Raw genomic sequence first — 288,358 nt, 5'->3', positions numbered from 1 at the left:
TATGTGTCAAAGATCCTAGTTAATTTTCCATCTTAATAAAGTGTTTCCCCAAATTGAATGAACCAGAGTATGTCTATCTACTTTCTCTCAAAGTCAGCCATTAGTTAACTTCTTTCAGTGTCCCGAATAGCATTGATTATATCTATGCTGCTTTACACCGCTGAAAAGGGAGTTCAGTTTCCCTTCAAATTCCCACACGTGCTCTAGGAGTTAATGACTAATACACCGATCAGTCTCTTTCTCAGCTGCATAATTACACTCTTGTTTCCATGCTTGATGTCTCCTCTGCTTTGGGAGACAATTTTTGTCTCTCAGAGCTGCCCTCGGTGATCTCACCACATGCCTTCAGACGCCCATTCTGTCAGCTGCCACCCTGCCCTTCTCTGCCTCCAAGAGTTTCTCCTGGGGATTTAATTTCCAGAACACGAGAGGGGAAAGCTGCCACGATGGTGTCATTAGGAGAGTCTTGATCTCTACAGCATTAAGGACTACTTGTGCCATCAAGAACAGAGACCAGTGAGCATCTCCTGGTGGTCATTTCCATCCCCTGTTGACTCCTAACACTTTCACCCTGCATGTCACACCACAAGGAAGCAACCATTCCCCTCCAATGGGGCTGACATCTCCACTCCAGCTGCCCTGGCAATCACATTGCAGAATGTGTCAGGCTTCATCTCTCACTCTGTCTTTAGCTCACTGAAAATTGACTGGAAACTGAAATGGCGTTGCCCAGTGAGATGGAGAATACCAGTCCAAAAATATTTACTGCTCTGGTGCTATCACTGTCATCTAGAAGCTCCTAGAACTGGCTTTCAAGGCAGATGCCTAGATTTTCTCTGGAAAAGAAACTGAAGAAAGAACCACCAATTTTCAGAAAGGTGTCATTCAGATGATTGGTTTTGGAGGGAGTTTCGGATTGCAAACCACTGTGAGATGCAGATATTCCCCAACCACTCTGCTCAGGGCTTCTTATTGATTGACTGAGGAGATTGTCAACTTGGCCTCCTTACTTTTCGGAATCCCATTTTTAGGTACCTAGCTTTATCTTGTACTATGGCAAGGTCCCCAGGTGCCTCATGCAGAGAAGTAAACGCATTTCAGTAGGTGTCAGCACATCTAAAAATCAGGAATTGCTCTGCTCTGCCCCTGCTGCTCCCAGTCCCTGGGGAGCCCCCAGCCCCAATGCACCCTGGCACACAGCCTCAATGTGCCAGTGTCCAAGAGCTACCATTGAGCTGCAGTTTTGCCTTGTCAGACTACGTGGCACTTATGTACTGGAGTTGCATTAGCCCACATCTTTCTGTATGCTAATAAAAAATCATGATGGATTATCCAGTCCATTTTGGCTCTGCGCAGAGCTATCAAGAGTCTCAATACGCAAATGGATCTTGTTTATCATATGATAGATAGTCTGTAACGCAGCACCCAAATTACACAGAGTTTGCAATACCATCTGGTTTCATCTTTCATTACATTAGGAGATCACTTTGTTATATTTGACCCGAAAATTGGCACAGGAATAAAGTAGGGCCACGGCTGCAGCGCACAGTGGTAAAAAGCTCTACTTGCTCATGTGAGACAAGTCAGTTTCAGACATAAATCTCTTTTCTCATCTTCAGGTCTGGAAAACAGTGAGTACCAAGAAGGCCACTGCCAATATCTAGCATTGTGCACCAAGTTTACCTGGAAGCAGTGTCAGATGAGACTGCTATAGAGGGGGACTTCCATCCAAATTTTCTCATGTGGCAGAAAAAGGCTGGTATATGGTGGCTTGAGGAAGAAGATTCCAGCAAAGGCTCAGAGGAATGGCCCACAGGTATTAAGTTACTGTTCATTTGATAGGGTCTTAAGACAGAGGAAACAAAATGTTTCCATTAACTTTTAGCAAGCTCTGAGTCTTCCCATGACTTCAAAGAAATGGTGGGCTAATGTATATATTTTATCGGTAATATAAAGAGACTAAAGGAAGTTAACTATTTCTCCTTGTTGTCCACATTTCACTCAATCAGCCAAAACACTTTCTTGAGCTGCTTTTGCAGACCAGCTCTCGGGCTGTCTGATTAAACCACAGTATGATGATTCATCATTGTCTGTCCATTCCCACTTTACTGTCTAATTAAAATGATTTTTATGCGCAAAGATAATTGCTTTCTTCTATTATTACTCTGAATTGTTAATACAGGCTAGGTCACCAGTCTCTGTGTCTACCACTAGAGACAATAAATAAATTAAACACAGAAAAATGATGTTTAAATACATTAGGATTGAGTCATAAAACTACGACAGCACAGAAAACCCAGTTAAGGCCACACAGAGTTGCCAAAGACATTTGCTGTACATATGGCTGGTTGTTTCTCAGAGTCCCAGAAAAGACAGTGCTATGCATCTTTGGTGTTTCATTAGCAACACATTACTGGCTTTATAGAGTCAAGTGAAGCAGAAAATCATTTTACAGTGGTCATTATTTTTATAAGTCGGTACTTACTGACAGCTCTTATCCTGCCACATCTGAAACATGTGAAACAGAAGATGCTGGCAAATGTTGGCTTTTCAGTGGAAACCGCTTGACTTAACTTTCTCATTGGTTTATAAATTAAAAAAAAAAATCCTTTCTTTTGTGGTCTGTCTTTGTATAATGATCCTTTGATAAGAGTAGTAGCTCTGAACTATTGCCCTCAGAAGACAGAAATAGCAATCAAAAATAGAAACACTGAAAATGAGCTATTTCTGTAAAGAGCAGTCAAGTCAATATCAATATTGGATGTTTTGATTTTAAATATCCTGAATAATTCTCTTTTTTTCCTTATTGGTTTTTAAGGAACCCACCACCATCACTCCATATTCAATCTGTCACTACTTCCTAGTTTTCAGCATTTCTCCTTCATCCGTGTTCCTTATTCTGGTCCTTCATCGGCCCCAAATGCACACATGTAAGTGTACATGCACATATGGGCATAAGCAATGCTAGTTTGATTGTAACTCACATTTGGAGTTGGTCAGATGCATCTCATCTAGCTTCAAAAAGCTACAGTGTGCAGATCATCAGGCTCAGATGAACAGCAAACTTCAAATTTATCCATACACTTTCTATCTTTTTCTAAGCTGAAACCTTACCCTGTGGTTTAGTGATAATTGTATTAGCTGCTTGATCTCAGCTGGCCTTTTTAGTGAAGCCTGGAGATAAAAGGGCAACAAACACGCTGTTTTCTCCGGAGACATCTGCTGATAGCTTTCCGTCCCTGTCAGACTGAACTGCAGAACCTTGTAATAACCAACACTAGTATCACTTAAATTCCTCCCTCCACCTGATCCGTGTTTTTGGGTCTTGTTGTAAGTTTCCATAACATCAAAAAAACTTCAGGCTTTGCTCTACTTCTTATCCAAGCTGGTCCCAAGAGCAGAAATTTTATTCATAGCAAGAATGTTGGACTTAAAATCTCTTGAGATATCAGACTAAAAAGTAAAAATTTTTAGGTCTAGAAGAGCTACATGAGGTTATTCCTAGAGATTTTTATGGTTTACTTTCAACACTCTATAGTTATATCAAATGCAAGGAACCCAGTTTTAAAAGATAAAGGCAGTGAAAAGTAAGGTCAGATTTACAGGACATATCATAAAATCATAGAATCATAGAATAGTTTGGGTTGGAAGGGACCTTAAAGATCATCTAGTTCCAACCCTCCTGCCACAGGTAGGGACACCTTCCCCTAGATCAGGTTGCTCAAAGCCTCATCTAACCTGGCCTTGAACACTTCCAGGGATGAGACATCCAGAACTCTTCTGGGCAACCTGTTCCAGTGTTTCACCACCCTCATAAAAAATTTCTTCCTTATATCTAATCTAAATCTCCCCTCTTTCAGTTTAAAGCCATTACCTCTTGTCTTGTTACCACACACCCTTGTAAAAAGCCCCTCTCCAGTTTTCTTGTAGGCGCCCTTTAGGTACTGGAAGGCTGCTAGGATGTGTCCCTGGAGCCTTTTCTTCTCCAGGCTGAGAAAGGTAATTTGAAGGATAACTTGCTGACACAGTCTGACAAACACCTTGAGACACAAATGGGGAACAGCCATGCTGCTGTCTTCCCTTCCCAACCACTTCTGCTGCAAATGCAGCTAGTCCTGATATGGCCTTCACACATTGCTGCTCATCTCTATCCCACTGGTCTTCTGTCACATATCCAGCATGCTTAACTTCAACAACCATTGTGCCCCCTAAGAGATTTGGGTGTCCCATCTTTGTCTCTTGACTCCTTGTCCCTCATATGGCCACAGCAAGTTGTGGGCTCAACTGACTCAAAATTGTTTAGGACATTTGCCAAAATCATTTTCGGGTGGTCCTTAACCAGGATCAAGCCACAGGTGAAGTTGCAGGAACCATCAATTGTAATCTGCCTTTTACAACACAACAGATGTTTTTCTAAGTAGGGCAGTACTTGGCTTGCATGAGGAGAGAGGAAGAGTCTCCAGGGGAAGCTGTACCATATGCCTGTCTCGTCCCAGTATTATCAGCCTCTAAAATTTAAATGCTCAGGGTAAAGGCTTCTGACTTACAAAAAGGAAACGTCTTCTTAAGTCCTTCCTGACCTTTCTCTTCTCACATGGATGCACATGTGCACTTGCTGGGGACTCCATCTCATCTCCCACCGCTGAGACCATGCGTGTGGACACACCTCTTAGCCCAGATGCTCCTTGAATTTAGCCTGTGCTGCTTCATGAATGCATTGCCTATAGTAATCTTTAATTAGTATAGCTTACGGCTTGGTATTACTGATGTCCCTTTCTATATGGATTAGTTTAAGCTCTCTCTTAGAGCTAAGGAACTGATGTCTTCATTGTTAAAAATTTTCACGGACAAAACCCAACAAAACAAGCAGTACAGGCAAAAACCTGAGACTAAACAATTGTTCTGAGAATTCATATTCATGTTTTAAATTCCCAGCCCAAGACCTCCAGTAGTAATAATTGAAGACAAAAAAGATTCTATAGTAATTCTTCCCTATCTTCATCAGTAAGTGGATAGGAAGCCAAGGCCTTTTTCTCACCGAAAAAAAAATATAGTTGGAAGACCTCTAGCTTCACAGCAGTGTGCTGTCCATCCTCAGAAAAAGGCTTGATTTTCACAGTAGACAAGGTTTTAGCTGTGAGAGAGTTACTATGCAATTCCATCTATATGACATTTAACATGGAACAAACACTTAATGGTCTCTTTCTCTCTCTTCAATCTTTATCATCACACTAGATGAGAAGAAGAGTTATTCAAAAGATAATTGAGACACAAAAAAAGGCAAGTGGCTTGCAAAGTTTAACTGGAAAGTATATCAGATTAGGGCCTTTGGACTAAAAACTAAGCCATAGCTCCACCCTCTCCTTCCTGATTTGCTTGAAGACCTGCTTAAAATAATCTTGGAAATTGCCTTGAGAAAGAATATCAGACATGAAACCTAACGTTAAAAGGGGAGTTCAGTATTTAGTTGCTCTTCTTCTAAAATCTGCAATTTCTTTGTTTACTGTTTAAGCCTCTATTGTGTAGGGCAAAGTGTTCTTACTGGCCATTGACTGTAGAAGGATCTCTTGATGAGAGATACATGCACACACATCTGGGATAGGTGGGATTATGTTTCTTCATGAATAGCTTTTCTCAAATCTAAAGCAAAACATTCTGCCATGATGCCAGAGTAGCCAATGTGAAGTTTGCACAAACAATACATCTGCAAGATTTCATTATCAAAAGGAGGATCACAAATATGCACAAAAGCAAATTTATAGAAGTGTTCAACTTAATACTGCAGTGGGTCTTTTGAGTCCTACAGAGCTGATGAAAGCAGGAGAAAAACAATCAATTTAACTTGAATCCTTGCCTTTTTTTAATTATTTCTTTAATTCCTTCTTCTAAAAATATCAATTTTCTCCTAAATTGGACACATTTAGACAAAATGCTGTAAGCAGGGCTTTCTGAGTTTCCTAAGCATTCTGCTATTGTCTTTAATCAACACGGAAACATTGGTCTACGTGGAGTGCAGAACTACCTTCTGCAGAGCGTAGCCTCACTATGTGAATAGTTTGGATTGCATTGGTTTGAGCTGGATTATAGGCTTCATAAGCAGATGAACATGCTCTACATTTTCTAAATATTTGCTTTTCATTGTTTTTATTTGTTTTTCATTTTCCTTCTTCTATTCAGTATCATTACATTTGCAGAATAATTTCTTTTTATTGTTTTCATTTGTTTTTCAGTTTTATTTTTATTCAGCGTTGCACGAATAACATGTAAGTTATCTTCTCTAACAGTAGCAATGGCACCATCTGAATACTGAACGAATTAGCTGGCAAAGACTGAATTAAATTTTTTTGGTCATGGTCTGAACTGTTTTCTTTTAGTTTTCCAAAAACATTTGCTTTATTCACTTGGGGAGTGAGAGAGAAATGTTGGACACCTCTCGTTCATGCAGGAGTAGATAGAAGCTATGATTTCACTTGCAGCAGGAGACAGCAATCCAAAACAAGCCTGCATGCAGCTGCTCAGAGACTGAGCTGCAGGAGCTGGACCCTGTTAGAGAGCCGTGTGTGCATCTGCAAATAGAAACAGCAACAGAAAATCTTTCAAAAAACCAAGAAAAGGAAATGTTCCCCGAAACAAAAGAGGCATCTTGATACAGGTTGCTTCTAAGGAAGTTTGAATAAATAAATTATTTCACTTTTATTTCTTCCCTTTTCAGGTAAGTCTTTGTGAATATGCTTTCTCAAGAAAGAGGGCTAAGCTTTTCCTCCTGCAAGAGGGAGCTGCCCACAATCCCTAGACACTGGCTATTCACAGGAGTCACAAAGAGTGCCAGTATAACAGAACTTTAAAAACACAAATCCTTCTAATAGTGCAATCCAAAGCAATATGTTTCATGACCAGTCAGGCGCACAAGGATATAGATTGTCAATTGCAAGTCCTCCTGCTGGAAGTGCTTGTATGGATCTCGTGAGAGTCAGAGAAAGCTCCATTCAGTTCACTTGCTAGTCATAAGTCATTAGCGTATCCCTGGCAGCAGCATCGCTCCAAAGCCTCTCAGATCTAGGCAAAGATTCCAGGCATATCAACAGAACTAAGTATATGATTGAACTGTTTGGAATAACAAATCAAGACAAAGAAATTAGGATATGCTCAGAATTATACTCCATGAGCATAAAAGAAGGACATGTGTTGCATATGTTATTTTTTTGCAGATAAGTCATTCTATTCCAGCTATGAAATTAATCGTGTTTCACCAGAATGGTTTTGCATATCAATAAAGTGCTACGTTGCTTAGGAATTCATGTATTTCATAAGAACGTGCAAATTTGTAGCATGCAGATCTCCACATCAGAATAGGCTCTTACAGTTTGATAAGGCACGATTAAATTCATAATTGCAAGTTGCAATCATTGTGCTGAAAAGAATGTTGAGCTCAAAGTCTACCTGCCCTGTAATATTGCAGGAAGGATTTCTTAGCCTGCAGCTGAAGTGATTGATCTGTCATTTAAATGCCAGGGAGAGCTCTTAGGACTGAAGAGAGAACAATAATGCAGGTTGGTGTTTCATTGAAATGGGGCTGCTCGACAGAGTTAATTCAAAATGCTCGTCCTTTTGCACCTTCAGTTATGTCTCAGCTTAAATATTTTTTTTCTGCAACAGTGCAGATTCAAAAAAAAAAAAAAGTCCTAGTTTTAGCTGGGACAGTGTTAGCTCTTCTTTTTAGCAGCTAGAAGAGCTCCGTGTTTTGGTTTTACTCAGAGGCTCGCTCTGAGAAGAATGCTGATAGCAAGATGATGTTTGAGACTCCAAGGACTTTTCAGTGTGCCGGAGTGCAGAAGCACGGCGGGATAAGGGGGGAGCATAGCCGGGACAAGGGGACACGATTCCCCTTGTGATTTGTGGTGGAACTTAAGATTGAGGGCCAAACTGGCCAATTAGTATTCCATATCATGCAGCGTCATGCCCAGTATAAAAGTGAGGGTCAGCCGGACAGAAGGGCTTTTGCGCTTTGGCTCTTTCGCCGCTTTTGCTCTTTTGCGCTTGCTGCGCTTTTGCTCTATTGCCTTTTTTTTCCCCTCTCTCTCCCCGCACTCCCACTCTCAGAGTACTCTCTCTCTCTCTCTCTGCCCCTCTCTATTTCGGGGCCTCACGTTCGTCCAGGATTGCAGCTTCGGGACGAGACGGGCTTCGCATACGAGGGGGTGGTGAGCACCTACACTGTGTATTAAATCATCTGTATTAAATTGTTCTTATCTCAACCCACGGGTTTCCCGTTTCCCGTTTAATTCTCTCCCTCATTCCTGGGGGTGGGATGGTGAATGACCGGCTGTGTGTGCGGTTCAGCCTAACCCATGACAAAAAAAAAGAAGGAAAAAGGGCCCATTTCCTCCCTTAAAGTGTTTTTAGAGAATGCAGGCAGCAAAGGCAACGAGTGTCACACCAAGGCACACTTGTTGACTCATAGCCAGACTGTTAGTGTAATCTTCCCACATTTCTGGTGAGCATTGAGATGATATTTTTGTGGTGAACCCCTTCAACCTGAATTCATCCCTTGGCGCTGCTGAGCAAGCCCTGAAGAAAACCTTGCACGTGCATGCTGTCTGCTCTGTCAGGGTGTCGGGCAGAGCACCAGTAATTCCCAGCCAGAATGCAGGGTTTCCTGGCCAGCGAGCTAATAAAAACGTGCTTCGCTTCTGTATTGTCAGCCAGCTGGCTGGCAGTTCAAATAACATATGTGTGTTCTCTGGAGAGTCACTAATTACTAAGAGCTAGCTCTTCTTGACCAACAGCCAACAGTGGTCAATAAAGAATGGGGAAATTTGTCACACCATATAGGGAGCACGGAAGAGCCAGGGGCTGGAGGTGAGGAATGGGAAGGACCACAGGGTAGGCTGGGTTCTTGCAGAATGAATAAGAAATGACAAGGGAAAACACAGCAATTTTACTGGAAGACGTTACAAGAGGGATTGGAACAACCGTGAAGAGGACCGTCGTGGCATGATGATGAAGTCTGCTTTGGACATGGGAGTGTTGAAAGTGTAGTGTTGATGGCAACAGGATGCATGGAAGGTACAAGAAGTATGGAGGCAGAAAAAAGTTCTGAGAGGCAAAGAGTTCTGTGATGGGCAACATGGGAAACTGAGGATATTTCCATGGGCAGTGGGAGGGTAGGAGGAAGATGCAGTAAGGTACTTTTCCTGGCATCCATGTTCATTTGAAATCCAAACTCCTCTTTTATTGAGTTACGAGTGGATCAGTAAAATATAAACACTGGTCTTGATTAAAAGTAAGCTACGCTGCTGGTCTCAGTGACATTCTTCACACTATAGAAAATGTTTCCAAACTAGCAAGCTCTTTCAAAAGAGAAGCTGTTTGTTTATGCCCATAGCATTGGCTGCTTTTGCAAAGCAAGGAAAGAAATGCCTAATTAATTATGTTTGTTACCTACCCCCTGGAAAAGGAAATGGATGGAAGAGAAATTGTGTTTACCTTGAATGACCACCTTCTGTGTTAGCTCAGCAAGAGGAACTCGTTTGTGCTTAACCAGATCAATCTTCAGTTTGCAAAATGAGTGAAACACATACCTCAGTAGTTGTTATTCTGTTGCCCTGTAGCCGTGGGGGCTAAGCAAGGATCTCACATTAGACTCCAGGTACAAGGTTAGACTCAGTCCTCCATGGGCCAGGAGTTGTGGAATGAAGATCCGGCCTAAAACCAACTTGCAAAACACCGTCTTTCACAAATAGGAAGGAGTTCACCAAAAGTTGCATCTAAAGTTAAACATGTAAGGGGCATACCACCAACCAGAAACAAAGCATTTAAAATTAAAAAAGCTTTGTTTCTGGTTCTAATACCAAAATAATACACAAATGACACCAGCAAATAAATGACAGAAGATTAAACTGAAATTGTAGTCAAATCTCACCAGAATTTGAAATTTGGTATCAGAAACTACCCTTAATACAACTGCTAAAAGGCAACAGCTAAGCAAGGTAATAACACACCTAACAGATAAAACTAAGGCTTGTTGTAGTCACAGGCTGGATAATTTTCACAGCACTTTTCCATCTCACTTTGTCTCTGACTGTTCTTTTGTTTTGAAGAAAGATGCTGAACTTTGTAATGCATATTTGTTTAATTAGTTCCAGAGTAAAATTAATAGTCAGTTTATTTTAGGTAACACAACATTTTCCCCTAATAATTTCAAGCAAATTTTTATTGCAGTTACTTTTACAGAAAAGCATTATAAACTGGTTCATTTAACAATCAGAGACAAGCTAAAGTCCCTGTGAACAAGGCACATCTAAATTAGTGCTTTCCTGCGCAGTGTCCCTCTGTGATAAAAGTATTCACTAAAGATGGGACTGGAGAAAGAAAAAGGAAGATGTAGTTTAGCACTCAGATAACAGCAAGGGTACTCAACAGTTGCAAGCCTGCAGAGCTTAGCTAAAACCTTACAAAAGAGGAATGTAACATTACATCTAGATAAAAATGTTTGGATGTTTATTAACAGCCCATACAGTCTTCTCTGATATGTATTCGGATTATAAAGCCTCAGAGAATAAGCGTTGCTGTGAAACGACCAGCCCTTCGTGCTTCCAATTCAGAGTGCCATGGTAATGAGCAGTGATTTGGTTATATTTCTTCAGTGCCCTCTACCGGAAAAAAAATCAACGTCCTGCATCATGTCTTTCCCACGGGCAGCACACTAATCCTCTACTGACATTGTATAAGGTGTGCAATCGTTTTTACTTAAAAATTTAAAGAACGTTAAAGAGTTTTGTGTACCCGTCAGTAAAATCATAATCAAGAAATAGCCTTGATGTCATGCAAATTTGTCTAGATTGGAAGTTAAGACTTTTAACATTTTCTTTTTCTTCTTTCTTTTCTTTTCTTTTTCTTTTTCTTTTTCTTTTTCTTTTTCTTTTTCTTTTTCTTTTTCTTTTTCTTTTTCTTTTTCTTTTTCTTTTTCTTTTTCTTTTTCTTTTTCTTTCCCTTTTTCCTCTTTTTTTCTTTTTCTTTCTTTTCCTTTTCCAATTATAGTGCAAATAACACAGTATTTCACTTCTACAGAGAAGATACTTTAATAGATTGAGTCTGTAATCATTCTTTTAATTATTAAAACCAGAGTAAAATATTTAATGGTACAAAAGAGTTAAGACTGGACATAATAATAAAGAGTAGGGCAAGTAGTTAATAGCAGATCATTAAATATTTTCTTCAGAGAAGACAGTGGAACTATTTTCTTTTCAGTTTAAAAAAAACGTGAGAGGTCAATTGAGCGCATCTTCAACTTCTTCCATAGTCTCAGAGTACAAACAGAATAGAAGAGATACGCTATGAGTTGTCAATCTTCTGTCTAAAATTAATTTTTAAAGGCTAAACAATATTACAAAGGTTAACATGTACTTTTTTCTACTTAGCACATTTAAAGCTTGGACGATTCAGTTGTTTTTTGCATTCCCTAAACACATTATGTTTGGAGTCAGCAGAAAGTTGCAGTGAGGGGAAGCCCTGACTCTAGCATCCAGTCTCACTCTCCTGGCAGTCTGGCCTGGCAGAGCTTGGGTTTTTTCATTCAAAATTCTCTTCTTAGTCATAACTTCATATTTTAGGTGTTATTGTTCATTCCCTGGCTGACTTCCTGTCTACAGTACCATTATTGCTAGATACAAAGCAAAGTGGTACCATGACGACAGTCAAATTGTAAATTATTAAAGAAAATGAATAACTGGATTGGACAGAAAAAAATAATTATAAGTGCTATTTGGCACTAGTGGAACTAATATAATTACCTTTGTAATAATTTCAGAGACATTGAAGCTCACTACTGCTTTGCTTGTTTGGGAAAATAATCTATTACTACTAATGAAACAGTCCAGAAACATTTTGAGAAACATTTTGTATTGAATAACAACATTTAACAACTATGTAGAGATGGAAAATAATTACAGAACAATTCTGGCTGCCAAAAGCCCAGAGGTACTAATGGCTTGAGAAGGTGTGACATGCTAGTTCACTCGGTATTGTTAGACCTGCTACATTTTCAAGGTCTCAGTGGATAAAGCTGGAAAAACCCATTCAAGCCAGTAACTGCAAACAACAAACCCATCGTTCTGCAGCTGACAGTTTCGCCACCTGTTTAGCACCCCGCAAGACAAAGATGCAAAATACTAGTGATGAACATTTACATTTCTCCTCTGAAACCTGCCAGTTTTCTGGCTTCCCCAAATGTTCCTGAAACAAGTCCAAAAGAGGGGGGAAAAAAAAAAAAGGAAAAAAAAGATACAAAACCTGAAACTCTGTATAGAATTCAGTGAAATCCTTTCTTTATTCCTGTAGTCCCTACAGCTGTCACAGACACCGACGGTCATCAGCTCCTTTCCAATCCCAGTGTGGATTTACCCATGGTCCCAGTAACCTGTGTTTCTCCCTGGATCTGCCTGCAGCACTCCCAGCGTGAGGTGTGCATAGAGCACCTCTCCCGCACTCTTTCCTTTTACCTGCCCTCAGTGGCCATATCCTGTTAGTTTTATTCCCCCAGCTCCTGCCCAAAGACAGGGGACAGGCCAGAGCCTGTGGTCTCCGCAGTTGCTCTCTGGGGGCACAAGCAGCACTGAACCCCAGATGGAATAGCTTCTACCAGCTCCCCTCTGTCCACCACTGAGCATTTGCCAGTTCCTAATAACTCACCTCCCAGGTAAAGAAAGTACTGAACAGGACATCAGCTCCACCTTCACTGGGGGAGAGCTATAGTGTAAATGGCTTATTTCAGGAGAGGAGCTGAAGACACAAACGTTGAGCCAAGGAACATCACCTTGCAGTCCCCACTGATGATCACAGGAATACGAGGTGAAAACAGAGCCTGTCCTGTTTCTCAGGTGAGACAATTTGGCTCTTGTAGAGTTTGCTCTATCAAAAAAAAAAAAAACAAACAAGAAAAAAATGGGGCAAAACTTTTAATCCTCTGTTTTGAATTTCTAAAAAGAAGCTACTGACTTCTTTTGGGATGGTGAGTACCTCATAGTAAGATCAGTGTCTCAGAGTGGCAAAGGATAACCTTGTGAAGGCGAGACCCTGGATGCTGTGAGCCCAGGGAAAGAGCTGCCATGCTTGTAGGGCGCTGGCACAGTGGGAATCACTGGGGATAGGCTGCTCCCTGGTGAGGTAACAGGTAAAATACGGTGGTCATCTGCGAACAGAGCCTCACCGAAACCAGGTGAAAAAATTGATACACGCATTGGCGATGCGCATATCCAAACAGCAGCATCCCTGCAGGGAAATACCATTTTCTTCCCAGAAAGTGCAAGAGAAGAGGCACTGGAAGTGCAAGACAAAAGTCCGCTGAGTGGGAAGCAGCAAAAACGTGACCTCTGCTCACCTCCAAGAGTGACAGAACTCTTGTCCCTGGGACTTTTCTCATCTTTCTTTTAAGCTTTGAGCACCCATCAGTCCTAGGAACCGACATGCCTTGCAAGTTAACAGCTCCTTTCCTGAGCTGAGACTGGGCAGAGTGCTTATAAACATTTCTCATAACACGAAAAGCCACGTCCAGAGAGAGAGTTATGCTCACAGCAGTGTATGAACTGTAGAGTGATGAGTGAAAGGACACTGAAAATAGAGACTGAAATAGCTATTCTTTTCCAGTTTTCCCAGCTTAGACCAAACTCTTAAATATTGCAATGTGATTTTTTAATGTATGAATAAATATTGCTTTAATAAAAGGGGTAATATGTCTGTAACCATAGATTTCTTTTGTTTATTTATACAGCTCCTCTCATGCAATATTTATAAACCCGTTCTCATTCCTTTTCTTGTAATTTCACCAGCACGTTGAAAGACTGCCTGGCAAGTCATAAAATGCAATTGCTGTTTTCACAGTATATTGTGCACTTCCAAAAGAAACTTTTAGCCTCAGATGAATGCTACTCATTGTTCTGTAGCAAATTACAACATGCTGGGAGCACACTGGGAGATCTAATGTCAAACTCCAAAGTATCACTCTTCCATTTAAAGGTCACATCTTGTCTTACTGGGATAACTGGAACATCTGCTGTGATTTCACATCCCTAAACCCTCTCTTCTTTGCTCTTGTAAATGTTGCCTTCTGACGGCTCCTTTCTGGTAATGTGTCACATAAACACACATACACACAAATGGACATGGTGGTGCTGGGCAAGTAAACAAGACAGCTTCATTGATTCTAAGAAATCAACTGCTTTTTTCTGTCATTTCATTTTAGCGGGGAAATGATGTTGTAATATAAGGAAGAAGATCTTACCCATGTCCTTGTTTGGGACGCAATATTGTATTATTGTATTGTATGGCACTGTGTTGTGTTGTATTTTGTTGTGTTGCATTGTATAATGGCCACAGTATATGTATGAAATCTATATGGACATAGTCTAAACTCAGATCATCTCCCCAAGCCTTTATACATGTTTCAGTATTTTTAAAATACGGCAAAAACTAATTAGATTAAAGTACAGCTGGTCCTTTGCAGAGTACGCAGTGAAAACTGACATAATTTGGTTTTCTTCCATTTGAAGGCATGGAGTTTCTCCCATCCTGACCATTTCTGTCCAATCAGTATAGTCAATAAACTTTCAAATACGATTTACTATTTGGCTATTTACTTACTGTTTGAGGTTTTTTATGAATAATTGTGGTAGCATGACATTTAGCCTGACTTTTCAACTGAATTTATAGTGATATAATAAAAATATTTCTTATTTGTATAAAACATTAAAACAAGAAATTCCTGAGGTCTCACTCCTGTACCAGTAAATCACCAGCAGTTTTATTACTAACTTAATGGCGATAGAACGTAGCTCCAAATAATCTGTGCATACTGCGTAAGAGTTTCTGTTCCACTGCCTCTGTATGCGGGATCTCTAAAAGCATTGTGAAGTGGGCCATAGAATAGGTCTGCAGCAGAGCTTGGATCCAGCCTCATGAGATTTGAATTCGTAGTAGCACTGTCAATAATATCCAAAATCACAAGAGGAAGAATGTATACTGCTGCACTGGAATCTTGCTAGCTGCTACGGTGTTGTAGTTTTACACGTCGAAGTCACCACTAGTGTCAGTGGTAAGTTTGGCATAACGTTACTTCAAGGCTGAGGTTTAAAAGGAGTATAGGTAATAAAAAATGAGTTTCAATTTCAGCAATGAAGTCAGTTGTTGGGCTTTTTCATAGGAATATTTCTTCAGCTTTCAAGAACTCTTATGGTAAATTTTGGCATCTCTTCAGTATTTCACCTATGGCCTTGGGCAAAGATGTGGATCTTGGCTCTGTTGTTCTTTCTGACAAATCTAAAAAGACACATTTTTCAATGGGAAGTTACATATTGACAGCAGAAGCCAGGCCAAGGTACAGGAGTTATTCAAGATAGATGGCTTGAGAGGTGAAACAAGAAGCTCAGAGCAACCTTGGTAAAAAACTGGGAGATATCTTCATTATATTATGGAAACAAAAGAGGCTCACCTCTGTGTGTGTTTGTGTGTCTACACCACACAGGATGTATGTGCCAATGTTTGATATCAAAGCTTTTGCTGAAGAAAGAATAACCAGCGCTGGTTGGTAGATGATCAGTCTCAAAATCTCCACCAAGCCATTTTTAGACAACTAAGCTCTAATTCTCAGACAGACACCCAGCTAAGTGCTGAATTGCTCTTCCCCAAACCAATACTTCCTGAGCCTGGGGTTTAACTATTATTTTCAGATTTAATGCAATTTTATTGTCGATTACATTTTGCAAACTCAGTGGAACACCTAAGAAGCCTCTCCTCTCCAAAGAGCATTCACAGCAACCCCAGGGTCCCAACGCCTTCCTGACCATACAGATCCTTGTGCCCAAAATCATCAGTAAATAAGCAGCCAGCTTGCATCACACCTGAGACACATTATAGGGGTCCTTTTTCTTTTCTGCAGGTTTCCATTGTTAATGAAGAATGAATTGAGGAATTGAAGAATTGAGAATAAACATGGAGTCTTACAAACATCTTCCACTTTCAGCGCAGAGGAGGAGCTCCAGTTACCTTAGACAGCTCTTTCTCAAGTGCCTTACTAAATGAAGCGAGTCCAGTGATGGAGCCACTATTACTTACAGAAACTTAAGCTAACATTTTTGAAGGTGAGCAGATAACTTTTTAGAGCTCCACTTCTCTTCTTGACTTTTTTGAACATAGCTCTAGATAAATTACCAGCAATGCTAGTCAAGTCTTGTGCTGAGTGGGATGAAGAGCACAAGCTTATCAAATACTGCATTGCAGAAACGCTTCCAAACTTTTCAGTTTATTACTGAAAAAATCAGCCTCTGAGCTAACACACAGATGAGCACAGCAAACAATTCATTTTTCTATAGTGCTTTTGTAATGAGAGACAGAAGGTTCATAGCAACAAAATAATTTTAAACTAGAGAAAAGACTAAATAGATCGAGCAGATGGTGGTCGTTCATGAGGGGGTACCTGGGTGACAGGAATAACCCTACACCTAACCTGACCATAGCATGCAAATTACACTGCCTAAGGTGATCTTAATACTTTTTAGCTTGCAGCCATTACATTCAGCTGTTTCTGGGTGAAGACCAAGATCAAACTCAACATCACTGGGTTTTGTCTTTCAGCTCATCACCTGGAGAAATTCCTCTTGTTGCAATGGCAGCCCAAGAAACCACTATTGGAAAATGACTTAATCATGAAAGAACACCATACAGGAACAGGCTATAAGGTTTACTTGGTTTCAGCAGCTGAGAGTATTGATTTGCATTCACTCTTTCAACTGGCTGCAATATGAATGGTAATGGGGAAAGAGAGAAACTCCGTCGCATAATGTTGAAGGAGCTCCAGTTACTCGACTCCTCCACGAGGATGATTTGAGTTACCCAGGAAAGGTAAGGAAAGATGTGGGGGGAAAAAAGGTTGTTTAGAGGCAGTGTCTGTCACACAGACGGGACTGTAACTCAGCCTGGGGAGACAAATGAAGAAGCGTGAATGATAAATGCTTCTTTTTTTAGGATTCACTTAAAGATTCATTCCTTCTTTGTGATTCTGAGTGATTCATTGTTTTCCTCCTTGCTTCTCAGGTTATCTTAATAAGCATTTGAAAAACTTTTATTCAGTAATAAAAGGAAATAAGACTTGAAGTCTCATTTCATAAATCACATCTGACATTCAAAATATGCTGAAGCATCAGGGCTTGTTTTTGCAGCAGATTTTGGAAGAAAGAGAGTCCTGTGGATCGTGCAAACTGTTTCCGTGCTCTTGGAGCTCACCTCAACAAAATTTCTGAGGGTCTGCGGAGGGAGTGTGATGGCTCTCACAGACCTTATGACTGCTGTCCACACCTTGTCCCCTTCCTTCTCATGTGCTTCTTCATGCACATCCCTGCCTTGTGACAGGCAGAGAAAGTGGGTTCATTCTTCAGCATTACTTATTTGGCCACAAGTCTCAGCATCAGAGACCACAGAGGGATTAAGCATATTTGATCTACTCTCTATGCAAATTAAATCCTGAAGAATTTAAATTTAATTACAGAAATAATTTAAATTCTGTAGACTTTAAACTCCCTTTTCATTAAACCTAGGTCAGAGCTATAACACGGCTACACAAAGGCAAATGGAGAGGGAGCTACTCTGATCTATGCATGTCCCAGCCCAGCCTGGTTTATCCTCTTCTTTTGAAGGACGTGCTTTCAAAAATAACTATATAATTCCCACAAAATAACATAAGTAGGTACAGCTCATGTCAAACCCCACTCTTGTTATCCAGCTGAGCCTCCAAAAGACTCAGAGAAAAATAAAGTACGTTGGTAGCTGTTGTTTTCCCAGTCAACCTAGTCACCCCACAACACTGGCAGTAATTTCAGAGATTCACTTGCTTTCATGAAAGTTATCAAGGCAGAGAGGAAATTTTAAAGGACTAGAAAGATAGTTCTTATTATTCATCTACATGAACAGTATTTGCTTTTTAAGAGTGAAACACCTACATAGAAGCTACTGTTTATGCCAAAGGTTATGAGAACGTTTCCAGCTGTGAAGGATCTCACACAGTCTCCGCTTGCCCGAAACATTTCATACCTCAGAAAACCCATTTGTAATACGTTTTTATTGGAAGTAATGTAGGTACAGTGTAGCAAGTGTTTGGGCTCTTCCACTTCCCTAGTCACTTCAGTACCTTGAGGCATTTCTGCACCGACTTCTCCTCATGGCACTACGTAGTCAGTCACTGTCACCCAAAATTGAGCATATGAACTCAAAAATGCTCAGTGGCAAGATAGGTAATTGTGGGGTTTGAGGAGGGCGTATTTTCTGATTAATTCAGTTACCCAGATGGAGTCGCCATAGTCATGGCCAGGCTTAGGAATTCTTATAGGTATTTTCTGCTGGCATTTTTGGTGTGTTTTTTTTTTTTAATTTGTTAACAGATATTTAAAAAGAGAAGAAGTTGATGATGAAAAGAGACTTTATAAGTTATGTGTTTCTTGTAATGAATGTTACCTGTAGAAAATAAAGTTTCGCTTTTGTCCCCTCAAGCGTCAGAGTTTCATTGATAATGTGGCAATATTTGTCCCATCAAGGCCAAAATAAACGATTAGCAATAACGTTTTGGTTATATGAAAAGGCCCAAACGCAGTGAGCTATTCAGTCCCAAGAAATCTTTGGAATTACATTTCCACCGTGATTACCCAGTAGTGATACAATGCCCAGGGACCAACAGAGAGAGCAAAGTCTGGAGGTTGTGAGCCCCAAACTGGCAACGTCTGAAGGTGGCGATGCTAATGACAGTGCAATGACAGCAGGTCCATGATCAGTCCAGCACCCACACTTGGTCCTCTCAGGGACAGTGGTAGAGTTAAAAAATGGCAATTCAGCTTCCACACAGCAAAATACTGCTTATCCACAGCATCTCCAGGCAAGGAACCATCTTCTGCACAGGGACTGGGGTGCACACAGACCTGCGCACCTCCCATTCCCCCCTCTCTACTATAGACCAGTCCAGCCATTTTGTATAGTTTTAGGTCTTATAACTCCAGTTTCAGCCAGGGTAAAATTAATCTGAACTGGAACTTAAACCCATGTTCTTTCAAAGCGGAGCTATGCATTAAGAAATAAGAATTGTCTTTTAGATCCATTTCCTCGAGATTACAACCATACCAAGCCTATAAATATATATATAGCCATTATAATGTTAATTTAACAGTTTATTCATGTTCTATCGTTCCACAGATACTTCTGCCACAATGGGTAAAATTCAGGAAATGTTTCCATGTTGATAATCAAAGGTGCAAAAATAACCCACAGAAAATATAAAGTTTCAGATCTCTCAAACTATCTGCAGTGTACAACTGTACATATTTCTTCTGAGATTCCAACTGTCTATATTTTTCTCAGATAAACATGTGGGTGCTCCCACCCTTTCAGACTCCCATCCTGAGTCTGAAAACTTCCAGACTCAGAAAAACCTTTGTAAATTTATGTTTTGAGATGACGTTCCAGCTAAACACCAAGGTGGAACAAACTCTTCAAGCTCTGTGGAAACTGTCCTATCACTATAAAAAGCTCTCAAAATCAAACTGATTTATCACATCAAAAATCTAAGCAGCCTTAAAAATATTCATTGGTGCTTGGTTGTGCAGTGACATTTTTTTAAATGTTAGCTGATTTCAGAGTGCTATGAACATAGAATATTAAACACCAAAATTCCCTGTGATGCTGCTTACTTTTTAAAAAATAGAGGGTTGGAATTTATTTATTTTACAAGAATAATTGCATGGGGTTTTGTTTTTTAATAAATATCTGAAATTATTACCTACCACAGGCACTATAAATATTTTTCTTTATGGATTTGTGGTAGAAATTTAAAATGCATCCTGTACTGCAGGAGCCAGAAAAACAACTATGAAGCCATAGATAGGAGTAACTCTTCACCAGCAAAGCCGGTGTCGACAATGACTTTGAGAATCCATAGGATTTGATCTTCTTTCCATTAAGTCATACTTGCATCATGTTAATGCTACTGATGAAAGTCAAAGAAAACACAGTCTTTAATAGCTTGTTAATACAGTGTGGTGGTGAGTTGAACATTTTTTCCCCTGTTCTTAATAGATATGCTCTCAGACATCTGAGATGCAGACCACATCCCGAGAGCAATGCCAGGCTCCTCTCACCACAGACTCAAGATAAACAGCACTGAGCTCTTAATGTTGAGGTATTTTTATTTAAGATCAAAAAAACATAACAAGGAATATAGTTAGCTGATCTTGTTATTTTTCTTGTTATTTCTCAAAGTTGGCCCATGCTTCTCAGGACGAAATTAATTGGCACAGAACAACAGAGCTGGGCCAGGTTGGAGGAGGGGACTCAGGACATTTTGGGAGTAAGGCAGGTAGAGGGCAAGGATCTCTCTCCTCATCAGCTGAAAAATTTCATCTAGGGTACAAATTCCTTTTTCCTAGCAAGTGCTTCTGCCTCCTTAACCCTCATGTCTCCTTCAAGGGCAAGCCTGGTTCTCCCAGGCTCCAGGCCTGGAAAAGTCAGCAGCAGGATGCTGGCTTTCCTTCACCATCGCCATTTCACCACCGCTTACAGCCTGTTACCACAGACGGCTGCCTCTCTGCCTATTGGTCCCACTCTTTTCATTTATTGTGTATGTTGAGACTGTCAAACAACAGAGAGGTAATGGATGGCCGAGGAGTAAAAGAAAATAACAATGCCGCATTGTTAGCATGAATAAGAGGGAAAAACAGTTCAGCATGGGTTTATCTGTGTTTATAAAAAGAAAATCCAGCCCCAAAGGTATGCACCTGTGTGTGAGTATAAGCCACATTTGGCAACTAGTCAGTTTTCTAATTAGGAATTATTTTCTCTGAAGTAATCATAGTGAACTAAAAAGCAGCACTTCTGTGCAGGCTGCCAGGTAGTACAGAGACTACAGAGAGAGCCTCAGACCAGAACCAGCCTGGTTTCAGCAACGCAGAGCTCTGCGGGAGTTGGTCCACTCTCCCAAGAAGAAGGGAACTACGTTGACACGTGCCATCATCTACTTCAAGTATTTAGGTCCCTGAGGGCAAGCTATGCAAGCTAACTCCACAGCAGGCTGCAGACAGCTGCAGCGGCGTACATAGGGACCACTCACAGTAAAACAGCAGTGGGCATTTGCCTTCCTATCAACACCAGTAGGCCAATAGCAAAAGCACTCAAGTTGTGAGAAGTTTAGCTTCCACCTTCTGCCCCACCTAGCTCATCACAAACATTGGGGTACAGCTCTGCCACTTCCCAGAGCGGGTCTTACCAAGCAGTGGTCTTCTCTTCTCCCCTCTGTACTGCTGTCTATAAAGTCATGTGTAAAGCAGGTGTAAGCACTAATTTGAGCAGGCATGAGGACCTCTGTGCAGTCTCCACCCAGACCTCACAATCAAGTCACAAATTTTGGCCTGACCTCTGCCTAGCCATAATAAAATTGGCATTTTGTTCTGCCATCCTAGCAGTGAGTAATGGGAAGGAAGCTTGCACTGGACCAGAGCAGAAGGTCAATGGTGACACAAGCTGATTCTCACCTCTGTGATATATGTTTTTACCTACCCCTTTTTCTCCTTACTCCATCCAAGCAGAAAGGAGAACAGAGAGGGCTTCCTTCTCTCTTTCTGCTTTCCATCAGGCTTCTGTATTTATCCCTCGGACACACATCAAGTGTCACACATCGAGTCAGCTGGACGAAACCAGCCAGGCAACATCCACCAGAGAGCTTGCTACACAGAGCGACAAATGATGCAAACAGGTCTCTGCTGCTGGTGCTAAAGTAAGAGCTAGAGGATCTTACTCCCTTCTTGGTGAAAGACCAGTCACAAACTTGAAATATCTATTGCTTGAAAAGCTGCAGAAAAAGCTAAATCCACCTGTGGGTATGCATCCAAAAATCCCAGGACACAACATGGCAATTTTAGTATATAAAATGTGCAGAGTCTGTCCGTCTCCAGCTGAAAGCTCTGTTTGAAGCCAGCCAAGCCCAAGCACTTGCTAGCACTTTCAAATAGGTCAGATCTCTTGGCTGCTGCTTCTGGGATCAGTCTTAGGGGCATCTGAGCTCCAAACACCAGCTGGGCTATCACTGCTTGCCTGGTCATTTTCTGTTGTGAAAGTAGTGCCAAGTAAGTTGGTTGTATGGTTTGGAGCTGAGTGACTTCTCAATCACACGAACACTCTCTGCGTCGCTGTTGTTTACCCTAGTTTTCAGACCAAAAACCTTTAACGTAGGTCATATTCAGTCTCCTCCCATTCTATTATGCCATGAGACTTGCCAAGAAGCTCTGTTTGTTGAACAAAGCTGACTGACATTTCTGAAAACCTTTCTTAATAGACCAGCCTCATCATCATAACCTCAGCAGCTGGATGCACGAAGCTCAGAGGGATTTGAGAGCAGTGATCAGCCGCTCATTCTCTTCTGCAGAAATCCTTGCAGCTTTCTCGTTCTCAGAATGTCAGCGTCCCTTCTGCTACTGCATTAAGCAACACATTGGTTGGTGTTTGCTCATCCCTGCTCCAGGCAGAAGGCAAAACTGTGTGCCTAATACAATAATTAGCTGTGCATGTAGGGCACATAATGGACCTTACAGGAGGACATGGGAAAAGCTAGCAAAGGAGCTGCCCCCTCCACAGAAACTAAAGTACTAAAGAACAGGGTCCTCAACCACGCTGCATCTTTTACGTTCAGACAATCTTTCAGATCAGCTTAAATCCAAACTTCTGAGGGGTGTTTTAGAAATAAGGCCCAAGATTTTGACCAAGATTCAGTACACGGAAGAAGGAAGTCACAGCGAAGATATCAGACATCCCCACAATGTCTGTGCTAAGCCAGTACGTTTGTTAAATTGCTACAGCAAGAGGCCTCGAGTCCACAGTCTGCAGGAAAGAAAAAAGGTTTATTCAGGTCAATAGAAACATTTTTTCTGCTGTCAAATCGTGGTTCAGATTTGGCTCCTCAAATGGGACAGAAGCAAGTACAATTTAGATAAAAATTAGGCACTAAGGATATATTTCAGGCACTATCCAGCCTTATTATAACTCCTTCCAGTTCCACTCAAGCTGATAAACAATGCATGTTTTTCTTGTTTTGATAACTGTGGTATAGCTGTTCCTCCAAGGCCTGAATCTACAGCCATTACAGGACATTAGCATGCGGCACTTGAGACCATTGTCACTGCATTGACAATTACCTCAAAGCCCTGATTATTGAAATACCTAGGAGGTTCAACACTGTATTTAATGGGGGAAGTTTTGGACCTCATCACAGAGGAAATTCTTAGCAGAACCAATATAAGGAGGTCATTATCAAACCTCAGTGAACAAAAATCAAGTGAGGCTGATAAACGATCCTTAGGAAAAGAAAAAATACAGATCAGCCATTAAGATAAAATAATTTAAAATTATTATTTTATTACTTTTTTAAATTAATTATTCATTACATGAAAATCAAGAACTAAATAGCATGTTTGCTAAACTGCTTCATCATTGATTTTTAAACAGCCTCAGGTCATGGCCTTCTTCATCTTTGAGTCACCTTTTGAAGTAACTGATGTGCCAGGTATGGGCGCTTATCAGTCCAAACTCAGAATTATGCCTCAGTTAGTGTTTAAATAAATGATTTATCTTTCCATTTTTGAGGTGTCTGATTTTACTTTATGCTTCACTTTGGACAGATGCTACTGAATTTTGCCTGGAAGGACTGTATTCAAAGAAGTGAAAGAGGGTATTGCACAGATATATCTCTTTATTACCATGCTTCTGAAACATATCAAAAAATTAAGGACATGATTGAGTAGAATACCACTGAGAAATGAACTATAGACCCCTGCTGACTTATGTTTGATTGCACTTAATACTTCAGGGGTGACTCTGCCAGAGACAAGTCTGCACATTGCTATGTCAGCTTCTGTCCCTACAGAACTGAGCCAGCCTCAGATCAGAGCTGCAGAGCAGAAAAATCTCTTTCCCCAGGGTCTACCCCAAGGCATTCGGTCTTCTGTTGTCCATCAGCCTCAGAGCTGACTGATGGCACCTCGGGAGCACTGAGCCATTCTGGTGCCAAATGCTCTCTTCTTCCTAGCTGAGGAGCAAAATATTAAATGATCAGAGTTCCAGGAGTGGAGGAAAGGAAGAGGGAATTGATGGCAAAGGGTTAAGAGTGACTCTCTTCTCCTTCTGCAAGAAGACCTCCCAGAAAGCCTCGGGTAATTTGGAAGTTTTAAACACTCCTCAGGGGAAAAGAAAACCTGAGCTGAAGTTACAGGTGATTCTTATCAGGGAGTGTTGCTGTGCATAGGTCATAGGTGTGGAAAAACTGGTGGGATGTTCGCACTTACTTAATGTCCAGTGCAAGGCTGCAGGAGCTCCTTCAGCAATTACCTTGTGAGCTGCAAGGGGATGAAGAATCAGCCAGGAAATTTCCTGTTAATTGTCTCTGATTCTCAAATCTCTTATTCCTCCACCTTTGACAGGACAAGTGTCAGACTGCAGATGCTACGTTGTTTGTGGTATCCAACATAATGATTCAAACTGTAACATGGGAGAAAGAGTTGTCTCATCCCATACAGAGATAGTTCTGTCACCAGCTACCAGCTGACTCGGTAAGTGAACGCACTTTTTTGTAGTTTAGTCAGCTTCTGATTTTATCTAATGTTTGGAGTTAGATGAATTAACACCAAAGAAGGTTTGCTTGCACCTGTCCAGGAAGTTAGCAACTCACTTTCTGGTCTGGAATATTCACCACGTTTTACTAAAGCTATGAAAAAGTACCTGTTTTGTTAGGAATACACAGGTCACAATTGAGGTTCACAGATAATATTATTAATTTCAGGATACAGGTTAGCAAGGCAGGCAGCTGCCATCTGATGCTGTGCCTCTGAAAGATTTATGTACCAAATAAAACTTGTGCACATTTACTGCAGCTATGTACATACAACAAAATTCAGCTATGTTTCCAGTCAGTATATGGTGCTCCGTGTTTTGGACAATAAACCTTCCTTTCCATCTATTAACATCTCTTCATTCTATAAGAAAAAAAATAATCTGAATAAAGTTGTTTTGAACAATTCCCTGTGAATAAACCTGACACATTTAGCCATTATCCTCTTTGCAAACAATCCTGTCTTGTATGAAAGTGTCAGTTATGCTTAAGAATAAAAGGACAAACTTAATACATAGACATGTCCATTTCAGGTAATCCATAAATAGGTAGCTGATCTGTTTGGCATGTGACTGGCTACATTTCACACAATACTGTTTCTTCTCCCCAGACAGATCTTTTTAGCCATTCGAACACAACCACAGTGGATAAATAGCAACCATCTAAAACCAGCCAGTATTCTTGTTCCTCTGCAGCTGTGACTTTTTTGACATGAATATGAGTATTCAGACATAGAAAACATTGTTTTGCAAACAGGCTTTCACTCAAGTGCTTAGTAAAGAAATACTGGGTATGAGCACCCATTCAAGATTCTAATAAACTTTCATGGTGTTTTTCCTATACTTCCAGTACTGAGCATTTTAAATTGCTATCATTGTTAGCCTATGCGTTTGCATCTCTGCTCCTGTGTAACAAGGTAGGACAGAGTGTCAGATGTCTTTTCAGTCTTGCCTATTACAGGTTAGCAGGCTGCTGGTGCTGAGAAGTGACAAGGGTGAGAGCATGTGCAGTGTCTGAGGAGTGCTGCACTCCCCAAATTCCTACACTCTCATCCTGTTGAACCATAAAAGAGGTTAACACCTATAGAAACATATACTTAAAATGCCCAAAACATTTACACATGGAGCTTTTTTTGATAAGCCTTCTCATTGTGTCCAGCTTTCAAAATGCACCTTGATCTCAAGAATTTAAGACATGATTTAGCTCTTCCAGTGCATTTTTTTATAAGCTCAAACACAGTCTTCTAAAAATTTTGGATGTTTAGCTTAAGGTGCTATGAAAAACTTGCTGAACTGAATACTATCAGCCACTTACCAGTTTGAGTAATGTGAATGGCCTTCATTATGTTCTGCTGCCCTCTATGTTCAAGCATCATCTTCTTTTATAGTCCTCCTATTACTCCATAAGGTAGGGAAAGACAGTGTTTTCAGAGCATTTTCAGAACACACAAGAGTCAGGTGCCTCTAACACACTTGTACTTTTCTTAAAACTACTGACTTTAGAAAGGATGAGCAATTCTCCTTTTTCTTTTTAAGGTGATTGACATGTTCATTTTCACTCGCATGCATATGAACTTTGATAAGTGTTATGATATAAGAATACTTTCCTACGTTACAGCAGCACTTTCATGTGGGAATAAATGCAGTACTTTGCCTAAAATACCAATAATTACACTGTAGCTAAAAGGTAAGCAGTGTTAGTACCTGATATAGCGTTGCTGCTGCATGTTATTGAACAGCCACTTAACCACTGTTCTGTTTGACAACTGTAAAGTATAATTATATGTTATTCAAAAATGTTTCTTTTGCAAAGTGCCACTACAGAATTTTTTTTTTATTTTAAAAAGACTAAAACATCTCAAAAAAAAAAAAAAAATGCCCTGCTGAGCTGAATGCTGCATTGTAATCGAAAGTAAGTCTGTCTCTATTCAAATGAGCATACAGGATGACAAATGTGGCCGATATAGAAGATCTATGGGACTGAACTTAGGGGACACGATGATCAGTTTTGACCATTCTCCGAGAGGATGTGGTGAGACAAAGAAAACTAGAAACGAAGAGAGAGGCAGCACACTCTGCAGGGCTAAGCTCAGGGCTGGAGATAGAAAAAACAGGTTGTAATTCAAACCCTCTCACCAACTCCCCATGTGCCTTTAGAGAAAATGAAACCTCACTGCTCCAACTTCACCAGTTACAGAGTGGAAATAAAAGTTTTTTCTTCAGAAGGGCGTTAGGAGGAAGCGCTGGCTAATCCTGTGTTTGCACAGATGCTCACTTTTCCCAGTTGCAGTCCCAAATGGTAATTTGTGAATCATTTGAGGCGGGCTTGCCTGCAGACTTTACCCATAGGTTTGAGCACCAGCCTGTTTGCATGACCTTTTGCCCAGGGCCAGGCTTGCTTGGCCTCCTTTCCCCCGATGGTGACGCAGTCCAGCAGTGCCCAAAGGCACTGTGCTCTCCTTCCTCTTGGGCCTGAGCACAGCATCTGTCGTGGTTTTAGGCTGATCCAGCAACTAAAACTCACACAGTCTCTCCTTCTCCAGTAAAGTAGAGAAAAAAACCAAAGGGACTGAGGGTTGAGACAAGAACAGAGGGAGCACCCACCAACCATGGTTCCGGGCAAAACAGACAGGGCTTTCTCAAAGCAAAACAGTTTATTAATGATTACTTAGAAGGACAAAGGGAAACAAAAACAGTTACTCGAGAGGACAGAAAGAAACAAAGCCAGATCTTAAAACTGACACCTTCCCCCCCCTTTCCTTTTCCTCCCGGCTCTACTTCCTCACCCCAGCAGCACAGGGGGCAGGGACTGGGGGAGTGCAGGTCAGTTCATTCCGTGCTGTTACTGCTGCTTCTCTCTCAAAGGAGGAGGAGTCCTTACACCCTTTTCCCCCACTCCAATGGATCCCCTACTCACGAGGAAAAATCCACAAACTTCTCCAGCATGAGTCCAGCCCACAGGAAACAATCCTTCCCCACAGATTGTGGTAAAGCCCACATCGGAGCAGTCTCGGATACTTAGGGAGTTGTAGCCACTCGCTCCGGCGTGGGTCGTCACACAGACTCCAGATGCCTCTCTGCCTTGTCGTGCGTCCCAACACGACCATCCTCAGGCTCAAGCATCTTCTCCCCACGGGCTGTGAGTGGGTCTCTGCTCCACCGAGGCCGTCCTGGTTGCAGGGGGGCTGCCTGCTATCTCACTATCAGCTGCAGGGGAAACTCGGCTCCGGCACACCTCCTCCCGCTCCATCCTCACTGACCTGGCGTCAATGCAGCTGTTTCTCTCAGATCTCAGTCCTCTCCAGGTGATCTCAGCCCAGTGGGCACCCCGGGAGTGGGGTGCCCCCGAGTTTCCCAGCTGGCTCCACCGCCGCCATTCTCCGTGGGCGGCGCCAGCCCAACGCAGGCAGCCACCCGGCCAGGAGCCAGGGAGCGGGGGCAGTGCCCTCCTCCCTTCTCTCCTCGCTCCTGGGCAAAGCACCTTTTCTGGCTCCTTTGTCCTGACTTAAACAGGGCAATTCACAGAGGCGCCCTATTGGCTCAACCCCGAGGGGGATGGCAGTCTGATCTGGTGGCCAGAACTAAGCCTAACCCGGTTCCAAAACCGGGGAGGTCGCAGTGAGCAAAACCCCTCTCCTGCCACCAGAACCACCCCCCGCTCCACATCAAACCATGACAGCATCCTACAGACAGAGCTCATCCGCGTTCGGCATCTGCTAATCAACAAAAAAGAGAGAAATCTTTTTGGATGCAGTGTAAACCCACTGGTAAAGGTCAGAAAAACAAGGCCTAAATATGGTTATTGTGAATTTCCCTGATCTCTCACTCCAGGCCACTTGCTGCAGGGCTATTTGCAGGTTTTTTTCTTCATCATCTGGTATCAACCGTTCTGTCCACTGGTTTCCAGAATGTCCTGCTGACAGTGAGCCCAGTCAGTGCCTGTGACAAAACATTGGACCACATTCCTCCTGGTCTGATCCAGAAAGAGAGTTCTTGTAACCCCACCTTGAAGTAAAATGATAACAATATCTAAATTTGTAAGCGCAAAGCACTGAATTACCATCTTGCTTACAGACACACGTATCTTGGAGCCTATGAACTAGACTACCCATGAACAAAGACTACTAGAGTCTCACATTTATTTGACTGGAAAGCCTTCTCCAAGAATTCAATACAAAACTTCGGGTCTTAGAAATAAAGTTATTTTGTGACAGCACCCCCTCTTATTATATATCCTAATTGAATTTAGCATCACACTACATCTTGATAGAGAAAGACAATGACAAATTTTATCTTGCCACAGAATGCTCAGAAACGTATCTGCAAGATCACAACTAGATTACCCTCTTGACAGCAGTGATAAATGGTTGTCATTTTCAGCCTTTAAAGAACTTTTAAAGCAATAAACTAGTGAACCAAGTGCTCCAGTAAATAAGTGTGCATTTTGTTAGCCCTCTCAAAACTAACACTGTGATTGCCTTTACCAGAGACACAGCCAAACAGGAAACACAACTGGTTGTCATTTTACCTTCCATGAAGGAACACATCTATCCTAGGAAATTTAATTAGTTATATGTTTTCTGGACGCTCTAATACTGAGGCCAACTGGTACAGAATGCCTCATTACCATGCTATAAAATTCTTTCACCCTTATAACAAGGTGGCACCATCCAAACCGCCTACTGCGAATGGCTTAGGCTAATTCCCAGGTGATGCGTGGTGATAGTTCAGGAGACCGGTACTTGCTTCAGGCCAAACCCATTAAAAGGAACATTCTGACAATTTAAGAACATAGACAATCACAAAATCATAGAAATATTGTTTGAAGATGACTTAATCCAACTTTCTACTTGAAACTGGACCATCACCATCAGTAGTTCAGGTCTGTCATGTCTTCATTCAGCCACATCTTGAAAAGATCCAAGGTTGGAGATGTGACAGCCTCTATGAGCCACTTCCCTATGTTTCTGGTGACTTCATTTTTCTTTTCTTTAGAGCCTGAACCTCTAAACCACAATCTGTGGTTATTACCCCTTGTTGCACTGTCTGGAACTACCAAGAAGAGTTATTGGCAGCTGAACATGATTTCACTTACTCATCTGTTTATTGTAAGAGGTGAGAAGAAGCTCTGGGCCTAAGCTCCAGAAGATGGATGAGGAAGAGATGGAATCATGGCAGAAATAAACTGCACAAATTGGAGAGGCTGATGCCTTGAAAAGGAGTCCAAAATACCTCACCTTCAAAAACTTCCCTCTGAAAATACCTCCTAGACTGGTTGTAACCATTGGAGATTTGAACAGAGATGTCTCTCAGCCTGTGCTATTGTCTTCTCACAGCACATGTCCCAGCTCACCAACACGTTCCTTGCCCTTCTCTCATCTTTGGTGCAAGAGGTCTTATATCAAGACAGAAAAATTTGGGAAAAAATTTGTCAGCATCAGAGCCAAGAATTGCAACAACTACGGGCCAAACTACAGGCCATCATTTAGGAAAAATACCTTTACTTATTCTCAGGAACAGAAAAGACAATCAGATTTCAGAGTTTCGGCAAAGTCTCTTCTCCAATCTCAGCAAGGAAGAGTAAAGGTGTGATTTTGCGTTCAAAACTGCAGGCTTCAATACCTGCTGGTGGTGTGTTTGCTCCAAAAGTAAGCTGAGATATTAAGGTGTCCCCTTTTCCACCTGGAAGTGATGGCTATGGCAGTTGTGACCACACTGTCGGTGACTGCCTCATCAGACTGGCAAAGCTGTGGATTTGATGCCGTCATGCAGGTTTGATTGGCAGATTATGGAGTATGACTGAGAATGCTGTGCAAATGACTGGTGGCAAAACTACTGCAATATAGCACATAGTTTGGTGGCGGTTAGGCATGATGTCAATAGGACACTGGCTTCTGTCAGTCATAGAATAGTTAGGATTGGAAGGGACCTCAAAGATCATCTAGTTCCAACTCCCCTGCCATGGGCAGGGAAACCCTCCACTACACCAGGTTGCCCAAAGCCTCATCCAACCTGGCCTTGAACACCTCCAGGGATGGGGCATCTACAACTTCTCTGGGCAACCAGTTCCAGTGCCTCACCACCCTCAGAGTGAAAAGTTTCTTCCTTAGATCTAATCTAAATCTACCCTCAAGAATAACATCAACGTTCACAGAGAGATACAAGTCAGGATCTGCAGGTTTGCCAGGTTCAGGGTGTAGATGGTGTTCAACAGCTACTCCATCTGTCACAGGCTTTGGCATTAACCGTCCTACCTCAGGGCTTTTTTCATGTGCATGAACTATCACATCAAATTGATGGGATGAAGAGAAGAGAGGTGGGACAGAGCACACAGCGAGCAGCTGGTAGTACACACTGCTGCATGGTGTGCGAGCATCGTTGGAAGGAAGGAATAAATCACTGTGCTCTTTGGCACTGGGGCTATTTTGGTAGAACAGCTCCTTCCCTGTTGCACCAAGAAGTGGCTCCCAAGAGCTGTGACACACGCAGTCAGTTCCAGGTTTCATATCCACCTGCGTCCATCCTCCACACACTGGATGGGGAGTCCTCAGAGCCTGCTGGCACCAGGTGTGCCACCACCTCTGCTCTCTGCAGCTATGCCGAGCAAATTCAATATACCCCAATCTGCACCAATCCGTCTGCACCTATCCACCAGCCATCGTCTCAAAGAAGATTCTGACACCTTAGAACAGAGGAGGGGAGAAAGGAGGGGGAAAAAAAACACCTCATAGAAATAAGGGGTCAGCAAATCAATGTTTTTAAGAGCAGTCGCGAAATGTGTTGTCGCTGGTCTTCTCCGTGGGGTGTTTACACTACAAAGTATCAGTCACTACTGTCAGGCCTTAGGTAAACATGCCAAATTCCCCCATATGTATACACTTACTTACTATATGAATGCACTTTAATTTTGTGGTAGTCCCTCTAAATATAGCTCAACTTGCATATTGCAAAAAACTAAATACAAAAAAAGTAACATCTAAGCTCACATCAACCTAAATTGTTAAAAATAAACCAAACAACCTTATATCTGCGGTTTACCATTGGCGCTTTTGATGCAAGTTAATTCTACAAATCAGTCAGCTGGGCATCAGAAATAATGCTATGTGATTTGCAGAATAAAACGAAACAGTACATTTCATTTTGACAATACCTTATAAGCACTCTTCAAATATTTCAGGCCCAGTGGAGATTCACAAATAATCTTTGACAAATACAGTGGAAAGTTTCATAGGTTTTTTTTTTTTTCCTTTTTTATTCCTATGGGAATATGAGGAAGAGACAGCCATCAGCTGTTAACCTAGAATTATTTGCTCTATTCTGCCTGACCACACCAATGAGCCACTTGATTTCAGCCCGCTGCTAGTATGAATGATATGAGCCTCCAAGCTTGGAATAATTGTACTCACCCACAGAAAGTTGAGCTCAGATGACAAAACACTTACAGCCATGTCTTAATCCAATACAACTGGAAAAAAAAAAAGCAGCTATTAGTTTGGTTTCCTATCCTCTTATTTCTGGGAAATATGTCCATCAAATTTCAGCCGCTCCTCAGTGTTGCCTTCACTATGAGAGACGCAGCATGAGATGGGAGCTGTCATTTGTCTTTCGTTTCTAGACTGTATTACAGATGTTATGTGATTACAGGAGATCAAGTGAGTGAAATCCTGTTTCATTTCCCTGGAGGCTGCAGATCATCCTTACGTAAGTTGTCACAGCTTCTAAGTGTTTCTCCTGCTGCTGGCTTTCATCCTGTGCTGTAAACGGACCTTCCTTGTGACAGGGATGAGGCTGCCCAGGGGTACCCAGTGCAAGGATGCTGTGCTGGCACACATCCCCTGCAGCCAGAAGGCAGTTGGGGGAAGAATTTGTATTTTGTTCTCCGGATTCAAATTTTAGACATCTTGCACAGTGCTTCCAACATTGCACAAATTTGGTGAGATGCTGGTGCTCTGCAGGTTGTCAGCAAGCCTGTATTTAAGCCTATTCAAAAAACACCTGTGAGTGTAAGAAATATGAGCCAAGGGAAAACAAAAGCTGAACAGAAAAATTGTTTTTCCCCTTCATAAATTCTCAAAGGGAGGAGCAGTTTCCCATCAGGAAGACAGAGAAAAATTGAGCTTTGGAAGCGGGTCCAGCTCATCACCTGGAATCCTAGGTATGTCCAGTGCCCATGGCCACCTGCTCGGCTCCTGGTCTGACTTCCCAGCTCACTTTCTTCTCCCGGTTTTGTGGTGCAAACCAACGAGCAACTTAAATCAGGGTAGATGCAGATAACAGACTGTCTCTCCTCCACACGCTCACATACAGCTGCCACCTGGTAAAACTAACCTGTCCCACAGCAAGTGGCAGGGATGTGGCCCCACTACTGGGACAGTTCTGACATTGCTGTATCTGCCCTGAGCATGACCAGCCCTGGCAGCAGGTCACCAGGACCCTTTGGGTCCCTCCATCTGGGTGTCAGTCACAGTCACCTAATGACATCTGCGCAGCTTAAGCTAACCGAGGACAATTAACACCCATGCAAAAAAAGAATCAAGGAAAGAAATAACAGCCTTTCCACAAAACAGTAAATTTGAGCTTGACCAAAGAGCCATTAGCATGACATCATTTCCACAGGAGTTATTTGAATTTGAGTCTGAAAAGACAGTAGGACCAGCCTGGCAGACACACATTTATGAAGGATGTTGTCGTGGTTTTAGGCCGATCCAGCAACTAAAACTCACACAGTCTCTCCTTCTCCAGTAAAATGGAGAGGAGAAAACTTTAATAAAGGGACTGAGGGTTGAGACAAGAACAGAGGGAGCACCCACCAACCATGGTCCCGGGCAAAACAGACTTGGCTTTCTTAAAAGCAAAAGAATTTATTGGCGGTTACTTAAAAGGACAAAGGGAAACAAAACCTGTTACTTGAGAGGATAAAAAGAAACAAAGCCAGATCTTAAAACCGACACCTTCCTTCCCCCCGCCCCTTTCCTTTTCCTCCGGCTCTACCTCCTCCCCCCAGCAGCACAGGGGCAGGGACTGGGGCTAGTGCAGGGTCAGTTCATTCCGTGCTGTTACTGCTGCTTCTTTCTTAAAGGAGGAGGAGTCCTTACACCCTTTTCCCCTGCTCCAGTGAATCCCCTACCCACGAGGAAAAATCCACAAATTTCTCCCCCGTGAGTCCAGCCCACTGGAAACAATCCTTCCCCATGGATTGCCCCAGTGTGGGCTTTACCACAGTCTCAGATTCTTAGGGAGCTGTAGCCACTCGCTCTGGCGTGGGTCATCACGCAGACTCCAGATGCCTCTCTGCCTTGTCGTGCGTCCCAACACGACCGTCCTCAGGCTCAGGCATCTTCTCTCCACGGGCTGCAAGTGGGTCTCTACTGAGGCCGTCCTGGTTGCAGGGGGGCCACCTGCCATCTCACCACCAGCTGCAGGGGAAACTCGGCTCCGGCACACCTCCTCCCGCTCCATCCTCACTGACCTGGCGTCAATGCAGCTGTTTCTCTCAGATCTCAGTCCTCTCCGGGTGAACTCAGCCCAGTGGACACCCCGGGAGTGGGGTGCTCCCCGAGTTCCCCAGCCAGCTCCGCCGCCGCCATCCTCAGTGGGTGATGCTGGCCCAATACAGGCAGCTGCCCAGCCGGGAGCCAGGGAGCAGGGGCAGTGCCCTCCTCCCTTCTCTCCTCGCTCCTGGGCAAAAGCACCTTTTCCAGTTCCTTTGTCCCGACTTAAATAGGGCAATTTGCAGAGGCGCCCTATTGGCTCAACCCCGAGGGGGATGGCAGTCCAATCTGGTGGCCAGAACCAGGTCTGACCCGGTTCCAAAAACAGGGAGCAAAGCCCCTCTCCTGCCACCAGAACCACCCCCCCCCCCCCCCCCCGCAATCAAACCATGACCGATGTATCCTTTCAATTTTATATACAACATCTAAAATAAGTATGTTTAATAATCAATGTACTCACTACATCAGTGTCAAGTGGAAAGCCATCATTGAGCTTAACTAATTTCTTGAAAACATCCTTTCTGAAGGGGGAATATGAGAAATGAGGAAATGAGGAATAAGGAGCCTTTCATATTCCTTCTCCACCAACATCAATTGCAGTATCAAACCTGCCCCATTCCCTTTAGTATCTGTTCCTGGACCTGCAACCATATCCCTTTTTGCTTCAGTTCCTTTTGAAGCTGTTAATACCTTCTGCCTCCATTAACTCCTATGGCAATAGTTCCAGGTCACTACCCACTACATAAAGTCAGAATTTCTCTTATATGCTCTAAACTAGTTTCTCACCAGTTTCAATGGCTTCCCCAAGTTCTTGTATTGAAGGAGAATAACAGTTCTGCATTCACCTTAACCGCTATCTCCATGATTTTGTAAACCTCAGCCATATGCCCCAAAGCCTCCCCAAACTAAAGTCCCAAACTAGTCTGCAGCTCCTTCATCCCGTTAGTTATTTTACTGACTTTCCTTGTACTTTTTTTGAAGTCCACTCTGTTTTTGAAATGCAAACGTGAACACTGCCCACGGTAATCAAGTTATGAATGCTTAAAGTTCTGCATAGCTGCAAAATCTTTTTCCTTTTGTAGTCAATACCTGATGACACACTATGCTTTAGGGTAAGACAGGAAGGATCCTTATCCCATCTTCAGACCTACAACAGAAAGCTTGAAAACATCTCTGTAAGTCTTAATTACTCATTCTATGATATTTTTACATGTATTTCATGATCTGGAAGCACACAGGGCACAGTGTCTTTTAGCAGTATCTGTTGCCACTTTACAGGAATCTATCCTGCTTATAATTTTCTGAGGAGCTTCTGAGCCCCCATGGTCCTGAATCAAACAGCAAGCTGAAGTTTGGAAAAGAAGCCTGTCTTCTTGTCCTGTGTTTTTACCGTGTTTGAGGCAAAACATTAGGCTAATATGCTTGACTTTGCAAATTAAATGAGCTAAGAGACCTGGTGGAGCAGACAGGTGGTAGCTCAGCATGCCTCAGCAACCCAGTCCCTCTGGCTCCAAACCTGTCCACATTTAGAGAGTTTGCCAGTGACAGAGAAAAGAATTAGCCTCTTGCTATGCTTTATGCATAGCCCATTGCTCACAGAAGCAATAAACTCTTGTATTTTTGGCTCTAAAATGTTCAGATTTCTTTGAGCTAAACCCAAGACCTACTGAAAAAGTATTTCTAGCCAATGTCTTTAAAATGTTTGTTGCACAGAAAGAAAAATTCAAGAAGAACAATAAAAGCATGTCAAAAAGGATTTAGAGGTGTCTATGTATGCATATAGGCATACATATGCAAATTGAAGGGGGTGCAAAACTTTGATAATGAGGATTTAAGATCTTGTTTTTCTGGCAGAAGAAATATTTTTGTTTACAGGTCTTAAAGGACACATCATTGAAAGTCACAGTAGTAATAAGAGGCCTAGGACCAACAAAGGATCAGCCCTGAAGGAAAACAAAATTATTCTCAAGCAAAGGAAACAGTTAAGCTAGCATTTGAGGTACAAAATCTTCAAAGGTGAGGTTTTTTTATTTCCTTCAGATTTCACCATAATTGGAGAACCAGGCATTAAAACCCACAATACACATTTCTATTCCTATCTAATTTTTCAAGAAATTAGTTAAGCCATGATGGCTTGTCCCTTGATACTGCCTCTGTAGTGCTACACTGAGTATTAAATATACGCAGGCACTGAGCATTCCCCTCATCAATACTGATGTTGAATTTAAGTAAAAAAAATTGCCAGTTTGTGCCTTTGTTTCATAAACAAATGCACTGACACTTGCTTCAGGATTCTTGTTCTGCATTCTGTGGTTGAAGGCCAGGTATAAATAAATTAGTCAGGTTATTAACTTAGCTTGCACTACAAATTACAACTCTGCACATGGGGAGTAGAACATTGGAAACTCACCCTTCTGACCTGCAGAATGGCTGAAGAATTGACACAGAAACTCAGAGGCACAGGTACACTTTCCGAGAGCTTTGAAAGTCAGCCAGGGCAGCAGCAAAGAGCACATGCCTGAGTCCAGTCGAACCAAAATATTTTATCAGAAGCCCATCAGAAAACACCTTCGCTCCATCCTCTGACCTTTATCTCTTAGATGGGAACTATCTCAAATCACCAATCTGTCTAATTCATAGAAGAAACATAACTGACCATGACTATCGGAGTATAAAAAATGAAGGTATCACCATATGTGTCAAATGCTTTTGATGAACGTAAAGTTAAAGGGAGATATTTGGGGCAATTATGCATTGTCAAAACATAACAAACGTGTCTGAAAAGCAGAGATGAAAATAAACCAATTGAAACAAGCCTACCAAAAGAGTCAAAGGCTCGGTATTAATCACATTTGGCATCCCAGCAGCAAAGTGAGACCACTAGATGGACTCACTCAACCTGTTGCTGTGGACTTGGTATTAGCACTCAGTCAAAAGCTGGAAGAGGACAGCCTGGTGCTGTGAATGACCCCTCTGTCATCGGTAGAGAAAATGCAACAAGCAGACTCAACAATACACCAAAATGGTGGCAATAAAGCACCACCTATTCATCAGGTGAAGAAGACGTAATAAGGAGAAGTCCTGGAAAGGCACAGAGAGCACTTCTTGGCACTTGTTGCTCATCAGCCTGGGCTGCAGCTCCAAAAATACTGTTGCATCTTCCACAGCCAGGAGGAAATGGTCCACCTTTTGTAGGCAGGGTCTATACCTTAGTTAATATTCATTCAAACCAGCTGGGTGATAATTGGATGCCATAATTCCCCCTTTTTGTTTTACTATTTTTTTGTTTTCAAAGGCAAGAAGGCTTTGCAGTGAGCAGAGACCCAGTCCATTCATTCCAACTCCAGCACACTTCCCTCCCACAAATATCACATCAGGGCTTGCAGCTTTACCTTCTTCACCAAAGGACTCTCACTCCAGCTCTGGCTCTTTTGGCTCTCAGCTTGGGAGTCAGGGTCCTCAGGGTCTCTTTGGATGTATCACATCAGGGTCACCAGTTGTTGCTCACCAGCCTGGGCTGCAGCTCTAAGGATGCTGTTGCATCTTCCACAGCCAGGAGGAAATGGCCTGCCTCTTGTAGGCAGGGTCTATACCTTAGTTAATTAGTTAATTATATTCAATTCAAACCAGCTGGGTAATAATAATTGGATGCCATACTTGGTCACTAGCCAACACATCATGGGGATTAGCTGCAGGGTCTCCTGCAGCCCTTCTTCTCCTTTCCTTGCTGCAGGATGAGTGCTGAGAAGCAATCACAGCACATCAGGGGCTCAGAGCACAGCTTGTCCCTTCCTTTGCCAGTGAAAAGGGAATCTGCAATTTGGTCCACGCTATGGAAGCATTTATTTGCAAAGAGGGGCAGGAACTAAAGCTGGAGTCTAGAAGTGTATCATGGACTCCAGAAAACATTGAAGTGTGAGGGAAGACAAGAGGGCTGTGAAGGATAACGGAATTATTACGGAACATTTCTGCTTTTCTTTCTGTTTGCAAGTTCTGAAAGACTTCATGGTCTACGCTAGTCAAAATCACAGGACCTTGAAAGTCTGATTTACTACAGAGCCAAAATACAAGTTCAGTTTTAAATGATAACTTTCAATTAGTTTGAAACTGAAGTAGGTTAGAGTCCAGCTTTAAATATTCTGTCATACACAAGCAAATATAGGTGATTTACTGTGTATTGCTTTTATGATATAGTGCAATAGTTGTGCATAGCACTTTGATATATTAAGTGAACAGTTCCTGCCTTGTAATTTCATGCTGTAAAATGAAATATGTGTGTATATAAATAAATATATGTATGCATCTACTTTTAAACACATAGATTCCAGTGCTGACAGCATAGAAGTAATGAAGTTGGATTCCCACCTGCTTAAAACAGCTGTCAGCTTTGGCTAGTCTGGAAAAACCAAGAAGAATGCTGAAAAAAATCAGAGGCAAATTGATGATAAACTGAAATCTGCATTGGGGGAAGCAAACATGCCAGCTGAACAAGTAGTTTCTGAATTCTTGTGAAAGAGTTGCTAAACACAACCTTAGTCAATTAACAAGCCATTCTTCAGTTGCACAACAGATAGCTCAGCACGGTCACAGCTTGCCTTGGCCCTCACGATACAGCACGGTCTGTTTCCCAAGACGGTGCACGTTCTACAGCTGCCTTCACTAAGGGAATACAAATAGACAAAGACACCGAAAAGGCCAGGTGAACTTGATCAGAAATTAATAGCTTAGGTCAGGTTATCTTCAAGCTTTCCTTCCAACACGCAATACAGGAAATTTATGTATTCCCTCACAGAAGAAAATTGCCTTTGATGGGTGGAAAAGCATACACTCTCTATGTTCTGATTTAGCATCAGTTACCATGTGTTGCAGGCTTGGTTGACTACCTCCTTGCTGGGCTCTTATTAAGCTACTGTGAAGAACGCCCCAGTCCTCGTCTCCTCCACATGTCCATTTGCACCAGAAGCGTGTGGTGGGCTGGTTGCTCCATTAGCATGCTTTGCAAACTCCCTGGGCAGCTTCACCTTCTCTGACACCATGAAATGGGCAGACCTACAATCAGTTTCATTCAGGATGGGAACATCTGCAGTAGTTCATGTCTTCCTTCTAACAGATGAGCAAACTTCACACTGCTCACCCAGGTCAGTCCTTCTGGGGCCAACCCAGATTCTTACTCTGGATCACAATATCTTATATCCCATGATGTGACTGTGGATCCATCCTGGTATGTTCCCAAGGGACCAGTTTTGCAAGGCCACTGCAAAGGCAGGAGACGGTGAGACTTCTCTGGAGAGTCTTCTCAGAGTTTTCTGGGCTTTGACCAGAGGTAGGACTCTGTGCTCCTCACAAGATGATAGAGCAGAGGAGAGATCAAACGGAAGCAGATTTGCCCTTGATCAACTGTCAGAATTTTCAACATCTCCAAGCTATGCAGGAGTTGAACAGAAGTTTTCAGAAGACTTGTATGAATATAAAATCTAATGATGATGAACACTTCTGGGCATTTCAGCTCTCTATCCTTAGATCACTTTCTTATCTCAGAGAGGTACAAGCTAGGTTTCAAATTAAACAAGCTAATGTCTAGTAGGAATGTTTCTTTTAAAATTAAGAACTCATGGGAGAAGGAGCATAAATAATTTAGTAGCAACATAGGAGAAAGAGAAAAAATTAAAAGCTCTGTTCAAATTCTTCTCACTTCTCATAGAATCATAGAATGGTTAGGGTTGGAAGGGACCTCAAAGATCATCTAGTTCCAACTCCCCTGCCATGGGCAGGGAAACCCTCCACTACACCAGATTGCCCAAAGCCTCATCCAACCTCACCTTGAACACTTCCAGGGATGGGGCAGCCACAGCTTCTCTGGGCAACCTGTTCCACTGCCTCACCACCCTCAGAGGGAAGAATTTCTTTCCTTGTATCTAGTAAAAATCTACTCTCTTTCCATTTAAAGCCATTTCCCCTTGCCCTATCACTACATTCCCTTGTAAAAAGTCCCTCCCCAGCTTTCCTGTAGGCCCCCTTTAGGTACTGGAAAGCTGCAATAAGATCACCCCGGAGCCTTCTCTTCTCCAGGCTGAACAGCCCCAACTCTCAGCCTGTCTTCATAGCAGAGGTGCTCCAGCCCTCGGATCAACTTCGTGGCCCTCCTCCGGACTCCAGCAGCTCCAGTCCCCTTCTTGTGTTGGGGACTCCAGAGCTGAACACAGTATTCCAGGTGGGGTCTCACGAGAGCAGAGTAGAGAGGCAGAATCACCTCCCTCAACCTGCTGGCCACGCTTCTTTTGATGCAGCCCAGGATACGGTTGGCTTTCTGGGCTGCCAATGCACATTGCCAGCTCATGTTGAGCTTCTCATCCATCAGCACTCCCAAGTCCTTTTCCTCAGGGCTGCTCTCAATCCATTCTCCACCCAGTCTGTACTTGTGCTTGGGATTGCCCCGACCCACGTGCAGGACCTTGCACTTCGCCTTGTTGAACTTCATGAGGTTCTCACAGGCCCACCTCTCCAGCCCGTCGAGGTCCCTCTGGATGGCATCCCTTCCCTCCAGCGTGTCCACAAGACCACACAACTTGGTGTCATCTGCAAACTTGCTGAGGGTCCACTTGATCCCACTGTCCATGTCTCCAACAAAGATGTTAAATAATACTGGTCCCAGTACTGACCCCTGAGGAACACCACTCGTCACTGGCCTCCACTTGGATACTGAACCATTGATCACAACTCTTTGAGTGCAACCATCCAGCCAATTCCTTATCCACCGAGTGGTCCATCCATCAAAACCATGTCTTTCCAGTTTAGAGACAAGGATGTGGTGTGGGACAGTATCAAATGCTTTGGATAAGTCCAGGTAGACGATGTCAGTTGCTCTTCCCCTATCCATCAATGCTGTAACCTCATCACAGAAGGCCACCAAATTAGTCAGGCAGGATTTGCTCGTAGTGAAGCCATGTTGGCTGTCACCAATCACCTCCTTGTTTTCTATGTGCCTTAGCATAGTCGCCAGGAGGATCTGCTCCATGATCTTGCCGGGCACAGAGATGAGACTGACTGGCCTGTAGTTCCCTGGGTCTTCTTTTTTTCCCTTTTTAAAGATGGGGGCTATGTTTCCCCTTTTCCAATCAGTGGGAACTTCACTGGACTGCCACGACTTCTGAAATATGATGGATAGTGGCTTAGCAACTTCATCTGCCAGTTCCCTCAGGACCCGCGGATGCACCTCATCAGGTCCCATGGACTTGTCCACCTTCAGGTTCTTTAGATGGTCTCGAACCTGATATTCTCCTACAGTGGGCAGTTCTTCATTCTCCCAGTCCCTGCCTTTCCCTTCTGTGACCTGGGCTGTGCAGCTGGAGCTCTTGCGAGTGAAGACTGAGGCAAAGAAATCATTGAGAACCTCAGCCTTCTCCATATCCTGGGTAGCCAGGTCTCCTGTTTCCTTCCAGAGAGGGCCTACATTTTCCCTAGATCTCTTTTTATCACTGACATATCTATAGAAGTTTTTCTTGTTGCCTTTTTCTTGTTCTCTTTGAGACCTGTACAAACATATGCAACGACCAACTTGAATCAAAATTAATTCCGGAACTATTGGAAGACCAGCATCTGGGCAGTCCTTGAAAGGTATCATTTAGAGGAAAACGTAAGTTTGAGGAAGATTTAGGCTTCTCAAAGGAAGACTTCATCTCTCACCTAGCCTGCCACTGATTGGACTACGCTAATGAGATCATGCCCAAGAGTCCATAACCTTCCATCTTCAATATAGTTTAAATGTTTATTTGTATTTCAGTTCTGGCAGTGCCACAGAAACTTCTGGAAGTCTCTTTCAACCCAAACTTGCAAACACTATTACGGTATTAATACTCAGGTGTTGTTCAGAACATGCTGGTAATACTTTTAAAACAGAATATGGAGTGCATACAGTTTTGACATCCATAATATGTGGCTATGCAAGGAGCAACATATAAATTCCAAACTTCTGTCTACTGGACTTTGGAGAAGGAAGAAGTGGAGGAAGGAGATGAAAGCAAACAGTGTGTATTTTAGGCCTTAGAAGGACTCAAGTACATAGACACATCAGGGAGGAGTTCTGCATTGCAGAATGGAAAGGAAATTTAAGTTAGTTCTGTAAGATTCACTTAACATAAGTAAAAATTAAATATCTTTTTCAAGACTAGAGGACTTCTCTGTCCTTTGGGTGCCTAACTACAGAAGAGTTTGGTTTACCGGTTATCTTGCATTGTTCTACTCAGCTGCATAGTGATTCCTATGCTTACCAGTACAAACGGAGTTGCAGAACTGCTTGCAACAGCACAAGCCGCAGGCTCAGAAGCATACAGGACTCATCCTGATTTTCGCATTCCTGTCATTATATAAGAAAAAGATGCAGGAGAGACCCTGCATACTGAGTTTGCTGCTTTGGCATCATTACTTATTCAGCAGCTCTTGGAAGGTACACAAAATTACTTCCAGTAACTCACTCCCTCTAATTCCTATCTTTTCAAGCCAGCCTTTTAAACAGGTTTTTCTCAGCAGTAAATCTGGATTTAGGCTTAGAAAATTAATTTAGTATCTGAATTATGAATGATAAGGCCAAGGATCACTGCATTAGCAGCAGATCTAGAAGATAGTCTACCCATGGAAAAAGCATGTTGACATGAACAGGAGAAAGGAATAGGCACAGTTCCTACCTGTGGCTTCCCACCGAGGTTAAAAGGCAAGCCAAGGTAAGGCTTAGGCTGTTTCTTCTACAGAATCTTCTGGATGGTGATTCAGAGAACGTAAATTAGGCTCCAGCTCTGAATTACCTTCAAAGGGTTCTCATTTCTCCACCAATCACAGCTGGAGTTTTGGGAGAATAACCTCCCAAATCTCACACCTAGGCATGGCCCTTAATTTTGATAGTTGCAAACATCTCCAGTAGTTCCAGTCAATCTTCACAGGTACTTTCCTTGGGTCTGTGGCCAGCCTACAGACAGTAGTCCGTTCCCTAATATGGGGGAGGAAACTATTCTCTGGTTTAGTAATTTGGACCCATTTATTTCAATGCTGTTCATCTCTCTTGCCACCCAGGAAAAAGTGGGTGTCCAAAGAAATTGAACTCCATTAATTAATCCAGAATATTTTTTCAGAACTATTACTGGAATGTACACAATGGGAATTGCAAATCATCTGGATCATCACATCAGGAGATCTTGCCAAAATATTTTCAAAAATAATCATTTCACAGTGCCTGATTAAATAACACAGTTTGAACATTCCTTTCCAAACACATGCTGTGCCTTTTTAGATAGAATTTTTCAGCCAGCTAACTGTTTCTCTGTCACAAGCTCCTCAGCTTCTGAGAAACTTCTCTACATAAAATTATCCAACCTTCCTTCACTTGGCATATGTGCTTACTGGGCACACATTAACTTTACCAATATGTCTGCATGAAACAATGCAGTGTCACACAGAGAATCATAGAATCTTAGAATCACAGAATAGTTAGAGTTGGAAGGGAACTTAAAGATCATCTAGTTTCACCCTCCCCTGCCATGGGGAGAAATCCTCCACTACACCAGGTTGACCAAAGCCTCATCCAACCTGGCCTTGAACACTTCCAGGGATGGGGCAGCCACAGCTTCTCTGGGCAACCTGTTCCACTGCCTCACCACCCTCAATGTAAAAAATTTCTTCCTTATATCTAACCTAAATCTCCCCTCTTTCAGTATAAAGCCATTGCCCCTTGTCCTATCACTACATTCCCTTGTAAAAAGTCCCTCCCCAGCTTTCCTGTAGGCCCCCTTTAGGTACTGGAAGGCTGCAATAAGATCACCCCGGAGCCTCCTCTTCTCCAGGCTGAACAGCCCCAACTCTCTCAGCCTGTTCATAGCAGAGGTGCTCCAGCCCTTGGATCATCTTTGTGGCCCTCCTCTGGACCCGCTCCAGTAGCTCCATGTCCTTCTTATGTTGGGGACTCCAGAGCTGAACACAGTATTCTAGGTGGGGTCTCACAAGAGCTGAGTAGAGGGGCAGAATCACCTCCCTCGACCTGCTGGCCACACTTCTTTTGATACAGCCCAGGATACGGTTTGCCTTCTGGGCTGCCAGTGCACACTGCCCTCATGTTGAGCTTTCATGTTGGGCTTGAAGCCCAAACCAGTTCCAAAGAAACCAGGAAGCATGTGAAGCTGTGTTAGCTTGTTCTTTGCTCAAGACTAAGATATCCAGCCTTGCAAATGTCCTCACCATTCCGCACTAGGGCTGTCACTCTGGCTCTGGTTTGCAAAGTAGCTAATGCATTAAAACATGCTGCCTACATACCTTCTCCCTCTAGATTTCAAAGCAATATATTTTTCTTGCACAAAGACAAAAAAAGAGGGAGCTACCAGTATTCTGGAAAAAAATATTAGGTCGATATTCATTTAGAGAAAGTAGTGAGTACAAATCCCATGGAAACAGCCTCCAGTTAAATGTGGTACCTGGTGTCTCTATGCCCTAATGTGTTGAAAGTTTCTTCCCTTTCCACATTTAGAGGCTCGGATGAGGGAGCCAGGCAGTGACACAATACTTGGAGCTGTGCTGCAAGAAGGAAATGTGACTGTGAGGCATAAATTAACACTAGAGTGAATAACATTAAATTGTATTGAGAAACACTAACTTTAGCCAGCTGAAAGTTTAAGGCTAACATTTAGTCTAAGCTAGGAAGCTCCCTCTTCCATGAAGACAATTGGGTTGCATAGAGCCTAATGCTCATCTCAAAGTAAGTTTCTAAAGTAAACTGAATTAATCACTGTCCATGTCTACATCAGCTACAGAAAGAGCCTGGAAACTACTGGAGCTGGCAGCAGATGTCTAGGGGCATGGAGTTACACAAGATGGACATACAGAGGGATTCTTCCCTGGTAAGGACTGCCACATGTTTCAGATCCTACCACATGGGTTTTCCTCTAGGACTCAAAACAGAAAAAAATCTGCCTACAGGTTCTCTTCTGCACCAGAAAGCATCACACCCAGAAAAAAATCAATTCTTATTAAAAATCATTTCACTGGCACATCCTTCAGTCAGTCTTCTCTCAAGAAGTGGACTGAACAAAGATTTTTTTTCGCGTTTGCTTCCACCTGATTTCTATTCCTCTTGGTAAAATTTTACAAGGCCATTAATCAAATCTAAATTTAAATAAAAATCCTATTGCATTATCTTTTATTGTTGGTACTATTGCTCTTGTAACACTGAATAATGTTAATGATGTGTTTGTGTGCAACCAAAGGATAAATTAAAAAACATCTCATGAGTGGAACTTCTTGTTTCACATTGAGCCTAGGACAGATTTTGCTGGATTAGATATGGCTTGGTCTATTTTATTGCAAAATAATTCAAATTTTCTTTTTATTTGCTAGAAAGGCTACCGATAAACAATTATTTTATGCAGAATACCAAGCAAACTATAGCCATATACATATCTACAGAACGCAGTTATTAATACATTCATGAAGCAGGTAGAACAATTATGCATATCAATCCTTTTGCAAGTAATGTATACATTTTGAACAGAGGTGTTGAATTTTTCAATACAAGGCCTAATTCTAAGGACTGCCATCCCTTTGCATCAGTGCAGTCAGCATTTTGCCATCCTGGTGTTTTTACCTCTTTGCTTTCATCCACTTCTACATGCATTTTGTCTTTCTGTTTGATCCTATTAGCACTGAGATCAATCACAAAATTCCTGCTGGGAGCAGAAGGGGATGCTATCTTTGTGATGTCTAAATCCAGTATTTGCCACCATTCTTCTCTATATACCAGCTGCAAACATGTGGCTGCTCTTTCAGCTCGTCACTTTTAGAACTTTCACTGTTTAGGTCTTTTCACCATTTTAAACAAAGAAGATAAGAATATAAACATGAAAAACTTTACAAATAATCCCAACTTGTATTAATATCCTAGTATTTTCGCACAGTTTCTTTTCTAATCCAAATTCATATGTTCATGGTATTGCTTTAGCTACACAAACCGCACAGGACAGAAGGTTAATTTCTCTGCACTTTTCACAGAGCTGAGCGAGAAAATTTCACGTTCACTGGATGTTTGTGGATTTTCAGAGTGCATAAAATACACTCACTGTCGTGGGTTAGGCCGCTCCAGCAACCGAACCGCACACGCAGCTGGTCACTCACCCTCCCCACCCCCAGGAATGAGGGAGAGAATTAAAGGAGAAACGGGAAACCTGTGGGTTGAGATAAGAACAATTTAATACAGATGATTTAATACACTGTGTAGGTGCTCACCACCCCCTCACATGCAAAGCCCATCTCGTCCCGAAGCTGCAATCCCGGACGAATGCGAGGCCCAAAATAGAGAGGGGCAGAGAGAGAGAGTACTCCGAGAGTGGGAGTACTGGGAGAGAGAGGGGAAAAAAAAAAGGCAATTGAGCAAAAGCACAGCAAGCTCAAAAGAGCAAAAGTGGCAAAAGAGCCAAAGCGTAAAAGCCCTTCTGTCCGGCTGACCCTCACTTTTATACTGGGCATGACGCTGCATGATATGGAATACTAATTGGCCAGTTTGGCCCTCAATCTTAAGTTCCACCACAAATCACAAGGGGAATCGTGGCCCCCTTGTCCCAGCTATGCTCCCCCTTATCCCACCATGCTTCTGCACTCCGGCACACTGAAACGTCCTTGGAGTCTCACATCCAACCACAAACATCACTTGCTATCAGCATTCTTCTCAGAGCGAGCCTCTGAGTAAAACCAAAACACGGAGCTCTTCTAGCTGCTAAAAGAAGAGCCAACACTGTCCCAGCTAAAACCAGGACACTCACTTATAAAAATGCATCAATATGGCTATAAAAACATATGCAACTTCAGCCCCTTAGATGAGGAAAACCAACCTGAGGATTTGCAGATGGAAAATTGGTCTATCTTGAAACTTTCTTTTTGTCAAACGGCTCCTTTGTTACAACACCGTGATGATTCCTCTTGAAAAATAGACGTCTTATAGTCTTCATGCAGGACAGACAAAATGACATTTTTCCCTTTAATACTAGCTCACTAGTAAAAGGAAAGTAATTAACGATTATGTGTGTTCTTATATCATTTTTACTGTCAAAGAAGGCATGGTACACATAGGATTGCTCATCTTGATAAACATACTTGTACAATCACTTTAATAATGAATCCTTGCCACTGGATATTGGTTTTAATCCAGTTAAGATTGAAGATGGATGAAAGAGCAGCAAGGTAAATACCATTTTAATAAAAACAACTGTTGTAACTGATCTCCGTGATTTCACTGCTGCCATCCCTTTCAGCAATATCAAAAATGAAAACTATTTCTCTGGTATTTCCACACCTAAATTGGAAGACCATCGCTTCTGTAAAATAAACCAGAAATATTTTCATGTGTTGCTTTTTGAATCAGCGTTAACTCTTGTTGTAAAACCAATGTCACAGGAAATACAAAGTTCCAAGCTGCCTTTTCTGTTGAACTGGTAAATTAGCACACAATTCACTGCCTGTTTAAGTTCCTGTGTTACCACCGAGTTTAAGATACTTCTGAACATGGCAGCTCATTTGTGTGCATAGAAACAGCCCTATCTTCCACGTACACAACCTTCTTGTTCCAAAGTTAACCCCAGGATTTCTATGGATTTCATTAGGTTTGCTTAGACTGGGACTGTTGCCTTCTAACAAATGCTTCTAACATGAAGCTGGTATGTAGATATGGATTTCATATAATTTGGGACTTTCCAGAAGATACCACTAACTGTACACCATTATCCCAAAAGGTAACCAGAAATACAGGAATAATGTGATGCTCAGCAAAAAGATGAGATCATTTAGGAAGGAATTAAACAATCTAAAACCAGAAGTAGCAGTAATGCCCATCAAGATGGTTTTATTGAAGACAGCTCATCATCAAAACAGTTTTACATCTCTAATGACTTACATGATTAGCAGACAAAAGTAATTACATAGACCATAGACATAATATATTATTTATTATTGTCTCTGATGTAATACTATCTTCGGCGGGGGGGCCGGAGGGGGGCGGGCGGGGAACAAACAGATTCAGGGGGTCACTCACAACCCATTCACAAAGTCCAAGAGTAGAAAATAAAGAAAGATAGAACTGAAAAATATTTTAAGAGGTTATTTAGTCCATCCCCTGCCAAAATGCTTCATTATCCCAACGTCTTTCTCTTTCATGAAAGAGGCCTGTCAAACTTGTTCTTAAAACCTTTCATTACAGAGATTCCTTCAGATCTTCCACAACCTTTCTATCCAGGCTTTCTCAATCTTTTCTACAAGATCAGATATCCCCACTACTTGCTTCAAGAATCTTTTCAATCTGTCCACTTTTTTTTCTTGAATCTGGAGCTTCAGCAACATGAAATGAAGCCACAGGGTTACACCAGACACTGTGTACTTCCCTGGGAGAAACAAACGGATGAGTGGGTAAAAATGAGGACCACAATCCACAGGGAGTATGTGTCTCTGTGTAGCGCTATTGACATCAGCTTTACCATTTACATTTACAAATGTTCAAAGACTGGGGCAGACAAAGGACCTTTTATTTTAACATTGTGTTAGAATTTGGATTTAAAAATGATAAATGCTGGATTGTTTTCACATACCTTCTAATTTGCCTTTGGAGTAAATTTGAGTCATGACTTTGAGTTTTTCACTGCAACTACTAAAACTGATAACTGTTTGTGGTTTTTTTTCTTTCGAAAAACTGTTTGTCTTTTTTCTTTCTTTCTTTTCAAAAATAAGGGAATAATCTCCTGTAATGACTTGTTTCCAGGAGCGAAGGCTTTGACTGAAAAACAAACCACTGCATAATGTGAAGACTATTATTCCTCACAAAAGAGCTGGCAATTTTCAAACGCATGCAGCTTTCCAGATATAAGTGGGAAGCTGGAACTACATAGGCGTATTATCAGGTAGCATGAAAGAAAACAAAACCCGTCTCACACTTGTTAGCAGGCGCAGAGGAGAGCAGGCGTCACTTGGCAGGTGGTTAGGGTTAGGATTCCTGAGTTTCAGGGCTGTCCAGTGTCCAGAGCTGTTCCGACTGTCACAGTTATTCACCAGCAGTGCTGAATCTGATGTAATTTCAGATAATCTGGCCCTCAGAAATTCAGGAACAAAGATATGGACAGAGAGAGCAAACATCTCAAAAAGTATGTTAAGCTCTCATCTCTATACCTAGGGAAGGCAGAAAGGGTTGAATTAAAAACAAATAGGAAGACTTCAGGAGCTCCTGCTGAGACATACAGAATTTCAAAGCTTTAAAAAGAAGACATTTAGTTGGCTCTCTACACACTAGCTACATGATCACACTCTTTAAAAAACAAGTCATGACCTAACCTAATTGTCTTTATATTATCCATAGTTTCTAAAAAGTTTTACTAACACCTTTCTTCTACAACCTAAATGGAACATGGGGTTTAACTGAAGCTACTGGATGGGGTGTAGTGCATAAGCATGGAGGGGGCTGTATGATTGTCACCTCCCAGCAGCTCTATAGCACTGAGTTGTAAAAGGTCACCACCTGGGATGACTAGGAAGAGGGCAGTCACTGAGCTAATACATTGCGTCTGTGCACGCTGGAGTTTAATTCATTTTGACTGACACATCAAAACGCAGCTTGTGTGAGATGCTAATGACAGGCTTCTGCAATTCAGTGTTTTCAACAACAATTTATTAGTTTGGATAGAATCTAGTAGGGCATAAGGCATTTTATTCATGAGAATATACTGAAATAAAGAGGAAATACCATCAAAATGCAACCATGCTGTTTTCATGACCAATCTGCGGAGGCTTCCACCTACTTAAAATTTTAGTACTTTTTTAGAGCTCTCAGCAGTGCTAGTGACTAAAATGTTGGAAAATGGCTCCTAGGACATAAAAGGGGCAAGGTGACAAAGTGGGAAAAAAACAACTGAGAGCTATCTCTCCTTCACGCATAGTAGCACTTATTCCCATCACGGGATGCAGTTTGCAGATACAGGGCTACTACTCGTCCTTATCCACTACAATTTACATCAGGACTTAATCCTGTTCTGTAAACAAAGCATATTTAAAAAGAAAATCTACTGGATATATACACAAAGCACTGCACAGCAATGGTTCTTGCTAGACAGTTATAGGCTTAAAGTGATCTCCAGTATGAACAGAAGGTAGGGCACTAGGGAGCCTGCAAGAGGGTTCTTGCAAAATGTTTTTGGCCACCAGTACTAAAAACCTTCACGCTTCTCTAGATCTGAGCCATTTTCACGTGGAAAGGTTTGAGTATTTCACAGGAGTGAGCTTTCCACATCTCAGACAGCTCCTTGCTCCCAGAGAAGTCTGATCCCTGAGCATGCAGGAGCTTGCTCCAGTTGAGGACCCCAAAACTTTCCCAGCAGATAGAGAAGGAGATCTGAGCCATCCTCACACACATCTACCAGGCAGCCACAGAGCTCGCTCCCATGCAGAAGACACTAAACTGAGGCAGATGGGACTGCAAGGATGGATTCAGCATCATCCAGATGTTGAACAAATATAGCTTAAGAGGAAAACCCACCATCAGCTAACCCACAAGGCTGGAGACTGCGTAGGGATAAGTTCATGAATGATACAACAGTGCAATGACAATTGCTGAGGAAAAGGTGGACCGGACAACAACGGGCATTTAGCTCCTCATTCTCTCTAGCATCATTTGCTGTTTGTAAGTCAGCTTCTACCATGGGTCTGTGCCATGCCAGGGCACCTAGAAAGAAGAGGATCCTTTTACATTGTCATATGTAAGACCAACATCAAAAATGCAGACTTCCTAGCCTAATATCTCTGTACTTATAAAATTATCTGCCTCAAAATTCAATTAAAATGAATTGTCTCTTTCTTTAAGCTTTTCAAATCTTCTGTTATAAAAAGAACAATACTGGAAAGAAAGTTGTAATATGGAATTGTCTAAATGGAGATACAATTTTGTCTCGCGTGATGCATGAGCTGAACAAATGACATCTAGAGAGTCCTGATTCCAGTCAAATCAAAATCATAATTAATTACTTCAGGAAGATGCTAAATGCCCACAGCACTGGAAAGTCTGTGGGAACTGCTTCTGTGCCATAAGACTTAAGTGCAAAATCTGAAACATAAATGATTATCCAGGTCTCATCAGCTCTCCTTGAACCAGGCTTCTCCTGGTTTTCGTATGGATCCCCACTCTCCCAGTGTACAAATGCACACATACACACACACTGCTAGCATAACATAGTTGCCACCGAATTGATTTTAAGAAGCAACATGCAACACAGCCTATTAGAAAGTACTAGGAGACGATGGGGGGAAAAATCAACCCTAGTTTAAACCACTCATGTTTTAAACATCAGTTCTTGATGCAACACATTTGCTGAAACCATCCACAATCAGTTACTGAGATAGAAATAGGAGCGGAAAGCAACTGCCGTTAAATAACAGACTGTTTATGCACTTAAAACTGTTCCTTACTTTTCTTTCCATGGGACAGAGCCTTTTCAAGTGGTTTATATACAATTAGCTCCCTATATCCTATGGGGTCCTGGGGGCTTCTTTAAGAATCATCATTGATCACTTTTCACACTGTGTCAGAGTCCTGGTTAAATAAAGGTCTTTAAGGTATAGAAGGATTGATACGAAGTATGCCTAACATCTCCCCTTCTAGGAAAAGCTTGTTTAACTGAGAACTGCGAGTGGGAGCAATGAGACGCACGCAGACAGTGCCAGATTGCTCGGGCACTAACTCATGTTTGCTGCAGTTCCAGCCTCAGGTAAAAGTCCTTAAGATTTAGGAGTGTTTATGAGTTTTTTGGAAATGCCGTGTTAGCGTTCCTGTCAGATTGTCTCCCCTAGTCTCACTCGCAATAGATAAAGCAGGAGAGATTGTGTAAGAGCAGATCTATCTTAGACCATTTGTGGTGCTACCTGCTGCCCAGTTCTGCCTTCATGCAGGGGTGGCACCTGGCCCGGCCCCACGTTTCGGCCACTTCCCAGAGCACTGCCTTGGGACTTTTTGCACTGAGCACTGCACAAACTAGACAGACACACTTGTTTTCCTTTCCATCCCACAGCTTTGGTCATGCATCGGTTGAAACCAGTGCAAAACAAAGACCAACTGTTATGCAAAAGAAAGTAAGTAAATAAAAGGCTTAAATTTAAATCTGTAAACAATTACAAAGAAATCAGACTGACTACACAGGATGAATAACCTCAGAAGTATGACTGAATAAACCTAAGTATGAAATAGATACTAGCAAATTAACAGGTTATTTAATATTAATTAAGTGATAATTAATGCAGTAACTGCTTGCTTTCAGACCCAACTTCTTTTTACACGCAATTTTGTGAATTTTCAGAGCATATGACATTTCCAACCCTAAACAGCTTGCTCTCATCATTTAACAGAAAGACAAAGTGCCTTGGAGTGCAAGAGCAGGAAACCAGCACTACGAATTCCCTCTCAGAAGACATTTAAATTTTGTGTAATAAGCAAGGCGTATGACAAAAGTACGTGTAATGTAATGTAATTGTATCATTTCTCAAAGTTTTACATAATGATTTTCTGTTTCTAAATAGTACTTCATTATTGGGAGCAGGAGAATGTAATTGTTCTCTGGGTGCTGCTGATAGCTCCTAAGGGCACGATCAATCCTGCCAAGACATATAATTCATGCACTGTTTGCTTCTGATACGGCTACATTTGCGAAAGCGATGCAGTGATTAGATTTTTCCAGAATAAACGCGTCCATAAATCCTTGTGTTGCAAATATTATTAACAGCTACATCTAGTAAAGGACTTGGGCCACTGGCATGAGGCTGAGGCAGAACTAATAGATCATTATTAAAAAAAAAATAAAATAAAAATTGCCTCCCAGCTATTGCTTAACCCTGGGCACATTCACAATCCCGAAGCACCTTGCTATCTCACTCTAGTCCATTTGGTGCCAGAGGTGCTGCTTTGGCTTCTGCTCAACAGGAGCTGTCAGAGCTTCTCGATCCCTTTTCCCACATGAGGGAAATCGGACACATGAAATTAAGCATCCTTTTGCCACGTTTTTGGAAAGACTGGATCTGATAGTTATTTAACATAGCGTGAACAGAACTAGATGCCTTTGCAAAAAATAGCCAAGGACACTCACAAAAAACAGAGGCCATTTCAGCAGTCAGCTGGTGCTCATGAAGGGACATCGCTCCCTGTGGCATCTCAAGCCAAAGGAGAATAGTGTCCTCAGCTATCTGATGCTAAACATGATCCTAAGTAATGATCCTGGTGCACACAGAAATTACACAAACTGAACAAAGGGTAAAATTCATCTCTTCCAACGAAGACACCTGCATAGGAGCTAGTAGAAGAAAGATGAGTATTTTAAAGGCATAATTCATCTCTTTTAAGGAATGTACCTAAAACTCATGATGTGCATCACTCCTTGGGATTGTTTTTCCCACATTGACTATAAAAGAGCCCTAAAAAGCTCAATCGGATATAAATGTATGCACAGCAGACTGCTAAAGTTAGCTGAAATCAGTCTTGCACCAAGCATTTATTAATAATTTAACTAACCAGAAACATGGACAAAAGTGAGTCAGTGCGTTGTTTTATATTATTTATGTTACCATTGGACTGTGCAGAGAGAGAAAGATGAAAGAGAGACTGAAAAGATGTAAATCTTTCCTAATCATGGAGAAAGTCGTATTTATGTATGTTCCTGTACAAATAATACTATATCGATTTCCATCAATTCCACACAGTCCATTAATTTACAGAAATTAAAATCTGAAGTCAATAATTTTAAAAAATAAAATAAAAATTAAAATAAAAATTAAAATTAAAATAAAAATTAAAATTAAAATTAAAATGAGGGAGCCTTGAGAAACCTTTAGAACTCCCTTGGCAGTCCAAAGAGGAGAGCATCACTGATTGTCTTCTGAGTGTTCAATTAGCTGGCATCTTAGACAGACATACTGTATACTGTATTTTTCCTGCAAATGACCCATTTAAGGAGATCCAAAGATAACTATCACAAAGTCATAGAGGAAAAAAAGACAAGAGAAACAACAAAAATCAATGGAAACGGTCTGTAAATTCCCAACTGAGTTTTGCAGTCCTCATTAGAAGAAACAAAGATAAGAAGTAATCCTTAATTGAAAGAAAGCAAGACTCAGAGACCAACACTTACAGTTCATCTGCTTTGACTCTGCTTTCTCCCTGAGCAAAGCTAGCTGCAGCATAATTAATGATGGCTTGTGTTGGGTATGGCCATCTTTCATGGTCTAACCGTTGCCTATAGCCTTCTGTAATTACTCATATTTAACTTTCTTCTTTTCATTATCTATTTTCCTGTATTAATCACAGCTTACCACATTTTTTTTCCACTTTTATCTGCTATCTCTTCTTTAATTTGATTTTGCTAGTGTTTTCTTTTTCCTGCTTTGGCTAAGCACCACTTCATTCAGTATGAGCTCTTACGCTGCCCTCAGTCCAAGTGGTCTCTCCAGCACAAGCAGATTTTGGTTTCACAGCAGATGCAGACCAGATTCGCTGTGGTGGAGGAAGGGGAGATGTCAGGAACAAGGATGAGCCTGTGGGCTCTCAGATGAGAGCTTGACATCCCTCAAAAAGCAGGAGTGGATGACTGTCTGAGCAGGAGGTGGGAATAAGCTAACAGGGTTAGTCCTACCTAGAAAGGCATAGACGGAGCAGGCATCTTGCCTGTCTACCAGGAGATGAGATCTTCTCTTTCTGCTTGCTCTCCCTTTGCCTTTCCAGCCCGCTGAACGTGCACCTCCAGCTGAGTCTGTCCAGTAGGGTCAACAAGGACATTACTCGCTCCCTCATCACAGTTGTCCAGTGCCACTCTGAGCTTTGCTCCCCATTTCCCGCACTCATGGCCATGTGGGGCACCACCTTGGGCCCCAAACCAGCCCACCCTGGGGTAAATAAGATACAGGAGGAAGTATATCGTCAGTCTTCATGCCATCTCAGGACTAACTAGGCACCTGAGGAGGCAGCACAGCCGGCTTGGCTGGCCATTTCACAGGAGAATGGGATGCCCCCGTGCCCTGAGGCACATCAGGGGTTTTCCCCCTTCTCTTTTCGATGTCTCACAGCCACTTTAGCTCTAAATCAAACTTTTCCACACCCAGCCATAACCTTCTCCCAGCTCCAACATTGTCAGTGGCACATTCTCAGAAAATTACCGAGGGAGGAGGAGATGGGCTTAATACATTTGATTCCCAGTTTGACATATTGGGCTCACTCACAGCTCTGAGCAGTCTGCAGTAGCTGTGTTGACAGTAACCACCCAGGAGCATAAATATAAACAGACACACTGGCACAGCACTCGGTAATCAAATGGAGGTAATAATTTACCTCACCCAGAGGACAATAAAAATTAAAAACCTCGGGGGAGGACTTGGGATCCCCCAAGCCATATTCAGCGGCGTACCCTCAACCCCCCGGCAAACCTGATGACCGAAAGGCTAATTGCGCTATGCTTGTCCCGATCGATGTGTCGCAACCCCAGGTTAGCAGTCTGAAGATTCAGCCTCTGAGCTGTCAGGCAGGAATCATCAGTCCCCTGAAGGAAAGGGAGAAGTCACGCTGCTCTCAGCAATCCTTCCACTATCAGCAATATACAGCAGCTCCAGTACCACACCAGATCCAGTCGGGGTCTTTAATATAAACAGGAACCACAAAGGGACATAAGACTTTGTCAGCCTTCCCTGTCCCTCTGTGTTGTGGGACTGTGGACTGAAGGAAGCTGAGGGGTGAAACAGTTTAACTAGAGCTGGCCTGGCCTTGAAGGAGACAGGCTGGGAGTCCTCCCAAGGTCCCTTCCATCCCCATTCCCTGTGACTGGGCAAGGAGAGCAACTCCTAAATGCATGTCTAATGTCAGACTCTTAAACTTAAAAAAAAACCAAACAAAACAGTCAAATTAATTTAAAATAGATAAGAAAATGGTCTAGCCTTCCCTCTAATTGAAGGATGTCCCCACTTTAAAAAAAAAAGAATCTATTCACTTGGCACTTAGATGACATTCCTAAGCCAAGTTCAGACAATACACCAACTGCACTGTTTCCTTAAAAGAGTTATAGCACTGGTGCTTTTTGCTAAAAATTGGTATTACTTTTCATTTTCAAGGGGATTTTTTATTTCTCGATCTCAAGGCCATTGGCAAAGGTAAATAACTTCAAAACAAACCTTTGAAGGAGCGCAGTTCTAGCAGCTATGTGTTGTAAGAAATTGTTACGAATGTATAATTTAGGGCTTCAAGGAAAATTTTAAAGCCAGGTATAAATTAAGGGCTTAATACTGCTCTCACTGAAGTCTGTTAGAACACGACTGGACTCCAAATGACCACTGGAGGTTACTGTTTCCCCACAGAAACTCAATGAGTCCAGCATTATGCTAATTCTTTTCAGTTACTAAAGACAGGCATCCTTAATATCGATGGCTGCAAATTGCTCCCACGTTTTGCAAGCTGTGCTGAGTGTGTTTGGGGCTGGTAGAAAGCAGGAGGCGGCGGGAGGGTATTTGAGCATGCGAGTGTAGATACACAGTCGGAGGAAGATTTCTTGTTGCTTATTATTATTTATTTATAGATGTATTATTGCAGGACTAAGAAATCCAACATTTACTAAGTTTCAGCTGTGTGAAGTGCTCTACAGATTGGAAATACTGCCCTACCCACCCACAGCCTTAGTGAAAACACAACAGATCATTACAGGCAGAAAAGAACTCATCAGATGGTATTGATTGATGTGATAGACAACAGCATCCACATGCCGGCGGCGGCATCATCGCCATGTCCTGACAGAAATTACAGACACAGAAAGCTAAAGGGGAAATCCAAGGGGGAACAATAAAGCTGGTTTGTGTATGTTTGCAGAAGTTGTTCTGCAGTGCATTGGGACGCATGAGCTTTATTGCTGTAACCCTGAAAACTGGTGAGCAGGTAATCTGGATTTTCTGGAGTGACTAGGGGCAGTGACCAACATCTTTAGCATGAATGAGAGATGCCAGGCTGGCTAATATGACTGATTAACTCTGTTTTCAGGTGTTAGCCACTGTGGGTAGCTTGTATTACTGCTTTAACATGCCACTTCACCTTAGAGGTTGCGGAGAAGGTGGTTATTTTAGGATAGATGTAGTATCATTCTCCTTTGCCCAGATTACTTCTATTCAGAGCTTGCTTAGATTTTTCTGTACAGGACTGGAGAGTTTTAGGTATCTGCTGCAAATAGGGGATAATAATTGTCTTTTTTCTGTCTCATCTGTTTGAAGGCAAGCTCTGGGAGGCAAGTGTTGCCTTTTGATATCCATTTGTGTGACACCTGTACATCAGATCTGGACAGGGCCCCTAGAAACTCCTTCAGTACAAGTAATAAAAACAAGAATAAGATTATTCTACTTCTCAAAATATCTTCAAAGAGCAGACACAGATCGTAATATTATAAGTCATGTCAGGAAGAGCCTAATGGTGGTTTACCCACTAGAACCTGATCTTATCCCTCACTAGTGGCAGCCAGAGGCACCTAATGGCCTGTTAAAGGCAGCACAACAAGAGAAGATCAATGTGACACAAAAAGAAAAAAAACCCAACCCAGTGGTGTGTGGAGAAAGCATTCAGTTAAGCACAGGGGAAGCGGCTGCTTTGTCATCTGTAAGGCTCTGTAAAATACCACAATCTGAAAAGAATAAAAGAATTTTAAAAATAGCACTCCATTTTCCCTTCTTTAAAGATTTGTCACCCCCATCATTTTCTCTTCTACAAAGTTCTCCTCACCATCAAAGCCTTTTAACTTTAATATTAGTGTGACTTATCACTTTTTTTCCTCTCCCTTTATTTGAGGGGGTGGGGGAGGATTTTGCATATTTTCCTTCATTGTTAGATTTGTTTTCTTCAATCTAAAACTGGCTTTGAAATTCTAAGCAGGTTTAAAGTTCTGGTAGAAATTCAAACCTTTTGTTTATTTAATAAAAAGAATAATCATCTGTGATTTAAATCTCTGTCATACTGTGCAAGGACACTAACACTTCGTAGCCATTTCATTGAAAGCCTTTCTGCAGATAAAGCAAGGCTAACCACAAGAGGAAGTACATTTTCCAAGGTATTGAGTCTGGTTGTCTCCCAAACACCTTCTCCCAGCAAGGGCTGGCATCCTCAGTTTAGTAGTAGGGTACAGAGTCTTTCTCCTTCCAGTTTTCACTTTGAATTTGGTGGTCAGTAGTGGCCAACGCCTCTTGAGCAGGTAGCGGATAAACACTGCAGGCCAGACTGTCACTGGTATGAGCCATTTTGTAACCCTTCTACCAGGACCTGAGTGGGAACAGTAATAGGTGGGTTCACATTTAAGGGTAAATCATGCTAAAGCACCGTTCAAGTCCTCACTCAGAAACCAGGGAAAATTATCCTGATGTAATGAGCTGTGCAAATGACTCTGAGCAAACTGTCCCCACTGGCAAATACAAAACAAATGGCTTAGCAAGCATATTTTTATTAAAGGCAGAAAAATAAAATGCCTCTAACAGAGAGATAAACAGGGTAACAATAAGTTATTCACAAAGCATAACCATAATTTATAGCTTTTCTTGTGGGAGAGAACAGCCATGTCAGTTGGATGTCTTTCCCCTTCCCTGCCAGCGTTCACCAATGGTGCGAGAGTTACAGCCCATCAATGCCCGTCTCAGCTGAACAGGCTGGTTCAGGGTGGCCCTCGGCTCTGCCCCAACTGCTCCATCATCCACCACCTCTCATCAGTCCTTTCTCCTCCTTGGCTATGCGCGTATGCTACCTACAAGGCGTGAGGACATCTTTTCTCTTGCCTCTCTGGCTGGAAGATGCCCGTTCTGCCTGCTGCTTTCTGACCAGCCTGTGAAAGAAAGCAGATGTCACCCACCTCCCAGGGCAAAGACAGCTGGCAAACAGCCCTCGGAGCAGCAGGACGTGCTGATGGCTTTCCCATGTCTCGAAAAACAACTTCTGAGAGGGAGGTGAAGAAGAAGTGGGGGGGGCGGAAAGACGTGCGGAAGTTGGTCCCCTGGCAGGAATGAGAGCAAACAATCACATCCAGATGCCCAAGCAGAGTCACGATGCTGAAACTTAAAAGGAAACAAGAAAACTCAATTAGTGTCATACTTTCTCTTTTTGCAGGTCTAGGAGCTCTCAGGGGGTGAAAATGGAGCATGCACAAAGCCTAGACAATATTGTGTTTTATCAAGGGCAGAATAAAAAAAAATTAAGGATTCCTTGCTTCCAATGGGAAAAATCATCCCTGCCTTGTACTGCAAGCACATCTTGACAAAAATGTTTTTACTTATAAAAGCTCATGCAAAATTTCAAAGGAATGATCCCCAAGATCCTTAAATATTAACTCTATAGGACTCAGCTAACGTCTTTGCTGCAGAGAAACGTTAAGGCTGATAGAAACAGGATTGGCAAGTTCTGAACCAGCTCTTGTAACAGTAAAGAGTTTTCTAGAGCAAATAGCATCATTATCAATAAAAATGACATTTCATTTACTGCTGTTTTTGTAAGAATGCCTATTCTGTTCACAGAAATATGCTGTTGATTGGAAAAGCCAGCAGTTTTCAAAGTAACAACAGAAATTACTTGCCCTTCTCTGTATCTAGCATTTACTTTCCCCTCTTAGTTCAGCTGCCTTGATAGCAAAACTGATTTAACTACATTACTGCAGCCTGCTCAGGCAGACGAGTTATACCAATATAAACGTGAAAATATTTATAGGTGATATCAACTAATCATAGAATGGTTAGGGTTGGAAGGGACCTCAGAGATCATCTAGTTCCAATCCCCCTGCCATGGGCAGGGAAACCGTCCACTACACCAGGTTGCCCAAAGCCTCATCCAACCTGGCCTTGAACACTTCCAGGGATGGGCATCTACAACTTCTCTGGGCAACCTGTTCCAGTGCCTCACCACTCTCAGAGTGAAAAATGTCTTCCTTGTATCTAATCTAAATCTCCCCTCTTTCAGTTTAAAGCCATTTCCCCTTGTCTGTCACTAAACGCCCTTGTAAAAAGTCTCTCTCCAGCTTTCCTGTAGGCCCCCGTTAAGTACTGGAAGGCTGCAATAAGATCACCTGGAGCCTTCTCTTCTCCAGGCTGAACAGCCTCTCTTCTGGCTGAGTAATACTCTTCAAGTTGTGTGTAATACATCAAAATAGTGGCTATACAGATTTAAATACATTTCTACTTCTCTCACAATCACTGAGTAGAGGGAAACCTTCTGAATAAACAGTATCTGTAGTAAGCACTCACATTAGTTGGTAAACTTTTATATCAGCTTGATTTGATTGCTAAAGTAGAGATGAAAAATGTCCTCTGGGCTACTAACAGCCAGAAGGTTTTTAAGGTAAAAAATAGTATTTTGCTGGTGGATTTATTTTAACTCCAGAGCTAGACAAATTTCAGACAGTGTACACTGACAAAATGACACATTCAGTGATTCCACTTTGACTGCAACCATTACAATATTGCTTGATCCTTTCCCTTCTCTTCTAAAGATAATTTTGTGGTTTTTCCAAGCAGAACACAAAAAGAGTGTGTCCGCCTTTCTGTTCCACCTTTGGGCAGCAGTAGGACAGTGGGGGGTTGGCTCGCAATGATGCGAAATAACCAATAAATAGATGGATATATTACAGCAGAGCTGGCAATTATCAGTTGATAATGAAACTGTCAAGAGTTATCTAAGAGGGAAAAATGTCCAGCCATGCAGAGTCCCAAGTAATCCATACCTTTTGATTACCTTGTCACCAAATAGTTTAACATGTATTCAATAATATATTAAACTTAGCTCATAATAGAGAGGCCATATGTCAAAGTGTTCTTCAAAAATTTACTATTGAAATTTTTATAACGTCTTGATAAACTATGCAGTTAATTTGGTCATATTTTCTTAAAACCAACAGCAGTGGCTGTTTGAAGCTCTGAGCATGCAGTAACCACTCTGATCAAGACGAAAGGAGGAGCAGGGAGCACAATTCACTCATTTCAGAGAATGCTCTTCCTAATTGCAATCAAAGACATCAAGACTTCTTTGTAGAGGAGGTGAGAAATTTTTCAATTAATGGTTCCCACCTACCCAGTGGTAAATCTTGACTTGTTAAAAATTTTTGCGGAAAAGACCTAGCCATGATAGATTTCTTCATATTAAAAAAAAAAAAAAATACAAAGAAATTTTTCACTCAGAGGGTGGTGAGGCACTGGAACATGTTGCCCAGAGAAGTTGTGGCTGCCCCATCCCTGGAAGTGTTCAAGGCCAGGCTGGATGAGGCTTTGGGCAACCTGGTGTAGTGGAGTTTCCCTGCCCATGGCAGGGGGGTTGGAACTAGATGATCTTTGAGGTCCTTTCCAACCCAAACCATTCTATGATTCTATGATATCTCCAAATTGCTAAAAAACTTGGCTACAAAAATACTACATGAGCAAAGTCAAATATCTGAGTAAAAGATAAACCCAGTTCATGAATAAGTTGCTGTGCAGGAGAGGTCACTATGCTCCTCTTGCTGAAACATTTCCATGGGCAATGATTTGCAAACTTACCATGAATATCTCGAGACAGAAGAATGTAACTATGGTAGCATTTTAAAGCCACAAAACTTCAAGAAAATTGTAGATATTAAATGTTATTGGTTCTACTAAATCTGAGATCATGCAGGCTAAAAGTTTTTCCAGTGAGAACCAGAGAGGTGTCCCAATAACTCTGATATAGTACAGCTTTACTGCCACCTTTTTCCAAAACACAAGTTGGGGACTTAATTAAAGGTAGGAACATAAATTCATAGCTTACTTCACTTACTTATAAAGGAGTAAAACAAGTCTTATTCTGTAACATGTTCTGCCATTTGGAAGGATGCTGGAAGCCAGTGGATTTTAATCTGGGTTTTCCAGAAAGAAGATATCTACTTGATCTCTTTTAACACATCTCTCAGTGGAAATAACTTTATGTCAACGAAATCACTCATTTTTATCTTCAAATGATGTCCGGAAAAAGATGCGATGTTAAAGGTTTATTTCATAGCTGAGAGAGGAAAAAAATAAAAAAGAATGGGACTACTATTTCTTAGTCAATCTGAGTCTATCTAACCGTTACCTTCCTCTCTGGGTTATGACTTTCAGTTCTACCACCAATAAATTTCAGGTTTATTGTAGTTACAGCTGGGAACCTCAGCCCTGTTACGACTGGTTATCTCAGCTCACAATACATTTGATACAACCTAATCCATTAGTAGCTATTTCGCTACTTAGGGCTACAGCCATTATTTCCCCTCTGATACATGAACAGACAAAAAACAGGCAGCGAAGAAAACTCAGATAACAGATTCCACATTGCACAGGTCGTAGTTAGAAGTCTTCTATGCAATAAGCAGCATCAGCAAACTAAATTAATCACAACTGACAGCGCAATTCAATAAGTAAATAATAAATAAAATGGTTCGAACACAACAATGACAATCTAGGAGTAAAGAACAGTTTAGTGTTTCTCTCTTTTCTCCCAGGAGAGAGAAATTAAATGCCTAGCTCTATGAGCAGCAGTGATGATGAAACTTGTTTTCCTGCAGATCTGTGTCTCAAGACTGGACTCTCGACTCTCTGATGTCTAAGCAACATCACTCCACACCAGCTTCTCCTCTAATGGGGCATGAACCTGCCACCTCCTCCACCTGACCAACTATTTTCGCAAAGCTTCTAGGGTTTGGGGTTTTTTTAATACTTTTACATTTCTGACAAGTTTGGATGAAACCAGCTCATATGTCCAAAAGTTTGAGGCCAGCAAGGGCACAACGGTGGACAACTAACCAACAGCCAGACAGACAAATGCAGCATGTTTTCATAAGTATCATTTGCTCAGGAAAAAAAAAAAAAACAAAACCCACGCTAAAATAAAAACCAATCCTTGAACCTAAAGTTGAACACAACTGTTATTTACAAGGTTAAATGGAGATGGGAAGCGGGGGTAAAGAGAGAAACAATGAAAAGGCACTACACATGGAATTAAAGAAGGAACTCAGAGATGGATAGAGATTCAATAGAGATTAAATGCAGATATGGAAAAAGGGAAGTAAATGCTGAGAAGACAAAGGTTTCAGTGGGAGAGAGTGATGAGGAAGGTGAGCTGGCTGATGAGGTAAGAAGCTCAGGACTGTCAGGCCATCGTTGTCACAGCCTCTGTCACCTCACCTTTCTTCTGATTTTGACTTCAGTGCTACATAAAGGCTGCCAATGTGTTAACAACCAGAAAATGCAGCTCACAGATGTCAATATAGCAAGCCTAATGCAGATCAGAAAATTGCCCAAGAACAGAACTAAGCTCAAAATCAAGGAAATTTGGGAAGAGGCTGGAGGGGTTATTTATTTGTTTGTTTTCCTGTTGTTCCTACCTGCATCTTCCAACTTATGCTGCTTTCAATATATTGTGGGACAGGGAATGATTTACATGGCAGAGAAAGAGACAAGGGAGGGAAATGATCCACTTTCCTAAAAATTACAGAGGAAAAGCACTGCTCTCATCCTGCCTGTGGATGCAGAGAGCAGGAGAGGTGCCATGACATGGCATGGGAGGATACTGAGAGGGGATGGCCAGACAACAGGGAGGCAACCTCTTGCTCTACACCTGAGTGATGGAAAAGTGGAAAAGCCCTACATCTAATAGGAAAAATGACTGCCATGAGAAAACCAGTTCCCTGGAAATGACAGCAAGAGTCTGCTTTCGGACAGCCTGAAGGCAAAACTCTGCCACGTCCACCCCAGAAATGGCCTGAATCACATTTGCAGAGAGTGAAAAAAAGAATTGCAGTTACAATAGGTGCTGCCTACCCCCGATCTCTTCTATGACTCATCTGTCGGTACAATTTTCATCTGAATGATTCTCAGAAAACTTCTGAAGCTCATGAAGAAAAAAAAAAATGAAAAGAGGCAATGGCATCTACCATTTAAATAACACCTCTCTTTCTTTGAGCTGTTCCATGAAAGGAGAGACAGAGGAGACAGAGCAAGCTGCCTGCTTTCACTTACTAACGAGTGAATAAAGTAACAGTTTTTATGAACGTGCATTCATTTGGGGTAATAGACTTTATATACAGGATATAAGTGTGTTTGAGTGCTCCCACTGCTCACAGAGTAGATAGAAGCCCTGCCTCCCCACGCTGTGATGCTCCAGAGTTTCTCTCTGGCTACCATACTCTGCTTACCTGTCTTTGTTGCACTTGAATCACAGCAAAGGGGAAGGTTGTGGAGGACTGATAAGTGACTAACTCAAATCTAGCTTCTGTTAGTGTCTGACTGCTGGCCTAAAACAAATTAATTATCTCCATAACATTTCATTATCTCTTTAATAATTAAACTCAATCTCATCTAGCTGGGTGTTTGAATAACGTAAATCAGAGCACCAGACTAGCTAGAAATGGGCCAAACTAGTGCCAAATTCTGGTATGACATCAAGTTTTCAGCAGGTTGAATTTTGAAGCACAAATCCAGACTGGCCTCATTGATACTTTGCAGCAGCAGATGAGTAATTCTCTTCTGCAGTGAGTCCTGGTAAGCCACACATCCGTAGGAGCCTCATTTCCACATCAACAGAGATGTTGAATTCAGCCTCTCCTCCCATGGGGGGAGTGTAAGAAAAAGCCGCCACTTTTGCTGTGTGATTCCTTCAGCAGCCTCAGCAGACATGAGTGAAGATACAAAGGGCTAGATGTGAGCCCAAGCAGATCTCCTGGCTTTGCCCACAGAAAGGAATGAAGGTGATACTTACATCTGTGTCCTCAACAATAGGGAGGCACCTGCCTTGGATCACACTCAGCAGAAGCTATGCAGATATTCACCTTTGAGACTCTAATCCCTAAAGCTATACAGATGAGATCACTGTCCCCCAGTGAAAACTAAATTGATTTAGACTCTGGATTTAAAATTAGATAAAGCTACAGACCCATTTAAAAAAAATAAGTAAACCCTGTTGCATCTATCTTTAACTAAGATTTACTACCGTGACCTTAAGGTCAAGGGATTTGAAGATTGAACTGAATTAATTTCTTCGCAAGGCATAATCCAGTAAGAACAGTGTCATTTGGTTCTGTGCAGCATATGTGTCCTCTGAAAGGTTTTTTTACAGAGCTGAGAAATCAGGCTTAGCAACACAGTCTTTCCCCTCTTAAAGTGCTTCAAAAGCGTTGCACCGGATGGAGGCTCTGCGAGTTGCTGCAGGACTTGCACCTCCTTAGTGCTCTGCTTGCTGGGACTGGCAGCACCCACCTCCTCAGGTCACTCCCCTGACTGCAGCTCACCCCGTGTAATCCTGAAAATCATTCCCATGAAATGCTGAGCAGGGAAATTATATCACACAGTCATGTGTCATTTACACACAACAGCTTGCCAGAAAACATGAGGCAACTTCTGGGAAGTGCGAGCCTTTTTATGGTTGAGTTTACAGCAAATCTCTCAAACTGCAATTTCATCCCATTCCCAGTGCTGTGAGTCTCTCAACTTCATCAGAAAAGGTGCTTATTAATGATTCAGATCTGGGAACTCCAATTAATTTAAAGAAGAAAATGTACCCTTTGAAAAAAGATCTGATGGGAATCTTCTTTCAAATCACTCCTCAAGATCTGCTACTGCTGTGACATCCATGAGCCAAATAAGGATCCTTACATGTTGGCAGGGACAATCCACATTTCTTATTAAATGTGTTTTCTAATGATTTAGAAACACCATGCTGGGCCCATAGACAACTTATATAATCTTGTGATCATCCTCATCTTCTTTCCTTCCTTACTACCTCCTTCCTCTTTGAACTTATTTCTTACATCTTTTTACAAGACCCTGTCTGCTGGTGTTGGGGCAGCACAAGATGCTAGTCAGAGGGCACTAATCCTGCAACTGAAGCTCTGCACTGATGTTTCTGTGTGTCTATGTATACCAATTTATACACATGTATAAATGCTCACAGGCAAACGTGTCTGCATATACGCATATACACACATAATCTCCACACATATCCTCTTCGTTCTCAGAAAAATTACCTGGAGCTCCCTACAGCAGAGCTTCCAAACGTGAAATGGTTCATTCTTTATCTACGTTTAAAAACCTTAAAAATCAAAAGTAAACAAGCCAAAATCCTCTTAAGTAAATTTTAGTATCTGATGGGAAGAATATTTGTTTTTAAGGGATACGAACTATTTCCCTTTAATACGTTTAATTACATCACTTAAGGAATTAAATATATTTAGCAGGATCAAATAAGAGACTACTTCTGTCAGAAGAACCATCTTTAAGGAAAATGATCGACACAAAACTTTTAATACTTTTTTCCCTTGGAAGTCATACAAGATAAAACCAAACATGTCATCATTCTAAGTGAATTTTAAGAGGTACAGAATCACTGCTTGTTTTACTGCCTCTATCTATGTTGTAGAATTGCTTACAATATGAAAGATCTTTGCCAATAAAGTGGTAGGTAAAGCATGACAAGCTAAGCTGAAAATGCTTTTAGGCTATTAGCGCTAGGGACAGGGGTTGTTTATTGCTATGGCTGACAGCCAGCCCTCTTTGAAATCAGTTAGAGCTTTACCACCGTGACTTCATCCAGGCCACTGCGCTGGGACACACATCAGGGTCTCAGTTTGATTACCTGGCTTGACTCCTTCAACCAGTAACACTGGTGCGTGGGAAAATTAAGCAATAATGAAATATCAGTTCATTATCACATTTGGGACACAAATCTTTCAGTATCTTGGCAAGTTCACATGAGCAGGTACAATGGATTCTGGACTCGTTTATACAGGTGACCCCAATAAAGTCACTGGTGTATCTGGGAGCAGCTTTACTTGTGCAGCAGTCTCCCAGTTCACTCATGAGTGCAACTTGCCATTCCACTGGCCATTCCCTACATACAGCCTGTTGCAGTCGAGACTACAAACTTCTCCGTTTGGATGGCCAACCTTGCTTCTTTAAGAGGCTTTCAGTGACTTTTCTCCAGTGCTGAATAACATCAGCTGAGATTCAGGATTGGCCACGAACAGAAAGGACAGAGCAGCACAATCCCAGTCCTAGTCCCATTAGGACTTCAGGTGGCTGCTCAATAGCCTCCTGGTCCCAGCTTTGAACATAGCACCACTTTCCTTCCACATCTGAAAGCTCTTTAAAGCTCTCACATTCAGCTGAATGCTACATTAGTGGCAGAATATTTATAAAAGCAGTGGAGTGGAGCTGAAAAAAGTATGGTCAGAGAGGTTACAAAGTTTAGAAAGTCTTTGGAACTGGTTGCTCACAACCTTGCACACAGTAGAGCAGCCTTACTGCCCACCATTTCCAAAGCCACCCTGGCACCCAGGGACTTTGCCCACTATAGGACTGTCAGCCACACACCAGAACCAGGAGGGAGGTAAAAGCTGATGCAGTGGTTTTATACTATGTGGAAGTTTCTTCAACAAAGCTGAATTCCCTAATGCTAAAAAAAAAACCAAAAAACCCACAAGTTAGTTTTAGACTGCCCAGACAGCATGAAGCTGTCTCCTAGATGAGGTGCTTCTGTTCTGTGCTGCCCTTCAGATTCCCAAATAGAGTTTTCCTTATCAGGTAACAAAGAGCATTCTCGAAATTCACCGTTATCACGGTACATATGAGAGAATATCAAGGTCAGAGATAGCCAAATTGTAAAGCTGAGTTATGCTAAACAGAATACTATAACACAAATTTGAATATTGTGCTAAAATCTTTGCTGTTGGAAAGCCTCCAGACATCTCACTATGTCTCAGAACTGATCTGAAGATGAGGATTACTCAACACCTTCTGTAAATCAGGCTAGCAAATCAGGTGTACACGGTAAAATGGCTTTTTTATTAGAAACCCTCAGTTGTCATGTAGTTCAAGCAGCTGCTCAGAGGACGGTAGCGGCTGCTGTGGCTGAGACATTGTCCTTCTGAGCTCCCATTTCAAGCCATTTGTGGCATCCTGGAAAATAGTATCAAAAGTACATTGCAGATATCATTGCAATAAACTCAAAGATAAATAAAAACTAGAACAGCTGTATCAAGTTGATGATTTAAAATATAAAAAGCTATAGAAATCAAGTGTTAGGGAGTTAAGTCTGGAGAGAAGCTTGCAAAAGCTGCATAGAGAAAGGTCAAAGCTCACCTCTTTCCATCTGCCTTTATTCTAATTGTCTACTTGCTTCTTGGACCACATGGTGTGTTTGTGGCTGAATCTCCTGGCAAGCTGTGGATTTTCTCTATGGAGTGTCTCATCTCCCTCACTAAAATCTGAGCTGGCACTTTGGAATTCTGGAGCTGTAAGCCACCCAAACACCCTTTTCCATCTCTATTGACACAGAAATTAGATGCTATCCAGCAAAGTATGTACTTACCACTGTTGCTGAACTTCATAGCAACTCCAAGTTTTCATGCATGTGCTAAATATTTTACATAATAGGAGAGTTCAAATACTCTGTTATGATAGTAGAAAAGCTTCTGACCAGAATTTAAACAAGCTTATTAAACCAGATTTGGCATTCCTCCAGACCAATATAAGCTAAGTCGTATTCCAAAATACGTCCTGAAAAATCACTATGACCATCAGAAATTACTTCAAAATTACATTATCTGTGCATTTAGGTTGTAACACTATTCAGACTGAACTAGGTTCCCATTGAATATAATGGTGTAGACTCATCACCTTTATCCTTTATTTGTTATCTCCTAGAGTTAGATTTTTCTTTCTTTTTTTAATAATCTACAGAAAGGGACGGTAGAGTCCTTGTAACTAGTAGGCTTTCCATACGTCCTTATGCCCATAATTCAGCTTCAGCACTGCTTATGTATTGCTTTTACTGTCAACAAAAAACGAATAAATCATCCCTGTTCTAAGAACAAATTCACCTGAGAGTGTGCCAGTTTCCACCTCTTTACATCATCAGAAGGAGGGCAGAACCACCTCCTGGTCACTCAGAAGGTAAACAAACCCCACAGATTCTCCCTTGTTAGAGGGGAATTTGAGGGTGTTAAGCACTCATGAGTCACACAGAATCCCACAAAATACTCTCTCTGCTACCTTCCAGTAAAGTCTATGTTCCCAGAGCACATCTAACTGCCAAAGGAGTAAGCCATAGGAAAAGGATCTATTTAAATACTCGTATATGATTAAATAAATATGTGCCACACTCTGCTGCAACCAAGTACGTGGGAAGAGCTGCGCAGTGCTCCATGGGCACCACCACAGAGGTGGTGAACAGCAAGGGGCTGGGTTCACCAACGTCCCTTAAATTGGGACAGGGATGAACCTGGAGTGTCCTGTGCAAGTCCCGGGGTTCACCAGACACCACTCTGGTTATCCTTTGTGTAGCTCATTTCACAAGGTGTTGTTTGAGGGGGAAATAAAAATAAATCTATCAACTTGCAAGAAGTGATTAAAGAAATCTAAAGGAAACCAAAGTTTCCCTGTGTGTCTCAACTCTTGTAGCCTCCCTAAGACAAAAAAATGTAATAAATGCCTACCATTTGGTGCAATGCAGTGTATTCCAAGGGCAAGAACTTTTGTTCTTCAGAATTATTTTTATAATGTCACCTCTGCCAGGAATGATTTAAGAGCTTACAGATAAAGGACTGAATTTCATCAGAAGCAAAGAGATCACCTCAAGTCTCCCTTTAGCTTCTGGATGAATAAAACACCCTCCCCAGCCCTTTCCAGCATCTCGCTGCTACACTCAGATGTGGGACTTTAAAGCCAAGGGAATTATTTGTGTCTCGGTCTAAAGGACATCTTAAAAATTAAGAGAATAAACATAAGTGTATTGAGTAGAGATGAGTTTGTTGACTAAGCTTTAGACACCTTTAAAAGTTAAAGTATCATAAACCAAGTGTACACAATCGCCTTTGCCGAACAGCTATTACTCCATAGCACCACCATGCATGCTGCAAGAGAGAACAAATAGTACCTCCCATTTCAGAAAGTGAAGGCTGTCATAACATTTCAGGTGTCATGCAAGTAGGAATCCTCTCCTAAGACTAGCTTACACTTCTTCAATGCTAGGTACAGCAGACTATCATCCAAAACTTAAATAAAGGCAATTTCAAAGGATTCAATACAAGTCTCCCCTCTCTGGAATAGGAGAGATTCCTGATGAGTCTTGCCCACCAGGCACTTCCTTCGCCAGTGCCTATTAGTTCTTCTTAGTAAACTCAAATAAATAGGCAAAGGAGAACTGGAGCTGGGAAATCGTTTGCAACTTACTCCTTCAGCTAACAAAAGCAGCTGCTAAGAGAGTATTTGAATGGGAGACCTTCCCTCCGTTGTAATCCTTCTGCATAGCTCCAGCAAGGAAATGAATCCTAAATATTGCACATTCCCAGACATAAGTCACCCAAAAAAGCACTATGCCAGGTGGCCATGAGCTGCGCTTGCAGAATTCCCTTGGATAGGAGCAAGGATGAACCTGAAGTGTCTTACACAAGTTCCTGGGGTGCATCACGCACCACTCTAGTAATTCTTCATGCAGCTTATTTTTAATATTGAGGTATTCTTTCTATTCTACCAGGATCTTTTCCACTCAGAAATGCTAGATCTGGAAGAATATTTTGTACAAGTCTCCATAATCTCCACAGTCTCCATAGTCATTCTACTTCCTATGTAGACAGCAGAGGAGCAACATCGTTCTGATAAGGAAGGCCTCAGCTCACATAGCACCTACCTTCCCTAACTAACTTTTGTTAAAGAAAGAGGAACCCACACTGGCACACGTTCAGGGAATATGATTAGAGGACTGGAGAAATGGAGATGCATCTTAATAAGGGGATACTCTTATAAAATTACTTATCAACTCCAAAAAAAAACGCAAAGATGCAACGTCCTGAGACAGAGTACAATTATGCTACAAATACTCAGGGAAAAACACAAGAGAAGAACTTTCCAAGCTCACAGACAGTGTTGGCATATGAAGAAAAATGGTTACTAAGAAATGAGATTTCCAGCCATCTGGAGACTGAACTCTGGAACAGATATCCAGAAAAAAAAAATACTAGCAACAAATAAAACCCCAAATCAGTTTTCAAGATAGAGCTGGATGTGTTTGCAAAAGGGGATTATTTGGCATGGTTTCTCACAAGGAAATCCACCTCAGCATTATATTTTACTCTTCCCAAGCTAGGAATAACCCATAAACATTTCTAGGGAATCAGAGCACCCGAGGGCTGTTCAAGCAAACTGTTAGTCACGTCAGCCTCCTATGAGGTATAATAAAGCATTATATGGAAAACAGTGCAACATACTTGGGAAAAAATGTATCTGAAATATTTGAGCATGAGAAAGCAGACAAAATGAAAGCTTTAAAATGTTCATTTAAGGAAAAGTGCTGCCTACAGTGCACAGTATACTGAAGGGCAAGGCATGCAATTAGTGCTTACTGCTGTATTTCAGGAGTCCTTGATCCTTTCTTCCTAGCATGTAATTTACATATTAATTCCATATACTGGAAATGCCATTTGTTGTCAACTGCATGATCACTCTGATAAGCATGTGTCATTAATGCAAATGAATAGGAGCTTCTACCTGTCTGCTGGGAAACACAGCCAGAAGTTATTTACAAAGGAGTCACATTCAGTCTGTTTCATACCGTAATTAATCATCTGCCTCATTAGTGGACACCTTTCTTTTCTCCACACCAAGCAAGCGGAGGAAGATCCTGACAGCAGAGCTCGTACTGGTTATGCATGCTGGGTAATAACACAACAAGACTCTGCTATGAGACCAACACACAGATGTGCTGGAATTGTATCCATGGGTCTCCTCAAGGCACTACCTTGTATTTAAGCTCCTTAAAAAGAATAGAAGTTAAAACCCAGCTTTCAAGAAATTAAGACTTGGGAGGCAAAAAGAAAGTCCAGGACAGTGGCAAAAGCAGAAGCACTGGTGAAACTTGAAAGCAGGGCTGGCTGACAGCTCAGCAGAGCCACAACCTCCCACTGGCAGAAGATCTGAGTCATGACAGCCACCTGAGTCCTCTGGCACAGGCCCAGCCTTTGTTCCCTCAGTCCATAGTGAAGAACAGAGTTAACTCCACGTAACTGACAGAAGGGATATAAGCATAAATATTTTAAGACACTTTGGTCAGTCTAAAGGTCCATTGTTCCTGTAGCCAGTCTCTGGCAGTGGTTCTCAGCAGATGATACTGCCAGGAAAACATGGCATGCAGAGAGCCCTGTTGACCACAGCTAATCTTCCCAGCAAGCAGGTGTTTGAGGCTGCTCTGTGCCAGAGTTTGTTCTTGATGGCCTTTCTTCTCCAAATCCATTCGATTCGTCAACGCGGTTCCTACTTTTACATCTGACACATCATATGGCAATGAGTTCCTGATCTGTATTACAGGCTGTGTGGAAGAGTACTTCCTCTTGGTTGTTTTAAGGCAGATGTCTAATAGCACCATCACACTGCACAAGCTGTGAGATACAGGGAACAATCATCCCCAGCTGAACTTCACCACATACATCTCAGTAGTCTCTTCTCAGGCTAAAAGCCATAACTCATTTAATCTCTCCAAGTGCAGAAGCCGTTTTCAGATTTCTGATTAACCTTATTGTCCTTCCCTGGATCTTTTCTAGCTCTATTGTATCTTTTTGAAATTAAGAGATCAGAAATTATCTCCCTGTTCAACGCCCTGCATATGTGTATAGGGACAAAGTGCCATTTTATCCTCCATTCCTTTCCTTATAACTTCTAACATTCCATTTGCCTTTCCATTATCATTGTCATTATACTGATTTTTTTTTTTCAGAAAATTATGCAGAATAACTCAATTGCTATAGCTAATAGGAAAATTGTCATTTTCTACATATAGTTGGGAGGTTTTCCCAGGTGCATTACTTAAAAGTATACATGCCCTGGATTTCATCTGCCATTTTTACTTTGTCCTGGTTTTAGCTGGGACAGAGTTAGCTTTCTTTTTAGCAGCTAGAAAAGCTCCGTGTTTTGGTTTTACTCAGAGGCTCGCTCTGAAAAGAATGGTTGACAGTGCACTGATGTTTGTAGTTGGCACTGAGGTCTCAAGGACTTTTCAGCTTGCTGTGTTCTTGCCAGTGTGCAAGAGCACAACAGGATAAGGAGGAGCCTGGCCGGGACAAGGGGGGACACGATTCCCCTTGTGATTTGTGGTGGAACTTCAGATTGAGGGCCAAACTGGCCATTAGTATTCCATATCATGCAGCGTCATGGCCAGTATAAAAGTGAGGGTCAGCCGGAAAGAAGGGCTTTTGCCCTTACAGGACTCTCACTTTTGGACTCTCAGAGTGCTTTCTCTCTCTCTCTCGCTCTCTATTTCAGGGCCTGCGTTTGTCTAGGATTGCAGCTTCAGGACGAGACGGGCTTTGGATAAAAGGGGGGTGGTGAGCATCTACACTGTGTATAATACTTATCTGTATTAAATTGTTCTTATTCAACCCACGGGTTTCCCTTTTTCTCCTTTAATTCTTTCCCTCATCCCTGGGGTGGGGGAGAGTAAGTGAGCAACTGTGTAGGGTTTTGGTTGCCAGAGCGGCCTAACTCACAACTTTACAGTCAATTAATAACAAGAAATCCTTCTGACACTCCTTGGCAGTTGGTTTGAGTTTTGGCTATTCTGAAATACTCTGTCTGGTCAAGCAGCAGTTTTCACCACATCACTCATCACTTTTCCTCAGACCATTTACAACTGCACCAAACAGCACAGAGTCTGAGATGCTCCTCTCTATCATGAAATAGAGACCATTTACTCCTACCCTGTGGCTCCTTTCATGTTCTGAACAATTATTAATCCATGATATCTTAATCTCATCAAAAGCCTTTGATAAATGACATTGTTGAAAGTTTTTTTTGGAAATTTGTTATTAATTGCATCACTCTTACCCACATATTCTTCAAAGAACTAGAAAGGTTTGTGAGGAACTACTTTAGCCTACAAAACCTTCTTTCCTTCTTCTCCCTTATGTCATATTTCACCTCTCTATTATTTTCTGTCATTTGTTACAGCTTTTACTCATTTGCCAAACACAAAAGTCAGAGGCACTGTTCTGTGGTTCCTCAAATTCTCTCTGCAGAACTTTGATAAAAAATGGTGTTACATTTGCCACTTCCATCCTCCTAAAAGGAAAAAAACATTTCAAAACAATAGGTTGGAATCTACAATTAGCTGTTCAGCAAATTCAGCCCTGAAGTCAACAGGTACATACTGGGCTTATGCTGTCTGACATCATCAGTTAGATTCTTCTCTTTCCATTGACTTTTCTAATCCTCTTCTGGTGACATTTCATATTGAAAGAGTTCGTTCCTCAGACTCACCACCTGTAAAGGAAGGTTTTTACGGCAGGACATCTTCCTCAATGAATGTCAAAGAAAAGAATTCATTTTAAGCTTAGTTCTCTGCTTCTCTGGGCTCCCTACAGTTTCCTTCTGCTGAGTTTGAGATGTCAGTATCTTCACTTAAAATCAGCTACTTTAGTTCTTAGCTCTTCATTTTAGACTCCATTACTGGTAGAAAAGTAGTCATATTCATATGAGTTTTTCCAGTACATATAAACTTGATCAAGCTGCCTATTCTATGGCTCATGCTTGAACAGATTTTAATTTTTTTAAGAATGAGCAGTGAAAACAGGGACCTTATTTACCCATACATGCTCAGTTATATAGTCTCATGTTTTATAGCATCCTATACCTAAGCTGTGGGAAACACTCCATCTCAGAAGATCTAACAACCCCAACGATGGAAGATAAAAGCACAAAGAATAAATTGAAGACAGCTAGCACTTTACTTTTATGTAAATTAGTTGTTCCCTCAAAAAAAAAATTAACTGTATTTAAATTAGAAGGCTAGGCTATATTATTAGACACAGTCATAAATGTGAAAGGAAGATTTATATTTCTGCTCTGGGTTTATCATAGATCTCTGAACACAGAGCAAATGTTCAATGTCATATTTATACTGCCACATGCTGTGATTTTTCCTGCCTGACAGACTCCAAGGAATATACCCTCTGCTCATCTGCAGTTGTGAAAGTATTTAAGCTGCCATTTGTCCAGCGAACCAGTAGAAGGGAATGAAAGCACTAAACCATCCTCCTAAACCCACACAAAATACCCTGGCTGAAATTAACACCACCACTTCAGTGCTCACTTACAAAAAGGAAGCATTGCGTTATCTCTCTCCAATGATACTTCTTTCACAAGATATCAACATAGGATATGCTTTGATGATGAAGCTGACATTATTTCCATTCACAATTCAGCATCCCAAATATTTGTCAGCAGCATTTACGCCTTGTTACTTTTAAGTAAATATTTTCTAGCAGCATTAGTCTAGACATATTACTCTAATGGCAATCTTATCCAGGCCTTTTAAATATGATGGCAAGCTTTTCAGACATATTTAGGAGTATCTATTGAGAAAGTTCTGGCTCTGTTAGCAAAAACGTTAGTAGTCGGGAAAAAATTCATCTACACAAAGTAGGTAAACAGGCACTTCTTTATTCCAGTGCGAGGGAACACAGCGGATAGCTCCGTCCAAACACGTCCACCTTAGCATCAAGATCCACATGTTTTTATACACTTATTTTGTTGAATCATCATCACATAAGATCTTTTACATAAAATTACATATTATTCTCGCTCTTAAATTTGACCTTTAAGTGATTCGTTTCACTAGTTATATAACCTCATCAATATTCTTACCTATAACAATTATTAGTACTTTTACTTAACTCTTTTAATTGGGGTCCTTTATATTTAAATCAAAATGGGAAGGGGTAAGGAGGAGGGGGCTTTCAAGCAGCAGAACTGGTGTCTGTGACCACTTCATTTAAAAAAAACTCCAATGGTTAGCTGGTGAGAACTCTATGGTTCTCTGGCTTAAAACAATACATATAGAAATTCAGCAGCTGGCTGGTGAGGCCTTTATGGTCCTTGGTTTAAAAACAATCCTAACTTATATTTTATAATTCTTTTTCTTAACTCTTCTACTTGATTAAATATTATACTAGAGTTTTGCAAGAGCTCTCAACAGTCTTACATTGATATTTTGTTTGATATATTGTTGTATATCAAATATAAAGCATTTTAATTGGAGTCCCCTTCAAGAAGTCCCCTGGGGGGTTGTGTTGATTCTGAGCTGCCTGGCACAGAATCTGCCTCCCCTGCCTCAGGCACACAACCACCAAGCTGCTCAACCACCTGGGCCACCACCCAGCTATCAACAACTCAAAACTACTGCTTGCTCATTTCTTACTGTCCACAACCCAAGTTTTTGACAATGGCAGTGGGGGGAAAAAAAAGCATGTATAGATACACATATATACACAGGTATATGCATATCAGTCTTACAGCCCAACAACTAACATGCTGCTTGCAGGTTTGGCCCGAGTTGAAGCCCTGAAGGAGATTTTCTCAATTATTACCAAAAAAAAGCTATCTTGAAAGCAATCACAATCTGGCCACCACTAATAACTACCACGTGCCTGCATGTTTCTCAGGCAGCTCACAGGAAAACCACAGAACAGCAGCACAACGCGAATGTCAGCAAGTTTATACAGAAAGAGTGCACGCACTTGGCATCACAGTTCAAGTGTCCACTTCACCTGATGTGGGTCAGAGACTTAGCACAGGCTGTACGCATACTGAGAAGGTACCTCTGCTACCCAGCTGCTGTTTTTTGGGAAGGGGAATCTCATTTTCTTTATAAAGAACATTGGCATAACTGCATGACTAAGATAAACCTCCAGGAGAAAGGCCAGAGGCGGGGAGGAGAAGGGCAACCCGTTCTCCAGATCTCATCCCTCAGCATCGTGGGCAGACAACAACTGAGTTTGCAAAGTTTTGAGAGGCCACAGAGCTACCACACTGACCAGCGCTGGGCGAGCAACAATACTGAGATGTCACACCTAACTAAATGCTCCTGCAGGTATGAGCACCTTCTTGTGACTTACCTCAGCACAAAAGCCTCTAGTTGCCAAAATCCATGATCCTTTTCTCACTACTGACCTCAGTGGGACTACTTACACAATCAAGGACTAATTGCATGAGAAGGGATTGCTTAATGAGGTTCTTAGAGGTGCATGTTTCTGGTCAAGTCATCCACTGCTGTAAATTAGCACAGCTTCAAAGAAATTAGTTAAGTGATGCTGAAGGTCTGGCTCCTACTATTTGTGTGTTTTAGAGGGAAGGTAATAGAGACAAAGAGATGTTGTAGGAGAAAACTATGTCTCTACTAATATATTAGAATTGTTGCCAGCAGACTAATAAGTAATGTAGGCTGGTAAGGTATAATTTATTTGGATTTTCATTAAGTTCTTTTCAAGGCTATTAAGGAAACTAGTCATGGGCTAAATGTCAAACCTCTGTCCTGGGATTTGAAACTGATTAAAGATACAAGGTAGAGAATTTAGGCATGCAAATTACAAGAATTTAAAAGTAGCTGTAGGGGGGCAGTATTATTTAATATGCTTAAGTTATTACTAAACAATCAGGAGATGATTTGCTGGGAGTCTATTTGGATGGCACAAAAATGTTAAGATGCATCAAGTCTGAAGGAGGTTTGAGGAACTAAAAATTATTTAAGTACAGAAGCAGATAGTTAACATTTCTAAGACAAAGGGACACTGGAACACCTCCTCTTAGTAAGATAAAGAACTGCCGCTAGTTGTCCTGTCCTTATACACCTGAAGAGCAGCTTGAGCAATTTAAAATGAGCCTCAGCTGAAAAGTGAGAGAAGCCCATCTGCTTTCACAGAAAACATGCTTGTGTGATCATTGCTAAGCATGAGTCAACACTGGAACACCTCATCTATGAGGAAAGACTGAAGAGTTGGGGTTATTCAGCCTGGGGAAGAAAAGGCTCTGGGGAGGCTTTATTACAATCTTTTAATACTTAGAGGGGCTTAAAGGAAAGACAGAGAAAGACTTTTCACCAGGGCCTGAGTGACAGGACAAGGGGCAATGGTTTTTAAATTGAAGAGGATAGGTTTAGATTAGATATAAGGAAGAAATTTTTCACTCAGAGGGTGGTGAGGCACTGGAACAGGTTGCCCAGAGAAGCTGTAGATGCCCCATCCCTTGAAATGTTCAAGGCCAGGTTGATGGGCTTTGAGAAATCTGATCTGGTGGCAGGTGTCCCTGCCCATGGCAGAGGGGTTGGAACTAGGTGATCTTTAACATCGCTTCCAACCCAAACTGTTCTGTGATGCTATGACACTGCCGTCTTGGCTTGATTTACTTTTTAACACACAACTGCTACCTAGGTATTTATTCTGATAGGTTATGTCTCTGCAGCGGTACTCCGCCAGCAAGCAGCAGAGGGATGAATTCGCAGGGAAGTATCTGAGCTGCAGAATCAGAAATGGGTCCAGTGACAGAGCGATTGCAGCGCATGGTGATGCCTCCTCACAAGCTGATTTCCACACAAGGGAACCCAGGTGCCTGGGTCAGAAGGAAGTCCTGGTACTTTCCAGACAGGTCCTCAGACTGAAGATACAGGAGGCCCCAAAAGCTGTCCCAAAAGTAACTGCCAGAGTCAGTACTGGACATTTCATGGATAAGCAATTGTGGGAAAAGCTACAGAACTTGAGTTATACATGACTTATAAGTATGAAACCCCAAGTTTCTCCTTTTTTTTATAACTGTCCTATATGTGGAGATCAGCTGTGCCTATATGCCCACCCAGTCCGCCCAGCAGTATGCATTTAGTCATTACTCCCTGCATGGTCCATGAACTTCCCAGCTAGTCATCCACATAGACAAGGTACTGGACTGGATTTAGACAAGGAGACCAACTTGAAACTGGGTGACTGACTGAATCCCCAGTGCCCCTCACAGCTAGGTGTTCAACTGACTGCTGCAGAAGCCCTCCAGCTGGGGGCTTTGAACCTTCTAGAAGCAGAACTGCAAGTCCCAAGCAGCTCCTGCTCTGCTTAGTCCCCTTCTGGCTACTTGAAAGTGTTGCTCATCTCCTGGATGGGGTGCATCAGCAACTACGAGGCAGTTCCAGCTGCAGAGGGAATCGCACTGTCCACATGGTAAGTAATTAGTAACAACTGCTCCTGCAGATGCAGAAAGGGTCACATAAGACAGTTTCTTGTACATTATTAAGATAATAGTGAGGGGTCATGTATGTGCTGGAGTGATCACGTAAGACCATGAGCCAGGTAGGTTAGAAAAATGGAGGTAGATACTGCAATCTGGAGAGTCTCACGCCATCCGCTCAAGGCACTGCTGCAAAGATATTTTCAATGAAGAATCCTGTCACCACTGGGCAGCAACTAACTCCTGTTTGAGAGACATCATTCTCTATGACCAACCATTACCCTAATGCAAGATCCTAGGAAATTAGAGATATTTTTTAACAAACTCTGTGTCTGTGCAACACAACAAGACTACTGTCATGATGACACCTGTTCTGCAGATATTTATACACCAAATATAACCTTGATGATTAATTCGGAGGTGACAACTCCACCACATGGATTGGCCACTGAAAGTTTCAGTTTATTGTATTTATGTTGGGGCGCATTGTAACAGTGTTTTCAACTCCCTTCATTTGCTTCGGTCTTTTCCCTTCTTCCAGCAACTGGCATCCTCCTCTCTTATGAGAGATAGAACTCCAGAAAAAGTTGGCTTAGTTTGGCTCAAAAATATGATAAAACTGACTGCTACATCCCAATACATCATTAGAGCTACCACAGCCCACCACCGGGACACCCACAACTGAGACTATTGTTGAGTCTTGCCAGTGTTCTCCAGGAGAGAACTCTCAGCATTGCCACCAAGCTCTTCAGGCAGCCTGAGCTAGAAAAGAGAAGCAAAGCTATAAGCTATAGGCGCTTGTTTCAAATCAGCCCTTGTGTAGGAGCTGCCAGAAGATGAAATGGGTCACAGCACACAACAGTCCTGAAGTGCAATGGAGAGAACAGCGTTCGTTTTGCATTCCTTCTCAGCACATGAGGACGCTTGAGTTTCTTTCTTTCTTTCTTCCTTCCTTTATGTCCTTCTTTCTTTCCTTCTTTCTTTTCTTCTTTTCTTTCTTCTTTCTTTCTTCTTTTCTTCTCTCTTTTCCTTCCCTCCTTCCTTCCTTTCTTTCATTCTTTCTTTTCCTTCTCTCTTTCCTTTTCTTTTCTCCTTCCTTCCTTCCTTCCTTCCTTCCTTCCTTCCTTCCTTCCTTCCTTCTTCCTTCCTTCCTTCCTTCCTTCCTTCCTTCCTTCCTTCCTTCCTTCCTTCCTTCCTTCCTTCCTTCCTTCCTTCCTTCCTCTACTTCCCTCTGCTATAAAATCTCTGTGGGCTGCTCCGCAGCCACTGTGCATCTGTTCAGAGAAACCCTTTGCAGCTGCAAGTGTTGATCTGGGAGAAGTAGCTGAGTGAAAAGGCAAACAATAGTTCTTTGAGGAAATTTTCCCATTGCTATTTCACACTTCTATGGGCACAGCAGCTTCAGAAGATGAAGGAGTCTTGCATACCAGCATTTATACAAAAAACTTTGTTCCCCACTGACCTTGAGTCTTGTATATCTGTGGGAAACATACGGTATGTAATAACAGCAGTGCTAGGGGAAGTTCAGTACAGCCAGTCACAGCTTACACACAGGCAAATGGATTTTATTAACTGTAAGCTTTCATTTTCTCTTGTGGGTTCACAGAAGCCTCATAGGACATTTTTCTAAGGAGAAAAGAAAACTGAACAATCTTTCAAGAAAAGAACCCCATAAAGCTCACAATTAATTCACCTCTATAATATGCAGAACATAAGCCTGAAAACCAATTTAAAATCTTCAACATAAAATCAAAAGCTACTATGAAACAAGTATTTTTAAGCAGGAATGTTCTCTTCAGGAGTTAAACTACTTCGCAAGTTGATGACTTTCTGTGTTCATACCCAGTAGCTTCTCTTGAAGCGACTTTTTACATTGAGATCTGGTGGAATCACCAACATTACAAAACAGGAAAGCACGATTAATTATGCTTACTATTTTGAGAGTTACAAAAATACAGTCACAGATAAAGACCTCAAGACGTACGCAGCCTAAGAAATGACAAGTGCCTGCCTTACAAAGATTGTAGCTGATATATAAGAGAGCAAGTGGACAAAATACACAGGAAAGCAATAATAAGAAAAAAAATCCATTCATTAGCATCCTGTTTCATGGGATCATATATAAAGAAATAGCAGGTCAACCAGGTGGTTTGACCTCCTAAACCAAAGCGTGGTTACATTTGTGCAGGAACATTTGAAATAGGATGCATGTGCTGCCAGCCTCATCGTCTGAAAACAGCAGGACATGGAGAAGGAAGTAAAATTCCAAACTTTATCTAAGTTGCCTACAAAACAAAAAGCAGGGGTAAGCAGATCAATCAGATAACTGAACCATACAAGTATAAACACAGTCAGACGCTGAGGGATATCAGCATAAGAAAATTGTTGGCATTTTAACATTACTGTGATATTGCATGCAGTAGGTGTATTAACTTGGCTAACCTTAAAATTGCAAACAGATAGCAACCTGAAGCTCAAGTTCTCCTTAAAATAAGACAAGTAGTGGTGTTTAGGCTTTTCATGAGGCTGCTACACAGAAGTGAATTTCATACAAAATTTATATCATATCTATATATCCATCTCTTGCATGTTTGTGCCCACATTCTCTCACAGCAGAGCACTTTGTGGAATGATAGAGCCTTCCAAGTACATACATACTTTGCAGATAACTCACAAAATACATTCTTAATTCGGTGCAGAATGTGTGGTCAAAAACATGGTGTTATTTCTTAGGCATTAGTTAACAGTATTCTGAAGCAAAACACACTTGAGGTTGCTCGTGACATTTTCTATCATTTATACCACTAAGCCCTGGTCTGTGGATAAGTCAAAGTCATGAAGTCATCAGAGATCCGTAGCACCTATTCAAATGTTAAATAAGAAAATTTCATACTCATCAGTTAAAAATATAAAGACAAAAGCAAAAAGGAACAGTCACTTTTTGACAGATAAAAAAAATTGACAAACCATTTCGGTAAAACTTTACTTTTGTCTCTAGCACCTCTTCTTTAGTTCAGTGTTAGACTTGCAAATTATCTTTTTTCAAAGGGTGTTGCCACTTCAGAAAAAAATTATCTGGGGGCTATTTCCATGACTACTGTGGTGGCTGGAACTTACCTTATGGGATTAGCTGCCCAGACATGACATTGGAAATATGGTCCTGCAAAAGAGAGTATAATCTTTATTCAGGTCCAATGCATGATGGATTTGCTGCTTGGAAGGAAGGATTTATTCGTGACACTATCGCAGATCCGATTATGTGACACTACATGGTACCAGTAATAAAGAGAAACAAAGACAGCACCACGAAAGGAAGAATAGCTAAAAGATTCAGCAGAGACACTCTGAAAAACGGGAGAGAAAGGATGTGGAAGAGACTTAAACAGCATGTACTTCCAAGTAACACGTGCCAGAGGATTGTCAAAGGAGAGGTTTAATTCTGACAGTCCTCTAGCTGTGAGGTAGCGGATGTGTTTCACAAGTTTTTCAGATAATTTGAGCAGATGAAACTACAGCATGAAGGAATTCTGTCTTCCACGTAAAGTGACACTCCTGGCTGGCCCTGGGCTGGACACCCCAGGGTGGGCAAGCTGCTTTGCTTTTTCCCAGGACTCCCGCCCTACAGAAATATCTTAATCACTAAGTTGTTCCCATTCAATTTTAGGCAACCTTCAAGAGAGATGTAAATAGCGCCTCTTCCTTCTCTTCCCTTTCATGTGTGCGCAGAGCATCTATGTGTTGCTGGGACACTCACCTAGATGGTGGGAGGTGGTTTGGGTGGAGAAGGGAACAAATGGCATCCCACATAGAATACTCTACCCACTCAGAATTACACGATCAAGATTACATAAAGAAGACACTATTACTTTCTCTGGTTATGTCTTACAGGAGATGACTGCTGTTCCACTTCTGAAAAAAATTTCTGGGGCAAAAACTTGCTTCAGCCTGTCCAGAGGGAAGTACCTTCCTGGAGACACAAGACGGATGACTATGAGTCCAGGCAAGGATGAGGATGTGAGATGGAATCTTATTCCCAGTTATTCCTTGGAGCGATTTGAGACAACATTCCCCTCTGGCACTCACCATGAATCCTTGCAAGGCATCCATCCCTTGGAGGGCAGAGGACAGGCACTGTAAGGTCCTCTGCTGTACAATCCTGTGTAGCAGTAGGAACCTTAAAGCTAGACTATAGACAACTCTCCAGCACCTTACCATTCTATGATTCTATGATTCTAAATCTGTGGGTGGACCTCGGCTCATGTCACTGCATTATGTCTCCTGGAGAATCCCTCAAGTTGGCATTGACACACGATGAGTAGAGTGTACAGGAACCTACATTACTGCTGGTGGTGCCACATGGGGATTAAAAGGATTTATGTCAGACTGGGGCCAGGCAGTTTAACATTCTTTGTGAAAGCTGGTGTTTTTCTTTCTTAAAAGATATTAGGATACTGGCATTAAATGCTCCCTGATTGCATATAACTAAACTATATTGTGCAGTAATTTTTGCTTTATTTTCTTCCGTATTATTTCTATTGTTGCCATAGTCTTTTTGAGATTTGGCATCTGTGCCTTGACCATTAAAATACTCACTGGGATGCTACTTATCTTAATCTTTTTGTGACATTTTTCATATACAAAGTTCCCTGTATAGTGACAGGTTCAGTATTGTTAAAAAACAGCAGGAGGAAAAAACAATTAAACTTGCAGTTTTCCACAGAGCAAGGCACATACACAGTAGGCCTGCCAGATGACTTGCTCTGTCCTTGCCTGTACAGGACATATCTACAAGAAGACTTCGCCTGTGGGCAGAGCATGTCCTATTTCCTAAAATTCTGCTACTTTTCTGCAGAAGAGAAATATAAATAAACATCCATAATGTTTTTTCACCTCAAATATACAAACTGAATTTGCATAAAGGGCTAACGTTTCAGAATACTCTCCAATCTCCAAAAGTCACTTATGCTTTCAGTTGCAGCTTCCATCTACACACAAAAAAGAGTTAATGCTTACCACGTTGTTCAGGCTATTTTGATGTGTAACTCTTCCACACATACATAATCATTTAATTTTCACACATGCGCAATTACAGAAGGAAGGCTGAACAAACAGGGGGAAATCTTCCTGGAGGTATCTTCTGGACTGGCAAGGGCAGAACCAGCCAGGATCGCTTACTATAAATGACTCAGTCCCTTACCAAGTTCTCCTTACTTGAATTTTCTTTTGCTCCTGGAAACTTGATATAACATCAGTTTTATTGACCCAGGACACAGCTCGAGAGTGATCAATAAAATAGAACAAACACATGAATCCTTATTCAGACATCTGAGTTTGGCAATCTACAAATGAACAGTGTAAAGTAGATGAAATCAGGCACCTACATTGGCATCCAGGAATCCCCACAGGGCAGCATTCCTCAACCAACAGTCTATGAAAGGTAAAAATATGTATCACCAAAATAAAAGAGACGCTTCTCATATTATGCATTCAAAAGACGAGAATCGCATTTCAAAGGCCTGAATGTGCCCCTAGCACAAGGGAACACAGCTCCTCTCACCTTCAGAAAGAGAAGCATTCATTTATGTGGAAACCTTGCATCTGTGAAGCCCGCTGCTGGAGTTATATAAAGCGTTTGACTAAGGACTCAAAAGCACGTGAACCCCCCATTCAATATCTGGGTGACCACGTTTGCTCATGCAAATTGTACCCGGGAAGCGCGCTCCCGGCTTTCGTAACATCAAGAAAAACGGTGTGTTTTGGGAGAGTTTATAACTTTAATATTGAAATATCTTGTTTTGCAACTTTTACTCCCAGTTATTAACCCCTTACGAAGCGGGGTTGTTTGTATCAGCCTGAGATCCAAAACCGAGTCAGCAGAGTCAGTCTTACATCCACCCAGCCAGAACATTGCACTTGCATAAAAATAATGGCTCAGCATACGAGTGGGCCTAAAATCCTGCACAGATCAAAATTAAACATACAATAGATCTTTTTACTTATATATTCATGTTTAATAACTTAGTTCATCTACTAGATTAACGACCAGTACACTTTACTTAACATGTTTGCTGAATTACTAGAGTTTACAAAACCATTTAGGATCAGGTCTATTTTGTGTATTCACGTTATTAATAAACTGATCAACTGTATTTTCATTTGCGCAGGGGATATGTGCCAGGTCTATGTTTGAATTACATGTTTGTAGTTCAGGTCCAAATCTGTGAAGACACAGACACAAGACAAGCAACCACAGCCATGTTTCCTGTACCTCTTTAAAATCCTTCCATTTGGCACCCGAACTACAGGCTGCGGCTATACCAATGGTAAAGTGTGGTCACATCAACCCAGGAAGGGGTACGACTGTTTTACATAAACATATTTATAGCTTCCTGTTTAAATCTAAGGATGAGTGTAATTGGCAGAGTTAAATTTCTGAAACATGTTCTTTCCTCCGTAATACTCAGAAATTGCACAGATTATGGGGAAGAGCCTGCTCACCAAAGAGAATCGTTAGCGCTTTCTCAAGCACTAGCCTCAAACGGACTTAAGGGAGAAGGGAAAGGATTATTTCTTCTTGAAAACACATATAACCAGGATTTTAATTTTTCTCTGGCATTCTTGCTTTGGCTGATTCATTGTTGTACCAGATCTGTTTATAAGCAACAAAGAACAATGTAAGTTTATTCAGAACCGAGTTTATTAGTCCAGCTAATCCTAAAGCTTTGGAGGAATTAGTGCCAGGACTCAGAAAGGATGATGAAAGACCATTTTGATGAGAACCTGTCAAAATATTTCTGGAGACCAGAAATCTAGGCATTTTCTCAAGACAGTGAAACAGATAGATAAAGAAAAATTTACCTTCATAGATTTTAACAAAAAAGCATTCCCACAAGTGCTTAAAATTCTGGCTAACTCAACAGAGAACTGCACTGAAAAGAAACTAACTTGGTTTTTATATTTGGCAAATGTTTTTAATAACAAGCATTTTAACTAATTAACAAAATGAATGAATTCCACCCAGTAGCGTCCTGGGAGCGGAGCCCTTCAGAGCTCTCCAAGCCTCACTGCTGTGGCCATATCCAGTCGGGTAACGGCAGCCCAGCCCCACCATCTCCCCATCTCTTGCTCTCTTCACTCCAGGTCCCACATGGCATGGGTTTCTTTGTCCTCTCTTTAATATGTTTACTCACAGAGATGCTGACTGGCCAGGGGCAGGTCCCACTTGGAGCCGGGGAAGCTTCCCGCAGCTCCTTACAGGGGCTATCTCTGTAGCCCCTGCCCTGCTACCAAAACCCCACCACATAAACACAGCACAACAGTATAGGTAGGATTCAACTCCACTTGCTACAACAAAAGTGACTTTAATTTACTTTATCTAATTCTAGAGAAGAATCTGGCTCCATATGTATTTAAACAACATGTCAACTTCAATCTATGCTATATCTCACCATAATGTTCACAGTATTTCATGAGCAGATTTATTTTATTTGCAGTTATTTCTTCTCTTTTCTTGCCTTGCTGTAACAAACACTTTGTTCTCTCTCAGTAGAAAAAAAAAAAGGGAAAGAGGTAGAGAGGTAGAGAAGCTGAAGTCTATATCTCAAGTGATGATCATTTCCAAAGGAGATCATGTGTGTTTTATCAGAGATGCCTCCATTTGGGTTACTGATTTCTTGAGAATTTTGTTTGCAACGAACCAAAACATAGCACTTGAACAAAGAGATACGGTCCACTAAAAATAACAGAATTTGTATTCTAATCAAATAATTTTATTTCAAAACTGAGTACAAAATCATAAATTAATTCAATATCTAAGTTTAAATTTTCAAAAATATTTAAATATTAATTACCTGAGTAGCCCAAATATGTTTCAAATTAAATTTCGAAGTTTAAATGTCCTTGACTATCAATGAGATTGAGGGTCCAGCAGGAAGATTTTGGTCTTTAAAATGCAGTATTACAGAAAACCCCACTATGTAACCATACACATTTTTAGAAGTCAAATACCTTTAGAATCCAGCTACTAGTGAAAAAATCTCCTTTGAAAATGTGAGAAAAATGAACCCAGATCAACTCAGTAACCAAGCTGTTTGAACAAATTAGGTGCCAGTTTATCTTCTCCATGGCAGGAAACAGAAGGTCCCTTTTGTTTGAAGTGCTTTCTATGTATGAAGGAAAGGGGAACACGAAGGACACAACTATACTCTTTATTTATAATAATGTGAGGAAAGCAATGAAGTTATTTCTGTACCTAGTCTCCTGAATAAATGTTGGGTCAGATTTCTCAAGATTTGCAGTAAATCCGAGTCAACTTTGTCAGTCTCTGATTTCAACAAGAATGTGTTACCTAGACATCTTCTTTAATCCCGTCTTAAAGAGTAGCAGGTGGGACATAGGAAAACCATAATTGAATTCACACTATCTTATTGTTAGAAGGGGTGGAAGGAATAATAGAAGACAATTAAACTATTCAGGAGAAAATCAGAGGTGCAGTTGAACTTTGAGCTGTGTTCTCACTACAATAAACCGACTAAGCAGTTTATTCAACTGGAATTACTACTCTTGAAACAGAAAATTCTGATTTTCCAGAAAAAGGAGAAATTATTCAGGTAAAATTCTTAGGTATCTGTTTCCTAGTTTAGATTTGCTGAAGAATAGTGCAGAGCTAGCAGCGTATCAGAAGGGTGCCTTTTTCAAGCCATCAGACCTACCTGCAATACTGTCTTAATGGCTAGGAGGAGGAAAGGGGAGAAAGCAAGGGAGAGGAGTAGCAGCAGCTACTTCTTCAGATTCCCTTGGCGGGGATTTTCTAACTTTATCACCTAAAAGTCAGCTGCCTAAATGTCAGCTAGTCCCCTGGGCTCCTTTATAGCTGAAGGAGAGAAAGAGGCACCTCCAGAAGGAAATTCATCTCATCTTACAGTAGATATCTAAGACAGGTTCAATGAATCACTATCTCATTTCTTTCTTATCCTATGGCTATGAAGGGAATGTGACAAGTAACTTTTAGATGCTTGAGTTTAGTAAGATGAATCCTGCCCTAGTGTCATTTTTCACTCCATTGTGAAACTTCACTTCGGGATTTTCTTCACCTTTGCAGTCTCTGGGTCTTGCTTCCCTTTCTTGCCACTGCTGCCAAGCTTCATGATGCCTGAGCTGACCTCACTCACTGACCTGAGCCAAACAACACTGGAAGATCCTCTTTGCTGTGAACGATCTTTGGATCAGACTTAAGGGAAAAGCAGTACAAGGGCAAAGGCACTCATCAAGATTATTACAGAACAGCAAATTGGTTTTACCTCCAGTCTCTGCAGGAAAAGTTCTCCCTTTAATCTTTAAGACAGGGCCAATGTATTGATTAGCCCACTTTGATCCAGAAGGGTTAGCAGCTTTTGACCTCATACCTTGTGCTGTCATACATAACTTGATACACTGCATCAAAGTTTCTCCATATGGTTGTCATTCACTTCTGGCCACCAATGAGAGATGTAAGACTGTCTCAGAAATCTGTATTGCAAAAGTCTTTCTGCAACAGACTGATGAAAGATGAACTTTCAGCCTGAATTCTGGTGTGGCCACCAGGTCGAGGGAGGTGATTCTGCCCCTCTACTCTGCTCTCGTGAGACCCTACCTGGAATACTGCGTTCAGCTCTGGAGTCCCCAACACAAGAAGGACATGGAGCTGCTGGAGCGAGTCCAGAGGAGGGCCACGAAGATGATCCAAGGGCTGGAGCACCTCTCCTATGAAGACAGGCTGAGAGAGTTGGGACTGTTCAGCCTGGAGAAGAGAAGGCTCCGGGGTGATCTTATTGCAGCTTTCCAGTACCTAAAGGGGGCCTACAGGAACGCTGGAGAGGGACTTTTTACAAGGGTATGTAGTGATAGGACAAGGGAAATGGCTTTAAAACTGAAAGAGGGCAGATTTAGATTGGATATAAGAAAGAAATTTTCACTGTGAGGGTGGTGAGGCACTGGAACAGGTTGCCCAGAGAAGCTGTAGATGCCCCATCCCTGGAAGTGTTCAAGGCCGGGTTGGATGAGGCTTGGCAATCTGGTGTAGTGGAGTGTTTCTCTGCCCATGGCAGAGGGGTTGGAACTAGATGATCTGTGAGGTCCCTTCCAACCCTAACCATTCTATGATTCTATGATTCTATGATTCTATGATTCTATGATTCTATTTCCTCTACTGTGGAGCTAGTCAGAATTTTATTAGATTTCAGCAATATGTTAAAATATTGTTGTTTAAATGGGTCAAGCCTTGTCATTGAGGGAAAATCACATGATTTTTTCCTTCACCTGACAAGAGGATCAGTTGAGCACATGAACAGTGAGCTGTTTTTAGATATTTCTAGTATCACACAGTAACATCATAAGAAAGCAATTATAGCAGAGGTTGCATTCAGTGACTATGAAAATTTTTCCAATTTTTCCACCTTAAGATTAATGTTACAGATTTCTTATTGAAATCAAAAATAGTTTGTGCTCTGCATGAAAATAGCTTGTATGATTCAGAATTGAGGGGAAGGGTAGCCAGAAGATTGAAACAATCTGGAAAACATGTTATCACCAAACAGAAACTGTCAATCATGGTACTGCACTGTACGTTACAAAAATGGCAAAAAAATGGACCCTGACTTGAGAGCATCCATTCTTTCTGTATATATGAGGAAAAGAAAGCTGTTATAAAGATAATTTACTGATTTCTTTATATTAACAGTGTTCTCATTGAAAAGCAGTTTTATCAGAACAGGAACTTGACATCTGGAGCTTGTTTGTAAGTTATGGTCAAAATGACCGACACCTGAAGTGAATGTACAAAGCTGGGTAAACAACAAAATCAAAAACTATGGAAGCCTACTTGAGAGCCTCCAACTCTGCAGATTCAAAGGCTAAGAATAGGAATATAAAGCACCATCGCACTTGAATTAGCAAAAATCTACCATACAAATAATAATAAGTTTGTGTACAAAACCCATCCACAGTTTAAAATCATTTCTAAGCAGATTGAAGGAAAAAAATCATACTTTTAGTTCAGATATATCTACCAATGCATGCTTCTATCTATCTATCTATCTATCTAAATCTATGTGAGTTAAACAATCCCAATATGAACTTCATTAAATCAAACTTTGATGTTCTTTACATAATTCAATCAAAACCCAGGGAATCTTTATCACCTTCTCATCAGAATTACATGTACAGCCACAGTAAATGTACCATTATTAGAATTTCATATATGCCGTGCCACGTGTTTCAAAATAATGTTCAAATCTCTTGGTTCAATGTGGATTATTAACATCAAATAAAAAATACTATCAAAAGGAACAGCAAGCAGTAAGCTATTTCTAAAGTTACTCTGTCTTTCTCACAAATGTAGACTAAATGGATGATTCAAAATCTCAAACTGGACTCCATTTTTTCTACTAGTACTCTTTTAATGAATATTTAAGGTTTAAACCTAGTCAAATAACCGTGAAGTACTTCTTATGATGTATTTTTACCTTGCTCTCCTACATACATATAACTGTTACATTGCTCAGATGCACTTTTTAGTATGAAGTCCAGTTATGTTAGTGCAATATTGTGTCACTCTATGCGTTAAAAAAGTCTTGCACAACTTCTGCCAACAGATTAGTCCATGTCGTTTCCAGTAGATATTGTCACCCCCAAGACAGTTCATCTAGCTAAATCCCTGTCTCCAACAGTGTCTCATAGCAATTGTTGAGAGAAAAAAACAAATACAGGCATGAAATAGAGTCATTTCTCCAGGTTATACCTCCTAAGCAATCAATAGGGTCTATAGATCTCCTCTGTAGAAGGTCATATCCATACCCTGTCCTCCATTAATTTATCATAAAAGGAGTTATTAACCCATTTATGAATCCATTTATCCTAGTGTAAATATAGACAACAGGTGTGATGGATTCTGTATGTTTTGTTCAAAATTTGCTGCTCAATTCATGTCAATATATCACATCTCTAGAAAATGAACAGCTCAAGTGAACTTTTTTGGAGGGGTAAACTGCTCCAACCACTGAGGAAGAGGAGACTGCAGCACGGAGAAGAACATGAAAGAAGAGAGAAGTGAGAAGAGAGAAGAAGAAAGAGAGAAGAAAGAAGAAGAAAGAGAAAGAAGAAGAAGAAGAGAAAGAAGAAGAAGAAAAGAAGAATAAAAGAAGAAAGAAAGAAGAAAAGAAGGAAAGAAAGAAGGAAAGAAACGAGAAGAAGAAAGAAGAAAGAAAGAAGAAGAAGGAAAGAAGAGAAAGAAGAAAGAAGAAGAAGAAAGAAGAAGAAAGAAGAAGAAAGAAGAAAGAGAATAAGTCCAAGACCAAGAAGGAACAACAACAAGAGAACGAACTGCCAGAATGCTCAGTGAGGGGAGCCTCCAGCACAGTAGGAAGACTAAGGGCAAGTCTATGTTAGGGTGTCAGGTCAGGACAGGAGTGTGGCTTTTGAAGAAATCTTCCACTTGTCAGCACTTGGGTGCTTTGGTTCACATCATGGGAGTATTCTCTGAGCATATTAACTGATCCCTTTTGGACAACAATACATTGGAAGATACCCTCAGGACTTTAAGTCCCAGTCTCAAAGGAGCATTCCATCTACAGGACATCAGACTTAAAGTACCCTATGTGTAGTGTGGGCAGTGGGTCCTCAGCAGCAACTGCTCTGCTGCAGAAATGAAGCTAGTGGCTCTCACTACTTGCCTATGAAGATGTAGCCTGAAAAAAATCCTCAGCGGAGCAGAGGCTGGCACAGCCAGTCCTCAAAGGTGACAGAGTAACCAGATAGGGCTGTACAGACTGTGTGCTGCAACCTGCCTCTGAGCTGACTGAAACTATGCTTAGAAGCCAGGACCAGCCTTCAAACACTGTATTGTAGACCATGATGCAGCATGAGACGAAAAGACATACGATAAAGTGCTCACTTGACCTTCCCAGAAGCATCATTACTAAAAAAATGCTGAAATAACATCAATAATATCAATTTACTTTTGCTCTTTATTTCCTGAAATGTTAAAATTTGATTGGAAATAATCAAGTACATATGAACTACAGTGAAAGAAGACCTTATACTTCACAATATTCCTGTCACATGGTAATCCATCTCCTGGCTTACAGACCAAGGCCTTCAGGGAGCGGGACAAATCCATATCATCTTTCTAAATGCCAGTTTTGTGTTTTGACCTCTGGCTTAGATATCAGATAAAAATCACATATAACCACATAACTCCCTAGCGATTACATTAATGCAGATGCTGAAAAGAATCATTTTGTTGAGTGAAAGTCATCAAGAACTTAGGCAAACATAAAATTTTTCCACAATCTCTTTCCCTGCTAAAACAACGCTTCAGCAATATGTTGCTAGTCACTTTCAAAAACGCTTATTGCTCATTGTTGCTTTATGTTAATTTTACTTTGTTTGATCAAATAAAGCCCTTCTTGCTAAGTGATATGTGCATTTATAAAGCACTTTCAGATCTAAGGATGAAAAGCGCTAACTAAAAACGCTATCATCATTCCTACTGCAAAGGATTCAGAAAATGTGAATCTTTTTCTTTGAGAGGAATATGCACCAGGGCTACAGAACGTAGCTTTAAATACTAATGTGAAGTTGTTACTGAAAATTTCAACAGAGATCTAATGAAATCATTTGCACTGAGAAAATACACACCCATATTTTGCAAGTAACCCATATGTTCTCTTTTTTAGCAATGCTTGAATTGGAGAAACCCTGCTGGAATCAGTTTCCAGAAATACAGCCCTCTTTTTCTCCAGCTTCTTTTAATATTATTATCACAAACAGTAATTCTATTCGTATTCAGAACTCATTTCTCTAGCCAAGAAAGGCAGTCGTGTGTCTCTAGGTCATAACTCTGGACTGAAAGGTTACGAGAAGACCCTAGAGCCCAGGTGCCACTAGAGTACTTAGCAAAACTCTCCCCAGGGCTGACCAGCCCTACTCTCCTCGGGCCAAGCACAGCCCCTGGGCTTTGGCTAGATCTGCCAACACAGGTCTAGGCCCACAATAACCTGACCTCCACACCAGAGTTTAGCAGCGGAGGATCTTAACAGCCTCTTGTTGACGTCGTCTATGCTTCACTAGGAAGGCTGTAAAGCTGTGCGCGCATTACCGATGTTGGTGTTTCGAACCTACTTTGTTCCTATCAGCACATGACACCATATTTAATATGACTCTAAATTTGGAGTCATTTTCATACAGCACCGATAAAAAAGTATGAGTAGCAAATTTCAAGCGCTTTCACGCAGACAGCAATGCAGTGCAAAATACTATTCCATTTTTCCCACACTCCGATAAGAACGTATAAACGTCAAATAAATTGGAGATTTTCCTCTGAGGAAAAGAAAAATGCAAAAAAGTTAGAAACCAGTGCCTAGATGGAGCTCACCAACCCTCATTTTGTCATTTGTGATACAATCATGTTTATTGTGAGCCAGCGGGTTTGGCTCACTAGAATGTGTCACTCCAAAACACTATATTTGCAATCGCTTACTGCCACCTTATGCCATTTTTTGTCACTGCACCACCGATGTAAAAATTGTCACAGAAATGCCTCCTCACACATAGCATTTCCCTTCATAAGCGTTTGTCATCCTATCAGCTCATTATCATCTGGCCCTCATTTCTGCAATCCCAGTTCTGCAAGAAAATATTGAATGCTGAATTCTCTTTGAAGTTGATAAGAACTGAGAACCCCCAGCACCTTTGAGGATCATATTAGAAAGGCTAACAATAAGCTTTCCCCTTCAAAACTGTTCTTGAGTTGCTCATTTGCTTTTTAAATATGCAGCTTGATCTCACTTGCGCTGATTGACGCCACATTTCCATTCCAGTACTGCACAGGGACTACAAAGTAAATGAAGATAGGCCTGTAGTTTTCCTTCTGTAAACAGATGCCTATAAATTATGAAAACAGATTCACGGTATATAGTATTCACACAAAAATAATTTGAAAAAATTGTTGATTTAAACAGCATTAAATGATGGAACACCAAAGTGAGAGAGGCACAAGAAAAAAATGGTGGCCTATAATGAGCCTTACTTCTAAAACAGGCTTTTTTTCCTCTCAAAAACTACTCTAAATGACATTTTGGACTTTTATGGGTGTCTTCTTTCTTGAATTCCACATCAGATTTCCAGTTTATGGATACTGGAATACTGCTGGGCACGTTACCAGTAAAGCAGGAAAATTCAACCTGAACTCTAAGAGTTAAAGTGGATTTTCTCCTTTTCTTGGTTGTATCAACTCTAACAAATTTTCCACTAGCCAAGATATTTCCCAGCATTATCTGTAAAAAACACTCTATTTTAATTCTCTAGACATTGATGATTAGAGTTTAGTAAAGAAAGTATCTTGTGCTGATTACTAGAGCAAATAGAGTCATTTCTCTCCCGTTCCCTTCTCCCACTCAGTTGTAGTTTTGTTCTTCTTGTTGCTGCACTGATGAAAATTAACATAGAGCTCTGCTTCTCAGTACAAGCCAATGTAAACAAACCTTCCAATTCACAGCAAATTCCGCAATCACATTTCATGCCACATAAGCTCCATTTCATAAAACGCATTTGACTTCAACCATTCCCAGCTATTGTAATCCCAAAGCACAATGTTTGCAAGACAACTAACATTTGTATTGATTTTTCGATATGTGCTACAATAAATCCTTTTAAACACACTTCAGTGATCACTGTCAATGACAATGCAATCAAATGAGAGCTGCAAAGTATTTCATCGTTTGGCTTTCCCTAACGCTGGAGCAACTCCTGTATCTCACTTAATAATATATTCACAGGAGAATTGACTAATGCAGTCGGACTCTACCATCTAAAAGTAAAATTACCTTCTTCTGTGCTCAGTTTCCCAAGAGACTAATATTACCCAAAAAAGGACAAATTGATGCGATGTTTCCCACTCTTAGACGTCACTTGGCCCTTTTCACAACCCTCTGCTCTGTAACATACTCCAGCGTGGGGAAATCTAAACAGTTAGTTATAAGTTGCCACTTTCTGCTTGCTTGCAAGGAGATAGACAGCAGAACCTAACCTTGAAAACTCCCAAAGCATGCCAGATTGGTATAAACTGAACCATATGGTTAATCTTGCAATTATCTATTTTCCTTAGTATTTGTCTAACTCCCTGTGGTCTGTATTTTTAAACATAAGAAACCTAATTCACCACTTCAGGTGCAAAACAGGATCCCTACTGTAAAAAAAAGGATATTAGAGTCATACTCAAGGTCATTAAAAATATTGGTGCAATTTTTTTTCCCTCTCAAATCTAAACCTAGTTAATTAAAGATCTTATTACTACAAAAAGAGGAAGAGTGAATATAGATAAAAGTGATGTGGATTAACCAGGCTGGCCTATTTCTTATTGATAACACTGGTCTCCTGAAAACTGCAGGGAAGTACAGACAGCAGATATGAAGTTCAGCTAATACTAAAATAGCCAAAAATACTTATTTTTTAAAAACAAAATGTAATATCATTGAATCATAGAATAGTTTGGGTTGGAAGGGACTTTTAAGGTCATCTAGTCCAACTCCCCTGCTGTGGTCAGAGACATCTTCAACTAGATCAGGTTGCTCAGAGCCCCATCCAACATGACCTTGAATATTTCCAGGGATGGAACATCTACCACCTCTCTGGGCAACCTGTTCCAATGTTTCATCATCCTCATTGTAAATAATTTCTTACTTATATCTATTCTGAATCTACAGTCGTTTAGTTTAAAACCACTATCTCTCCTTATCCTGTTGCTACAGGCCTGCTAAAAAGTCTGTCCTCATCTTTCTTACAAGTCCCCTTTAAGTACTGAAAAGCTGCAATAAGGTCTCCCTGGAGGCTTCTCTTCTCCAGGCTACACAACTCCAACTCTCTCAGCCTGATATGATATATATGATAAATTTTTATGTGCTCAGGAGACAGAGATTGTTCAGAGGGGAATTCAACTCCAAGCTAAGTCCATAGACATTATAGTACAGAGACCTACAATACAATAACATGCCAGCTTAACTTCAATAGCAACCAAACATACTCTAAACTAAAAATGATACATTTGTAAGGCTGAAGAGTATTCTACACATTCTTAGGCAGGTGTAAAGTGCTCATAGAAATTTCAGGTAAAAAAAAAAATTCATAGTACAGAGGAAAAATAAAGAAGTCTCTCTGTTGCACTTTAAAAAATACAATTTATTGTTTGGAAAAAAAAAAAAAAAACAAACAAAACAAAACACACAGAAAAAACACTCAAGTGTTTTTATGTATCCTGCAAGGCTTTTGAACCGATCTTGATAATTTCTTATTTCACATGTTTAAAAATGTTAGTCCTTCAGAGTTACTAACTACGTCAGTCTGCTTCGCTTCACAGCCACTTCACAACTGCTTAAAGTTTCTTTACAAATCAGTCACATCTACTTCTGAATTAGTTTTACGCTTAATAGCAGTATTGCAAATCTCCAGATTCATAGTCCAAGCATGCTCACAAACATTCTCTTGAGATACAGCTTTCAGATAATATGACCTCTCCACCTTGCTAGAACTATTGCCCTGATACCATCTGCTTTGGCAGCTCTTCTCTCATCCCTTTCTCCAGCATTTGCTATACATTGTCCTATTGTCTCTGCAGGTCCTACCTGTTCCATTTTCTCTTTCTGGCACTTAGCCATTTTTGATTAGGGAGCTTCCAGAGCTCTTCAAAGACATTTTTATAGGCAATTTTTCCTGTGAACATTTTCTCTTGGCTGATCTTTGAACTGTGATTTGGCTTTTCTCCTGCTGTATCACTTTCATTTTCACTAACCCAGTCACTGTTGCAATTGCAGTGGCAATTCTAAAACTATCTATCTCAGACATCCCTGCAAAATTATTGAGATATCATTTCTTCAGATCTCAGTTACTAAGTGATCTACTTGCTGTGTTTAGTTACTCATTCCCAAGTCACATTACACTATTTCATTTCAGACCCTAGAAAATCTTCTCCATGAACCAAAATAAGATCAGAAGACATAGTTCCCAACTCTTCCACCCATTGGCAGTCGCACGGTTTGAGGACGAGTCCATAGGCTGCCTGATCAAGGTGCCCCAGTGACAGGTAACTGCTGTAACAAGCATTTGTACTGGGAAGCAACCGCACTGCTGTGCCAAGAGTCTGCTCCAGACTCAGGAGCATAAAGATGCCTTAGACGCCCTTTGACAATATGGAACATCACCTCTTCATTTGTGTCATGTAGGGTGGCACTTGAGGCAGATGCTCAGGACAGGAGTGGTGCTCCCTAGCAGAGAACCTACGGGTTCAGGGAGAAAAGCATTCGGTGGCAGGCACCTACCTTTCCCTTGCATTTAGAAACCATGCTGAACTGTCTTTTCTGCCAGAGAAATTGCCTCTAAAAACATGTACAAAAAATACTCAGGAAGATGAACATTAGGCAGTGAACACCGGTGTTATCACTCTACAGGGTTTCACTCCCAACAGCACTACTGGGTACAGTCTGAGCCTTGTTCTAAGTCTTTAATACTAGGCCTAACTTTTCATAGGGAACAGGGTCAGGGTTTCTAGGGAAACCTTTCCTGAGGAAGGACATGAAGAAGAGAGTGGTAATACAGTAAATTTAGTACTCTAAGGAATTCTAGAAATGTGGGGGAATATGTAAAAGGTAGAGAAGAAGGCGAAAAACACATCAATTGGATTGAGCAGAGTGAGCTGGGAAAAGGAGGGAAGCAAAACCCATAGGATACAGCCAAATCCCAGGGACTTCAAAGGCAAGAATGTGAACTCTCATCACGGAAAATCTGAGAGGTAACAAACAAAAGCTTGCCAAAAATAGAGAGAAAACATCAACTTCTCTTGCCTTTTCCAGTAACTCTTATGCATGAAAAAAGTCTTGGCACAAAAAGAGGCTTTGGGCAACCTGGTGTAGTGGAGGGTTTCCCTGCCCATGGCAGGGGGGTTGGAACTAGATGATCTTTGAGTTCCTTTCCAACCCAAACCATTCTATGATTCTATGAAAAGCTGGGGAGACATTTCTAACACTGTTTCACTTACTCACCCTTTTGAGGTTGTCACTGTGTCACTAACTGCTTCTTTCTAACTTTCATTTCCTTGAGTACACGAAAGCACATGCAGTCTCCTGCCGTCACCTCCCCTGATCTCAGCCTCCCGCCTCTGCTTCCTCTTCTCATCCAAATTCTTGCACGTCGTATTTCAGCTAATTTCTGAATTGGCACACTCTCCCACAGCTATTCTTACATTTCTTGCTTCCAGCATCCACAGCTTAATCTTTGGATGTATCTGTTACATATATCTTTACAGTTGTTTCATATATTTATCATTTCAGATCAATGGGCATAATTAACAATAATCTTAAAGTCATTAAGAAGATCCATAACAAAACCAAAGTTACACCTTGCTGCAAATATTTAAAAGTTGTGATGCCATGTACTGAAAAATTTTTTTTTTAAAAAAAGATGAAGATTATCCAATGACCAGCTGAGATTTAAAGTGATCTGTGCTTTACCTTTTCCCCCAGCAAGATCTCATCTGAACTGATAGCTTGGGAATGAAAGACTAAGGAAAGGAAAGCTTCAGTCTGTGTATAGTCAAACTATGGATTTCCTTGACGCAGGAGATTCAAATTACAGAGTCAAGTCTAATAGTGACTGTCTGGGTAATTTTATGAAAGCTAACATTTGTTGCATTGCGTACCCAATTAATCTTGTGCTTCAAAACATTAAACTGCAACTTGCCCTGCTGAAAAAGAAGCTGTTTTTTCTCCATGTCATGGTGTTGTGACATTTGGATAGGTACAGTAGAGTTAAATAAATAAATAACAGGTAAGGAAAAGAGTATTATTTAATTTTTTAAAAAAGTATTTTCTAATTCAAAGTTAGATAGACAATTTGAAGTATTGAGTTTTAAAAGTCTTGTATTTTCCACTGTGTAATTTCCATTACATTAACAGAAATGTGAACAAGCAGACAAATTCCAGGAATAGGATGAATAAAAGCTGCCCTGGGGACAAAACAGCCCTGGCCCCCAGACTTAAGAGTTTAAGGCTTGTTGACAAATCAGGCCATACCCATGAGCAAAGAACAGGGTCTAAGAACCCTACGAAAGAAATCCACTTGGGATAAAAACTCCTCTCCTTTGCATTTTGAAGCTGGACAAAGGTCTCTGCAATCAGTTGCGAGAGAAAGAAGTCAAAGAGATGATGCATGGGGAACCTCATCTAAAATTATGGAAATGTGCTTGTGGAAACAGGGAGACTACGGTCTCTTAAAGTAGTGCTTCTTCTTTGTTGCTGATTATAACTAAGTGCTGAGTCAGTGCATTCCTTGAATCTCCTGACAAAAAGGATACAAGCAAACAAGAGACAGTGAGGACACCTAAAGTACTGGAAAGTGAAAAAAAAATCTCTAATATCAGATAGTCTTTTTAGAAGTGGGTAGCCTAAATCTGCCAAGGGCTACTTGCAAAAGAAAAGACTTGTTAATTTCTAGCCTCTGCTGATCTGCATTTTCTGTTAGTAGTATATAATTTCATCTTTTTTCAGCAATCAGAATAATTAATTAATAAATATCTGCCCAAGAACAGCAAGAGGCTCTCCATAGTACAAATTCTTTTCATCAAGAAAACACAATCTTCTAAAAGTGCAGCCAACTCACTTCTAAACCTCTGAAAGTTGTACAATCTCTTACAGAGGTCAGGGCACAGAGATTTCTTTTGGTCTTAAAATCCAGCATTCTGTAATTCTCCCCAATTGTATGGTTGCTTCCACAAAGTTCCTCTAAAGTGTTCCAGCTGAACACATAATGGCTATAACTGCCACGTTCCCAGTGGTGAATTTACTGAGGTATATTGACTTGCTCAAAAGGAGGATTTGTGGGCAGTTAACATTAAGATGTTTAGCAGTACTTACATATGAGAAGTATACATGTATGTTCATTTACAGGTATTGTAAACATCTAGGAAAATATAAAATTATAGACTGGAGAAAATATATATTATTTCCTTCATAACTCACAAATGCTCAGATGACACTTTAAAAAACAACAAACTGAGACTTAGTATTAAAATTTTTAAGTGTGTACACTTTAATTAAGAGTTGCTTATAGTATCTTAAATTACACTTTAATTATCAGATTCTGCAGGACTAGTATCTTTAAGTTATGAATTTATTTACAGTTTATTTTTTAAATATTACTTCTTTTGACACATAAATTTTTGGCAAAGATTTATTGCTTACAGAGAATAATTCCAGACCATTTCCTCACAAGTGCAATACTGAAGTCCAGGTCAAGGAGTCATTCAGCCTTTCAGTAATCATAGAATCATTAAGGTTGAAAACGACCTCTAAGATCATCAAGTCCAACCATCAACCCAATACTAGCATGCCCACTAAATCATGTCCTGAAGTGCTACATCTACATGTTTTTTGAACACTTGCAGGCATGGTGACTCCACCACTTCCTGGGGCAACCTGATCCAATGTTTGACCATTCTTTCAGTAAAAAAATTTTCCTAATATCTAATCTAAACCTCCCCCAGCACAACCTGAGGCCATTTCCTCTCATCCTATCACTAGCTGCCTGGGAGAAAAGACCAACACTGACCTCGCTACAACTTCCTTTCAGGTAGTTGTAGAGAGTGATATGGTCTCCACTGAGCCTCCTTTTCTCCAGGTGAAACAAGCCCAGTTCCCTCGGCCATTCCTCATAAGATTTGTGCTCCAGACCCTTCAACAGCTTAGCTGCCTTTCTCTGAACACGCTCCAGCACCCCAAATGTTCATACCCTTGAACAGAGACTATGACTTTTTTCACATTTAGATGCTGCTGAGCACAGAACACAAGAAGTTTCAGTGACATCTACCATAGAGACCAAAGTCTTATTTCTACCAGTCTTATTTTAACCTTCTCTCTAATAGCATTATTAATATCAGCATGTTCCATGATTTAAGGCTTCATTCCATTCTGACCAAAGACAACCACAGTCTCTTAAGTGATCTCAGTAACAACTGCATTAAGTTCCTTACAGTTTTACAGAAATGGTCAATAATGATGTTCCAATGTTTTTCTGTACTGTGGGCTTTCGACCAGTAGATTAAATCTATCAGCTCACTTCATCAACAAGTAGCTAGCCAGAGAATCATTTCATTGCTCACAGTATATGTCAAAGTTGACTTAGAAAAACAGAGTAAGTAAAGAAATCTCCACTTTTATTAACAGGATCAATTTAAATCTAGAAAGTCAGATCACCTCTAAAATCACTTTATCTTGTCAAATCACTATTTAGGAGGAAGCCTGAGAGGAAAGAAATGACGGATGTCTTTTCTGACTCCATGAAAAAGAAAGTAAAAAATGTGATGAAGCCATTCATATTTTCCAGCAATACTGCCACTTCCCATCCTTGGACCTGTACTTGGGCTGCAAATTCTAGTCAAAGGAGTGTCTCTTCCAGCAAGCAACATCTAGAGCAGAGACTCATGGAACAACCTTCTGAGCTCCAGAAATTGTTAACAGCCCTTGGAAATTCTGTAGGTCAGAGTGAGACAGAGTCTCACTTGACAGAGGCAAGGTCAGAGAGAGAAGACTGGAGGCGTTTCTCTTTCTCTATAGACCTTTGTTTCGCTTTAAAGTTCTCACCAGCCTCATCTCTTGTGAGCCCTAGTACGTTCCCCCAAGCCTCAGCAAGTTCTACATTGGCTCCAGCTTATTCAGTAAATTTTGATCTTGGAAATAAACACCAGCAGGGGTGGGGCTACTAATTTTGTTCTCTCTCTCTCGTCCATGCATGTTTCTTCTTAAAAATAAAAAATGCTCAAGTAAAAGTTTGGAACTCCTTGGTGATCGTTATTAAGAATTCAGTAATTTAGAACTATGGTGAATTAATTTTAAATTTTGAAGAATTTTTTGTTTTCTCATATCTAACCTGCTCAACTTTGAGTCTCATGTGGTTTAGAAAAGGTAATAAATCTGGCTTACAGTGGGTATTTATTTGCCCTACAGAGTGACTGTCAACGCCATGTAAGAAGTGGGTGACCGACTGACTTTCCATAAAAACATTGTAAGGAATAATCAAGTAACACACAGACATGACATTGGGCCTCCATTCACTAAATGTTTTACAGTACAGTAAGTCAGCATGTGAGACACAAGACAGAAAGACATCGGTCAACATGGCTACTGCAAATTGTCCTTCCACAAAAAAGCATTTGGCAGCAGCTTTAAGAGAGAGTTCCTTGTCACACACATTCCAAACTGCAAAAATCTTACCTCGCTAAATAAATCCAGCTCCATTGCTAAAAGTCACAAGCGATGCGGCACTTCATTGCTACCATACAGAAATAGATCCAAACATAAAACCATCTGTTTCCGAAGGAAAAGGAAAAAAACAAATCCCACACGCAATTTGGCACCTTTTCCATCTCTTCATAGTCTCTAGCTAAGTATTCAATTTTTTAATTCAACTATATGTTAGCAGAACGATATTCACAATTAAACTAGCTTTTCCAGCTCTGAACCAACAGTTTAATCCATCACTTTCAAAAAGGCCCGTGACTCAAACTGTAAGCCAGAAAATCTTATTATCCATAGATTTGGCTTTATATTCAAATTCTGAGTGACAGACTCGCAATATACTTAAACTAGAGCTCTTCAAAGTACCCTTAAAGAGTGCAAAGCAAAAATGTGGCTATAGTTTATTAAATTATCCTTAGTGTGTGATGTTCTTACAACGCAATCTAACTACTCAATGATGCTTGACCTTGTTCCACAGAGAAGTGTTTTTCCGTAGATTAATTTGCATCCAAAGTAATTTTATAACTGGCCTTAGAAAAGGTCTTCCAGGATTCATCCAATTAAGCTCTTCATTATGATACCTTCTTGCAATATTTCTACAAGACACACTGTGTTCCCAGGAGGTTAAAGATCCTACAGCATTGAATCATGAAGTGCGTAACAAGTATGAGATTTCATTGCACACCTACACATAGGCGTGTAACTACTCCAACGGATTTTGTCTGATCCAGGCTGCCTTACAGAAAAAGGCAAATCACTTCTAATCAACAGTTAAAGCAGAATTGTCTTGAAGACCCAAAACCAACTTGGAAAGTAGACAATTTGGCTTCATCACATTATCCAGCACTTCTTTAAAAAAGCTTTACTGATGATTTCTTGATAAGCAGCATTCAATACTTAGACTGTGTCTATTGATACTGTTACATACTTAAGTAAATCCTCTACAAACACCTTGGCTGAGAAAAAAAATAAATAATAAAGTACTGCCATGACAGACTACTTTAAAAAGCATTTTTAACTCCCTGTTTAATGAAAGGATTTATTTCTGAGGAATATACATTTATAATTTCCTCTGTACTCATTTTATTTCTTAAAGTCAGCAGTGCTCAGAATTTATTCATGTAAGCTCTCGAATTGGTTTATGCCAAGCGACCAGGCACCAATATTTCTGGATTCTGTCACAAGCTCCTTCCTTTTCATATAACATTCATCAAAGTCAGTTACACTCAAAATTTTAGGTGTCTCTATTTTTGGTTACTCATGCTGAGAAACATGGAGTGTCATCTCCAGAGGTAGTGAATACCCAACAGGTTCAATCTTTTTCACTTGAAGCTTTAAGTGTTCAGCAAATCTGGAAAGCCAAACCAGATTCAAAGGCAGAAGACTCAAAAAATCATGAGGCATGCAAAAGTCATTGACACCTCTTAAGTCAGATGAGATATTAATGATGGGAAAGGAAGCTTGTACAGAACCTTCCTAATGATGGGACATGAAGAACACACCACACCAGGCAGATTAATGAGAGGAAAAAAGACAGGGCTTCAATTCCCCTAATATTTCTCTTTCCTGCCACCTCCAAGGAATCTGGATCTGACTTGTAAAATCAGGTCTTGACGTCTTTACATGACATGTTTTTATCTAGAAGGAGAGTATAGCAATATTTATCTGTATCATGCCATGAAGACTTTCTAACTGTGGTGAGCTGACCCTGGCTGGACACCAGATGCCCACCAAAGCCACTCCATCACTCCCTCAGCTGGACAGGGGAGAAAGAATATAACAAAAAGCTCGTGAGTCAAGGTAAGGACAGGGAGAGATCACTCACCAGTTACCATCATCAGCAAAACAGACTCAACTTGGGGAAATTAGTTTATTTTATTATCAATCAAATCAGAGTAGGGTAATGAGAAATAAAATCAAATCTTAAAAAAACACCTTCTCCCCATCCCTCCCTTCCTCCTGGACTCAGCTTTACTCCTGATTTTCTCCATCTCCTCCCCCACAGCGGCACAGAGGGATGGGAAATGGGGGTTACAGTCAGTTCATCACACGTTGTTTCTGCTGCTCCTTCTTCCTCAGGGGGAAGACTCCTCACACTCTTCCTCTGCTCCAGCATGGAGTCCCTCCCATGGGAGACAGTCCTCCACAAACTTCTCCAATGGAAGCCCTTCCCATGGGCTGCAGTTCTTCACAAACTGCTCCAGTGTGGGTCACTTCCACAGGGTGCAGTCCTTCAAGACCAGACTGCTCCAGGGTGGATCCCCCATGAGGTCACAAGTCCTGTCAGCAAACCCACTCCAGCATGGGCTCCTCTCCCCATAGGTCCACAGGTCCTGCCAGGAGCCTCCTCCAGCGTGGGCTTCCCACGGGGTCACAGCCTCCTTTGAGCATCCACCTGCTCCGGTGTGGGGTGCTCCACTGGCTGCAGGTGGATCTCTGTTCCACCATTAACCTCCATGGGCTGCAGGGACAGCCTGCCTCACCTTGATCTTCACCAGGGGCTGCAGGGGAATCTCTGCTCCAGCACCTGGAGCACCTCATTACCCTCCTTCTTCCCTGACCTTGCTGTCTGCATAACTGTTCCTTTCACATATTCTTACTTCTCTCTCCAGCTGCAGTGTACAGGTTTTTTTTCCCCCTTCTTAAATATGTTATCCCAGAAGCACTATCACCATTGCTGATGGGCTCAGCCTTGGCCAGTGGCAGGTCCACCTTGGAGCCGGCTGGCATTGGCTTAATCAGACACAGAAGGAGCTTGCAGCTAGAAGCTTCCAGCTTCTGTAGCCCCCCTGCTACCAAAACCTTGCCACACAAAACCAGTACACCAACGTTTACAACGTGAATTCTGAAGGGTGCAAGACCTTGTATAAACATACAGTACCATCAGCTTCCAGCCTCTGTGCCAGATTCCAGATTTCAGGTAATGAAAACACAACGTACCACAACTCTAAACAGCAATGATATATCCAGAGTCCTTCCCAAAAATCCTCATACAAACAAGACCAGACATACAGAGCTAGTCACTGAGCTAGTCATTTCATAGTCAGTTGGGACAGGCTGGTGAACTAAGCTGAGGCATCTCATGAAGTTCAGCATAAGGAAACACAAAATCCTGCATCTAGGGAGGAACAACCCCATGCATCAGTGCACACTGAGGCGTGACTGACTGGAAAGAAGAAAAGGACTTGGGGGTCCTGGTGGACAAGCAGATCACGCACTCACGTGGTAAAGTAGGCCAAGAGCATCCTGGGCTGGATGAGAAGAAGTGTTGCCAGCAGGTTAAGGGAGGTGATCTTTCCCCTTTGCTCAGCACTGGTGAGACACATCTGGAGACACACCTCTGTCCCGTTCTGGGCTCCCCACTACAAAGGAGATAGGGACATACTGGAGAGAGTCCAACGAAAGCCCACAAAGATGATGAAGGGACTGGAGCATCTCTCCTATCAGGAAGGGCTGAAAGAGCTAGGACTGTATAGCCTGCAGAAGAGAAGGCTCGGGGGGATTTCAGCTAATGTATATAAATGCCTGATGGGAGGGAAGACAAAGGAGCCAGGCTCTTTTCAGTGGTGCCCAGTGACAAGACAGGACACAATGGACATGGATTAAAACACAGGAAAACTCCATGTAAACATAACAAAACCCTTTATTTTTACTGTAAGTGTGGTCAAATACTGACATGGGCTGCCCAGTGAGGTTCTGGACTCTCCATCCTTTGAAATATTCAAAACCCAACCGGCCATGGCCCTGGGCAGTCTGCTCTGGCTGACCGTGCTCGGGCCAGGGGCTGGACACCCTCTCAGGAGGTCTCTTCCCTCGTCATGCATCCTGCGATTCCCTCAGAAGCCGAACTGCACCCCTCTGTCTGTCCTCAGGAGCGGGCGGCATTAGCAGAACCTGCCAGCAGACACTAGCACAGCCAAGTTCTGTGCTGCCAGACCCCTCCGCAGAGAACCGGCAGCACTGGCACTAAAATGGATTTTAATCCCCCCTGCCGAGGCCCTGCCCCCAGCGGAGGACGCGCTGCGGTGCCATAAAGCCCCCTCTTCCCCACACAGACAGGGACTACGGCCCTTCCTCCAGCAATCCTCCTCACACCCTCAGGTTGCGCCAGACCTCGTCATGCTGGAAAAACACGGCCACAGGTCAAAAACGGCAGAAACGGGACGGCTTTTCCTCACAGGATGTGCACCTACACCTCCCGTGCCACGGCCTACCTAACAGCTGCCCGCCTCAACACCCGCTGGAGGGGCCCCACCTCGGTAGCGCCCATGGCAGGCCCCCGTCGGCGCCCGACGGATGAACTTCCGCCTCGGTAGCGGTCATGGCGGGATCTGGCGCCCGCCTGACGATGGCGCCGCGGCCGCCTGATGGCGCTCGGGTGTCACGCTGGCGCCTCCCAGGGTGCAGCGGGCGCGCTGGCGTTCGTTGCTATGGTGCCGTGAGGGGCCCGCCGCCATGGCGCTGCCCGCGCCGCCTCCCGCCCGCGTCTTCGCCGAGCTCGTCCCGGCCCCGGCCCCGGCCCCGGCCCCGATCCCAACCGCGGCCCCGGCGGGACGCGGCGATCCGCCGGCGCCTGCCGGGCGGGAGGTGCACGTCAGCGGCAGCGCGGAGCTGAGCGCCGGCCCGGACCGGGCGCGGGTGTCGCTGCGGCTGGGCAGCCGGAAGGGAGCGGCCGGGGCGGCGCGGAGCAGCGTGGCCCGCCGGCTGGAGTACATCGCCCAGAGCGCCCGCCAGCGCGGCGTCCCGGTGAGAGCGGCCGCTCGGCCTCCGCCTCCCGCACCGTCGGGGGCGGAGTGGGGGGGCCTCCCTCCCTCCCTCCCGCCGGGCTCTGAGAGAGACGGGCGGTGCCCCCGGGGGAGGGCGAGGGAGGGAGGGAGCGGGCGGTTCCCTTCAGCTGTGGGGGCCAGCTGACACCTCCCGGTCTCCGCGGTCTGCCCCACTCTGCTCGGCATCCTGCGGGTTAAGGTGCCTTCCTGCCGGTGGCGGGAGCAGGGGCGGCCGGGCCGCGGCAGCCCCGAGGCGCCAGCCGCCCGCCGAGGGGCCCCAGGCCCGGTGCGTGGGGCTCTGGGCTCTCTGCCCAGAGAACGCAGCGGCCGCCGGGGCACTGCTGCGAAAGCCTGGCTGTCCTTGGGAGGCTGCGGCTGTGTCAGCTTCCGCGAAAAACGTGGAATATCGCTACTCGGGCTCTCCGACGGGTTGCGCGTTTTGCGTGTGAAAATCGCCCTGCTTCGGCTGCTTCATCTGCTCATGTGATACAGCGTCCTCACGAGCGTACGGATGAAACTGGTAAAGGGATTAAAGCAGTGTAGCTTACACAGAAGCTTGCACACACCTGTAGTTTAACTACGGGATCACTACAGCTTAGTGAGGAATGCCTACAGAGCTTTCTTCCTCTCTTTTTCTTGTTCCGGATAAGTAGAGAGGAATGAAAAAACGTGAGACATGATCAAGATAGCTGAAGGGACAGAATCCCCTTGTGGACTCAAAAAGTTCCTTTACCATAAGAGTTTTTTTTGTCTCAGGAAGTCATTTTCTGACAATAAGAAAGGCATAGTCTTGCCTTTAAAGCTTTGTCCACACTGTAAGGGCGATTTTTGTCCTAGCGATCATGATGCTGATGCTTTTGGATTTTATAAAACAATTTTGGACAGTATTCCACACTTAGGACTCTTAGAACAAAGCTGATCTTTGATGGGATAAGTGGTTTTCTTTGAAAGTTACTATTGAATTCCCCTAGGAAATTTAGAAAATGTCTTTTTAGTGCTCACCAATGAACTATGGAAAAGGGAGATGACTGAGCTTGCTGTCAACACCAAATTATTCAATGCAGTAAAAAAAAAGGATTGCAGAAGGGTTTCATAATACTGTATGATGTTACAGTGGAATTCAGCAAAGTAAGAGGGTAAGTTACTCAGCTTAAACAGTGATGTGCTTACAGTCAAATGGCATGCCCACATCTCAAATGCTGCATGCATTTGAAGATAAGCATGGACTCCAATTTTTTTTTTTTCCCTAAAAAAAAAATAGGATTTACTGTTTTCTTTTAAAACTGATAGTGATGCTGCCTCTTTTTCCATAGTACCTAAATGAAGCATTTGTTCAGGAATAAAGACGACAATAAAAACAACCCCTTAACCTCTGTTTTAGGTAAAGGTTATGTTGCAGCTATGGGACTAGAGGGCAAGGAGACATGGAGGCTGCTGCGGGCTGCTCCCTGTGTTTTTGCCTATGTGATCCTGCTCCCTATGTTTTTCCCCTACACACCACTGGGTGCTTATCTGTCACAGGGAGTACGATTCTGTTGCCATTGGCGTGACTTGTTCAGTCAGAAGCAGTGCACTTTTGTGTGGGATTACAGTTTGAACGTGTTCAGTTTCTGTTAAGTGAGTTAGTTCATAGGAGTTTAAAGTCTGGTGGATTTTCAGAGGAATGGGAGAAGACAAGGCAACTCATCATGTGTTCATTTTTATTAGTAGAGAAAATTATGTGCTTTGTACACACCGCTGTGGTGAGCTATCAGATCATGGCTTATTTTTCATCCAGGCTGCAATTAAATAGCTCCTCAGCGTGTGGGTAGATTAGAAGAGATAGTTGCAGATATTTACCCTACAGTGAATCTCAAACCCGACTCCCAGTTTTGCCGTGAGCCTGATTGAATTAGGATAGCATTGGAGCATTCGGCATGTGGCGGATGGCACACAAAAGACTAGGCAGGATGTTAAGTAAGTCAGTGTGCTTTAGAGGGGTTGTGCACACTACTGCAAACTAGAAAAAATAGCTCCAAAATGAAGTATGACCTGGATAAACAAATGGTTATATTTGGGTGTCTGCAGTCAGATGCAGAAGTGTAAGGGGAGCAGGTAAGCAGTGGTGGTGTAACCTAGGTGGAGAGTGGACCGTTTTTACAATGTGGGAGCATTCAGTGTCTTACTATCGGTATAATAATTTCACAGTAGTCTTTCGCTGTTTCAGAGATACCATGTGTTGGAAAATGGAAATGTTAATTCTTTCTACTTACTTGAGGGACTGTGAAATGCTGTTTAAGTTGTGGGTTTCTCAGTGTTAGCAAAGTGTTAGCTCTAGGGAACTCTGAGAAAAACAACATAAAGTTTAGTTTGTTTGTTTTTTTTTTTTTTTGCAGAGTAGTTCCCTGTGGTATAATTTTTAGTGCTTTGCTCCATCCAATTTTAAATCACTCCACTGCTGAAGCTTTTATTTGCCTTGCAGCTTTTCTACTAACAACTCTCACTGTTGGCAATTTGTTCTTAACTGCATTTGCTAAATCACTTGTACCTAATACCGTTCTAGCCCACTGTAAAATTAATATCTCTTCACAACCACCATACGGTTGTAGTTGTTGCAAGCTTATGTAAGGCCTCTTTAGAAATCAGCTGGCTGTTCTATATATTTATTTTTAATTAATCCATAGAACAATTTCCTTAACTGTTGTTGTTGCTATCGTAGGAAGTCTGCTAGATCAGAAGTGCATAACCTTTGCAGCAGCAGGAGCTTGCATTAGCAGCTTGTCAGGATGCCTGGGGGCAGCACCTAATTTCCATATATATTTACACAGGATTTTAATCAGAAATAGATGCACATAGTAGCATTTATTTATAGAGTGCTGTAAGTATATGCAGCACTTCAGAGCACAGAATCTGCTTTGAAGGCTGCAGGGAAAGTAAAATCAATGGGGAAACCAATCTCTCATACTCAGCCCAGCTGCTCAAAAGTAACATTTTTTTCTCTTTCTCTAGAAGCAAACTGACTTTATGTTTAGCACCAATGATTTATTTGGGGAGTGTTGTGGAGATATCACTTGTTTTCTTTAATCACTGGATCTAATAATTGGGGTTGGCTGTGTGGTTTAAAAATAACAGTGATAAAATTTGTTGCACTGGTTGGAGTGTTATTTAACAAAACAAAACAAACCAGCTCACAAACTGTAAGTGGGCTCTGGCTTAGAGTTTGTACTGGGATATATCCTCGGATATATGTGCAATGTTCTCCATATTTTGAACCTGTTATTTAGGAGTCACGGTTATGGATGCACATCCATACTGTCAGTGGGGGGAAAAAAAAAATGAAGCTCACTCAGTTACAGCATCTTCCAATTTCAATGTGCCCTTGAATAAGAAATGTAAAAACCTGTGTAAGGCATCACCTTTTTTAGACTACTGCGTATTTTAAGAAATACCCCCCAAGTATCCTGGCGTATGCTGAGTACAGATCTGCTTTTTACCTTTCTTAAAATAACTGTTACGTATACTTCTATAATTTCTTGAACGGACATTAAGCAGCAGAAACTTCTTTGCTGTAGATTTTAGGTTGTCATTCTGTCCATCTAATGGCAAGTAGACCAGACAGGTGAGGGGATGAGAGGCTGGAGCACAGGTAGGAGATGCCAAGCTGGGGTACGCGCGGACTGTAGGTGCTTATCATCCTTAACTGTCCGGGGACGCTGTGATGAGCAGACTGTTAGGAGAGAGATATGAGCATACATCAGGACTCTCATTACCTGTTTCTTTAGTACTAAGAACAAAAATGCTATGTTCAGGTGGAAGAAGCTAACTCTTTTTGTTGTTTAAATGTCTTTAATTTTCATAATGTGAAGTTATATTGGCTATATCAGTGCAAAGGTACGAGTAAATTTTAAGAGACGTTTCCAGGTGTCTCCAGATTTTTTTTTTATTTATAACTACACATATCAGTGTAGATTACTGCAAGGCTGCGTTAGCATACGTTTCCAAACTAGAAACATTTTCCTTTACTGAGACTGGTTTTGTGTTTCATAAAACGGCCTCACAGGTTTTTTTAACTCAGTACCCAGGAGCAGAACACATAACTTTATCTGCAGGTAGGCTTTTCTTATACTCTATTCTTATATAGCTATCTCCTTGAAGTATGCTTTCGCTGATTATCTATTTAATTTTTTCCCTGTCCTCTTCTGGGGAAAGGAGCAGTCATTCCTGTAAACAGCAACAGTGTCATGAGGGTGGACACGATGGTCCTGTGAAGAAGAAATTGTTCAGAAGTAGCAGATAGGTAGGAGGAAGGGCTATATATCTTTTTTTTCCAGTTGAAGGAAAATATAAGGCAAAGCACAGTTGTAGACTTGATATTGTAAGCTCAATGGGATATTGACTGTCGTCTTCATTTTTGTGTTTACAGTACCTTCAACGGTGATGGTTTATGTCATGGCTAGCTCAAAAGATAGGCTACATAAGGGGAATGCAAGTGCGATTCTCTTAAAAATTGTTCAGTGGCTTCCGGGATAATCAGGTTACCACATAACAATAATGTTATATTCACTTAATTTTTCTACTGTGATTTTTGGCCCACAGATTTTGAAAATGGAGACAGTTATTCCAAAAGTCCAGAATACCTGACACATCAGAAGTGAAGCTTTCCCTAAGTCACAGTGAAAACTTTTTTTCCTGTGGCTCTTGCAATCAAATGGATAGTTCCTCAGCCAAAACATGAACAGTAGACGTAAGCAGTAGGAAAAAAAAGCCTTATGCTTTTGATGTAGTCGAAGTCTTGATTCCAGTTTAAAGCTCTGTCATCACCTACCTGTCTTTCCCGTATCTTTGTCCAAACACACTCCCAAACAGGAACGAAGTTGTCTAACAGAAGATGTTTTACAGGAAGCCACTTTGTTATGACTTCAGCAATTATTTCGTCCATTTATCTTCAATACCACATACACCTACTGTCAAATCTGGTGGGATAAAAATTAGCTGTGAGGGAAATTTTATAGTAGATGGCACAAAATGATCTTTCACTCTGATTGTATTGATCTTGCAATAGTGCCTGGAGCCACAGGATGGCACTGTCCTTAAATACAGAGGAACCTCGCGGAGGGCAAAACCAAATCGGAAGACTTTAATCGGTTCAGCAGAAAAGAGAACTTTTTGTAAAAAGGATTAAGGAGCGGGGACAAGGAAAATCAAATGCACTTTTTCTATGTTTACTCTAAAGTCTTTTTACAGTATAGTTATTTCTGTAAAATATGAGTTGTAGAAGAAAGCTTTTCCATGTAGTTATTTCTAGAAGATATGCAAGATCTCTAGAAAAAACCTATCTTGTCAATTGTAGTTAGATTCTGTCATAAACTGTAAGATTTGCTCCATTTTGTAAATTAAATGAGTTGTTGGTGCTGGACTGGCTTTGAGCACTCTTGGCAAACCACAGCCAGCCACACTACCAAAGTACCTCAAACCTACGACTGCAAAAGGGGAAACACGTTTGGTTTTTTTAGGCACTAACTGGCCCTGGTCCTTGCCCTTACTAGGAGAGATTATGCAAAAATAGGACTGTCGTGCTTGAATTTGAAATGTCAAAATTTGTTTCTTGTAGGCTGCTGTGCAATGTTAATTATGGATCTAATTTCCATATGATATTTTAAAAGGAAAATGCTGCTCAAGATTAATTAATATAAACTTATGCATGCATGCTACATGATAAACTTGAAGATTTGAGCCTCTGTAGGAAATACTCTGACACAAAGCATCTTTTTGAAATGTGTCAACACTGAAAGCAAATATTGTTTTCCTATGCAAATAAATTTAGTAAGTAAAACTTTTTCAGTAATTGGAAGGCTTAGTATCTGCTTCCCTGCGGTTCCTACAAAGCTATATTTACAATTAAATTGTAAAGTGTGCCTTTAGTTGTGTTAGAGTAATTTTACAATGAATTGTTCATCCAAACTGCTTACTGAAGAAGGAAGTGGGTGAAAGAAATGTGACTATTAGACCGCTAGCAAGCTGGTCAAATATTCAGATGTGACTGGAGTTATTCTGTTTCTTGTTCAGTTCCTTATTTTAAGTCTTACAGGATTTGCTAGTGCTCTGTGCAGCCGTTATGTTGAATAAGGTAGCTGCTGTTAATGCAAAAGTGTCCCTGGTGGAATAGCCTTTTTTAAGGGTTGCCATTCTGCCAGAATAACCAATGCTCAGTCATTGTTCATGTCACCTTGCTACAAGCCACTACTGTTAAAATATTTTAAAATAAGGGCCTGAAAACCACTTTTCTCATGCTGACTTTCTGAAAACAATTGAAGCTTCTAGTTTTTTGAGCTAGGTGAATTTACAGTCACACACTGATACACACAGCCTGTAGCTAGCAGTCACTTTTAAGACCAAATTGTTCTCTTCAAATGAATAGCAGCAAAATGACATCATAAAGCTACTGTGTAATTTAGTTTAAATAATATCAAGAAGTCTTTAACATCCAGCTACTTAACTGAAGAGATTTGCATGGAAAATTCCAAATTTCTCTTACTAAGTCATAAGTAATAAGCCAAAACAGTTCAACTTTTACAAGACACAATGTACGTACATTTTCAACGGATGCTTTATTTCTTTTAAGATTATGTTCTTGTACTTTGTTTTAGGAAGAAAATATGACTGTAACAGAGGATTTTAGTAGAGTAGAAAATACTTACCAAATGGAAGCAGAGGTACGTATTCAACCTAACCAAAAATAATAATAAAAAAGGATTAGGAACTGTCGCAAGGACCAATGAAAATTTGCAGACTGTCTTTCCCCGTACCAAGGAGTAGATGTTCACTACAGTAAAGGCAGCATAGTCCAAAGAAACAATTGAAGGACTGCAGCTTAAAGTAGAGTTTAGCTGCAGTCTTCTGTTGTGTGCAGAACTTGTGTAATACAGAAAGAAATATTTTCTTCTCAGATGAATGTGTGCTTTTTAAATATTACGTGATGCTACCGAAGGGAATATTTGGTTCTGAGAATTTACAGTTGTCGTTCTGTGGCAACGTAAGCAAACCCACAATTCCGCGCTCTCCTTCACCCCTAGCCTTTCCTTCCTCTGCTTCTTGCAAGGAGTTGTACTTAGGTGATCAAGTGATAGATCAGTTCAGAAAGCTGTTCGAGTTAATAACTCTCTTTTTTCCAGGTTAGCTTTTATTTTTTCCATTATTTTAGTTCCCTGAACTGGAGGCAATGCAAGGCAGAGGACAAGAATGGATGGGGGACAACAGTGGCGTGACAGCCCTAATCTAGATCTGTTTAAGCCACAGTTGAACAGCACCTGGACTTTGGTCTATTCTACATGACTCTGCCATCAGCTTTCTGCAAGTAAAGCAAAGCTAATTGTTTCCTAGGTAATTGACTTGGAATTCTGTAGGTAAAAAGTGCTGTGTGAAAGATAAATATTATGGGAATAATCCTGTTTACTTCAGAAGCACCTCAAGGGAGTATATTTTTACACGTTCGTGCTATAGTAAGAAATAAGTGCTGTGCTGGAAACATTCACTGAGGCAAATGATGTGTTTTCGGTCAATAGATCTTTTTAGAGCATCAAACTTTAATCACTACCCAGCAAATTTACAGATTGTTATGATGTAAACCTGGAAGCCTGCAATAAAATGATAGCTGTTTTATAGAGCTGTTGTTTACAATCCCCTGAAACAAGGTTCAGCCTCTTTAGTTTGCTTACTTTAAGGCATATTCTAATCTAAATAACAGTAATAAATACAGCAATAATCAAGAATTTGGAGAACAGAATTCAAATTTTAAAATTAGTCTTGACATACTTAAATGTTATGTCATGTTCTGAATGACTTTTAGCTTCATAATGTAGACACCTGCTACCATGAGAGCTTAAATCATCATGGTTTTTAATGAGCTGTACTTAATAATTCAATGTAGTTTTGTTAATTTTTATTTAGGCTACAGACAAACTTAGGCTTACGACTTCAGTCTTAAGTGGTAGCTTAACCAATCGTCTCCCTTCTGCTATTAATTTTTATACCACAAAGACTCTACGTGGAAAGCTAATTTCATGGATTTGGTGTCCATTTGTGGGCAGCTTGGACCAGCTGTAATTGCTGTTCAAAAGTTGTGTGGTTGCCTAGGACCTGGGTGTCAGGACTTGAAAAATCTAGCCACGGTACTGCTGGTTTGGCTGCCCTGCTCGCTTAGGTAGCAGTATGGTCACTCTTTATGCAGAGATACGTTTCTCCTTGCTTCCCCCTTTATGTGTGTACGTGTTTCATTAGTGCAGCTTCATGAAGCAATGACGTTCCACAGACAAGCATGTTTGCATACTTTAGCCATATAAATGTGTTTTAAATTAACTTCCACTAGCCTCTTTTCTGAAGAGTTTGCCATATATTTGTGTTATATGTAAAATCATGGAAGTGATGCATTATTTCATTCTATAAACTCTTTTTACCATTTGTCTACTGTAAGGGTTTTTAGAAGACTGAAGAAACTCCTAGACAAATAGCTATTTTAAGGTACAATTAAGAATTCAAGACATGCTTTCCACTGTAAGGAGATAAATTTTAATTCATGCTATAACAAAGGAAAATATGCAGAAGAATGAAGTTTTGTGTGAGATCACAGAGGTTTATAATATCTTAATCATAATAGTTAATTTATTGCATGATGATCTCATGGGATGAAGATTATGTTGGTTTTGTGCATTTCTCAATCTACTTGCCTCCTTATAAACCGTAACTTCTTGTCCTGTGCAGCCTTGTCCAAACCTCATAATGTCTGTAATGGTTTTGCATACCCTCATATTACTTTTTAACCTTAATCATAACTGAAGAAATTGAAACGCTGCTTTGCATTTTAATGCTCAGGTATCCTCTGTAAATGTAAGTGGAATTTATTTGATCTGGCTCTAAATGAAAACTGTGATTTTTTAGGGGGGAAAAGCAACAAAATTCACAGATATTGCACAGTTGTTTTCTGCCTCTGAGGATGCCTGATTACTTTTGCTTCTTTTTTAACAATAAAGTTCCTAAGTGCCCAGAACTGCCCCAGTCTGAGCAGTTTATCTCTTGCTTAAGACCCACAGTTCTTTTGTTTGATCGTTCTTTTATTTCATCCCCTTGAGGGAACTAAATCTTGTAAACACTGATAGCAATCTGGAAAACACTATGACAGTCCTTATAGTGAGACTTTCAACTTTCCACAAAATACAACTATGACAGTTTTCTGGCAGAAGAACACAAGAGGATGTATGCTTTTTATATATGGCAAGAACTCCCACTGAAGAAAGAAATCTAGGTTTAGTCTTATCTTCAGTCTTTGTTCAAACTGATACTGCACCTTCCAGAAAGTGATCCAGCCCCCAGGTTGCAGATAAAGGGGGTGCAGCTGAGATGAAGATGCAGACTTGGTGCAGTTTTGCACAGCAGGCGTGACCTTTTGTCCACGTAGAAGATGGAATTGCCCTGCCACTCCATCTTGGTCAGTTTTTAAGGCCCTAAGCCCAGCTTTGGCTCTGTTGGGTGAATTGCTGCTGAGCCAGTGCAAGGATTCAAGCCAGGATGAGGTACATGTGCTGCACCCAGAGGCTACCAAGGGTAACAAGATGTGTGCATTAATGACTTTGTGAAAATTGCCAATATCCATTTTTTACCTTATCCTGTAGATGAAGTAGCCCACTCCTCTCTCATGGAGAGATTCCAGTTCCTTGAATTATCTCATTTTCCACAAGGTAAATCTATGGTATGCACACAAGAAGCCACTGCAGTGCAGCTGACATGCCATAACTTGGATTTCTGTCCCATATACCTTCACTGGGATGGATTGCTGCATGGACCGCAGCAATCACGGGGGTGACTGTATGTCACAGGGGTTGGCAGTGGAATTTTCTTTACCACCGCTTTTTTTCTTCCCCACCTACTGAAGCTGTGTTACTGTACAAAAAGAAAGGAAAGCGTCAAGGATAAGAGAGAAGGTGAGCTGGATGTGGTGGTGAGAGCACTGTACTGGGAAGTGAAGATGAGGGTTTAGTTCTTTCAAAAGAAGAGTTTGGGACCCAGGATTTCTGAGTCCTGAATGCTGTAGCAGCTCAGCATCATTGCTTCACTCCTGGCAACTGTGCTCTGCCACCGAAAAAGGCTGGCTCATGCCTGGGAAGTGGCCACCTGCCTGGCACTTCCCCACAAGGAAGGCTATAGGGGTCTGGATCCAGGGCTGATAGCAGTGCCTGCTTTGTAGCTCTTGGGAAGGCACCCGAATTCCTGGTGCATCTGTATTTGATGTTTCTTGTTGCCAAAGCCACAGATAGCTAGAAGTTTAAAGAGTTTTTAGTCCAAGTCTGAAGTGGCAGGTTCTCTGTAGGCACCGGAGTGAGTCTGTTCAGCCAACACAGAGTATTGAGCCCACTGCAAGCTGGACTGGGCTAGGCTTAGTTTAATCTCACAGTTTAGCTTTCTTGAACATAATGCTTGGAATTAAAATGTCATTTTCCTTCCGGCACAATATTTTCCACATCATTTTGCTTGGGCTTCTGCATAATTAACATCTAGTAATCTAAAAAGGGAAGAACCAGGATGTATCTAGTCGTGTGTCCCAAAAAGCATGTTCATTCTTCAAATTGTTTACATACCAAGAATGCCATACTTCCTCACAAAAAAAAAAAAAAACCCAAACATTTCTTAATCCTCAATTTTAAACCATTTTATGAACTTCTTTCTGTTGCAAACCTAATGATAGTCTCTAGGGCTATATAAAAGTGTTCTAAGTAACTAAATGTTGGCATTATATATAGAACTAGTATGTTTAGTTAGTTTGTACATATCTGTCTTTATACTGATTTAAATACAAGTGTTGAATCAAAGGGGAAAAATGAAAAAAAATTACTTGTGTCATGTCTGTGTTACCTCCCAGGTCTGTATTGTATTCAGCGATTTTGGAAAAATGCAGAATGTTTGCAATCTACTCATTGAAAAGTTAGGAACCTCTGTTACCATCAGTCCACCTCATTTCTATCATACACCAGAAGCTGTAGACACCCTTCGGTAAGTTCTCTCTCATGCCACAAATGTTACAGCCTCAGATAACAGTTAATACGAATACATAATTTATACTGTTTGTAATGGGAGCAAATAGTTTCCTCCATACTTATTAAAATTTATGTTCAAAGATTTCAGTATTTGTTTTAAATATAGAATCATAGAATGGTTTGGGTTGAAAGAGACCTTAAAGATCATCTAGTTCCAACCCCCGTGGCAAGGGCAGGGACACCTGCCACTATATCAGGTTGCCCAAAGCCTCATCCAACCTGGCCTTGAACATGCCCAGGGATGGGGCACCCATAACTTATCTGGGCAGCCTGTTCCAGTGCCTCACTACCCTCAGATTGAATAATTTCTTCTTTATGTCTAATCAAAATCTCCCCTCTTTCAGTTTAAAGCCATTGCCCCTTGTCTTATCACTACACGTCCTTGTAAAAAGTCCTTCTCCAGCTTTCTTGTAGGCCCCCTTTAGGTACTGGAAGACTGCTAGAAGGTCTGCCCGGAGCGTTCTCTTCTCCAGGCTGAACAGCCCCAACTCTCTCAGCCTGTCTTTATAGGAGAGGAGCTCCAGTGCATGTATCATCTTCATGGCCCTCCTCTGGACCTGCTCCAGAGGTTCATATCCTTCGTGTGTTGGAGACTCCAGAGCTGAACGCAGTATTCCAGGTGGGGTCTCACGAGAGCAGGGTAGAGGGGCAGAATCACCTCCCTTGACCTGCTGGCCACACTTGTTTGGATGCAGCGCAGGATACGATTGGCTTTCTGGGCTGCCAGTGCACATTGCCGGCTCATGTTGAGCTTCTCATCAACCGACACCCCTAAATCCTTTTCCTCCGTGCTGCTCTCAATGCATTCTCCACCCAGCTTGTATTTGTGCTTGGGATTGCCCCAACCCACGTGCAGGACCTTGCACTTGGCCTTGTTGAACTTCGTGAGGTTCTCACAGGCCCATCTCTCCAGCCTGTCAAGGTCCCTCTGGAGGTCATCCCTTCCCTCCAGCATGTCCACAACACCACACAACTTGGTGTCATCTGCAAACACTGTGGGTGCACTCGATCCCACTGTCCATGTCATCAACAAAATGTTAAATAGCACTGGTCCCAATACCAACCCCTGAGGAACACCACTCGTCGCTGGCATCCACTTGGGCACAGAGCTATTGACCGCCACTCTTTGAGTGCGACCATCCAGCCAATTCCTTATCCACCGAGTGGTCCATCCATCAAATCCTTGTCTCTCCAATTTAAAGACAGGGATGTCATGCAGGACAGTGTCAAATGCTTTGGACAAGTCCATATAGATGATGTCAGTTGCTCTTCTCTTATCCACTAATGTTGTAGCCCCATCATAGAAGGCCACCAAATTTGTCAGGCACCATTTGCCCTTGGTGAAGCCATGTTTGCTTTATATATTAATATAAATTAATGCCATTAAAGCCTAGAAGGTACAGCTTGTTCTTTCTACAGTGTCCCTGTGCAAAAGCAGAAACGTACTAAAAAATATTTTCCCACTGATTTCCACTGGAAGTATAATCTACTGTGACTATTAGGTCAACAGAATTTTACTTTGGTTACATCAGCATGTGAAGATTTAATTTGTATTTATTCATGAAGGTACAAGTGTGTTACCAGATGTTGATGATTCTAATTACTCTTGCCCCTTCCCATCACTCTTAGCTGCTGACGTGATCTGAAAAGATCCATGTACGGTGCTTGCTCAGCATAGACACACGCTACTTTAAAGCTCACAGTCTTGGTATTTTAGGCATTAAAACTGTTCAAAGTCCTGCTGCACCCACTGACATTGGGGAGGCAGAGGGAAGTTTAATCTTGGTTTGGGTTTTGCCTCTTTAAAGAAAAGAATTACGCCCGGTCTAAGAAGCAAGCTCAACTAGCTGCTGCGAACAGTTCTGGAGATGTCAGAAGTCTCTCAAAAGTATCTACACAGCAGTCTGGAGATCAGGCCAGTGAGGTTAAGTAAGTGCTGGTGTGCCTTACAGCTGGGCCACCCAAATGCCTGGAGCAAGGGCTGAACTCTTGCTCTGCACCACACACCACGGATGCCTGCTTGATCGTAGCTGATGAGGATGCTGACATTTTCTCCACGCACGCTCCCCTTTCAGACTCCCCCCAGCTATCACCCAGAACCTGTGGGAAGGTGATGTGCCTTACATCTATGCCGTTACAAAGGCGGAAGCATTTGAAAAAAAAAAGATGCTTGGCAGGAATACTTGTACGTCAGTTGCCTCTGCTTGTTACTGTGCTGCTTTTTCTACCTCCCAGCCGTCAAGTATGTGTTGCTGCTGTTGGAAACACACGGCGGAAAGCTCACGAAGTCTGTCGACTGTTTGGCCAGTCTTTGGGAAAACCTTTATTAATAAGAGAAGAAGAAACAAAAGAATGGGGAGGCCACGTAGACAGTCATCTGTCGAACTCCCCAGATTCACTGACTCTGCAGGAAAGAATCCAGAATGCTACTGCGTATGCTTCTTGTAGAGTGTTTGCGGTGTTTGAGATAAAAGGAAAAGAAAACAGAAGAAGCAAGTTGCTCTAGAAACTTTCAAATCCTACACGTTTTCTTAATAAAGTTTTTATACTTTCTTGAGTTTTTTTGTTGTTGTTTTTTACTTCATTCTTATGGTAGCAAGTAGAGCTAAGAGAGGAGATTAAGAATGTGGGTTGTGTAGTGAGCCAACATCTATGGCTTCTTAACATCTCTCCAGGTGCAAAGAAGTAGATTTAACTCTTCCTTTGCATGCACCATTTGAAAGCAGCATAATGCCTGCTTTTGTGAAAAGAGCAGTCAAAGTCTTGCAGGATGTACTTAGTACAGCTCTCCCCAGAAACATTTCAGTTGCGGTTGGCCTTTATTTAGCTCTGCTGCCTAGGTGATGATTAATTCTGAAAGTACAGTTCTTAACTGTCCAGTTTCTTCCTCTGCCCCTCGTAAAAGGGCAAGATATTTGATGTGCAAAACCTTTGGTACTCCTAGCTGAAACCTGGCTATATTTAAACCTTTCCTCCCAAATTTGGAAGGAAATTAATCCCTGTCTCGAGTCATGGTAAACTGAACATACAGTGTGTTCGCTTCTAATGAAATGGATTGTTCAGCATAAAAACATGCTTAGGAATGTTTTATTTTCTCGTAGGAAAAAATATACATGAGTTTCACCCTGGTGTCCGTGTGCTCAAGTTTAAAAAGGAAATACATTGTCTGGATGTACATCACATGTACAAACACTTCAGTACTTCAGTCATGAGGATAGATTTTTTTCAACCATGGCTGCATAATGTATTTTGATCCATCATATCCACTGAAATAGGCTTTCATATCAGGGTGATGTACCTGAGAAAACAGTATTTCAAGTTGAATAAGCACCAGCATTAGCAAGAAATACAAATTGATACTTAAAAGAATCATTACAGTTAACTTTTTGCAAACTCCTAATTAGTTTTTAAATATATAATGTACATAGAGAAACTTTCAGTGGGATTTTCCATGTCATCAGAGCAGTGGCTTTCTCAAACTGTCACACTACTCTACAAATGTTGAACATATCTTATGAGATATTATGTGCTAGGTCTACACCGGCATTGATGTTTGTTTTAAAATCAGCACTTTCTTACTGAAGTAGGTGCCACTCATTTGTTGCCGTTAGAGCTGTTTGGTTTCTTTTTCAGCTGGGTCAGTTATCTAATCCAATTAGGCAGCAGGAACAGTAAAAGAAGCAGGCAGGGAAATGGTGAAGACGCACAAAGTTGATGGCCTCAGGTACCCCAACGTCCAACTTGAAGATGCAAATCCACAGAGGGCAATCCAAGTTACATGCCTTGTCATGATGCAGAAAGCCTGCAGTTAGCATGTTGGAGCTGTCAACTAGGAAAGGGTTAGGACAAGTCTAAGCATTTTCTCATCAGTCTCTACTTTTCAGGATATTACTCTGCCTGTTAGGCTGTAGGAAAGGCTGAGTGAGGGCAATCCACAGACCTTCTTTGGGATCTCAACTAGACAACTTTCAGATATCTGATTTTGTGAGCTTGTTACCATCAGTTTCCCAAATAATCTGTGGGGAGAATTAGCCTGTCATGCAGGTGAATCTGACACTTCAAATGCTAGTTTACGCAAGGTAAATGTTTAAGGTGAGGTTAACTGTTTCTCCCCGTGGACCATTATAAAGGTAACTGAATGTAGCCAGCTGATGAACATAATGATGCGTTTTTAGACATGTAAGCTAGAGTGGTCAGAACCCAATTTTAAATACTTATGGCACTTATCTGGGATAGCATAGTTCCCGCTCCTAAGTTCAGGCATGTTAGCACGTTTTATATTACAGTCAGTGGCTAAAACAGAAACAAGGACTGGAACTATGGCCTCTCCCAAATAAAAGAGGTCACGGTGTCACACTGTTTGGCCCCACTGATTGAGGGGGGTCCTTTACATGCAGTGGCAGGGTTTGGTTTCAAAAGAGAGCACAGAGAGTCTGCAGGCCAGCCTAACTTAATTACACAATTCCTTTGGGTGGTTCTTCTGAAAGGTGAAAGATGCCCATTTGAATCTCCTCTGTTTGACTAGACCAAGCATCTCCTGTTAGATGAATGGTTCAGCTACTTGCTGGTGTTTTCAACAGAGATACTGCCACTATCCACAATTTAAGGCATTCACAATAGCACTGGATCCCTTGCAAAAAGCTGTTTGTATGTGGCATGCACGCCTGAAGGCTGTTCTCTGGATCAGTCTCTGATGAGTTTAAGAATCAGGTGCACCTTGCATAAGCTAGAAATCAGAAGCTACCAAGGCCGTGATACACAAACCAGAATTTTTTGCTTCCAGAGAGTTTTGCAGTTAAGGGAGACATAATTCAGTCTGAGCAGCAGCTGAGCAGAAGCTGTATGAAATGCAGGCTTTTCAGAGTGGGACTGAGAAAACAATATACTTGGCCAGATCCAGTAGAAAGAGATCAAATGACTTGTCCAACTTTGATAGGTCAGTGAGATCCTAAAACGAAAGTCCACTGTCTGCAACAGCCTGTACATAACAGAAGTCAAGTTGCTACAGCACTTAAAAACTAGGCAGTTGGATACTTTGAAGTAGGCAGGACCTGGGTGTGGTCACTTTCACCTTCCAAAAACACAGAAGCACAGCAGTAATTTGTTTACTTTCTTTCTCTGTTAGTTTTCACTAACTTTGCAAAATAGATAGTATCTATTAAGCCCAAGGTCGGCCGACTTTTAAATGTACAGGATAACAAGTTGCAACTGAGTAAAAAATAAATACTACCTCTAATCCCATAATAATTGTTATATCTTCCTCAGCAATGTAAGCTGTAGATTTCTCCAATCCGTTTGCTTTGTTAATTAGAATTCGATAGTGAGGAGTATCTTTTAGATCCTGTAAAAATAGAAGGAAAATAAACAGCCTCAAAAGGAGATGATGACTAAAGATTACATTATATAACCAGTTAACTCTCACTAGGCTCGCAGAACTCAAACCCACTCAATATGTACGTACATACAGCACGTTCATTTTTATGATCTTACCAATGTCGATGTGGAAAATCAAATATAAAGCAATCAAAACTGTAACGCGTGAAGTTCTTGGCGTGTCTGAAATATTTTTTGAGAGTCAAGATTTTAATCAACCTTTTCTCCCATAGATCTTGCAAGAAACATCACTTAGAATATCCCTGCTTTTTGTATATAGGTCCCGTAACAATTTGTTAGCAACCCTTCTTCCTTCATAAGCGGCAACAGAGAGCACCAGAGAGAAAGATGCAAATTCAGAACATCATTCCAGCGCTGACAATCTCGGTCCCGATTCTGGACAGAGCTAAAGCAACTCCTACGTCTATATAAAACCTTACAGCCAGGAAAGGAAAAGTGTGGCTTACTGTTATTTTTAGAGTGCCTATGAAAACGAATCATGGGCCAGGGTCATACCATGCTCCCTACTATCCATAAACATTCCTGGCCAAAGTAACCCGCGATCTAAACACAAAAAAGTGAGGGACGAATACAGAGCGATAACTGGAGTTTGTGAAGCAGTCGGTATCGATCAATGTGACAGGCAGTGGCCTCTGCTCCACACAGTAGTAAAGAACCGAAAGTCAAAGAAAGGCAAGGAAAGGTTGGGCTGAAAGCCTGGCTAATGTTTAGAGGGGACTTGCAAGGACCAGGCTTGGTAGTTGCCTCGTAAAGGTCGGGAGGCATTTCGCATAGCTGATGCGTGTAACGTGGAAAGGCAAAGACAAGTTAAAAACCCCCAAAAGACACACACTTACACCACACGTCATTACTGCTGAACGTAAAACAATACAGATGAACACAAGGTCACTGGGAGAACAGAACGATGTACGGTACATAAAAAGAATCAGAATGCCTGATGGGAAATTCCTGGGTGTTCAGCTGGTGACAACAGTACTGAGAGGAGAAAAGGAGAAGAGAAAAGAAAGCAAGGATGCAGGTGTTTAGAAGCCAAAGGTGATGGCAGGTGGACAAAATTACAGCAGGGAAGGAACAAAAAGCACAAAACAGGACAGAATGTCTGCTCCCAGCTGAACGTGAATTCTCTGCTACAGGCGGTTTCTCATTTTTTCTTATTTTCAGTTCTCTTTGACTTCATGATTAGTTCCTTCCCACTGCTTAAGTGGCATGTCAGTGGCCAACCCACAGAGCATGCAGCACTGCCTTGTCAGACCAGCACCGTCAACAAAGATTTAGCATCAGATTTTCAAATACAACAAGGACTCAGGCTAGAGAACTTCAAAAGCTTCAAGGATTCTAACAAAAATACGTTGTTAAATAGATTTACATTCCAAGTGTCCAGGTCCCCAAAAACACCGCTTTCTAACTGAAATTGATTAAACACAAAGGATTACTTGCATTTCTTAGGTGCAATGAAGATGTGACCAATTATACCTACACTGGAAGATCGTATGAAAGATTTAACAGCCTCTCAACTTGGGTAACGCACCACGAGAAACCCATTCAGACATTACAGGTTGACACTGCTGCTTTAAATGCAACGCTGTGTGTTAAAAGTGAGTAATTTTAACTGGAGACATGTCCAGTACAACCCTGGCCAGCAAAGCGTAACCAATCAGTGGTGCAAAAGCAAAGCTCTACTGGGACAACAGCGCAGAAGACACAGAGGTGTCGCTCAGCTGCATGGGTGGTATGGGACTCTCTGTTTTCCATTAGTTTAGCAGGAAGCCTGTCAGCAACAGTGTTTCTGAGGAGTTTTTTTTAACCTGTGTTATTCTGCGTATGTATTAATAAAGCAAGAGTTTGTTACATTCAAACCTGTTTTGCTGGAGGATATTTGTGTTGTAGCCATTCTTCCGGAGCGTTAGCTTTTACATCCCAACCAACGATGACTCCTGAATAGCCAAGTCTTTTGTGAACTATTACCTGTCCCACACTGAACCTGATATATTCAGGCTTTGGACTGCGAACATGAGTTGATTCTAAGTAAACATAGAGAGACACTGAGCAAGGATAAGTGTTTGACCAAGTATATTAAACGTTTAAGCAGATGTTCTTATGACTTCTACCAGAAGAGAACTGACAATTAGATTAATAGGTGAAGGAAACAAGGGAACAGGTACTTTGTTTTTTCTCACAGAATATTACTATGATATTTGACCAAGCAGCATCCCCTAAGGAAGGCATTTTTCTATTTGTATGCCTTTCGTATTACATAGGGGCCTTAGAGTTTTGGAAAGCATAAACACGTGTATATTAACAATTACTTAAGCCTTATATACAATATTTTACAGTGCTTACACATGCTAACTGATCTCGCCATTAGTATTTTTTTTCCAGTTTAGGTCACAGAATTCTTCTACTCAGTCTGACTGCAGGGAATTTTTTTCCAGGAGCAGACTGATCAATTGTTTCTTTTCCCTTTTATGAAGTTGATCTAAATCAGCTCATTTGAATCAAGTGGAAGCTATACCACTGTTTCATATGTCAGTACAAAAGAGGCACGCACAGATCTATTCAATAAAATAGATACGTACATATAGTATATCATACTGATACTGTTACACAACACAGGGTGAAAAGGCCTCGGATTTTACATTTCTGTTTTGCTTACTGAACAATATCAATAAAGTTTAGAGGAAAAAAAAAAGAAAGACTACGATTTACAAAGCAAGTACAGAAATCTTCTATAGAGGACCTTATAGACGATGGTATCACAAGCAAAATCCAAAAGGATCGCAAAGATTCCAATACCTGCAAAATATGTACGGGCATCTGCTTCACTGGCGTCAATTTTAGTTTTCTTTTCTCCATAGTACCAATTCCTAAAATGTAAAATTGATAACCCAGCATTCAGACAAGTTCTTTAGAATCTGAGTTTTAGAATAATTTGCCTTCTGATTACTATTATAGTATTTGTCTGAATAGAGGGATACTGCAAAGGCTTTGGTATGAAAGTCTTCACAACTTGAAGCCCAGGTGAGAATTTTACACTATAACTTCCTTTGTCTAATTTTACACTAAAAATTTCTTTGTCTTATTTAAAGAATAAACAAGACAAAGGAATTTGTTCCAACAGGAAAAAAAAGAGTATGAATCTAACTTCTTTGGATATGTACATCTACAGTTACATTATAATTTTTGTATCAGAGGAAACCAATTTATTTTATGTAGGTGAGCAAATATTATTCTGAACTCTAACAGAGTGTTTCTCCTGTATCTTACATCAAAGTAAAATCTTTAAAGATGGTGGTGTCTGGCAATGAGTCTCCCAGCTTAAGGCTACAGGAAGCATAGCTTTTCCTTCTGCACTAGGCTGAATTTCATTGAACTTAAAGGGTGGGGGCTAGAGGAGGGACATCTTTAGAAAGGGCAAATGGCTTATGTTTTTCATTGCAATTGTGAAGAAGAGAAAGCACGAAGAAACAATGAGCAAACTGAACATTTAGTGAGGGGGAGCTTTCAGATGTTGCTTCTGGTGGCAATGTAACAGGAGCAGTCTATGAACAAATGTATTTGGGTTAACATTCTCCATCCATACCAGTCAGCAACCTGTTGGTGCCAAAGAACTATAAGTTGTCCTAGTCTCCTTCCTCTTTTGTGGTGTTCACCACCTTCCCTCTTTCAGTCTTACTCCCTTCACCCTGCCTGGAAGAAAGTGAGAGCAGGTTCCACAACTGTGCAAACAATGCTTTTTTAAAAAAGTCTTGGTTTATCTCATATCTATAGGAAGACTTAAGGCTGACAAATACCTTTTAACAGAAACAGGAACAGGCAAATATCCTGTCTTGTCAGATGGCATTGTTGAAAACAGCAGCTAATATAGTAGGATTGGAAGGACTCAAACGTCACCATAATTTTAGGATAACCAATTCTTTAGATTCTAAGATATTCAGAAGACACAAGCAGCTCCAACTATATTCAAATAATCAAAGGATCATTTGGTCTTTGAAGGCTTTATCTTTAGGTATGCCTGGAGCTTTCCACAAATTTGCAAAGCAATTTATGGTGAGCCTAAGAAAAGCACAGTTTCTGTTTCTATTCATACACTATTCCCCTAGGTTTTCCTGGGGGCAAAACTAAGTCTGAATCTTCCACAGTTCAGAGGACTTGACAACCTTGATTATTGTACATGGATCAATATTAAAGGATCTTTGAAGGTCCAGACATGGTAAAACCTTTGGAGTATTTCTACTGTACATGAATTAAATCTCACAAACAAGCCCTTTAACCTCCTCAAACAGATCCAAGCAACAGTCGTCTTAAAATGGTGTATATACAAATTGATGTTACTTTTTCTAGACCAACTTACTGTCACAAGTCCAATAATCAAGCTTCCCCTTCTTCCTAAACCCACAGATTTCCCATCCACGTTTTCTAATTCAGTTTCAAGTTTTCTTGAACTACCGTATACAACATAAGATGTCCATCCCATGTTGTAGGATCTGATCCTACAAACATGTAGCTGCTTACAATCATTAATATGGTTAATCATCCCAATTTCACGATCAGATAAATTTAGAGGACAACATGTATAGAATTACTGCCATGATTTGTGTTTAGTTTGGCATGGAGTTCAAATTGCATGCTTGTGTATAATATAAGTACAAGGTTTTCTTAAAACTGGTGGAAAGTCCCAAATCAGTCTCAACAAGCAAATGAGACATTTCCTCTTTTTTACTTATTTCACCCCTACAGCATACCTTCCTGTTAAGAAGAGGCCATGTTTGAAATTTGTTCTTAAGTGTAGACAGTATGGAACATCTTACCTTGTCTTTGATATCCACAGCTTTAAACGATCTGCCCATGCGTCCAGACTCAAGTAAGATTTTGTAAAGCTGCTCCAAGAGGCAATTATCCTTTAGTAGTAAAAATGATTATCACATTGTTTTAAAAACCTTCTCTAGTGTTTTTATATTTTTTTCTAATATTTAAACTTTAAGGCTTCAGTTCTGTAGCAAACAGGAAGAAAAAGTCAGTGACAGGAACAAGTTCTCCTCAAGATTAACATCAAGACTGCAAATGAATATTCTTTCAATCATCACCTGTACCAGTAAACCGCATGTAAATTTTGGAAAATGCCATTTTCCATTACAAGGTTGTTTGCTCTCTGCACTCAGAATAGGAATTGTTAAATTGCATCAGATTCTGCAGTTTCAACTGTTACTTGAGAATAGTGAGCATGAGACATTTCAAAAATGGTGCACGTGATCGGAAAGACTGTTAAAAAACAGCCGAAAAGTTTTTGCATAAATCTAAATGGTTAGTAGTTGACAAATGTCATGAAACCTGAAATTATTTAAATCTGAGTCTTTACGCACAAAACCAGACTTAGTTCTTTTTTCATCAGGCCAATCTTTTGCTCTCATTACTTCATGTATTTGAATTCTACAGATGAGCCACACAACCAATGCCCTACACGGCCTGCACTGTTAAAATTAAGTCACAAAAGTCTCTCTTTGCATGGTTCATCTTCAAGATACCAACACCTGCCAGTGGTTACCGCTACCAAATATTTAGAGCTGACATAGTATTCTTCACTTTACATTTGGAGATAGATGCGTGCGACCTTGTCAATACATAACTTCTTAATTCATGGACAAAACGGCACCACTTACTTAACTCTATCATTATGACTGCCTCAAGTAATTCACTATGAATGAATTTTTGTTGGTTAAGACTCTGTAACGAGTCATACTATGCAAGATCTATTTTAACAGTAAATGTGAAAAGGTAATGGAAAGTTAGAAATAGTCTTACTAATCAAACACTTTACTTCCCCCTTTTTAAAGGGGCATAACCCATAGTAACATAGACTGGAATGTCCAAAAGCAGAATGAGATTAAGGCACAGTCGTTCACTCACGCAGATTATTCACAGATTTTCACGTGAAGAAAACCACGGTTGCTACTCAAATTTTGAAGGACATGTTTAAACAACTAAATACAGTCACATTAAGCCACAAAAATGTCTGAGGTATGATCTGAATGTTGTTTTCCTGTAGCAATGGCCAGTGTGTTCCACTCACACTCCAACTTTCCAGGACAAAGTGTCATTGGGGATGAGAAAGAGAACTCTCTTATAAATAAACACAGAGGGGAAGGAGAGACTTACAACCTTTCTGTTATTTGGATGCGCTGAGCAGAGTCCGTTCCATACCACTGGGATATGAAATATTGTGCAGGAAGAGCAGACAGCAGCACGCAAATCTGCAGAGCTGCAGCTGCATTGATGTGAGGCATTCCAACAGGAAATTTCTTCAAAGGCACTTCCCTGCTCTCTACCCTGAAATGAGGAAGAAAAAAAAATTACAAAAGAGAGAGAGAGAGAGAGAGAAAATACAGCTGTCAGCTTCGCTAGCTGCATAGTACTTAAAAGTTTCCTTCAGATTGTTTTGTGGGTTCACAAAATAATATACAACCTGTATACATGCATTTCAGTTACATCCAGAGCACACCTAAATTAGATCAAACTGCATTAAATTTGAGGGTACTTATAAAATCTAATAAAAGACCAAAGTAGACAGCTTCACAAGGAAAACGAAAACCTAGTTAAGAGTTATACAAACATCTCTTTCATCTGGAAATAGAAATAAAAATGAACTGGGAAGGTTGTTCAACTTGCAATAAAAAGCTGCTCTCCATGAACAAAATGAATTGCAGTGCTTTATCATCTAATTAAGTGTATTAAACATGTCTGACATATCAGATTGATGGCCTTAGGAAAAAAATCTATTTAGATGCAGTGGTTATTGCGCCTATGACAGAACTATGACATTCTTCTTTCAGATCAAACGCATGCACAGCATTATACCATGATCAACATGTGCCACAGTCCCACCATTAGACTAGAAAAGCATTTGACATCACCATTCATTCCACAGGCACCTGCCACACCTTACCAATGCGTTAAGACATTCCTGACTCTTCAAATCAAGATGTTCACCTTCAGATGAGGCGCACATTTACTGCCTTTTTACATCTGTGAGGATTTTTCGAACCAGAACTAGAACTTGCTGAAATTCGAGATTTGTCTTTTTTACAGAGGCATTCTCAGAGTGCACAGGTTTACTGCACCCTTCAAAGAGTCAATTACACTCTCCGTTCCGTCTCATTTGTCTCCAGTAGTGGCTGTTACAGCTACTGCTCTGTAGTAGGCTACTCAGCTTGCAAGCACAAGCAAATTGTTTCAGCTGTTTCCAAGTTGCTTCTAGTCCCTGCTACCCTAATTTATGTCATTTACACAGTAACTTGGGCTACTGTAATCTATCCAGCACACGTGTACATGGGAAGCTAGGTTTATGAAAACCACCTAGCAAAGGTAGCCAAGATCACAAAATACTGCTGAAGGAGACACGAAGAATATTGTAAGGAACATGGAAACATCTGCGCGTGTGATGAACAGTTACCAGAAACCGCGGTTTTCACTTCTGCGTTACCTGCTTTAGAGCTGGCAGCAAAGAAAAAACATCTCCTAATTTTAGACGTTATCAGTAGCGGTACATCGAGAGTATGTGTCTGCTCATTTATAGGGTGGAGAGAAGAAGAGTCCCGTATGGGCTCAACAACACAACCATCAGCACCCTGCCAGGCAAGAGAGCCGGACAGGACCTCCCGGGGAACACCACCGCTGTGCCCCCAGGGTTTACCCAACACGACCATACAGCTTCTGCCCCTGGAGGTCTTTCTCCTGTTTCTAAAAGCACCTTTTGGGGCAGTTGGATCCACCAGACAGAAAGGATGCGGTAGCAGACGGAGGGATATCCCGCACCAAAGCCGGAACCCCACAGAATGGAAATATCCTTGCGCGTATTCCGGAGTACCTGAAAGCCTCTCAGACCCGAGCTGTGCCTTTACCCCAGCTGACAGCCGCCTGCGCGGACCCGGCGCGGAGCCGAGCGCACGGCCGCGCCGCAGCACCCCGGTGCCGGCAGCGCCCACCGCAGCCGGGGGAAGCCACCGACCCCCGGCCGGTATTTCCGCCGCAAGCCCGGGGGCCAAGGGCACGAACGCGGGCTGCCCGCTCCGACAGACAGCCCCGCAGCCCTCCTCCTGCGGACCACCGGCCCTCAGCCCCCGCCCCGCCGGCTGAGCCTCCGCCTCAGGCCCGGCGCTGCACGGCGGCGGGTGGCCGCACCGACCCGCCACCCCCCCCTTCCCTCCCGGCCCCCCGCAGGGCGCTTCACCGCACCGCGCCGCGCCGGCAGCCCCTCACCCGACGGCGGCCGCAGCGCAGCGCACCCCGCAGCTCCGGGCGGCAGGTACCGGGATCGCCCCGCTCCGCCCCGCAGCTCCGGGCGGCAGGTACTGGGATCGCCCCGCACCCCCGCAGCTCCGGGCGGCAGGTGCCGGGATCGCCCCGCTCCGCCCCGCAGCTCCGGGCGGCAAGTGCCGGGATCGCCCCGCTCCGCTCCGCTCGCCGGCGAGGGGCGGATCTCCCAGGTGGAGCTGGGGCAGGACGGGGCCGCTCTCGGCTTCGCGCCCTTCCCAGTATAAACGGTTTAGTTCTTAAGATGAAGCCAGAGGGGTGATGGCCCGGGTCAGGTTTTGAGGCCGGGGGGGGTTATCCTCCTTCTCCCAGACTGGTGGTCGTCTTCCCTTTTTATGGAAAGGCTCCCGGGGTGAATCGGATCGGGATTTCTCATTCTCAAAACCCAACAAAATGAACACCTTGGTGGACTTCATTTTTATGGAAATTAGAAAGAAAGAAAGAAAGAAAGAAAGAAAGAAAGAAAGAAAGAAAGAAAGAAAGAAAGAAAGAAAGAAAGAAAGAAAGAAAGAAAGAAAGAAAGAAAGAAAGAAAGAAAGAAAGAAAGAAAGAAAGAAAGAAAGAAAGAAAGAAAGAGAAAGAAAGAAAGAAAGAAAGGATTTATTTATTTTTGCAGGTTAATTTTAAGTAAATATATTTACAACTCCCATAGTTAAGTTGTTTTTTTCCATGAAGGTGGAGAAGTGCCTTTAACCTGCTATGAACAGAAGTCAGGAGGAAGTTCTCTAGTGTGAAGCGTATGCAAAAGGCATCGTGTTTTAACATAAACTTTTAACTCAGCCTCGCGGTGTGCCTCTAACCACACTGTTGGCATTTCACGGAGCGCTTGGTGGTGGTCCCTGGGCCTGGTTTTGTCACACAGGGACGAAGGCGCAGCTGAAACAAGTGTCTCTCACATGGTTCCAATAGTACGTGTCGGGCGCCAAGCGGAGCCTGGCTCTGGGCTTGTGCCTGCTGAGCCGCAGCACCGGGGGCTGAAGCCTGTGAAGGCATCTCCTCTTTGTCAGGGATTCCTTTGGTGTAAATTCAACAGCCATCAAATTTGTTGATGCCGCCCAAATCAGAGTGGGAGCAAACAGAAGAGGATAGACTCAAACTGTAAATGACTCAGAGAGGTGAGAGCAAAGGGAACATTACAGATAACAGGGGAAATTCAGCAGAAGCAAATGTTGAGTCTTACCGAGGGACAGGAAATGTTCTAGCCGTCGCTTCTCACCTACTGAGCACATCTCTGTAAAGGGTGGTACCATGAAAAAAAGGGAAAATGTTATTGAGCCGCACCTAGTTCAATAACGTAGCTTATTTTTCATTGTTTCTTCAGTAACATATCATAGATTCATAGATTTCTAGGTTGGAAAAGTCCAACCATCCCTAATCCCCATTAAACCATATCCCTAAGTAGATCATCCACCCTATTCTTAAACACATCCAGGGATGGGGACTCAACCACCTCCCTGGGCAGCCTATTCCAGTAGCTGACAACCCTTTCAGAGAAGAAATACTTCCTAACATCCAACCTGAATCTCCCCTGACTAAGCTTATAACCATTTCCTCTTGTTCTATCACCCAACACTAATGTAAAGAGCCCTTCCCCCACCTCCCCACCATCCCTTCTCAAGTATTTGTAGGCTGTAATCAGGTCTCCCCTCAGCCTCCTCTTCTCCAGGCTAAACTGCCCCAACTCCCTCAGCCGCTCCCCATAAGTTTTATTTTCCAGCCCCTTGACCAGTTTAGTCGCCCTTCTTTGGACTCGCTCCAGGAGCTCAATATCTCTCTTAAAGCGAGGGGCCCAAAACTGGACACAATATTCCAGGTATCGATAGTTGCACTTTTCAAACTAAAAACTTCCGAAAGAACTTTTTCCTGTGAGCACAGGCTAAAAGCACAAACGGCCTCAGAAATAATTTGAAAAATGTAGCAACTACAGTGAATGATAATACAGACTGAAATACCTCCTGCTTTCTGTTGTAGATAAAATCAACAATGTATAGTACAAGCAGTGGCTCAATACATGACATTATTAGACACCTAACAAGTCATTATATCTCTTCTTCATTAATAGAGGCTGAAGTGACAGAACAAGGGATAATGATTTTAGACTAAAAGAGGGTAGATTCAGACTAGAAATAAGGAAGAAATTTTTTACAATGAGGCTGTTGAAACACTGCAAACAGGTCACCCAGAGAGGGGGTAAATGCCCCATCCCTGGAAACATTCAAGGTCAGGTTGGATGGGGCTCTGAGCAGCCTGATCTAGTTGAAGATGTCTCTGCCCACAGCAGGGGTTGGACTATGGATAATCTTTATAGGTTCCTTCCAACTCAAACCATTCTATGATACTATAGATGAGGAAAATTGTGTAGCATCTCTTACTCTGTGTTGGACAGAGCAGAGGAATGGTGTCAGCTTTTAAGTAGAGCACATGGCTGGCTGGAACAGTTTGACTTGTTACTTGGGCTGAACTGAGTTGTCTTGGGCAGTGGTTTTGAGCCTGGGGCCCATGAAAGATAATTAAGAAAAGCAAGCATAACATCAGGAGGCTTACATGCAGCACCCTGGGGCACACGGTCAAACAAGGATAATCCATTTTTCTAGTGCATAAAGTACTTTGAATTCCTGTGCCTTGGCTAGGCAGGAAGCTAAGGAAAAAAAAAAGCATCAGGATTTGGCACTGCTGCTTTCCCCTCTCCACTGCTTGTGTTGCCACTTGTTTTTCTTCCTTTCTCCTGCTGTCTCAAGGTCTCCCCAGAGACTCCCCTTGCTTAGGGGACTGCCTGTGTTTGTCACTTGTAAGGTTGTACGAGATGGTGAGAGGTTAGCAAAAATTAACAATAGTGATTTCAAAATAGCATTGGTGGAAAATACATCACATGGGAACTGAGTAGGCAGTCTTAGGGTTTTGTTTGTTGACGGGTTTAAACCTGTGCAAGATGGCAAGTATGCCAAATTAAAAACTCACACAAGTACTGACCTGGACTAGAAATACAAATTTAACCTAAGAAAAAGATGTTTTTAAAACATAACCAATCAATTTGTTACTCTATAGATAAAATATAGTGGAAATCGCTTCAGTTGGATAATTCAACCATTATTCTTCAACCCAATCAAAATTTCATTATAGGGGTAACATAACAGGTTAAGTTTTCTGAAGGTATTTAGGAACAGCTTATTACAAAGGTGTCACAGATCAGGGCCACATAAACACAAGAGAAGGTGCCTGTTTATCTCCTGCGTTACCGTTGCAGTAACAGAAGAACGAGTCCAGGAAATACTAAATAGGAAAAGTTTAAAGAATTTATTTCTTCTAGGAGCCCCACTTTCCTTCCAGCCCAGTCAGCATCAAAAGGCAAAACAACTTTGAATAATGGGAAGAAAGAAACAGGGACAGAAATGCACACTTGGTGTCTGGAAAGCCTTTCTCCAAGTGGATGCTTGGTGCTCAGACTGCAGTGAATAATGTTTCTAGCGTTTAAACGGGCTAGCGGGATTTGAAGGTAACAACTCTTTGAGAAAGAAATGGTAAGAGCTTGAGGTGATACTTTTGCCATTACTTGAATAGAAACAATTTTCTCCAAAACAGCATATTCCTACCTGGTGGTAGAAAGGTTATCTGTGCAGTGGGAAAGTCTCTCCATACATTCTTGACATGAAAAAAAGTTATCAGTGAGCTGGTGAGGAAGTTCCTCAAAAAGGAATGTTTATGATCCTTTTGCACGTCTCTCTGGCTCGTGTTAGAGTTCTCTGTAGCCAGCTTCTGGGCAACAAGGGTCCGTCCAGCTCGGAAGGAGCAAGGCTTTCACTATATTACATAGTGCTAATATATATTCTAGAGATATGCTTATTATATTGTACATGCTTATGTACATTTTCCCTTTAAGGAACAGGCATATTACCTCCTGTAATGGGCTGAATTATGTTTTATTGGCTTCTGGTGAAAGAACAGCTATGACTTGACAGCATCGTGACGTGTCAGGTGGTTGGAAAGAAACGTAAATCCACATGCCTTTTTGTGAAAGATACGTAAAGTGGTGAAGAGGTGCTGAACTAGGTTTTTTCTCTCTCAGCAGCAGTCTTTATCTGTTCTTGGCCATGGTCTGATTTCAAGTTAAGATTGCTAAAGTCAACCTTTTTATTGTCCTGGACAATATCTATCTTTTCAAAAATTAGAAAACATTTTCTTCCTTTTATTATTTTACCAGCATGGGAACAAAACATGTCCTGTACTGTCATAAAGATCGGATGCTGTTTTGCTGAGTTCTTGTATGCAGAAAGACTGAGGAAAACAAAATGAGAATAATTTGCTATAATAGAAGTCAATCAAGTAAAAAAAAAAAACCAAACTTGTGTCTCAGTGACAGCAAATCCAGCCTTATCATTTGAGAGGCACCAGAAGCCAAGCCAGTATTGCATTTACCATCCCTCCAGTCTCGCTTCTCTGCCGACTGCAGTTCACAGTTGTAATTGCCGGCCAAGTTCTACAGATTTAAGGATGATACCAATTGAGCAGCAAACCAATTTCCATTAATACAGAGCTAAAGCTTTTCTGATGGAAGATCAAGTTCCAAAAGCAGGAAGAGATATTTAAAGTACATATTCCACACAGGCTTAAGCCCCAGTAGAACAACAGTTGTCTGACAATGCTCCAGCTGCAGCACATAGGGAAGCTAAGTGGGAGCGGATGGACAGAGCTGCGGTTCCAACCGGAGATGAGCCATTAGGCTTGGCTGCTGTCTCACCTCGAGTGCCTCCTTTCAGCATTACTTCATGTAATTTGCACCCATAGCAAGATGCAAGCCAGGTGATAAAGGAGCAGAGGCTTAAGGGTCCTCTTTGCATTAGTAGAATGGAAATTACATGTGCCAGAATGTCTGAGTAATGTAATTGCTAGTGGGCCTGGCAAAAAAAAAAAACAAAAAACAAAAAACCAAACAAACCAAAACAAACAAGACCTCAGCTGCATCCCAAGGTGTTGGCAGTTTACTAGATTGTCATTACAGTAACACGAGGCACAAGCCTGATGCACTTGCTCTTCATCTTTTCTTCAGCCAGTGCCATCCCTACCTACTGGTCAAGGGGCTGGAAAATAAAACTTATGAGGAGCGGCTGAGGGAGTTGGGGCTGTTTAGCCTGGAGAAGAGGAGGCTGAGGGGAGACCTGATTACGGCCTATAAATACTTGAGAAAAGATGGTGGGGAGGTGGGGGAAGGGCTCTTTACATTAGTGATGGGTGATAGGACAAGAGGAAATGGGCATAAGCTTAGTCAGGAGAGATTCAGGTTGGATGTTAGAAAGTATTTCTTCTCTGAAAGGGTTGTCAGCCACTGGAATAGGCTGCCCAGGGAGGTGGTTGAGTCCCCATCCCTGGATGTGTTTAAGAATAGGGTGGATGATCTACTTAGGGATATGGTTTAATGGGGATTAGGGATGGTTGGACTCAATGATCTCTAAGGTCTTTTCCAACCTAGAAATCTATGAATCTGTCACTTTCCCCCCTTTTGCCCTGTAGCAGGTAGGGGCTGTCTGACATACTTGTCTACTGAGGCGACTTGCAACCGTTCTCAGATGCAATGCCGTAATTTAGTCACCATGTGGTCATCCATCAACTGCAAGATAAAAATATTCCTGCACCCTGTGTCTTCTGTTTCTTCCTCGCTTCTAGGGTTTGCATCTCAAAAATTATTAGCTCAGATTTAAAACTCGGATATAACCTTAAACCACAATGGTCTGGACTTCTGTGGCACCAGAGTGGATATGAGGAATTGTGACCACTTAGAAAAATGACCCTCAGCACCAGAGAGCTTTCAGACTGGAGCTGGATCTCTGTTAGCCTAAGATACGCAAAGCAAGGAACCTTTCTAGATGTCTTGTGGTCCACAGCAGTTTCCTATTTGCCCCACACAGCCCACCCCAAGGAGAGCAGGTTCTTTGGAGCCATCCTGGTAGTGTTTGCATCTCACCAGCCCAGACCTCTGTAAATAGAGGGACCTAATGACTCCCTTGGGCAAAACCTCAGGAGCCACATGAACACCTGATCCCACCTCAGGGAGGCTGAAAGTCTCAAAGTATGACTCAAGTAACTTATCCCCAAACATTAAGACACCTTCCAGAAATACCAAGTAAACCAAATTGCAAGATGCTTCTGTTACGAAGCAGGTTGCTCCCCATGTGCTTGAGCAGAGGTTTGTGGTGCAACAGCCAGACAGAAAACAACCCTGTGTTCTCTGTCACGACTCAGCGGTGAGAGAAAACACCAAGCTACTCCCTGTTCCCTAGGGAAATGTGAGGCCTTGGTACTGGTCTGACTAAAAGGATCTTCATGGTCCGATTGCACTGGGATTCTGCACTTTCTTACCAGGCAGCGGTTACCACAGCAGGACTGCTCCCCAACTTTCCCCCTGCAGCTGGGCGACCATGCAGCCAGGTGTGCAAAAGCCTCAGACAGAGCAAGCACAGACAAAGGGGCAGCCCAACTGCAACCCTGTGATTAGTGCAGTTGTTCGGAAGGGGAGACCTCTTCCCAAATCACTTCTGTTACAATCCAGAGAAGCCAGCACAAAATGCTTAAAGGAAGTTTTGAGCACCAAGTCTACCAGTCACTAACTGGTAACTCAGGCACCTCTGAGAGCTGCAGTGGTTAAATATCAAACGTGTCTCGTTTTCCCTGGGAATGTTTGTTCTTACAAATTCAAGGTGAAGAAGCCTGCACAGTCCAGTCCATATTAGATCTTTCCAAAGATAATGCTGGATGTTTTTCAAGCCCAGGGTTTTCACTATCACTATGTCCGTGAAGAACTTTACAGTTGCGTGCAGCTGAATTTCACGCAAGTTTAGCCAGATATATTTGCATATGACAGCACATAGCAGCACCGGACAGTTTGCAGTTACTGAAACGGACTCTTCTCTCCCCCAAAATAGAGGCACACACAACACACACACACACACCCCCCCCCCCCGCTACAAGGAGAGGAAGGCAGCAGCAGTCAAAGCTGCTTCTGGCTTGAGCAGACTCAAAGTGAGCTCTCGGTCTTCCGTGGAAGACCACAAAAGCGGGGCTGTAAAGGCCCTAAAAGTGAGGGCTGCTTCAGTCTCTGCCAAAGCAGGGCATGTCAGGGGCATAAGAAACAATTATAAAAACGCTTGAGCCCCATCCCCTGCTGACATTTTGGCTCCCAGAGTCCTGGACTTGGATGGGACCAGCTACAACACCGCTTTACTGGGATCTCTTTAAGTAGTAAAATTCCTTAAAGGACTTTTAGTTCTTAAAGGTTTTGATTTATTAGAATACTAGAGGAAAAACAAAACAAAATAAAACAGAAAAGTTTTCCTGATGTGTCAAGGGAACCTCAGCCCAAATGTTCAGAAAGCAGATGGTTTTTGGATGTTTCAGACACCTGAGGAGATAATGACACATGTCAAGAGCTACCCTCCATTTGGGGTGCTCTGAATTAGGAGAAGATCCCAAGTTTAGGAAACTGTTTCTTAAATAGTTGCATAGATTTTCTTGCATGCGTTAAATTCTCACTGTTTCAACCATTCTTTTTCTCCATGCAGAAGCAAGAACTTCCAGATGTATCAACCAACCAAATTTCTCTTCCTTGATAAGACAGGCATATTGTCGCAGAGCTGTGAAACAGCAGCAATTACCAAGCTGTAGAAAATTAGGAAAACTGTTTTCTGTCCTGTAAAAGTTCAAAACAGCCTCTTTCATGAAAACAGAGTTCTCCATAAACCTGATAGAATCAAATCACATGCCCAGAGGGAAACTGGAATTCTCAATGGGTCCGTGAAACCTGGGTAAGGGAACTGTTACTCAGCGAACTGCCTTTCTGCCATAGTCTTCCCTGACAGTAACAAGCCCCCAAGGAGGGGAGAGGAAGCTTAACAGGGAGTGAAGGGCACCAAGACCAGTATAAAAATAAGGTCTAAAGCACACAAGAAGTTTTATAAGAATGAAAGTTTTGTAAAAAGGCTAGAGACTATGCTACACAGACTGAAACATTTTCTTGGAACATTTCCAAAGCCAGAGGAAAATTACAACTTGATAAATTAGGAAGAATATGTAAGAAAAAAAAACAACCACCACCATCCGTAAGACGATTTCAGATTATCTACCTTTCTTAAGGCAAAGCTTATATGAATTTTCTAATTATTTTCCTAAATAATTTAACCTCTCATTTCCCTTACAGCTTGATGTATCAGAAAAGTTTAGTGTTAACATACATTTTACACCTCAAACCCTTTACAACCATTAAACAGACTAAAAGTTTCCAGTATTAGATTTTTAATCCTCTCAATGTACCTGCGCATTCAGATTAACCGAATCTGAATTAAAGACAGCACTAGTGCAGAGTGCACATACACCCAGCTCTTCATGTTGAGATCCTAGTTGGGTAAAAAATATGCAGTGTATTGAAATACACTGGCATGATTTTAAGTAATTTTGTTCTGTAAATGTCCTCAACATTAAAACCATGGTGAATGGGAAGTTTTTGACAGCTGTATTCCCTTTCTTTGCAGTTCCCAGAAGCTTACACCACCCTCCTCAATAATAAAGAGAATTTCAATTTTGAATTAGGGTGCTCGAATATGAAAAAAATAACCCCACTAAATTCCTCTAGTGTAGAATGTAAATAAAGTAATTCTTTCTAATGTTTTAGTCATACTCTAAATAGCTTCACATTTTAAGTTACAGTCTTTATTATTTTGAATATCCTTGTTCAAAGTCAAATTCAGAGACCTGAGACAAAGCACAAGTTAACAGATAAGACTTTCTGGCCCTTGAATACTAACACTTAGTTCCAACTCGGTATCTTCAGGAACACCTCTGCAGAAATTTGATGCTGAATGAATTGATTACCTGCCTCTGCTCTTGTTTCCTCTTTCTCTTTGTTTTTTTTTCACTGATGTGCCTACAAGCTAAAGTAAAACGAGGGGCAGATGGGACCAAGTTTAGGTAAAAGCTCCCCACTTCTGAGACAAGAAAAGGAGGCATGAAGGAAATTTGTATGGCTGTTACCAGATTAAAAACAGCATTCCTGAATTCTCTACCCTGTCCTCCCTTCAGCACACACACAGATTTCAAAGTACGACAGAGAATTCATAAATTCTCACCAGGCTCCTGAAAAAGAGTCAATTAATCCTGTTGTGAAGATACCTAACACAAGGTTTCTCTGAGCTAGAAAAAAGACCTGACATTTGGGGCTTTGAGTTTCTGTCCACATTAGTAAAACTCACAAAAATTGTATTTTGCATGCTAATTTTGTGTACAGTAACTCAATTACATACTATTTAAATTCCAGTCACCTTCTACATTGCTTGCTGGTCTTAGTTCTCTGGTACTTCACATGCGCTTCAAACAGAAACACTGATTAATTTTTAAAGCCATTATGCTTTGCTCTTTTGTCTCTGGTGAAAAAAATGACAACCACATGCCAGCAGGTCGAGGGAAGTGATTCTGCCCCTCTACTCAGCTCTCGTGAGACCCCACCTGGAATACTGTGTTCAGCTCTGGAGTCCCCAACATAAGGACATGGAGCTACTGAAGCAGGTCCAGAGGAGGGCCATGAAGATGATCCAAGGGCTGGAGCACCTCTGCTATGAAGACAGGCTGACAGAGTTGGGGCTGTTCAGCCTGGAGAAGAGAAGGCTCCACAGTGATCTTATAGCAGCTTTCCAGTACCTAAAGGGGGCCTACAGGAAAGCTGGGGAGGGACTTTTTACAAGGGCATGTAGTGATAGGACAAGGGACAGTGGATTCAAACTGAAAGAGGGGAGATTTTGATTAGATATAAGGAAGAAATTTTTCACTGAGGGTGGTGAGGCACTGGTACAGGTTGCCCAGAGAAGTTGTGGATGCCCCATCCCTGGAAGTGTTCAAGGCCAGGTTGGATGAGGCTTTGGGCAACCTGTTGTAGTGGAGGATTTCCCTGCCCATGGCAGGGGGGGTGGAACTAGATGATCTTTAAGGTCCCTTCCAACCCTAACCATTCTATGATTCTGATTTTGTGAACCTCACGTGGATTGCTAGAGCAGAAAAGAACACAGGCTTTGGTACAAGAACTTTTCAGTCGGAAAACAGAATGGTCAACTTCAATCATCATACATCGTTTCCTTCATTTAATGAGCATCATGATCTAACAGGAGTAAATGGTGTTAACAGGGTAATAAAGCATTAGTCCTGGCACAGTCAGCACCTGTCAGATACCCACATTGCACAGCATCCGTTCATCCTACGCAAAGTCTTGATTCCTACTCAAAGTAAGATAACCACAGAGGGTTTCAAAAGGACACCGGTCACACAAACGAGGAGCGAACAACAGTATTTTAAGGACTCTGTACAAAGTTACACAGAAAAAGATCTTTTCAAAACAAAGAAATCATGAACTGCTTAAGACTATTTTAGTAACAGAATTAAACCCCTGGACTTGAGGTGGCGTTTTTGGAAGAGCATGCCACTATTATTATAATACTATCAATACTGAAGATGCATATACGATAGAGCTACCACCTCCAGTACGTAAGAGCAACATGGAAGGAAGTCTGTTGCATTTTCAGTATTCTAAAATAATTTCTCTCCAAGCAGAACATGCCAATTACTAAAACTCACAAACACTTGACGCAAGAAAGATTTTTCCTCATATGCTAAAACAAGTCTTGCTTTTGCCAGACTCCATGGCAGACATGCCTGGAAAGCTCCAGGGAGCTCAATTCCTTCTGCTATGACCATTCCGCAATCCTGCTGCTCGGCAGCACACACACCTGCACCGCGATAAGGGTTTCTTCTATCGCCTCCTTGTAATTTCAGGTAAGGTGCATACAGTGTTAAAGATCATCTGATGAAGCAAATAACACGTAAAATTAAACAGAATCCACATTTGGTATCTGAAATACCAAAAATGTCTTTTGTCTTTTTTTTCTATTGAGCAGAAACATCTAGATATAAACAAACCGACCCCACAGCGTTGTGAAAACACACCCAGCACTGACTTTTCTATGCAACACCTGTTCAGGGCAACTAGGCTGGAGACCAGGACTCTACATGCAGGGAGGCAGGGGACTTCCCTCTACTTAATTGTTTTTGGCTTCTTCTAGAGTTGTTGGGAAGCAGAAATATCCACATGGATTGGACGTAGCTCTGTACCAACAGCTGTCACCTGAACGGGGAGGGCTTCTTGGAGGATGAGGGGTACCCTGCTGCACATGTGAAAGTGAGTTAAGAGGACTGCCAGCGTGGAGTCTTCAGGGCCTTTATATCGCCTCCAGAACCGTGGGGTTTAGTGAAAAAAAACCACAAAAGAGCAAATTTTCATCTCTATCAGAGAGTGCTTTGGTTGTAATTTTTTTCTGTTCCCACATAATATACCACAGTACCATACACTGCTATACCATATTCCATGAGGAATCAAACCAAACTGATTTTAGGCTGTTTTGAAGAACACATAGGCAATTGTCCCTTAACACGGTAAATCACTGGATAGAAAGACACACTGTTGGACAGCTTAGAAAAACATGTTTTCTATTTATTTAAAAATAAGTTTGTAGTTACTACATTGCAGTGACAGTAATTCTTACACATACATTCTAGTTTGTATAAAAGGATTCAAAGTATTATGCATCAAAACTAACATAGAAAGTGTCCACATAACAGTAAAGAAATTTCCAATCCGTATGTACAAAAAGAAAGGGCACTGTTATCCTGGTGAGATATTTCAGGTTATAACATGATAATCTAGATTTCTGGAAGGAAAAAACCCTTGATAAAGCTAAAGAATTATAGTTTCCCAAAACTGTTACTCATTACATACAACAGATTTGTGTTTTACATAATTCTGTACAAAATAAGCGTAATTTTTAATCTGAAAATGTGTCAGTTTAAAATTAACCTTTCTAGGTCATTTCCTTGAAGTTGAGCTCCGTTCTGTACATATTTAGACGTTATGACAGAATTTAATTCACACAAGGTCATTATCCAGTTGTCTGCCACACTTCTGCAGTTTTAGTATGGTCCAAAAATGTAACTTCTGTACGGTCTCAATGCATTAGCAAACCAATGCAAGCAGTTTTAAGCACAAAATAGTACATTATACAGGCACATGTACATGATAGGTACTTGTATTTCTTCCTAATTTGTATGACCTCATTCTTTGTTCTTTCACGGCAGAAATTTATAGTATAGTACTCTCTTCCCTCCCTAAAATGTATTGTTTGCATTATTTGAAGTGAATTTCCTGATGTATTTATCTGCATTAAAAAGGATCCAAACGACTACTTGTCTCACTACCTACACCTCCTAAAAGCTAAATTTATTCACCTTTATTTTATTGCAGCATATAAGGCTTCTCTCTAGCGTGCCTTGAGGACGTTAGAACCTTGGGAAAAGGGGAAAGAAAAAAAACCCAACCCAACCTATAAACTGCCCTTTTTTTCTGCGATTTACGATGCCTTTTAATCTAGCTTTCCCAGCGCGTTCCCTCCTCTAACACACCGTAAAAATGACACGGTGAATTCCCACATTAAAATTAGCACGAACGCAAGAGCACCTAGAGGTCAGTTCTAGTTTAAAAGCTACCTGTTATTTCCCCCAGACGCAGGAGAAGGCGTACAAGCTGTACTCCCCGATTCAAAAAGAGGAAACTACGTAAGCTGTCAGTACCGGATTTTGTTATTGGAAACACATTGTCAAGTCTTGGCCAATTTTATGGAATTTAATGCACTTTGCTCTGCATACGAACAAGCACGTATGTACAATAATTTACAGCAGAAAACTAACAGCCCTTTTATCAGGTGAATATCTAGGTCCCCTTGGAAACCAATCTGTTACGAGGACTTCAGGGATAAAATAAAATATATTATATAGTAATTTTACATAGTTAATTTGTCTTCACTAGGTAGTAAACAGAAAATGAGCTTTTGCTGTTTCTAGGCGAGTTTTTAAAGACCTCCACCTTCTGTATCACAGCACTGTTGCAGAGTTGTATTTAAATTGTTAAACATTCAACTCAAAAAGAAAAAAAAAGGTAAAAAGAAAAACCTCTGAAAAACTACTTTGGACAAAACATACTACTTTAGAGTAAGGTAAGGACTCAGGACACTATGTAATTATTGTGGTCTGGTTGTATCTTGCTTGACCAGCAATATGTTAAAATTACCTCAGCAAGATTCATATGCTTCAAATTAAATGCAAATGTTGATGAAAGTGAGCTTAAAAACCTCTAACCTCTGATCTACTACGTAACTACAGGGTGAAAGGGTCCCATACAGTTGAGCCTATCGCTTTTATAGAACCAGTCAACCATTTAACATGTGCCTAAATTCAAATTACACGCTAAAGCATTTACTTGTAGTCTTTGATCCAGCAAACGTGAGCAAAAGATTTAACAATGTGGTGTAAAACTTGTAACAAGCTTGAAGTTACTGAATGGACAGACTGTTTTTTGTTTTGTATGCAGTCTTTTTTTGGTAAAACAAAAGCCTCTGGCACAGAATCAGAATTGGTACTTGAAAAATATTTGTACAGCAATACAGTGAATAAGTTGTCTCTACACTACAATTTATTTTTTTATAGATATTAATATATCCTACGTGCTGCATCAGGGTCCTTTATCAATTAATAGTTTTACAAATATTAAGCCATAATAATATTTAACTCAACCAACTCAATCTTACAAGTCTATCAACAAACTGATCACAGGTACAAACCGGACACTGTACAAATAAACATATGCAAATATATATCACAGCAGTCTCATCACTGGAGGAAGACATTTTTGTGTCAAGTTGTACCACTGGTCACTGCCGAGTGACAAAGAGCTCTAGTTCAATATTGACAATAATGAACACTACAGTGGTAGAATTTAAGTTCAGTTCCCAGAGAACACAGCAACAACGGAAAATGGCCAAAAGGTTAAGTATGCAGGCGAAGGTACAATGATATCTGTTAAACATTTAGAGCACGCTGGTATCACAGAAACAGAAGTTATTTCCTCACCGGTACTTAGAGAACACACCATTAGTAAGATACCACTCAGTGGTAAATAGCAAGTTTTAACGTTTCCCAGTATAGAGCAGAAATATCAGAACAGTATCCTCACATCCATGTGAAATATAAATGAATGTAATGAATAAAACTGCATTAATTGCTGCCAGGTCTGTAAGATCGTTTGCATGGATATGGCTATGAACCTATGTTATTTACAATGCAAATGTGAAACGAGCACACGAGATTTCCATACTCCATTTTCTGAACCAGTTGTTAGGTACTTGAGATGGCATTAAAAAACATGCATATAACTATAGTCCTTAAATTATTTCAGAACATTGACCAATAATTTATTGCTCACATTTAAAAAACTTAAGATCTTCTTTGTAATCAAAAGCTCTTCTTCTGTGTTGGTACAGTATGTCACAACAACCTCAAATAATGCATTTTTTCCCCAACCAAAATGCACAGTCTGATGGTGATGAAAGTCTCATAAATAAAGTTTGTGACTTAGTGGAATTAAATTATAAAAATATAACTTTTAAATAAATCTGGTATTAATTTCTACTAAATTTTTAGTGTTGCTTCTATAAAAAAATTGATCCAAATTATCCACAACTTGTTTTTAAAGGAAAAACATTAATGTGTCTAATACGAATTAAAAAATTACTAGCTAAAGTCACCGATACTACTGGGTGGGAAGCAGTACCCATGTTCTGCAGGTAAGGCCTTCTATTTTCGTGAAATTAAGATGTACAGTCTTCTACCTACTGTTAAGGGAACACATATTATTTCAGTCTCCGAAACTTACATACAAGCTGTTTTCAATATATAAATATATACATAAACATGCCATATAAAACATTATTACAAATGGAGTAAACACAGAAGTTGAATTTTAGATATAATCTTTTTCATATATTACAATGCAGATAACATCAGGAAATTACACATTTTCAAATGATTGCCTTCATCAGTGAGATTTGACAAAATTAACAAGTAGAATCAATTAGCTCTGAATTGTGAAGTTGTATTGCAACTGTACAGCCATAGCTTGTTATCTTATCACGTTTAGTGACTCCATTTTAACTGAATGATAAAGAAATACTTGTTAGAAAAAATAAATATACCAACAAATGAAACGCAAACTAATCCCTGCTCTCCAAATTCATATCCCTAACAATTCAAAGAGGATTCAGAAAATATTTTAGTCATTTTCTGTAGCAAAATGCATAATGAACTACATAAAACTAGGTATGGTGATACTAATTTGTTATCCATAGTAGCGTATTTCTATCCCTCTTGGTGCCAGAAACCAATGTTCTTTGCTCAAACATTTAAGCTTTTTTTTTTGTAACAGAAAATAAAGAGTGAAGAACCAGGCCTCATATCCATATAAAGAATCTGTGCAAATTTAAGGTCTTAATTCTGTATGCCCTCCCTTCCAGATATTGCAGATGATGTTTGTTAAAAAAAAGAAAGAAAGAATTATTAATTAAGTAAGGGTGTACAGAATTGAGGTTTCATTTCAGGTTTATTTTTTCAACTAAGTTAGAGTCACACAAAGAAAATCTTTCACACTACCCAAACGTCCAAAATAATGTATAACCAGAAAATTTTGGTTACATTTTTGTACCATACCAGATCTCAGAAAATATGACTACTGCATTTTTTTCCTTAAAACTGGACAATACTTTTTTAAGTGATAGAAAATGGTATTAAAGTTTGTTTGTAAAGGTATAAAATAACTAAATGTACCATAAACAAATAAATAACTGCTTTTCTTTTCCAGAGCAGTACATATAACAATACATTCCCCTAAGTCATATAGTTATCATTTACAATAGACAAATTAATTTTTCTAAGGATGCAAGAAATAATAGAATACAAGGCACAATCATTAAATGGAATTTTTCTTTAGGGTGTATATTGACTTATGTCAGCGTGATATACCATAAAAAGTGCAGAAAAACACAATGTGCAATGAGACCACTGTATAAAACATGATTGCATAAAAAGTGATTTGGCCTTTTAACCTCAATAATTGAAAATAACCAATCTTCCCCTTAAAATTAAACTATAAAGTATGACATTTTAAAATTTATTTTCAATTCTAGTGCTATCTAAAAAATCCTGAAAAAAATTTATACCTGGGTAATATTTTATATGTATGTGTTTATGTATATATTAATATATACACATACACTCTTCTTTGTAGGTCATTTTACCCTCTTAAGCATGTCTAAAGTTGTAGAAACAACAATCAATCTGGATCAGAAAGTAAACATCATAATTCCACACCTGTCCTGTAATTTCCTTGAATCCTTTAACCAATTATACATTTTGTCTAAAACATCTCTGTCAAAGGACCCCACCAGTGCATTATTTTCTACCAAAAGTACCAAAAAGGATACATTTCAGAACAATGTTAACAACTTACTATTTAAAACAATACACAGCTTTTATCACTGCAAATGGTATGCTGTACTGACACTCAAAAAGAAAAAAAAAAAAAGGCTTTCCACTGCACTGATTCTCAGTCTTTGGCACAATAAACAGAGATTTAGTGATTGATACAAGAATCAAGGTCTGAAAAATTAGACATTAGTCAAACTTTTTCCAATGTGGATATATATATATATATATTTGTGATTACATTTTTGCTATGTTTGGCAGAACTTGGATAAACCAACAGCCTGTGTTAGGCTTCTTTTGCAGTTGAAGGTTCCATCACAACTGAAATTGAGCATTTTCAGATTAGCAAAGTTTGGTATTTTTGTATTTAATAGAAACGTAAGTGAATTTACTGCCACTTTTTGCCAAAATCTGCTTTCCTAGGCAGCTTGACTTCACAATCAAAGTGTACCTTGCTTGGTCAAAAATAGACTTCTGTTTTCAGTTTGTGGCATTAAAAGTTCTATCGCCTTTTTTAATTGCGTAGAGATACTACGCACTGCTCGAGCAGAGTAGTTCTCAACTCTGTACGTCAGTCAGAAATTGCTTCAATTATTCTCAACTGTGAACAAAATGACTGTTGAAATGCATAACCTATTTGGAGGGCAATAAATAGCAAACGTTTAAAATATATATTTCTTTCAAAGAATGTTCTTTCAGTTTATTTTTTGCTAAATTTTTCTCCCCAAATCAGAACATATTCTTCTAACCCATAATAGCAGCAGGGAAGCAGAAGTCTGTTCTGCTGTTCCTTAACTGTACCTGCTTCGTAGCATTCTGAAGTAAAACCCTTGGTAAAAATTACCAACCAATTAAATTAGCTTTTGCTTTTTCAGTCAACTTTCGGACTCTGCCTCTGCTAGATGTTCCAAACGTTAAGGAGGTGTCTTCAAACAGTAGCTGCCTTTGCTCTTCCTCAGAGTCATCTTCATTGTAAAAGGCTGTCCTCCTACCCTGGTTTCTAGTTCTCATGTGAGGTTCAGAATCCTTAAGCTCTTCAGACCCCTCCTCCATAGGCTCATCTATCTTTTTCCTCCTGCTCCTTGTTTGCATTTTAACATTTGCAGGAACTAAGTGGTCTGAGCCTGGCTGATGGGTCTTTATCTTCCTTTTTGGCTTTCTACCCCCACGGCCTTTTTTCTGTAACAAGTCTTCCTTCATATTATTTTCAGAAAGAGAATTGCATGCGGTAGAAGCAGAGGCTTCTTCTGGTATTTCCCTTGCAGTCTGGATTGTATTCTGCTCTGCAACCTTTTGCTGTTCAACAATTTGTAGCTTTTTTGGTTTTCTGCCTCTTTTCTTGTGCACCACTTCACAGGTATTGTTATTAGTCTCCACCTTCGGTTTTCGTCCGGGACCTCTTTTAACTGGAGGTTTCGAAGGCTGTCCTCCGTGTCCGTTTACCTGAATGCTTCCCGATGCCAAAGCATTATTCTTGCAATCTGCTGTAAAGAAACGAGAGTACTTATCATGTAACAGATCTGCATTTACATTCATTTTCACTCTGCCTTAATAAAACTCTTACTAAAATATCTGAACGGATTCACAGTGGTTGCCAATCTGCTAAAATTGAGCACAAAAGGTGTCGTGCCTTTATGCAATGACGTCTAACTTCTAGCTGGGTTTAGCTCAAGGTAGCTTGAGGGAGGAAGAAGGAGGGAGGAAAAAAAGAGGGAGGGAAGGAGGGGCGGGGGAAAGAGGGAGGGGGAAAAGGGAGGGAGGGAGGGCAAGGGAGGGAGGGAGGGAGGGAAAGAAGGAAACAGCTCAAGTGTTTTTCTTGGCTGATAAAACACCAATGGACAAAAACTCCTATCTGGTATCTGCAAAAGCAGCAAGTTGCTCAAGAAGCATTCCTGCAAGTATCAGGACTGCTTCATAAAACGTCATCTCTGGAGAAATGAAAGAGTTTTTCAGCCTGAGGTAGTATCCTTTAGTGCTGGTTCAGCAGACCAGGGTTACTTCAACAGTAACTGAGGAAAAGGCTAGAAATGTGAGAGATTAACAACAACAACAACAAAAGAGTATGTAATTTGCAGATTTCTCACATTAACAGACACACAGTAGAATGCATTTTCTGGGAGACTTTTATGGGCTATGAGTTTTCCTTAGGTGAGTGGTACTCAAACTCCTCAGTGGGGCATGTCACAGGACTTCATAAGGAGATGTTCTGACACCACAGCCCTTGCTTAAAACGTGACCAGTAACAGACTCATAGCATGACAATTAATCCAGTCCTTTCACAGAACATCCATGCACAACTCCTGCTGTGTTCAAATGTGCCCCATCATGCCTCCACTGTCATATGTGTGGATGCACAGGAGAGAAAGGATCATGTCAACGACATTCAGATACCTCCGACATGACCAAGCATCCAGCTGTACAATGGGTGCACATTTAGTCATGCAACACGGTAACAACTGAGGCCTTGGTGAGAAAGCTTGCAAGGAACCGTCAGATGATTTTTAACTTATCAAATCACAAACTGCTTTTTCAGAAATGTGGAAGAGTAAGAAAGGACAGACAATCCTCGAGGAGAGGGGGACTACAAGGAGTAACAAGATTAATTAGGAGGGGACCAATTTGCAGACTACTTTTTCTCCATTTTCAGAGAAAAGACGCTTGTAGATCTAGTTGCTTTCACAGCAGGTTAAACAGTCCAAAGCTCTTTCATGAACAGGAAAGCTTTTATGACTAGGAGATCTCATTTCAGTCTCCAGAGAAGGTTTGAGTTTTAAGGTATCCAGACATCAAAAGACCAAGCAAGTTCAGTCAGAAGATTTCATGAAACTAGGTCCGATCAATCCATCCTAATATACTAAACAAAAGCACTAATCACTGCATAGTTCTATTTTGCTGCTGCAAAAAGTGCAAGAACAAAGTTGCTGCTGGGATGCTCTGATCTTCATGCTTGTGGTTGCAGAGAGTGTCATCACACTCGGCGTTACTGACCCAAATATAACCTATGTACGTTCTTTTAGGTAAAACCTATGGGGCTTAAAGTGCAATCCTGTAAGGAGTCTGCTTTGGAATGAGAACTCATAACACAGACCTTATAATAATTTAAATGAAGGTACGGATATGTTAACATATCAAAACTGGCTAGACAACACAGTTATCTCACCATGGAAATGGTGTTAAGAGTAGTAAAAACTGTGCTAATTTATGAAGAAGGAAACTAAATGTGACTGAGCTGTTCCATTAGACTTTCCTATTCTGCTAAATCGTAATTTCCCCACCCCTAAAATGATCACAAGTAAAGTATAACACTACAGCCACTACAACAATAACTGGGGAGGGGGAATGGACACACATTCCAAAGAAACTCCATACCTTGTTGATTAACAGCAGAAGATTTTACTTTGCGCTTGATTTGCTTCTCCTTCTCAGGATTTTCTCTTGTGGAGTTGTTCCTAGTGTTATGACTGTAATCAGATTGACTAGGGATTGACACAATATTCTGGTTCTTGGAATGTTTGGTTGAATTCTCCAGTACTAGAAGGATCAAAAGAAAAAAGAATTACTTTTACCTCATTCAATCTTATCTGGCTAAAAAGGAAATCATGTTCTACTACAAAAAAACCCAACAATTTGAATCGATGATCTAGAGAGGAGAAAGCTTCCTGGATAAAACAACATAGCCTAACTTGTTCAGTTTTCCTCTGAAGAACCTCAAAGGCCCAGCAGCTTGAAAACAGAACCAGTCTTAACCACTACAAATACATTAGAATTCCAAAAAGCAAGTTTTATGTTTAAAAATAGTCCCAGCTTAAAAAAAAACAACAAAAAAACCGCCACAAAAACCAACTTGCCTGACTTTCCTGACCCTGCAGTAGTATTAGGCTTTGTAATTAAAGGCTTTATTGTTAAAGGCTTTGCTCCTGAAGAAGTAGATGGTTGCTCTGTAACAGCCACATCTGTTATCCCCCTATTGCTTCGAGTCCGCACAAGGGAAGACGTTTCAGCTGCTTTTCCATTCATCTGAGGTGAAGCATGTCTCAGTGCTGTTGACCGTGCAGGTGCAGAAGATGAAGAGGTGGCAGAAGTTTCTGCCTTCATTTGAGGTTTTATTAATCTCCTCTTCCTTTCAGGGCTGCAACAGGAGTAACAATTTGTATCCCGGATGACCACTTTTTTATTTTAGAGGAATATATACAATTAAATGCTAGTGTCTGAGATTGTGGGAGTAAAACTGTCATCTCTGCATGAAGTATGTTAAAAATACAACGTTTACTGTGGAAATTCATGTAGTTGTGAGCCTCTGGAAAAGTGAATCTTTACCATAAATGCTATAGTTATATGACAAAGCATGATGCCACTACTATCCTAACGATGCTGTTTTACTGTACATGTTTAGCAGTTATTTGAATTTTAAACACTTACACTAGGATAGCTCTAAGTAAAGTTTAAAACTCTTCCACATCATAGGGACTTGCATGTCAAAGCTATCATTCTGCAATATAGGGAATAGTAAAGGAAGTATTAAGAAAAAAAAACTACACACACTCATTTCTACTGTTTAGATATCTCAAACTTGCATAGCATTTAATGAACACTGTAAAGGAATTAATGTACCTGGATGCAACACTACTGGAAACTGAGCTGCTTCTACTTCTTTTTTTCCTTCGTTTCTTTATTGTGTTTCTTTTATGAAAGCGTAGGGCAGATTTATAATCTGATAAAACAGAACTTATGTGTTCTTCAAAGAAAGCAGAAAGGCGCAAACTCATGCTGTAGATCTAAAAAAGAAAAGCCAGTAAACAAGCAAGTCTTGGACTTTTCCAAAGTATCATTTTATTTATCATTGAGCAATAGCTAGAAAAGTAAACGGATTAATATGGAAATGTTTTAAGGAAATTTACAGTCTGTCTCAACAAATTTACACTAATCCATGCATAGGTTTGCTTTAACTATTTTAATGGTTTTGAAAAGTGTATTACAACTGAAGATCACACACAAAAGGAAAAATTAGAAAAGCCACCTTTCCAACTGTCCCTTTTCAGCTGCCTTTCCAGAATGTATCCCTTTCTAGCTTCAGCAGAAACCACAAAGAGAGATCCTTAATGGAATTCTACTCTATCATACCTAAGGTCAAGAAATCTAATTTTCTTCTGTATTAAGTTGCATCTTTATATCATTCTATTTCTCTTACGGATGAATTGATCTTATGATTGCCTGTTGGGGGCAACAGGTACAAGAAATTTATTAGAATTATGTAGGTGCACTTTTTCTGCTTCCTTTTTTTTTTTTTTCTCTAGCCTTGGATGATTTAGGGCAACTCAATCAAACTCAGTTTCGATCGTGACTAATTACGTGAGCACAGATGCTATTAATTCTGGAAATAAAAACATGGAAGTGAACTGTCTAGATATTTTAACAGGGGACGTAGCACCTTCTTAGAATATGAAACACAAAGACAATATTAAACAGTTGCCTACCTAATGACACTCCAGATAAACTGAGTGCCAGACGAAACAATAAATGTGACAGATTCTGAATGCATTACCAGAGAGGACAACCAAAGAAATTTCCTAAGAAAATACGTAAAACTCTGTATTTAAAATATATGTTTAATATGCCAAGAAAGAAGCAGTTGACAGGTTTAGGTTTACTATTCAAGTAAATATCAGTGACGTAAAGTAACATGCTGAAAATATCACTGAATGACAAGTCACAGTGAAAACATCACCATTCAACAACTACGTGTTGCATGCACTGAAAGCATAAAGGTTTTGGAATTTTAAAATTCTTGATATCAGAACATTCCCCTTCTACTTCTAAGTAAAATAAAAGAGCTACAAGTTTACTACTATACCAGTTTGTTTGGAAGAAACATGAAAAAAACACAAAAGAATCAGAAGAATCTGTGAAACCACACCGGAACCATCTTGATTTGAGGAGCTCAAGAAGAGAAAGAAAAAACAAAAGAATCCAGACCTGCCCCAAAAGCCCTGCCCTTCAATGCATGTAAAAGACAAAAGACGGATTCCTAGGCAGCCAGAACAGTGAGCAACATTGTCTGTTACTGACTGAAGAGACATCAGTCACTGATCAGTCCTTCTTGCCAGTCACTTACTAAGGAATTTGTTCCTGCATTTTAAACCAATAAAGTCCTGATTAATTTGCTATTTAGAACAGCCAAACATGAAAGCTATTAATAATTCTAGTCTAACACCTAAAGCATATTAGTAGAAGAAAAGCTACACAGAAGCCTTAAACATGTGCAAGTATACATTTATAAAACTTTCATTGCTAATAGATACTGCACCTACAAGTCAATCTGATAGAAAATATTTTTAACTCTGTCACTGGCACAGTATTTCAGTAACAGCTCTGTAAGAATGGCTTTGTAGGCTCATGCCTATGTAAACAGTTCTGTCTCCCAGAAATCCTAAGTGCTCTGTGACAATCTCACTGCATACTGGTGGAACAGCATAGAATTTAATTATCCTCTACTCTATACCTGGGTATTTTGGTTTGGGGCAATCTCCAAAGTGAAGGAGTTTGTGTGTGTGTGTGTGTGGGGGGGGGGGTGGTGTTCTGAAAATCTAGTTTCTTCACCAAAATACCAGCTAAATTCCACTATTGTACCCACAATCATGTTTCTACAGCTTTTTCCTTCAAGTTAGCTCTCCCTTTAGAGCCGCTTTCAAATATTTACTTTTGAAACACACTTGCAGAACATCAGAACTTTAGGCATTTAAACAATTCCTTTCCTTTAAAATACAAAGCTATACTACTTTCTCAGAAACATTCATGTCTGAAGATCAGAAATAATTAAACTTGTTTTTAAAGTAATCAATTACACTACCTCTCTATTTTTTCTGTCCTGTATTTTTCAGCTAAGTATTCTTTCAAACAAACAAACGTCTTACCCTTGATCTTTTACTTGGTGTATAGGCCTTGGAATTGCTGAAAATAAGTCTCACATCTTTACATAACTCCATTGGTGACTCATAGTTTCCAGCTTCCAGCGTTTCTCTAACAGTAGCAAAATCCATAGGAGTGTCAATAATATCTCTATAATCCTGTTAAGAAATAGCAAAGCAATGTATTGTATTTTTTTTCCTCAAGTCTTAATGTATCATTTTCACCAGGACGCATTTGACAAACCTGTTTAAACCAAATGTCCTATTTAAATAGGTACAGAAGACTGCTAAAGACATTTTGCTCCTTTCTACTCATACACAACATAACTGCTCACAGACACACTTGACAGGATCCAGGTTAGAAGATAACTGATACAAGATTTAGTTCATTTTGTGAACAGATTTACAAAATTCTGGTTCCTTAGGGTTATATTGTTGACACACTGTCATGAAGATCACTGTGACAGGAAAGTGTGACCACAAGCTCTCCAGGTGGCTTAACAGCTCAAACTTGGTACTAATCTTAATACTTAGTACCCAGTTTGAGCTGATTTACATATTAGCTTTAAAATACAAAGTTTGAATATTTTAACCTCATCAGAGGCTTAGCACATCCCTGCTGAAACCTGAGCAGTTTCCCAAATGAAGACCCGACAATTCAGGAAAGTAGTATTACGATAATGAAAACTCCACAGGCTTAAATAGGAGCCTGTTCAAGCCAATGAATTTCCAGGCTATGAAAGAAACAGAGGAATATCCATACGATAAAAACCTTAAATACCAAGATAAAGTGAAAAGCTAACTTAATCCACCACAGCAAAAAGAACCTGTGTGAGTGCCTCTGAACGTTGAACAGGTTTGTGACACTAGGCAGCAGTGTTTCATGCTCAAGCCCAGTAAGGTGCTTTCTATCAGGTCATTTGAGGATCTCAAACATGAAAGGCCACTTGTAGTTGGCCACAGCATAAAGTTTAGGTCACCTCAAAAATCATGGTGCCCAATGGCTGCAGAAGTGTCAAGACAGACCTACTACTGACTACTCAAAGAGAAGCATTTCTTTTCTTTAATTTGGATGATTACTTTCCTCCAAGTTAATCATCTTAGAGTGGTATTTTAAAGAGAAACTTAAAATATGCTAGAAGGAAAGCATGCAAAAACTTTTACTTAAAGTAAAACTAGCCTAAAAGGCTAAAAGAGATCCAAGGTAACAAGACGTTTGTGTTAAAATATTTTATAGCTACAAACGGCTGCTCCTGACTATCTGAACTCCAGTGTAATCACCCAGGCAGAAAGGGAAATTTGGGAAAGTAATTTTTACTACAGTTAATGGTTCACTACAGTTTTTCAGTGGGTACTTCTTCTGTATCAAGCCCAGACGACTGTGACATGACAATTACTTTTAGTTTTTTTACTTGTGAAATGAAAACAAAAAGTCGTCTGTGACAACATTTGTCACATGCAACAACCAAACATATGCACTTCATATACAATCATTTTTCACCCAAAAAAGGAAAGACGTATCTTAATGGCAAAAGCTGTCATTTACTTAACAACATAAGCATCCTTGAATATAAAACATTTTGCAACTAAAGTATTTAAGAGAGCAGAGAAGTACAATTTCTTTTGGCATTACTTTAAAAACCCAATAAGCATTATTATAAGGTGACAACCAAGTACTGAAAAAAATTTCTGTCAGCAGAGCTGCCTGAAGCTTCAATTAAAAGAGCGGGAAAAATGGTCACAGTTGTAAGAAGAAAAACAAACACATCAAAAAACACCTAACAACTGGATTACAACCAGCCGCCTTGTTCTAAAATACTCACTGGATATTCAAGGAGATCCACTGGTTGTCTAAATGGTTCAGAGTCTTCGCACTGAAAAATGAGATTAAGCAGCTCCTGGCATTGCTTCTTCCATGACTGAATGTCATATGATTGAGCTCTATTACGCAGCCGCCGCTTTGGCTGATGATCCTGAATCATAGAATCATAGAAACAACAATATTGTCTGGTACATATTAAATAAATTAGCTGCTTTTACAAAATCTAATAGAAAAGGTGCCCTGCAAGACATAAATTCTAATTAATGAATTCGTAACACACAGCAGCACAGGCAGAAATGCTTTTATATTGAACAGCTCAGTAGAACAACACGTCACTTAAAAGTTCAAAACTTTCCAAAAGCTGAGATTACGTGATAATAAAAACATTTTCAGTTTCACATTCCCTTGTGTAAAAATGCATTTCTAATTATTTATAGCACTATAAATCATTTAAAAAAAAAATTTACCTTTCTTTTTCTAGTGGAAGTTCCTGGCACATTTGTATCTTTCTCTTCTTCCTTTGAGCAAGATAATGAGTTGCATAAAAAGGTTAAAAAAATATAAGAATATATGAATAGGTGAGTTCTTTTATACTTCACTTATAATTTAAGTCTTTACAGTTCTATTCCCGTCCTTCTGTGAAGCATGTCACATGACTGTCAGTTTTGAGAACCTCAGAAATCTAAGAAGCATCTAAATTCCCCAGTAAAGCTCCAGGAAATCTCTATGCACTAAAGGAGGACAGGAGGCTGGATTTTTATCCAGTTTTCCAGTTGACAAAAAGAAACACTTACTTGACAGAAAAGTACACCCCACCCCCTAAGTTACTGAAAACAGTACTTTCGTATCCAGTAGGGACAGAGACAGTGGTCCTGTTCCTCCAGTCTATCAATGTCAATGTCTAAGACACACCCACTCACCTCATCAGAGTCAGATAACACTTTCTTCTTCATTGCATTGTATAATGGAATTATGTCATAGCAACTCTGGTCTCTGTGTAAAAAGAAATACACACCAACGTTCATTTTTCATCTTCACCTACGGAATCAACTGTATTTTGCCTAAGATAAGGAAAATGTTTATGAAGCCATTCCCAAATAAAACAGTAAAGTGCTTAGTACTATATGAATACTAAAAGGACTGCAGTAATAAGAAAAGATAATCTTCTGCTCTAAAAGCTGTAAAATATTATCTGCACTCTGTAAAAGATAGATCACTTAAGTGTGTCCATGTTTTAAAATTAAAAATCATCATCCTTTACCATGAATTTATTAGCATTGAGAAAACCTAATACTATACCACATAAAGGGCTTTAGGGCCCATCTAACTTTGTAAGAAATGCTACAGTGGATTTAGTGTACAAAAGCGCAATTTAATACATTAGCATCCACGATGCAAAACATTTGAAATTTAATGTTTATTTGTTTAGGACTAATATTATTATTATTATTGTATAAACCTGCATAATTAAATCAGCAAAACAAACATCGATTCTTGTATAACATAGCAAACTCCTACACAAAACAAAGCCCCAAGGTGTTCTACTGTGTAGCAATACAAACCACCAGAAAAAAAAGGAGTAAACACTCAGTGACTCTACACTGGAATTGTAATCCCTAATACAGACACAGGCTAGTGCAATCATCACTAAAGCAGCTGGGGGAGAAGATGAAAAAAAACCCCCAAAAAACAAAAAGAAACAACCAAGCAACACTCCCCAACCCTTTTCTGCTTTTTAAAAGACTTGGGTCACTTAGAGACTAAGTCTTAGGTTCTCAGAGGCATCTAGACATTTCACTGTCATTAGAACCATGGGGTTTGCCTTCCATGGTCTAGGCCTTCCACCCTACAGCTAGAATCCCGTCAAAAAAGTCTGGACTTCATATGCTAGTTCTCTTAAATAAGTATATTAATAGATACAAGCTATAGGCCATTATTAAATAAGAATATCAATGTGTTGCACTAATTTAGCTAAGTCAATTAAAACCACACACAGTGAAAAATCCTGAGCTGCTTAATTAATCAGAAAAAAAACCCCAAACCATGTAGGACAAAGATGTTAAAGACCAAAACTAGTAAGAGAAGTCCTTCAGATACATATCTGTTCCTAAAAGTGTATTTCATTAAAACTTTTAACATCTGAAGCAGTTAAGTATTTTTCACTCTCCAGCCAATATCAGAAATCACAGGCACTGAAGATTTATGTATTGAGTCAAAGTCTTAGATTTCAAAATACATCATGCAATGCTAATGCTTTTAAGAACACACAAAATAAAAAAGAACAAGACTCAATTTAACACAGAGAAACGAAATCACTAAAAATGTCATGATTTTCGTTAAATTAATGTATCTTGCTGTTTCTACAAGGTGAGAATGGCAGCATTCACTGCGTACAAGCAAATCAGGGCTGTGGACACCCTCAGTAAACTCTTTTTGCAAACTTTAGGTCTGCAGATATGTCAACTGACTGCGAGAAATCTTAAACACTTGTCATTGAGCTTTTCTATAGACGACAATAAAAAAGAGCATTTGAAAGACAACTACTATTTCTGTCGCCTAGAAAGCCTCCAATTTTTATTTTGCATATCAAACATCATTTTCAATCACATTATAAATTGTAAAGACTTCAGAATTAAATGCCCACAATTACGTTAAAACAGGCAGCATTCAAACTCAAAACTAGAACTCCTAACTTACCTATAAATTTATCTATCACTCCATGAAGAAACTCAGACCCATTTTTACCATTTAGCAGAAAGTCTCTTGAAACAAAATGCCAATCTATGCCAATCAACGTATTATAGAACTTCATCTTGTTTCGCAAACTTACGTATTTCTTTGTCAAGGTAAGCTTTCTTCTCTTCTGCCCCAACAGCAGCCAACAGGCTTATTCAAGCCGCAGAACCACCTCACTTTAAAATTCATATCTGAAAAGGCTAAATACCTCGCTGAGACAGGAATAGCAAAAGACCTACTAAGCAACTCACTTTATGAAGTGTAGCAGAAGATCTGTGACAAATTTGGCAGATTTGACAATAGGACTTCCGGGTTCATTAAACGTGCGAGTATTATGTTCTATGTACCGGACTTCCCACATCAACGAAGAAAGGCGCCTGCATATGAAAGGAAGGAAGAGGAAAGGAAAAGTGGAAGGGGACGAGGGGAGGGGGGGGGAAAGACAGACTTAATTTCTAGCAATGTATATGAAACAGGAGAAAAAGGCTCACATCCTTTTTCCAGTGTATCACCCCATTCATCATTTTTTTTACACTACATCAGAAAACACGAACACTTCAACATGTTGCCCTATGTGACCAGCAGAAGGCACCTTCCTCAGGCTTCCTGCTCTCCTGTTACATCCTGCGGTATAATTTATACAAATGGCTTTAAGAACATATAGCTGACTCTCCTCCGGAAAACTCAGCTGTGATGCGTCAGCTTTTACTATTCCTTCAAGACACACATAAACCACTCTATATCAACTCTTCAGTCACAGCTCAGGATTAGAAAAATAGTGATAAAAAATTATTAAAAATGTACGTTTTTCTGACAGATTGGCAATCAGAATTTCACATAGTTCTGATTTAATCATCTAACTATAGAATAGCCCCATTATGGAAAAAATACGCATAAAAGCAAAAATAACTGGAAAAATGCAATCCAAATCTGAAAAAAAAATACATACTACTACAAACAAAAACTCCAATAGCACAGAAGTTACAAGTATATACAATGTTCTATTTTTATATAGCAAAACATGATGAAAAGGAATGCTGCACAAGTGTTTTGTAGAGTGAATTGGGGGATCATTTAAACACATTTAGCATAGCGTAAGCGTTTAGATGCAATTTTATCATGTTTATGGGTTGAGCATTTAGTTCTATACAATGCCAGTAGTTTCTCCAAAAGATTGTATTTCTTCTGGTGTGTTTTGCATTTTTTTGGAACATACAGGCATTCTAAGACTCCTGGTTTGGAAAAGAAAAAATGTGTTAGGATAAGTCTCCTGAAAAGCTACCAAAATCACAAGTGATCTGAATAAACCCTTCTGCAGTAGGTAAAGAAAAAAAATTCCACTGGAAAGCACAACACAAGGTGGTTGTTTATTACCTAACCAGGGTTGGCAATGCTACAAGCTCATAAAACCAGACTTACTGAAGAAGGTATGCCAATTGCCAAAAATAACTGCTTGCTCTTTTGATAAGAGAAAAAATCCAGCAAAAAGTCCTTGCCATTTCTGATGCAAAGCAGTACATTACAGAAGTGAAAGCTGGATTACCTTATATCATGCAATAAGCATGGAACAAAAAATGTGCACTATTGCATTATAAGGTATAAAACCTAGCGATTTTTTTTAAATTTCTTAAAAAGTTATTTTAATTTACAGTTCAATCTTCAGTTAGTACACAAAGTACTACAAATTAACTTCAAAATTTGTGCAAAAACAAAACACTATCCATGTTTCTTCAAAACAAGTATTAGAGGGGCACTGACTTTCAAACCAGAAATATCCCAAGAACCAAAGGATATACAAATAATCTAAAGGAGCACAATCCTCCATAGATAATATTTACTGAGAAAAAAAATACAGCTATTGCTTCGTAGTTTAGCAAAATGTCAAAACAGTTTCAAAAAGTTAAAACTAATTTTTGTTGCTGTCCAGCAATTTAGAATTTCAAGGTCAATAATTTTGGAAGCTATTTTCCATGTATCATCTTAAGTCATAATGCAAGATTCTTTTTTTTTTTTTTAAGTGCATTAGAACAAAAACACTTGACATATTTCTAAGGTTTCTCTTATTTAAAAAAAGGGATTTTTTTTTTTAAATTATAAAGTGGAAACTTAATCCTTTCGACTAAAAATCATTTTGCTGACCTAGTCTCTGGTCCTGCAATTTGAATCTCACACAGAACAAGACATTTGCATAAGCAGGAATCTGAATGCCACATAATTCTAAAATACATTTTGGAGAAGAGATGTTCAATCCTTTTTAAAGTTTTATAAAATGGAAACCTAGATGAAGGATAGAACATGGGAGAAATGGAAATCGCACATTGTACCCATCTCTTAGTTTGGTATTACAAGACAAAGAGCTACCAAAAATATGGCTGACAGTATTTCACAGCAGGAACTGAGACTTGGATCCAACCTGTAAAATCTGCTTTCCAGTCTTTGTTTAATGGTGCTGAGGTCTGTGGGATATGCCACAACAGTGCAATACATTGGGTAAGCTTGAAGATCCACGGGTGCCACAAATGCTGAAGCAATATCTAGATAAAATGAAAAAAACCCAAAAACCTCAAAGTTATACCCCACAAAAGTACTTTAGCACTTTCAAGATTCACCCCCCCGCAACATATGCTATTTCTTCATGTCTGAAAAGCACAGCATTTTCTCCAAAATAATAACAACTGTAGATATTCTGAACAACTGGTAATATTCTACATATAAAAGTGCTTGCTAAGGAGTATGCTACAAGTACAGTCACTGCAGCGACCACCCATTCTGTTGTGCATGAAGCACCATGCTCCCCAGAGACATGGCAACTGCATGCAAAACACACACATTTGGAAAGTAGATTTAAATGTATACATTATACATATATGAAGACGTACAATTCAGTATTGTTATTTACAATACAGGCTTATTTCATTTGGTTTTATATTGCCACTCTCCCATCTTCAAACAAAGCAATGCACTAAATTCTTATCATACCAGTTACAGTACTGTTTCCATCTCATTAAGATATGGGGAAAACCCACACTCAAACCCGAAACACAATCTCCTGTCCCTACCTAACTGCAAAGAAGCCTCCTAAAACCAATCCACCATAACACTAGAAGACTGCTGAGCAACTGAAGTCTGTGCACCTATACAAACTTGTTCTTTTCCTCCTGCGCTTAGAAGCATCATGAGCGCTTAGATGCATCATTCTAACATTTTACACCTCAAGGGAAAATACCGTAATACAAAAACATAAAAAAAATTCCCTTTAAAGTCTCTCTTGAAAGTCTTTAAAAACAGAAAACATGTTGTTGCTAAACAGACGGCTCTTCTTCCAAAAGCTGTTCGCTTACTCTTATGAATGTTTTAGCGACTGCTACTTTGTACCGACATGCACCACATATGCTATAGTTAAATCCAAACTAAGCAGTACGCCCTACAACGTAATGTAAACCCATTACTCTTAGATGACACAGAGAAAACACCTAAAATTTAATTTCCTTACAAGTTTTTTTTAATGTAATTTGTAATTTGGATTACTATACTGTATGGAAATTTCCTTTCTTTTGGAAGCAAAGAGAATCTTCTTATGTAGTATGTCACCAAAGAAGCCATAATACGGGACATTTAGGTATCAGAAATATTCAGAGAGTTGAGTTTTCTGGCTTTTTTGAAACATGAGGGTTCTCAAGTTCAAGTACTTGCTTCAAATACTTTAAAAAGACAGTTAAAAAAACCCAGTATCTGTGACAACTTATATATTTAATTTATGACCATTGTTTGCCTCAAACCCAAGCCTGCTGACACAACACAGTCTGCTCATCACAAAACATACAAAAGACTTATGATTCAGCCTGTATTTCACGGAGGGATCTCCATCTCAGACACCCATCTTTGATCATCTAAGTGTTGCAGTGGATTTGTTAAACGTTTTAACCATTACCGTTTCAGAAGCTGCCTGTAAAGAGTAATTGGTCTGCAATCAAAGAGCAAGCAGCTTTTCATAAATTAATCAATTCCTTTTTCCTCAACATTGCACAACTAAGGCAACGTGGAGGAGAAAATGGGAACTGGAAAAGGCTAATACAGGGGAAATCTCCATTCTCTAAGTATGTAAGATTTTTTTTCCTCCTCTATCTGGCTGTAATACAGTTGATTTTTTTTTGTCATAAAGTTTGAAATTTTAACCCCAACAAGAGATTCTGAGAGGTGAAGTAAAAAACTCATGTACTTATTCTTAGCATGTAAAAACCAAACTCCTAGCCTATGTCAAATTATGTACCAAAAAGCAACAGTTACCTTTGAGAACAGGAGAAAATTTAGGGGGTTTTTATGTACTCACTAGAAGAAAAATTTAAAAATATACAGTGAAAAAGTTTTGTTCCGGTTAAAATATACCTTTTACCTCTTGATCATCACATTCATTTTTGTAGTTTCAGAAGTACACATGAGCACAGTCTGAAAAACATAACACAAAAACGTGTCCCATACTATTCAGGATTTACCTAGAGTCATGAGTTGGTTTATCCCTGCAATAATTCTGTCGCACTCCTCATCTCGGGTCCTGGAACCCCACTCTCCATCCAGAGGTTTATAGAGCAGCGTTCTACGTTCATCATCTGTTAAAGGAACACTAGTTCCCAGTTCTTCCGGAAATACAGCTAAAACGTAACATGAAAACTAAATAAAACATAAATCTTTGTATCTTGTGTAATACATATACTTGTAATTCAAACATATATAACAGCACTTTACTAACCAAACAAAACATTCTTGATTTGCTCAAAGACATTTTGGATACATCCAGTATCCTTTCTATGTATTGTTCTATGTTAAATTTAAATCCTTACAATGCAGTTTGGTGTACAAGTCCTCCATGAAACAAGATTTATTCTCTTCTGAATAGTTAACCGTAGAATTTATTTCAGAACCAACTAAGACACTCCTTCATCACAGTTAAAGCTTGTGGTTTTTTTTTTGTTTTTGTTTTTTAATGTAAAATTCTTGGTAATAAATGATTTTGGTAATGAATGGTCAATGATTTTCAGATGGAGTTTAAGATGACAACTTTTATGTTGACGCTAAAACATTCTCCAGACAGTGGTTCCACCATGCACAGTTTTCCAAGGTCAAATGCTAAAACCAGAGCTCCTGAGCAAGCAAATTAAAAGTGCCATCACCCTAGCATTCTTGAGGACCTACCAACTTTAACAATTCATAATGTAACAGCAGATTTTCAGAGTACGGTGCAAAGTGCTACTCTTCAACAATTTTTCTTTTTTTTTGAAGGAAGATGCAACAAAAGTCAGTATATGTGGATACTGCAACAAAATGAGGTTCAGGTTTGGTTATCTGCCTATTTTAATCAATTATTTCAGTCACGTTACCACTCTAACTTCTTTATTTTACTTATGACAAAGTGGTACCCACTGAAAGAATGGTTGAACTGGAATTAAAAGTTGAAAAGAACGTATTTACAACTTAAAAGAATGAAGAATTATTTGTGGTTCATTATGAGTGACAATATCATCAAACTTTCCATAGAAAAGACAAGGAAAAAATGCTGATTCTACTTTGTTTTTTAACCAGACTTTTATGAAATCTTAAAAAAAACCTAAGTGAGGAAAGAGGAAATACTATGTTCTTGTCTGCGATCAGTGCCCACGCTATGCTGTCCACTGCAGCATGCCCATCTGCCACATATGCTGGGCCAGACAGGGAGCAAATCCTACTATCAAACTATCTCACAGGCGCATCTCATCTTCAATGCACTGAAAGCCTGCAGGCACGCTGACGGGTCTTGAGCAGTCAGCTTCCTCAAAGCTGACATAGGGCACAGGTTTATCTTCAATTCTCCCCAACTGTACAAAAAGTTAAAGTTAACTGTACATCATCTGTGACAACTTTTTGTAACATTTCTGTCTATTTCCAATATATACTTAGTTTGTCTAAGTATGGCTGTATGTTTTTTCACAGTTTTTTTATCTTGATCCACTTTTAGTTTGATTGATTTAAGGATGTTCTCCAAATGCAACTGGTTTGTGGGCCTTCTCTCCACTCCTCAAGAGAAACAGGATTATTTCAGTAAAACCATTCATTTTTTTTTTTGTTCTTTAAATACACTCTTAAAGCAAATTATATTATTAATGTGCCATACCATTACTTGGTATCAGCTCCATGTCCCAAGGGCTCATCTTCTCAGTATCACCATTGTCCCAGCTTAAAAATAACCACATTTAAATTATCTACTAATATTGCTTCAACAATGTAATTAAATAATGTTTGTAACATAACTTATTTATATACCACAGAGTATTATAATAAACTGGTACAGTGAGATGCAAGACTGAATTTAATAAAAGCAAGTTGCTCGGTCAGTACTTCAAATTAAATAACCAATTGAAATAAAAGATTGAAGATAAATTTGCTAACCAGACATTGTAGCACTGAAATAAGCTATCAGGATAATCAGGCTGTAGAGGTTCCTGGCTTTCAATTGTTCCAAACCACCAAGCATCATCGATCACTGACCTGAAACGATCACCTAGGTAAGAACGCAAAACAATTCCATCAATACAAGGCACCTTACTCCTCCTAAGAAAAGCAGTTTTTAGATACCTTTGGCTTGATCTTGAATATAAAAATCCTTTTGAACTCTCGTAGCATCAACAGGCAAACATGAGTCATACTCATTTTTTTTTAAAAAAATCTTAAATTCTTTCTGAACACTGCTTTTAAACCAAAATGAAAGTTAATATGATATTTTAAAAATTAATGATTTGCAAAACTATCCACATATTCTTTACATATGAATTTATTTCTTTATTTAATATAAAAGGTAAGTGTGATAGTTTGATGTGTGTGGGGTGTTCTGGTGGCAGGGGAGGGGATTTGCTCCCTGTGCCACCAGATCTGAGTCCCATCCCCCCCGGGGGGTTGAGCCAAATTGGCGCCTCTGCGAATTGCCCTATTTAAGTTGGGACAAAGGGGCGGGAAAGGGCTTTTTGCTCAGGAGCGAGCAGGAGGGCGCTGCCCTCGCTCCCGGCTCCCGGCCGGGCGGCTGCCCGGGCCCGGGCCGGCGCCACGTGCTCAAGATGGCGCCGGGGGAGCCGCATGGGGGGCTCGGGAAGCGCCCCACTCCCGGGGTGCCCGCCGGGCCGAGCTTCCCCAGAGAGGATTAAGAGCTAAGAGAAAACAACCACAACGACCGGGTCAGTCAAGATGGAGCAGGAGGAGGTGTGCTGGAGCTGAGGTTTCCCTTGCAAATCAGTGTGAAGATGGCAGGCGGCCCCCCTGCAGCCAGGGTGTACTTGGCGGAGCAGAGACCCACTCGTGGCCCGTGGAGAAACCCACGTCGGAAAAGAGATGCCTGAGCCCAGGAGAGGTCATGGAGCAGGGGATGCGCGACCAGGTACTGTTAATAATGGGGCATGGAATGCACGACGAGGTCGTGGAGGCATCTGGAATCCGTGGGACGACCCACGCCGACGCGAGTGGCAGCAGCTCCCTAAGAGGCCGAGACTGGTAAAGCCCAAACTGGTGCAATCCATGGGGAAGGATTGCAATCCTGCGGGCAGGACTCACGTTGGAAAAGTTTGGGGACTTTTTTTCTTCATGAGTAGGGGATCCACCGAAGCAAGGGAAAAATGGTGTAAAGACTCCTCCTCCTTTAAGAAAGGAGCAGCAGTAACAACATGGATGAACTGACCTGCACTCCCCATTCCCTGTCCCCCTGCGCCGCCGGGGGGAGGTTGAGCCAGGAACGAAAGGAAACGGGGTGGGGAGGTGTTGTTTTAAGATCTGGCCTTGTTTTCTCTTTTCTCCTCTCAAGTAACCGGTTTCGTTCCCTTATGTCTCCTGTTAAGTAACTGTTAATAAATTGTTTTGTTTTAAGAAGAAAGCCTGAGTCATGTTTTGCCCGGGACCATGGTTGGTGGGTGCTCCCTCTCGGTTCTTGTCTCGACCCTCGGTCCAAAAACCATGACAGTAAGACATTTCAATGCTATAACTGTAAGACTCAAATCTACCTGCATTAAACACTACATGCTATCTTAAAATAACTAAGCACTGTGACACTTTTGTGTAGGGAATATTTTACATGCTACTGAGCTCCTTCTCCTTAGTTTCTCAAATACTTTTTCAGCTACCCAAATGTAACTTAAAAGGTTCATTCCCTTTACTATGCAGATGATCTAACTGACAACAGAATAAAATTTATTAAAGCTTCTTCAAAAGGTTAGCAAAGTAATTTACTATGAATTCAATGGTTTCACTACTGCAAGCATTCGTCTGAGAAAAAAGGTCAGAAACGTTATTAAAAAAATTACACATGAGAATACGTGTATTACACGCCACCATAAATTCTAACATTTTCTATAACACACGCCACAGAATTTAGAAACAATTTTTAGTTAAGTATTCAGTTCGTTCAATAGAAGAACAAATGTAATTTAAGTCTGAGATTCCAAGAACTGCATATTTTCATTTTCATGGGATTTGAATATACACAGGCTTTCTCAACTACTGCAATGTTTGTTCTATTTCAATACACCCACACTCTGCCCAAATGCTTGGTGCAATTGTTTGAATTAATGGGAAGTAAATACACTCTCAAAAATGTTCTGCTTTCTTTACTGCACTTTTTTTTTTTAATTTAATAGATTGCAAGTAATTCTAGGACAATTACAAAGCTTCCATCAATAGTCCTAATTGTGCTGAACGTAATAGAACCGAGTATACCAGAAATATCTGAAATGGAAGATCAAAAACATAAATAAGGGCTGATGCTTTATTTTAAAGGAATAAATTATTCTGAAGAGCTCTTAAAAGTGCAGTCTCCCAACATGGCATTCCCTAGTGATCAGTTTTACAAAGGAACATGTGTAGGTGCAACTGTGAGTGCCTTCATGGGGCTGAACATTAAGAAGATCAAAAACACTTAAAAGAGTGTTCCAATTTCTCAAGAGCCACAGCATTCCTATGGACAGAATGCTAAAGCAGAAAATATGACTGAAAAAGCCCACAGAACAATCTCTTGAATCACTATTTTTCCAATGTCCTCTGTGTTACCTCATCTATGAGGACAGCAGACCAAAGATTCTTTTTAGAAGAAGGATTTAGCATAATTTTCCAGAACTATGTTATCACCAGATAACATTAGAATGATGAAAAAATAAAACGTATATTGAAATTAAAGTGGCTACTATGTAACAGAAGGTATTCACACCTGTCTAAGACATACAGCTAAAGCTGCAGGAATACTATTGGAATAGCTTTTAGCCGAAGTATTAATCCTGTAGTTAAACTATAAGAAGACAAAGATATGCAATAAATAGAATCTGAGTAGAAACAAGAACATGTCACTTCTTAAACTTTGTAAGTTTGCTCTTTCTGAAAAGATTCATAAATATACATTTAATATTAAAAATATAAATTACATAAATAAGCAAATATTCTTCCCTAAACCAAATGAAACCCAAACAATAAAAACACAACACAAAAAATCTCACCAAAAAACCCCACCAACACATCAAGGATTGTTATTGATTAAAAGAACAATGTTTTAATGACTTAAAGTGGAGTCAGAAAATTTAATATCCAGTGACTCTCCAAACAGTAGCTATAAAAATAAGGATTTGTAAGCTAAGTGCCAGAAATCATAGAGGAATAAGAAACGATAGTAACAGTAGTCCTGAAAAGACAAACTAGCACTGCATGACAGGAAAAAAAGCCCGGTTTGTTAATGAAGAGCTATGGTGAAATTTCAGAAGACTTGAGCATGTCAGTTAAATCTGGGGGATTAAATAGTGGTTAAATAGTCAGGAACAGTTTCATGTACAGTTCTAAGGCATTTCTCCGTATGCTGGTAGAAAACATGATCCACTTTGAAGGAACATTTTTATAATGTGTTCCACACTGCAAGAAAACAGTGCAAGCTTTGTTCCAAGCACATAAGCATGTGCTAGTAGAATATCCGAAGAGTCAACAGAAAGAGCAGGGTAGTGCGCTCTGGAAGGCTCGTGGAAAAGCTGTAAAGTTTTTCAACAGCAGTGTCTTTGCTATCTCTGCCCTACCATTTCATACGGTCTCAAAGAAGGAGACTATTTTACCACTATTTTTACCACCCAAAAAAGGAACTGAAGAATGAAATCTAACACTTGTCAGAGGTACAAGCTGGTATTAGACACTACTGGCCCGAAACTCACATTATTTACACAGAAGGCTTGATAAAAGGTTCTAGCACTTTCAATACTTTTTGTGTAGCTCCAATTCTTTCCACACTGTCAGTTCTCAGAAATACAGTTGCCAGCCCAGAAAGGAGATGCTACCTGCACTCAGTCTTAAAAGCAGCAAGGGTTACATTTTAAAGTCCCTCCTCTACTGGATTTCTATCATGACAGCTGACAGATGACTTCTGGCTAGGCTGTTCACATAAAAGCTATGCCAGTCATTCTTCTTCTGCTGCCATGATCTTGTGAGAAAACACATATAGCATGGCAGAGGAGGACAAGACCACAGATCCATAATCATCAGGAAAGAGCAAAGCTTGCTGACCTACTAGTAGATGTTGACCAGTCTGTCTCAAGAGATCTTTGCAGTGAAATGATCTTTAAAGAAGTTGTTGAGGTTTACATTTCCTATTGAATCAGAAGCCAAGTTTTCACCAAATTTCCCACAGAATTTAAGACTAGACTAGCTGTCTTTAGGACAACATAATGTAAAGTATGAGATGATACGGAATTTATTAAGATGGCATCATGTAATTTACACATCTACTGTTAAGGCACACATCCTAAGAAAGGATATCATGATGTATATCAAAGAACATGAGATGAATTCATTCTTTCTGGCAGAAAAGTCAGGTAAGAAAATATTTAAAAAAAAAAAAAAAAAAAAGGTGCTTTTAACATCCGGCTGTACCACTTCTTCAGCTTCCTTAGCTACAAGGAACTTAAGAGAGGACAGCACTTTGAAAACAGCAACAGACTAAGGAGGCAGCATATTTGCAGAATGTATGTTCTATCAGTTGTTTCCACACAGGCAATCAGATACACCACCATCTTTTTGCATTAGAATCATCCATTCTCCTATATGATGCTTTGCCTGAAGCAGCAAGAAATGCTAGTTGTGTACATACTAGCCACAGCTCCTGAATGGAAGAACCACAGGAACTGAGTTGGTACAGGAATCACTGTTACTTTACAGAAAATGTATTTAGCATTGAGACCTGCTTAAAAATAAATAAACAAATAAATAGGCTATCAATACTTCACTTTCAGGAGCATGTCACTTCACAGAACATACTGAGATACTGGAAAGGACTTCATAGTGCCTATAATTCTGTAAGCACAGTATCATAGACAAATTTCTCTCTCAGGGGAACAGAGTTCATCCTGAACTCTGAAGAATCAGTAATACTTGCTTAATCTTTTAAGTTTCAGAGACAATCTAAGGCTGTTCTTATGAGTGAGAACATATGTGTTTCCTGACCTCCTGAAAAAACCCAACACCTTAGAGGACCATTCTGTCATAATGCATAGTTTTCACTCCTCCTAGGATAGATTTCATTGATGAAAGGTGATCTTTGTTATCATATGGAGAAGATGACTAGGAAATAGATCTGATTGGAGGACATGCCTGTCATGGACATTCTCCAATATCCAACACTTTGAAATAACTAAGTACAGGCAAAGTAAAATTAATCAAAAATATTCCCATGTCACACGACAGCGAATTGTACCTATATATGCTTCAATGAAGCTAAACCACATGGGATTTAGAACAGAATTCGAACAAGTATACAGAGATGGGAAGGGCATTCTCTTTGTACAGTCTAGACATCTAGGTTAGAAATAGTGGAGAAGATCCTTCCATATTTCCAGCAGAAATGCCAGAAATTAAAAATAAAATTAAAAAATTCTAGTAGCAGTGTAGTTGTAAAAGGACCTTCCATCAAAAAAATGAGAGACAGGCAATATATAGGTTACAGTAAGTTATCAGTTACCAATAAACACCGTATTTCTAAAAAGTATTCTTAATTCCTCTCTGCAAACACAGAACTGAGATCATCTTTGCACTTTCTCTTACAGATCACTTTCAATATTTTGCTTGCTGTAGCTTCAGTCAAGGACAAAATAGGACTCCACACGCAAATGTGGACAGAGTTTATTCTCTGATTTCAGTGCAGTATTAGGATTTATTTACCAAAATCTACTTTTTAATAAGTTATCATGGAAATAGGTAGACATTTAGAAAAACAAACAAAAAAAGCACACCAAAAAAACTCCCCACGCAACTCACCTATATTCCATCGCCTATGTTTTGCATCATCAAACTGCTGCCTCAAAACTAGGAAATCTATGACATCTGGCATATCATGGTACCTAATTACAACAGAACACACAACTATTAAGCGATAAAACAGCAAAAGCATAAAAGTAAAGCACTCACACAAAAAAATAACACTTTGAATTCAACACTTGAAAAGCAAAAGCTCAGGTCACCATATTAATGGTATCTCTTAACCCTCAACCTCACCCCCTGCCCCAAGAAAGCCCACAATTTGAATATAACATTCCTTTCCTTACTTCATAGTGAATGATCCTCCAGTTAGTTTACCCGTATCAGGGTCAAGAAAAGCTAGTTTAAGACAGCAGAGTGTAGGCAATCCTACTTCATACTTAATCCCAACTATTTTCATCAGCTCTTGCTCCTGGAATAAATGAAACATTATCACCATTGAAGTTAAGATGACTACAATATCTTTCTGAAGCATGAAAAAATGAGTATACTGAAAAGGCTGGGTTTCTGCCAGAACATGTCAAAATCAAGCATCTGAAATTTAGTCTTTCAAAACAAGCTATTATTTCACAATGTCACTCGTTTGAAAAATATTTTGCTATCAAGTCTAACCACCTCATCTGCTCAAGCAGATGCAAAAAGTACAGTTTAAGCTCTGATTTCATTTGACTATTTATCAAGTTAAAATATTAAGATAAGGGGAAGAAGTTAAGAGAATAATGTTAAACATCTGTTATCAAGAATCTTCTTTCAGTTAGTTTCCAAGCTTTGTTTTTAATACTAAGATACAAACAAAAATTAAAAAGAAGTCATACCCGTAACTCCATTTTATGCCACGGTTGTTTCTTGGGATTAATACTATATATTTTGTTCTTCTTAGCCATGACAACATATGCTTCATGACCTTGTCGGAAGTAGTAGACCTAAAAGTCAAATGTGACAGTTATCTAACAAAGACTTTGACGAGCTGAAATGCTAGCTATCACTGCCATACAATGTGTGTACTTTCTATTTTATCATCAACAATTTTCCACTGTGTTTTCCTGCAAAAGTTTCAAGTTCTCAAAAAATTAAGAGGTGAACAATTAAAGCAGGTATCAGAAACATTTACAGAAAAAGTAGGAAAGATTTAGAATGCCATTTTCACTATGAGCGTAAAATATCCTAAATAACACATGTGAGACCAAAACGAAATCAGTAACAAAACCACCTGTTTATCATCGCACTACAGAACAATTCAATGACAGTAATCCGAATTTCACTAATCCACTCGATTATTCATGACTGTATCTGGCTAATCGTATCGGTTTTGAACGAGAAATATGTTCTAGAAGGAAAATTCATCTGTTTGTTACTGTTGTGGTCTTCCATACCACTGAACAAAGATATGAACAAACTGAAAACAGACATTTCAAGTGCTTATTCAAAATTGTCAAATCCTTTCATTATAGATTTCCATGGTTCAGACATCCAGAGCCTATAAGTTTTAATTTGATCCTGTTGTATATGATACCATGTGGATTAATATTTTTGTTATAAACCACCACTTTAATGAAGTAGTAAGCTGAAAACCTTAAACATGTATTTAAGGAACATATCCTGAAATGCAAAGCAGAGGTTCCTCAAACTAATTATTACAAAGACCTGATGAATAGCTCTATTCCAGGTATGATGCATTCCAAATAATAATAATAAAAAAATCCTCTAAAAGTGCCCCAAGCAATAAACATGAGATTTCCATCAAGTAGGATGAGGGAACAATAGCTTAAATTTAAAGGTCTAAAACAACCAGAAAAGCAGAGTGAAAAGCCCTCATAAGTTTTTAAAATACATTTATATAAATAAACACACTAATTTTGTATTTTCACATGCTTTCCAAAACTGTTGTATCATAACACATTATAAAAAAGCCTGTCAAGTTTCTACATTAACAGTTACTGAACTTTCTTCATGTCACAAGACAATTTATTTATTTATTTTTTTTTTAAATGGAGAAGGACTCAGCACCACAATTTTTTTAAACTCTTGTTTTTCAGAGTATTTGACATGTACAGTATCCTTGTGGGGAAAAAATGCACAGTAGTTACAGAAGGCATGAAAGCAGTGGGAATCTTGTATGCACTGTCAGAATCTAACTGGCAGGAAAAGGAACAGAGGCTACCGAGAGACAGATCTAAAATAACATCAATTTAAATTACACTTTCAACATTGTGACAATTGTTTCCTGTACCTTCCAGCAAATCAAAACAAAAAAAGATTCCACTTAGTGGCACAGGCTACAAACAATTCCTCCTACACTTACTCTTTCTGCTAAACCTCTATATAAATTCAACCCACTGTTTACAGAAGTGAAGCATTTTTATTTAGTAAATGGCTCTACACATTGCGTCTTCTCTCAGAAGACAAATTAGAAAGATATCTGTGGAAAAAAGAATTTATGCTTTTTTCCAGGAAATTGTGTTTTTAATCTTGATAAATTCCTGCTTCTGCATGTTTGTTGTAGTACCCAGACAAAACTGTTCTTTATTGTGTTAATGGCAGAATACTCCAAGGAATATGCATTATATTTCGATAATCAGACAGGAAAATTGCTGTCCCATCTCTCTGGTGTGTTTCCACTGTTCCTCAAGAACCATGACAAAGGTCTGCAAATGGCAGCATTCAGAAAGGGAAAAGAGATGGTATACACTATTCTTATGCCTCGAGTATAACTAAATATAGCACCACTGGTTTTTCTTATTTGTTTGTACAGCTGTAAGAGAACAAATTTGAAATATCTCTCCTCCCAAATCTTATAAAACATACCAACCATCCGCCAAAACGTTTGAAGGCGACACGAGACCTCGAGACCTCTTTTCATCTTATTTCTCTAATTAAACCCATCTTTTATTTCTGTGGATCTCAAAAGCAACTTTCTAGATGAAGAGCTTCTTTTCACATCTTAAGCAAACCTGAGGAGGGCAAGTATCAGAGATGGAATTTTAGGCAGAGCAGCTTGATTACAAACATACTCTCTATTGGTGCAACTACTCCTACCTTCTAGGCACAGGACAGGAAATTCCCTGTTCACCAATACAAAGCATTTTTCAGCAAAAGGATGCAGCCTACTTAGATATTCCTGGTACACACTGCACACGCTATTCAGCACGTGCCAAACCAAACATACCAGTTTATCTTACTAAACTGAAACGATGTTAAAAGTCTCCTGAGTAAAAGGGTACAGCTAAATCCTTGGCTGCTGCACTGTATCCAGATGGTATCAGCCATCAAATATATTTATTTGGACTTGATCTTTTGAACAGCACAGTCTCCAAAACATGCTTGCTGGAGGGTATAAATGCACAAGCATTTTCTCCAGTTGCAACTCTCAAGCTGAAGTGCTCCTTCCCTCCCTCACTAGCAACGCCAATGTAAATTTTGCATAGCTGTGCGGTGTACTGCATCAGTGAAGTGATCCAGTAAAAACAAAACCGCTTGCACACGCAACCTCTGCTCCTGATTCAGTTTCTAAGGCGGTGCCTACAAACAGCTCTAGCTCAGGACCAAAGTTCATCAACTCTGCCACCATGTCAAGCGTTCCTCCAATGGCATTCTGAAGGTGTGAGCCACACAAGAACTCTCTTCAGCACCTCAGAAACGCGCCGCTCCCTGAAGAGCCAACAGACTACACATTACAGCATAAGCCAGCTATTTCCTCTTATTTTAGCCTGAGGGGATTTCAGGAAACATGCACAGACTCTGGTTTTCAAGATTGCCTTCTATCTGATACCACTTATTCATACATTTCACTGTAATGTGCACACGCTATATATTCCAAAGTAGAAACTGCTAAGTGTCCTTTCACTACTGTATTTTGAGACACCTGGGCCATGTTTACAAAGTGTTTAGAGTCTAGTTCATATAAAATACATTTATACAAAAATTCTCTTGTGGTTTGCTGTTGTAAGAGACCAGCAGAAGCTTTCTGGTATCAGAAACACAAGTGAAAAGGACAATACCGGAGTTTTTCTTCAGAATAAATGAAATTAAAAAAACCACCACCACCAAAAAAGACCCATGACAAAAAAAATCACCCTCCCCCTCCAAGGTTTAATTTCTGGTTTTTACTTCAAGTCCCAAACTGAAGTTTTTCAACCAACTTAAATTCATATTTCATTTCTTACTTATTCTTCAGCATACAAGATGCTCTACAACTAAGGACTAGACAAAGCATCTCATATAGCTTTGTGACACGTGTGTCACAAGGAAATTAATACACTGAACAATACAAGAAGGAACATTACTGCAACAGAATAGGGAAAAAAAGTCAAAGCAACACTGTGCAGAACACTAAGTATGGGAAAGACTAAAGGAAGTGAAAGCAGATTTTAGCCAGATCAAAGAATGTTTTGATGACAACCCAAAATATTCTGATTATAAATCTGTGGAAAAAATGCACAGATGAATATAAAAGGCAAAAACAAGCTGAAAGAAGCAAGAACACAGAGGGAAAAATGACAATACCTCATCCCCCATCTGTGGCACAAATGGGCACCGACGAGGAACAGTGTCTGTAATCCATGCTGAAGGCAGCCATTCTTCCAGTGTCAAACCATTTTCTGCCAGAACTCCTACAGCCAGCCTCTGAAGAAAATGTACAGAGAAGATTAATAGGAATAAACTAACATTTGGGAAGCCCTGTATTTAGGGACACGTTTTATTAAAATCAACTGTCACCCATGTCTTTAAATGCATTTAATGTAAAAAGAAAATTATTGCCAGCGTGAAGATAAATCTTACTTAACTGCTTACAGTAACACCAAGACTAAAAACATTAATCATCTGAAAAACAAAATGAGTTTTTAAGGTGTATTTTTTTTTTTTAGTTTGCTGGTTTTGAGGGGATGGTGGTAGTGGTGGCGGGGCTCTTCTAACAAAGACTGAATTTATTAACACTCCAGTAACTACATCTCATGCCCAGAAAGATAAAACTGAAATACACCATTCTCTAACCAGATTCACACAGCAGCCTTGACCTGTAAGATACTACAACTATACAGCTGCCTTCAATTAAGGAACCCCAAAAAATGAGGAAGAACAGATTAATGAACATAAACAGAGGAAAGCCTGTGGAAATGACTTGGACTGGGTACATCTACATTACCTACTAGCATATTTACTATAACGTGCTGTGGAACTACATTTTCAGATTGCACGTCCACATCATGTGTTTGTAAGTAAGGAAGCTCGCTGCAGCTGCTGGTCCTACGTGCACACTGCATGTCTGTATCTAACAGGGCAGATAAAGCAGGTTTTTGTGCAACCATTCAAGCCAGGTTGCTCTGGAATTATTAACAGAATCTTGTCCACCTACAGCAAACAACCTTAGATGGTTGTACAGAAATCCACTTCATATAGCCACTGATGGAAGACTTCGCATCTCCAGACTACAATTGGGATACTCCAAGTGTAACTCTGTTGCACAAATTCAAATGTGGTTTCATCACGATGGGAAGCGTGTTGAGCGCACCACTGGAGCACTGGTGGGTCCCATCAGAAAAAGCGTTAACGCATAGTTAGAACCAAACCAAATAAAATCAAAACAGAAGCCCTCCATTGCAATACATCATTAACATAGAAGCACCTTGTGGATTTTGAGGTTCGAGTGGGTCTGTCTTGTGAAAAAACTAATGCACTGCATCAGAGCAACGTCCATCTAGCTCACTGCTGAGTTATGGGAAGGTAGTAAGAAATAGCCTTTAAAGAGAAAAATCTTCCCTTCACACATTAAACATCAGTTTAACACCCTCTGGAAGCCAAGCCTGACTAGTCCCAGTGAATTTGCCTAATCATTTCTGAAACTCTACTAAATCCTTTATTAATTAGTTCCACAACCTGATTACATGCTCTGGTGGTTTGGGGTTTTTGTTTGCTTTCAAGCAGTGGAGGTGCAATGGGGAAAGAGCTCTTTTTTGAGCTTCAGGTCTATGTCTGGGTATTACATCTCACTGTAACAAAATAAGGAAGGAAATCATTCTGCATTTATTTGTTTCTAAACCAGTCACAGTTTTATAAAAGCTTTTTTAATCCTATCTCCTCCAAACTCTCTCCCTTTTAAGATTCAGCCTCTTTGTGTCTGCCCCAAAGAAAAAATATTCTGTACCTTTTCAACTTCCTGGGTGCTCCTTTCTTGCCCTTCTTCACTGCTGTATCATTTTTTAGATTCATTTTTGGTGGAGGCAGATTAGAAATGTAAGCACCATTCAAGATCTTGACAGCCCATGCATTAATAGAGAAGAATGACATACTTTCTCTATTTCTTTCTTAATTCCCAAGATTCTGCGCCTGGCTACAAAGATGGTCAAAACTTCTTTCCTCAAAAGAAAGCCATACTTTTGATTCAGGTTCAGGAATCAGGAAGAACTTGCTACCAGTAAGGACTGTGAGCTCTCTGTTTAGCAAGGGGTTACAATCTCCACCATAAGACACTTCAAAGAGAAACACCTGTCAGGAATGACAGGTATAACTAATTCTACCTAGGGGCAGAGCGAAGAGTGATGACTCTAATGTTCCTTCCAGCCTTGTATTTTCTTGTGATTCAAGAAAGGAGCAGGTCATCTATAAAAATCTGAAATGTCTGATATTTTTGGAACCAAAGACCTCCTGCATCTTGATAACTGAGACCACAATGGATGCAAGATTCCCAAAACCCTCAGTTCAGCTTTACTCTAAGTAGAAATACTGGGCTGTAAGATGTCTTATATTTTGTAATAAAAAGCTAAACAAGAGATTTCAAGCATTTAAAATAACCCCAAAAACCACCATCTATTTTCCTGATCTCATATGTTCTTCTGAAATCAGACTGTGTAAATACCAAGACACTCTTAGTAACGACACTACAATCAATGGCTGCGTACAACAAAGCAGCCTAATCAAAGAGTAAAGACCACCACCTAACAACCTGCATGTTCTACCAAAGATTCACAGTAAAGCTGATACTATGCCAACCTGCATATCAAAACAGCTGTTTTGCCAGTCTACCTTCTAATGAGGGCCAAAATGCTGAAATAATAATATTAAGAAATGCTGAGAACTCCTAATGTTATAAATAAACAAAATGCAGTTGTTTAGTTACTTAGATGATACAGTTGGTTTCCCTGAGTATTGCAAAAATAGAAGCTACGAGTTTATGAAAGCAATTATCTACCAGATAGATCGCTTCTAGTCTCTGTAAAGAAAGAATGAAGAAACAAAGTTTCCTGATCTAACACTTAATCAAAACCAAAACAAACTCCCCAAAAACCACAACACACTGAAAACAACAAAAGCCACTGAAAATTTCCATGTACTTATCTAAACTGGAATGATACAGTTATATTAGAAAGCAAACAAAACAAACAGACAACAACAAAACCCTGATCATGGGAGATTCCCCTTGATGGAAGTATAGTGGCAAGCACAATGCAAATATCATATATGGTGGAATTGATAGGGGAAAAAAAAAAAGAGACACGTTTGTGCAGATCTAAAAGAAACTGCAATTAAGCAGGGAGACAGTCAGTGTAGCTGAAAAAATACAGGCACATGTTATACCAATACTCAACACATCCATAGAATGGAAGTTTCTGGTCTGAGAAAAGATGGTAACAATTAAAAGCATTCCTTAAGTGAAATGCATCCCATTTAGAAAGTGTATCATTACAGCAATCTATCATTGGACTTAGAAGAGTCAGTAATTATCATTTACTATGAGTAAAAGTCATGATGTGTTTTCAAGTTAGACAATATTAAGTTCTATACACAACTGGATCATTCATCTAATTCTAAACAGCAGGAGTGACCATCCTGTAATATACAAAGAACATCTAACCTTTTGTTTTCTCTCTTTGGGTTTCCTCTTCTTTGGTGATGTTGACGGTCCATCTTTCTCCTCGATCCCTTTTTTCCTTTCCTTTTTAATTTGCTTCTTTTGTTTTTCAGGTCCTTCTTCATCCTCTGAACTACTTTCTGCTTTCTTTGTTTTAATTTTAGGGATTTTCTTTGGTGGTTGCAAATTGATTCCTGCATCTGCTGTCCAGTCAGAATAATCACTGGAGTAGTCACTATGTATGACATACCAAAGAAAAAAGAAATTAAAAAAAGAAAGTTAAAAAGCAATTCAGAGTGCATTGCATTATATAACAGAACCCAATACAAGATTATAGTTAGCAGTCTAGATAACTATAATATTTTAATAGTTATAACCAGCTTAGGGGTCTGAAATAGAGAAATGGTAAGTAGACCACATGTGCTTGTTCATCAAGGTGATGTCCACCCATCTGTGGTAGGCTCACATAGAGGGCTTCATGCCACATATTGCAAAGAAAGGATAGTAAATGAGTTCAGAAACCTTGCAATGGAGCTTCAAAACTTTAATGTTTTGCATCATGTTTTTAATGGAACGAAGTCATTTAACTGGAGCAGTTAACAGACAGACTAATTAGACATCAAATGATTTGTGTTATAACTGATGACCAGGTCAGAATGTCAAAATGAGATTAGCTATTAACTTAATTTTGCAAAGAATCATCACTGCAAGCCAAAGTAAAATGGATTTCCCCAATGAGCTAGAAAAAAAGTTAACAAGAAGAATCATAGAATGGTTCGGGTTGGAAGGGACCTCAAAGATCATCTAGTTCCAACCCCCCTGCCGTGGGCAGGGAAATCCTCCACTACACCAGGTTGCCCAAAGCCTCATCCAACCTGGCCTCGAACACTTCCAGGGATGGGGCATCCACAGCTTCTCTGGGCAACCTGTTCCAGTGCCTCACCACTCTCTGAGTGAAAAATTTCTTCCTTATATCTAATCTAAATCTGCCCTCTTTCAGTTTGAATCCATTGCCCCTTGTCCTATCACTACACGCCCTTGTAAAAAGAATAATCTGCTAAAGAAGCAGTAAAGGATGGGATGAAGCTACTCCAATCTTTGCTCTCTAATTTCAACCCAAGGGTCAGCAGAGGCAGTCACACAGCTCAGACTGACAGTCACAGGAAACTGCTACCATGTGCATGAAGCGTGTGTGTGCCTGCAAAGAATTACTCTCCTGCAAAACCAACTGGAAACAATTCTGCTTCTAGCAAATAAGGATGAAGCCTTCTCTAAATTTTAGTTACTAATATAGCTGAAAATAAATCCTAAAAATTTTAAGTTTTTTCATTTTTTCTTCTAAATGTGCACAAGGCTTAGTTAATACTCATTAACTGTTTGCAGAGACAACTATTTAAAATTAATTAGCAGGACTTTTCTCTGTAAGGTATACTGTCACTTACCTAGAACTGCCATCACTGTGCCATGCTCTTTCATCATCTTCTGACGTTCCACCACTGGCAACAACTACTTCCCCTTCCTAACAAGGGGCGAGGGAGGCACAGAGGGAGAGGCAGGGAGAAAGAAAGTATTTTCTTGGGAACTCAAAAAAATTATAATACATGAAAACACGACTAAGACTCTTGTAGGCTTTATATGTGCTATACAGCATTATAAAAGCTTTATGTTGTTAAAAAGGCATTTTAGTTTGCCGATAGCTACATTGCTTTAATGGACTTTAATTAAATGAAAAGAAGTAAGAAAATATCTATGCCTGGACAGATGCACAGTGTAGGACAACATTTTTTTTTTAACATATAGTCAGTGGAGACTTGAATGCTTCTCAATCTCCATTTAAAAAGGCTAGCTTACCCTTCTGAAAGTTATTTTCAGTCCTTTTAATGTACTATTTTCATATCTTCTCAATTAACATCAAACAAAGACTTTATATACTCTTATTTCTCTAGCTACAGAAGCACAGAATGGTTGAGGCTGGAAGGGGCCTCTGAAGGATATATTATCCAACGTCCCCGTTCAAGTAGGGCCACCTAGAGCCAATGACCATACTGTTACGCTTACAAACACAGGGAATATTTAACATTGCATGCATATACTTTGCAAAACGCCCTTACAAATAAGCATTTCTCCCTATTGTCAATTACTTTTTAGTCAAAACTAAACATATACAACAGCATGTGAAAACCCAATTCAACATAATTTTTTAGAGAGGTGCATGAAAACTCTCAATGAAAAACACAACCCGAGTTTCCACTAGAAACGATGTTTAGTTAGCTGAAGCAGGAGCTTAAGAAGTAGAAATAGAATGTACAAGATTGCTTCATGAATAAGGATCTTACATCTGAGGAACTGTGTCCATTTTCTAACTCTTCAGCAGGCCTTGCTGTTTCTTCTACTGCGTATCTTGTACGGTAGTTGTGCTGATTAGCCTGCTGTTTTCTTGAGTCGTTAGCGTCTAGCAAATGATCATGAGAATGGTTCTGTGAAGACGTAAAAGTTGAAATACGTATTTTTTAGCATACGTTTTACTCATCTATAGCATTTTCTTTAATAACAGTGTTCCAGGAAGCAACTTGCGCAGTCACAAAAAGACACAAGTCTCAACATCACAAAATTCAAAATGGGCCACAAGTCCAAAACTAAATAGAAATTTAGTTAGAAATAACTAAAATTTCTTCCTAGACATAACAGAACAATTTTATCTTTAATTATTAAAACTCTTCATTCTCTACAAGGTACCTATCAGTTAATTACCGATAGGCTGTTAAGAGCTTCTAACAGCTCAAAAGTACACTAAAAATGGTCGGAGGAAAGGAGACTCTTAGACAGAACTCCAGAGTGTGTTATTTTGCAACTGAGGGGTCAGATCTGTTAGAAGAGAGATCCCTACACTAATACATCCCTTAGCATGCAGTGATGACTGTTGGCAAGTAACAGCGTTTAAATGGTACAACGATGCAGGGAAGAGTTTGAGTGAATGAGTCAGTTGGAAAGAATCTGAGTTCTTATGAATCTTAGAAGAATGAAATAAAGCTATAATGAAGAAACACCTCGCATGCCAGCATAAAGAGATCTTGCTTCTCCTGTAGACTATACATAATGAAAACACTTGCTCTCAACATGAAGTCTGAAATATTGTATTAGCCCCAAACCCCTGGCAAAAATTCCAGAGCTACAATCTCAATTCTGAAAGTTTTGTGCTAATTTTTTTGGCAAGTATATTTAAACTTCGGTCTCGCTTGGACCCAATGAAATAGTTTCTGGACACATGCTACAAAAGGAGGTACACTGCACCAGTACTCTCTCTCTTCCATGAAGGAAACCTCAGATACCTATTAGGCACTGATATGGTTGAAAAAACAGTCTTGGAGATGAAAGCAGAACGGAAGCAAATCATAGAAAGGTACTAATATTATCAGAGCCTTCTAGCAGAGCAGACCGCTTGTACCTATTCCTCTTGGATTTTTTCTTTTCTAAGAAATGGAAGATCCTTCCTGTCACATATGATGAAAGCTGGTTCATAATGTTACATTTTCTTGTTGAGGAAATAAAAAACACCCATGCCTACTTTTTGGTGAAAACTGTACTAAAACTTGGCTAAGCAGCAGTAGCTAAGATTTGGTTTTCCTTAGCCACAACAATTTTCCCTAAAATGCAGAACTCTGGCAGCTAGAGCTTTTCCTCCACCCTCCCTGTCGGAAGAGAGATGCCTTTTTCAGGTGTGACTGCCACAGTTCAGTAGGGTAGGCCAGCACACTGATCTGTATGATTGCACCACAGTTTTCATCAAAGCACACAGGACCAAACTGCTCTACGCTCTATTCCATGAGCACTGTGTTTCTATCGTTCTGTCCAGTGAATTCAAGCTGGGGAGGGTACCATTGACAGCACAGCTACCAGAGACACTTCTAATGGGACTGTTCAGCAATCAGCGTTTTAACATTGCCCAAGACTTTGGTACCTGGGGCATTCATTCTTCTGGATTCAAACTGGCAGTGCATACCAGATCTCCTCAAGGTGCTCTGACCTGATCGAGAACAGCTTCAAGGCAGCCCTGACTACTGGCTGAGCCCATCACACAGCCTTCTGGGGCTGCTCACTTCCTGTCAAGCTCGCAAGCTCCATTGCTGAAGCAATGGTCGCAAAAGCCAGCGTTACAGCAACTCGGTTCTGCTACTGAATTATGACTTGTTTTATAAAGCCCATCTGCCTCTTAGCATCATGAAACACAGCATGAGGAAGCACGGACAACGGAATGGAGTCGTGTAAGCCCAGTGACACAAATTAGTCAAGTATCCCTTACAATAACGAGGACGTATTTTGCAGAAGCTACATAACAGCCCAACTGTAATGCTCATATCTTCTCTCTAGAAACAAAAGTCCTAAAAATTTACATCCCCATTTCCATTCAGAGCTGAGATTTCTCAAATGGTTATTATAAATACAGCTTTTCCCTACTTATGCTAGAACTACAGATCCTTGGAAAACTGAAGCACTTTGCATTACTCTCTGGTTTTTGAAAGAGTTCTTCTCTTTCAGCAGTTCAAAGCTTGAGGGGAAAAAAAATCACCCAAACCCCCTCCCCCATATTCATTCCTTCATGGAAGCAAGTAACATCACTGTATAAATATTGGGCCATAGTGACACCAAAGGGTAACAAACTGTTTTGGGAAAGATGCAATACCAAAACAAGAATGGAGAAAAAAAAACCCAAACCAACAAGTACTTATCCATAAATGACAGAATGATCAAAGTCAGAAGGGACCTCTGGATATCACTTCATCCAATCCCACTGCTCAAGCAGGGACCAGAAAAGGGACCTTAACCTACGCATCTTCCACATCTTGCCAAAAAAATGTATTTTAACACCACTCCTATTCAACACAGCTTTGCCAAAATCTGATGAGGAATTGCAGGTCAGGCAGATCTTTATTTATTTCGGGGGGGGTGGGGGTGGGGGGGTGTCGAGTGTGAAGGTTTGACTAAGAAGATAAAGTATTATAGGCTTTTTCTGACAAACTGGAATCTATCACCAACACATTCAACAATGACTGAAGAAACACAGCTGATGGTCTTCCCCTCCCACTCCCCTCAATATATATCCTAAAGAGAGAGCTTGAAATTGGACTCTCAACTCTAATGGGAAGCTTGGAAATAAAGCCCAGATAACATATGATTTGAGGTTCAATCATCACTTTCTCTCTCAATACACTTTGATGAACAGTCATATATGCTGAAAAGTACCTTGTATCATATCCAAGGCTTCCAGTCAATATCAGAGCACACCTACAGATACATCAGAAATTACAGGGGCTGTCAGAACAGTTTTCTGTGAAATATAAATGATGGCATTTCCTGTATTTGAGAGGGATAGATACAAACATGTCATCTGGACACTGCTGAGGGTCTTTGCAACACCATTTGTGAAAGATTAAGTGGAAGCTCAGTGGTGTCCTGACAACTCAGACCACTGCACTCTACTGTCCTTCCGACCCTGGCTCCATAGGGAAGCACAGCTTCGCTGTGCTTTCACACACGGCGGCAGCAATTTTGGAAAGCTTTGGCTGTAGAAATTTCATAGTATTTCTTCACCAGCAGTTATCTATTCTTTATCTGAAAATGGTTCCTCCTTCCTTAAGGCAACAGGAATTAGCCCCTGCTAGAAAGTTAAACAGGGTCAGGGCACAAGCATATGTCCAGTATTAGAACCTCAACATTAAACAGATGCTCAGAGCCTCTTCAAGACAAAAGAAAACTTGGTTGGAGACTCTGCAGCCTCTCTGAGCAGCCTGTGCCAGTGCTCAGTCATCCTCATCGTGAAGTGATTCCTCATGTTCAGGCAAAACCCCTTTTGTTTCAGCAGTTTGTGCAGACCGCCTCTTGCCCAGTCATTTTCTCTTTGGCTAGAGAGTATCATTCCATATTCTCCTCAAGTCTGAGTGAGTGCTTGTAACTACTTAAGATTTTACTCTTACACCACCACATACATGTAAAAAAATAGTGAGAGCTGCTCCAAAAGCAGTGAAGATAACGGACATTAAGTGCTAGTCTCTTGGGTTTTAGATTATTTTCCTCTGAACATCTTGCCGATTTACCTGGAAGCAGTGTTTAAATAACACGTAAGTGGAAAAATTACTACTTTTGAGGAATGCAACCAAGCTTCCTTCAGCAAAACACCACAAACATTTCTCCTCACTGGTTTCTGTTGGTTTACAATATGGTCATTCGCACCTGTCATGACAGAGGCCTATGCTTACTTCTGTCCATCTGTAACAATCTCCAATCTTAATTCTCTGAAATTTCTGCTTATAATTTCCACTTAAAGGTAAGTAGAAATATTTCCATTTTTGTAATTTTTTTTTTACTGGGACACACACCAGATCGACCTTCTAGTGTACAGAAATTTCACAGTCTTTAATAATGCTCTGTAATCCTAGTAGCTTAATAGATTAATACTCTAATTACTGGGACTGAGGACATTTGCCTAAGCATCTTATTTATCTCACGTCTCATCTTTGGCATGCTCCTGAAAAAAATGTAATTTGAAATACACTTTGAAAACGCAAAAATTCCAATGCCACATTCTATCCTCTGTCATTAAGGTTTTTTGGGTTTGGTTTTGGTTGTCTTTTTTTTCTTTTTTTTAAAAAAAAGTATTTTTATTCAATAATAATCAGAGAAAACCTTATTCCTACCAATGACTTTGAAAGTCAAACTGAGTTCTTCATTCAACATGCAGATCAGTGATACTGAATACTATTCAGGTCAAAATACCCAAGCTTTTAGGATCTGCCCCACAACTCCATTAGTCCCTCTAGCAATCACGTACAAACACTTCTCAGTATGACCTGTGTCAAAGAAATGTAGGGGTTTTAACTTTAAATACCAGAATGTTTATGTGACTTCCATCTAAGTTGCAAATATTGTTAAAGAAGAAAGACTGAGCTATAATTCTGTACTACTTTTAACATACCCTGTAATGACCCTGGACAAAAAAATTAGTAATAAGACTTTGGAGTCTCCTCAAAGTAATTACAGCTGCTCTCTGTTCTTCCTTACTGACCTATTCTTTAGCTTGGAATCCAAAATGTTTCTGTTCTTTTTTTTCATTTTACTTCCATATTTTTGACTCCTTTCAAGTTAGAAGGGAACAGAAGAAAATATTATTTTATCATCATTATTACATGAACAGAACTGACAAATTTCAAAAGTCGATATAAAAATTAGTATTTCCTACTGGTATGAATAGAACTGAATTTGCGTATGAGGACAATGTTTTAACACAAGTCCTGTTTACTCTGTTCCCAGACCAGCTGGCAGTACTACACAATAACACACTTTCTAGAATTCTTGACACTGTAATTCTTAAGTCTACAGATTACTAGAAGATAATGTTTTCCCCTGTATTTTGTTTGAGGTGTTCCCCATCTCTAGATCATAAACTCCCTCATTATCCTTGAGAATTCACTATGCTACACGAAAGCACTGTAGTCTCACAACACTATATAAATTACAATATATATATCTGTAGATATATAGATATAACTAATATAATTAATTTTAAATACAATTTTAAATTTAAATTACAAGGTATCAGTATCAAAACCTACTGCATGCACTCAAGGAAGAGTTACATAGTACTTTCCAGTTCTGTCTTCAACCTAACACAGCTTGTATTTTAAAGCCATATAGTCACTGTAAAGAACAGTAACAGAAGAGCTGCTATAATTAAGTTACTATTTTTTCTTAAAAAAACCCTAAAAATATCAGACAACACCTTCTGGAGTGTAGTCAGTCTCGCTTCTCTTCCCAGGCGTTTATTAGATTTTGTTATGGACACTACATAGATGACAATTCCAATTTACCACTCCTACTGTTCAGATGCTACTGAGCAGAAGTGTTGCTCATGCTAACCATAAGCAACAATGAAAATTGCTAAGATCTGAGCAGTTTATTTAACTGGGACACACTATTGTTTCCGATCATGTCCCCTTTTCTTCTTGCAAATTTGCTTATTTAAAGCCCATTTGATACCTACTCATTTCTGAATCCCCTCAAGATTTATCCCAAGGGATGGGAATTAGTGTACTTCTCAACAACCCGAGTCCTCAAAAAAAGACACATCTAATGAAAAATAAACTATGGAAGAATATGAGTTTTTTGTCCTAAGATGCCATTAAAAAGTATCCTGTAAGGTTTAAGAAAGACTTATTTAAATGTTTTGAAAGCGTTACTGAATTCAGCAATAATTTCTACATGGAAAAATTTACTGACATGCTCAAGTGTAGAGACCATGTGTGTCTGCTTTTTGCTCTATTTCCTCAGGACGAAGAATGGGAAGTGACTAAAGGATTTACCAAGTTATCTTTCCTTCACATTCTGAGCATCAGAATCCAGATCATGGACCCTCCAGGGACCTTGATAAATGAAGGACACGTTATTCTCTGGGTAAATACACAAAACTGAAGACAGGTTTTCTTAAGCTAGCTTTTGATTTGAAAGATTTTAAGGGCGTAAATATCCACAATGAAAATACGGGGCTCAAAAGGATCTAGTACAACTTTTGAAGTTTGGAGACTAAAAAATTTCTCCTCTGAGAAAAGATTTTCAAAAATACCCATATTAAGTTTCTTTGTTTCAAAGATGTAATAAAAGTAATTGCTGAAACCAAAATGCAGGACCAACTTATCCTACTCTGCTATTTTTGTGTCCCAGTGATATTTTAGGAAAACTAACCCAGTTAGAAATTTAAGGGTAAGCTGGTAGAAATTCACATTATCAAGATTTTTTGACTAGGCTGTAGCTGAAGAAAAAGGGGGAAAAAAACCTCTTGAGCAGTGCAATCGTTTAATTACACTAAGCAGCCTCCAGTACTTAAAGGGGGCCTACAGGAAAGCTGGAGAGGGACTTTTTACAAGGGCGTGTAGTGATAGGACAAGGGGCAATGGATTCAAACTGAAAGAGGGTAGATTTAGATCAGATATAAGGAAGAAATTTTTCACTCAGAGGGTGGTGAGGCACTGGAACAGGTTGCCCAGAGAAGTTGTAGATGCCCCGTCCCTGGAAGTGTTCAAGGCCAGGTTGGATGAGGCTTTGGGCAACCTGGTGTAGTGGAGGGTGTCCCTGTCCATGGCAGGGGGGTTGGGACTAGACGATCTTTGAGGTCCCTTCCAACCCTAACCATTCTATGATTCTAAAAGAAAGTCTATAATTCAGAACCAAAATATATCCCCTCAAGACAAGAAACAACTTTGTTAAAATCTGTATTTGTGAGGCCCATTTTCTATTAATCCTGACAGAAAAATAGTTGTTTCCAAGATTTCTGATGGCCTGGTATTTCATTAATGAGCCCTGCCATAGCCAACTCCAAAACCGTAAGTGGCATAGAGCTTCTTCCCTCTACGTACAAAAACTGGAGATAAAGTGAACAAATACTTTTTCAGTGTATCTTGGGCAAACACACTTAAAGTTTGTGACTGCAGTGTTGAAATCAGCATATCTGTACTATTTCTTAAGATAGCAGTGCACGCCATTTTAATACAAGAAAGAAACTGAAGAAAAATTTAAGAAATTTAGTAAAGAAACTGAAAATGATTAGAGGATCATTTGGGCATGGAGAATTGTTCATCTCACTTCTTTTGAAAAACTTTGGTTGAGTATGAAAGAAGTAAAACTGAACACTCAAATTTAGTATCAAGTAGAAATTTGTCCATCTCAAATTTACTCTTGCAACTGCATATAAAATCAATTCATCATTACTAAAAAAACGCAGAAGAATGACCAAGCATCTGAAATGTACTTAATTTTCAGATTGCTTTCAATCTCGGTCCCTTCCTTCCCAAGAAAGTGAATAATAAACAGCACAGGCACTAAGTATGGTACTCTGATAAAGTTAAGAGATGCGCGGTCTTTTGTATACTTGTTCTTAATATTTCATTTCTTCATTTTTCCACCTTGAACCCCGTAAGTGATTTTTATTTTTCAATGGACAATTTGCAGGCGTTCTTGAAAGCCTGTATTTTACTAGGCTTTTGATTAAGTGTAAAACAGTCTCATCTAGAATAAGCATACCACAAAACCTAAAAATCCTTTACAGTCACTCAAAATTTACTTTATTACAAAATATAGATGGTTATTTAGCTAGAAAAGCATAGATAAGCATGTAAGGTGCACACATAAAAATAGTTTCTAACAAACAAGACATAAAGTGATTTTTGTAAATATAGAATATACATCCTTCACATTTTCTTAACAGCATAAAGGCACAAGAATGACTTTTTTGCTAGTTACATGAAAACATCAAGTCGGTTATGACAATTTCATTTTTAACACAATCCATTCCCTTCTGTTTCATCTATCTTGTTTTCCTCTTTCCTGAAAAATGTACTCCAGTTCTAGCAAAAAGCATGATTAGAAATAACCCATACAAAACCACAATATGATTATTAGGATACCATGAGAGAAAATACCAAATTCTGTATTTGGAGATGTATTTAAATGTGTTAAGGTTAAGAACTGTGACTTGAGTTTTAATCAAACCTTTCCACAGAAAAGTCAAACAGTAGCCAACAGTAGCAGGATGTATTGATTAACAGTGACAGACTCCCCACAGCAAATCATGTCCCTAACAGCAGATTCGCATGGCTTCCCACAGCAGTCCCTGTTGTTTATTCAGAACATAGTGAAACATCAGTACAGACAGACATGCTTCCTCATTCTGGGGAGGTAAAAAAATTCCTGTACTCCTGGTTTTTAAATTTGAAACTGACAAGAGGAATGTAGCTTTATGTGGCCTAAATGCATTGAGTTAAATTTTACACTTCTTACTGCGATAAGGTACAAGTGACTATTTACCTTAGAGAAAGTAGGTATTTTGTTTTCTCTTTGAATGTGACTAGTTACGTGTTTTCTTTTCTCTTCTGATCGATACACTCTTATTTCCTCTTCTCCTTTTGCTGTTCTCCATTCTTCCTGCCTACTGAAAAAGAAAATCGAGATGTTAAATTTAAAGCAAAATACTACTACTGAGACGATCTACTCCAAATCAAGGTATAAATGTTCAACATTTACAACATTCTTTGAAAAGTAGTTCTTCTCTTTACAATCACAACACGGCTTCAAAATTACCCTTTCTGAATAAAGTAAGATTTCAACCTTATTTCAAAAAGGCTAGAGCAGTTAATGTTTGATTGTGGCTGCTACTGATTGTTTGACTTATTAATATAAGTATTCATCATGGGCGTTAATTACTGAATGAAATAAAGTTCCAGTTTGGAAATTAAAATTCATCTCAGCCACCTAATAGATTAAGTCAGTGTCCTGGTCATAAAATGCCATATAATGGCGGGAATAAAAGGAGTTAAAACATACCATAATCCTATGCTACAAGTCAGAAAACACTGAAGTAACTAGATCCCATTGTATATACAAGTTAAATGACTGCATCATTTGTTAAATGGTCAATTTTTATTCACCATACTTTTATAATCCCAAGATTTTTCAAGTGATATGCAAACAACAACTGATTTCAAACTGAAATTGATTTTATAAGAAATATGAGACCACAGAACAGGTAAATACCACACAAATAGTTCTATGACAATGTGAATTCCCAAACGGTTCAACTTAATTAAGTTCACCAAACTAAAATTCGTTGCAAACTTGGCCTGTGTTTACCTGGCCACACCAGAAGACAGTTCAGGCACTACAACCCTTCGACTCCAAGCCACAAGGTCCCGCTCTGTGGCTATTTCACTTCTTGGTGCGTTGCTATGCATCTGACGCACACCTTCAATTTGTCCACTACGTCTTAATCCTATATTTGGTGGTGAATGTACTTCTGAGGTAGAACTTACAGATCCTAAAAAGTCAAAAAGTGAGAGTTGCACTTGATCTGAAATTCTAAGGGAAGCATTTAAAAAGAAAAACTGATAATGGAAGGAAAAAAAGAATTTTACTTAATCTATTACTTCAAAATAAATCAAATATTAACTGAATATAACTATTTCAGCAATTTCTATAACCACTATGTTCTGGTTTCAGCTGGGACAGAGTTAGCTCTTCTTTTTAGCAGCTAGAAGAGCTCCGTGTTTTGGTTTTAGTCCGAGACTTGCTCTGAGAAGAACGCTGAGAGCGCACTGATGTTTGTAGTTGGCACTGAGGTCTCAAGGACTCTTCAGCTGCCGTGTTCTTGCCAGTGTGCAGGAGCACAACAGGATAGGGGGGAGCACAGCCGGGAGGGGGGGTCCACGACTCTCCTTATGATTTGAACTTAGACTTAGGATTGAGGGCCAAATTGGCCTATTAGTATTCCATATCAGGCAGCATCATGGCCAGTATAAAAGTGAGGGACAGACGGAAAGAAGGGCTTTTGCTCTTCCTAGACTCTCACTTTCGGACTCTGAGAGTGCTCTGTCTCGCTCTCTTTTCGGGCCTCTTGCTCATATTAGTAATAGGATTAAATTGTTCTTATCTCAACCCACGGGTCTCTTTTCCTTTTCTCCTTTAATTCCCTTCCTCATCCTCGGGGGGTGGGGGAGGGTGAGTGAGCGGCTGTGTGGAGTTTAGCTGCTGGAGTGGCCTAAACAACGACACTACAACACACCTGCTTAAACAGTTACTGGGCTGCAGTTTAAAAATTCACATTTCAACATGCTCCTTTTCGAAGAAGCAGATGTATCAACAGTCTGAAGTGAAGCAAATGATTCAGTGGTTTGATTTTCTTTAAAAACGCTTTTGAAAACATTTACACGAAGCTCACTATTGCTACTGTGCTCTAGATCCGTATTATAAAACGGTGATCTATCTCACTGAATCAGTGTATTCCTTAAACAGTCTTCTACCTTCAAAAAAAATGAAGCCACAACACTGGAAATTATTAGGAATTCAAGCTGTAAAATTGACAGACAAGAAACTGAAATGGTGAAAAGATTAAAACCAAAAAAACCCTAACAAAACAGCCCTCCCCCCGCCCCAAAAAACCCAAAACCGCACACACGCAAGATTCTTCAAACATCTACATTGTAGCAAAATTTCAACATTGTTTCACATCTTTCCACAAAGCTATTCTTTCTTACTCAGGTGGATCACGAACCATGATTTTTTTTTTAAGTGTTGAAAACAACTGTAATCTAGTGCAAAACACAAACATGGAACAGCTGAACTGAGAAACAAGCAGCTTCTTCCTTTTCTTCCTGTTTCCCTATTTGAGATAATTCAGATTTCAATCAAGCAGACAGCAAATTCCAGATTAAACAGCAGGGTAGCTACTTCTAAGGGAATGCAGCTGCAGCAAACGCCCTGAGTGAGCAGACTATAGCTTTTAACAAAGATAAATTTGTAGAGTTAAGAATCCTGAGATTTTGCAGAAAGGTAAAAAAAGATGGCAAGGCTGTATTATTTTCTATGGCTCCATACCTCCTTTCTAGTAGTTCATCAAAATGAACAAATCATGCACAATAATGTGATTTACATTTTCCAGCTCTCAGCTCTTTCAGCAGAAAAGCCACAACACCCATCTGCAGTAATCTACCTCTGCTTATCCGGCTGGTGCTACTGGTTCCTGCCTCTCCAGAACGTCTCTGGTCCTGCTCTTGCTGAAGTCTTTGAATCATGCTATCCAACGGACTAACTTCTTGATTTGCTTGTTGACTAAGAACTTGATTCAATCCTGTGAAGTAAAATATACAAGAGAAAAACATTCAAATGTTGACTGGAAGAATCAAATCCTACAAACAGATTACCGAAGTGTTAGCTTTGAAACTTACAAGTACAGTATGTAATCACACAGGTAACTATGGGCTAATGTATATTTTTGTAACAGCCACTTTTTAAACAAGACAACTGTTTTTCTAATATATTAAGAGCCTTGTATTTTCTGGAGCAGGGTCAAGATGATCACATGCCACTCGTAATAAAAGCTTAAATTTGATCCAGTGCCAGCAAGTCACAGAACCTTAATACAACTGTGTGTCAGCTCAGTCAATGAGCATGCTCAGCCTCCCCCAAATGCATTACAAAACACTAGTGTAAGCTTCAAGAACTACATCAAGGTCTAACTGAATTACAAAGAATTATCTATACTGGAGAACACCAAGTGGTAAAAAACGCTTGATTGAGCTCCATATAGACATAATGATGACACAGGTTAAGTAATGCTCATTTTCTTTGGTATGTAAAACAGCCAAGAAACTTTCTTTTGGGTAGGTCTCTTGATTAGAAGACATGAGAGCTCTCACAGAAGTGATTACAAGGTGATAATACTGTTTCTGTGTAGCAAGCAAAATTCACACCATGTAAGCATAAACAACACAAAGTCTTTTCATACAATAGTCACAAAAAATAAAGAGAGGTACAGATAAAAAGGCAAGGATTACAGTACTGATTTGAAGAGGAAGTCAGATACCCCCACACGGAATAGTTGGATGGGAAGCTCCGGTCAAGAGAAGCAGAATTTGCAAAACTTTGTAATGAGGGATGACAACGTTCAAAGAAACAAGCTACAGAAATTATTTTTCCATCATGATTCCAAAGAGATATCGTAGTATAAACCGCACTTTGCAAGACCAAAGACAAGATATTACAGTAACTGTGCCATGAAATGAAAAGCTTTGATTATGTGGCTAGGTAGAAGCAGCCATCTCTTAGGAGATGATGGTACGCAGAAAGAACATAAATATTTAAGATAGTGCTCTCAGGGTTTCAAGTTTATTGTAGCTGAAGTCAACTTCCCTAAGGCAGCAGAAGCTTGAAATCATGGAATGAGCTCTGGCATAACCACAGCTGGATGTTTTCTGACTCATGTAGTGAGACAGATTTATTTGGTGATCTCATGAGCAGACATACTGTCTACTGAAAACAATGGGAAATACTACTAATAATCCAAGAACGATCTGAAGTAAGGAAACTGCTACCTAAACAGAATTAATGTTTTTTATGTATCTAGCTTGTGAGACTTTGCCTTTGGAAGTAACAGCAAGGGGTGGGTTTTTTTTAAATGAAATAATAAAGACACTGATGTATATTTGATTTTTTCGAAACATCTGGTTTAAATGAGCTTCACATACATCTGAGCAGTAAATCAAGCATGACTATCTGAATTCACCCTACTCTTACAAGCCCCTACAGAAAACTTGACATAAAATAAATTATCAGTGCTCTGAGGGAGATCCATCAAAACCCACAATAAAGTTTCAGAAAGAAATGCTGCTTCCTTAGTGGAAGGGAACACATAAAAAAAACCAAACACAGTTTAGCTCTGCCTAAGACTGCATATATTGTGGCTAAACTGTAAAGTGGTAGAAAAATGTCTTCTGTCTCTCCATAATCTCTCTGGCTCTCTATCAGCCTGGTTGACGGCTTCTGGCTATTAGACAAAACGCTATGGACATCATCTTCCTATAGGCATGATTCATGGGTCATGCAGCCACACCATTAAATTTAATATTGATGGGTCTGTGTGCAGAGTCTGACTCGTTTCAAAGCATTATATTGGAGAATGTGCTCGGACATTTTCAAATTTGGAGAATTTCAGAACATCATAGATCCATGCTGTAACTGTAACAACGAAGTAAAATCACATCCTTCCTCGGAAATACAATTTAGCTTCAAAGCCACTAGCTAAAAAGTTACAAGATAAAACATGGCATACATTCACCAGAAAGGATTTTTTTCCTTCTTACAGTTGCTTCTCAGGTACCATTTCTTCCTATAATTTTGGAAGAAAGATGGAAATGATCCTTAAAAATTATTATTCAAGTATTCAGCAGCTTATAATCCTCAGGTCTACAAATGAGGATAAAGAGATCTTTTGGTAACAAGACTGTCAGTTAACCTTTCTGGAATGTCTGACACACCACAGGCTTAAGTATGAAGTACATATAAGCCACTATTTACAGGCAGTCAGTTTTCCTGTATTTCCAAGAATATCCACATACTTAACAATGCTTATCTTGAAAACATGTAAAGCTACTTTCACCAGTCACTGCTCATTCATACCAATACCCAATTAGTGACACTTAACGAGCAGGCATCATTTTTATATTCCTACCCATGTGGACCACATTTAGGCAGTTTCCAACAGCCAGCCATTGGCCCAAAATATGCACGTTCCTCCCATGATGTGTCCATGGACAATACAACTTTTGAAGAACTCCTAGATTTTGTATCCTCATTGAGCCTTGAGAATTCTCTAACCAAACCATCAAAGCTTAAGTTGAATGACTGTCTTCATCTAAAGAGGGCGAGGATTTTGCGTGTTTCAGGTATCCTCTCATTTTTCTCTTCTTGTAGGCGTTAACTGTTCCAACCGATCTGTGGAAGATGAGTCTATTTCCTAGGTTTTCTGAAGTAGGAAATCTTACCCCGAAGAGATGAACACTGCAAGCTTACTCAGCATCATGCACTGTTCCAAGCTAACTGGCATCATACCATCAACTAGTATTGACTTGATCGATGGCAATACCGTAAGTGAAATTGTCACAAGCAATCCATGCCAAGGACACTGCAATTATTCCACACTATGTGAACTACTATGCCCAGAAATGAAGAAAGAGGACGAAGTGAAAGGGAAAGAATAGAACACCTGGAGGTAACTAGATAGGCTACTGTGTAGTGAAGTGAAATTTTCCATACCTGAAGATGTTACTCCCATCTGAGGAATAAGCTGTTCCTCCCTGCAGTTCTCACGACCGGGAACTAGTCTTTGATACCTTGCAGGATGAGGGTTGCCATCCACATCAACCAAAAATGGGGGAGGCATAAGATGTGGAGCCTGCTGTGTCTGTTCATCCAGGACAAAGTTGTTGGCATCACGGATAAGGGGCCGATAATCACTATGAAAGAACATCTGATCTGCTATCTGTAAACAAAGTCATTGCGTAATTTTTTTTAAAGAACCTATTAAAAAAAGCATACAGAAGATAACTGCCAAAAGTATTTTTAACAATATTACTCATGGTCACTTTTGCAAAACCAAGCTTATAAGCTGATCTGTTTATCTCAGTTTAAAGGGGGAAAATTTAATGACTCCATGATTTTTTTTCCCCCCCAGTACTCCTTTTCTGTATTATAGTGCAAGGAGACTAATCCACATATTTGAGGGTGAAGAGCATTTAAAGAACAGGGGAATGGGGCAATATTTAACAACTTGAACACATTTGACCAAACACAGCATGGACATATTAAATAGTTCACAAATTTTCTTCTATACTCTTGAATATATGAATATATATCCTGATACTGAAAACTGCGTCACAGACTTATGAGCTATGGTGTAGGAAGAGGAGGAATATGAAAATATTTAACATATCACGTCATTGCCAAATATTTTAACACCAGCAGCCAAACATATATATTCCTATTATAATGCTAGATAAGTGAAAAAGTTCCAGTAGATAAAATAAAGCTGATCTAAACTTGAATTCTTCAGGCTCAAAGTTTTCTTTTTTATTTCAGTCCACCTGCTTGCAATTTATTCTAGATGACTTTCCACAGACACTCAAGACTGAGGAATTCTTTTGTTCAAGTAGTACATAAAAAGGCTTATGCTCCATCCCTCACTCGCACATGCATCTCAGTGTCGTGCAATCAGAAAGATATCGAATGGCAAGGGGAAGAGAGAACAGAAGACAAGTTGATGTGTGTAGCACACATCCCAACACTAACTACTGGCAAGAAAACCCCTTGGCAGTTCACCTAGGCAGTTTAAACTTCGATCAAGTAAAAATAAAATCATAAAATCATCATTCACACAAATCAGATTTCCAGTACAGTACAGAAATGATTAAACAATTGACTCTAGGCAGAGAGATCTCCAAAAAAACTCTTGTCTTAGGTGTGACAGATATTTGACCACAGACAGAGGAATGCCTAAGTTGTCATAGAATATACTCTGTTTTCTGAAGAGCATGCTCTATCATGACCAACTCATAACATAGATTCCAGTAACTTATTATGTAGAAATCAGTAAGGCAGAGGTTATAACATCTACTCAGAGGTCTGGACTCTCAATGAGAAATGTCTCCTGTCCTTAAAGTGAGAAGACAAGGAAGGACAATGACAAACATCTTTCAATTACAATATCAGAAAGTGCCTACATGCATCCACATGAGGTGGATTAAAAAAAATAATAATAATCAAAAAAATCATAGGGATCATGAGATCTGGATCCCACAAAAATTCAGAAAAGTAACAATAGGAAGAAATTGGAAAGATGTATGGAAAGATGCAACAGCAAAGAATTTACCTCAGGGATTCACAAAAGGTTACCATTACAAAGTGCATATGGACAAGGTAACATCCCGCTGCAGTAAGCGGCCCTGCCTGGATAAAGTCTTGTTGCCAGATTATGTGTTAATTTAACAGAGGCTAAATGAGACAGATCCAAGTACTTTCATGTGTCTGACTGACAGAATCAAGGCCTGCTTAACAACTTTGTTCCTTCAGGTCTAATAGCTCAATCTGATAAAAATATAGGTCCTCTAGGAGGACTTACAATTTTCTCTAGAATCGTCAGAGTATCCAGTACTTGCACCTAGTGGAAGTTTTCCTATCAAGTAGTTCCCTCACTGGGAAATAAGAGATTCCAGTGGCATGACCATACAGACTGTGAGTTTTAGTGTGCTGTGACTTGGCTGTACTGTGTTGTCTGCATCCCAGGTTTTGCAGGCAAAGGGAAGATCTGAAAATCCTTCCTTAGATTCAGTGACCTCTACCAGAATAGTCTCTGGTGCAAAACCATGAGAGACTTCCTTGCAACTACCCTTCTGTTTACTCTGTATGGTACAGAGAGTAAACAATAGAGTATGGTAGAGAGAGTAAACAATAATTTTCTACTCCATGTGATAAGAATGGCATTTCATGGAGAATCCAGGCTTAGACCAACTCACAGGTAGAACACTGGAACCCACAGCAACAATCTTATCCTCAGCCTATTCCAAGTCCTGAGAAAAATCAGAAGAATTAGATGTTTCAGAGAATCTTAAATGGCTACGTTCTGCAGACAATCAGTTAAAAGTACTAATATCAGATCTATTTCTTGACTTACTCTTAGAGATCAAATTCATGACAGTAAGAATACTACATCACCATTAGGACATGTGAGTCTCCTGTGCATATGACTTCACAAACCCAGCTTGGGTTTGAGCACAGAAGCTTTCCACAAGGCCAGAGCTCCACAAATAGACTTTCCTTCAGTAACTACCCTACACATTCAGAACGCTCAATTCTCCAAATGGGCACCTATACAAATGCAAAGAGATTTTCCCCACTACTGCACCAATCCATGAACAGGAGCTGTCAACTTGCAACAAAGAACTGTTGTCTGGGCAGTCCACAGGAACAAAAGCCTTAGAAAGCTCCGAGATCTCGTCCAATCCAAGACATAAAATCAACAGAAAGGCACTTTATGCTTTAGGACAGTTAGGCATTCCGGGAGAAGTTTCCACCTAAGCAAGAACTTCTGACCCACACGTGCCCTGGTGACAGTGAGGTCAGCTCATCTCCAACGATCTTCACACACTCAGAAATCTCAGTTGAGATTGGCTCAAGGTTCCCTTAACTGGATCAAATAACAAAGGAGCCCCAAAAAGCAGCAAATGTATTCTCCCCTTACTCCGCAAAAACATGTATCATCCAAAAAAATCCACCCCCCCAAAAAAAATCCCCAAAAAAAAACAAAACCAAAAAACACCCCATCGCCTTCATCATGGCCAAGATCACACTGGGACAAAAAATGGTCTGGACAGTGGTTCCAGTCAACTAAGAAACACAGATACTTCCTGAACATAGTATGAAAAGACATACATGTGGAAAACCAAGACCTTGCTCTCTCAGCAGAGCTAATACTACCCCTCAGCTATAATCATCATCCTGAGCACAATTCAGAAGTGTAGGACAGGTTACCACACTCCTTCCTTCTGTAAAAATCATTCTCCAAGATGGATGGAAACCACTTTAAAGTCAAAAAAATGCAGGTCCTACCAGAGCATATTCTCACAAGATGTCTGAACCCTCTCCCAGTATCTGAGGGACAGATAGGACAGAAAGAACAACACCTAATCTCCAGCACCTACCTATTTGTAGCTGCATTTTTCCATAACTCGGGTCAGACAAAAATGAAAGGATATGGAACCAGACAAGAAAGAGATTGGAAACTTCCAAGCCAAGTCTTCTGAGAGTTGAAGACTAAGATTAAAGACGTAACAAATGTAAGTGCTATTTGCTCCCATTTCTTCTACGGTCAAGAATGCCAAGATTACTACCGGCACAGTAACAGCTGGGGAGGATCGTTTTAAATCACTCAATAAATGAAAAATTTTATACATAATCTTTTCTCAGAGGCTGCAGCAAAAACCCCCAAGAGAACAAAGGGCCTGTAGAATTCAAGAAGTGAAAAGCAATTGTTTTCATTCTTCAAAGAGATCTAATTCCTCACGAGGTAAGTTCTCAAATGGCAGTGTAAAGGAAACTCCTGGTTTATCACAGCAAAGACAAAGGCTCTCGGTTTCAATTTCATTTCCAACACTTCTGAGTAGCAGAGGACTATACAGCTCCAAAATGACTGGAGGGAAAAATAAACCATGGACAACGTGAGAAAAATGTTTCTATTACAACAGGCTTTAAAATTTGGAAGAGTAAGAACTCTGAAAGGCAAAGACCTTGAAAATGATCTGTTAATCCTGGTTTTCCTTGCTTGTGGTGTCTCTGCTCTTTTGTCTTCTTTGGAATGGAAGGTGAAATGCACAGCTAATAATCGCTGAGACAGCAACAGCATCCAAGTACTGAGTACTCCAAATCACAGTTGAGAGACAAGGAGAAAAAAAAAATCCCCAATATGCAAATGTTGCTGTAATTAGCATCAAAATAAGAACTGGATGACTACAGAAAGAATGTAGTGCCTTACAAGACAGAGATTAAAATGCCTTTTGCTCTCCCTCCTTCGGATCTCTCTGCGTAGCTGTTTGCCAAAATGTTCTCAAGCACAGCCTGAGTCCAAAGGTCCAAAGCAGGAGGTGAGATCCAGAAGCCAGCACTCCACCAACAACCTTCAAGTATCAGCTACCAGAAGCAGAAATGAAAATCCTGGAGCAGATACGTTTCCTTAAGTCTTAGAAAGAAGGAGAGAAGGAGAAGAGACACACCTCATCTCTTCCTCGGGTGGTAAAGGAAGAACTAGGACCTTGTAAGCACTTCAAACTAGGTAACCTGTATGGTTCATAGTGCATGTTCATCCACAGAGAAAAAAAAAAAAACAAACACCACATATCTTTACAGTCATGAGGGTCTGTGGCAAGACACCCACACTTAGAATACACAATGTAGACTGTGACATTAGAATAAAGATGTAATATTTTAACCACACAGTAACAGTGGAACATCGCTGTGTAAGCATCAAGGAATCCACAACAGCAGAACTTCATTAGCACACATGAAATTGTATCACTGGAACATATAGTTTATTAAAAATAACTGTCTCCCAGGCTATGCAACATTTAAACACAGAAAGCAGGAATTAGTTCTATTATACCTCCCCCCCGATTTTTTTGGGGTCTTTGTTAGGAACCAGAAAAATATTTAAAGCAAAATGTTTAACTGTTATCAATTCCACTGAGTTTATTCACATTATCCATGTGGACCCACTAGTAGACACCTGTAACCTCGTCACTTAGAGTAGACAGTGACTTGGTAATATTTATTTTTTTTTTAATTATTTTTAACTTCCCATGTAAGCAGTAGCTTAATAGCATGCTTCCATAGTTTAAAGAAAGACAATGAAAGAAAGCTCAATGTCAAGAGGAATCTGAAACATTCCATATTAATGGCTCAAAATTGCATTTAGATACACCCTCTTGAAATGAAGCTCTGAAGGAAAGTTTGCATGAATGCATTTAACACAGACAAACATTTTGATTTTCATCTTGCACTGTACCTTGTCATATTTGCTACTGGAACCAAAGCCAAAAATCAGAAGGTGACCGTGTGAATCAGTACATGCAAAATGCTGTCCATCAGGAGAGCACTTGCAGTCAAAAACTGCACCATGTCCTTGTCCTTCAATCTGAAATACATCAACATACACAATAATTAAGTTACCAGAAATAAATAATTGTTCAATTATGATTCTCAAAACTGTGGTGCTGTTGTTGAAATTTATTATAAAATCTGTAAGACAGTATACCACTAGATGGAAGTTACTTTAAAACATACTTTACTTTTTAGCTATTCACTTTTCAGTGAATTTTGTAATAATGCTCGTGAAAGATGCCAAATTGATAGCAGTAGAAACTGACAGAGTTTATCCACAAAGCAGGCACAGCATAGGAAGTGAAAATAAAAGCTTCCCCTTGAATGTCCTGCTAATGAGCCTAACCAGAGAGCTGGGTCCAGTTCAGGGCTTAGTCACTACACCCTTTCCATCCTCTGCCTTTCTGCTAAGCTAGCCCAGTAGCATTGGCTGCTGTGGTGTTTCGGAACACCTGCCTGCTAGAAAACGCACTGACATGGACAACCCACATTACACAACTTAGCAACTGCCTGTTTCTGTAATTCCTACTCCTAATTTATTGGAGTGGGGGAGGTATAGATTTGTGTAAAAACTCCACTTTTTAAAGGAGAACTGCAAAGATTTTAAAAAAGGAATTTTTACCTGATACTCATTTTCTGTTTTCCAGTTCCATTAAGCCAGAACAAATGGGTTTTTGTTTTTCCCTGCAACCTGTCAATCAAGCAGAGGTGACCAATCACCACTCTGAATTTTCATGTCTTCAGCACCTCTTCAGAAAGCCCCTTTCTATTCTCCCCAGCAAAGCACTTTTGCATTTTCTTTAAAGAGACACCAAACAAAATTCTTTCCCTAACTATGGCAGGCCTATATACTGCCAGAAAAAACAGTATTATTCAGCCTGCAGGCAGTAACACTATGCACTTCTGTAGCACCTTCCAGAGGCCATCAGCATGATTTTAAAAAGTTAAGGAACCAAGCATTGAAAACCTGTGAGGTACATACTGTTCTCGCTATCTTACAGGCTGAGACAAGGGCAAGAAGTCTAAATCTTTTGCCCATGGTCTCAGGACACATCCATACCCACATCCCTGCACGCACCCCCGATGGTAAAGGCTGCTACAACTATTACTGGTGCTTTCAGGTATTTGATAAAGGTCTTTCTTACTACAAGTACTTTCCGTAAAAGTCAAATGTGTTTCCGGATTAACAAAAGAGGAACATAAACCAATGCACGTTTTATGTTCTATTTTGCTCATTCTTCCAGAAGAGATGAATGGAAGTATCCTACAGAAAGAGATGGAAAATAAAAACAGAGCTTCAAGCGAGTGACACTGACATCACAACAGCTAGGAATACAGAATTAATTTAGGCTAAGCAAGATGCAACAATCAAAGCAAAACTACAACTTTGTGCTGCTTTTTGTATATAGAAAGCTCACCAGATTAAAGGCAGACAGTTTGGGGAAGTAGGTGGAAAGAATAAAGAACTTTGGCCCAAGAATAAGCCTTGTAGATGTATAGCAAAAACCTGGAAAAGGAAAACTTAAGAGATTCTTGTTTCCTCTCTCTTCCTCCAACAAAGGAAACATCAAAGTACCAAGTTTCCTAACATTCAAGTCCTTGAAAAATAGAATTTCAGGGTTCTCCTAGAGCCTAAGACTTTGTCTTACAAGGAAAACAAGGCATGTTGTGGGCAGAACTATTTGCTAACCATGGTGAGAGGAAAAATAAGATACAGAAGAGAAAAAAAAAAAAAACAGACTACTAAAATGATGGGGTTTTTTTTAATCCTTGTCAGCAAGAAATGGATTGGATGGACCATTTTCAAGAAATTCCCTGGAATTAGAGTGTTAGCTGGAAGACATTCCCTTCTTAAGAAAAGGAAAAGACAGTGCAAATAGTTTTTTACTCTAAATGTGGCCAGAATCTGGTTTAAAAAGTGCTTTGGAAAGGACAGCAGTAAGACCTTTTAGTACAATCCCTCAAATCTGATGTACAATTACTTGGAAATAAAGATTCTTCATATAAGAACAAAAATTACTGTTGGGGATAAGCTTCCAAGATATAATTACTTCTACAAATTGAAAAGCAAAGCCTGCCAGACTGTGCCACCCAGTAGAATTCTTTTAAACTAAAATACTTTGGGATTAATAAAGGACATTACAATGAAATTTCTTCAGTAATAAAGTAAACATAGAGGAGTTGGTCATTTGGAACAGAAAACTAGATGTTAAAAAGGGGAAACCTGTAGCAAATCAGTGAAGCTGTAAGCTTCAGCAAGTAGATAAAGGACTCCAGCAAGAAGGAAGCTGCTTTCTCCCCACTCCATCCCTTTTAATTCAAAGATGCAAGAACTATATTAAGACTGTATCCCAAAGAAGATGAAGCGTTTACTCTGTCTGAAACCTTCCCCTGCTGAATAAAAGGATACCAACGGCGAAGGGAAGAGATCGCTCATGAGAACAGAAAAAGTACTGGTCAATTAAGAGGCGTCCCAAAAAAGGGCTGCTAAGACTGAACATGTTAAGACACCGCTGCTAGCAAAGCAAGTAGCAAGGATTCTTCTGCCACAAACAGGGAAGAACCAGTGATGCTACACAATGAGGACTAAGTTAAGATTACTTTTAGTCTCAACCCTAAGAATTACTCTATTTGCCCATATTCACACTAGCAAGAAAACAGATGGACACTGGTACATCCCAAAAGAATGTTGATGAAATAAGAGAATGAAAAAGGGAAGCTACTCTTTTACTCTCCGTTTTGAAGAGAGCTTGTTGTTCTCCCCCAAACCAGGGAGAACAGAGCTGTGAAAGTAGCACACAAAGGAACACGTCTTAAGATCCAGAAAAATAATTTGTTGTATGCAAGTAGTACCACCTACAGAGAGAGTGAGCTCAGAAATAAGCCTTTCTGACCTGTTACCATTAGATAGTATGAAAGACTTAAAATGTAGTTTTTAAATAAAAGACATGAGAGGAAAAAAAGAACCCACAAGTAAAATGAAAATTAATAGAGTAGAGAGTATCAGACAAACTTAGACTTTTTTCAGTAAAATAACTCATTTTTTTAATATCAAGAAAATATAATTCATTCAACCTAGCAAGATTTCACAGCCATGATATGGCACTGAAACCTTAGCTCAAATGGAACTGATTGTGGTTAGTAGAAGAAATGTAGAGTAGGTAAACTGGCTATGGAAAGGATAACAGTTATTGGTTTTGGAAAGGCACACAGAGCTAAAAGGATGCTATTCAGTGAAGGTCTTCAAGCCAGGCCTTTCTGTTAGTGAGTACAGAAAAAATAAGAGCCCATTGATGAAATGATCAATAGGAAATCATCCACTGAGAACAGATTTGGGATACAGCACAAATGATATCAACTGAAGCAATTAAAAGCCAACAGGACTAAATGCAATAGGCCATGAATCTAGTAAAATTATTAGAACTAACTTACTAACACACTGCCAGGAAAAATAATGAAACTCAGTCTACACACAATAATACTATGCACTTCTATCACACTGTCCAACAGAAGTCATCAGCACTGTTTAAAAAGTCAGCGAACTAAGCCTTTACTAGCCTGAGGTAGACAACATTCTCTCCCGTCCTTCCGATTAAGGGACTGAGGCAATTAGTTGGAAACACGGGGAGAAAGATCACTGCGTATTAATTGCAATGCATCAGATATAATGCAACAACAAAAAGAAAACTATAATCCTCAAATACACCAGAAGTATATCCAGAAGAGAAAGAGAAACCACATACATGCTAGACAAACAGACAACGATAAGAACAAACTCTTTCAAAGCAATACACATAATTTTTGCTTCTCACATTCAAGGTAAGTAAATTCTAAGCGGAACTGCTACAGAGAAATGTTTCCACTCATCATGATAATGGAGAACCTAACTGCTCAGCTTCCTCACATGGACACTAACGAAAGAGGACTATCTCGTATGCCCATACAAAAAGACCTTTAGCAGGAAGAGAACTACTCTGCTTAAATGGATGGAACAAATAAAAATTAGATACAAGCAACATTCAAATATGAAAACTGAAATTTAGGTTCTAATGATCACAACAATGGTATGCTACAAATACTTTCTAAAACTAGCAAAAAAACGGAGTTCACTAATTGTTACTAAAACATATAACCTCTTTCATAAGAGATGAAACTACATCATAGCTGCTCACATCAAATGAGTCTCTGGGTCTAATGTGAAGTTCCTTTGCAGGTTTATGTTCTTCTTTGCTTTAAGGAACAACCTCCAGTCACAGCACGCTTCCACAGTAAGCCAAAAAACAACTACAGACTTTCTGCAAAGTTAGAAAAGGTTGCTGCGGATTTGGAGGAGTGGAAAGAACACTTAATTTTTAAGCCAGTTTATAAACAAATAAAAATCAACAGGGCTTCTACACTGCTTCCAGAACAGTAACAAAGGATCAAATGGTAGGAAGAGAACAAGACGTAATTAAATTAAAGAATAAAATGTTTACTAAAAATGTTGCTATCTTCCTACCACCCAAGTCAGTTATCCATTCAGTAATGCTGTATCTGTCTTAAAAGATAAACGTATCAATGAAAAGATCTGACAGATCACCCACCCTATGGACGCCTGAAGTTATATAAAGGCTATACAAAGTATTTGCAGTTTCTTTTTTTTCATTAAAGAAAATTTTTCTTGATAAACATCCCGCAAACTCAGTACTGGCTTCTACTTGGGCTACTAGAGCATTACGCTGGCGTTGCTCTTCAAGATCTGCTCCTACATACTATTCAAAGATCAAACCTCTCAAAAATCTCAAAACCATTTCAGCGTAACTACACGCTGATTGATTCAAAATCAACGCATCCATAGTCTTATTCTTTCTGAATTGCAGACAACTACAAAACCTGATCTAAAAATACAATCCCATAAAATCCCTGCAAAATTGGAAGTCTCTTCAGACTTTATGAGGACCACAACATAAGAAATAAACATTTTTAAATCTCTAGTTTTGAATCTTACAGGAGATTACCATACATTGTCCATATGAGCACCTGTATGCCTTTTGGACATTAGTCCATAAAATCATCTCCTATGGCAGAAAATCCATGAACAAAACATTCTGCTCAGCTGTCCTAGATGGAACCTCATTTTCCATGCTGTTGTTCTGATAGGCACTCCAAGTTTTTGGTATATCATTTAGGTTAAAACCAACCAAGTAGCTGCCAACAAAGATCTAGGTAGGCCATCAAGGTTTACTGATTAACAAAAAGGAAACAATGCTGTAAACGGTATACGATATGATAATGCTGTTCAGGCTTCAGAGTTTATCAGGTTGCACTGAAAGTAGAAGTAGCTTTAGAAATTAAGGAATTGCATTGCACAGATCAGTGAAAGATCAGACCTCAGAAGATGGGGCAGGAAAAACATTAAGATACACAGACATAAGGAGGTATAGCACAGGAATTGCCTGTAACAAAGTGTCCACCCAAAGCTAAAAATAAAGGACAAAGTCAACAACCAGCTCTCTGAAGGAGCAGGAGCACACAGAAAAATGATTGCAACTTAGTAGCCTCTGCTTGATTGACAATTTGCAGGAAGAAACTCTTTTGACTGAATCAGTTGACGTCATAACACTGGCAGTGTTCAAACAGTCATTAACAGGAGATGTGTGTATCTAAATCCGCAAAAACTAGACATCCTCGCCATTATGAAATACATTACTACTCTCACTTCCAGGGGGTTCCCAATTTTTCTCACTGATTTATGGAAAAATGTAAGACATGTGGGAAGAGGGCAGACAGACTGAGGGGGGGGGGGGGGGGGGGGAAACAACCAACAAATCACTGCATCGAGATGGTCTGATTTCTGCAGCCGTAGTGCAGCCTCTCCGTTAACTTCAGGTAGGCTCAAAACTACACCCTCTGCAATTTCCATTGTAGAATCAGGAAAATTCTTACGGGCTGCTTGAACTCGACCTTTTTATGATCAAGTTTTGTATATAACAATTTCAGTCATTGCTTATGCTAGTAGCTTCAAATGAATCTACAAGGTATCCAAAGCTCATAAAGCTAAGAAAGTGTTTCCATTAAAAATTTTCAAAAGATAACATTTCATGTCAGAAAGCTGGGGAAGATGTATAAGCTTGAAAAGGGACCATGCAATGCAACTATCATACATCCTATAAAACTAATTAAGGACCCACTTGGAAAGAAACGCATGGAACCAGGAATAGTACCAGACAAATTGACATTAATTAGACAACCAGCTAGCTACAGACTGGGGGACAAAAACCTCAGACATTAGCTTCAGTAATCTTGTCCTTAGTATCTATGTGGCCAGAACTTTCAAACTTAACATCGACATGTGAGTTGTTTGGTTTTGGGTTTGGTTTTTTTTTTTTTAAATACAAAACATTTACCTGAATTTACACAGATTAACTAGTACCTGGCTATGAAAAGACATATATTCACCATGGTAACTTCACATAGTGAATGTAATGCAAATCTAGTATAAATATATCTACTTGCTTCAAGCTTTCTCCCTGGCTGTGGGACAGTACACATTTTCAATTTGGAAACATTAAGCTTGTTTTGAATACACCTATTGCTTTGTTATAACATGTATCACTACATTTCCTGATTTTGTGCCAGCATTTCTAAGCAGCATAACCTGTTTCATTAAGACAGCATTTGAAATAGCAGCAGTACTTAAGAGCTACACAACTATAATCATCACGTAATCAGAAGAGGGTAGCCTTTCAAGGTAGGTTAGGATCTGCTTGCTGATTCTACTATTCCAGCTGTGTTCAAAGGCAATCAAACGAAACAAAGGAATTTCAGAGATGACCTTCAAAACAAACTTATCTAATCCATTTTTTGTTTCCTCAGCCCAAGGCTTCTCAAGAAAGAGGCAACCTGAAAACAAAAACTAAGGACTAAGGAGTGTCACGTTTTTTTTCTTTACACAACACAGTGGTTAAGAGCTTGGGTCTAAACTTCTAAGACTGATCAGGAAATCAAGGTACCTAAAAGTAAGTTTGTGAGCATTCACAAACAAGCTCTATTCTTTTGATCATACGAAAGCATTACGTACTTCACTGCGTAAGAAGCTAGAACATAGTCTAATGAAAGCTACTGCAGTAGAGTAATAAGAAAATAAGGTTTTAATGAGCAGTCCTGCATCATCACAAGGATCATTTCAACACACTTTCTAGTGCTACCTGTTAAAGGATTACAACATGGCCATATTTCTAAGCGTGAAAAACAGATGCTGGAGTCTTATCGTCTCAAGTATAGACAGAGATCTCCTAGTGAAGTAGAACTTTTACTCTTTACAACTATTACTTCAGGAATACCCAGACATAACCACTACAGCTTTTAAAAAATGTCTATCAAGCTTTATTTACATGATTGTCTTGCTTCATGTACCAGACACAGATGTATAAATATTAAAAAGAAAATTTTAAATAAATTCATACATGAATTTTAAAGTAACAAAATACAGTCCTTTCTCTAAAAATAAATAACACTGAAAAAGCTATTATGTATGCATGTTTGCTTGAAAACTACATAAACAAGTTGTGGTATTTTTCTCTTTTTTCAGATATTTTTGTTTTAATCTGTAGTAAAAAAACCCAAATAACATTAAGTTGGTCATGCTAAGTAGCTGGTCTTAAGTCTTGCTAAGAAATCCTGACCAGCTTTCTCAAGTACAGTTCTGCATTTTTGTATTTCAGGTAACAAGCACTGTCCCACCAAATTTGAGAGTTCATTGCAGAAGCCAATCCAAGCTTCTACTTGGTAAGACAGTATAAGACATTTAATGCTGTGAAAAAGAAGTCCTAATCCAAACAACTCGATAGCTAAAAATTTCACAGCTTCATTAACATTTTTACCTTGCTACAAGCTTTTTTTTTCTTTCAAAGGTTATTAACTTCTGCAGTATTTTCCTAACTCCAGCCAAGAACATAAGCAAAAGATCAGCCCACAGGTTTGTTAGCTCCACTGATGAAGCAGCTTACATCTGTTGGCACTTTACGTTCAACAACAGCTTATATTTAAGCACTTTGGAAAGTTTTTCAGTAGTAAGAACTTTAGAGTTGCTGCTCCCCATTAATGTACCTGTGAAGGGGTGCAATTACGTTTAAGTTTTGATGTGACAATATAATACAAAGTCTAAATAACTTTATCTAGCTGAAAGGATCCATAACTATTTACATAAGTTTACAGTAAGATGCCCTTTCATCTCTGAACTCCAAGAATGAACCCCCCCCCCCCCGCCCCCCCCAAAAAAAAGGCAAGCAATCAAACAAAAACAATCACAATTTTTTTCTAGGACACCTGAAAACCAGTAAGAAGCCTCATCCTACCTTACAACAACTACAGCTATCAAAGATGTTGCTGTCCTTCTAGGTTTCAATGAAAAAGCATGTCTTAGCCCCAGGATCAGAGTTTTTAAAAAAACAACTAAGAAATGCAACTGTACCCTGTATCTTCTCCAAAACTAATGCAACAGGTCAGCCTTGCCCTCAGACTTTGCAATTTTCAAGGTTTGTGGTGGGTTTTTTCCTGATGGTTTCCATAAAAGCGAGGCAGAGGGTGCAAGAATGACAAACACCAATTCATGCACTAACAGTCACACTGCCGTAAGAAATCATCCACTATTCTTGAATTACCAATCTGGTTTCCAGGGCAAGTAACATTTACTCAGTGACACAGAGGAGAACAACGGTGTTTCTTTGAGAGATTAAAGCTTTTCTTTCAAAAATGTAACAGAGTTAGTTGTAATTTCAAAGGAAGGTGAAGGGGGGAGAGGGGCAGAACAGGTTCAGTGAGGAATTTATTTCTTCCTCTTCCTCAAAAAGAATCAGAGGTTGCTTTAAATCATTAGCTTACAGAGCCCGAGTTGTAATGCATTTCTGAAATATACTCATGGTATTTCTATATGCTCTGATGAAATGTGCTGTGGCATTTAGGAAAAGACTCATCACCAAATTTGAAAGATCTAGAGATATATATTGTGACCTTTAAGTATCAAAGGCTAAGGTGACTCAGCCTTTCAGCAAGTCAAAGTCACAAAGGTAGAAGGATTTTGAAGTATTCGGACCTGCAAATTTAATACAAGATCATAAAAACACTTTTTGTATCAGTATTTCAAAGCATTCTTCAGAATAAAACGAAAGGACTAAGGCCACCTTTGCACAGAATTCAAAGTGGGTTCCAGAACTACCACCCACCCAGAGCGTGTTGCAAAGAACACCGTAATACGTGACAGTGCTCAGAAAGACTGTCTTAGCCCTAAGGTAAGGTAAAAAGAATCAGCCCAAATAAACTCTTCACAATCACCAGGAGGAACACGTTAAAATTACACGTAAGTCTGACCTTAACAGGCGTTCAGGCACACAGAAGGCCCCTGAAGCACGTCAGACATAGGGAAGTCTACTACTAGCTACACCAAAGCCTGACTTCTCAAAGACACAACTCTCAGTGAGTCAATCCAGGAAGACAGAGGAGCAACACCTAGTCATGAACGACCTTTTCTTGTTGGTGCTGTTTGGGGTTTCTTTTGGAAATCTGTTGACCAGGAGAACCATTTTTTATTTAAAGGCATCAGTATTGCTACTTGATTAATTTTTACATTACAAAAGGATTTCTCAAATGCTGCAAGGCTAGTCTTTATCAACTAATAGGCAAACTTCCTGGTGTAGTAATTGCAATGTCTACTTACAAAATCTGCTGAGTCAGGTGTCGATTCAGGCAAAGCAATTACATACAAAGATACAGTACAAAACCTCAATATTCTACAAAGCTTGTAAAAATGCCTGTTCTCCCCTAGTCTTTCATTCTTGCTATTGTAGTACAGTCTTCATACTTTCAATGACATACTTTTAGGTAACTGCAGTCAACATATGTTCCCGCAACTCTTCATAAAGCTAGGCTGTAAACCAAATGATTAAAAACAAAACAACAAAAAAAGAGAGAGGTAAAAAGAACAGAGCTACAGGCCTGTACTTATCCTGAAATCTTTTAGGAAACTTTAAAAAATATTCTTCTACAAGGGCAGCCAACTCACAGGACAAAAACTATCAGCTTTACCACAGGAGTGCTCTAAGGCTCCAGGCAGAATGCCTTATGCAAGCAGTCTGAATCAGCAGAGCTGAGCCCTGAGAGGTACTGCTTAAAGGAAAGCATGCTTGAAGGAAACCATGTAAGTTCAAAAAATGAAAATCAAGGGCAGGACGGTAACACCACAAACCTATTTGGGGTTGAGGAACACCAGGTACTTAATGTCCAAACTGCAACACCAACAAAAACCCAATCACCACACCAAACAAAAACCCATGCATTCACTTAACGTTACTAGGCACCTCCTTTTTTGATCTGGAAGGTTAAGCCCCTGTAGTTTTTTTTGTCCTGTCATACATTCTCAGAATTAACAAAATTCTGCTTAAAGCCTTCAGGACCTACAAGCGTAAGGCTAAGATGCAGCACATACCAACCAAGTGCCAACTCTGGCATTCCTAACAAACCAACAGAATCAGCTCTATTAAGAAGTAACTTAGAACAACTGAAAGAAAACAGATCCTCTGACAACAACTCCGTGGTATAGCTTTTATTTATGACCTAACAGAGCACTAATCCTGCAAGTCCAAGAGCTTGCTGGAAGTCTGAGGCCAAAGGCCATTTCTATCACCTTCTAATTTACCTAGAACATGATTTCCATACCCAAGAAAATAAGCCTAGCACAAGTGCCTAAACCCACAGGCTACAGATTCACACCTCTCCACAGTGGCGCAACTTCAAGAGAAAGTTGAGGAAAAGTCCTGTCTAGACATTTATAGCTGAGATGCCCTCCTGGGTAAGTGGCAGATGTTGAATTGAACATTGTGCCACTGAGGAGAGAAGAGAACCTAGGTCTTCCCTTTACCAGCTCAACAGCTTAACATTAGTTAAGGCAATCCCAAAAGATCAGTGCCACCTGCTCCTGTGCCCTCCTTTCAGCACAGCAAGGACCTTCCTCAGTTACTGGAAAGTTGCCTTATCACACAAGGGATCCAGATGCCTCATTGCAGCTTTGAGTAAGAAACTGCATTTCAAATATACCTCTATGTACATTATCATGCAGTGGCTTTCACCAGACAGCCTGCTATTCAGTGCACTTTTTTTCCTGGTTCACCCACCAAGACACCGAAATCTCATCTACTGCTCAGTAAACTGAGGATTTGGTAGGATACCACATTCCACTTTGGAGATTAAGAACCTTGGTCCCAAATAACTTAAGTACCACAACAGTCGAGTCCTTCAGTGAATCTAGGCCCTGGGTAATGAGCCACAATTTAAACACTTACAAGGGTTTGTGCTGTCCTTCTGCAACAAACCCAATATTTTTGTGAAATACGTAAGCTCTGAAACAGTTGGGGGCAGCAACCACTTAAGGTTTATTACCCTTTTTCTTCAGAAGTCTGCTAAATGCTTATTTTTACCTAGGAAATACAGGATGTGAAACTGCCCTAATATTACACCACCAAAGCCACAACCTCATTGATTCCTTGGAAAAATGAATGACAAAAATACACTGAGAATGCATTTTTCATCAGCAGCTGTATTAAGTCAGGACTGGCAGGGATATTGCACAGGCCACAAAACAAGTACCTGTATGCAGTTTAAAACCACCCAGGACTTATTTGCTGCATCTCAAAATTGCCTAAAAAGCTTTAAACCTCTCACACTCTTGACATTTCTATGGCAAATTTCACTCTCTGGGGTAGCGAATACATTTCCTGAGTCCAGCTGACCCAAGTCACAGAATTCAGCCTGTTCTGAATGCCCAAGAACTCTAACACTGAGTGATGTGATACTTACAGAACTAGGTCAAATGAAGTGAACACTATGAGTCAAAACGTGGAATATAAAAAAATCATATACATACCTACTAAGAGCAAACTCACGAGTAGACAGTCACATACGGGACTGAGTTTACTATTAATTATAAAGACTAAAATCTGGCAAACAGTCCAAAGATGCTTCAAATTAACTATGACTGTGATAATTGATTTAGTAGCAAATCTTAAGTTCAAAAACCTGGGAGAAACGTTCTACAGGACCACAAGAGTCTCTTAGTGGCACCTATCTGTAATCAGCAAGGCACAAATAAAGTTTGATTCCCCCATTTAAGTTAAATACAAACCAAAAACTGCATTTGGCATTTGACAGCAAGTCAGTGAAGGTAACAGAAGTTACCAGAACAATTTAATAGTGGCTAATCTAATGATGTTCTTAGACATTATGCCGGTTAGGAAACTGAGGGAAGACTGGCAGCTCTGTATGTACTCATGTCCTTCCTTAGTAAACCAGAACACTTAACATTTGCAGCTCTGCAAAGGTGACTATGCAATCAAGTCTCATGGTCTAGAAGCATCTCCCCTCGACCAGCCACCTAAGAAAACCTCATATTTCTACCCATGTCTTTTGAAGCATCAGATGTGGAAGACCTGCTGGTGAAACAGCCAGAGACTGCAGAAAGATGCCTCTCTCGCATACTTGTCTCATATGACTTACTCATTGGCTTGAGACAAACTGCCAGATTTAAAATTCACCTCACCTCACACAGCAGACAGTTTCTCACATTCATTTCTAGCATGAAGCTCAGATTACTGGCTGCTGAGATCTTCTGATTGTCTACATATTTCTCTAACTCCAAAGATCTTAACATTTATGCAATTTTTACCCTTTTTGGGTATTTGTGTTGCACAGCACCCTTGAAATTAATATTTCAGTCTCTCAGGGGACTGCCTAGCATCACCGGCATCTGTAATTTATATTCCAATAGCTCTTAAATGGACTTGTCTTATAAAGAGCAGAGGAACTCAGCCTCTTCTGACCTTAAATTCCATTAAAACTATCATATATGCCTCATAAGTAGTAGTGTAAAGGCAACCTAACCATGCAATGCAAACATACACCTCAACTGGTACCAATAAATCGCACTGAGTAACAAAGATCTGTACTCATAGCTCCAAGACGATTGTCTCAGACCCTTCATAAGTTCAGTTGCAGAAATCAATGCAGAGGGAACAACACTGAACCTAGGTCAGTGCTGATGGAGTCTAGGCTGCTTCCTCTCCCATTAAGCTTGGCAGAATTTCCTCAGAGACTTTATGAACTGTACTGTACATCTCAAAATCTTTCTTTAGGTTCAGTGTGACCTTCCTGGCTTGACTTCATTTCTAAATGCCTTTTTTTTGTGAGTATATCTATAGCAGGTCTCTTCTTCACAGGATCTTCCTCATGCTGGTCTCCAAGACTGCCATTCCACTATGGCTGAAGGCTGGATGAAGCCTATTAACCTACTCTCAGCATTCTCAATGATTCTTCATATTCTACGTTCTCAGTGATTCTTCATATTCTACAAAGACTTTTGTAATTTTGTTCAGGAGACAAAGTCTGAATTGCACAACACATCATTACCTTTCTGAGAAAAAAAGATTTGTACAAAGACCCACTTAATATCAAGAAACAGATGGAAATACCTGTTGCATCCATCTTCCAGAAGAATTAGCTTAGTGCAGAACAGACCAAATTTGAAATCTGCACGTGGAGGAGCTCCACATAGAAAGGCTGACAATATTCAGTCCAATGGGCCAAGGCAGCATACAACAACACTGTATGAGATCAGGTGACTCCTGAAGAGCTTTAGCCAGATTAAGAACTAGTAATGCGAAAACAAACTAAATTCCACCTTGGTTCCTCAGGCAGGAAACAGAGCACTATAGGAGGGTCTCTGTCACTGTGTTTCTTATGCATGATCTCTGACAATGTAAACTAATACTCCAAATTTCATGTGGATGAAGCATATAGAAAGATAAGACTATGAAATGCAGCCAAAGAAACAACTTTTTACATTTTACAGATTTAATCTTTGCCCCACTAAACTGAATGGGGATTTCTCCTGACTTCACTGGATGCAGGATCTTGCCCTATACACAAATGCATGCTTCAAGATGGCCTACATAAGAATGTAATAAAAGCAAAAAGTTTAGAAAGGTTGCTGTGGCATATCTGCATAAAGCACAACAATTACCATGTTGAAGTAGGACCGGATTTTGACCCCTCTTGCCAAATCCCAAACTATGACATTTCCATCATGTCCAGCAGAGAAGAGAACTCTTGGATCAAATGGATGAGGTTCAAGTACAAACACTTCATCTTCGTGTCCCTGAAATTAAAGACACAGCAAGATGAACAAGAAGGTTGTCTCAAATACTCAGAAGCTCAATATGATAACACCAGCAACTGCAACATTAATCTCATGAAAGTGCCCAGTAAAAAACAACTACTTTGACCACGTTTCTTTTTCTCATAGCAGGGTATTATACTCTTCTCTTTCCAGTCGCAATTTTAGCTTCTAAGAAGTATATCAAGTATGTCACTTTCACAAAAAGTATATCCCAATACTTTTGCCATGATTTTAAAAGACGTGGAGTCCACAATGTTCAGTATTTTTGGTCTTAATTCTCCACAGATTTTAATTTGTTTAGGCAGTGAAGCAGTTAAAAATCTAATTTAGACTCATAAAGAATCAAATATATAACTAAAAGTTAGATAACAACTCCAAGATTAACATTAAATTTTAAAGCTTTGCATGAAATATTCCTATGTCTAACAGAGCATCAAGTTACCTAGAGTTACCTATTTTCTCAGTTAAAAAAAATTATCAGACATCGGTAAAAATGTAGTTTGATTTGTTCTAGCTAGAAGACTATTTTTTTTCTATGCATAGAATGATTACGTTGCAGAAATGTCTCTGCTTAAACAGGGAAAATTTAGCCATTAACAGTATTTCAAAACATTTGTCACATTAAGCAAAGGTAAAAAGAAACAACTGTTTCCTTCTCTCCTTCACGACAGCACTTCAGTGAAAAAAAGTGCAAAATTAGCTTCCAACATCTTGAATAGCAACGGTTATTTCTGATTTTAAAGCTTTACTTTCTAATAAGCTGCTGACAGACAACTCTACTACACTTGAGCTATCTAGAAACACTTGTTAAGGTAGTTTTCAGATAGAAAAAAACACACATACGGAAGAATTCTGATTACATATACGTAAATTTTGCATTCAGGATTGATAAATCAAGATGGAACACCTTACCATGAGAATATGAATGAGCTGGCCAGTGAAAGAATTCCAAACTTTCAGAGTCATGTTATTAACTGCAGTTATAACAGAGTTGTCATGGCGGTCCCAAGCCACCATGGTCACTTTCAGCTTTGTGATTTTATCTTCAACTCCTTGTAAATTTTGTCTAAAACAAAGAGCAAACAGTTTCAAAGCAATTCTACTTTGCCAAAACATTTTTATGTCCCCAGTAAGTGAAAATACTTCTGTATTTTGCTTTATTATTAAGAATGGAAGCATTACTTCTTCAAGAAACTGGAAAAATGAAAGATTTTTTTTCCATTATGTAGCGCATACAACCACAAAAGAACTGTAGATACTTAAACAATTAACCTAGGGTCCTCTTAATATCTTAAAGAATACATTGATCTGTTTTTTCCAGAAAATTCCCTCTGATACATGACCTAACCCAACTAAATCTGATAGCTACAGTATTTGTTGTGACATCTGAAGAGCAAAAACCCAAACAACCAGTGAACAGTAATTTGTCCTGGAGTATATTTGTAATAAGTAGTTATAAGTATGGAGAGAAGTATTCTTACACCTTTAAATGAGTTAAATTCTCAGGCTATATTTAGTACTATACCACTACCCTTACGTCACTTTACTATCAGTAATAATGGCACTTAACGGTGCACGTATTTTATTTTCATCCCTGTGAAAACCAAACACTAGCCACCCTCTAATATAATGTATCAGAATTCTCCAAAATTACATTTTTGTCAGTGTGGTTTAAAGACAAATCACCACTGAATTCTCTAGCACATTATTTTCTGGGAAAACATCAACCAAATGTAACAATAGCATGTTACCACCAAGTAGGCAGACAAAATATAGAATCTTCTTTATAATAAGCAGTACAATATATTACACAATAGTATATATTGTACAACTCAATAACAGGAAATGTAGTTACAGTCAAATTCCTTTCTAGATTCAATGCAGAACCCAGGAGGCTTTATAAGCTGAATTCACTCTTTCCTTTCAGTGCAACGATTTCATTTTCTTCGATAGAATTGTGCTTGTGCAGAAAAGATCAAATTTGGAACTGCACTTATCCCTCCAGTCAAAAGGATAAACCAGAATTCAGCTAAAGGTACTTTACTGAAATGAGCAGTTCAGTTTCTCAAAGTAGTTCAGCGTTTGTGACCACAACGAATAAAAACTCATCCCTATTTTTCCCTGGATCAGTTGAAACTAAGAATTTTGACAGGCTATACTTTCAAGAGAGTAACTCAGTCTGTTCTCAAAGTACCAGTGTTTTATACACTTTTTAATATTTATTCAAGTTTTGTTGCATCTGCCCATAACTAACAAGAGCCCCTCTGATCTAAACATCTAACTAAATTATAGCTTATTTATACTTCTCTTCCATCCCTCTTTGTCTTTCAGAAATCTTTCCACAAGATTACTCCTGAAACCATTTCTTTTCTTTTTTCTTTTTTTTTTCCTATTTAAGATCAGCCTTCCAACCACTCAGTATGGTCAGTAATGAGAAGAAGGTTTACCCCTTAAACCCATTCTAAATCTTTCCAATGTATGTCAGTTGGAAAACATCTCCTCCATGCAAAAATCAAAAAGCGTAAGCCATAATTCTGATTAAGTCATTTGTCATCTTCGAGCCTTTTTTGTTGCTTGTTCTAGTGCACAGAAGTTTCCCATACCTACAAAGCATTGTAAAGTCTCAGATTGTTTTAACAAATGAGAATCCATTACAGAGCGAGTGATTTATTTGCTCTGGCATGTGGTATAAAAACCCAATACTACTTTCTGGGCATGCGGATTCCACAATATCTTGAAGTATTACTAAATGCAAGCAGTCTCAATGACAGATCTGACCTGGTTTTCTTGCTCCAGAAGTAAAAACCTATGTAAAAAGCCATATAAATTTGACCTTTAATGGGTTTTGAGTATCTTTTATTGTTTTAATCTAATCAAAATACTAGTAGAGCTATTATCAGGACAAGCTATTTTCCACAGCTGAATACTAAGTCAAATACTTGTTTTCATTGGACTTCAAGAGCTAGACAAGTATATTGTGCATTTAAGCAATTATAATTTAAGATGGCCTTCCCTCACCTCCTTTTTTCCTTTCTCTCTCTCCCTTTTCTTTTATTCCCTCTTAAAAAAAAAAGCCAGCAAATGATATCAACGGCCTTCAAGTATCTATTGATAGCAGCAAATTTTACATCACTTACCCTGCTGGGCGAGTAGCCATATCTAACAAAATGCTTTTCCATTCCCTTCGCTTAAATTGCCAGATTCGTGCTGTTCCATCACGGCTTCCACTCACAAATCTAACAAAAGGGGAAAAAAGTTACTTGGAGATCAAAGGCAGATCCGTACAGAAAATATACCTGAAAATTGAAGTTCCAGAATTCAGAACTCAAAAAAGGAAGCTACAAGTAAGAAGTCCAAACAGTGTCAGAATGCTGTACAACTGGTTTGAGGTGAGTAACACTTCCCATACCAGTAAAAAAATTGAAGGCCTGCAAAAAGTGGAACCTGCTCCCCATCCTGAGCCCCTTCCAAAGTAGCTGTACTTTGACCTTTGGTGCACCTTTTTGAGTTATGACACTGCTCTGGCACAGCACACCATAACACAATGAACATCCTAAGAAACTGACCCTATCACGCCAGGTAAAGCTAAGGAAGAAATTTAAAGGGTAAAAATAGACGAAGGGCCAGGAGAGCCCTGCAAGCAGAAGTACAGACATGATTAAAACCAAACAAAGTCTACCCCAAATAAGCTAGCACTGTATGTTGAGTAAGTATCATGATAGTTATGCAAATAAGTGTTTCCCAGCTTGAGTTTTTCCCCCACCTTCTTCCCCCTTTTTGGGCTGCAGGGGTAGAAGGAGGAGCGTGGAGCACAATGAAGCTTGGGTTACAACTATTTGTATCATAATAAAAGTGTACATTCGAACTTCAATTAAATGAAGTGTCAGAAACTTCATAATAAACCGAACCATTTTCTTTAGCATCCTTCACATCCAACATCCAGAACTTAAAGTGAAACATTAAAATATTTTAGGATAGCTAAGCAAAACATTGTTAGATCTAGTTTAATAGTTTTCCTGTATCTAGCAGTCACTTAACTGAAAAAAGGTTTCAATATTTAAATATATAAAAATGTATGTATTTCATATGTGAATATACATACACATACATTTCTTAAGAGTAAATTTCAAGTATTTTTATACTCCTTAATTTTGGCAAGTTCAAAATACTTCAATCGTTCATTACAGTAAAAATTGAAGGAGTATTATAACTGTAAAATTGAAAGAGTATTATTAAAATAAAACAGTGAGAATCCAGTAATTATAGATCATAGAATGGTTTGGGTTGGAAGGGACCTTAAAGATCAGCTAGTTCCAACCCCCCTGCCATGGGCACGACACTCTCCACTACATAGATGATTTTACTGGATAAAACTTAAAACAGAAAGCATTTTTTTTTTTTTTAATGACTACTTCCAGAAACTGATATTTGCAAATGTCCACAAGGTCAAAAACTAGCTCTGAATAAATTAATTGTGCGCTTACCTGCTACTACTATTAGAAAACTGAATGCTGTCAACTTTGTCCTGGTTAAAAGAAAGAGTAAAAAAATATTAAATTATTCTAAGTCACCCAAATTCATTCAAATTATGATTTTAAACAAATCCATATGTAATTTTTTAAAAGTATTTACAGTATGAAACTCCAACTCTGATATCTTCTCTGGCTGACCTGATCCAAAGAAATAAACCCTAATGATGTGATCTGTACTTCCAGTGGCCAAAAACATTCCACCTGAGAAAAACAAACAGATAAGTTTTAAGAAAAAGGGGCAGTCGAATATTATTACAATATTTTCAAATCTCAAATACTTAAATTTATTTCTCTTAAAATTTACAGCTGTATCTCATTTCACCTATGCCTGTAACTGATCTTTAAATAAAAACAAGACTTAGAGACTCAAAAATTTAACTGGAGTTGAATTACCTCACATTTGCTGTCAGATAAACATGCATCCGCAGACGTATCTGAAGGATTAGCTAACTACAGTAATTTGCTTGCAACTAAGCCCTTAGAAGCCTCAATCTTAACAAAAATCGAATGGAACTAGAGCTTCAGTACGCTTTCTGAAAATAAGTTTCTGTTGTTCTGATATTTTATCCAATTATTTATGTTGCATTCTTCAATTGCCAACTCTGGAAACAATGAAATTCAGATCATGAGAACCTGGTAATCAACATCATCTTGTCCCAATCCCTATAAATTCCATTTCAGATAAAGCCAACTCTCAGAATCGCTCTGAGAAAAAGCCATACATCATGTTTTAAAAGACTTGCAGTACCAAGAGACTTACTTTCAACATTCTATATTTAACTGTTTTCAAGAATTTCCGTATCACCAAGAGTTAATGCATACGTTCTGAATTCCTATTTTAAATATTTGAGGAATTTTAATAGCTACTTTAACTCAACTCCATCTTATTAACAAGGAATACACTACAGTAACTGTATTATACTTTATTTCCCTGTCCAAATGACTACTTCTACTGATACAAGGGAGAAAAAGAAAAGAAAAAAAAAAAAGTCTTTTACCAGCACTGAAAGAAGAACAGATCATCTGGACTCCGGGCCGAGGGCGTTCTGTAAACTTTGTTGGCCTTGGACTACAAATAAAGAAACAGTTAAATAATTTCCTAATAGGTCTTCAAACAATAAGCCAGCATCTTAGAAATAAAGCACAGAAGGACAAAGTTAAATATGAAGGAACAGATGGCTGCCCATCTATAAACAATCTCGTGTGACTATGCTTCATGATCTGATAAACTTTAGGAAACTAAGACATCCAGATGGACTAAGTAATCTGCGTATCAAGGAGAGCTGTATCACAACTTAAATCTCATTCCCCTCTCCCCTCTAATATTGCTATACAAAACACTCTCCTTAGCACCGGTAAAGCGGAACAGAAGGCGCTAGAGCCAGCTGCCCATCGTTTTCAGTTTTAAACCACTGGGTGTGCTGGAAGCCTGGTTTTCCCCTGCAGCACATGGCTGTTTTTACAAGAGGGAAACAGAGCTTGGTGCTCTTTATAGAAAAGGATACAAAAGAAATTAAAATAAATTCAGTTTTTCACAGTATTAGAATGTAAGTTTCTTTAGAGGGCATATACTCTTTGTGGGCTAGTTTCAAATAGTGCCCAAAGAATGTCAGGATAATGGCTAGAAGTTTTTAAGGAATTTTACTGTATGGCCTTTTAGGCATTTCAGAATCTGATGCGCAAGCAGAACTAAAGCTTCAATGGATTTGGCACTTTAAGAGTGTATAAAAACAAAACAAATCAGATCTGGTTCTTCAATCATTACTTCAATTCTGCTCCTGCACTGCAGCAACCTCAAATCAGTAGGTGGTCTTGCATAGTATGCCATCTGCAATCTTCTCTCAAAGAATAAACTTACTAGAGAACAGCAGCATTACACCCACAAGTGTCATCACTAAAGATTTGTTTTAACATGAAAAAATGCATATTCATAAGTCATCCAAAATTTTCTCTTTTAAAAACAAAATGGTCCATATAATTCATTTCAGCTGAAAGCAGATGCATAAGACATCTTTCTCCTCTAATCAGCTACTGCTATCTCAAACAAAGTAGTAAGCATTAAACCTTTGTATTATGCATAGACATGACTAAGTAATCAACACCAGGACTACCAGTCAAGAAACCTTTCTCCAAATTGTCCATTCAGTACAGGCTATTTCTGTGAAATTTCCTGTTTGAGTTTTAAGGTAACTCCCTGCAGACTCGTGACAAGGAAACTTCACAATATGATAAACTAAACGAGACAAAGATTCATTCTACAAAATAGTTGAAACCCTTCTTAACTGAGATACTAACATAAAAAAACCCATCAGATGATTCAATATGCAGCTTACATAATTTGGAGCAAGTGTAAATAGATAAATAGGCTGCTGTATTCTTCCACTGTGGTTTGTGAACTCTGCCTTTGGAGTTAGGACAGCTGCAAAATAGAGCAAGTATGCACTTACGTTCTAGTTTGGATAAGCAAGTTAAAGTCTCCAATTTATGTCTCTCTAATGTGTGCTATATTACACTAGGGCAGACTGGGGTCTTTGCAAAATGAGCTGGGCAATCGGCATTTTTGGGAAGTAAGAAAGTGGACAAAAGCATAATTTCTTGCAACATGCAGAAACCAAGCTTATTGTTTTGCTTTACAAATGGTTTTGAATCCAATTATTAAGTGGCCAAACAGCACTAAGATACTTTCATAAACATCTCACAGAGAGGTCCAGAAAAGCCCTAGTAAATCATTTTCCTCCTGGAGGAGATCTGTTTTAAGTTCAACACAGATCCAACAATGAGAGGGGCTGCAGTCAAAAAACAGCCTGCACTCAGAGCAGCAGATAGAGAAGCAATTTAGTCTGTGTGCCTCAACTAAAGGACACACTCACCCATACAAACATCTCACGAGTTCATCCTCTTCGAACATATCAATAATGCAGGAATGGTCTAACTAATCCAATCCCTGCAAACTACCCTCACTCTGGACATGCAGTGGCTTCTAGTAAGTTCTTCCCAGAAAAGAGATGTGTGATATAACCTCTTCAACTTCAGTCTTTGCTCACAAGCTAACGAACAAGGCCCAGCATATCTGAATTCTGCCTCATGAACAGCCCCTTTAACACCAAGTGTCTTCTGCTAAAGAAAGCAGATGGGAGGTAACACACCACACTGATGACAACTGAGAAATCAACATCTTGTCCAAAACAGAAACATCAACATCATCAATGCAGTTTATCCTCTTTTTAAAATTACAGGGGGAAAGAAATAGAAGAGCAGTATAGCAAGTTCCTCTATTCAAATCTGTGAGACAGTTCTGCTGCCTTGTTCATATGGTCTGCCAGTAACAGACTAATACTGGAAACTTGTGATCCAAACAGGTGGCAGAAGAACAACAAGAAAAACTCGGCATCTTTCTCAGAGAAGATGTATTTCACAGTGCAATTAATTTAACTTTGACGCACTGACCAGTTTCAATAATTCTCCCTTAAACTTCACACAGATTATTCTTCAATTTCTCAAGGTTGATTTTCTCTCTTCTCCCTACTTTCAACTGAAATAGGATCTGACTCTTGTGTTTTCTATCGCCATCCAGAATAGTAACAAGAGACTAAATACAGGGAGAGTCTTGATTGTCTAATTTTTTAAATTGTTTTCCCAACTTGTTTGGGTCACATTCCTTGACTTCCCTTCCTGCAGCAACCACCAACCTTACTGTTCTTCTATTTGGAAACCCAATTAATCTACCTGGAATGTTACTGCTTTTAGGCATATGTGGTTCACAGAAGCATGTAAACAAAGCCGATTACTCTCCCTTGAGCAACATGAGAATTTTGTGGTCAGCCATGTCAATGTCTGTTTTTCATCCTATGGCACCTAATCTACTGTAAGGTGTCCTTCTGCAGTTTATCAAAACAGAGGTCTGTCAACAAGCATCTTTTGTCCGGGCCGTATGTGTGACCTAGATACTGAACATGTCTCCGTTAACAGGGTTATCAAAAAATTGAGAGACCAACATGGGAAGCCTATAATTTCAGAGATACTATTAATACTGCAGCAGAGCTGCTGGCAAAGCTGAATACAAGGATTTCTGCAATCTAAAATGAAACAGAATAATCATTTGCAGAGATTAAAAAGATAATAGAGAAAACAGAACTGGACAGGGCACTAGACATTAGAAGGCTGAAAGGATATTAAAGTCCCTTTTAATGGCAAATATCAGAGTTTTTGAGATACTGAGTTTTCCAGTTCTTCATGATTTGTTGAGATAAAATAATTGTTCCACAGTATTTTGATCTGATTTTATAAGTGGAGAATGAAGAACAATTTCCAGCTTCCTCATCTCCTGAAGAAGGTGACAAAGAAAGATTGCCTTCAGGGGAATTTTTCCCAGGAGAGACTAAGTCCAGTTTTCAGCTAAAGATAGGGAGTTGCCCCAATACACTTAACCATCCAAGCGGGTCTCACTGAAATAGTTTTCAGCATAGTTAAGAACAAAATTGACTATTTTTAATTCAAGAGCACACTGAACACAGTAGCATATCCAAATGCTGCCTTTTCCATATTTTATTAAAAATTTCAGCAAACCATCTTTGAACTACAATCAGCCACATGACCATCATGAGCTTATAATCTTAGCTCACTGCCAGATGATTCAAGCAGTGCTGAGTATAAAAAGTAGGAGGTGGAGTGTATATTAGTTTTTTTTTTGTTTTGGTTTTGGGGTTTTTTTGAGCAGCTGAAATTTCAAGACTCCACCACCAGTGCCAATGTAAAGTACTGGACCAGTTAGTAACACACTTTCATCACTGATAGCAATTATATTCTTGAAGGACAGGCTGCAGTCAAGCTCAAGAGGAGCATGAAATCAAGTTCTGACTTAAGCATGTGACAGCAACCTTCACCTGTACTACTCAGATCTTTCAGCCTTGCCTGAAAGCTCCCATTTTTCTTGTCTGGGGTGGGAGGGCCACTGGAACTGAGATACAGGGCAGCAAGTCCAGAATCAGAGTAACTGTGGTAAGAGATCTTATTTTCTCTGCCAGCTTTCCTCCTTTTTAGAGATAAAGAAGAGAAGTAAGACTGTATTTTTCTACTATAGCGATAAAAGTAAGAACAAGATTCCCACCCCAACAGTTATTCTCTCTTCCAGATGGCCTACACATCATGTTTGTTAAAAAATAACTCCACAAAGGGCCTTATGAAAAAAAAATTAACAGGAATCTCTCTTTCCTTTGATGGTTTTATACCGTTGGCACTGTATTCCCAAAGAACATTACTGAATGGATGTGGAGGGAATCCGTCATGTTTCTGCAATTCTGGAAGCAGATCCGGATCCAAAGGTGTACAGAAGTGCAATCACGTCACTGAAAACTATGTGACAACCTACACCCATTACTGAGATGCACTGTCCATACAGTGCAGCCTCCTTGTGAAAAGCTGTACTGACCCTTAGTTTCCCAATATAATTTAATATGATTTACTGGAATAAACACAATCACAGTTAGAAAAGTTTACAGTTTAGCAAATCAAGTAAAACTTCCTGTAACTAACAAATTCTCCTGAACTAGTATAGTGTTAAATTCAGGAAGAGCTACATTAAGACTTTTCTGGATCATATTTTGATATCCTAAGTGACACACAGTTACATTGCAGTCCCAAAACCCACGTCTATTTCTTATTTATACTTTACTACATTTTTATCAAGTTTTAGCTTCGACCAAAAAGCATCAATTACTTCAAATACATGAACAGCTCTACTAAGTTCAACAAAGATCTAAGACCACTATCCTGCCTCGAAAGTAGCCAAAAATGAGTGTGTGAGAGCAGAAAAAACATACATAGTGATACCTTTTAATATCTTCATACAATGCATAATAATATCCTGTGGCACAGAGTTTCATAGCTTAACTTCATTCTTTATAAGAATGACCTCCTTCCAGTTTGGAATTGGCTAGCTTCACTTGCTACCATATAGTACAGTAAGGTCCAACAAGCAATGACTCCTTACATGCCCTCAAGACACACATGACTGCACGCGTTCTCATCTTCATGCACCCACCTTTTCCCAGACTGAAGAAACACTGCTTAAAAGGTTCCTCCATCTTCTCAAACACAACATAGAAAATATTTCCAGAACAGAAGGTAAGGATGGTACAAGTTCCAGTCTCAAAATTTACTCTGTGCTCTGTCATTAAGCAACGTGAATCACTGGCATGACTTGGATTACCAGACCACTTCCTTGCTGTGCTGCACGAGACAGCTGAACTAATCTGTTTTCTCTGCGCTGCTATCTGATCACATCTGCTACATGAAAGCATTACTCAAAAAAAAAAATCTTTTATTCCTTTTAATATTTGCCAAGTGCATCTCACTGAAAATTTGTATTGTACATTTACGTATCACCACGGATAGGAATTAGTAGAGAATCTCCTACCATAACTGATGCCAGCTTTCTCCGTAAGTTTTACCTCAAGACAAATCACATCCAACTCCATGATTCATCCAAATATTCATGACTTCCTAACATTCACCCTCCAGCTCATATAGTACAATCCAATTAAGTCTCATGAATCCCCTTATTCTCTAATGACAGAATTTGTTTCAAAATTCAATTCCGTAGAGTCAAACTTTATTTAAGAAAGGGCGGGCTGCATCCAAAGTTATCCCTAGGACATTACCTTCTAAAAAAAATTTGGATTTTCAAGTCTAAACTGCAATCATTTTATCAACATAATTTTCATTTCATTTGGGATTAAGAAACGAGAACAGAACCAAAAAGTGCCAACTTTGACATCAAATTTAAAAAAAAAAATCATTAGACATTTTTTACTAAATTAGCAGAGATACAGCAAAACTGGGTATATAGTTACTTGTTTCACTCCACAAAATGCTCAACAGTTAGTTATATTATCAACTTAGTCCTTAAAAGATAAGTAAGCAAGCTACAGCTACATCAGATCACACCCAACAATCTCACAGTGAACCAGCCAGTGACAAGTTTTGTTTCAGTCAAATTTTTATCCAACATTTGTACAACATTCTTAATTACAAACAAAGAAATAGCAACAAATAAAATAGCAACTAACTTTATTTTAAGGGTGCCAGCATCCCACAGCCAAAAGCATATTGTTCCATCTGCCCCGGTTGAAGATAAGTACCTCTTTGAGCCACTGCACAGTGGAGAGAACTGGGGGAAGTGAGGGAAGAAAAAAGAAAAGGTCTCCTGTTAATCTGTTCCAGATGTGCTAATTAAGTTCCTCAAGTCATTGACTTCTCACAAAAAAAATCATGTATCAAACTATACTTAAGGAAAAAACACCCCAATAAATTGCAATGAACACCAAAGTAACACAATGCTTCTCAGAGTCATTCTCTTCCTTCAGAGCAATCCTGGGTTTCTTGCCAAAGCGTTCTGGGTTCTGCCTTCCCACAACCCAAATCGTGCAACGGCATGCAACCCTAAACAGAAACAAACCAAACTATTCAGCAGTGACGGCAGTTCTTACTCCATGTACCTGTGCGCAGAGCCACAGCCTGCAATGGAATCATACTTCAAAACAGCACTGCCCACGTGCGTCATGCAATTTTTTTTTAACAAGGATTATGTCTGGCATTTTTCAAGTGTCAGGCATTTTGACAATAAACACGTGTTATTTCACAACGTGAACCATGGAAATTCCTTCTCACTTCACGGCTTAGTTGCCAGGCACGCGTTTTTATGACATGGAACATTCTTGGGTGATCCCTTTTTCAGCCAAATGACGCGTTTTATTGCTCAGGTGAGTTTGCAAAGCAAAAACCTACCTGCAATGACGTTATAGATGCACTGTGGCCCTGCAGAACTGCTAAGGGTGCACAAGTTCGAAGGCACCAAACTCTGATCATTTTGTCACAGCTTCCAGCAGCTATCATGGTGTTTTCATAGTTCACTGCCATATCAGATATTTCAGCTGCGTGCCCTCTCAGGGTAGCCAACAACCTTCCATCATCTGTTGCCCAGATTTTTACAAGGCAATCATCTGATCCCTGGAAGTAAGGCAGAAATAATTTCAACCATACCAGTACCTGTTTCGATGTTACAGTTAACTAACACAATGAACTCAGCAACAGAACTAGTGGCATATATAAATAAATATTCTCCCCCTACTTTTAACAGTTTTCAACACTGCATTCAAAACGCAACATCGGATTACATTTATTCTCAACAGCATTTACAAAGCATGATGCGGTTTTAATACAGATCACAAATCCTACAGCAACTTGGATTTATACTCTTCAGCAAGACGTTTTTTTCAAAACTCCAGCACAAACTGAAGAAGCTGCTGCAATACACTAAAATGAAAATTTACATTAAACGTAAAAATGAATGATGAATTGGTTTTGTGTTTGTCATTTAGCACATACCCACTCATGCTCCTTATCTTACTAGTTTAATTTTCCTGCCCTACCAGCATTAGCAGTGTACTTACCACAGTAAGAGTTAAAGAGCCTGTATGAACAGCTATTCCATTATTAAGTTGAAGTACTATAAATCTGCTTTGATATTCACATTAACAAATACAGAAATGAGCACTCTTTCTCAACAAACTTCAGAGGCTCATCTACCTGTTCATACTTAAATTACATTTTAGTGGTCTTCCCACATCACTGTTAACAGCTATTTGCCTGTATACAACAAATTCAAGGCCCTACCAAAAATTTCAGAACTCAGCCCTTTATTTTTCATTGCATTCCTGCACCTCTTTTCAAGTCTGAATATCTTTGCACCTCACCCAACACAAGGGCATTTGAACATTCCGCAGAGACACTGCACACATTTCATTCATTCGCTTACGTTCAGAAGCAACACAAAGCTGGCGTTGGGTTTAACAACAGCAGCACTGATCTGCTACTGGACAGACACAGCGGCCGCAGCAAGTTACAAGGTGACGCTGCTGTTACAAAATTTCACCTGGGTTTTTCCTCTTCCATCTACACAGTGCCTCTGCACAATTTCTTCTAGGATTTAAAGAAGGCAGGGCAATACTACCACCTACTTTTTATAAAAAGTATCCAAAGTACAGAGATCAACAGCTGAGGGAACTGGGGTTGTTTAGTTCGGAGAAAGGGAGGCTGAAGGGAGACCTTATCGCTCTCTACAACTACCTGAAAGGAGGTTGTAGACAAGGTGGGGGTCAGTCTCTTCTCCCAGGTAACAAGCGGTAAGACAAGAGAAAATGGTCTCAAGTTGCACCAGGGGAGGTTTACACTGGATATCAGGAAAAATTTCTTCACTGAAAGGGCTGTCGAGCATTGGAACAGGCTGCCCAGGGAAGGGGTCGAGCCACCATCGCTGGAGGTATTCAAAAGGCATGTAGATGTGGTGCTTAGAGATATGGCTTAGTGGTGGACCTGGCAGTGTTACGTTAACGGGTGGACTCAATCTGTAAGGTCTTCTCCAATCCAAATGATTCTATGATTTTTAAAGCACTGGTAAGCACTGGTTAGACCGTAAGGGTCTAATGACCAAAAGTCTCAAAAAATATTTAGAGGCTACTGGTACTATTTTCAATATTTTAACATTACAGCTTTCATCAACAGGTAAATATTTTCCTTACTTAGTACACTCTTTAGTCTCCATTCATGTAACTACAGAAATCTCACACTGCCATGGCTCAATTTAGCTGCTCTTCTGGACAGCCCAATCCCAGGACAACACCACCCAACTTCCTAAATTCTCACTGACACAGCCACTATGTGTGAATAGAGCTGTCCCGCCAGAGAACCAGGGAAATGCTCCAGGAAATGCTTTCAAAAGGAACCCAGATACATCCTGCAGATATTAGAAAGCATAAGAGGATTTAGAAAGCGCTTTTTCTTTTTTGACCTTTTTTTTAATAAATACTGACTAGCCTGTTTACATTACATTAATGCTGATGAACAGACAATTTATTTCCCCTTATTTCCTTAATTTTTTTATGTAGTTACTATTAAAAAAAAAAAACAAAACAACAAAAAAAACACAAACATGCAGTTCTCTACTTGAAAGGATAGCTAAAGTTTACTCATTACATGAGTTCAGATTAAAAACTAGTATTTGGGATAAGGAAGGGAACAGCATACCCGCAGTTACCTAACAATTATATAGCCATTCTCATTTGTAGAAATACCTTGCAAACCAGGTAACTTCCTCAGGCTTACTTTTTGTTTAGTGAAAAAGAAGTTGTTTCTGGCTTACAGGCAGGTATCCACAGCCATTTCTCTCTTCCTATTTTATTTACAGCGATTCACACAAGACACGTATCTCTTAGCACAGAGAGATACAACCACAGCCCCAATTTTTGAAACTGTAAAAAGCAAGCTGATTGTATTTAGGTACATCAAGAGAGCACATTTTTCTGCAGATCACAAATACAGGTTGCTTCTCTACAGAAGGTCATCAACATCAGCAAAAAGGCTACTTTGGAGCATTAGTGACATTTCAAGCCAGCAAAACATTTTGCAGGGGGATTCTAGGCATGCAAAACCAAGATAATTTAAGACTTCACTGTTTATTTCATTTCCGGACTACCTTGGTAGGTAATTTTGATTTACCAGCTGCCATGCTTCTACTTTCCCTCAAGTGAGCATGACTCTTCTTTCTTCCCAGCTCTTCAACAGGTGCACTCATGAATGCAGAGATGTGGGCAGGACAACTTCCACATCTCTGCTCTAGTCATTTTTGGCACAAACATCTGAGCCCCCAACTAAGGTTGTCAAACAAATTCTATGTCACTGCATACTAATTTTAAAGAAGTACTTCTAATAAGAGAAGGTCCCTCTTCCCTCAAACAGAAAAGTACAATTTGAGATTTCAGATTTCTCTTTGGTCCTCTGAGGACGCAGAGGTCAAGCAGCAATCAGCATTAAAGAGCAGAAGCGCTCTGAATGTTTAACCTCAATGCTCAAACAAGGAATTCTTCCTTGTGCAGTCTTGGTTAGTTACCGCAAGCAACAGCCAGTTTCTACTTCTAAAAACTTTGGCATGAGAGGAACTGTTGCAGCGATGTGTCTATTTGACAGAGGAGATAATAAGGGAAGCTTGTTAGTAATTACACTTTCTGTCTCTTGGGTAAGGAGAGCAATGATACAGCCTATACTGTATTTCTACTTGTGCTTAAAACTTCCATGCTGAGATTCTACAGAACACATTTGCCTTAACTATCTGCTAGACAGCTACAGTGCCAGCCCAGGGAACACAACCAGAGTCAATAGAGTCGAACAGCAATAGACAGACAGAATCACAGAATGTTAGGGATTGGAAGGGACCTCAAAGGATCATCTAGTCCAATACCCCTGCCTGAGCAGGACCACCTAGATCAGATCACACAAGAACGCGTCCAGGCGGGTTTAGAACATCTCCAGAGAAGGCGACTCCACAACATCTCTGGGCAGCCTGTTCCAGTGTTCTGTTACCCTTACTGGGAAGAAGTTCTTCCTCATGTTTAAGCGAAACCTCCTATGTTCCAGCTTATATCCATTTCCCCTTGTCCTGTCATTGGATACCACTGAGAAGAGCCTGGCTCCATCCTCATGACAGTCACCCTTTACATATCTATAAACATTAATGAGGTCCCCCCTCAGTCTCCTCCAAGCTAAAGAGACCCAGCTCCCTCAGCCTTTCCTCATAAGGGAGATGCTCCACTCCCTTAATCATATTTGTGACCCTGCGCTGGACTCTCTCAAGCAGTTCCTTGTCCTTCTTGAACTGAGGGGCCCAGAACTGGACACAATATTCCAGATGCGGCCTCACCAGGGCAGAGTAGAGGGGGAGGAGAACCTCTCTTGACCTACTAACCACACCTCTTCTAATATACCCCAGGATGCCATTGGCCTTCTTGGCCACAAGGGCACATTGCTGGCTCACGGTCATCCTGCTGTCCACCAGGACCCCCAGGTCCTTTTCCCTTGTGCTGCTCCCCAACAGTTCAGTCCCCAACTTGTACTGGTACATGGGGTTGTTCTTACCCAGATGCAAGACCCTACACTTGCCCTTGTTGTATTTCATTAAATTTCTCCCTGCCCAACTCTCCAGCCTGTCCAGGTCTCTCTGAATGGCAGCACAGCCTTCAGGTGTGTCAGCCACTCCTCCCAGTTTAGTGTCATCAGCAAGCTTGCTGACCATGCACTCTATCTCCTCATACAAGTCATTGATGAATATGTTGAACAATACTGGTCCCAGTACTGAACCTTGAGGGACTCCACTGAATACAGGCCTCCAACTGGACTCTGTCCCATTGACCACTACTCTCTCGCTTCTATCCTTCAGCCACTTCACAATCCACCTCACTACCCGATCATCCAGACCACACTTCTTCAGTTTAGCTGTGAGGATGCTGTGGGAGACTGTGTCAAATGCTTTACTGAAGTCAAGATAGACCACATCCACCGCTCTGCCATCATGCACCCACTGGGTGATGTCCTCATAAAAGGCTGTCAGGTTTGTCAAGCACGACTTCCCCTTAGTGAAGCCATGTTTACTGCCCCTAATGACCCTCTTATCTTTGATATGCCTACAGACAGCACCAAGGATAAGTTGTTCCACTATCTTTCCAGGGATGGAGGTGAGGCTGACCGGTCTATAGTTACCTGGGTCTTCCTTCTTGCCCTTTTTGAAGACCAGAGTGACATTTGCTTTCGTCCAGTCCTCAGGCACCTCTCCCGTTCCCCACAATTTAACAAAGATGATGGCGAGTGGCCTGGCAATGACATTCGCCAGCTCCCTCAGCACCCGTGGGTGCATCCCATCAGGACCCATGGACTTATGGATGGCCAGGTTGCTTAACTGGTCCCTAACCAAGTCCTCATCAACCAGGGTAGACTCTTCCTCTATCCTGACCTCCTCAGGAGCCTCAGGGTTCCGGGGCTCATCAGGAGAGCCTCCAGCAGTATAGACTGAGGCAAAGAAGGCATTCAGTAACTCTGCCTTCTTCTTATCCTCTGTCACCAGGGCACCCTCCTCTTTCACCAGTGGGCCGACATTGCCTCTAGTGTTAGTTTTATCTGCAATGTATTTGAAGAAGCCCTTTCTGTTGTTCTTGACCTTTCTTGCAAGGTTTAATTGCAAGGAGGTCTTAGCTTTCCTAGTTGCCTCCCTACATCCTCTGACAGCAGACCTATATTCCTCCCAAGTGGCCTGCCCCTCCTTCCATGATCTGTACACTCTCTTTTTCCATTTGAGTTTGCCCAACAGTTCCCCATTTAACCATGCAGGTCTCTTGGTACCCTTTCTTGACTTCCTACCTGTTGGGATGCGCTGGTCCTGATGTGGGAAGGGACCTCTATAGAGATCATCTAGTCCAACCCCTCTGCCCTTAGCTAGAGCAGGTCACCCAGGATGATATATCAGCCATTCCTGTTTTGCTATCTTCTGCACATTTACTGCACATTACTCTGTCCCATTACTCAGGTCCTTAAAGAAAATGTTAAAAAGTACTGGCCTCAGTATCAAACCCTGTGTTACACCCCTAGTAACTGTCTGGACTTCGTGCCGCAAATCACAACCCTTCAAATCTGGCAGTTCAGGCTGTTTTCAATCTCACTGTCCATTTATCTAGTCTGTACTTCATCAGTTTGTCAGTAAGAATGCTATGGGAGTCAGCACTGAAAGCCTCATTAATTCAGGAAAATCATCTACTACTGTCCCTCATCCAACTTAGTCATTTCAGTGTAGAAGGCCATCAAGTTGGACAGGAATGATTTCCCCCTCACAGACTTATGCTGATCACCTTCTTGTTAATATGTTTGGAAATGGCTTTCAGGAAGATTTGCTCCATCACATTCTCAGGTGATTAAGACGAAGATGAATGGTCTGTAGTTCCCTGGAACAGCCTTCTTAAAGACAGTGTTTCTTGCTCTAGGCTTTTCCTCTGGTCTCAAGGATTTGAGACTCCTTAAGACAAGACTTACCACTTAAGAGTGAGGCAAAGAAGACGGTCAAGCACCGCATCTTTTTCTGTGTTCTCCATCACTAGGTCTCCTGCCCCATTCATCAGCAGGTCCACATTTTCCATAGTCTTCCCTTTGCTGCCAATAGACTTCAAGAAGCCATTCTTATTGCTCTTCACATCCCTTGCCGGATTCAACTCCAGGCTGTCTTCAGCTTTCCTAACCCCATCACTGAACGACTTCAGAGAGTGGCTCTGTATTTCTCCCATGTCATCTGTCCCTGTTTCCACCTCTTCCCATCTTCTTTTTTACATCTGAGTTTCATCAGAAGCTCTTCGGTCACCCATGCAGGCCTCCTGCCACCTTTGTTTGCCTTCCTGCACATCAGGATGCATCATCCTTTAGTTTAGAAATGGGAGATCCTTAAAAAACAGACAGCTCTCCTGGACACTTCGCCTCTCCCCTGGACCATATCCCACAGGATTCTTTCAAAGAAGGACCCCAGACAGGTCAAAATCTGCTCCTCTGAAGGCCAGGGTTATGATCCTGTGTTTTACCTTGCTTCCTCCTCACAGGATCCTGAATTCCATCATCTCACGGTCACTGCAGCCAAGACTGCCCCCGACCTTCACATCCACAAACAGTTCTTCACTGTTTGTAACTAACTCCTCACCAGGTTGGCCACCCTGTTTAGAAAGATGCTTTACCTCTGTATTTGCCTCGTACTCTCCCCTTTTCACATTCCTCAGTATCCATAAAAAACCCTTCCTCTCCCCTGCATACTTTCAGCTCCTCCACAAAGGAGAAATCACCAACGCCCTTGTTAAAGTTGTTCTAATGGGAAGTTACTGTGTTAATGCAGTTACAACAGGATTCAAAGAAAAAAAGTAGCCCACAGATAAAACTGCACAATAATCAAACTACCTCTTTTCTTTTATACTAGAAGTTCTAAACCTCAAGCATGCTAGAACATCTTAGTAACAGGCATCATTTTCCAATGACAGTGCCACAACTCTCTTCTGAAAATTAATCTTCAATTTTTCCAATATCCTTAGGGTGCTATCATAAAAAAAAAATATCAGAGCAGTCTAGCAGCAAGTACAATACAAATTCTGTGATTTCTCTTAATTTCACCTAAGCAAGCAATAATTTTAACCACAACACAGCAACATAAGTAGGTATTAAACCAATTATTTGGCGTGAACTTCAAAAGTTCTTCTGAATTACCTCAGAACTACTTGAAATTGTATCCTCACAAACTCTAACAAACATTTGCAGTCTTTGCTCTCTACCCCATCATGTTAGACTGTACGAATATGAAAACCAAGTGCTCAATACTTTTTTTCTCTTTTTCTCTCAAAATCTGTAACAAACCCTTGAAATGACTATTTCTTTCTAGATCACTGACTTTTTTTTTATTCAGACACATTGAACTAAAACTCAATAAATGAACCTACTATGCAACTTTATTGCTACATATAGCTCAGCTCAAATAATTGTATGAAACTAAAGTAAGCCACCTTCAGGAATAGATTTTAATTAACAGGTAGAACTTGGGACCTCCCAGTAAGATGCCCACCTACCCAGAACTTCTACAAGATTCAAGGATCTCTTAAATTTACAGTTGTTTAACTGCATTTAAATGTAGTTGTTAGCATTTAATGCTTTTGAAAAGGCTCCAAATCTTACTCATATTGAGTACCTTGAAGGAGACGCACAGAGGTATTAAGTTTGTATCATTACTTCAGTCACAGAATATTTTTGACAATCGTATACACACAGGCTAATTTCACTTATAGCTTGATTTATTTACTTTTACTAAGTTGCTGAGAAGCTAATGAGAAGGAAAACAAAAGAGGAAATAAGTTGGTAAACAAGCTCAGCAATTCACACTTCCAAATGAATTGCAATGAAAAAGTTAACACAGGTTTACAACAGAACTAGCAGATTTGCTGTTTAGAGCTTTATAAGCGGTTTAATGAAAAAAGGGCCCCTTTTTTCATCTAGCTCTGCTTATAAAGCTCTAAGCAGATTGTTTTAATCCCTTTCCTTCTGTAAAACAAACATATGAGCACTCCATAATGCACTCAGGTTTGTTTTTCCCCCCCGCCATGCTACTCAATTATTAAGTTTCCACAACTGTTTCTGTGTTTCTAGATCCAAATTTGTACTTCTGTATCGAAAACTTCAAAAAGTTTCTAACTCTACACCTATGTGATGCAACGATTATCTGAAAAATATTATCAGCTCATTCTGTTCTACTGCTATCATGATGTGAGATTTAAGACTACGAAGAAGCTTCTGTATTCATCTCGAACACGCAATCACCACCAAAAAATCCCAAGAAGCAGAGGAGACAAAAGGGGATGCGTGTGTGTAAAACTGATGCTTACAGATAATAGCCTCACTACTCAAAAGAGAGATCTGAACGTAGAAGGGAATGAGGAACCCAAAACTCCCAAAATATTCTAGGGGGTGGAAACCACTCACATGTGAATTAATCTCTTTCTCAAAGCAGTACATGCATGAAAACAGAACCAAGCCATTAGTATTAACTGTATCATAGTCTAGAAATCTCAAACGCTGGTCCCGTTTTTCTTGGAGATGCACAAATTAAAAAAAATAATTAATAAATACTCTGTCTACAGGATTAATATATATTACATAAAACATGCTTCTGCAATTCTCACATGGTACAGATCGATATTATGAATAAGCTACTGACTTTACAGTAAGCTTACAGACTGCGGTCATTTTACTGGATGAACAGATTGTTCAAAGCACAGCTAAAAAAAAAAAAAAAAAAAATACAAACCAGTAAACCAAACCCTGCATTCATTATACGGCTCCTAAAATGCTGCTTGCAGAATGTACCTGATGGAGAGCAACGTGCACACAGACAACTTAATGATGTAAAATGGTCAGCAAGAAAAGAAAAGCTAGTTCTGGGACCTAATGACACCTGGAGGGCCCTCAGAGGTCTATTAAATAACAGCAAGCCAAGGAAAGAAGAGCAGCATAAAACCAGTCTGCTCCCTACCAGCTGGCTCTAGAATAGCTATAGAGGCATCTGTTGTACATCTCCATTGCAGAGAAAAATTAAATGACTGTTAGCAAGTCTCAATGACAATAAAAAAAAGGAAAACAAAAAGAGTAAAGGTAAAATCGTAAATTCTGTAGTATCTTGGCAAGATAACAATATTAGAGTTCAAATAAATTCAGGGGATTCTGCCTAAACTGAATGGGACAGTTCACAAGTCTAAAAATACTGATGCAGTTCTACTAGCAAGGGCATTGGCTTACTCCACTGCTCATGTTCCCAGGGTGATGTCTACAACTGCTACGAATTATGTGCCTATTAAAAACCATTTGTCAAAAGTGAATCCTAGAACAAGTTCAGCACCAAGAGACAACTGATGACAGCACTGATGAGGTATGGAGTAAAACTGGTTCACTTTCGTACCATTACACAGACTTGTGGGCTGAAGCAAAACTGCCAAGAAACGTACAAATTAATCTCGGGTTGGAAACCTTACACGACTATTATACAACATTGTTTTTTATTCCCTAGAAAGAGTTATCTCAGAGGAAACAGGAAGACAAAAGGTGGGAAAAAAAGGACATGGCCATCCTTCTTTGCAGTCAGAAAGTTAAATAGTGCAAGAACCAGAAAAGACAATGCCTGTTTCTGTTACCCTGTGTGGGTTCCGCAAGTCACGCTTTGAGAGATCCAGAATACACAGTCTCAGAAATAATTAAGTTTTCTTCCCTGATGACTGATAAGTCTTTTAGTTATGTCTTTCCAAGTAAAAAGGATGCCTTAATTGCAGTTAATAAAAAAAAAAAAACACCTTAAGTTACGAAGACAACATAGTTTGTATATAAAGAATACTTTTGTATATTCAGAAAAAAATAGGTAAGAGGTTGATCTTCAGAAATCTCTTGTGAAATCTGAAATATAAATAGAAAGAATCATTGCACGACCTACTAGCTAGAAGGAAAACTGCATAATGTCCTGTTTTCGCCTCCTTTAGGCAAACTAAGAGCATCTTCTTCCTAGTAAAGGTAACATCTCCCAGAAAAGTATGACTCAAAAATGTGCTGAGATCACTTTCTTTTCCTTTAAATTTGAAGCAGAACATGAACAGAACTTGAATTTAGAGGCTTTCAATCCTTCAGAGGTCAGGAAGAAACCAGTTATGATGCATCTTCTAGAACTAATTATAAATCTAAAACAACCTCTACTCTACCTAATGTCACAGTGAATGCTGGAGGTGGTAGACTAAAAATGTAAAGCAAGAACAATTGCTCCTCACTGAAGGGGACCTACAGGAAAGCTGGAGAGGGACTTTTTACAAGGGCGTGTAGTGATAAGACAAGGGGCAATGAATTTATACTGAAAGAGGGCAGATTTCCATTAGATATACGAAGAAATTTTTTTACATTGAGGGTGGTGAGGCACTGGAACAGGCTGCCCAGAGAAGTTGTGGATGCCCCATCCCTGGAAACGTTCAAGGCCAAGTTGGATGAGGCTTTGAGCAACCTGATCTAGAGGAAGGTGTCCCTGTCCTTGGCAGGTGGGTTGAACTAGATGATCTTTGAGGTCCCTTCCAGCTCAAACCGTGCTATGATTCTGTAATTCCCTATTGATGCATGCAAATTTACATGCTGGCAACCGACGTGTCTGTAATGAAGTTTGCCTTCCTTTTATTATAAACTCCTATTTCTACTTACTACACTAGAGACTTTAGAAATTGTAGTGCTCTAGATTGAAAAGAACTGGCACCATTTCATTATACAGACGCAATTACAAGACACTTCATGATTGTATCTACTGACTACATCACACCAGCTACAGCAACTTGGATTTTACTGGAATGTGGAACACAACCCACTGGTTTTCCATTTGCCAACAATCACTTAAACATCTACATAAAACCCACTGGATTTACCCGAGAAGAACAAGGAAAGAATTTCTGTCCCAGGCCCTCCAAAACAAAAACTCACCAGCCACAATTACTTTCTATGGACATTTTATTTAACACTAGATTGAAGTCATGATGATCTAAACTGAGATCTTTTTCAAGCAGTCGTACCAGGACATCAGTGTATCTGTCAGCAAAGGACTACTAGCAAAGCTCTGGTGTTGCAGAAGCGATACTGCTCCCTCCATTTTATTTCAGGTTCTTTTACTTCACTTTTGGAAACAAATTGCTGTTACAGTCAAGAGAATTCTCCCTCTTTAACCCCTTTTAAATCAGACTGCAAAAATCAAGGGAATGTGCAACAAGGAATGATCATTGCAGATGCACACAAGAGGAAGGTTAGTACGTATCTGGAAGAGGAAAGATTTTCAGAACACGTGAAAGTTTTAGGAAAATGAAGAATCAGAAGACCTTAACAAGGAGTTTTATGCACGTCATCCAGGAAGCACAGACAGAAGTTTTATTTAGAGGTGAACAGAGGTGATTTTTATACTTGGTACACATAAAATCTCTAATCCGTTCTCCCACGCCCCACATAAAACAAACCCACAACAGAGCGCCCTTTTCCTGACAGGGTAATCACGCATTAAGTCCAGGACATAAGAATGTAACAGCTGTGACTGGTGAGGGCCTTAGCTTGACAATGAAAACTAAAGAAACACGGAAAAAGTCTTTGCTATGCCTGAAGTAACAAGTGAACAAACAGAATTCTGTTCAAAACACTGTTCAGTGTCTCATCTCTGCAAATACACATCCCTTCATTCAACAAAGCAAAATGTACATGGGCAAAAAAGGTGAATTACATTTACAATCACCTTGAAAGAATTTTAGAAGTTAAGACTGCAATACATAATGTAGAACTGAACTGTACACCTGCATTGTCCAAGTTATCTGCCACAGGGACACAATGAAGCTCTTGGATCCACAAAGGTATGAATTACATCCAGTGTCTATGGGAAGGCAATAAATGTAGCCAAAGTGTCCCAGACTGGCATGAGATGTGTATTCATGAGATCTTTGGCTCTACTAAAATTGACAACTTGTCAAGAAATCCAAATTAGACTCACGCCTATTTGTTTTTATAATTCCCATTACTTGGGAAACTCGTAATTTCAGTACTGATTTCAGACTTCTGTCCAGTAATTATTTTTTTTTAAAAAAAAACAACAACAAAAAGATAAAAATAGTTAAAAACACTGAGAACACTGGCACAAAAAACCCACGAAAGTCTGCAGGATCTCACAATTCCTTGTGAACACACAGTTGTTAGAACATACCATGTGAATTTTCATCTTTCTAGTTTCCATCAACATGCTGTATCAAACCTAAGTGCATCACCAGACTGTTAAACTTAATAGTTATGCTTTAAATTTAATGAAAGTTATAGAAAAGAGTCAAAATTAAATTATCTTTAACTAAATATTTATTGCCCTCTCTGACTTCCTAATCAAATTCGGTGGTGGTGATGGTCTGTTCTCTTGCTTATGTTTTTACTAGAGATAACAAGTTGAGGGGGGTGGAGGAGGAGGGAATCTATGTAGGGTAATTCCTTTCCTCTGAAAATAACCTGAGTTTTCTGACTGAACTACACAGAGCAGCAATCACCATCACATCTTGCTTCAAGACATGTGCGTCAAAACCATCTTAACATACAAACCAGCATGGTTATGACAAAGCATGTAGGAAAGTAACAGTAGTAAGGCATTTATCTGCTCTTGATACACAACATCAGTACATTTAGTTTTTGGCAAAAATTAGGTGACATGCTATCTGTACTTTAAAAAACAGAAAATAAAAGATTTTGTACTTACAGTAAATATTCGCCTGCCAGTCCGATCAAAAGTTACACAGTACACAGACGATAAGTGTCCTAAAATTCGTTTGTGCATCTTCATATGTTGATAGACTGCAGTTGGAACAAGGCGTTCAAGTCTGTACTTTCCATTTAGTTTTCTTGAAAACAGGGTATCCACTACCAAGTGGGGAAAGAAAAAAGAAGAGATACCATTTATACTGGGTTCAAAAACTAAAATGCTTCTCCAGGATAGAAAGTTTATTTCACCGGACCACTTGCCACATGAACAGCTTACGACAGTAATTCTCTCATTTGGCTATAGTTAGGGAAAAATACATACAAAAGTAGCCTAGGATACAAATGGGCAAAAAAGCATCAAACTGCAAGGCAGAACATAAAGGTGCAATACAACTTTAAACTTTAAGTGTCCAAACTTACGCTTCTCACTTTATACCTACTGTGAGAAATTCAGGGGGACTGAGGCAGCTTCCATGGAGGAGTAAACTACCTCAAATTTAACAAGAATAAGAGCTTCCACATAGCTATTAACTGAAGATCAGCAAACATTCAAATCTTCTGGAAGGCAACCTGGTTTTTCAGGTCTACACAATCAAACGTTTATCCACTACTTCCAAGACAATCAATTTATTTTAACATTGTTCCTCACTACAGCGAAAGAAACAAAAAAACACCGAGCAAAAATTTACATACAAATTTACCAAAACCTTACAGAAAATTCTGATTTTAACTAATAGAACCTTGTTCGAAGAGTTTGGGGGATTTTTTGCAAGTTTAAAAGCTAAGAAGATCCAGGAGCAGGAATCTACTTCGTTCTAACAAAATGCAAACCTTCAATCAAGAATTTCAGTAAAGAAAACAAAGCTCAGTGCTACTTCTTTTAAACCGCTCCTCATGCAATGATGCAGCAATGGCCTATAACGTTTATACGCATGGATACACAGACATTAGTCAAACGGCTCCCCGCATCATCATGAGACCAAGGAATGGTAATGGCGATACGTTTTATATTCCACAGAACCGTGATAAAGCAGGTAATGTATTCGGGTCTCCAGCTTCTGAATACGCGAAAAGTAAACCCATAAACGCCTGACGATGCCCACAGCGCTACACGCCCATGGAAAACAAGATCCCTCAGTGCCAAGAGAGGTAGCCCATACTTCCGTTACTACTCCGGTTAGCCATCCTTTACAGGTGACCAAGTGAACTGAGCAGGGCCAGGGCAGGGGTCTGGGCACCGAATCCCATTCACTCCCCTACCACCAACTGTCAAACAGCTACAAACCTCTCCCAGTGCTTGGTTTTGTCCCAGACCAACCAGGTTCATGAGTCAGCACAGGGCAAACTACATTAAAAATGCAAACTGGATTGTAGCTACTCTATAAGGAGCAAAAGCACTTAGTGGTATGGACAACTGCCAAGCCCACTGGCCTCAGGCCATAAGAACAGCCCTGAAACATTTCCCTTAACTGTCTGCATAGCCCAAGGATTCAAGGAAGTTTTCCTAGTTCAAGATGCTTTGTGAAGGAGCAGGATCATTAGCTGTGGAGTGAGGCACTTTTAGCCAATGCACCATCACTGCCTTAAGTCTAGATCCTCTTCACCCCCTCCTTATACAAGAAAAAGATGCAGTTGCATCTGCTTTATGACAAAGCTTTTCCTTGTCAACAGCCTGCTTTAGAACAGCAGGAAACCAAGATTAGTTCAGTCACAAGATAAATCTAGTTTCGGTTTCTGACAAATCATCCTATAGTAAAAAAAAAAAAAAACAAAAAACTAAAAAACCAAACACAACAAAAAAACCACACACAAACCCCAAACAAATAACCCCAAATAAACACATACACAAAAGCATAAGGAAGGTCTTTGTCACAACAATAAAGTCAGCTTACACAATAATCCTGCTCTATTCAGAAGTTACTTTTCGATTGCTCTTAATGTAAGATGGGAGACGGTTGTTGGAAATCAGCTTCTAGCAACACCTTCAAATAAAACCATAGCTCACAAAAAGCAAAAAAAGCTTAATTAAAGGTTTAGTTTACAAAGATGTTCTGTCCATAAACTGAAACTGTAAGCAGACTCCTTAGGATAAAACAACCAAGGACTTCACATAATCATGTAATTTTTAATATATATCTGAACTTACGAAAAAAATTTTTAAGTACTTGAGAGAAATTTCAAGTTTGGTTGTGCTTTGGGTTTTTTTAAGTCACTAAAGAAGATTAAGTTTAACAGAATCTAAGCCAGTATTTCTGGTATTTTCACTGATGTGAAGTGGGAATGGGCAACTTGCTACTACTTCACATATCCCCAGGAAACTCAACAGGTGAAACGCCCCTTGTTCAGGAACAACCAACCTACTGGTGGAAATAAGAGGCAATGCTGTGATACTGGAAACAGGAAAACTGAGATCTATCTATCTCACTCTTTGGTCTTCATCATACCTTAAAACATACAAAAAACCCAAATCTCGTTCAAGATAAAATTAAGTGAATTAAGAAGTGATTTTACATGGAAGAAAACCAGTATTACAAACTTACATTCTATGGGAAGAAAATTTTTTATCAAAATCATGCAATTGGTGGGGGGAGGGGAAGAATCAATCTCCTGCATGTTTGAACAATGTCCATACACGTTTCCTTTTTAAAAGACTTCTCACATTTTTGGTTTGTTTTTTTTTATTTTATTTTTTTTTTTTAAATCACACTACCATTGTTCTTCAATATGCCCTTTGATTTAACTTTGTTTATATTTACTCATTGACTTTGCCAAGTGATCCAATTTGATTTCTCTGACTTATTCCCCCTTTTTATTCCAAGCATCGACAACTCCAATGTGTCACCCACATACTTTGCTAGCACAGTAGTTTTTTTTTTTCCTCCAGAGAACAGGTAAAAATTAAAAATAGTTGTGCCTCAAAAATAAATTCCTACAGCTGAACAATAAAATTGATTTTTCTAGTGCAAGCCAAGGTGAGAAACGCTACCAACTGTTAATAATAATAATGACTTTGTACTAATTATAGGCCTTTGCTTTTATAATGATTGTTACCTATAACTAGCATCTACACTTGTCAGGCCGCATGTGGTCACTAATCTCTTTTAGCTTGATCTTTAACTGTATTTGGAAAAAAGTTATTTTAGAAACCCCTGAGATAATAAGTCTAATATGAATATCTCTCTTGTTTTAGCAGTGTTCTGTCTTGGCTTAAATTTTGCTTGGCCTCACACAAATGAGTCAGTATGAACAAAGGTGTTCATCACTGGAAGAGTGATAAGGTATAAGCAGTTAACAGCTGCAGTGGGAACCAGAAACCGTATGTAATAAGGGAGGGAAAGAGGATGAGATTTTATCCCAGGAAGGGTTAGAGAGCACTGGTTGGGCCTTACAGCAAGTCAACCAACATGAAGAGAAGGGTTGTAAGGAAGAAAGAAGAAAACAGAACAGAAATTTCCTGCTTCTTGCTGGAAGGGCACTGTGAAGTGGATACTGCACAGAAAGAACTCCCATCCAATGCCTGGCCAACTAATAAATTAATATCAACTTCGCTTTCCATACCTGTCTACTACTCACATATAAGATCCTGCTTTAAAAATACATAAATAAAATTTAAAAAAACAAAACAAAATTAAAAAAAGCACATGTTACTACGTGGTTGTTGCATAACAGGATGATGTACAACACAGGATGACAATATACCACTTACTTTCAAATGACATTTTGGTTTCGAAATCAGGATTTTCGTATTTAGTAATACAGCTAACTGATCAGTAGAAACCAATGCCTGAAAAAGCCACACATATTTTGTTGACATTTTGAGTATGTAAAAAACACCTTCCCACAAATTTTATCTTTGAACTTGCTATTAATTGTTTACCAATTGGTTCCATATAAAATGAATCAGCTTCTAGTTTTTAGGTAACTGAGCTCATCTTCACACATGACCAGCCTCAAAGACTGAAACTGTCTGCTATCACAGAACTGCAGAACGGCTGAGGTGAGAAGGAACCTCTAGAGACCATCTAGTCCAACTACCCCTGCTCAAGCAGGGTCAGGCAGAGCCTGCTGCTCAGGGCTGTGTTGTCAGGTTTTGAATATCTCTGGGGATGGAGACCTTGAAACCTCTCTGGGCAACCTGTGCCAGAGCTTTGACCACCCCTAAAAGGTGTTTTCTTACGTTCAAATTGAAGTACCTCTACTTCGGTTTGTGTCCATGGCCTCTGTCCTGTCAGGAGGCATCAATGAGAAGAGCCTGGCTCCTCCTTCATCACACCCTCCTATTCAGGCATTTATACCCGTCGATAACACCCCCTCCATGCTTTCTCTTCTCAAGGCTAAACGATTCAGCTCCCTTTGCTTCTCCTCGTATGACAGACATTTCAATTCCATCATCACCTTCTCAGTCTTTTGCTAGACTAGCTCCAGTCCATCCATGTCTGCCTGGTTTTAAGGACTCCAGAGCTGAACCTAACACTCCAGGTGTGATCTCACCTGTGCTGAGTAGAGGGGAATGAACGTATTTGATCTAACGGCAATGCACTGTCTCCAGCAGCCCAGGATGCTATTGTTTTTTTTATGCAAGGGCACATTGTGGACTCAATGTCTGACATGTTCAACACCAGAACAGCCAGCTCATTTTCTACAAAGCTGCTTTTCATCCAGTCAGCCCCCAGAATTCATGAGTGCATAAGGTTATTCCTCCTCAGGGGCAGGATTTTTGCACTTCTCTTTGTGGAACTTCATTAGATTCCTGTTGACCCATTTCTCCAGCCTGCTGAGGCCCTCCTGAATGGCAGCACAGACCATTTGATCCTTCAATCACTCCTCCTAGTTTGGCATTGTCTGCAAAATTCAGTGCTTCATCATCCAAGTTATTAATGAAGATGCAGAACAATACTGGCTCTAGTATCAACCCCTGGAGTGCACTATCAGTGACCGGCCCTCCTGCCAGTCACTGGAATTCATTCTGCTGATCACAACCCTTTGAGCCCCACACTTCTGCCACTATCTTATCAGTTTGCTAGTGAGAACATTATGGGAATCAGTTTAGAAAGCCTTGCGAAGCCAGGATGAACAATGTTCACTATTGTCCCCTTATCTTCCAAGCCACTCTTCTCATTTAAAAGGCTATTAGGCTACTTAGGCAAGACTTCTCCTTCATAGATCATCCTCAACTACTCTCAACCACATTCCTGTCCTTAGTATGTTGGTTTCCAGGAGTATTTGCTTCATCACTTGCCCAAGGACTGAGGTGAGGAGGACACATGTCTAGTTCTGCAGTCTCCTTGTACTACTTCCAGACAGGAGTGTCTTGAGACACAGAAGAACATTTCTTCTCTTCTAGTCCTCAGGAACCTCCCCTGACCACCGTGAACATTTCAAAGATAACCAAGAGTGGCCTTGCAATGACATCAGTCAGCATCCTCAGCACCCCAGGGCGTATCCTATCAGGGCCCATGGACTTACATGCGTAGTTTGTTCAAACATTCCCTAATCTGATTCTCCTCCACCAAGGAAAAAATTCTGCCGGGCCCCCTTGGTCTCCAGCACCTGATATTTCTGAAGGCTGGTATTACCAGTGGAGACACAGGCCAAGGGGGCATTGAATACCTCAGCTCTTCCAGGTCTTTTGTCCCTAGGTCCTCTGCCCCATTCAGCAGCAGGCCCTACTGTTCCTTCTGCTGCTGATAGACACGTGAAAGTCCTTTTCTTGTTCCTTCGTGTCTCTCACCAGATTTAATGCTGGAAGAACTTCTGAGTTTTGTTACTGCAGCATCACAGAATGGTTGAAATTGGAAGGGACCTCTGAAAATCATCTATCTAGTCTAATCCTCCATTGAGAGCACAGTCAAATACAACAAGTTGCTCAGGACCTTTTACTAGAGTCAAAAAAATAAGAAAGCGGGGTAGAGTGAGAAACATGAGATTCTTTACCCAAAGGCTCTAACGGTAAGAGTTTAAATTCATTTCTTATAAGGGCCACTCAAGAACCTAAACTGTGAGGTTTAAGAGCTGGGCTCTTAAAACAACTCAGTAAAATGGAACTTTGTTTTTTAAAATCTCACTGTTGAAATTCACTGCTGTAAACAACCTTAATCTGAGAATGATGCATCTCAAAAATCAAGATCACCTTATTTGCTTCGTTTCCCTCAGAACAATTTAAAAATCAAACATCAAGCAGATGAAGGTAAAGCGGTGGGAGTTTTAGGTGGAACTTAGGAAAGAGTATAAATTTTCTTCCAGTCAAAAGGCATGCAACTGGCACGAACTGAATGCCTTCAAAGTTTTAGAATGTCTCTAACTCAGTCCCTGCCCAAGCTCACAGAAAAACAGCCATCTCTAAAAGAAGATAATTTGAGGGTCTGAAAGATATGGCAGTACTAGCTACACTGATTTTTTTTTTTCCCCTTGGCTTTCTTATTTTACTTTTATCAAAGTGACCAATTCCATCACCTTATTGACATGGTCTTACACTGGAATGTAAAATATGCCTTAAAGATAGGGATAGTAATCTGCTTTATCCACTAGTCAGTGATAAACCCAATTTAATTTTGTACCAAGTATAAGTTACATTTCAAAAAAGCACACACAAAAATCATTATGGCTTATCTTTCATTTTCTTCCTTTCTGGAGTTGTATTTAACCAATGAAATTCTATTCTGAAAAACAGAATCTAACTTCATTTCCCTTGCATTTGCACAAAAATAGAACCAGATTCAAAAGAAATCTGGAAGGACATCTGAAGAATACACTTCACTTACAACTCTTACCCATATTGAATCAAGTTTCATAACTTGAGAGGCTAGACACACCTCTAACGAATACCAAGACATTCAGAGTTGTTAATAATAAAAAAGAGACTACTAGATGACTCCTTTTGCTCTCCAAGCTGGTAAGACTAAATGTATCAAGAACCCAGTTTTGGGTTGTTGGTTTTTTCCCCCCCTTCTGTCAAGATGTCCAAGATCAAAAAAGCAGCTTGAATTGACTTCTACCTTCCTATCATTTTTCTGTTTAACTTCTAAACTCTATGCAGTACTCCAAATCTCTTGGGTTATAGATGACTGGCAACCAAGTAAAGTGGTTAACTTAGCAATGTGATGAAGTCAGAACTTGTCTCTGGGCATTTCATGAAAGTAAAAGTATACTGACTCCTCACTGGAGCATTTCTGAAAATATAAGAATTCTATACACATCTAAAACTTCACATATACTATGAATTTGCTCAAGGAAAGTAACTGCCAACCTTTACTAATTCAGAGAGGTGGGAGGCAAGATATTTGGAAAGGCAGAAGGTAAAAACAAATGAAAGTTACTTCCAAACTGTTCCCTGACTTCAATGCAAGGCCACTTGTCTTCCATATATACTTACTCGGTTTGTATTTTACTCAAAGTATAAGTATCACAAGACTTCTAAAGCTCATTATTTCTTGCATAACAAGAAGCCATTTACTTTAGTATAATTCACTTCAGGCTTGAATAAGCATGTGTAACAAGATGTTACTTTAACACAAGGTGGTCTTTTCTTTTAGTTTTTCTGCTATATTTATCCTAATAATATAGTTGCATGAAGTACTCAGGTTAGTTTTTAGGCCTGAAGTATTTATTTTTAGAAACAGACATCTATACCACTTTCAGAACTTCACATTCTCTTTACAGCCAAAACAGCAGCATCATGTAATAAAGAAACTGTGAGAAAAGTGCAAAATGCCTCAGAACTTTTCTTGAAGTGGACTATTCAGCAAGAGTATGAAATACTATTTTTGAAAGGCAGATATATTCACTGGTCAGGTAAATCATTGTTCATTCTCTGGGGCAAACAATCAGTCTCATTCAGGTCTTCACACCTGAGTGACCAGCTTCCCCAAGAGCCCAAAGCTTTATGCTTTGGTTCTGTGCTTTTTCAGCGGTTCCTGAAAATTACTGAAAAAGAGTTATTTTTCTGTTTCTTCATCCAAGATGACATGACCTTTAATGAAACAAATTAGCATATGACAAGGCTCTTTTTGTTCTTAATTAAGCATTTCAGCAACTTTTTATAAGGTATGTTGCACAAATGACAGCAACTGGACAAAGATTTTTCCGCATTCAAGTTTTGTTTCTCTTTATTATGATCTACAGATATTCTGTAGTTTTCTGGAGAAGTACATATTTGTACAGATGTACTTTAATTGCATATAAGCCAGCTACCTACAAGGCAGCTGGCACAACGTACACAAAAATTTAATTCTAAAGAATATCCCATCAGCATCATAAATGCATTGGTTCATCAGGCTAGAAAATGAATGTTTTCGTACATTCAGTGAAATGTAAATCAAGTTTTCCTGCACAAGATAGAAAGACTTTAGAATCTTTTCTGTTCCTCAACCATTAGTGGGTTCTCCACCTGAAATACATACAGCCTGAAGAATAATAGATCCCTTTTTTTTTTTGTTGGGCAAATACATAAAATACAGACTTCTCAGAGGAAAATGGAGAAGTTATTTAAGGAACTAGAACAAAATTGTACAGTTCCATTTATAAAAGAAGTGTCATTCCAGTTCATGATTTCACTGAGAAGATTAGACTAGAACAGGATAAATTAAAAAAAAAAAAAAGAAGCAAAAAAACCCCCAACTTTTAACACACAGCTCTAAACCAGACATCCAAAAAATCCAAATACACTCCACAGCTGAAAACATTCAGTTACCAGTACTTATTCTCAATGTTTGGAAAAGGAAATTATTGGGCATGAAAAAAGTGCTATGTTGAAATAACTGCAATTTTGGAAATATCCAGAGCTCTGCAGAAGGTTCAATAAAAATAACATTTATTTAGAAAGCCTCACTTGTTCATCCCTAAAAGAGTTTCAAAGTTACTTTTCTTAACACTTAATTCCACTATCACGGCAAGTCTACAACTTTCTTTGAACTCCGGCTGCCATGGCTTCCATAAAACAGTCTTCCTCCTTTTAATAACCATATACCACGGAGCAAGACGCAGCACCATGCAAAACAGTCCTCTTCCGCACTGATTTCTCCAACATGTTTTAAAATGTGTTCCCAAGTAAAGCAAAAGGTACGGTAACCACTAAAGAAATCTGAGCTATTAGAAAGCTCAGTCATCCAGTCACCTTGCAGAAATAGCTGCTAATCTAGCCCAAGATTTTTGGAATTTACAATCTCCCAAGCCAATGCACAGACACTCAAGAGGGGAATTATTCTACTTGGCAACAAGCATTTTTCCCCCACATCTAGAGCACAACACAGAAACAACTCTACCTGAATACCAAAACAGCAGCTCTAAACAAAACCACATTGAATGCAGGTGCTACATGAGGATTTAAGTGAACCACTTCTGACCAATACACATACTAGATGAGGAGGCTCTGAAACTTAGCTCTAAACATTCAACAAAATCATGTTCTCTTTCTGTATTCCAAGCATCTACGGAAATATCATGGAAAGCATGCAACTTGTGCTTTGAAATGAAAGAGCTACTAGGACATCAAATACTTTGCCATCTGACCAAGTCAAAATTGGCTGTGCTCAGCCTAAGTGCTTCTTAGCTGCAGCATGCTTGTGCTTCAGCTGTTGAGAGAACTGTAATTCTCTCGGTAAAGTGTAATGGTATGCATTTAGAGATTTGATTTTGAGTTTCTTCAACATTAGAAATAATGCCAATAGCCCAAATTAAGCTACTTTGATTATTTTTATGTATTTTTTAATATCTCTCCCCCTCAATTCATGGAAAATTTACAGGCTACCAACAGCCTCCAAAAGTATTTTAGAGATTGAAAAACTGTAATGGCAAACTACCACACTAAAAATGCCTCTGTTCCAAAAAGCACCTGGCTATACATTTGTACATTGTTACTCATTAGTTCCCACAACAGGTCTTTAGTGTTCTTGGTTTTGGCAAGACAGAAGCCTTTGTCTTTGCAGTAGCTGCACCTGATCAGAAGCCAATTAATCAGACATTCTCTGCCCACTCTCATCCAACAATGCCCATCTACCTGCAACTACTGTTTTGGCATAAACCACTACTGGTTTTGGTATAATCTGGCAATTTGGTCTTACCCATTCTCCCTTCCCTGGATATCAGCAGGGAAACATGAAAAGACACAAGTGATTTTGCATGTCTTCCTAGCCATGACAAAAGGATGCTCCTTAAAGAATCTCCTAAATATCATATGTCCTGACTCATCTAGCAATTAAAAAAACATTTATCTTCTAGTTGAAAGCTAACAAACATGTTTTAGTGACCACGTGAGAGCTTAAAAATAACTAAAAAAGAAAAAGAATACCCTTTACCTTCAGCTTCTTGGTTTTTTTCAACGGTATAGACAGCACATGCATGCTTCATGATATAGCACAGTAAACTAAAGCACAGCTACAAAACTACAGAATGGGCCAAAGAACAGAAAGAATAACTTCTACAAGACACTCAAATCTTTCCAAAGAAAGCCATTACCAGTCTGCATGACTTATTCTCCCCAGCATAGCCTGAACCCATTGTTGTCCTGGTTTTAAGTTGTTATATAGTACTAATTATTTATCTACTGACAGCTTTATTACATCTTTAAGAATAAGACTTTTATTTCTACGTACTCGCTATTGAAATATATTTTATTCCATTTCATACTTGAAAGACAAAATCGGCTTCAGAGCAGAACCAGTACATGAATTTACAAAACACATTTTTTCCCCACATACAAACTGGTAAATACAACAACACATCTTAATAAAAATAATACTAAAGGTAAGGTATATGACACAAACAAGGACAAATATACATAAACAGAACTAGTACTTAGCTCTCATCATCACAATATCGCAATAATCAACCTCCTCAGAGTCAGGTATTACAATGGCAATGCCAGAATAAAATTGACTTACCTATACTAGGTGGACTGCCGTAATTTACAGGGGACTCTGGAGGCCTCCCACAATGTAGTGCAGCAAGAGCAGATCCCTTCCATACAACATGTTTGCAACCTGTTTTAAAAAAATTACACAAAAAACATAGGCGTTTTTTCACACGGAGACGCAGAAAAGGCACAAAACAGCAAGAACTCTCAGAATTCTCATGGAATTTTCATACTTTTGTTTGTACGAAGCAAAGACTGTCTGCCAGCTCCTAATAACGTCTGCACTCCAGGGACACTTTGGGGAATTTCTTGCTCTAGAAGCGGTCCAAGTCGATGGCATATTTGAAGCAAGTGATCAGGTGCCAAGTGTCTGTAATATTTCACCTATTATATGAAAGAGCAAAGAAAACATTTGATAAAGAACATAATATTTTTTAAGAATTGCTGGTTTAATTTTTTTTTCCAGATCGTTACACAAATTTGTAAGAAGATTATAGTGTATTAAGAATAAAAACAAATAATGACCTTTAAGTACAACAATTCATTCCAGCTGGTCCTAATTAATTCTTCTATCCAGCACATGCCATTTTGTACAGAGAACTGTTGGTGTTTACTACTTTCTGACTTTAAGGCACAGTTGGTCATAGACTAATAAGCTCCTCTACCAGCATAGTGAAAAATGTGAAGTATACATTCAATATGTTATTTAAATAGGGGTCTGGTCAACTTAAGTTACTCTAAAGATAAAGATGAGACAAAGACTGTAAGGACAGCAACATTTACAGAATTCTTGAAAGATTCACATACACCAAATAAATAACGTAGCTTTGTAGAAGACAATGCAAAAGCATTCCGCCTCAACTCACCTAAGTTACAAGACCCAAAACTAGATTTTTTTTTTCTACATGTAAAGCTTTCAAATGAAAATGTTGGCTTAAGTAATTAAACTTTAAAATTGGTGTATGTGGTCCTCTATTAGGCTACAAACATGACCAGTTTTTGTAACTGCTCATAGTTTTCAACTGCCCAGTACCAAAACAAGCTCCTAGTATTGGCAGTAGATCTTCTCACTACTCGATTAATAGTGCTGAACCAGTATTAATGACTGCTCAGACAAAACCAGTTCATTCTTCTGAACTACTATAATTCCAGATCAGACGACCATATTATGTAACAAGGAAAAAAGCTTCAAAATGTGTATGACAACACTAAAATCCTATTAACACAAAGGTTTTGGTTAAGAAAAAGCATTTTTAAAATGCATAAGCTATTCTCAGCTTAATTATAACAAAGAAAATTTAAAATAATAAAATTAAGAGGGAGAATAGAAACTCAAGTTTTCTTCAGATCTGATATAGGATTTGGCATGTAGTAGTTTCATCCATCATACAGCCTGAAATATGTCTTCACGGTTTTACTTTGCAGAAGGAAAAAAAAAAAAAACAAACCACAAAAGTTACTGCATTAAAAGCTTGTGATGTTTTGTTATTCTGCAACTAGAGAAGGCCGTGACTGACGTTTTAGACAGACTAATGCTTCTGTATTACACCCAATTAACAGGAATATACCTCATTCTTCATTAAACGTGCTCCTATCTTGCTGACACACCGTAATCACTTCATGTTAACAAACTGCCAGAATACATGAAGAGTGCTGATGTCTGAATCGAGGCTCTGGAAAAGCCCTGCTTACACCAGTAATTCCCATCACCAACAATGCAACTTTCTAGGCAAGGAGGAAGAGTGTTCTCTCTTGCTCCCGTCATGGTTTAACCCTGGCTCAGCCCCACACAGCCGCTCCCCCTCAGTGGGACGGATGACAAAATCAGAAGGGTAGAAAAGCAAAAACTTGTGGGTTGCAATAACGACAGTTTAATAGGTAAAGCAAAAGCTGCACGGCAAGCGAAGCAAAATAAGGAATTCATTCACTGCTTCCCATCAGCAGGCAAATGTCTAGCTGTTTCCAGGAAAGCGGGGCTTTCCTTCTGTGAGTTACGTTACATCTGTAGAAGGGCCTTGCAAGCTGTCTGAATTTGACTGCCTAAAAGCTAAATGACTTAAAAAATTCACACAAGTTAAAGAAAGGCTTCTCTTTAGAAAATATCAGAAATTACATTTCATTTTTTTTAAAAAAAAAAGTTACAGTTGATTGTACAGATCAATTCATCTAAAATTACTAAATCTAATGTCATCAGACAGGCACCCTGCTAGAAGAGTGGTAAAAATTAATCCCCTGAATTCAGAACTTCCTATTCTCATTCATTTTTCTTATCAGTAACACGCAAGTAAAACCTGCTTTTTTCTACCTCAAGGAGGAATCGGTCAAAACACATGCTTGAGAGCCCTAAACATCAGAACAGCCACAAGTAGCAACAAAGCCACGTACAGTTTCTGCCATCAACAGCCCTGATCCAGCTCCTTAGTTTTTGCAGTCCTTCGCTCTCCTCAAAAGGAGCACAAAAACTGCACAAATACTGCCCTTTGTACAACTCTATCTGAAACCAGACTTCACATCTGCAGAATCTGAACTTGCGTCTCAAAGATTAATAATTAGTCATTTTTTGGTTTGACCACAAATATTAGAACTACATATGCAATCCAGTTGTCATTCTATGCTGCTCAAGACCCTTCAGTTTTATATATGCTCACAAATGCACAAAAAATCTAAAGTAAATCAAGCAAATCAGCTTTGACACATTCCAAAACTACAGCCAGCTGACATCTTGAGTCATACTTCTCATGATTTGTCATAAGCCATGTGTTCACTTTTTTGTTTTAGCAGAAACTAGGTAGGCTCACCTCCTCGCGCAGTTTTTAAAGCCAACGTTTGAAACTAGAGACCTATTCATATTATTCTTGATCGTACCAATCAAAGGTCTTAATATATCCCTTACACACTACAGTCTCTCCTCATTTAAGTGCATTCGTGTGAAAACAGCTATTTATGCCAAGTTACACAGTAGTTTTGTGATGCTACTAAACAGCGTTCACAACCAGCTGATTAACAAACTGATTCAACAACACTAAGTGAGCCGTACATGGAAAAAAAAGTGACACTGGCCATCTAGACACTTGTTGGTCCTCGAAAGTTTGTAAAACTGTTTCATGAACCATACACAGTCAACATCTGGCTCTCATTTTCCTACGTAAGACTAAAGCACACGCAAGAAACTTTTAAAAATAAAAAAGTAAGCTTCATTTCACTGCAAAACCTGCTAGGGAAACACCCTCTTATTTCATTACAGGTTTTATTTGGACTCATTTCTTTCCCTTCTTCTTCTTCTATAAAGAAGGAAATGGTGGAACTTAAATAATCTATTAAGTAAGTTTTATTTATTATTTATTTATTATTTATTATCTATCAATAATCTATTAAGTAAGTTTTCTCCAGGTGAAGTACTTTATCTTCTTTTAACACTATTAATAGAATAGTTCAGTTGAAAGGCAACTACAATGATTATTTAGTCCAACTGCCTGACCACTTCAGGACTGACCAAAAGTTAAAAACATGTTTTTAAGGGCATTGTCCAAATGCCTCTTAAAAAATGACAGGCTTGGGGCATCGACCACCTCTCTAGGAAGCCTTTTCCAGCATCAATTCATGTGTGTTACTGTTAGCATCACAGTAGCAGTCACAAATGAAAAAAAGCGCGTAACAAAAATTCAACTTAGTCCTGATTCCTCCTTTTTGAAAAAGGAAAAAAAAAAAAGGCAGAAAAGAGAACCACAATGTGGTAGCAACAACTCAAGAAAGTACAAGGTAAGGAAGTTTATTTAATACACCACTAAACAACAAAGAACGGCTTGAAAGCTAAAATTATTCGGATAATTATTCGGATTGTTCTAAGGTGCAGCCTTGACAGGAGAAAATTCTGGCACTGACAAACTGTGAAAAGAAGCTAGAACCCACATAAAACCTATCTACCACCCTGTGTCCTCCTCTTAAAACAAATAATAACAAAAAACCCTGTCAAGAGCACTTTCAAGTCAGATTTAAGAGACAAAGAGCAATAAAATTATTTTTTAAAAGGACACTTCACAAGCTTTATCAGAAACAGAAGACCTCATGACAACTCAATGAGACGACAGGAATTTGTCTTGATATCAATCTCTGACTCCAACGGGAGAAAGCAAAAGTGAAAGGAAAAAAAAATAACAGATGCACATGTATTTAAAATTCATACAGCTCTAAATGAAAAGCGAAAATTGGACTTGACGAACAGGAATTTTAAAATTTTATGCCAAAATTGTGAAGTCAAACAGTATATAAACAGTACAGATTATCTTCTGTGCCGGTCCCACCTAGCTGAAATACTAGCTGGTTTCTTTCCCTCTCCGATTGGGCTTCCTGCAACATTTAATTCTGCTCTTTTCATCCAACATTAATGCACAGAAGACATGCTTTTACAAGTATAATAATGAACTCTCTTTTTGTTTGAATAGACTTTTCACATAAGACAAGTTAATAATATTTCTTAAATATTGCTGTAATAAAAATCAGAGCTCTTTTAGTAAGCATAAAATTTTTGTATCTTAAGCACAAATAATACTTTCTAGAAAATAAGAAGCAGCGTTACCCTCAACTTCACCCTTTACCTACTACCCCCAACTTTACTTATTCCAAACAAACAGCATGGGAATACACAAAACGCAGCTACACAGCGATCTGGACTAACGTTCAAATCTCTATTACCTTCAAAATAGACCTCAGTGCTTACATTTTCATTCTGCATGACTCTGCAGAATAATTCAGCATCAGAATCACAATGAATGCATCAACGGAATCATTATTCGACCCAGTCTCTTTAGCTAAATTTGTAATACATAATGCAGTTACTCGTTGCCAGTGTTTTAGACATCAAGTAAAGTAGGACCCTATTCCGGATTCCACTGTAAGCACCATGCACACCAAAACGTTCTGTGAAGCCTTGTCATCGTCGGGTCCACCCCCCTCCCACCCCCCCATGCTAACAGTTAACACGCTTAACTGCAGGTTTGACTGTAAACATCGTTCAGAAAAAGACATTTCCACACAAAGGAATTAAACAACAAAGTCTGAGACAGTCAGCTATCTATATTTCAACGTGCGAGAGCTCAATCTTACTCATACCAGCAGCTATCCCAGCTTTAACTACTCTGCTATAGAACATACTACCCAAAACAAGCTCCAAATTGAATTACAGTAATTGTTGTACCCTATCAGACCATCAATCTGATCGTGTATCCTGTACCACCAGCCACTGCCTCATCAATTTAAAATTAGGAATTGCAATTACTTTTTTCTGGAGCATTCAAATTTTTTTTTTTTTTTTTTTTTTTTGGGGGGTAGGGGGGGCGGGCGGGCGGAAAGTGGGAGGTGACGGACAACAGGGAGCGGCAAATTGGAGAAGAAACTATTTTCCCCGAAGCATGTTCTCACGTACTTTCTAATTATGCTTGAGCTAAAAGCATATGGATACTTAGCCACTATTTTCTATAGGAATGCCTATGACTTTGATGTGACATTACTTTTTCTCTAATGAAACAGAACTACGTGAAACCAGTCATCTCAAGAACATACCAGTTTTTCAACTACTTAATGCTTTTTATAGGTGTGAGGCCAGAGGAGAGAAACTCAAACCTTAGTATAAAGAGACTGCTGCCAGCTTGCTACTTACCACATGAGAAGGTATGAACGGTGGTAGCATTTTCAGCCCTACAGACTAAGATGTTCAACTATATCTATTACTGTTAGATTACCTGTACCTACTTGCCCATCTTAAACTCATTCATAGTGTTTTGTGGGTTTTTACAGGGTTCTGGCTTTGGTTTTAAGTAAAAGGTACACCTTAGAAACTTGATATTCCTCTTTAGCCCATCTCTCATCAGTGTTTCTTAGTCTCAGTTTGAAAGAACTAGCACAAAACCGTTGACTTAGCCAACCCTCTTGATTGTCTGTGGAACAAACCAACCTGTGATACTTTGCACAAGGAACAAGAGTTCCTCCTCATCAACATATTTGAACATGTTCGAACAGAGAGGCTCTAGCATCACCTAAATTTCCAGCTATGGGAATAATCCGTAGAACAGAAGTGTTTGTCTTTTAGGACTAAGAGGAAATGACTTAAGTTGAGGTACGTCCAACAGAAGCACTGATAACGAGACCAAAAACATTGCTAAGGCTCACCATCATTTCAGATGTTTCTGTATAGACTCTCTCCAAAATAACATTAATAATGAAAACTAAATGATGACGCAGCTCCCCGATTCAATGTAAATTTTATTTTTGCTCCCTGTTTCTTTCAACAAACCACTCATTATCTAGTTGGTTATTAAGAAACAGAATTATTGAACAGTAACTGCAACGCTGCCTTAAAGACTTTACTACGTTACATATTACACAAACAACGAAATACAGTGTCAACATACTGAGCTCCCAATCTCACAGATACTCTTTGTTACTTCACGTACCTTTGCGTGTGAAAGGTACAAACCAAACCAAAAAGAAAGAACAGTGGAATGGCCTGAACACAGAGTTTTGTCACTTTAAATGATATTTAATAACTGTGGGCAGGGCAAGAGGCAGGGACGAATGTCTGTAAAATAGTAAAAAACAGCTCCTGAGAACAACAAGGCATACCACCTACTAAATCCATCACACCGTCTTCCTATTTGATGTGAATTCCCTGCTTCTCCCTCCTCAATCATCACCGACATGAATGAAACACTAATTCAACAGAGAAAATTACAATTACATGAATATTTCATGTAAGAAAAAGGAAGTTAATGCATGGTTCTGACCATACGCACTATGATGCTTGTACCCTAGAAGACTTAAAAAAACCCCAAACAACCAAACAACAGAACACCACACCTCCCTGCCAAAAACAAACAAAACCAAAACAAACCAATCCCAACCACCCTCTATGGTAGCTCTAAATTGTTACAGTGAATCTTAACAATTGGCTTCATTCCACTGAAGTCCGCTTTGCTCCCGCAAGGAGCAACCCCAACACATTCCCCAGGCCTTCCTCGAGTGTTCCTACCACCTCCCTCGCAGTGGTGGTAGGACCCACGTTGCTGCAAAAGGAGAGCTGAACCATCTGAAAACGATTTTTGCACTGTTCTTTTTTCAGACAGTTCAGCTGCCTTATCCGACTGCCCGCACATTTGGATGAGCACTCGTGCCCACACAAAGGACGCAGCGGAAAGGCGCAGCTTTCACCCACAGCATACCATTAGAGCAGCTACACCCACAGTGAACCTACAACATGAAAAAAACAATTACCCTGGAGCCAGCTAACACACCATAGCTTGTTCATGTGTCAAGGCCCTAACAAACCTGTTTTAAAGCCTAACTATGCAACACTTGAACAACATCTTTAACCACAATCTATAAACAATTCTCAAGGCTGCTTCTGCTAAACTGAGCTGTTAACTCTTAAAGCTCCTCGGTTTCTGTCCCACATAATGACAAACCCTCAGTCTTTCAAAAAGAAGAGAAAAATAGCTGGCTTACAGCTAGTAAGTTTTCACAACTTACGCAAGAGAATACAAATTTTACAAGATTTGTTACTGAGGAGTCCCACCATCCTTGGTACACGTAGGTTGAAAGTGGCCTACCAGGGACTCCTCCATTCTCAGAAAGTCTCTGGTTATAGTACAAATAGAAATCTTAACATTGACAATATAAAAACAAGGTTGGCACTCTGAAATAAGAAACTACGCTCTCAAAGCAAGATTCAAGTGGTTTATACCACAAACGGTGACTGCATAAAAATATAACACACAAATATTTGAATTCAAGAAACATCATTTAAGAATACAAAACACGGTATAATGGCATTTCTGAACTCATGTATTTTCTTGCAGCATTACAAGCCTGCACAGCGTGGTGTCAGCTTATAAGAAAATGAAACATTTACTGACCAAACAGAAAAATGAAAGTAATTTACAAGATGGTAATTGCATCGGATTTAACGTTATTTGCACAAATTAAGTTACAGAAATAAAATATCTAGGGCTGTGAATTTCAGTCTAATAACAGAAAGTTATCTCTAATCAGAATTCCTAAATAAATACTTTCAAAATGAGGACAAAACCAGGAACATCATCAACTCTTGAAAAGAGACATCCACCTAAACAGACATATACCAAAAGGCATTATTTTGCTAATGACAAAACAGAGGCCTGGAATTAAGTTCTACCCTCTGTTATACAGAGCCTTTATTCCCTCCTAGAGTAAAAGTCAGACATCTAACACTATATTTACTAGTATTTTTGTTTCTTAGCTTTTCTCCTTTCAGCCCCATCTGCCAAGTTTAGTGAAAGCTCAAGGCATTCAAGTACGAGAAGTGGTACCAACACATGACAAAACATGCCTTCTTCAGAAAGCAGAGTCAGTCTCTTAAAGCTAGAAAAAAATCTTTAAATGAAAAAAGAAAAGAAGAAGAAACAAAAAGGTTAGGCTCAAAATCAGCCTCTACCTTAAAAGCTAAAGGTCTTTCGGTTTGAGATAAACAAGGGTTTTTGTAATGAAACCAGACATTGTGAAAAACACTTCTTTTGTCTGAAATGTAACTGTCACCCTGCAAATACACTTCCGTGCCAGCTTTCACAAGCCTAAAATGTCAAGTAATACAAAAGCTCACACATCTTTGACAAATGAAGCAAGAGCAGACAGAGAGGATGGAGAGAAGCATCAAGAATAAAGTTATGAATTTCTCTCCCCTTCTCTCTCAACATCTAGGTAGGGACAAGGCGGAAAAGCGCATATAAATCTTTATCACGAGGTCTAAGAAAACTTTGTTAGGAAAAGAAGACCAGGAAAACAGGAAGGACCTAGTCAGCATCACGTCTCCTAATACATGAGTCCAGGACCAAGTGCAAATTTTGAGGAAGTATATCTTCTGTCATTACATACCTATCTTGACTAATCTAGTATTTACCTGCATTCCAAGAAACAAAAGATGTTTCTTGGAAAGAAGGGTCTGAAGGAACTTATTCGTCAACAAGTCTTCAACCTTTAAAATACCTTTTTCCTCACTTTCTCTTTCTTCACGTCCTTTTATGTTCTGACTATTCAGAAGAAATCCAAATCCATTCTAGACTAAGACTGCCCCTCCAATTCTTTGTAATTTATAGGATAAAAGAGAAAGATTCATGGTCAAGCAACTTCTGACCATTGTTTGAAAATGGATAATACGACCTTACAAATAAATAAATAAATGAGAATAACATAATGTATCACGTAAAAGCATCATCACTTTGACATTCCCTGTTGAATCTCTTTATGATCTTTGATTTCAGGGAAATTGAAAGCTATTGGTATGTATATGTCTCCAACAAGTCAACTGCTATCACTTCTTCCACACTATGTATATTCAAAAGCCTGAGCCAATCCATCTCTTGCTCCAGAGAAAATCAATGCAGTAAGCAAGCCTCTTCCAACTACGATAAAAATCTGTGGCAGTCATACTGCAACATTTGTAACGTAACTAAAATAACGTATATGCCAACAGTATCAGACATGTTACAGATGGGAACTATCCCATCTCCTTTTGTATCAGCTCAAAAGTTCTCCACACGGCTAAACCTCAGAAGTACTCGAGTTCAGAACTACTATCACCAACCAGAAAGCCTGAGGGGAAATCTTGCTCTGACAAACGTTACAAGCAGGGCTCAGTCTTCCTCCGAAATCCTACTGAGAAATTCAGAGGCTAAATTGCACAACAGCGCACCTGTAACGAAACCAACACTAGCAACAAGTTACTAGCAGACACAATTCAGACATCTTAACCGCTGTTTTCCCAACTACCGTAGTTCACAACATATTTGACAGAAAAATACCCAGGCCCCTCTCTGCTGCCAAGAGCTACACTATTGTCACTAATACTTCTTTTAATCACGGATCTACACCGAAGATGAAAAGCACAGACTAGGAGACTGGAGAAAAAAAAAAAAAAGAAAAAAGAAAAAAACAAAACCCCACCTCAGTCAAATTTGCGATGTGAACCCGTCAAGTTCCGGTTACTCCTACTCACCAGATGCGTTGTATATAAAAACGCAAAGCCGCATCACGCAACTTACCGGCGCGGGCGGGCGGGCACACACCGAACCGGGACGGACACCTCAAACCGGCCCCGCCCCTCGACGTGCGCCCAGCCCATCACGCGGCGAGAAAACGCATCGCTCGACCCGACGGCGAGGAAAAAAAAAAAAAAAAAAAAAAAAAAAAACCAAAACCGGCTGAAGCGCAGCGACCCGGCCCCCGAGCTCCCGCTGCCCCGACACCCGGCCACCGGCGGGGCCACCGCGACCGCTCGGGTGGCGGGAGGGAGGGAGGGAAGGAGGGAGCCATTGTGTGCGCGCGCGGGCGGCGCGGCGGAGAGCGCCCCCGCCCGGCTGCCGCCGCCGCCGCGCGCCGGCCCAGCCCGGCCCGGCCCCGCCCCGCGCGGCTCGCGCGCGCCCTCCCGCCCGCGCCACGTCCGTGACGCGGGCCGCGGCTCTCGCGCTGCGGGCGCTTGTTGTTATTTACCCCGCGCCGCCCGCACCGCTCCGCTCCGGCGGGTCCCCCGCGTCCCCCCTCGCAGCCCACAGGGAGGAAGGGGAGGAAGAGGCCGAGGCTGCTGTTAGTTTCTTTTTTTTTTTTTTAAAGACTCCCAACTTTTTTTTTTTTTTAAGTTTTTTTTTTTTTTTTTTTTGCGGGAAATTCAATTTTTTTATCGGGCTGCTCAGGGAGAGTGAGGGGAAAAAAAAAAAGCCCACATCAACTTTGCCCGCCGCACCGCGGTCGGCCCCGGCCGCTCTTCTTACCAGGTTCTCGTAGCTCCGGGGATGCTCTTTGCCCGTCCAGTCCGTGCGCTTGGGCAGCAGCTAGGGGAGGGAAGAGAGGACACCCCGTGAGCGGCTCCCCTCCCCCGAGGAGCCCCCCAGCAGTGCCCGGGATGGGGCGGGGGAAGCGGGAGAGAGCGAGGGAAGGGGGAGGGAGGCCGCAGGCGGGGCGAGCGCCGGGTGCGCGGCGCCGCTTACCTCTTTCTCCGCCACTTCTCGGATCAGGACCTGCAGCAACAACAAAAGGAGGGGGGCGGTATAAGAAAAGGGGCTCGGTTTAAAAAAAAAAAAAAAAAAAAAGGGAAAAGAGGACGAGGCTGCGAGCGCGCCGCCCGATCCGCCGCCCTGCCCGGCCGCCCCCTCCCCGCCAGGCCCGGCGGCGCCATCCATCCATCCATCCCCTACCTGAGCCGCTTGCTGGCAGGGTCCGTCCTCCAAAAAGCGAGCGATGAGGAAGTAGAGCTCTGAGGGGAGAGGAGAGGCGGTGAGAGGGCTGGAGCTCGCCCTTTCCCCGCGGGCTTCCCTTTCTTCTCCCTCCCCGCCGCCCCTCTCCGGCTCCCGCTCGGTTCCCGCCGCCCCGCACAGCGGCTCCCCCGGCACTCACCCGCTCGCAGCTCCGCCGTGTGCCTGCTGCCGCCGTCCCCGGACATGGCGAGGCGAAAACCGGGGAGGGGAGGGGGGAAAGAGGAGGGCGGGGGGGTGGGGGGGAGGGAAGCTCGGGCCGCGCTCCCGCGGCAGCGTCGGGGCCCAGCGAAACGCGTCCGCCCGCCCGGTAGCTGTCACTGTTCGTTCACCAGGAAGAGTCTCGGCTCCACCATTCAACCCACGGGCAGGAGAAGGAAACAACAACTCACAGCAACCCGCCGCCAACGCCGCCGCTACTGCCGCCGCCGCCGCCAGCCAGCGCGAGCGAGCGCGATCCCTCCGCCCGGGGAAAGAGTCCCCTCCTCCTCCTCCTCCGCGCCCCCCTCCTCAGCCCTCGCGGCCCCTCGAGCCGCGCCGCGCGCGGCGCCCCTCCCCCGCCCCCCTCCGCACTCCGAGCCCCTCAGTCCCCGGCGGCGGGGGCGGCCCGGCGGGGACGAGGGGAGCTCGGTTCTCCCGCCCCCCTCTCCCGCCCCGCCGCCGCCGCCGCCGCCGCGGCGGCTTCCCGCGGCGCTGCCCGGCTGAGGGGAGAAGGGGCGAGGGCGAGCGCTACGTGTTTATTAGCGGGCGGGCGGACTCAGGCAGAAGATGTCGGAGCGGCAGAGGCGGGGTGGGCGGGAAGGCGGCGGGCTGGCGGCTGAAAGGCGCTTTCTCTGCGAGGTGCGGGAGGCCGGAGCGCGGAGGGATACGACGCACGGGGAGGAGGGGCCGTGGCGGGGCAGCGGCTATTCGCGGCGGCGGCGGCGCGGAGGGTGGAAGTTACCGAGTTTCAGTGTCGCAGAAATGGGAAGCGAGCGAAGCCAAAATGCCCCCGGGGAGCGCGGCCCCGCTGGGGAGGCGGGCTGAGGAAGCTGGGCCCTCCCCCCCGCCCTCCCTCCCCCCGCTCGCCGCGGCTCCCCCATCCCCCGTAGCCAGGCCCCTCCCGGGCGCGGGGCTTCGGCGGCCGCGGGCTCCCTCGGAGGCCGCCGGGGGCCCTCGGGGCGCCGCGGCTTCGGCATCTGCGCGTAAGTGCCGGTGTCGCGCGTTGCTGTTTAGCGTTCTTGCGACATTGTGCCCGCGGCCGGGTTCGTGCCGTGGGCTCGGGGGTTGGGGGGGAACCTCGGCAAGCCCCAGACGGCCCGAAACGGCGCTTTTCGTCGGTGTTTGGCGGGGCTGCCCCGGGCCGGGTGCCTGCTGGTGGCCGTCGCCGCGGGGACGGAGGGTGAAGGGCTCGGAGGGTGCTCGGTTTGAGAACTTTCCTTAAAAAAACCAAAAATACCCAAATCCTAATAGCTAATAACGATTTTATTCTTTGTTCTTGCCACCAACCAAATCCCATGCGCGGAACTGACGAATCTTCTGGCTTGTAGGAGCGATGGCAAGAGGAGGAGGAGGAGGAGTGTTGCCAACGCGAGGACGAGCGAGGGATGGCGGTGCCTGCAACCTATGGCTGAACTGGAGGTAATTCGCTAGCGGATCAATAACGTGCCGGAGGTTCCTGAAAGGCTGCAACATTGTACCGAGCCCGAGTAGCGATTAAATCATTTATTTATTTAGTGCTTTGCTAGCTGGACGATACCGAATAAACGTTCTGATTCGTGCTGTAACTGTTTATTTGCTGCTTACTGTCAAAAAGGGAAAGAAAATAAAACCAAAGCAAATGTCCACTGATAATTAATTACCTTTTAAAAAACATCTGTATCCGATGAGGAAGGGGTTTAAGGAGCACGGTTATTTGTCTTTATGGCTGCAACGCATCAGTGCTTTTTCAGGTCGAGTCGGGGCCTTGCAAGAACGAACGTGTTTGTGGACAGTAAGAATGAATTTAGCAGGGGTCGATGTAAGCAGGGAAAGCTGTCGTTTTTAAATAACGGGGATTAAAAAAAAAATAACTAATGTAACTTGCGAAGCAGAGCCAAAAGTATGTTTGAAATTATATAGAAATTAGGCAGAAAATATTTTGTGTGTAAAGACGCTGAAGCTCTCAGCTACATAACTTTTCACGAAATTCGATTTAAACCGTGTTTCCATGCGACTGAGGGGAGGCTGAGTTGAGCGTTTTTCCGTGTATGTTTCCAAGGCCTGCGAGCTCAGTTTACGAGCCCACTGCTTGAGCTTTGTGCTTGGCGTGGTGAGAAAGCCTGCTGCAGCCACCCCTCTGCTTTATTGCACAAAAGTAGCTGTGAAAGGTTAGAGAAAGGAGGCTAAAATGTCACCTATTTCCATTAAGTCATATTATAAAAAGTGATAAAAATTAGATTTATGTAGCAGATGCCTAGTTGCCATGCATTTTGACATACGATTATCAAATCTTCTAAAAATCATTAAAATCATAATCTAGCTTGTGGTCTGTAATCGTCAGAGTAAATGTATTTTGTAGTGCAGATGATTTTTTTCTTGAGTAGTTAATTCATGCATACTATATTTGATCTCTTGATCTGTAGCTACGCTCATTTTATATATTTTAAAATGTACGGGTGTCTCCCTTTTCCCAGTTTTTACAACAATAACCACTCCGTTTCACCTTTATTTTAAATCCACACCTCAAATAATTGAAATGGCAATGAAATCGTATTTACCCATCTAATAAAGATTTAAAAAATGAAGTGACTTGAGTCTTTTCTTAGCGATGTAAAATATGTATTGTATTATCTCATAGGTGATTCTCACAACAAAGGGCTGCATGATTAATGCGATTAACATTTTAATTTCCCTTGATGTTTATGTGAAAGAAAGTATGTATGTATGACACCACTAAAATTATAAAACGAAGAGCAGAGAAGTTTTCACAGTTAAGGAGTCTGGCAGTAGAGGAAAACTATCCTGAAACATTGAACTTCCCCATTCTTTTGGCAACTTGTAACTTTTCCTGGTGCAGTTTAAAAAACAGCCCACAGAATCAAAGTGTTCTTGGTGTTTTGACAGTAAAATAAGGATTGTGTCTTTTATCTAATTTTTGTAGAGCACCAGGCAAAATGGAATCCCAGGCCCTGACTTGAGCCTGAGCACCACAGCAGTACAAATAATATTTAATAAACAGCTTCTACAAACATACGTTCCACTTCTTTTTACAGATGAAATCTGATGGGGTGTTTTGTTTATTTGTGGCTTAACGTGGAAGTTACACGGGCCACGAGAGAAGATGCGGAATTATTATTGTTTGGTGATGCATGTTAGAATGAATTTTAAGAATTCCTGTGGCAGTAATAAATACTCTACTAATATTTCAGAGAGATCTTAAAAGTTTTTTTTCTTTTTTGTAGTTAAATTGAGGATGTTTTTGTTACGTAGGCAAGTGGAGAAAAATATCCTCGTCTCTGAATTTTTACTGTCTTGATTGTTTTGCTTTCAAATAATTCCTTTTCCTTTGCATGATCTTGTCACATTATTAAATAAAAATACATCAGCTGTGTTTTGTCAGTGAAATTTAATATTTTTTAGGACATATTTCTACCTGGAAAGGTCTACAATTAAAAAAAAAAGAAGTGGTAGTAATGGAATTATTTTCCTTTTTCAGCTATAATGATTGTTACAGTTAAAAAGAAAATCTCAGATTGTTTTAGTCTAGGAATTGGATTGTTTTAACATCTGATAGCTTTACGTGTTCTTTTTGCAAATGTTGTGTCCTGTTATTTTATTTTTTTCCTTTCAAATGTGAATATTCACACATGTTCACTAAAATAATTTTACAAAAAAGCAAGAATAAAGTTTTTTAGATTTTGCTGTTAATAAAGTTGATGTGTAAAATTTATAGTCCCCGTTATGGACTGATCTCGAGGTTTGTTTCTTTTTTTTATTTCCCCTAATTTGGCTTTATATTTTTTTCCTTTCCCCTTCTCTGCCCCCTTCCCCAAGAAGTGCTGTAAGCACTATGAGTATCAAAATACAGATATGTGAGAAATCTCTTGAATTACTGGTTACTTTTGACAGATAATAATGTAGTATCTTTAGTTTCTTCTTGATTTTTCTGTATCTTGATAGTTTTGTTGTGGTTTTTTTACTGCTGTTTTTCCCCCCACAATTGTTTATATCAGTTATCAGTATGATTTAATAGCTTGCAACCAGAAAGTGCTGTACTTGGAACTTAATGGTGGCAGTTCTTGATATAAAAATCCTTTCTATGTCTTGTGAAATTTGCTCTTTTCTTTATAGACAAAGCAAAGTATTTTGGGTTTGTAGATTGTCAAGCTGAACAATGTAGCTAAACATTTGAAGCACAGTATTTGGGGGCGGGAGGAGGTTGGTTGAGAGCAACACAAGCATTGACTAAGCTTTCCTCAGGTTGGGTTGGTTGGCTGTTGGTTTGGGTTTTTTTTTTGGTGGGTTTTTTTCACCTCTAATGAGAATTATTGCCACTAGTTGCTTGACTTTTTGTGACTGTTGATTCTTACTCTTGCAACCAACCATTAATCTTCCAAGGGCAAGAAGTGAGTGATGGTACTTAGGAGGCCAGCCAACTTTTTTTATTATTATTGTGTATGTTAAATATTTGCAGAAAGAACTGTGTGCCAAAATACTATACTGGCATGCATAAATTCCTTCCGCAGTTTTAAGCAATCACCTACAACTTAACTAAGTTGCTTCACATCAAAATTCTTTCAGATACTCGCTTGTTCATGCCTCGTCCTAAGAATATGTAATTTCCTCACCCTGCATCGGTAACCCGCCTGGACTTTCAGCTATGGAGTTCCTTCCCTATGGAGTGCTTAGCTGCTGTGTATTCTGCCCGTATCAGATACTAAATAGTGAACTATATGCTTCTGTTCTTTATTTCCTTTTCCACTGCACCCGTTACCGTAGAACTCGGACGTCTTCCCATGCCAACCAAACCGCACTGTTTCACCTTGTGCTGCCTTCTCTCTGTTGGTGAAAAGTAGCGTAGAATTGAGTATCTGCGCTACACAAACCACCGGTAGCATTGACAAATCAACATTTTGTAAAAGCACACAAATAGATTAACCTTTGACAAGTGTCTTTCTGGGTGTTCTTCTCATGTGCGACCAGAAGAGCAAAGCAAAATCATGTCACGTATGAAAACATAGCTCATTTTTGTGTAAAAATAAATAATAAACCGTGAATCGACTATCAAGCTTCTGAAATTAGGTCTATATGCCATTTATATTCTGAGCAGTAAATGAGGATGGTTGACATTCATGCAACGACCCTAAAAACCTCCTTAGTCCGACGTCACCCAAATAAATATGAATTGTACCAGCTGTGACGTTCTTTCGGTTTCGCTATTAGACCTTTGAATACAAAAAACTTCCCTTATAAAGAAAAACTAGGAAAGATACCTATGTAATTCCTACTGAATAAAGGAATTCTACCGTTTTGTGGCGGGTTTTCGTTTGGGGTTTTCTGATTTGTTTTAAAGCAATTCAATTTGTGCTCCTGTGTTTTGTGAAAGTCCTTCGATTAAGGTTTTAACTGGGTCGCTTGGACGGTACAACTTTCTCTGCCGAATACGTTCCCCAATTACCCAGATTGTTTGGAGAAAATTTTTAAACGGCTGTACTTCATGGTTCGCTATTGAGCTGCCCTTCACATGGAATTTGGGGGGTTCGCCACCTCCGGTTTCACGCCCGTTGGCGGCGGGTGCGCCCGCCCTGGCACAGACCGGGGCTTTAGGACCGCCGCGCCCGCGCTGTTCGCGCCTTTACGGTGCGCGCCGGCCGGGAGGTGGGGCCCGCAGCCAATCAGAGCCGGCGTGGCCGCACCCGGCCGCAGAGCAGCTCGCGGCGGGGTATGAAGGGCGCCCCGCCGGGATGGTGCTTCTGGGGGCCGCGGGTCTGCGGTCGGGGACGCTCCCCGCGGGTCGGGACGTTAGAGTCATAGAATGGTTCGAGTTGGAAGGGACCCCAAAGATCACCTAGTTCCAACCTCCCTGCCATGGGCAGGGACACCCTCCACTACACCAGGTTGCCCAAAGCCTCATCCAGCCTGGCCTTGAACACTGCCAGGGATGGGGCGTCTACAACTTCTCTGGGCAACCTGTTCCAGTGCCTCACCATCCTCACAGTGAAAAACTTCTTCCTTATATTGAATCTAAATCTGCCCTCTTTCAGTTTAAAGCCATTGCCCCTTGTCCTAGCACTACATTCCCTTGTAAAAAGTCTCTCTCCGGCTTTCCTGTAGGTCCCCTTTAGGTACTGGAAAGCTCCTATAAGATCACCCCAGAGCCTTCTCTTCTCCAGGCTGAACAGCCCCAACTCTGTCAGCCTGTCTTCATAGCAGAGGTGTTCCAGCCCTCAGATCATCTTCGTGGCCCTCATCTGGACCTGCTCCAGTAGCTCCATGCCCTTCTTATGCTGGGAACTCCAGAGCTGAACGCAGTATTCCTGGTGGGGTCTCATGAGAGCAGAGTAGAGGGGCAGAATCACTTCCCTCGACCTGCTGGCCACGCTTCCTTTGATGCAGCCCAGGACACGGTTGGCTTTCTGGGCTGCCAGCGCACATTGCCGGCTCATGTTGAGCTTCTCATCCACCAGCACTCCCAAGTCCTTTTCCTCAGGGCTGACATTGCCCGAGGAAGCTACCGCAGGTGGAGAGCCTTCATCTTGCAGGTAAGCAATTGCCCGCGTTTGGGGTCCTCGTTTGTCAATTTTAAGAATTCTTGAGTCAGTTGTGTGGTATTAATTCCTTGTGTGTCCTGAACCTGTGGTTTGTTAATGTTCTTGGAGTGTGGAAGGATTTTGCTAAACCTCGTTTCTAGCTGGTTCTCTGTTGAGCTCTTTTTGGTTAGAATAAAGTTTGTTTTGAGTTTACCACTGGTCTGATTTGATTTTGTAAGGCTCTGTGATGTTAAATTGGTGTAGATGGCAGGATGATGTTAATAGAGGGATTACTACAGAGGTGTAGCGGTCGCCCTTCTACCCCAGGTATAAAATGGATGAAGGAGAAGTGGTTTGACCCAGCAGTGGTTGTAGGAGTAGAACAATGCCACAGAAATAACCAAGATAGGGAAGATAAAGGCACTATGTGTGCCATCCTGGGTGCCTGTTTATTTCAAGCACAAGATCACTGTAATTATTCTGTAATGTTAAAGAAGGATAATTTGAAGAAGCAGTTAGATTGTTTAAAAGAACTGAAAAGAGAACAAGAGCAGATGTGTCTATTTGAACCAAAAATTGAGATCATGCTAGCATGAGTGGAGAGATCACCCAGTATTGTCCAAATCTGAAAATTGATTGTGGGTGCAGATCCCAAAGATTGGGATGGAGACATTTGGGGAGACCCTGATGAATATGGTTCTGAGGAGACGGAGGAGTTGGAGGAAAAGGACATGCAACTTCTTATTAAAATGGAGAGACATGTGGACCTGCAAGGCTGAACCCCTGAACCACTGTCCACACCACCCCTGGACAGGACTCCAGCTCAGTGAGTTACAAGCGAAGTTCTCGTGCAAGCTGGGCAAAACAGACACTGGGTATCTGTGGAGAGTTTCTTTAACTGGGAGTGATCAGATACCATTGAGTGATGACAAGGCTAGGGGATTTTGGGGCCCAGGAGTGTTTCTGATCGATGGGCCAGCAGGTGACCAGTAGATAATGTCCCTAGTGGTGTATTGGGCTGGGAGTGTGGATTTGAAGGAGTGAGGGTAGCCTATTACTGTCTGGGTAAAGGGATTGTTGGAGCTAGCCGAAGGAGTACAAAGGCTGCTTGTATCCAGGTGATGTACGAAAGAGGGCAGCAAGGGATACTGATGAGACCCCAGCCACCTTAGATGGCTTATTAGGGGACTACTGGACACTTTGAAAACACATATCCAATCCCTTAGAGAATTCAGAGGGCAGTAGAGCATATTCAGCAAAACTCTCAGAACCCACTTGTGCCTATATTGACTTGATTGGAAACATTACACAATATAGTCACTCATGGGTGCAAGATGGGATGGACTGATCCGGGCAGTGGTGCAGATGGGAATAGGAGGGTTTGACAAGCCAGCTGAAACCCTCACCATGGATGGCCTCCCTGCAGGGAGCCTGCATCCTCTTGAGATAGGCTGGATCAAGCCCACAATCCAGGAAGGAATGACCTTTGGTGGAAGACATTAGTGTTGAGAGTACCCCGGGCAGTGCTGAATGTGCAATCCATCAACCATATCTGGAAACTGGTGGAATTGCTAGAGGGGAAAACCAAAGACTGAGGGGAAAACCGAAGACCAAGTGGAAACACCTGCAACCACCCTTCCTTACAGTAGCCCAGATGCAACTAATGCTTTCACTTCCCTGCGAGAGCAACTGAACGAGTTAAAAAACTAGAAGTGGTGGTTTGGGGTTTGGGCTGCCCATTCTGCGGGGTTAATTCCTGCTAATGGTCCACCAACAAGGAACCTTATATACACAACCCTGTGGGCCCAAAGTTAATAAGTTTAGAGTTCTTAATGGATATAGAGGCCCAAATTAGTGTTTTAAATAAGGAACAAGCTGATCAGTTAGGAATTGAACCATCAAGAAAGACTATAAACATAATAGCTGTGATGGGTGTAGCAAGAAAATGTCCCATAGCTCAAACTCAACTTTGGCTACCTGGGGAAAAGTGGATGATGGCCATGGAGGTGACTCTAAGCCCCTGTAAGGGAAATATATTGGGATTTGATGTATCAGCAAGCAAGCGGTGGTATCTACCTAATGGCAAGGTGCAGAGTTTGGAAGCAGAGGAGCAGAGGCTGTCCATGTTAGGACCTTGCAGCTTGCATCTGTGCTACCACTGCAGCTAAATGGGGTATTACAGAAATAATGACCTTGAAGAGACAGATAACAAGTGGCACCTTATAATTCTCCAGTTTGGCCAGTTTGTTAGCCTGATGGGCAGTGGCGCTTAACAATTGACTGTTGAAGATTAAACGATAATACCCCGCCACTGACGGCTGCCGTTCTGTGTATAACCTCAATAGTAACAGCAAAACAGGCAGGCTCCCATCTGTGGATGGTCACCCTAGAAGTCAAGGATATGTTTCTCATGATCCCATAAAGGGAAGAGGATAAGCCTCCGTTTGCTTTTACTTGGGAAGGGACACAATATACATTTAATCAACTCCCACAAGGATACAAATACTCCCCCACTGTTGGCCAAGATGCCTTGGCAAAACTCTTTGATGCAGTGGAGGTGCCGTCAGACGTCCACATGTATCAGTACATAGTCAATATTCTAGTTGGTGGAGATAATAAAGAACAGGTAGGGGAGGTGGCTGAAGCCATCTGGAACCTGTTGACTAAAAATGGGCTAGACATTCCTCCTTCCAAATGTCAAGATCCTGGACAAGAAACTGAATTCCTAGGAGCTTGGTGGATAGCTGGAGCAGTTGTGGTACCTGTTGACACTCTATCAGCTGTTGAGAAAGGCCAGACTCCAGGCAACAAGATGGAATTGCAGAGGCTGCTAGGTACCTTGGGCTACTGGAGAAAGCATATACTGAGGTTCTTGGTGATTGCCTGCGCATTATATGTCTTGCTCTGAAAGAATAAGGAACAGGACTGGACTCCAGAACATACAGAGACCCTTAATGCCCTAAAGGATGAACTTAAGACGTATCAGAGGCTAGGCTCACTGCACCCACAACACTCAATGAGAGTAGAGTGGGAGTTTGCAGACCATGCCCCCCATTGTGGTGTATTCCAAAGAGCATCAAGAGGGCCGACCAGACCTTTATTATTCTTTTCTACCTCATTTAAGGAAAGCGAACGATGATACTCAAGAGTGGGAGAAGGGTCCTCACTTACCAGGGCAGTTAAGGAAGCGGAGAGGCTGCATACTTTGCAGGATTATAGTGCAAAGGCCCTTTCCCTCTGCTAAATTCGATCCTCAAGGGATCACCCCCTCCTGGGGAAGTGGTCCAGGACGCCACAATATGAGTGGTGTGTCTATCTTGAAGGAGTTAGTCAGCTACTGCCATTAAGAGAGAGCCTGGTCAAAGCCTCTAAGCTCCAACAACCTGTGAATCCGGATCTGTTTTTGCTGGTCCAACCCTGTAAACCTTCCCTGATCAAAGAGGTGCCCAAACTGATCACAGGCTCTGATGTGCAAGGAGAATGGTTCACAGATGCATCTGCCTGTCATGTGGGATCCCAATGGCAATATAAAGCAGCAGCATTGGAAATTAGTACCGGGAGAATGATTACAGAGGAGGGGGAAGGTATCGCACAGGTGGGGGACTTGCGTGACCTTCTGCTGGCAGCAGAAGATGGCACCACCGTAATTTACACTGATTATTATACAATCTATAAGGGCGCCACAGAGTGGATATGCCAGCGGGAATCCCATCGGTGGTGAGATTCTCTAGAGAGTTGGAGACTGGCAGCGATTGTTAGAAATAGGCAGATCACAAGCCCTAAAGGTGGGATGGGTAAAAGGCCGTGCAAGAAATGGAACCCCTGCCATGAAATGGAATCAACAGGTAGATCTAGGCCAAATTAGAGTAGTAGATAGTGAAGAGGAAGACTGGGGGTGGTTGGCCGAGTGGCTGCACATTAAGGGAGGCCACTCAGCGAAAACAGACCTCTATTATGAGCGTCAGTCCCAGGGATGGCCAGTGTCCATAAGAATAAGTGAAACGGTTCTTATGGCTTGCCCACAATTTTGGGTAAGGCTTAAGGCCAGCCACCCAAATCAAGCACCAGCCCAGCATGCCAAACAAGGTAAGACTCTTTGGACCACCTGGAAAATTGATTATATTGGTCCTTGGAAGCCATTCTATGGGAAAAGATATATTTTGGCAGGAGTGGAAGTGGTGTCAGGACTGACTACAGCTACAGCTGTTGGCACTGCCACCAGAGATCAGACGGCCCAAGCATTGAGAAAGTGATTTTTACCCACTCCTGAGTGCATTCAAAGTGATAATGGGCCATGTTTTACGGCCACAGTGGTGCAAGACTGGGCTTGAGGGGAAGGCATCAAGTGGGTGTTCCATACACCATATCCTCAGGCCAACTGTATAGTCGAACAAACCAATTGTCTGATGAAAAGACATGCTGACATCTCACTCCGTAACTGGGACGTACAGTTACCACAAGTGTTTTTTATTGCTAACAACCAGTGGGGAAGTTAGGGAAACTCCAAAACTCAAGTGTTTTGTGCTACGGGACTGTTAACAGGCGACGACCCCACACCAGATGATAAAAGGGACCAGTTTCCACTGTGGATCTATGTGGGCCAACCTGTAATGGTGAGGCTACCCTCCACTGGCATTGTACCCATGACCTTGGCAAAACCCAGAGGCTTATATGCTTGGGAAGCCGTGGATGAGATCAGAAAACCCTACTGTATTAGTGCTCAGTGGATAATCCCTGACTTCGAACCCTGAAGCCCCATTTCAAAGCCTAAGCCCAGCGCGGTGTGTTCTTACAGGACAATGGAAAAGCGGACCACCTTGGTGCTCGTGCTGGCAGTGGTGATAGTGACCAAACGTGGAGTCCTGAACCAGTCAGCTGATGTGTGCTGCGTCCACATCCCAAACGCGTCAATGTCTCTTCAGGATCAGATCAACAAAATGGAGGAAGTAGCTGCTGAACTGAGGACTAATTGGTTGGGGAAAGTTTTCAATACATTGGGTTTTTCTTGGTCGGGATGGCTAATGAGTCTTCTGCTGTCTCTGCTAACAGTTGTAGTTGTGATTGTTGTGATTTGCGTTGTTATAAACAGTGTTAGGCGCACAACGACAAGACCCGTGTTAACCGTGGAGCGCACTCCCTCGAAGTCTGTCCGTGTCATTGCTGCTCCAGTACGACCTTAAGCAACTGAAGAAATGACAACTCACAGTGAGCATCAAGCTCACCCAGACTGAGCTCCCTTTTAACTTTGGGTGCAAGATGTAACTGTACAACCACTCCAAGGAAACCAGTCCAACTGTGACTGTGGTCATGGGGTGGATGGTAAAGACTGGGGCTTTACGACTGTTGCACCATCGCTTTTCCTGCCTTTATGGTGACTGTTGTCAGATGGGGCCCTCAGCCAGTCAGCACTGGCGTGACCATGTATGACCACAGATGAGATTTGGCTCTCCAGTGGGGTTCCCTTTATACCCCAGTCATTTTGAGTTGGTCCTCCTGGGAGCAGTGAGTCTGCAGTCAGGGACTCTCCCCTCAGGTTGGGATGTTGCCCAAGGAAGCTCCTGCAGGTGGAGAGCCCTCATCTTACAGGTGAACAATTGCCCATGTTTGGGGTCCTCCTTTGTCAATTTTAAGAATTCTTCAGTCAGTTGCACAGTATTGATTCCTCACACATCCTGAACCTGTTGTTTACTAATGTTGTTGGAGTGTTGAATAGTTTTGATAAACCTTTTTTCTAGTTGGTTCTCTGCTGAACACTTTTGGTTAGAATAAAGTTTATTTTGAGTTTATCTCCAGTCTAGTTTGATTTTTGTAAGGCTCTGTGACACCATTTGATGTCTCCAAATTTTTCTGAGAATTATTTGTGGGTTTTTTTAAGTGGAGCTTTCAAAAAATTAATATACAGGGTGTATTTTAGAGGAGAGCTAATCCATAATGAATACAGGAGCAGAAAAAAAAAATTTTACTATGTTGCTTTGTATATTGGCAATTATTTTCTTACATTATTACAACTTCTAGGAAGCTCTTGAAAACGTTTCCTGTTACTATACTTTCTAGTAAGGTATTTCAATATGCTAAGGCTATTTTTGTTGAGCAGAAGATTCTCAAAATAAAATGTATCATTGATTTTTTTTTTTTTCTTCCCACTGGTCTCATATTAGAGTTCTAAGTCTAAGAGGACTTATTTTAAATCTTAAGTGACAAATTTTATTCATATTGATAAATGATAAAGCTTATTAAGACACAATTTAATAGTGTCCTTTAGTGACTATTTATCTTTCCATTTCTCTGAATGAAAATCTAGATTTCTTTCTAAGCAAGTTCGAGGGCCATTTGTGATTAGGGGTTTGGATTTGATTTTTTCGATTACAGTAGTAGCCTGTTAGAAATGCAACTTTTCAAAATACAGATGAGGGGTTACTTGTCTGACTCTTCAGAATGGGACTGGTTATCAGTAGCTTTGGTATAGACTTGGAATTTCCTTGAAGTTAATACAGTAGACTAGTAAAAATTTACATCTATGTAATAACTTGAAAGATTCTGTCATATTGTTATCAGAGATACAGTCTGATATACTAGTTAATATATAATTAGAGGAAAAGCTGAAGGAAAAATATTTCAGTGTTTACAGATGCTCATTGTGCAATTTAGATAAAACCAGAGGAGGCCATAAGCAATATCAGAGAGATCTACCTAGAGAAGAGATGACCAGAACAATGCAGATTATTTTGAATGTAACATCATGAAATTTTACCTATTGGAAGAAATAGTATGAGTCAGTCATACTCCTTGTGGGCTCCTTAACCAATGTAAGGAAAAAAGCTCTATTCAATAGCCAGTAGTAGATCTTCTGACAAGATCGTTCTATTTATTACATACTCAACATTGAGAAAATGGTTAATCTTTTTTTAGAACTCCAATATGAAACCAGTGAAACAAACCAATGACACATCTCTTGCAATACTGCATTTGAGTCTTTCACCTTATCTCTAAAGAATTAGTTCAGAGATATATGAGGAAAATGGTTAGGATCAAGACAAAAATATTAAAGACCAAGGAAATGGTATAAAGTATTTGGAAAAGGTAGCATTTAAGTATGGCATACAAAATTTCTCCCTTTCAGACAGGATAAAGCAGGATCTCCTGTAAGTTCTAGGACATAGTTCAAGAACTGAAATAGTTGAAAGATTTCAAATTAAAAATTATTTTCTTCATCACAAAATATAGCCATCCCGGCTTTACTTTTGCCTCAGAAATTGCTAGAGCAAGGATTTTAGCAAGTCTTCAGAAGAACTGATGCTTCTATAGACAAGAACATCCAGTGAGAGTACACATACATAATTAGAAGGATCATTAGTCTGATCCAACACAGCCTTGCTGTGTTGCTAGCTTTAAGACAATCCTTAGTTTTTCCTGAGCGTGTCATTCTAGTGTTATTGGATGGCATTTAGAGTGGCGAAGTATTTTTATTTCGATGTCGTTGAAATATCCGTTTTCCCCAAAATAGTAATGATGTAGTGCGAGTCCTACCAGTACCTGCACTTACAGTGAAGGTTTTAGTGCTGTTAGCATTGAACCATTTGGCTGACAGTGCCTGCTTTGTGTAGCATATGTGATTTGTCAATCATCCATGAAATACACATCACTGAGATTCTGATCTCTATTTATTGTTCAGCCTTTCGAGAAAATACTGGGCTGCTGATCCAGGTTTCTCAGTATTTTGTATTCCTCTATAGCATCTACTTGGTGCCTTGAAATAATTTTTTAAAATTTTTCCAGCTTGCTCGGGTAAACTGCATAAGAGTTTCAGTGTGCCAGGTAGGCATGATGTACTAATTGACATATAACTTGTGTAAGGTAACTGCTGGTTTAATATCATTGAATCCATCTCTCTTATTTTATAAGCTTTAGAGTAGACCACAAATGACCCTCCCATACGTGTGACGTGGGTGAAGTTTTTTGGTTTTCCTTGTTTTTAACCTAACGCTAATATAAGGTGGAGATTGGCACATGTGCCTCCCTTTTCCTAGGTGAGGACCTACCACAAGATTAAAAGATTGCGCTTACTCTAGCTGAACTAATTTCTAGTTTTCCCATGCAAAGTGGAGCAGCTTATTTAACAGAGGCTGAGTACAACCCCCTTTAAAGGATACCTACCTAGGTGGCTAGCTCATTCTCTTTGGAAGTACAAAATACTGTTTTCTTGTCCCTGTGGAAGTATTTGAACTGAAGTTGGATCCCCCTGGGCACCAGAGTGGATCAAAACTACAAAGTCATTGAATGAAAGGCACAACTGCCACTATGGTTGGGACCTAGTTTGGTAAGTGTGCTCTGGAAATGCTCCATGAATGGGATGCACAAGTGAGACAAGCAGAAGATTTGTGGATCCTGAGGTAATCAGAAGAGGCAGATTTGGCCATGCTCAGAAGTCTTTTGGACACCCAGAAGCTTTTGCTATTGGAAATGTAAGTATCTGCATTTTGAATTGGGGTAGCTAGAGATTATTTTATTGTTACACTGTTATACACATTCTCACCCAGCTTTGGGTCAGCTCATCACTTACAAGTGTTCCTGCAGCAAGCTCTGGAGCATTAGCACACTACTAGTTTCTGCAAATGTGCATTTTACTAAAGCTCAGACATCCAAGATCAAATAAAAAAGGAATTGAACTTGATCCTTCAGTGTCAAGTCTGACTACTAATTGCTTTTTGGCAGACTCTTACAAGTAAAGCACTGAATAACACTAAAACTCAATCAACTGCTGTAAAGAAACATGATGTCTTACATTTAAAGAAATACACAGCTATTTATTTTTAACATAGTTCTAATTTTGGAGTTGGTTATGCTGGTTATAATAAAGCTATGTTTATGTAGTCCATGTATCAGGTTTTTTGGCTTGTTTGGAAGTGCTTTAAAAGAGAAATGACTGTGTAGGATTCATTGACCTTTCCACCTAAATACAACTAAAGTCAGAATCATGCAGTTAAAATATAGTCATGCCAAACCTGCATGTCAGCATTTGAGGAGTTGGGACCCTCCCAAATCCTTAAGAACAAAAATACGTTGCATGCAAACAAAAAACCTCAGAATTTTTAGGTAAGGACACAGTTGGGCCATGTTTTAAGTTTTATCTGTTAGACATTTATTAGAATTGAAAGCTGAAGTTTTCACAGTTTACTTTCTTTTAGATGTGAGCAATAAAGTAAAATAATGATTTGAGAAATAAAAATAGAAAACAATTTCTCCCACGTAGTCTAATACAATTCATAAAAATCATTAGGGTTTGAGAAGAACAAGGTGGGGTGTTCTGTTGAGCTGCAAGAGGAATTACCCATATGAAGTCTAGGTAACACTGACAATAATATACTGACTTTTTAAAGAAAAGATCACATGGATGCTGTTGATTACAGTTTCATCAGAACCTGATCTTTATGTCTCAAATTAAAGCTTAAATTTCAAGACATAGTTAAGTTTCAGGGAATTCTGGAAAACTTGTTTTGTACAAACAGAAAAGAGAAGTTGCCTAAAACTACCAAAAATATTTCCTGCAGAGCCTGCTAGTTGTCAGGTTTTTCTAGTTTCGGTGTTGCTGCTTTTAAGAGATGAACAAGGAGTGTAGAGAGAAAGTAGCAGATGGACCAGCAGAAGTCAGAGGTAAGTCACCTGTGCTATAGCAAGATGGAAAGCCATTTAAAGATTGGGAAAAAAAACAATATTGGACAGTCCCTTAGAAAAAGGCTACATCAGCTTTCCATCCTTCAGGTAAATGCCTGAGTAAAGGAAGAATTGATTTATGCCAGAGTTCAGTCAGTAACTTCATTACAGAGGTTCCCACTGAAGTTCTAATACCAACATTTCTGGTTACTAAGAGTTAAACACTACAGTAGGTTCTCAAACCCCAGCAGGACATTCCTTTTTCTCAGACCCTGCATAGCAGTTGCTGACCACTTTAACAAAATGGGCAGCTGACTTCTAGTGTTCAGACCCAAGCCCCAAGGCTGTTCAAGTTATCATTTAAAACTTATTTTCAAAGTATTAAACCTTCTTTAAAAAAAAAAAAAATCAGGAAGACATATTCACCTACCTAATCCCATTTAAAAACAAAACACTACATGCTGCTTAAATTCTAACAATAGAGCAGCATCTCTGCTCTATTTTTCCAAAGTCTTTTTCTTTTGAAGTTCTTTGCAAGTCCTGACAAGAACAGTTCAAATTACAAGTCTTAAATCCCCTTTCTTTAGGTCTTTTAATGTAAACTAAATAATTGACGTCCAAGTAAAATTAGAAAACCCCTCAACTGAAATTGACTTTTTGATTTATGGTCCACCACTATGCATCCAAGATTTCATTGGTTTAAGTGTAACTCTGAAATGTGTCGTTCACGTATGCTCCCAGCTCTGATTTTCAATCTGAAGTTTTTCAGCAGCCAGCATCCTTAGATTTTTCTCCTCCCTCCAGGGGTGCAGTGCATGTACTTCTCAGTTCATTCACTGTTGGATGTTCCTAATAGCACAGGACTCTCTGTAGGAGGGCAGGTCATGGCATATATACAGACATTAACACTTTGAATTCCAGTATGCAGAAGGTAAGGAGTACTTGTTGCTGTATTCCTCAATTTGAAATTTACCCACACTAGTAAACAGAAGAGTACCAGTGCCTGCTCTATTTCTGAGGCTGATTGCCTCATGCCAGTGGCCGTATCCCTATTATTAAACTCTCTTAACCACCAAAACAGGATGGCTGCATCTGCATTGGCAGCTGAGGCTGAGCTAATCCCTCAACCATGCCAAGGGTCTCTGCTGATGACATTTAACAGTGTAAGCAGTGGGCTTTAAGCCTCCAGCTCTGCACCCTGGCACCTCTTAATTTGCTAGCGTAGTCACAGCCTTCACAACAAACAAAACCACAGAGTGCCATTGTGTTTTACTTCTAAAAAAAAATCTGATGTCTTATTAGTGAGGTGTAGTCTATAAAACATGGAATCTGTCCAACACATGTGCTTGGTTAAAAAGTTCTAGAGGCTGAGCTAAATCCCTGATGGTTTGTAACAAAACCCTAATACATCTCAGTCCATTTTGCTCAGCCTCTGAATTATTTGATTCTTCATTCTGTCCAGCAAAGAATGAGAAAATTCTGAAGTGCTTAAAATGATCATAAAAGCTCCTCAGGGCCACACCAGAGATCACTGAAGAAAGAGCTGATGTGGGAAACAAATCTGGAAGATAGAGAGTATAAAGCTGCCGAGAAGTTGCAAGAAAACAATGTAACATTAAATGGAGGTAAACATAAATTAACAGCTGTCAGGGAGACTCACAGTATGTCTCAAACATTTACAGTGTTCTGAACTGATAACCACCTATAGTTAGAGGTAGTCAAGAGCTGGTTGCAGTTGTTTGCAACGAATCTATTTAAAAGTGCTGGAGGGATATTGCAAAGGAGATGCTACAGTGATCAAAGACTTTGCCAGACCTTACTAGGAATGGGAAGGCTAGTGCATGAAAAGCACTGAAAAGAATCCTTAAGTGGGATTTGGGCTTACAGCTTCTTGCTATCTTCTTCTTACCCAGTGAAAACAGGACTACTGGGGGGAAGGGAGAATGCCCAGTTTTGAAAAAAAAGTAATATGTAACAGAACCTTTTATTCACAGTCCAACAGTAACATGAAAGGTATCGATCTGCTAAACATGACATATGCACTGTTGTAAAGAGATACACGGTAAAAAATGGATTGGCTAATTGCTTCATGAAACAAAGAGGACAGTATCTTCCATGCTTGTTGATATAAAACAAGGCTATTGTTATTAGTGATAAATTGAATCAGTTATTGAATTTTGTAAGAATGCAGTATTTGCACTGCAGGCTGCTTCCTACATATTATTTGATGTGTTTTGGGATGTATAGATGGAAAGCACCACCCCACCATGAAAGAGTGAACCTAGTGCTAATACTGAAACATTCATCAGATAAGGAGCATTATTGTTATTTTCACTTAAAAGATTCAGCACTTCAAAAATTAGTTAAGACACCTCTGTTATCACGCAAGTGTGAAGAGGACAGTGGCTTGATAGAGCCAAAGAAAAGTGTCCTAATATCAGTTACTTAAAACTTGCATGGCAGTGATCCCCTTCGCCGTTTCATCACTGAGGGTGACATGTACTTAGAAATACAATTTTATTTTTTATTGGCCTTTGAGATACCTTTACAACTATATTCAACTGCTGCTCAACATTTAAACTCAGTTTCAGGTGCTTCCCATAGTCCTAATGGCATCTCTACTACCAGAGCGCTAACGGTCTCTTGTAATTAATTCATACTAACATTATCCACATCCACTATCTTCAAATAATTATTGCCAGCTTTCTGACTTGCTGTGATTGTTTAACAGAATCAGCCACCAAAAAAGTCACAACCAAACCTATCCTTAGGCAACCTGTTGGAAGCATGCCCTTTCCCTGCTACTCGGTTTCAGAATAATCTGCAGCAGTCACGCCGTTCTCTTAGATTAACTACCACTATGCCCATGTTGTGAATTCACGGCCCATACCTTGCCTCTGGCTGCTGAGGCCAAGCAGTCCTCACCTGGTGCATGGCCATTCTATAAAGAAGCCTCAAAGTAGCAGCAGAGGTGCCAAGTTCACAAGGCTCGCTATCTTCATTTGGAACCTTCCACCTCACCTCAAAGGCTGGTGTCTATTGCCACCAATGTGGAGAGAAGACTTTTCAGTAGCATCTTGATGCCGGACTGCTTATCCTATATGACCACCTCCATGTCAAAAAAGGGCATTGGAATTTTTAATCTCCTACCCTCATTTTAAGATGAGCTGAAACATCAATGTAGATTTTCATTCACATCATGGAGGATGCTGTCCTGCTGGCTTTAGCAGGGGGTCAGAGCTCACTGAACCCTCTTCACCATGAATGCCATGCTTGGCTGACGACTCACAAAAAAATATTTAAAAATGGAATAGAATAAATTTATAAAACAGTATAATGTGACGTGGTAAACTTTAATAAACAGATTCTGGATGCTGTCTCACAGAATTACCTTATAAACTTTCACATACCTAGATTCCTTGGCTTCCTGAAAGACTCCAGAAGTTCATCAACAACAACTATTATCCTACAGGTAGAAATTTGGCAAGAGTGCAAAAATGCCCTCAATGAAGTAGGAGGAAAAAAAAAAAATCAAGTTACAAGATTTACCAGAAGTGTATCCCAGAGGGAACAAAAAAAAATAAAGTACCTTCAGTAACTGGACTGTTGACAAAAGACCTAAGGGGAAAAAATAAATCTAGTGACATTCAAGGCTTACTCACACATGCAAAGAATTCTGCTGTTTCTCTCTTGTACCTATCCCTAGAAAAATGTTTTTTTTCTGTGTTGCATGAGATCTCTTCCTCCACACACACCCCCCCAAATTACAGAGTCAGACGTCTCCCCTCCCAGCTTGTCTTCCACAGAAGAACGTTGCTTTGCAATCACTGCAGAGTATTCACACGTCTCCTCTCCCACATCCAATCATGAGGGAACTTTCTTCCAACCTCATCCTGGAACAACCCGCAGCTGCCATGCAGTAGCACTCTTCTCCCTTGGCAATAATGCCCAGCCATCTTTAAAATGACTGTGAACAGAATCACAAAAATTCTCCAGACTCCCCACTCCTTTCTTAATTTTCTCCTTATTTTTTTTTAATTGCTTTTCTTAATTTTTCATTATTCTAGATGCAACTGACGTACATACATCAGTTTCTTAATTTCCAATGGTTACGAGTCCCTTTATGTTAAGGGTTCACATCTTCCATCTTCTTACAGAATGCTCCTGATATCTGTAACATCAGAAACGAGGAGGGTTTTGGTTTGGTTTTAAGAAATTAGATTCTTAAGATATTTTATTCTGATTCTTCTAAAGAAAGCTTAGAAGGGCTTTCCAGCTTAGTCCCAGAATAAGGCAAAAGTTCTTGTTCCAAAACCTTTATTTTGTGAGGAACTACAGTAACATTTTATATTCATTTTAGAAATAGACTGAGGACTGTGACAAGATCACTACTTACAGTCACTGTATTGTCATCTTAAATTATATTGCTTTCCATTAAATTGTTCGTTATTACAAGATTCATATCAGACAGCTTAGTATGTGAAATCGTCCAATACAAATTCAGTTTTTATAAGCCTCAAGTCTGAAATTTGTTTCTGAATGAAAATAAAAACAGTGATAAACCAATTCCTACAAGTTATACTACTGTAAGTTAAATGCAGTACTAAAATTAAGCACAACGGCCTCATGCACTCAAGTTTCTTTTCTGAGCACAAATTTAAATTACTAGCTTTATCCTTAGCAGGTATGCAAATATGCTTTTCCATTCACATTTGGAAAAAAGTGAGACTAATTAGTATCAATAGACAAATCTGAAAGGTAGTGTTAAGTCATTTTTCACCAGAACTCATTTATAACCACTTTGAAGGTGCTTACAAGAAGAGAGCATTTTGCTGTATTAGTCAAACATTTGTTAGTCTCTGCTTGTTACATATGAACTACTGTGTTGCTAATACCATGGTTCATCACAAAAGGAGTAATATATAAAAACAGTTTACTTCTCATCTTGTCCATTTTCTACAGTAAAGCCATAATTATTTCACTCTGATTTATTATAAGTACAGAATTGGACATTATAGAAGGCAATTGGTGGCAATTTGGCAAGGCAATTTGGCTATATCTAGCCAAGTAACAACTTCACAGTAAGTTCACAGTTTCTAAATAAAGCAAAAAATGCACTTATTACAAAGAACAGTAGTAGAAAATTCTTGCCTTTACAAAAAAAAATAACGACACTGAACAATCTAGTGCATCTCCTGACCTATGCATGCAGCAATTTAACCAGCAGTGAAAGTATGCAAGTTTTCCTACAAATAAAACAATAAACCTTAAGCTAGGAGGATGACAAGAGTTCTTGCCACTGAACTCATTTACAGACAGCCTCCGGTATCTTTTTGTGCTCTGATTCAAGAATAGAAGTTTACTGACTAATTAAATAGAAATTGACACAGTGGGCTAAACTGTCAATTTAAATCTAATACCCGCCAGCTGCCGGGCAGTGTTCCAGATACAATGATACAAGTGACAATCCAGGTCCAGCAAGGCAGCCAGGTCAAAAGAAATTTATTCAGAACAGACTCCTTCATGTTTCAGATTATTTCACCCTTTCTCATTAGATGACACCTTACCTTTACAGAATACGGGACGGACACTATTTTTGCAGCTGTATAATCTCTTCAGGGTTATATAAATTCTAGGTAATTTCAGTAGAAATTTAATCAACATTGTGGCTGTTGAGGCTTGGTATTATACGATGTATACCTTAAGACTGCAGAACTGCTTTGATTTTAAACCATGTTTTCCCTTCAACATTTAAGTCATCTTATTCTCCCCTTCTAAAACTACATTAAAAAAAACCCAAAACAACAAACAAAAAAAACCCAACCAAACAAAACAGAACTGAGCATAGAAAAGAAAACCCAACAAACTTTTCCTATTTCACTAGAAATTTAACTCCTACATATGTAAAGGATATTTATTTTCTTGCTATTCCTTCTCCCTTTCCCTTCTTCTAATTTTTGCACTTATGAACAGCCCAAGTAACTCAAACTTTCAAGAGTTGAGCGAAAGGTAACAAAACAACTTATTTTTCACTGCTGTTTAGCATAAGGATTAATTTTCCATTACCTTTCTCCTTAAATGCTTGCATCTCATCTGCACGGTACTCCAGTCAGAAAAAGCTGCCTTTGCCATTTGAAGAGGCAGAATACCAAGTGTAACCTTGTGCTGACATATGCAATTAGCCCAAGGTCAGTCAAGGACAGGGAAACAGCAGAAAGTAACAACCCGAGAGGAATTATATAAAGCTAATGGAAGGTGGACCTTTAACTACTTAAGAGTGAATTTTTTTTTTGATTGTTACATTAAGTCTTTTTTCTGATGTACCTGCCTTCTTTAAACTTAAAAAAATCCATCTTTCCTAATTAATTTTTTTTTTTCTAAATGTACCTTGAACTACCCATCTGTTACATCCCACAAAGGACAAATGCCACTTTCAGGGATCCCTCCAAACCTTTTGTTCGAGTGTGAAGCAGCCAGTCATTAAACACTGATGATGCAAGTTTCTTCATGGCTGAGATGCAGCACCTGGCACTTTCAAGTGCCACCTCAAAACTGAAATACACACTTCCTGAAGGTGCTCTGCAGATCACCAGCTGCCCACGAAGACTCTAGCTACGTACATTTGAATGTGTGACCATTCTAATTTTTAAAAATGTGTTCTAGAACTTGACACAGTGCTTTGAAAGTTTCTCTGAAAACCTGACACGGAGGAAAAACACAGGAAAGCATCATATTTACAAAGCACTTTTGGAAAAACAGAAATGTCAAGTGAATCAGCAGGATAGTGTGTTTCATTAAACTTCACCCAAGCAGATTTTCTGTTGTTAAATGCTTCTAACAGAATTTTGGCACTGAGCTGAATCTCCTAATCTGGTCAAGATGACACAAAAATTTTGTGCCAAGATTATTAGGTTAGGATATTGCGTGATTCGTTTGAGGATCCAACTTCTGCCTACCTTTTAGGCACTTAGTAAAAGGAGCTCTGCTAAAATAAGCCTGTCCAGAGATGCGTCAGTGTCTTGTGATGCTTATGCCTAAGTTAAATCTAAATTAAAAGGGTCATTTCAAGAACTCCAACTGTCTATATAGGATTAAGCACATAATCTCAGTTATCCACACAAAATGATTAGAGTACACAAACCCTTTCTTCATCAGAATGATAAACCCATACATTGACAAATGCTTAGAAATAGAACTTTGATGATTCTGTGAAAAAGTTCAGGTGCTTAAACTTCCCACGACTGTAGTGTCTAAATTAACAGACTTTCAACAGGGTCCATCAGAAAACAAATCAGAAGTTCTGTGCAAGACTACCAAGTACATGTCACTGAGTAACAATACGGTCTTTCCTTCTCATTCAGCTACAAGTTTTGTTACAGCCCTCTCCCTTCCATCACCAAAAGCAGAGATTTAGTTTAAATTTTCTTCCAAAACTAAGTTCATGATGCAGAGGACAGCCTCCTCTTATTTGGCTGTAGCAAGCCTATCACAAGAGCAGCAGTGGCATTTACCTCAACACAGGTCTTAACTACTATTCTAGTTAGCATACAGAGTTTTGGTAATCAATCTTCAATTTTTAAGTAGATAGAGGCTTGGCTTCTTTTCTGTTTTAATTAAAAAAGGCAACTGGAGATTTCTTCCCAAAGAATAAATAGAATGCTAGGTCAGGCAACAGTAATTTATTTATTGACTTAAACAAGCAATAGGTATCCTCAGACATAATGGCCACCACTTGAACAATACAAATCAATGCTACTGAAGAACAGGGAACATCTTTTCTCTCACCCCTCCCATCCCAGAAGTAACAATAGAAATACCAGGGCCCCTAGAGAAAAGAGAAGGAGAAAAATTATAAAACACGCTTAGAATGAGCTGGAGAGTTGAAACATGGACGCTAAAAAAAAAAAAAATCATTAGCTAATCCACCATATCACCACAATCACCTCAAAAATAACTTTCATTGTTCCGTTTCTACCAGGTACCAAATATATAGTGCTGTTTAACAGCAATTTCAATGTTTTAACAACTGTCCTCAGCTGAAGCAGAACAGCAATTACTATTTATATTAAATTTGAGGCAGGCTGCAGATAGGAAGAAAGGTTTCCACAGAGTATGATGCAAGTCTTCTCTAGTTAATGAAAAGAGAGTAGGGGAGAAAAAAAAACTACTTTTAAGTTACTGTACATCTCCATCAATCAAGCAATTCATTCTGTATTGAGAGGTCATTACAGACACAAGATGCTGATAGAGTATGGCAACTCTACTCACCCTGTGACAGCATATCTGAAGAACGTATCTGTAAGTCCCTTAAGTTGTGGGCCACTGAAAATCCCAGCCTGCTACTCCTGTGTGGGTATTTTTCAATCAGGCATCGGCAAAAAGGCAAA

General features: G+C 40.2%; 3 protein-coding genes across 6 annotated transcripts; 1 reads left to right on the top strand and 2 right to left on the bottom strand.

Annotated features, from left to right (window-relative positions):
• The first annotated feature begins 106,984 nt into the window (after positions 1–106,984).
• Positions 106,985–120,864, top strand: IRAK1BP1 (interleukin 1 receptor associated kinase 1 binding protein 1). The gene is made up of 4 exons (XM_086608258.1): positions 106,985–107,275; positions 113,922–113,987; positions 118,184–118,314; positions 120,594–120,864. Exons 1-4 carry the CDS (start codon positions 106,985–106,987, stop codon positions 120,862–120,864), a joined length of 759 nt encoding a protein of 252 aa, XP_086464384.1.
• A 696-nt stretch (positions 120,865–121,560) lies between these two features.
• Positions 121,561–130,033, bottom strand: LOC147529170 (uncharacterized). Of its 2 annotated transcripts, none has more exons than XM_086608259.1 (6): positions 129,906–130,033; positions 128,561–128,650; positions 126,546–126,616; positions 125,610–125,773; positions 123,589–123,699; positions 121,561–121,656 (listed from the first exon to the last, which is right to left on the bottom strand). In XM_086608259.1, the coding sequence occupies exons 1-6, from the start codon at positions 130,031–130,033 to the stop codon at positions 121,561–121,563; spliced, it is 660 nt and encodes a 219-aa protein (XP_086464385.1). The 2 variants fall into 2 exon arrangements, with proteins under 2 accessions (XP_086464385.1, XP_086464386.1); XM_086608260.1 differs by having other exon boundaries at positions 129,909–130,033.
• Positions 130,034–143,583: 13,550 nt separating this feature from the next.
• Positions 143,584–263,815, bottom strand: PHIP (PHIP subunit of CUL4-Ring ligase complex). 3 transcript variants are annotated; one of them, XM_086631346.1, is made up of 40 exons: positions 263,753–263,815; positions 263,554–263,612; positions 263,347–263,376; positions 263,131–263,190; positions 252,571–252,721; positions 252,366–252,464; positions 241,487–241,647; positions 228,589–228,810; positions 227,871–227,971; positions 221,802–221,872; positions 220,904–221,004; positions 220,756–220,796; positions 219,409–219,507; positions 217,184–217,337; positions 216,116–216,250; positions 201,974–202,102; positions 196,678–196,903; positions 193,577–193,714; positions 191,722–191,905; positions 190,900–191,023; positions 182,385–182,525; positions 181,491–181,567; positions 180,052–180,283; positions 176,706–176,825; positions 173,018–173,125; positions 172,490–172,614; positions 172,203–172,285; positions 166,335–166,446; positions 166,060–166,121; positions 164,408–164,563; positions 162,328–162,448; positions 160,166–160,291; positions 158,099–158,171; positions 157,646–157,696; positions 157,180–157,329; positions 155,363–155,515; positions 153,063–153,226; positions 152,300–152,580; positions 151,821–151,982; positions 143,584–149,935 (listed from the first exon to the last, which is right to left on the bottom strand). In XM_086631346.1, the coding sequence occupies exons 1-40, from the start codon at positions 263,796–263,798 to the stop codon at positions 149,292–149,294; spliced, it is 5,472 nt and encodes a 1,823-aa protein (XP_086487472.1). In that variant the 5' UTR covers positions 263,799–263,815; the 3' UTR covers positions 143,584–149,291. The 3 variants fall into 3 exon arrangements, with proteins under 3 accessions (XP_086487472.1, XP_086487473.1, XP_086487474.1); XM_086631347.1 differs by lacking the exons at positions 252,366–252,464; positions 252,571–252,721; positions 263,131–263,190; ... (1 more) ...; positions 263,554–263,612; positions 263,753–263,815 and having other exon boundaries at positions 143,584–149,932; positions 241,487–241,618; XM_086631348.1 differs by lacking the exons at positions 252,366–252,464; positions 252,571–252,721; positions 263,131–263,190; ... (1 more) ...; positions 263,554–263,612; positions 263,753–263,815 and having other exon boundaries at positions 190,900–191,020; positions 241,487–241,618.
• Between the last annotated feature and the right edge of the window lie 24,543 nt (positions 263,816–288,358).

This window comes from Tauraco erythrolophus, chromosome 2 (genome assembly GCF_009769465.1).
Source record: "Tauraco erythrolophus isolate bTauEry1 chromosome 2, bTauEry1.pri, whole genome shotgun sequence".
NCBI lineage: Eukaryota > Metazoa > Chordata > Aves > Musophagiformes > Musophagidae > Tauraco > Tauraco erythrolophus.
The sequence above is the reverse complement of the archived record's forward strand: the minus strand, read 5'-3'. Positions and strand labels throughout refer to the sequence as shown.

Bases quoted from the DNA above. Each gene is read 5' to 3' on its own strand.
- LOC147529170 (XM_086608259.1), bottom strand. From the start codon at position 130,033: ATGCCTCACATCAATGCAGCTGCAGCTCTGCAGATTTGCGTGCTGCTG. The intron at 128,651-129,905 runs GTAAGTCTCTCC...TTACTACTAAAG, and splicing joins ATCCAAATAACAGAAAGGTT to GATAATTGCCTCTTGGAGCA. The intron at 121,657-123,588 runs GTAGTATTTATT...CTGTTTTCTCAG, and splicing joins CAATTATTATGGGATTAGAG to GTACATCACCCTGATATGAA.
- IRAK1BP1 (XM_086608258.1), top strand. From the start codon at position 106,985: ATGGCGCTGCCCGCGCCGCCTCCCGCCCGCGTCTTCGCCGAGCTCGTC. The intron at 107,276-113,921 runs GTGAGAGCGGCC...ACTTTGTTTTAG, and splicing joins CCCGCCAGCGCGGCGTCCCG to GAAGAAAATATGACTGTAAC. The intron at 113,988-118,183 runs GTACGTATTCAA...GTTACCTCCCAG, and splicing joins CTTACCAAATGGAAGCAGAG to GTCTGTATTGTATTCAGCGA.
- PHIP (XM_086631346.1), bottom strand. From the start codon at position 263,798: ATGTCCGGGGACGGCGGCAGCAGGCACACGGCGGAGCTGCGAGCGG. The intron at 157,697-158,098 runs GTGAGTGGGTGT...TCTTGCTCAAAG, and splicing joins TGTTATCTGACTCTGATGAG to GAAGAAGAGAAAGATACAAA. The intron at 152,581-153,062 runs GTACATTAATTC...CTCCTGTTGCAG, and splicing joins TCCAGTAGTGTTGCATCCAG to CCCTGAAAGGAAGAGGAGAT.